Here is a 235,813-nt window from a genome sequence, read left to right on the forward strand (position 1 = left end):
AGAATTTTAAAATCCCAAGTATTTATATCACATTTTAAAATCTTTTGTGAAATCAGCAAGTTTTTTACAATGTCATCGAAAGTGGAGATCTTTATTTCAAATCCTACCAGGAGCAGTTAGACTGTTTGAAAAAAGATGAATTGCTTTACCTTGCCAGAAAATGCGATCTTTCTGAGGCAAAAGCTTCCCTGATGAAGCAAGAAATTAAAGATATTTTGATCCAGTATTTGGTAGAAAAGAATGTTTTCGATAAAGTTTCTTTGGTTTTGATTAGTAAGTATGTGTCAGACTCAATCATAGAAGTACAGGAATTAAAATTAAAATACAAGATAGAATTAGAGTTCAGAAACCTTGAACTTCAGAAAGATAAAGAGGAAAAACAAATGCAAGTGCAATTAGATAGAGAGGGAAGAGAGAGGAAAATGCAAGTGGAGAAAGAGGAGAAACAAATGCAATTAAATAAGGAGGAAAGAGGTAGGAAAATGCTATTGGAGAAAGAGGAGAGATAAACAAAAGCAATTACAGAAAAAAGAAAAACAAGTGCAAATGCAATAGGACAAAGAGAAAAGTGAGAGACAAATGCAAATCAAAAAAGAAAAGGAAGACATAGAATTGCAGAGAGAAAGAGAGAATGAAGAAAGGGAATATCAATTTAGATTAAAAGAATTAGAGCTGGCAAGTGAAAGACACATCCCCACTTTACAAATTAAATTTTTGATGTTACTAAGAATGTTAGGTTAGTGCCTCCTTTTAAATAAAAAGAATTACACAAAGATTTTCCTGATTTTGAAAAAATTGCTGAAAATTTGAAATGGTCATGGGGGCATTTGACCCTATTATTCAATGCCCAATCAATAGGACCACTGGAAAAGCTCACAGAAATAGTTAATTTTATCAATGACCAGAATGTCGACATATTTTTCCTGACAGAAACATGGCTAAAAACATCAGGCGATGAGCCCAAGTGCTCGGATCTAACACCCACTGGTTACTCCATCAAGTCATTCCCTGTAACTCTCGCAGAGGTGGAATTGCTGTCATCACGAAAAACTCCGTGATCAAACATCTGAACCACACCACAACATTCAATTTCAGCTACACATCGTTTGAACTAGTCCAAACCACATTCACTCTAGAGCAAAGGTCAGTCCATTTTTTCTGCCTATACTGCCCTCCTCCTAGTAGAAAAAACAAGCTGACTGAATTTCTCTTTTTGAAGCAGTTTCTGAATCTCCTGGAGTATGGAAATTTGATAGGTGGCAACCTGATTATTCTTGGAGATTTCAACTTTCACTTTGACTGTCCCAGAAACCCAAACGCATCAAAACTCCTAGATTCCTTTAACGTTTTCAACTTCAAACAGTCAGTTAACCAACCCACCCATAAACATGGTCACATTGTAGACTGGATTCTTCAAAGACCTGATGATAATATTCTACGGTCCTTTTTGGTATCCCATGTACTTGCATCAGATCACCTCTACATTATATGCCATCTTGATGTATCAGTCCCTAACCCTCCACCTTTATCTACTACTAAGAGAAACCTCTGTATGATAAATAGAACCAAACTAATGCATGACATCCAAGCAAACCTAACAACTTGCTTACCTCCTACAGAAGAACAACTCGATAACTGCCTGCATTCATTGCTTGACAAACATGCCCCAGCTACCATGTACAGAGTATCAATACAAAAGTGTTCTCTCTGGTATAGTAGTGCTAGGGACCAGCTTCGTACTGCTAAAAGAGACCGCCGTAAAGCTGAGAGGCTTTAGCTTTCCACCAGACTCACTATTCATCAGCAAATCTATGAAGCTGCTAAGAAGAATGTCACAAATATAGTCCATGCAGTGAAATCAGCCCACTACACTACTAAGATCATGGAAAGTTCCAGCTGCAAAGAGCTCTTCCTGATTACCAACAAGCTAATGTCAAAGAACAAATGTATACCACTTCCAACTACCTTCTCTCCAGTCGACCTTCCGGACATGTTTGCAAATTTCTTCCATGACAAAGTACAATTCATTAAAGATAAGCTTGACACCACAATTTCAATTGACTCTTCATCACCAGTTGGGATACAGAATTTGAGCGGCAACCATTAGCAGCATCTGAACCTGTCTCTATGGATTTCGCATGTACAATCCTGATGAAGAGTGTACCAAAGTCATGTGAACTTGATCCAGTTCCAACATCACTGCTGCTTGAGTGCTTAGATCCAGTATTGCCTTCACTAACTGATGTTATTAATACCTCTCTCTCATCCGGGGAATTCCCATCATTTTTCAAAACTGCCATTGTAAAGCCTCTGTTGAAGAAACCAACACTAGACCATAATGATTTAAAGAACTACCACCCAGTTTCTAATCTCCCATTCATATAACAAATCAGCTTGTATCTCATCTGAATTCAAACAGTCTTTTTCGCAATTTACAATCTGCATATCCCCCTTGCCACATTACTGAAACTACTCTTCTAAAAGTAGTTAATGACATTCTCTCTACTTTGGATAGTGGAAAGATTACAGTCCTCACCCTCCTTGATTTGTCTACAACATTTGACACAATAGACCATGATATATTACTTCACCATCTCCAGCATGTATTTGGCATTCATGATACAGCCTTACTGTGGTTCAAGTCCTACTTGGTCACCAGGACACAAATTGTATCTGCAAATGGAATACACTCCAGCCCAGTTGACCTATGTTGTGGTGTTCCACAGAGGTCTGTTCTTGGACCCTGTTTTCTTCATTCTGTACACTCATTTGCTCTCAAGTGTCATAGATCATCATCCAGTGTCTCACCAACTGTATGCTGATGATACCCAAATATACAAATCTAGCCACCCAACTGAAGTTGATGCTACCATCTGAGGTGTAGAGAGGTGCATTTCTGATGTGAAATCATGGATGACACGTAACAAGCTGCAGATGAATGATGATAAAACTGAGGCCATTCTGATCACAACACAAAGTCTTTCTCATTCACATCCTTTACCTTAAACAATAAATATCAGCAACACCAATATTAAATTCACACAATCAGTACGAAACCCAGATGTTACTCTGGACAGTACTCTCACATTGCACCAACATGTCATGAACATATGCAAGGCTGCATATATTGAGCTGAGATGCATCAGCTCAATTCGCAAATATCTTTCAGTTGATGCCACTAAAACATTTGTGTGTTCATTAGTACTTTCAAGACTGGACTATTGTAACTCAGTTCTGTCTGGGTCATCTCAATATCTACGGTACTCCAGAAACTTCAAAAAGTTCAAAACACAGCTGCTCGGATCATACTTAGAGTACCACAATCAGAGCACACCTCCCCACTGCTCTGTACCCTGCACTGGCTATCCATTCGATCCAGAATCAAACATAAAATTTGTTCTCTGTGCTACGTTTCACTGACAGACTCCAGTCCAACATACCTATCTGACCTCACCCATGTGTGCACACCAGCAAGATACTTATGCTCCTCTTCTGACAATCGTATACTCATTATTCCTACTATGAAAACAAAGTCATATGGACAGCATTCTTTTGCATACCAGGGCCCAGCAACTTGGAATGAATTGCCCACTGAACTTAGACACAAAGACACAGTGATCCCATTCAAGAGTGCTCTTAAAACTTACTTATTTCGACTGCAAGAACAAACTTAAAGACCTAATAATGTTTCCTACCTTAAATAATTTCAGCATATTTTTCATGTTTTCTGATTTCATGGTGTTTGTTTTTGTAACCATATAATTATATATGTTTTTATTTTATAGGTGTTCGTCTAATGTTGTAAAGCACTTAGAGCTTCTAAAGATTAGGCGCTATACATAGTCCTCATTATTATTATTATTATTATTATTACAGGGTGCACTTTTTGGCAAAGCCCAAGACATATATGCTTCTCTATCAGTACAGCAGAGTGCTGACTATGGTCTGGTTAAGAAATGCATCTTAAAGGGTTATCAGTTACTCCCTGAGGCTTATTGGCGAAAATTCAGGGACTATAAAAATGAAGCTTTACAAACTCATATTGAGTTTGCAAGAGAAAAAGAGCAGCTGTTTTATAGGTGGTGCTTAGCCAAGAAAGTTGATCAAGATTATGAAAATCTAAGACAACTTGTATTTCTTGAAGAGTTTAAGAATTATGTCCATAGTGACATTAAGACTTATCTTAATGAACATAAGGTTGAAACCTTGGAAAATGCTGCTTGTACTGCTGACGAGAATTGATTAGCTCATAAAGTTTTTTTTGTAATTAAGTCTTTCACTCAGCAGTCTTCTGGTAACAAAGTATTTCAGCCTAATATGAGCCCTTCTAAATTTCAGTCTGAACAACTTTTAGAAATCAAGTGTCTGATAAGATTGATTAGAAATCCTTACGTTTCCTGATGTGTACCTATTGCAAGAAGAAAGGACACATTATTTCTGATTGCTACAAATTGAAAATTAAGCATTAGAATCAAGACAGACCTATTCCAAATGCTCTTATTTCTAAGAGGTCAAGGTCATGTATTGAAAGCAATACATTTGTTGGGTCTAATAAACCTCAGTCTGATTTTATTATGGAGAATTATGAACCATTCATGTCGAAGAGTTCTATCACTCATGAGTGATTTGGACAATCCAATCCCTATTCAAATTTTAAGGGACACAGGAGCTTTTATTATCAGGTGCTTTGCCTTTTTCTGAGAAGCCTTCTTCTAGTGAAATCATTCTTAATCAGGGAGTAGAGTGTGGCTTTGTTAATGTTTCTCTTCATTGTATAAATTTGTCATCAGACTTAGTCTCAGGACCCGTGACAGTTGGAACAGTGTATCCTTTACCCATTGAGGGCATTCATTTATTACTAGGCAATGACCTAGCTGGAGATAAGATCGTGGTTAATCCACCTGTAACTGATAAGCCTTGTTTTGGTCAGAAAGTCGTGTGTGCCAGACAATTTGATTCACTTTCAAGTTTCAGAAAGCTGCATTTCCACTGGCTAAGTCAATAGTCACCAGAACATGATCATAAGTGATCATTGTCAGATCTTCACACAAGACAGTGGAGATCGGATTTTAATCAGATTGCAAATTAAATATGGGTGCATTGGTGCATTTGTATTATAAAAATACAGTCTAGTCATAATTTTTACATTTTGTTTGCTTGTGAATATAAAAAAATGGATGTAAAACTTTTAATGTTTAAGGCAATTACAAACATTTCTCCCAGAGACATGTTGAAGGATTTATATCATGAAGTAAAGGTTAAAGGGCATATCAAGCCGAGAACAAACAGAAAGAAAAACAACCATAAATACCAAAGAATCTAAAGTTAAAGGGCATATCAAGCTGAGAACAAACAGAAAGACAAACAACCATAAATACCAAAGAATCTGCATTGACACAGATCTACCAGCACATAATGTGATGGCAGATCTGGGTCTGTGCAGCTTGTTGTTGGACTTGACTTATAAGTGAGTATATATGGCATGAATCCTCTTCACAAAGACTTATTTAGTTTTGCTAATGTTTATGAACAGTATTCTTGTTATCCTAATGAGCTAATTATAGTTTCATCAACAGTAGTCTTGTTATCCTAATGAACTCATTATAGTTTCATCAACATTATTCTTGTTATCCTAATGAACTCATTATAGTTTCATCAACATTATTCTTGTTATCCTAATGAACTCATTATTGTTTCATCAACATTATTCTTGTTATCTTAATGAACTCTTTATAGTTTCATCAACAGTATTCTTGTTATCTTAATGAACTCATTATAGTTTCATTAACAGTATTCTTGTTATCCTAATGAACTGATCATAGTTTCATAAACAGTGGATGGAAATGAACAAAATAATTTGTATAATGAGTGATTTTAGTTTATATGGCTCTAAACTGAACTACATACCCAACAGCTCCATGTTAGACCAGTACAACTTCTTGGGAATTTCCATTAACAGGAAAATTCCAAACTGAATTGTGAATGAGGTGGTCTAGGAAGTCATTCATTTCAACTTCTTGATCTCTTAAGTATCTCAGTTGTTACAATTAGCTTGACAGATTTATTCCAGTTGGGATTGCATAATAACAAAGTGAGGCGGTCTTTTGGTAAACAAAATGAGTATTAAAAAATAGATGTCAGTATATGTAACTAACACATACATTTTAAGCTATTCTTGAGATTTCAGGATTTTCTAAGTTAAAATTATTTTTTCCTTGAAACCAACGCAACAGTGTAAGAAATGCTTTTAATTTTAGATCACTTAGGGGAACTGCTTGCCATGTGATATAAAATACTCTACATAACTTCCAAAAATAAATGTTTTTTATTTATATTTTACACAATTAAAAATCTTTTTGTCTTTTTATTTAGTTTTTCCTCTTATAAAAAAAAGTCTGAATAATGTCCATATTCGTACAGATATAGATTGCAGAGCAGGCCTAAAAAAGGAAATTTTAATGTACTAATTGAGCCATGGTTTATTATTATTATTATTATTATTCGGCAAATCTTCCAGATTCCAGCCACGCGAAAAAAAAAAAAAAAGAAAAAAAAAAAAAAAAAAAAAGATCGCCTTCTAGATCATGGTTTGATATTTATGCTTAGGAATAGAACACCAGTCTAAATCATCGCTTCCGTCAATAACGAAGCTTAATTGCCAGTAACAGCTTACGACGATGACTTTGGGAAGAAAGGATAAGTTAACGTTTCAGTCATGAGTTTTGGGTACGTACTGCTTTACTTGTCTTTTACTTAGTCCATTGTATAATTGCTCCTCTGTTTTTAACTCAGTGCCATTCAATCAAAATTCGAAAGTCTGACATTGGCAGTGCCCTGGATACTGAAATAGTGAACAGTATACCCCTGATTGCAGTCATGATAACGCGTTAGAGTTGAACTTCCACTATAACTATTACAGACGGTGAATGAGGTTGTTTTTAAGAGTGTTGTGCTTATGAGTGTTACTTTTTCTTTCTTTCTCTCTGTGTCTAGTCTTCTATGATGGCGATGAACGCTTAATTCAGGTTTATTGACATCTGAATAACAAACAAGCATTTTCAAGTTTTAAGTGTGTGCATATTTCCCTTCGTGCATTTTTTGTTGTTGTCTGTGCCCAAATTGGCAACAGTAAACCTCTGGTATATCTGTCTTGGTAAGACTACTGCATAGTAAGCTGTAATATATATATATATATATATATATATATATATATATATATATATATATATATATATATATATATATATATATATATATATAGTACAGGGTTGGATGTTCAGGGTATTTGTTTGTGCTAATAATAATTGTATTTTGAATTTGAATAAGTAAAATGTATGGTATCAGTAGGCAGGGTGCACAGAAAGAAAGAAAATGATTATGATACAATTAAACCGGCAGAATTGAGTACATTCCAAGTTACTGAATAGAATGTGCTCACTTCCAAAATATGCTAAGATGAACAATATTATTGGCTGAAAGAATTGTATTGCAGAATTTTATTGGTGCTTGGGCACCAATCAAGAGCACATGATTGATGATCTTAGAAATTGTAAAGAAGACTAGAAAATATTCACCAAAAATATTGTCATATAATTTGTCTAATTTAGCATTCGGGGAGGACAAATTATAGAGTCAGATATAAATAAATTCTAAAGTGTATGGCTACTTAAACATAGAGAATTTAGATCTTAGTATGGAAGTCTTGCAGAAGGGGAGGCTGATAATGATCATAGATGCTTGGGTCGTGGGTTGATTTATTGCTTCAACAAATAATTACCTTTCAAGCTTTAAAAACTTTGAATCAGTCATTGCTGAGTCAGGCTATGCAATTTACTTGTCTACTTAAAAAAAACTTTCTCCTAATCAGTGGACAAAAATGTGGAAAAACATGCTCTAGTCTGGTCTGAAAGTGATCATATTAAGTATGTGAAACATTAATTTTATTGCAGAAATGATCAAGTCCATGATATAAATGCCTTTGATAATGCTATATCTTTGAATTTCTTGAACAAAGACAAAATGGGTACAGATATTTGCAGTTCCTGTTATTATCTTAATTACCATACTTTTTTCATTCTGAAATGAACACTGTTTTTATTGGGTATGTGGCTTGAATGACTAAGCTATCTGTATTTTATTTAAAAAAGTGTTTTATCATATCCAGTAAGTGCATTATGTTAGAAATTAATATATACAAAACCATTAAACTTTAGTATCAATTCAAATTGCATATAATATTTTTGTAAACGTTTCTTTGGACACATGGCAACTACCTGTAAGCAGGTGCATTTTAATTCCCACTTGCCCAGTTAATGTTTGGCTCACCTGATCACCGAGTGATTTGTCCTTGTGTATATAAATATGATGATTTGTTTTACTGAACTCATTACCACTCAGGAGCTCATATTTCTGGCATGATGTTTTTTGTTAGTTGCAGAATGTTTTTTTAATCTTTTTTGTTTTATATGCTTGGTAAAAAATTCTGAACAGAATCAAAAGTAATGAATGTGCAGTAACTGGTTCCATACAGCAACTGGTACAGGTGCTCAATCTTCACAATAAGAACCAACATTAATTTTTTATAAAAATCAAGTTGTGTATTTCACACTGTTCACAGAATAAATTATAATTCATGCTGATATCAGTTACAGACTTTCAATAATTTTGGAGGGGGGGGGGGGCTTGGCATCCTGGAGCCTAAAATAGCCCCTTGTCCCAGTTAGTGTGATTTTATAACAGGCTAATGGGTGCAGGTCTGTCTCATGGCTACTTGCCCAAGAAATCATCATGGTTTGATTTCTTTTTCTTGTTGAAGAGTTGATAATAGAATTTAAAGAAATATCAGTATAGTTCTTAGATATTGTACTATGTCTTTGAAAGCAACATTTTCATAGAAAATGGCCCTGAGTGGCCTAAAGTGCTCTCCATTATGGATTATTACCCTCTCACCTCTGTCTGCGTGGGTTCGAGTCTCGGATTCAGCCAATGTGGGTATGTGAGAAAGCTTGCCAGTAGCTTCTCGTGGGTCGGTGGTTCTTTCCAGGGTTTTCCCGGGTTCTTCCTCCACCATTAATACTGGCCGCCATGTATAGCCTATCGTGTGCTGAAAAATGGTGTTAAACCCTACAACCACAACAACAACATTGTTGAAAACTATCTCATTTCTGAATGTTATTCTGACTGGCTACTAATTTCTGAGAATCCAATTAGCTGAATCATTTTAAACACATGCAAGGAGATTAAATGTATACAGATTTATCACTTATGAGAAGTTTTTTAAATTGTAAAAATCTTGGTAATCTGTTACAACAGATAATCGTTTTCCACTTATTTTCCACTCACTACAGTGAAAGTGAATAAAAAGAATGCAATCCATCTTTACATATTCTGATACTATACCCTTGTTGCAAAAAGAAGTCACTGTGACCTTTAGTTCATGCTTGAATGATTTTATTGAACTTTTATGCTTGAAGTTCATTTCTTTTGCATTTTTTATTTTACTTGTAAAGCTAGATAATTGGATGTATTCTTTTAATACCACACCCAGAAAATTGAAGATCACAGTGGCCTAAATTATATGCTTTACTAACATTGGTTATTTTTGCATGCTTCTACCTTTGCTGTGTAGAATACACAGGAGGTCCTTTGTGACAAGTGCATTTGAAAATAGGAATCAGTATCTTTATTCAGTAGAAAGATTCCATACTGATGACTATAAATTGTATATTGTGATATGCTATTCTCATGGCATATTATACATGTGAAAAAGAAGGTATTGGAAGAGTGGACTAGATGTATTTCATGTGAGACCTCAGTTGTACTGTAGTAACTGATACATGAACTATGCTTGTATATCTTTCTGGCTGTCACTCAGAGGTTTCTCAAATGCTGATTTCCACCCAGTAAAATCTGGCTTCTAGCTTTTGATCTTGTTAATAGCTTGTGAGGTAGATTTTATAAACAGCGATCTGAGATCAATGTATTATAGTACTTCTGCATTGTTCATTGGTATTGTTTTATATCTTGTATGCCCTGTCACAGAGCCACATTTTGTTTAGGTCAAGGTCACTTCACTCTGAATTTATTTTCTACCTGATAATTCATATTTACAGTGGCTGTTGGAGACTACAAAAAGCTTCATAGAGGTGAGCTACATAATTAAAATTGGTGAATATATTCTGACTTTATCACTAATGCTAATATTAAATTTACACATTCTGTGTTTTTTTGTGTTAGTATAATTATGCTTGTGACATTCATATTTAATAATAAAAACAAGTGACAGTCATTGTCTAAAATATCAGTATCTTTGCCTAAATAAGTTATTCATGTTATGTATATTTGATTTAAAAATGTCTGATTTAATATATATTTTTTTCAATTTAATTGTTTGTCAGTTTTAATTTTTTAAAAATTTTTTATTACATGCTATTGTAATGTAAATTTATTCACTAGAGATGATACTTTTTTTAGAAAATAATTTGACCTTGTCTTAATTTATAAACACCAGGTGTTGATCTAGATCCTGACCTTGATTCAAAATTAGTAGCAACCACGTAAATAAGTTCTGTTTTATTTTAAAATGATTGGTTGTTGTTGAGGTCATGATGGGACTACATGTTTAAGATGTAAAAAAATTTTGTTTAGTTTTTATTTCTTCAAGTAAAATGATTGGTTTTTGTCAGGGCCACACTGGGTGGATGTGATCTTTAAAAAGTACCTAATTTCTATGAGCTTTGACAACATGATGACGTGACCCCCTTTTTATGTTTTTGAAGACAATATAACCTCTGTTTTGGAGAATTATTCTCAGTTGCAGCTGGGCTTTCTCTTACACTGGAAGTTGTATTTTGTGCTGTTTGGAGTTATTTCAGATTACTTGGATTGGAGTTATTTCAAATTATTTGGATTCAAAAGGATTAATTCTTTTTTTTCCTGGAAAATATGTCTGCTCATGTGAAATTGTTGAACAAAGACAGTTTGTATAAAAATGTATTCAAATTTCCAAAACCAGAGTGATAATTCTTGTTTCTATAAGGAACTGTAGACTTCAACACTACATACTTCAGCATACGTCATCGTCTTCGATCTTGGATTCTTCATTGGGACTCGAACTTGGAATCATTATTTGAGAAAAATTAATGGCTCCCGAACAGACTGGAGCCTTTATGTTTATTTTATAGTCATGTTGACTCTAAACTTCATGTATGAGATATTTTTTGCAAGATTTTCTTTTCATTTTTTAGTTTATATATAAGCTGTTCCATTTACCATAGTTTTTTCAAACAGTGGTCACTGCACATGAAAGGGGTCAGAGATATCCCAGGGCATGTAACTGTTTTTCTTTGAGGTATGAGCAGTAATCAGGTTGGGGATAATAATCTGTGTAAAATTAATTAAACCAGATTTTGACACTTTTTTGGGTCATCATGGCCTATGATTTTTAGCAAGCAGACACAAAAAAAAACTACAGGGTAATGGGACTTTCTTATGTGATATTGAATTGCATTCCAAAACAGACCTTATAATGCCATCTGAGCACAGATTGAATTTAGCACACCAGAATTATATCATCAGACATTTTGTTGATAATTTACATACTATTCTTTCAAGTCTGAACACAGACCTTTGCTTACTTGGCAACAAGACATGGATGAACTGGTGAAAATGATTTCTAAATTCAAATTTGTATTCTGTTTCTTTGTGTAAAAAAATTGGATTACCTGCAAGAAATTTGACTTGCCTAACAATGTTCTTTTTTGTGTTATCTGAGCTTGTTTGTCTAAGAAATTATTGACCCTGAAGGAAAGAATGGAAAAAATTATTGTGTTTACCTGATTGTAGATACACATATCTGTTTTGCATTAGGATCTGTTTCTCAAGCACTGCAATGGAGTATTCATGTATAATAGACATGTTTCTAGTTATTCACAGAATTGCACAAATCAACACACACACACACACACACACACACACACACACACACACACTGTTGTGTTTATTTGTCTTGTGTGTTTGATCTTTGTCCAAGATTGAAGATAGAGTATTGTGTCTACCTGATTTATATCATGCTTTTAAGTTATATATAAGTTGTTTATTGATATTTGAGCTCAGGGTCTAGCCTTATTTACAAGCTCAGAATGTTCTGAAAATGAACTCATGACCAATGTCCTGGGACATTCCATTGTGTCTTAGGTCAAGTGGAATTATTATATATAAGATGAGTAAGCAAAATTATTAATTCCCATTTTAAGTTCAGTCTCTGAAATCATATACTGTTGTGCTCAGATATAATTTGAGAGGAATCTATTTTTAAATTAATCATTGTGATTACAGAGTGCTTTTTGACTTTTTCAAACTAAAACACTATTTTGGGCTTAATACAAACTTGTTAAAAGACATTCTGGAGTGTATCATTGTGGCACGTCAAGACTATTGGTACATCAGCACATTCAGGACTGTTGAAACTAATTCTGAATATTCTTTACTTTCTGATTTGTGTTAGAACATTTAGGATTATTTGGTATTTAAATCTCTATATTGTAAGTTCTTTTTAAATTTTCACATTTTATTCGAGGGAAATAAATTGTTTGTTGAATTGTACAAAACTTGGTTTTGCTTCTTTCTGTTGCATAGTTTAAAACCATAGACTTTTAACACGTATAGAAGCTCACACACACAAATCAAGACTGAATAAGCCTTTGAGAAAATGGCGGTATTAGGATTTTATCTAAGGGTTGTGCTCTTTAAAAAATTATGGTATCATGTATTCTTATATTCATATTTAAATTCCTTAATTAACTTATTCTAGATTTTCGTTTTTTTTCCTGGCCAGATCAAAAGACGAAGTTTTGGTCCCCATCAATACATTCAACTCATCTACTGTATATACTCTCTTATAGTTTGAGTACAATTGAAAACTGCACAGACCATGATCTGCCAGCAGATTTTGGTCTGCAGTTTGTTAGGAGTAATAACTATAATAGACAACACAAATGCTGATCTGTACATTATGTGATGGCACATTAGGGTCTGTGTTGTTTGCAGTTAGATATGGATTATAAGTGAGTATATACAGTATATCTACCTATAGTAATGTATGTAAAGCATGCATTTCCTTGTCCTCTTTCAGTGTAAGTTGGAGGACCAGATAGATCAAAGTGTTAGTATAGGATGGCAAGTTTATTTACTTAAGTAGCCATTCCATACCTCACTACATAGAAGCATGGCAATGTCGAATTCAACTAGTTTTGATCAACAGTCTGGGGAAGATTTTGATGATCTTGTTCAGCTTGCAATACACAAAAACTTCCCAGAGTTAGATTGGTAAGTCAGTGTAGTCACCAATGACTGGAAATTTTCCCATGGATTAAATTGCTGATATGTGTAAAATAAGCAATTTTGTTTCTTTTTGACATTATTAAAATTCAGATTTACTTGATTTTTTTCTTCATGTAACCCCATTGTAATTTCATAGAAAAATGAACTTGAAAATTTTCTGTGAATTACAGTTTGGTGTGGACATCTTGATGAATTTCAAGGTTGCTGCAAAACATAAGTTTAAAGGTGAGCAAAGATTTCTCTTTCAGTGGAAACAAAACGACTTTTATAAAATCATTTCAGTTTTAAGCACTATAAAAAATTACCTAATTTGCAAAAATGCAAATTATCATATCAACAAAAGTAAATGAATTCACAGTAATAGTTAAAAATCTATTAAACATTAAGACAAAAACAACAATACAGGGGGAGTAAATTTATTATTGTCCCCAAAACATGGTATGGCAAGAATACTGCAGGGCCATAAAAATGCAGCAGGTTATGGTCTGGATACAGAAGTAAATTTATGTAATTAATTGTGTCATTTTCTATCTTGGAATAGGCACCAGGACTCTCACTGAGTTGTGGGTTGGGGATTTAACTTGGCTAATTGAAACACTAGCCTCTTTTGAATTTAATACTTTTTAAATCGATGTATTAAATATTATAATTTTTTCCCCTCCATCTATATTTATGAACAAAACATCATTGGGAAAAATAAAAAATACTCCTGTCACCAACTTTTTATTATGTTATATACCACTGACATTTTTGACAAACAGCTGGGTTAGCATCACACCATTTTGACTAACCAGTCTTAAAATCCTTTCTCAAGAATACGGTTCTCAGCAAGGATGATGACAATGATGATGGTGGTGATGATGCTTATGGTTGTACATGTTTCCATTTTGATAAAAATGAAGAAAAAGGGTGAACAGTAATTTAAAATCTGCTTTTAATCCATGAGAATTTCCAAGGTTGGTGGAGTTTAGGCAAAGTTTGCTTCTTTTTTTTTAAATCTAACCTGCCTGAGTTTGATATGGCTTTTGATGTTTAGATTTGCCATGCATGAGACATCTGTCTTCCTGTTGTCTGCAGTAGCGGCCTAATCAGTAGTTATTATTATGAAACCTTAACAAAACATCTGGATGAAACCCTGGAGCTGATGCACCATATATACTCACTTATAATCTGAGTCAAAATGCAAACTGCACAGACCCAGATTTGAAATCACATAATGCACTGGCAGATCTGGGTCGATTTAGTTTTTTAAGAGTAATCAGCAGAACATACAATGTAGATTCTGATCTGCATGCACGTTATGTTACAACTGATCTGGCTCTTTGTTGTGTGATTTGATTTGTGAGTAAATATCGTAAATGACAATTGTACCTGACTTTATGTCAGAAGTAAGTTGATTTTTAGTTTGGATTAGAGGCCTGGATTTACCTCATTTGGTCTTTGATTTAGATTACAGACCTGAATGGGCAGTTTTCTTGTTGATGTTATGTTGTAAAATAAAGCATGGCCCATAGCGTTTAGAAATAAAATAAAAAATTGTATGGAGATTATAGAAGTAGAGCCCATTGAAATGATCTGCTTCTTTTGAAAAGTGTTGTAATTTAAATTATCTCTTTCAAATCAGTGTTTTTGGGCAAACTATACCATTCTTTATGAGACAAATAAATTGCTCAAGAAGGAAAAACAAAGGCACAATATAATAAAGGGTCTGTGTTGATTGTCCACTGATTAGTCTTAATGAACTTCATAGACCCAGATCTGCAGGCCCATTGTGACAGCAGATCTGGGTCTTTGCTGTTGGCAGTTGGATTTATCTTATAGACAAATACAGACAGTAAATACTCCTTTTAGAAAGAGAGATCATGACTTATTAACAATTTGTGTACCCAGAATCATTCAGCAAGCCAAACAATCAGAACGTATACAAGTTCTGCCTAGATCATTTTATTAATCAATAAATTTGTTTGTGTGACTTTCCTTAAACAGATGATTTAAATTGCTTTTAGTCTTTCTTGTGCATGTGCCACACTGGAGTGATTTTTGTTTCACCTTACTCTACTGTACCTTGTATATTTAAATGACTATATAGATACAGTATATACTTGCTCAGAAGTCGCATCAAGCGAAAAACAACAAAGCTCCTGATCTGACAGCATAATGCACCTGCAGACCAGGGTGTATGTTGTTTGTTCTTATGACCACTTCTAACAAACTGCACAGACCCAGATCTGCTGATGCATTATGTGATAGCAGATCTGGGTCTGTGCAGTTTGGATTTGGATTCTGCTTATAAGCGAGTACATGCAGTATGCTAGAAGAGTATTCATTAGTTTGATTTCAGTTACACAAGCTTATGTTACATGCACCTTTAACTTCTGCAGCACCATGTGTCAATAAATTTAATTAATTTTGTCAGAAGGCATTAAAGCCAATGATATCTAAGTAGTAGGATATGTTGCAACAGGTCTGCATTAGAGATGAACACATTATCTGAAATTCAATCTCAGCCAGATTTATTTTGTCCTTTTTCAGAAATATTTCTTTGCTGATGTTGCAGTAGTAGATCTGTGTTTGTGCTATTCACAGTTATGTTTGTGTTAAACATGCTTACTGTATTTATGACATAAGTAATAACATGAATTAACAGTTGTTGGCCTTCTTACATATATGTGCATGTAATGGCTCTCAGATGTCTCCTGGAAGAATGGTAAAAATCCAATTCTACTAATTTTTGTGTGTGTGTTATTTGTCAAATTTCATGACATATTTGTTTTCCCTATAAAATCACAGATACTGGATTAAAGAGGTTGAGTCTTAGAAACAAGGGTGTTTACCAGTGATCAACCATTGTGCCCCCTTGCATGGGGCAATCTGCAGGCTAATCAATGACTCCCATAGCTGTCTTAGAAATTCAAGCAAAGAAATTGACATGTGTAATGTGTTTAATGCACTAAGCTAATTATATAGGTGGATTGTGATATGGACTCACAAAAGAGAGGTGCTTTTTAAGTTAATTATGTCTGTCTGTCTGTCCATTTGCACAAGTTTGTTACCACTGCTCTTGCTAACTACTTGAAGGATTGCCATGGAGCTTTGCACACACATTCATCCCATGGTCTGCTTAGTCCTAGAAGAAAAGTATGAAAATCTTGTTATTGCTATCCTCCTGAATCGATGGTCATATCAACATGGAGTTTTCACTTGAAGACTAATGTTATGATGTCTAGTTGATTCTGACTGAAAATAGTTTTGGTCTGACTCCAATATGGCGAACATAGTAGCCAAATTGTTATTGCTACTTCCAACAGAAAGCAATATTGACATAAGAGGTAGTCACCAGAAGAGTTGCCTTATAATATCTACATGTAATTGGTCCTAAATGAAAATGGTTCCATGTAGGCATCACCTTCTGAACAAAACATATATTGCATGGGGTTCTCACTGTACATGTTCTAATGATGTCTAGTTGGTCCTGAATGAAAATGGTGTCATCTGCACATCCAATATGGCTACCTTCAGAAACATCTGATCTCTATGTGATTATTTGTATGCTTCTCTTTTCATGTATTGCCATGTGTTCATGCATGCCCTTGCAAATTTTACCATGAAATAAAGGGCAAAGATGCAAAAGAAACTGTCTGGATACATATATGCAGCACACAGAAAAATTTAAGCCTGGTGCATGCACCAAAATAAATCTTAGAAACCGTGGCTTGATATGATGTTACTCATATTTCAAATGACTTCTTAATGATAATAAAGAAAACCTGATAAAACACAGCTGATATATAAAATGGATATAATACACACAAGTGCTAAGTGACTCTGCCTTGGGCTGTGTGGGGTAGACTGGTTCATTGCCACTACTATAGTAATATGTTTTCAGTGCATGGTACAGATCTAAAACAATCATGGAGAAGAAAAAAAAAACAGAGTGACATATAGGAATAATGACTTAAATATAGGCATAGATACTCCTTTGGGATAGTTTTGTTAAAGTCAAATTAAAATAGTTTTCATTCTGAGGAAATTAAAAAAGAAAAATAAATAAATAGAGGATGCTAGAGCATCCTTTTTATTAGATTTAATTTTTGGAATCCTGGTTTTTTGGGGGCCATTTTTATTTCTTTGTGTAAGAGAGTACTTCGTTGGACTATATTTGTTATACATTTAAAAATTTACAGTGTATTAACTGAATAATCTGTCTGTCACATGCCCTGTCATTTGAGCCTACAGATATAATACTTCCCAGGTTGTAAATCAGGCAGATTCCTTTAAGTGTTCTTCACCAGCTGTTACCTGCTGATCATGCATAGCACTGTATGTAGTGAGCTGCATAGTAAACTGTACCAGCACTGGAAGCATTGAAGGTCGATATAAATTCTTGTTTATTGGTAGAACATATATACAGGAAAAGACAAACATTTCTATTTCCTGTTAAATATGTTTAATTTATTAAATATTTTGAAATTCGAAATGGTGATTATAATAATCATATTGATAGAACTTTTTAGATATGTCTGACAGTATCCAAACTGTGGCAGTGTCTCCTGATATAGATCTTACATTTATAATTAATGCTGAAATTTCTCCCTTTGTACAATTGTTGTACAAAAGCTTTTTAAGATTGTACAATTTTATAATAGCAGATTTAAAAATAAGATATAGTTCAAGGAAACTATTATTTTAAAAAATTTGTAATAAATAAATTCTGACGTTCAAAAAAATGACCATAAAGAGGAAATTATTTATTTGAATTAGACAATATTTTATTATTTATAGTCTTGTTTTATTTTCTACAAATAATACATACAGTTATGAAAGTTGTTTCGTTGTTTGGGGCTTAGGCAGTTTTCAATATGCATACAGCAGTAGGAAATCAACTGCATTGTATAAAGATGCTGTTCAGAAATAGAAATATGGTACCAAAAACTTTAAATGGGGCTCAGCCCAAACAAACCAGTTAATGAGAATGTTTCTGACCTGCATCAATAACAACAGCAGCGACCAAGTGCTATAAATTTGTCTTTGATGTTCATATAGAATCTATGAATTTAAACCTATTGGATAGATAGTTTCCTATTGGATAGATAGTTTCCAGATGGTTAATCCAGTATGTTCATTTAATAGATATTACATGTTTGAATTAACCATATCAATTGCCTTAAATGAAAAATATTGTACATTATGAAAGCCATCATCGGTGTGCATGGATGCATGAGATTAATAAGATGGATTGATAAAGTTATTGATGTCAGATTTATGTCAGTTCACGTGTTTAGATACTTGCTGATGGGCTGTCCTACACATTTTTTGTCACAAGTTATGAAATAAATAACAGTACATGTTGAACATTTAGTATCATAATGCATCTTAACTGCTCTTTTTGTATTATTGCTACAGAAGTAAGTATTTTCATTATGAAACAAATAGGTTGAACATCGGAGTCTGTTATATTTAGTTGATGAGACATGACTTTTATATTTAGTTGATGAGACATGACTTTTAAACATTTAACAGCCTTAACTCATTTTGTATTGAAATATGCTAAAATGGTGAAATGTGATATCAGAACCACCATGATTCCAACTCTCCAGTTATATTTTTCATACTTAATAAATATGTTTATATTTTATCTTCACCTTCTATTACTGTTTATGCCGATGTTCATATGTGAGGTTTATCCACTCAGCACACTTTCATCACTGTGTTCCTAATATGTATATTGTTACAGGGCCAGTGTAAGGGTATTTGGCATCCTAGGCAAACCCCCCCCCCCCAAATCAATTATTATAAACTGTTCATTAGTATTAATACACATTTGGCTTAATAATTTATTAATTTCATTTTTTAGTCTAAATATTTTATGATAATAAATGAATAGCCTGACTGTACTTCGTTTGTGGGACTCTGCCCCAAATCGTTAGTGCCCTGGGCGGCTGCCTAGTTTGCCTATTGGGTTAAACCAGCCCTGTATTCTTAAAAAGTAAGTTAACATAGGTAACAGCTTCCTATCTATCTGTAATTACATTATTCTCTTTACTTATGGCTCAAACCAGCTATCTTTGCAAACTTTATGATTTCATGCCAAATATAAAACTTTACTGTCCTAAAAAAACACAGAATTATCAATTTATATATACAGAATAATGTGTTAAAAAATATCCTTCCAAACAAACCATGCAAAAGAAATTCTTTCTGACAAACAAACTAAATTAATTTCCTTTTCACACATTTCATGCATATAAACCATGGTTACAATGTTGTTACATGCCAATACTCTTGCATCCTTTCTAAAAGTACCAATGATATTCGTGTAATCCTGGTAATTGACTTGCCCCTGAATTATTCTTTTTCCTAGAACTACTTTTCTACAGTAGCATGTTTAAACAAGATACTAAACATTAATAATACTATTTTACTCTCTACCTAATTTTCATGTTTTACCCCTCAGTTTTGTGTTTGGGTTGTGGAGGGTGCACAGCCCTCAGTCTGAGAAGGTAGTGGGAACACTGAATATTTCACTTGTCTGTCAGATCAAAATGATATGTGGAAGTCATTCTCTAAACGTTTGCTTTGAGAATTAGATGGGATAAGTTATTGTGGAAGAATTGAAGATGTTAAAGTTTAAGCCATAAATTATCTGAAGTGTTCATAGCATATTTAAAATCATTGAGAGGTCTTATTAAAGAAAAAAAAAGGAAGATTATTCTCTAAAAAGTCTATTTGAGAGAAATGAGTCACATGAGATTTTATCTGAATCCAGGACACGTTTCTATTTCTATTGAGTACTTGATTTTGAAAGTACTTCTAATTTAAGTTTATATGGTGATGTGAGCATCTGGTGGAATCGAAATAAACAGTAAATATGAATGACACTTAGTTGTTGCTACTTTTTTTTATCTTTCACTGGCTACTGATACATTTGGCAAACTTCCATGTTGGAGGAGGAAAGTTGCCTTCTGGTGGAAATATGATTTATTGAAAGTGGCTGTCTGTTAAAAGTGTAATTCATCATGTTGGCAATTTTATGCATTTTTTTAGACCTGCAGCCTCTACAATGAAAAACAGGTGCCTGTTCTCTTAGAGGATGCAGATCTTTGGCAAGCCTTTTTTCCAAACAACAGCTTGGGCACATGTACATGTTTTCTGCATTTTTCAGATTTTTGTGTGTCTTTATTGTGCATTTATAGATGACAAGATGTACAGATTTTGTCATAATCACAATTATGTCGATAAACGTTCCAGTTTACTTACTACTACTACTGTCATCATCATAATAATGGCTTTATTTTTAGAGGGTGACATGATTAGTTTTTTGGAACTTATCTACCTTGTTGTCCTTTATTATATACATATTTGCATGAATATCTCTCTCCTTCTTTTTCTCTCTCTCTGTGAAATTATATTTCCTTGTAAAATACAATTTATCCAGGGTTTTTTTGCATCTTAAAAAGCAAAATAAAATTTTACACATTACATTTGTAAGTGAATTCATTATATTATAAAGTATCCATAAGATTGTTAAAATTGGTTTATTTATAACTATTTTTACAATAAAGTAAGGCAGTAGCAGTGTGTTTATAAGTATTCAGGGTTCAGGTCTTTGCTATCCTGGCAGTTAAATTTGATCAGATAATTGTGAAATGAATTTATTGTTGAACTTTCCATTATATCAGATAATAATGAAATGAATTTATTGTCGAACTTTCCATTATTATCAGATAATTGTGAAATGAATTTATTGTCAGACTTTCCAATATCTCCTTTGGATTGCTGTTCCAACTGAGTGACCCAGGTTGGGAATTTTTATAGCTCATTGTTCAGTTTTGAAACAAGAAAGAAAAAATAAGAATTTTTGCATTTACTTGTTCTTATTCCTTTTCTTTCAAAATATCTTGGATAACAGAAGAAATTGAAAGCTGACACGTGAATTGTATATTAGTAAGTGTGAGGTTTCAGTCAATTCAAGCAGGGCCTATTTACACTGGTCACCAATGACAAGCCCATGCTTGGTGATAAGCCCATCTTCAGCTTTTACAAAATTGTTGCCATTTTTTTAAAGATAGCCATTCCGAACGATAACCCACCCCCATCAGAAACCTTTTTCCAGCATGTTTTACAAGATGAGTCCAGGCTTATCACAGGAGAGCAGTTGCATGTTATGTTCACTTTGATTGGAGGGCAGCAATGACCTTAAGTGATCTAAATCACTTGCCTTTACTGATCACTGCCATCTCACCTCTGTCAGCACAAGATCGGGTCTTGGGCTCAGCTTATATGTGTATGTGATAAAGCTTGCCATAGCTTCTCGTGGGTAAAGCACTTGCCTATACCAATCACTGCCATCTCAGCTCTGACCTCATGGGTTCAGTTCATGGCTCTGCCGTTGTGGATATTTGAGAAAGCATGCCAGTAGCTTCTTATGGCTTGGTGGTTTGTCCTTGGGTTTTCCCTGAGTTCTTTCTCCACCAGTTATACTAGCCACCATGCATAGCCTATCATGTGCTAAAGTGGCATTAAGCCGACAACAACAGTAGTTTGATTGGCAGTAAAATTGAAAACAAAATTGTAAAAGTTTCTCTGTGCTCATCCTTGGGTACACTGGGCTGATAACTCCTCTCATCAGTACATTCCTCACTCCAATGTACACTGACAGTTAAAGTTTAACCAGCACATGAATGGTGCTTGTATGTTTTACCTCTGTGAAACGTCACACTCATTGATATCAGTTTCAAAAAATAACTATTCGGACAAGGCAAACCAATGTAATGGCTTTCAGCGATCTTTTCCTTGTCATTGTTCTTAAAGAAAACCATATACATGTACCAGGCGCTAAATTTGTTCATCTGAATATAGATGTGCAGTCCAATGTTTAGTTGCAGTGGTGGTTAATTCTGCAGACTGTATTAATCATAATCAAATTTGATGAATCTTTATAGAATAGTATAATACACAAATTGCTTGCATTTCATCACCAATACATATACCATGAATATTGTGAGATGAAAATTCCAAGGAAACTGCCCCCCCCCCCCCCAAATAATGTTGATGAAGTATTCTGATATGTGATTCGTGTTTTAACATCTAAATAGAGAGAAATGTATGTCGGAAAATGAGTACATGTATTTCTTATATTTTGCTTAGCGCATACAGTTTCACTGCTTAGTTGATGTGATGTTGTGCATGTAGAATCTAGAAATGTTGTATATATATTCCATATATTTTTAATTTTTTTTTATCAATGTTTGCTTGTTTTTTGTGTGTTGTTTTTTTGGGGTGGGTATTATGCATTAGTGACTTTATTACCTTTTTCTGATTCTGATGTGTTAATCAGTAACAAAGTTAAGAAAAAAGGAGAGAACATTTATATGTTTATTTCAATGTCAGTTTTACAAATGAATCATAATTTTGAATGCATCATGTTCATTAGAGTTACGGTGTTGAAAAGAGCAGCACTTGTTGATTATATTTTTACTAAGTGTATAATACATTTCCTTAATTAAAAGATATATACAATTACATTTTGTCGGGAGTATAATTGTATTCATGTATTGATGGAAACAACAATACAAAAACAGCTGTCCCTAATGACGACAGCCATCCTTAAAAATGATACACATTTTACACCAAAAATAAACTAACAGAAAAGGAAACAAAGTAGATATCAATGAATATTGTTGGTTTCAACACATTCATATGGAACACACACACACACACATACATTCCTTTAATGTGTACATACAAGAGTTTTAGTCAACATAGATTTGAAAACAATATAAAAGGATGACAGAAATAAAATGTACAAAATTATTACTGTACACACTTGTATATTATAGTTGGTTATATCAAAACATTACATAGTGAGGAAAGTGCAGTTGATATAAAAGCAACTTTATTTTTGCCTATATGCCGTAAATAACTATGTGTTACTAAACCTTTCTCGGTGCTTTGTCCGAAAACAATATGGTGGCAGCCAGGCACAATGATATCATGGTCTATTTTTAGCACAAGGTATATTTCAGTACAAGTGTCATAATCTTTGTTGTTTGATCTACTTACAAGTGAGTATATACTGTAGTTACATCAAACTGCCTTATTTGTATCAAGGACCAAAATGCGTGCAGCAAGCAGTAGTCTTACTTCATATATTCCATTTTTATGGTGTTGAAGTGGTGTTTTGTGCAAGAGATAGATGTTAATTACAGCTGTTAGCACCAGCAACACTATGGGCTTGGTGTGCTAACAGAAGGCTTTAGTTTCAATCAGAGCTCACCATTTCAGAACTATGCTAATTGACCTAACACCTGTGATAGCATGATTGTTTACTAGTTGGGACATATTCATAGTCTAGACTCTGGTAGGCTAATGGATTTGTAGACTTGTAGGCAGTTTGATCATGAAATAAAATTTAAAATATTTCCTGGTGGAAAATTATGGACTCTGAATTTTTTTATTACTAAGCTGCTTTTCAGGAGGAGAAGGGATAGGTGATCCAACACTACTGCCAATCAGAAAATATTCATTTTGCATCAGTTAATATGCATTTTAATGGTTGTGTGAAGTGGAATTCATGTTGCCCAAGAGAAAGTCATAAAAATATTGTGGTGCAAATGTTTTGGGCATAATTCTGTTAATTCAAAAGAATCTTTTGCAGCGTTAAGGCATCAAAGGGGCCTTAATGGTTGTTATTCTCAGTGGTATCAGTAACACAAGTTTATATGGGGCCCCGAGTGGTCTAAAGCGCTCTCCGTTACAAATCACTGACATCTCACCTCTGTCTGTGTGGGTTCGAATCTAGGATTCGGCCAATGTGGGTATGTTAGAAAGCTTGCCATTAGCTTCTTGTGGTTCGGTGGTTCTTCCTGAGGTTTTCCCGGGTTCTTCCTCAACCATTAATAATGGCTGCCATGCATAGCCTATCCTGTGCTGAAAAATGGCATTAAACCCCACAACAACAACAACAGAAATTTATTCTTATATCTGTATTTACTATTACACAGTTATGCATTTAACAATGAATGAATCCATTTTAGCCTTCTACATCCAAACTGATCTTAACCCACGCTATCTTCAAAATTAAGACTGCTTTTAGTCTTTCTACCCTCCCCTCTCTTTCTCATGTCATGCTTCCATTAGCAACATAATTAGATTGGGTCTGGAGCACCATGACCACCATTAGCTTCATAATTAGCTTTGGCCTGGGACCCCGTGACAAAGGTAATTCATATAATTTGCATTATTCAAGAAGGACATATGATAGACCCATTCCAGATAAACATAACAGTCCTTTGATGTGAACATTTTTATACACAGATGGTCTTTCCAAATTATTGAAATTAACTGTCATAAATCAGCACAGATTTTACATATTCCTTAATTACAAAAGAAAATGGAAGCTAATATTAAGACAAAATTACTAGCTACCAGAAATAGTTTAAATTGAAGGTGTATGTGTTGGTATTACCAGGGTGAATGTGGGTTGGTGGTTGTTTTACAAATATAAACTTCTAATTGGATTTGTGAGTCTTTTTTAATGCATGATATTTATTATTAACCTATACAATCTTCGAAAAGATGATGAGCATAGATGGGTCCTGCTTTGTTTAACAACACTTTCTTTAGTATGACTCATCTATGAAATATGTATCTCACTGAAATGGGCAGTCAGAGATGTCAATAAAAAGATCAATGATAGATTACTGAAAGCACACAGTTTGTCAGCTATTCGTTGTCAGTATAGGACTGTTAATAGTGGAAGCTGTACAAGAACAAATCTTGGAATGCTGGATATCAAAGGAGCGGTTAAAAAGCCTTAGTTATGACTATCCAGCCAAATGTTTTTTATGACCTCCACAATACTGGATGAATGGAAAACTCTGTTGATTCAGTGACCTGTTGAACAAAAATTTGTTGACCAAGTGAGTTTGTCAATAAAATGTGGTTTAACTTAATTAAATGTTGTGCACCAAATGTACTTCTCTCTTTTATTGATGTTTAATTTAGGAAACTTGCAGCTTATTATAGGTCAAAATAGCATTTTCCTTAAACTCTTGGTAAATTGTGAGACAGAATGGCATTGTCCTTAAACTCTTGGTAAATTGTGAGACAAAATGGCATTGTCCTTCAGATTCTGGTAAATTATGAGGCAAAATGGGATTGTCCTGTATTATGAACTACCCTACACTTAGTTGAGTACTTAAGATAGGGGATAGGGGAGGGTGGATATTTTGGACATATGATAGTCACTCAAGATATGAAGACAAACAATGAAAAATACATGAATATTATTACATTTATTGACTTATAACACTAATAATGCACACACACACATTCCTGCTAACAATACCTCTGGTGATGATAAATCTTAAATAAATATAAACTGATTCAAGTCCTGCTATTCAGCTCTCTTAATTGTACAGTTCTATCATTGCATCGGGAACTCAGCAAAGTAAATTTTTCCACATGTTTCCTGGTCTGTATATCATTCCTAAGTTTGGCTTCATGAATCTACACAATTTTTCTGTCCATAAATCACCAATACATATAATAACAGAACGACCGGCCACAACTGAACACTATTCACTGTTTCAATTCTTAGCTTTTATTTCCAATTTTTCACTCTTGTTGACATGTTTTGCTCATTTGCTGAAACTGTTAATTTGACAGGTTTGTGTGACATCCTGAAACATACATTAAATCATGAGGCCAAATGACGTAGTCCTGAAACTTAAAGAAATTATGAGACAAAATGGCCTTATGTTAAATTATAAGACAAAATGGAGTTGTCCTTAAAATTAGAGTAAATTATGTGGCAAAATGGCATTGTCCTTGAACCTTCTCACTGAGAAAATTAATGAAAAAGGTTCATACTGTTGATCTCACGACAAACTGCATCATGCATTCACAACAGTAAAATAGAGGCAAGTGCATTATTGCAAGCCATGGGAGATAATCCTCTACACTCCTTTATCACCCATGGCTGCTTGTGCTGAGATTTCCTCATTTTTCAGGAGTCCACATAAATAAAAATAAGTAGTGAACAACACAGTATTACAGTCATGTTTAAATAAATATTTTATGATTCAATAAATGGCTGTTTTTGAAATCAAAATTATGATTGATTCATTCAAACTGTTTGAAAGGTCATGTTGGGGCACAGTGGCAAGAAAAATTCCACTATGATTGGGTAAGCAGATTTATGCATATTCATAAGGAGCATAAAAGTCTCTGCCTGTGCAGTAACAGGTGATACAGGTGCATAGCAAATGAGGGTCTGTGTTAATTGTTCTATTGATTATGCCTAATAAACTGGATAGACCCAGATCTGCCAGGGGATAATGCCACGACAGATCTAGGTCTGTGCAGTTTACAGTTGGACTGGACTTATATGCCTGTATAATCAGTATACTGTATTCAGTGTAATGTCCTCAATATGCACCTTTCCTTTTGGTCAAAACTTTTTAAAAAATCGTCCTTATTGAGACGGAATCAGTTGGTAATAACTGACTAAAGGACCATGATTTTATTGGAAAAATGTTTATTAGGTAAAGTTGATTCTCCAAAACTGAATCTTACTTTACTTTATTTAATGCAACCATATTGGGATAGACAATGTACTTCTAAAGTGGAGAGCTCCTAACGCAAACAAATCAGAGTTATTCTTCTTGTATGTGCATGTGATAGGGACATTAACTATTGTCTGTGTGCATATTATGAGCTTAAATCTAATAGAATCTACCCAGTTTTTAATTGGGCAGGTTGAGTAATATGGTGATATTCATTTTACATCTTGTCTTATAAGTTTTACATGCTTCTTCTACAATGTATGATGACTGTAGTTGTCTTTGAATATCTGTGAAGAATTGGAGATTTTCCAGGAATTCTTTAGTTATAGAGCTTCTTTTCATCATGCATTAGTCAGACATGTTATTTCGAGCAAATATTGCTGCTGTTTAATAACATATATACTTGCTGATAAGTTGAGTCAAACTGCAAACAACAAAGATCCTGATCTGCCAAAACATAATGTGCCTGCAGTTCAGGGTCCATGCTGCTTGTTGTACTTATTACTCCTAGCAAATTTTACAGACCCAGATCTGCTATGGCATTATGCAACAGCAGATCTGGTTCTGTGCAGATTGAAGTTGAAGTCATCTTATAAGCAAGTATAAATGGTAAAAAAGAAACTGTTTGATTTTGGAATGATTTTGCTGATTCAGCATCTTCATTTACCTTGCATGACTGATTAAGTCACCATTAATACTGGCTGCCATGTATAGCCTATCGTGTGCTGAAAAATGGTGTTAAACCCTACAACAACAACAACAACTGATTAAGTAGTTTAAATAAACAAGGCTAGCTGTTTTAATTCAAAACTGTCTTAGTTTGACTTCAAGCATTTCAGTCACTTATCCATAAAAAACAACAAACTTTTGTTTAAAAGCTTAAACACTTAAAAATTGTATGAACTTTGAAAATGTAAGCCACCAGTTAATCTGAACTGTTTTACTGACCAACACAACGCAAATACCAATAAAAAGTGAGAAAATGGTCACTTCTATCAGAAGAAAACATCACCATGAAATAAATAATATGGATAAAAATGACAATTGTCTTTCAAGAGCACTTGGGACCATACAAGTTTGTCCAATTTGGGCATGTGTCCTATATATAACTTTCATTATGTAAAGTAATGGAAGAAAAGGTTATTTTAAACATATAAGCCTTAGCTAGCAGGTATCTTTTATATGAAAGTGTTTGCTAAGGCAAGTAATCCTGGATGTAATCAATCTGCACACACACACACACACACACACACAAACAAGCTTGTAATTAGGAAATACAATATAGATAATTGGTCTTATAAATTTAGATCAAATTAAGTAGGGCCTATATGTTTATTACGTGAGCAAAATATTCTAATTTTTTAATTATAATGTTTTTTTAATCTTTAATTTCAATTTAGAAAATTATAAATCAGTTTTCATTATCAGAAAGTCATGTTCAGATTTCAGATTATCTCACATTGTGCAGTAATTCTCTGTATATTTGCTTCTGAAAAAGACTTTGTCAGATGGTCTGTATGAATTTACAGGTCGTGATCATAGATAAAGCAATAGTTCATTAGTGTTATGTCTAAAGTAATCAGTACGATATATAAATGCACCAGCTGGCACATACCTGCATGCATAGAAGTCTTGCAGCAAGTTTTTTATATGTTTTTTACTTGGCAAGAAACCAGGCAGAGAAATAAGAACATGTAGTAATCTAAACAGAAATAAAAACATGTAGGTAAAGCAGAGAATTAAGAATGTGTAGGTAAACTGAGCAGAAGAATAAGAACAGGTAGAGAATTAAAAACATGTAGGTAAACATGGCAGAGAAATAAGAACTTGTAGAAAAACTTGGCAGAGCAAAAAGAACAGGTAGGAAAATAGGCAGAGAAATAAGAACATGTAGGTAACTAGGCAGAGAAACAAGAACATGTAGGTAAACTAGGCAGAGAATTATGAACATGTAGGTAAACTAGGTAGAGAAATAGGAACATGTAGGTAAACTTAAGGCAGAGAAATAAGAACATGTAGGCAAGCTAAGCAGAGAAGTAAGTAAAGGTGTCAACAGGTATCTGCCTGTTCATAATTACTTGGGTAATAAAATTAGCTATAGAATACCTGTTTTGTTTAGACCATGTAAAAAATAAACATTAAAAAAAACATGTTTCCAAGTTTAGATAAAAAATTATATCTGGCCATGTCAGGAGCAAGTGAGGCACAGAATAACATGTAAAGTTCAAGGCATGTGTTGTGTGACAATGATCTATCATAGACCTCCGTCTGCTGATCTTATATTTCTATGTGTGCTACCATTTGACTAAGTACATCGAACAGTTTCCTTATTTTCTATTTATAGTAGTATACATGACATGTTTCAAAGGAAACAGATGGGTTTCTTGAGTTTGAAATGATGGTGTGTCTCAGATCCATTTTAGTTTGATACAGAATTACATTGCAGACCAATATATATTGAAAAAATGTGGTACCAATTATTAAGTGAAACAGGCATTATCGATGTGACTCAATGATATTACATTACTAAAAATATTTATAATTAGAGGATTTTGTTAAACTGAAGAACATTTTGCATCATGAAAAGGACAGATCAGTAGCAATTTACAAATTTTGAAAGGAATTCACCAGTGATGGCATACAGCATTCAGAATTTGTGGACTTCATGACCTTACAGCGAAAGTAATCATGTGATGTAGAATGGTTAAAGTGAATGTTTTGTATAAATAGTTTATCATCTTGTTTTGTGTCTTAATTTTAACTAACTGCAGATCCAGGCAAATAGCAAAAAATAAATGTATGTTTTTTATATGATTTTCACCAATTATTGCATGTAATATAGAGATTACTCTTTTTATGCTCAAATTGTGCTTTTTTGCCACTCATATTAGTAATAATTACCTCTTGCGGGGAGAGGGATGAACATGTATGAATTTGCAACAAAGAAGTTCAGGTTCACATATGTTATAATTTCCCTTTGATCTTGTACCTGGGTAACCAATCATTAGGATTAACAGGAATCTTGATGACGTCTAAAATGTTGACATCTTTTAGAAATTAGAATATATTGGTAAACTAGTGTATTTTTAAGATGCAAAAGATATTGCCATTTTACTATTTATTCTGTTAAGATGGACTATGCCTTTGTGTTAGTTTGGCTCATAGTCTGTCAGGACTATAAGCCAAATTAATACACATAGTCCAGACTATGTGCCAGTTTAACACATAGTCTGTCTGGACTATGGCTTTGTGTTAATTTGGCTCAGCCTGGCTGGTCTTGATGCTAATTTGGCTCAAAGTCTGTGTCATTTTAGTGTTTTGTCTTATCATGAGTGTGATGGACTATGACTTTATGTTGATTTGTTCATAACACAAGTTAGTGTATTTTTTGGTCAATAAATCAGGCCTGTTTACTGATATTGTGTCCAAAAATGTAATAAATTAATCAGGTTATTTATGCCCTCAAAGCTTGTAACATGTGCAGCATGATGTAGCCATATCTGTTTATCTAGTTTGTCTGTCTAGGGAAGCTTTTTAGGAACATTGCACAAAAACCAGTTAAAATTGATAAATGAAATTTTGCTTGTTATCTTATTTAGATGACCTGGTCAGATCTTCAGGCCACTACTGTTATTGTTTTCATGAGGACTGTTTTGAAGGCCTCCTCTTCCCTCGCAGGTTCAAGGATGGATGTAGAATAGTTAGGCCTGATGTGCTCTCTTTCAAGTTGTAAGAATTAAGCAATCGATGGGGGCAGACTTCTTTGTCCTGGGATATGTCTTGTTCCAGCTGAGAAGGTCTTTGACTTTTTTAAAAGCACAATCTCTCTCTCTCTCTTTCTCTCATGTATTTTAAGGATTTTACCCTTGTTGGTCCATGTCTTTGATTTTGTATGCCCTTTTTTAAATATCTGTACTTAATGCTAGTCACTGTATAGCTAGAAGAGTGCTGATATGCCATTAAACCCAGTATGTGCATATATATATATATATATATATATATATATATATATATATATATATATATATATACACACACACACACTGTACATGTATGCATACATCATTAGCACAATTAATCAAATCCACTTCAGGGAGACAAATGAAATTTTAAAGCTTATTTGTTCATGTTTTTATTTCGGGCCATTACAATGCTCTTTAAGGTTTCATTTACACATTTTTTATCTGTGTGGTCTTTTTTTAATGAAAAACTTCTTATCACATTAGAGCAAAAGCCACTTAGAATAGATAAATGAAATTTGATGTACATGTATATGTAGATAAACTGAATGTATTTTTTCTAATTTTGTATTTTTCAAGTTCATTTGCATTGGGATAGTGGGGGCATGTGCATTTTACAAAAATGGAGTGGCAGATATACACAAAATTTGATCCCCTATGAAAGATTTTGTTGAGATTGGGTGTTATGTAAGAATTGTGAACCCTTGAAATTTTATCCCCATGAAATTGTCTGTTTACTCCAAACCTTGAGATTTTATTCCCATGAAATTGTCTGTTCATTCCAGACCTTGAGATTTTATTCCTGTGAAACCCTAAGAATTTATTCCCATGAAATTGTCTGTTTATTCCAAACCATGAAAGGACTATATTGAATAAGGGACATTTTCTGCCCCATCTGTATGATATATATGGCATGTATGAGATTGTTAAGATTTATCCCAATTAATACTTCTGATTTTATATTATTCAAAAGCAGCAATACAACAGTGGCCATACATTTTATAAGCAAAGTGTTTTTTGGTTTCATTTATTATGCATAAAATTGTTTTGTATATCAGTACAAATCTTTTGAAACTCAGCTTTTAGAGAAGTACAGATGCATCCAGACAATTTTTCAGTTTGGCATGTTAATGCAGCATCTATTGAATGCATGTAATATTCTTCACTGGTTAACAGATGTTCAAGAAAAACTTGACCAAAATTATTAATGATTTTTATTGGGACTGTAATATGATGCAATTACAGCTACTTGGCTCAGTTAGTGCAGTGACACCTTTTAATAAAGTCTTTTATTCATGCTGGTCAAAACTTTCTTAAATTCTGTGTAAAATATGTATGTGTGTATGTATTAGTTGTGTTTAATGGCATCTCTGCACAAAAAATGGCTATAGTGTGCTTGGGGGTGAAATGATTCACTAATATATAGTTTTGAAAGCTCAGACACAATTGCCAGGAATCATTTATCCCCATGTGGGCTCAGACACAGTTGCCAGCAGTCATGTACCCACTGTGGGCTCAGACACAGTTGCCAGCAATCATGTATCCACCTGTGGGGTCAAATATAATTGCCAGCAGTCATGTATCCCCCTGTAGGATCAGACACAATTGCCAGCAGTTATGTATCACCCTGTAGGCTCAGACATAATTGCCAGCATTCATGTATCACCCTGTAGGCTCAGACACAATTGTCAGCATTCATGTATCACCCTGTAGACTCGGACACAATTATCAGCATTCTTGTATCACCTTGTAGACTCAGACATAATTGCTAGTAGTCATGTATTGCCCATTAGGCACAGACATAATTGCCAGTAGTCATGTATTGCCCATTAGGCACAGGCATAATTGCCATTAGTCATGTATCCCCCTGTGGGCTTAGAGATACAGAATATGTCATCAGATAATGCACTTGTAGGTCTAGGTATGTACATGTACAGATTGTTCGGATTACTCAGTAAAACAAATGTAGACCCTGGTCTGCCAGTACATTATATGATGGTAGATCAGGGCTTATGTTGTTTGCAGTTTGACATTGGTTCCTAATCAAGTAGCCTTTTATCTACAATATTTGTCAGGTGGACAGGTGTGGTAAAGGCATTGCTGTATATAAAGGGATTCGGTATCATCAACTATTTTCATTATTGATTAAAGTTAAATGAATTTTTAAGTTATATTATTTCATTGAAAATTAATGGAATAGTCTATTATATTTAGAGTAAAAGCTGTCAGCCTTTATTTGATACAACTGGTCTATGATGTGGATATATATGGTTATAAAAGACTTGTATCCACTCAATAACCAAGTAATATGAACAGCTATTTTCTCCTCTTAACAGCTGATAAAATGAATTTTAAATTTGATCCAAGTTTTTAAAAATAACGGAATGCTGTCTTTTGTCCAGTATCACAATCAAACAGTATTTGTGTCAGTAAAGAAGTACTTACCTTCCCAGTTATTTTCTTTGTGAAAATTGATTTCTTATGTCAGTACATGCATACAAATGCTTTGAGGAAATAGGTTATATTAAGTGAACAGTATAGAAGTTGAAAGAAGCAGTGTGAATAATTACGATTTTTTTTATACATTCTTGTGCACAGTTTAATCAAGTATGTGTGGGATATTCTGGATGTGGAATATTTACAGCAGCATTCTACAGAATTTCAAGGGACTAGAAACTATTCTTAGACTGGTAGAAGAAATCACTGAGAGTTGTTGTAAATTGATGGCCATTTAGACCAGTCTAATTCTGATAACATAAGCCTATGCTCACCATAGCCTGTGCTACTACACTTCCTTAACTGATGTGAGAGAGCAGCTATATTCAGCACCTGAAGTGCTACAGCTTAAACATTAGTGGTCAATTTCAAGTGAATGGTCAATATTGCTGGGCAGAGTGCAACATGGCCAGGTAAGTTCTTTGATCTCAGAATCACAGGTTAGTTTATGTATGCCTCTACCTATAGACATTTTGTTATCTATCTGTTTTACTTTGGAAGTAAATATATAATGGGGTAAAGATGATTTTGTGATTTTTGCATTCAACTGAAATGGTTACTGAAAATGGCATTTTGTCCACTATGCAATTTTGCCTAAGCTGATGACAGTAGGTATTATGCCACATTCAGCCAAGACATCAGTAAAATCTGTTATGTTGGTACCATCATTAGTGGAATTCAGAACAGCTCACACCATCAGGTGTCAAATGCCATTTTTCTGTTACCATCTCAGTCAGTGCAGAAAGTCACTAAATGGTATTTACCCCATACATATATTGAATTACAGATGTTTAGCATCTTAACAGATTCCGGATGATGTTTACTCATTCTTTTGTCTATTCATTCTGTTCCAGCTAATCAGTAAAATGACCAGCTTGTTACAATTTTAAAAAAATTGGTTTTAGACTCTTTTTTGAAATAAGTTTTGGTCAGAACTCTTGTAGAAGAGCTTGGCACAGCTGTGTAGTTTTCACTATATATGACATCACAATACAGATTTCTATTTCAGTATCATAAATGAACCATTCTTTAGTCCCCCCCCCTTTTTTTTTTTCATGTTTAAAAAAAACAAAATCAGAAATGTGTGTTTTAACCCTGTATAAACTAGGGTGGCCTTAGTGGTGCATCCCTGGACAATTCACTTTACTCCAGTTGCCTCAGGGAGCAGGGGCCAGTTTTTATGTACAAATTTAATGCCACAATCAGGGACCTAGTATACAAAAAGTCATAAAAACTCGAATACATAAGTGAGGTCAAAAAAGTCCATAGTTTTGGATACCTATATTAAAACAAAGCACAAGAATATTATCCACTTGACCAGAGAAGTCAATGACAGTTCATAGCAGAAGAAGTTTATGCACCCCAACCACAAATTTATACCTGCAATTTTCATGTCCGAAGGTCATTTTTGACATCATGTGATGCTCACAGTGCAGACACAAGCCCTTTTGATGCAGTAGAAAATAGTTGTCATCGAAGGCGTTTTTGAGATATTCAACTTGCCCCAAACCCATTTGTTTGCTGCTATGGGAGGCTAGCTCTTTCACTATCAACATATTGCAGAGTAACTGTGGAAGATGTACATGCCTGACATCAATTTCAAGAACAATACAAGCCCCAAACAGCTAGTTCGCAAGTATATCCATATCTTTAAATAGTAAACAATAATAGCTGAAAAACTGACACCATAGCCTTAAGTTAAGAAATTTGCCTGGGGCCAATGTACAAAACTGGACTTGCAGCACAAAATAAACTTTCATGTGTTGATGTAACCAATGACAACAACATTGCTGAAATTTTGTACAACCTTCAGTATATGAAGCATTTTTTTCAGAAATATTATTTTATGTTTTTGGTGGAAATTAATACACCAAAAAGTTTATGTCTGGTGATTCTCTGATTTAAATACAAATATGTGACAGTCCTTAAACATACCGCAGCAAGGCTGCAACGTTTATCAAAATTGCTAAATATTTACACAATGTACAATCACAGAAATGATGTTGTTTAATTGACCCTTTTAGAAGCCCAACCATGTCCTCAGTCTTAACTTGGGCTTACAGCTGACAGCTATTTATATGTAAAATATTGACAATGTTCATGCCACTCTTCTCTCAATTTGCAATTGCTTCATTTTGCTGTATCTCTTTTACCTCTTCTTACGATAGGATTCATTTTTATTAATTTGTCTGATAATTTAGTTAAAACATTCATATGGTCATTGTGATTATGTCTTATACTGCTACAGATATGCACATAATGAAAAAAATCAACATCGCAAACAGACGTACTGCCTCGACATGAGCATTGCATGATTTTGTAGGATTAACAACAACTAAGAAATGTGCAGTGGTCTACTGATTTTAGACCAAGCGAGCTTAAGGCATATCCCTGTGTCCATTGTGTGTCATTTATTGTCCATCATCCATCCATCAACAATTGCTTGTTATTATCAGAAAGACCATTTTCTCAAGCCAAGGTTCTGATATGTTAACCTTATCTACACCTTGGCAGATTAAGCAGATATTTTACTGCTATTGGATTTCATTAGTTGCCTCCCGTAGTATGCAATGCCAACTAACCAATAGTGTGTAACAGTGGTGCATTGTACATCGGCCACAAATGGTGGCGGTAATTGATTTCAGTAGGATACCATATAAGTTTAACATCGAATGTATGACTACGTACTAGAGAGAGGCCATTATAGGTGTATTTGAGTGAAAGGTATTTGTATAAACAAGGGCCAGTAGTGGAAAATTGCCATATAGGAACAGTGCTCAAATTTGAACAAATTAATTACGATTGGATGCGGTAGCTTGCCGCTGCATCCAATGAAATTCACAGTCCCAAAGCACAGAAATATCTGCTTGATCTGCCAAGGTGTAGATAGGGTTAACATGTCGGAACCTTGGCTAGTAAAGATACAGGAAGGCATTTTTCTGATCTGATTTTGATCAGATTTGAAATGTGGGCTTGTAGCATCAAGATCTTGGACTAATTAATGAGGTAATCTTGCATCTGATTGGCTGACCTTTTTTCTAGTTAGGAGGCCATATTTCTGTTACGATTTGAATTGACTTGGAATATATGATTATATCATCAAGATCTTGGACATTTTTCAGTAACAAGTGAGATGCATGCATATTAATGAGATAATCTTGTATCTGATAGGCTGAGCTTGTTGTCAGGATGCTATATTTATGATCTAAGTTTGACCAAACTTGGAATATATGCTTATATCATCTAAATCTTGAATAATTTTGATAATGAACTAGACCATGGATATTATCTAGATCTGTACCGTTTGTTCTACTGACTATTCAAAGCGAAGAGTGTAGACTTTGATCTGACTGCATAGTATGTGCTACAAGCTGACTAGTCTGTGCTGTTTGTAGTTAAGTCCAAATAGATGTAATGCATAATTTACTACAGTATACATTGCCAAAGATGTGCATACACAGATACACATAATGCATAATTTATTACAGTATGCATTCCCAAAGATGTGCATCCCAAGATACATATAATGCATAATTTAATTCATAATTTAATACAGTATACATTGCCAGTGTATCATAAGATATACATAATGCATACTTCAATGGATAATTTAACACAGTATACATTGCCAAAGATGTGCATCCCCAGATACATGTAATGCATAATTTAATACAGTATGCATTACCAAAGATGTGGATCCCCAGATACATGTGATGCACAATTTAATACAGTATACATTGCAAAGATGTGAATCCCAGATACACATGAAGCACAATTTAATACAGTATACATTGCCAAACATGTGCATACACAGATACACATAATGCGTAATTTAATACATTATGCATTGCCAAAGATGTGCATCTCCAGATACATGTAATGCATAATTTAATACAGTATGCATTGCCAAAGATGTGCATGCCCAGATACATGTAATGCATAATTTAATACAGTATAAATTGCCAGAGCTGTGCATCCCCAGATACACATAATCCATAATTTAATACAGTATACTTTGCCAAAGATGTGCATCCCCAGATACATGTAGTGCATTATTTAATACAGTATACATTAGCAAAGATATGCATCACCAGATACACATAATGCACAAGTTAATACAGTATACATTGCCAAAGCTGTGCATCCCAGATACACATACTGCATAATTTAATACATTATGCATTGACAAAGATGTGCATCTCCAGATACATGTAATGCATAATTTAATACAGTATGCATTGCCAAAGATGTGCATGCCCAGATACATGTAATGCATAATTTAATACAGTATAAATTGCCAGAGATGTGCATCCCCAGATACACATAATCCATAATTTAATACAGTATACATTGCCAAAGATGTACATCCCCAGATACATGTAATGCATTATTTAATACAGTATACCTTGCCAAAGATGTGCATCCCCAGATACATGTAATGCACAATTTAATACAGTATACATTGCCAAAGATGTGCATCCCCAGATACATGTAATGCATTATTTAATACAGTATACCTTGCAAAAGATGTGCATCCCCAGATACATGTGATGCACAATTTAATACAGTATACATTGCCAAAGATGTGCATCCCAGATGCATGTGGTGCATAATTTAATACAGCATACATTGCCAGAGATGTGCATCCCCAGATACATATCATGCAAGTTTTATACAGTATACATTGCCAGAGATGTGCATCCCCAGATACATGTGGTGCATAATTTATTACAGTATACATTGCCAGAGATGTGCATCCCCAGATACATGTGATGCACAATTTATTACAGTATACATTGCCAGATATGTGCATCCCCAGATACACATAATGCACAATTTAATACAGTATACAGCACCAAAGATGTGCATCCCCAGATACATATAATCCATAATTTAATACAGTATGCATTGCCAAAGATGTGCATGCCCAGATACACATACTGCATAATTTAATACATAATGCATTGCCAAAGATGTGCATCTCCAGACACACATAATGCATAATTTAATACAGTATGCATTGCCAAAGATGTGCATGCCCAGATACATGTAATGCATTATTTAATACAGTATACCTTGCCAAAGATGTGCATCCCCAGATACATGTAATGCATAATTTAATATAGTATACATTACCAGAGATGTGCATCCCCAGATACATGTGATGCACAATTTAATACAGTATACATCGCCAAAGATGTGCATCCTCAGATACACATAATCCATAATTTAATACAGTATACATTGCCAAAGATGTGCATCCCCAGATACATGTAATGCATTATTTAATACAGTATACCTTGCCAAAGATGTGCATCCCCAGATACATGTAATGCATAATTTAATATAGTATACATTACCAAGATGTGCATCCCCAGATACATGTGATGCACAATTTAATACAGTATACATCGCCAAAGATGTGCATCCTCAGATACACATAATCCATAATTTAATACAGTATACATTGCCAAAGATGTGCATCCCCAGATACATGTAATGCATTTTTAATACAGTATACATTGCCAAAGATGTGCATGCCCAGATACATGCAATGCATAATTTAGTACAGTATAAATTGCCAAAGATGTGCATGCCCAGATACATGTAATGCATTATTTAATACAGTATACCTTGCCAAAGATGTGCATCCCCAGATACATGTAATGCATAATTTAATATAGTATACATTACCAGAGATGTGCATCCCCAGATACATGTGATGCACAATTTAATACAGTATACATTGCCAAAGATGTGCATCCTCAGATACACATAATCCATAATTTAATACAGTATACATTGCCAAAGATGTGCATCCCCAGATACATGTAATGCATTTTTTAATACAGTATACATTGCCAAAGATGTGCATGCCCAGATACATGCAATGCATAATTTAGTACAGTATAAATTGCCAAAGATGTGCATCCCCAGATACATGTAATGCATTATTTAATACAGTATACCTTGCCAAAGATGTGCATCCCCAGATACATGTAATGCATAATTTAATATAGTATACATTACCAAGATGTGCATCCCCAGATACATGTGATGCACAATTTAATACAGTATACATTGCCAAAGATGTGCATCCCAGATGCATGTTATGCACAATTTAATACAGTACACATTGCCAGGGAAGTGCATCCCCAGATACATATCATGCAAGTTTTATACAGTATACATTGCCAGAGATGTGCATCCCCAGATATGTATGATGCACAACTTAATACAGTATACATTGCCAGAGATGTGCATCCCAGTTACATGTGATGCATAATTTATTACAGTATACATTGCCAGAGATGTGCATCCCCAGTTACATATGATGCACATTTTAATGCAGTATACGTTGCCAAAGATGTGCATCCCCAGATACATGTGATGCATAATTTATTACAGTATACATTGCCAGACATGTGCATCCCCAGATACACATAATGCACAATTTAATACAGTATGCATTGCCAAACATGTGCATACACAGATACACATAATGCATAATTTAATACAGTATACATCACCAAAGATGTGCATCCCCGATACATGTAATCCATAATTTAATACAGTATGCATTGCTAAAGATGTGCATCCCCAGATACATGTAATGCATACTTTAATACAGTACACATTGCCAGAGATGTGCATCCCCAGATACATATGATGCATAATTTATTACAGTATACATTGCCAAAGATGTGCATCCCAGATACATGTGATGCATAATTTAATACATTATACATTGCCAGAGATGGGCATCCCCAGATACATGTGATGCACAATTTAATACAGTATACATTGCCAGACACGTGCATCCCCAGATACACATAATGCACAATTTAATACAGTATACCATGCCAAACATGTGCATACACAGATACACATAATGCACAATTAATACAGTATACATTGCCAAACATGTGCATACACAGATACACATAATGCATAATTTAATACAGTATACATCACCAAAGATGTGCATCCCCAGATATATGTAATCCATAATTTAATACAGTATGCATTGCCAAAGATGTGCATCCCAGATACATGTGATGCATAATTTAATACATTATACATTGCCAGAGATGGGCATCCCCAGATACATGTGATGCACAATTTAATACAGTATACATTGCCAAAGATGTGCATACCCAGATACATGTGATGCATAATTTATTACAGTATACATTGCCAGACACGTGCATCCCCAGATACACATAATGCACAATTTAATACAGTATACCATGCCAAACATGTGCATACACAGATACACATAATGCACAATTAATACAGTGTACATTGCCAAACATGTGCATACACAGATACACATAATGCACAATTTAATACAGTATACATCACCAAAGATGTGCATCCCCAGATACATGTAATCCATAATTTAATACAGTATGCATTGCCAAAGATGTGCATGCCCAGATACACATAATGCACAATTTAATACAGTATACATTGCCAAAGATGTGCATCCCCAGATACATGTAATGCATAATTTAATACAGTACATATTGCCAGAGATGTGCATTCCCAGATACATATGATGCATAATTTATTACAGTATACATTGCCAAAGATGTGCATCCCAGATACATGTGATGCATAATTTAATACAGTATACATTGCCAGAGATGTGCATCCCCAGATACATGTGATGCACAATTTAATACAGTATACATTGCCAAAGATGTGCATCCCCAGATACACATAATGCACAGTTTAATACAGTATACCATGCCAAACATGTGCATACACAGATACATGTAGTGCATAATTTAATACAGTATACATCACCAAAGATGTGCATCCCCAGATACATGTAACCCATAACACTGGTCAACAGTGAAATCATTACTGACTTGAAAAGGCCCTAATCTGTAGTATTTTGGTGTGCCGAACACGAATATAACCGTGAAAAATTTGTATTGGCTCTCGTTTTGAAGATATTCATATACCTCATTTTCTATGTTTCACTGTGTAAATTTCTCCAGTAGGACTGCAGCAACATCCGGAATAATGATGTAACATTGCATAATACCATCATGCTCACATCATCCACAGTTGATTGCATCATTTTCTGATGCAATGCAATACTAATGCCATGCGGCTGCTGAAGTAAGTTGACGTCAGCAGTGTACTATACATGTGTAGGCCTATTATACTAATGCCAGGCGGCTGCTGAAGCTGACGTAAGCAGTGTACTATATAAAGCCCAATCAGATAGGTTCAGCATTTAAAATATTTTAGACGTTGTGCGAGACAGTTCAAGCTACTGTTACATAAAACTTATTATTTTATCCATTTACGTACAATAAAGAACAGTAATGCCTCGAAAGTGTATTAATACCGCGGACAATTTTTGCTATATTTGTGGGGAAGTGACATTTGCCAACCAGAAGAAAAGTATCAATTCTCAAGTGAAGAAGGCATATCATCTTTACTTCGGATGCAAGGTTGGTGACCAAGACAAGCCTTGGGCTCCGCATATATGCTGTGCTACATGTACAACACAGCTTTCACAGTGGTTGAATTGCAAAAGGTCATCAATGCCGTTTGCAGTCCCAATGGTGTGGAGAGAGCCAAGCAACCACCTAAATGACTGTTACTTCTGCTTGGTTCCTCCTCTTTCCGGCGGAATAACGAAGCGAAAGAAGTCGAGAATAGTCTACCCAAACATTCCGTCTGCATTGAGACCAGTTCCACATGGTGAGGGACTTCCTATTCCAGAACCTCCAGCAGAATATTCTCTTGATTCATCTGACGAAGACAAAGGTGAGTCGACCTGTTCTTCTCCTGGTCCATCAGCATGCAGTGATCCAGATTTTCACTGTGGTGCATCATCAACCCCACACAGAATAACACAGGAAGAACTAAATGACCTGATTCGTGATTTGGACTTATCAAAGAACAAGGCAGAATTGCTAGGATCAAGACTCCAACAATGGAATCTTCTAGAACAAGATGTCACAATTACTGCATATCGAAAGCGCCACCAGCAATTGGAGCCTTTCTTCAGAAAGGAAAGTAATCTGATATTCTGTTCCGATATTGAGGGCCTCATGAATGCTTTAAAAATCACTCATGACCCACAAGAATGGAGACTATTTGTGGACTCTTCGAAACTGAGTCTCAAGGCTGTGCTTTTGCACAATGGAAACATTCTTCCATCTATTCCAGTAGCGTATGCTGTCCACATGAAAGAGACATACGATAACTTAAGGCAGCTACTGAATTCCATTGAGTATAACAAGTACAGCTGGCACCTCTGTGGTGATTTGAAGGTAGTTGCCCTTTTAATGGGACTGCAGCAAGGATATACAAAATACATGTGTTTCTTATGCGAGTGGGATAGCCGAGCAAGGGAAATGCACTACATGAGGAAGGAATGGACTCACAGGCAGAATGTAGCCATTGGAGAGAAGGATATCCAACACCCAGCTCTGGTTGAGGCTCAGAAAATCTTGCTACCACCCCTTCACATCAAACTAGGTTTGATGAAGAACTTCGTGAAAGCCATTGACCGGACTTTGCCAGCATTCCGATACCTGCATGAAAAATTTCCTCGACTCAGCGAAGCAAAGATTAAAGAGGGAGTTTTTGTGGGTCCTCAGATTCGAGAGCTTTTCAAAGATGACCGGTTCAACAACTTGCTGGAAGGTGACGCGAAACAAGCATGGAATGCTTTTCGCCTAGTTTCTACAAACTTCCTCGGAAATGTTAGGGCAGAAAACTATAAGGAACTAGTAGAAGACATGTTGATGAAGTATAAGAAACTTGGCTGCAATATGTCTCTAAAGATTCACTTCCTTCATTCCCATTTGGATTTCTTTCCTAGCAACTGTGGTATTGTTAGTGATGAACACGGCGAACGTTTTCATCAAGATATCGCAACAATGGAACAAAGATACCAGGGAAAATGGTCCACTACAATGCTGGCTGACTACTGCTGGACACTCCTCAGAGATGCTCCCGAACAGCTGTACAAGAGACAGGCGAAGAAATCTAAGATGTAGTCAATGACTTGATTTTTTATAGGTAGGCTATTACAGTTGACCTTTTACTATTGGAATGCATTTCGTTATGTAAACATTAATTTCTTGCAGATTACAAAAAAACTAGAGCCAATTTTGCAATTTGACTGTCATATTCGTGTTCAGCACATAAAAATTGATAAGAATTGACTAATTTTATTTCAGTAACATGACTTTTGTAAAAATTTGTTGTCCAGTGTAATTTAATACAGTATGCATTGCCAAAGATGTGCATGCCCAGATACACATAATTCATAATTTAATACAGTATAAATTGCCAAAGATGTGCATCCCCTAAAAGCAACATGGCCAGATGATTTGGCTAGTGTTAATCAGCATCCCAACCAAATCAGTATTCAGGGTCATATTCTAGTAACCCTCTGTGGGCTCAAGGATGTGAATATGCCTGATGAACCCTCCTTGATGTTAACAGAGGTTATTAATGTAGACAGAAGTCACAGTTGCTGAGTGGTTAGTGTGCTGGACTTGTGACTGAAAGGGTACAGGTTTTGAATCTCACTACAAGACCAGCTTAGGTTGACTACAGTGGTGTGTGCTTGGGCAAGGCCCTTTACTCCAATTGCCTCAGCACTAAATAACCTCCTTGTGTTGCCCTGCTGTGTTGTAAAACACCAAATGAAGCCAAGCCATATTTTAATAGCCACAAGGTGGTTTACCAATGTTCACATTCCATACTATTGAAGCTGTTCTTTTAGCGCCATCTTTCCACACCAGTACCATATGCCCAACAATGAACAGCAATGACATGACAGCCCATATGGCCAATATGGTGACCATATTGAAAATGTTGTTATTGCAGAGTTAATGTGTTCTGTTAGTGCCATCTTTCAATATGTATAATGCCCCACAGGGAAAGGCTTAGACCTAACAAAACATATCACTACTGTGGTGGCCATATTGAAAATCTTGTTATAGAAAACTATGATTTTATGGCATTACCATCTTGCCTATAGGACACACGGTACTAATGATATGGAAAAATGGGAACCAGCATTGAAATGGGTGAACATAAAATAGAGTATATATATATATGGGTTTGGCTGACCAGGATCGGTTAATAATGTAAGTTATGTTTTAGGAAAAAGAATCTTTTGAGAGCTTATCCTAGTTGTAAGTGAAACAAAATAGAGACATTGTTTTATTGATGGAATTTCAGTCCTTTAATAGTTTGGAACATTCATTACTAAAATTAGCACCTGACCCTTTGGTGTGGAATTTAAAGCACACGTTTCAAACACATGCAGGTCCAGAAAATACCACAACTCATATCCTTTCCTACATAGAAGCTGACATCCAGGTTTCATCTATACTGATAAATATAGGTTTGATCATCAGCTCTCAAAAATTTGAAGTTCTTGAATTTTTAATATCATGGTGTTTGCATAGGTTTACTATGGGAACTGAATTAGTACTGTGAGTCCTAGAAGTGAACAGCATTGACAATACATCCAATATGGCTAGCATAGTGGCCATACTGAAAATGTTGTTATTGCAAAGTTAGATGGTCTGTTAGTACCATCTTTCCATACCTGCAACATATACCCAATAGTTAACAGGTGAATAACATAGACCTGCTGTCACATAAAACACAGGCAGATCAGATTTGTTTGTTGTTTGTTTTTTCTGTGTCTGAAATGAAGAGAGTAGACCCCTATCTGCCAATGCATAATGCATTGACATATTCCAGCATGCTGTTTGGAGATGATTGCATGATATACCATTTTCACGTGCCAAGGGTCATTGATCTTCCATTTTCCACATCAACCCTTGACATCTGTAGTTAGCCAAAAACATTATCTAATGCCCCATTATATGATTGATCTTCTTTATTCAACATCAACCCTTGGCATCTGTAGCTAACCAAAGCAGTATCTACCACTCGATTATCAAATGGCTAATCGAGAAATAGACTTAATTATGATTGGATGCTCCATTGCTTAAAACACGGTCATCTTGATTTGGTTCTGTCCATTTCTCCCAAAGATGGTTGGGTGGGTGGTTTTTAATGGTACTTTTGGCTGTATCATAGAGAGGAAATGGGATCTAATTGTCTATCCTAAGAACATGACAAGGCCTGGCCTTTGTGAGTACAGAAGTTTGTTTGCATCATTGCACCTAACCACTTGATGTAGACAAGATCAATTTTATAGAAATGTATATATGATTAGATTTTTGTGCCATTGCAGCAGTTTTTTTAACTTGTTTTTTTAATTCTAAGATTATTAAAACAAAAAAATGATGTACATAAATAAAATGCAATAGGTATGTAGATGACCTGATTAGATTTGTTGCACATCTGTAAACTTGGACTTATTTTGTTGCAATGGGGGACTACATGTTTTGCAAATATAGGTCTAAAGTTAAGAGACTGTTAAAACAAATACAACACTACTTGCATACTTAGACAAGACAAACAATATATTTCTCTTTGTAGGTTTTTGTTTTTTGAATATATCATAAATTATGTTGAAGTGTAATAATTAAATTAAGATTTTTTTGAATTATTGCTTTTTGTTTTTTATTTTATTGAAATGTTTTTATGTATATTTTTGAGAATCTGTTTTTGCTCTGTTTACTGATTATTGAAAGCAGTTTATACTTAAAAGTGAGGAGTTTTTGTAAACACTATAAAAAAACACACAGGTATTCAGGAATACTTTGGGGCATAGTTTATCTTCATTGTGATAAAATGTACACAAGGTTCTTCTCTGGAAAATTCATTCTTAACCAGGCATGAAGAGTTTTCAGGGTAATGCTAAATTAGTCTTGGTTTAAAGATGCAGCTGCACATGGGAATCAACTAATGGATTCGGTCCAAATCTACCATAGTAAAGAACTTACTCCAGTCTTACACAACATTGCTGTTTGCAGCTCCATCAGGCTTGTAACGGATGTGATTTTGAAGCTGTTGGTTGGTTTTTAAGTTCACTTTCTAGACAATATTTGTTATATCATGCCAAGTAAATGGAAGTCATGTGCCCTTAAAAACACACTGCAGCAGCCAAATTTGCGTGACCTGGGCAGGTATCAAACCTGCAACCTTTGGATTTTAAGTCCAGTGTTATATCAACTGAGCTATAGTGACTCATATTTTCTTGTGTTGTTATATTCATACTGTAATTTATTTTTATTTGCCTTTTTAAAGAGCACATTATTGATAACATGACTAATGAGTACTGAGTACTCACTGTAATGCTCCTCATGGTAGCCATTAAAGGGGAGATCTGTAGGTGAGGGTTTGTTTTATTGAGGTATTTTATACACAAAGTTGATATGTAATATTGTAATGGGATCTGTGTCCTTATATGTCCTGTAAAAGTTACCACCTTATTTGGAGGAGTATTAATGGGAGGGAGTAATTTATTTCTTTTATAAACCCATATGATAGTTTGGTCATAATGCATGTAGCCCCTCTATTCCTCCAAGGCCAAAATGTATTACCTGAAGCCTCTGACTGGCCTTCACTTCGCTCCACTTTTTATTGTGATTTCGTTTTGGAATAAGATCAGTAGTTTTTGTCATGTGATTGATAGATTCTACTTTTGTTAACATTTCAAAGGAAATGTAGGAAACTCGCATAATTTCAATCTTTCATCCACTCACAGAAAATAGAAATTAATAAAATCATTTAATAAAATGTCATTGGAAATGAGCACACATATTTCCTTTATGCATGTATGCTACCTTCCTTACAAAGAATTACATACATAATTCCCCTGATATAATTCTTTCTATGGGAGTTATAGAGTATACTGCATTATAGTGAGATTTTCTTATACAGTATTCCCTCAGTATAATAGAGTATTCCCTTTATAATGAGACTACCTTATAATTAATAACATAATAAAGTATTCCTCCAATATAATTCTCTCCATGGGAGTCATATAGTATACTGCTTTATAGTGAGACTGCCTTATAATAAGTACATTATGCAGTACTCCCTCAGTATAATTATGTACATGGGACTCAAGAGTATGGTGCTTTTTTTAGTGAGACTGCCTTAAATTAAGTACATTTTTATACAGTATTCCCATGATATAATATTGTACATCCGAGTTATAGAGTATACTTATGGTAAGTACTTTATACAGTACTTCCTTGGTATAATTCTGCCCATGGTAGTCATAGAGAATGATGCCTTATTATAAGCGAGACTGCCTTATAGTGAAACACATAATACAGTTCTCCCCCAATATAATTATGTCCATGAGAGTCATAGAGTATACTGCTTTATAGTCAGATTGTACTCCCTCAGTATACTGCTGTCTATAGGAGCTAGAGTTTACTGACTTATAGTGAGACTGCCTTATAATGACGTACATGATGCATATAATATTGCCTCCACATAATGAAATGGTTTAGCTTGGTCTTGTGGGTTTAATGCCATTTTTTAGCACATTATGGACTAAACATGGTGGCCAGTATATTAGTGGAGGAAGAACCCAGGAGACCTGGGAAGACCCACCAAATCATGAGAAGCTACTGGCAAGCTTTTTCATATACTCATGCTTGCTGAGCCAAGACGAGACTTAAACCCATGCAGACAGAGGACGTGTGATGTCATTGATTGGTAAAGGTGAGTGTCTTAGTTCCCTTGGACACCTGTGGCCCCCATAATGAAATTAAGGACCGTATAGTGAGGGAGTAATGTTTATATAATGCTTGATGATATACAGTACTGCCTGTAATGAAGGGCCTTATAGTGAGGGAGTACTGTATATATAATGCTTAATTATCTACAGTACAGCCTATAATGAAGACCTTACAGTGAGGGAGTACTGTATATCTAATGTTTGATGATGTTCAGTACTGTCAATAATGAAGAATCTAATATACTGAAGGGCTCAAAAGTTGCTGCTAGCCTGAAGCTAGTAAATTTTCTGTCAGACTAGGATCATATGAACTCGCTTATAAGATGAGTCAAACTGAAAACAACATAGACCTGATCTGCCATAGCATGATGCACTTACAGATCAGGGTGTATATTGTTTGTTCTACTGATTACTGAAAAAAAACTGCACAGACCCAGATCTGCACATTATGCAACGGAAGATCTGGGTCTGTGCAATTTGCAGTTGGACTCATAAGCGGGTAAAGATTGTAGTTTTCATAATTTCATTTGCCAGATGGCAAGTAAATTTTTAAATCTGCTAGTCATTTAGGCTACAGAGAATTTATGTTAAATTTCTTACCCTGTACTATGAAAGCTCATCTTCTGTGGTTTTACAATTTAGTGTATTGTTATCAAAATTAAACTTTGTCATGGAGTATGACAGTAACTGCGGCATTTAGAAAATCTGCTGCGACTTTAAGTATATCAAGAACAAACTTTGTAATGTATGTAATTGGTGGAAAAAATAGACCCAAACACCTTTCCATAGGATTACCCATCACAAATCTGCATATGTCAAGATTTCAACAAGTTTATGTGTATGAAAGGGAAATAACCCATCAAATCTTCTCTAAGGACCAATTCAGATTGATTTACCATTTCTAAGAATGCCATAAATGTTCAGAAAAATGAAAAGTTTTTTAACATTATATATATATATATATATATAGTATATATGTACTATCAGTACTGTGTGCTGTGTTGTTAGAAAATACTTAGTAATGTTCCTAATGATTACTGAGCAGCGAATTCTATACAAAAAAAGTTGGATATGTGTGTAAATAGATAACCCAAGCTTTGATGTCAGACCATCCCAGCTGTGAGGGGTCTTTACCAGATTTATTCTTATAAGAGAAGACTATATAAATATTGTGAAATTGTCTGAAAACTTGCTTTGATCAAACTAATATCAATCACCCCAAAGCTTTTTTCATTTGTCAAGTTACCCATTACTACTAGTCAGATGCCCACATATCATATTGTATAGAAATAGTTTTGATCTGCCTGATGCTGTGTTTGTAGTTAGATCGGCCTAAATGAGTATATACGGTAAAAAGTTCATTGAGACCAGGGAACTATCACTGGTTACTGGCATTAAATATAGAGACATCATGTAGTGCATTGGGCATGGGGATTAGATTTGCTCTTTCTTGGGAGAAAAATCTCAGATTTAAATGAGTGCAGAGAGCAACTGAATTGGATTCCAATAAGGGATACAGAGGGGATAATTTAATGTAAAACATTTTCTTCCACTTATTCTGAAACCACTTATCCTATAAACTTGCTTACAAGGCGAGTCCCACTGCAAACTGCATAGACCCAGATCTGCCATCACATAATTGCTGGCAGATCTGGTTCTGTGCAGTTAGTTAGGGGTAATCAGTAAATCAAACAGTATAGACTCTATTCTGCAAGGACATTACCATATGGCAGATCAGGGATTTGTTGTTTGCAATTTGATTTGACTTAAAAGTGATTATCTGTGGACAGGAGTATCACTATGTCCATCTGTATGTACTGGGTATGTCAGACTGTCTCACAGTCCATCCCTCTGTAAACATTTTATTTGTTTGTTTTTGGGGCATAATTTTTAAACCATTTGAGGCACTGTTAACCAAACTTGACACGTCAGTCAAGTAGTGTAGAGATGCTTGTTACTGGATAGAGGATAGAATTTTTAAATTTATTGCTACAACTCTATGGTCTTAAACTAATTAACAGAAAAGAGTGAAAACCAATTAGTTTGTAAAATTCAACAAATTATTTATTTTTCTAGAATACAATGTGAAAAGTTAAAAAGAACTTAAATTGTTGGATTCTTGAACATGCTAATATAGCAGTGGCCTGGATTGTGATAACGTGCTAACGGTTTTTTATAGATCACAGTAATATAATCCAAATTTGTCCTTGTCTGAATTCACTATAATCCCAGATTAATGTTCTAGTCCAAGACTATTATTGAGCACTTTGTAATTCCATGAATAAATATTTGAATAAATAAATCCACCCAAATCAAAAACTGAACACAGCAATAAGAATGATTCTGCTTCAGATGTTAAGAATAAGTCATTTTTAGGTACACGAGATTATATACCCCTTTACTGGACCTGTTTTTTTATCAAGGATCACACCAGAAACACTAAACCTAGGCAGATGAGGTTAAGAATGCATTTTTATATGTATATGGAGATCATCTGATCAGATTTTTTTCTGCCATGTAAATGATTTTTGAAGGTTTAAATTATATCAGATTGTTCATACTTCTGGACTTTGACTTTTGTTGTATGTTTTGCAACACAGATGAACATTACCAACTGAGCTACCATAATAACTTGCTTACAAGATGAGTCCTTCTGCAACTGCACAGACCCTACCTGCCATCACATAATGCAGCAGCAGATCTGGGTCTGTGCAATGTTTTATGGATAAACAGTAGAACAAACAACATAGACCCTGATCTGCAGATGAATTATGCTACGGCATATCAGGATCTTTGTTGTTTGTAGTTCCACTTGACTTATATGTGAGTATATGTGGCTCCCCAATTGTGAATGTATTGTGAATGAAGCTCTCACAGTTTTCACTGGATTGCCATAAAACTTTGTACATGTTGTGATCATCATCTGAATATAAAACAATCATTGCAGTTTTGTTATTGCTCTTCTTTGTGTCACAGCTGAATGCAATATAACATGGATTGCTGTCAAACTTTCTACAAGGTTATATATTATTTTAATTGGCTAAACAAAAACATTGACAAATCAATCTTCTCCTGCGATTTTTGTAATAGTTATTGCCATTTTTGACTTTCTGCTAGATACAATGTATCTCATAATATACTCTCACCATTTTCAGTTCATTGCTGTGAAACTAAGCACACTGTGGTCATCTTCATTAGTAGGTTGACCAATAATTTTACTTACACTATTTAAATTAAAGTTGGGCACATTTTTTACTCATCACCCATACCACATAAGTCTCAACAGCTTGAGACCGTTCTGGTGGCCTAGTGTTATAGCATCCGCCTCGGATGTGGGCGGTTGTGGGTTTGGTCCCTGGCTGAGTCATACCAAAGATTTACAAAACTGGTACTAACAGCTGCCTCGCTTGGCACTTAGCATTGAGAGGCTTGTGTTAGGTCTCGTTGGCCTGGTGTCAGGATAATGTGACTGGGTGGGACATGATGCTACATGTCTGCGGCATGATGCCCCAGTGCTAGACATCACTATAACTGTCACACTGCAGACATCGTAGTGATATGACTGAAAAATTGTTAAAACTATGTAAAAAATCTAAATCACACACATAAACACACACACACACACACAGATAGACAGAGAGATACACACACACACACAGACAGACACACACTCTTAAATCAACAGCTTGAACAGCAGAGAACTCTTAGCCTCGACCATGGCAACCGTACATTCAACAAACCTCATGTCATTTCTTATGAAGAGGGCAATATGGCATCTCAACATGACTTTTGTTTAAAGCATCATTAGATTCAGAAATTCAAACTTGTATTGTTAAAATATTCTACTGTGTAGCTGATTTCTTCATTGTTTTTAGTAGTCCACTAAGTTGTTTATATTTTTGAAATATTCAACTCCATACTTTTCATAGGCCATAAAAGTTTATGGGATGGACTCTTGTCCATCATCCATTGTATGAAATCTGTCCATCTATAGCAACAAATTCTCATCACAACAGAACTACTATATTACCTGGAAAATTTCCATGAAACTTTACATACACATTCATCCCAAGGTGCATCAGCTGCCATCTTGAAAATCTTGTTATCATTACTTTTGAATGGATGGTCATATCATCATGTTTTTTTTAGTGAAAGACTTTTTATAATGTCTAGTTGGTCCTTAATGAACACTCATTCAATCTGAAATCCAATATGTCCACCAGCTCAACCATTTTGAAAATATTGCTGTTGCTACTCCTACTGAATGGAAAGGCATTATAGACATGGCTTTTTTTACCAGAAGACATAAATACACAGTATTATTATTTAGTGAAATTCCATGAATTTAAAGCTTATCATCATAATAAGTCTACACTGATGATGGCAAAAAAAGATGTTACCATCACATGTTTGTTTATACTAAAAAAAGACAGCACCCTTTGGCCGTGTTGTGAGTTCATCACTTTGGAGGTGCAGTTGTGTATTGTTTAATTTGTACTGTGTGTTAATGTCTTTTTGGTGATTATATGTTATGTGTATTTAAAATTTTTAATTAATCTTAAGTTGAAAATCAAGTTAACAGTCTACATGACTGTTGACATTTTTTGGGTCAACAACATAATATATAGCTAATATTTCTTTTTGTTTATAGATTAAATATTCAGATCATTATTAATGGAGGTAAAATGTTCTTAATGTAGGATATTAGTTTTTCAGTTGGAAATTCCTTAACAGCTTGGCATGTTTTAGAGAAGAGATGGACCTACATCCTTGATCTGTTATTGTGTCTTTGATTTTTATATCAGTGTTGTTTACTTGAAAAATTAATCATTCCTAATTTAACATCCAAAGTGGAATGAGAGTCTTATTTTTGTTTTCAGTTTTTAATTTGGTTAGATTTGTTTATTTAACCTATTCACTGGAACTACAAAATTGTCATTAATACTCTTTAGACTAAATCATTAATTTAGAATTACAGTGAATTCACTGAATTTCAGTTAAGGACATTTGGGATTTGCATCATTGTGGTACATCAAAAAAACTGTTTACACATTTCCCCATTTCAAGCCATTGGCACATTAGCACATTTGAGACTACAATCATATCAACATATTCATTATTAAAATTTATTTGGAATACCACTAAAATTCATTTGGAACACTGTACATTAAGACTTGTGATAAACTTTTAGAACTGTTTAGTATATACTTCACATTTCTGTAAAAAAAAGTATTTAAATTTTCACTTTGCATTTTATGGAAATAAATTATTTGTTGAATTTTACAAAACTTTTTTGTTGTTACTCTTTTTTGTTGCTTAGTTTAATACCACAGTCATAACTGAGCATTCTGTATCCAAACTTTGTCACACTGAATAAAAATGCCATAAACTTTTTTGAGATTGATTTACATGTAACCCTTAAATTTAAGGTCTCACGTGAGTATGAGGCCTGAATGATAGTATTTCCTCAGCGAATTATGATGTTCTAAGCAAGTTTTAGAAGTTTCTATCCTCCCATGTGATATCCTTGGATTGAGACACAGTATTGTGTTCATAATTGATATTATTATATTGACCAAATGAGTGAGGATGTTTATTAAGGCACACAATGGTATTAAATCAGATATCGTACATAATTTTCCTAGCAGACTGTTTTAATTCTTGTTTTACAGCTTGTCAGTGGCTGATGGCTCGTTATTGCATGTGATTATAATTTGTGCCATTTACAGGTCAGAATAAAACTGCATTAAATGAGTGATGTCAGGACCACTTACTATTTTGTACAGTGTTATTCATGTAGTCTTGATGTCCTTTCTGAAAGGGATGGTTAGACTGTTGCTCTAGACCTTAATATTAAGTCTGGACTTGAGAGATATGATAGATTAGTTTTAGGTCAGGTATAAATTCCAGCCAATCAGATGACTTGATTCAAGACTTAAGTTTAAATACAGACTTTCATTCTGGTAATGAAATCCAGACCTAGTTTAATGGAGTGTGATTGTTTTAAAATAAACTTCTAAATTCATATATGCATTTATTTATCATTTTGTTTGTTTATTTGTATTTTAAATTTACTGATTAATATATTAAACTCACTAATCTGATTAATGCATAGTGTGTTCAAATGTATTATGTATTGTATAAATTGCATGGAGTGAAGCTAATAAAAATTTTTCAAGAAGCTCAGATGTGATTTTGCAGTGGTTACTCAGTAATTGTTAATATTGTTCGCTTCACGCAGTTTTTCCAAAATATCTTAGTGAAAATGATCTCCTGTACCATTTGTTCATAGACTTTTTCATGGCACTTTTGACTCTGTTGATCAAGTTAAGCTCACAAAGGTGTTGGTGGAGAGTTATTTAAAGTTTATTTTTGGTGTACAACACATTGTTTTCATGTGTACAGGTGAGATGGCAACATCCTGAATTTTTCACCTGTAAAATTGGCAACAAACAAGGTTGCACCAAAAATACCCAAATCATATTTTTTTCTATGTAATAAATATGTTATAATTACTCTGTTTTATGCTGACACAGTCAGCGCTTTACAAACAGTTTAGTATCATTGAGACATTATGTCAAAATGGTGGAATGTGTGTTAATTTAGATAACATTTGAAGTATTGTATTCAAGAATGGGCATTTTTGAGGAGTGATGAAAAGTGACATTGTGAAGGTAAACAAGTCCAAACTGTATCTGGTTTTAAATCTCTGATAGGTTTTTGTATCAGATTTCTGAACCTTCAGAGACAAACACACTCCCTCTTACCACAAGGAGAATGTGGAAGATTATTTCTGTTTTGCTTATTGTAAATGTACTAAGTACACAGATTAGGTTGCATAAAGTGGATAACAATCGATATCCAGGACAATATATTATGCTAAAAAACTGGATGAATCAGGTAAAGTGACATGGATTACAAAAGTTCAGTGCAGACTGTTCAGTTATGGATTTGGTTATGTCTGGCATGCACAGGATGTAAGAAATTAAAAAATATTTTGTCTCGACTTTAGGCACTGTCTTAAAGGCAGCTTATAGGATGATTGGAATTCAGCTTTAAACAGATCACATAAATAATATTACTATGGTATATTTGTGTTTTTTTTTCTGTTTTAGTTTTATATAACCGCTGATTTATCCACCCATCTATTCAATATATTAGACTAATCATCTGCCCATATTTAGAGATAAAGAAAGGATTGCTTACTGGTAATCCTTCTAATTAACATGTACGTTATGTGGCAGGAGCTAAACAGAAGATAACAGTGCCAGTTTTATTCAGATTTTAGATATTGATTCATGCAAAGAAACTTTTGCAAGAGAAAAGGCATGTGAGGAAGTCTTTTATTTTTTGATAAATCTAAGAATCCAGTCATAATATCTTAACTTGCACAGTTTATTTCAGCATTGCATAGAAGTGTGAGTGTGTGTGTGTGTGATTTGGATTTTTAACGTAGCTTTAAAAAATTTTAAGTCATATCGCTATGATGTCTGCAGTGTGACAGTTTGTAGTGATGTCTAGCACTGGGGCATAATGCTGCAGACATGTAGCATGATGTCCCACCCAGTCACATTATCCTGACACCAGGCCTACCAGTCCTAAGACTAACCTCTTAATGCTGAGCGCCAAGTGATGTAGCTGTTAGTACCATTTTTGTAAATCTTTGGTATGACTCGGCCAGGGATTGAACTCACAACCTCTCGCATCTGAGGCAGATGATCTAACCACTAGGCCACAGGAGTGGTCTCCATAGAAGAGTGTGAGTGTGTGTGTCTGTGTGTGATTTGGATTTTTAATGTAGCTTTAACAATTTTGCAGTCATGTCATTACGATGTCTGCGTGTGGCAGTTTACAGTGATGTCTTTCACTGGGGTTTCATGCCACAGACATGTAGCATGATGTCCCATCCAGTCATATTATCCTGACATCAGGCCAACCAGTCCTAACACTAACCTCTTAATACTGAGTACCAAGTGAGGCAGCTGTTTGTATCATTTTTAAAAGTCTTCGGTATGACTCCACTTCATAGAAGAAATCAAGTGTATATGTTAACAATAATATTAATATAGTTAAGTAAGTAATATGATTTTACACACCATTTTTATGTTAACAATAATATTAATATAGTTAAATAAGTAATATGATTTTACACACCATGTATATGTTAACAATAATATTAATATAGTTAAATAAGTAATATGATTTTACACACCACTCAGATCTAATTTGACAACTTTCTGATATTATAGTAAAAGTCACACGGGTCATGTAAGCGCATTTACTGATTTAAATTTAAAAATTAATTTTGTTTTTAAAATTAATCCATTATATAATTATAACAAATTTTATTCAATCAAGATTTTTAATGATCTACACATTAATTGCCGTAACAAAATTTCCAGATGAAAATTATTGATCACTATGGACTTTTACAATAACAGTTCAGCATTACACTGGGTCAAGAAAGTTGATTTTGGATTGAGCTATTACTAGTGGGGGGGTGGGGTGCCGAGTGGCCGAGTGGTCTAAAGCGCTCTCCGTTATGGATCACTGCCATCTCACCTCTGTCTGCATGGGTTCGAGTCTTGGATTTGGCTAATGTGGGTATGTGAGAAAGCTTGCCAGTAGCTTCATGTGGGTCGGTGGTTCTTTCTGGGGTTTTCCCGGGTTCTTCCTCCACCATTAATACTGGCCGCCATGTATAGCCTATCGTGTGCTGAAAAATGGTGTTAAACCCTACAACAACAACTAGTGCAGGGAGAATCAAAGTATTATTGCATGAACAAGAAGTCGCATGCATTATCATTTATCTCCTGTATGGATGTTCACCTATGAATGGGATAGAGGAGTAACATACAGTAAATTTTATTTTTAGCTTGTAAATATGACATTTTTTAAAATGATAATTTAGCATGATGTAATATTTAACTAAAATAAATCTGAATTGACAGTTGTGTTTTCACTGTCTTTTATGTGCAAGAAAGCACATATTTGTATGGGAAAAAATATATTATGTACAAGTTGAAATAAAAGACATGTATAAAAAAGATATATATGAAATTAGTTAATTGCCTCCAATTTATTGGACTTGTGTACTTTTTTTCCCTGCTACTGTTTTCCCAGGCTTTGTTTATAAAAGATGACATTGTCTTGTCTCTGTTTATGTTTGTAGTACAACTTTGTCCCAACCGCAAGCATGTTCCATCCTACATCATAGCGTGCGACTCTAAAACCGGTTTAAACGGGATCACCCCGCTTGCTTGACTGTACCTAAACTATTTTGAAATATGTTATCATTGAATTTACCGCTAAGCAATTTTTGAGGAAATTAACAATAATCTTAAAAGGATTTTTGATGGACAAGGTACAAAATAAAGTGAATAAAGGCCATTTAAAGGTATGTGTAATCAAATTCTCCAAAATGACACCTGTAGCTACAAAAAGTGACTTTGAGTGTGTGCATGAGCTATGTGAGTTGTACTATAATCCCATTCTATCTTAATATATATTTACTTGTTCTTAATTTCATTCTTTTTTTCTTCATTTTACTCTGTGTTAATTTATTGTAGCACTACATTATTGAAATGTTATGTAACTCTATTATTATGTACAGATGAACTATATTACTAGTCAGCTGTTGTCATTATTGACAAACTGCGTTTAAAAGCTAGACTTTTGGCAAAGGTACAAATTAAATTTATGTACTGAAATAAAAGTAAAGTTTATATCTTGTCAATCATTTCAGGGTAATTTTTTCTTTACTGTAAAATTTTAACTGCAGATAAATTGAGAATGGCTTTGTAGTTAGTAAAGTTTGGAAAGTAAAACCAGGGATAGTCATGGGATTGGCTAACATCTATTTGCTAGAAAAGTACTATGGACTCCTTATGTAACCAGATGAAATATAGCCTTTGTTTTGCTCCAAAAGCAACATTAAGAAACACTGGCCCATACAATTTTCCGAGTGGCCCCATAAAATATTTTAATGACTCAATTTGTTTTTCCTAATTTTACAAGGGCCAACTACATATAGTTTAGTGAGCTAGGGAGAGCACTGAGAACTGTATATCATAGTCAGTTTTATTCTAAGAGTTTTGTCCCTTAGATTATAGCTTGTCAAGCCTTGCATATACCAGTAACTTTTATAAAGAGAATTTCCTTTGTGAAGAAAATTGGCTTTTTAAGGTATTCTGATTTTGTAAAATTAATACTTACTTTGCAGCTTAAAATAACATGATAATTACATTACATCATTGATATGACATCACATTTTACCAAGGTATATCATATCACTGTGAACAATATGGAAATCAAAATTATGAAGTTGTGACTTCTTAATAAATAATGAAAAAGAGCACTTCTTATATCATTTAAGTAACCACAATAACAGTCCTGTCAAACAAAATTATAAAGTCAATAAAAAGTAGTTTAGACCTTTGAAAATCTTAAGCAATTTATGACCTTCTGTAAATTGACAGTGCAGGCTTTCGCTTGTGGAAAACTGATATGATTTCAATAACTGTCATATTACAAAAACTTAAATCACTGACACACCCTTTTTTGTTGTCTTTCCCCCAGAATAAAAAATGGGCATGGTAATTTACTTTCATAAAGGGCACTTCAAATTTAAAGAGAGCTCATTAATTTGGACCAATGAACAGCATAATTGTTGTTAAATTATTTACTTATAGCAGTTGAAACCAGTCAAAAATTTATTGAGAGGAACAGTCTCACTGATACTGTCAGATTCAGTGCAGTTCTCTTCTACGTTAATTGTTGTGACTTCATGGCTATTAAAGTGGGAATAATCTGCATGTCATATGGAATAACCAAATTTACTATATCTATCCATTAATTGCAAAGACATCAAAATTGACCATACACAGCCATTGGCAACAAAGACATCAAAATTGACCATACCCAGTGATTGGCTGTAAGGGCAGTTGATGTTGGAATAAAAACTGACTGTACAGTTATTGGCTGTAAAGACAGTTTTTGGTTAAAATATACAAAACTGACTATACAAACCCATTCGATGCAAAAACAATTTATGTAGGAATAAACAAAATTGACCATACAAAGCCATTGTCTGCAGAGACAATTTTGTGTTGAAATAAACAAACTGACCATTCACAACCATTGGTTGTAAAGACAATTTTGACCAGCCATTGGCTGTCAAGACGTTTCTTGTTAGAATAAACTAAATTGACTACAGAGCCATTGGTTGTAAAGAAATGTACAAAACTGTCCATACCCGGCCATTGACTGTAAAGACAGTTCTTGTTAAAATAACCGAAATTGACTATATACAGACATTGTAAAGATAGTTATTTTTAGAATAACAAAAAGTGACTATATTCAGACATTTACTTTGAAGAAATTTCTTGTTAAAACAGCCAAAATTGACTATACACAGCCATTGTCTGCAGACAGTTCATGTTGGAATAAACAAAATTGACCATTTACAGCCATTTAAGTAGGCAAAGATAATCCCTATAATCATATCTACTCAGTTGCATGCAAAACATTATCCTGTCAATGCATACACTGCCACAGATAGTTCTGATGAACAAAGACTTTCTTAAGGCATCACCATATGGTGTTAATTAGCATTAACCTGCTTCATGTACGCACAGGTATATTGCCATTTATAATCATTAAAAAAAAATGAAAGTAAATCGTCCATTAGCAACTGTTTGAATTTGCAGCAAGTGAAAAGTGTATTTATTAGTGGACATATTGCATCAAGCAGTTAAAAAAATAAAGACTACCATTATAACTTTGTTTGCATCACTGTGTGGCATTAATCAGAGGACACAATGTATTGTCACTTACAGAGAGATTAAATCAGGTATATAAGTGATCATTATTCTTAGAGAGACCAGAACAGTGGCATTTTGCAAGTGAAAAAGAACAGGTTACTGGGATAAAAAGGCCTGTCAGGATGTAAAAAATGGCATGAAATGGGAATAAGACAGTATGATGAGATGCTGTTTTAAAATGGCCTGTGGGAAACACTAGTATGTGTAGATGATGAGATGCTGTTTTAAAATGGGAAACACTAGTATGTGTAGATGATGAGATGCTGTTTTAAAATGGGAAACACTAGTATGTGTAGATGATGAGATGCTGTTTTAAAATGGGAAACACTAGTATGTGTAGATGATAAGAGGAATCTATGGCACATTTTGTGAATTGTTAAATACTCATTTAGCTGTTAGGAGGTGATGCCTGAAAGGATGAGGAGGCATACCCTTCCATCTGCTTGCAGGAAAATGATCTTGTTGATTCATTTTTTCAACTGATCACTGTGTCTTGGTGGCGAAAAGTTTATTTACCCCTACACTGCGTGTACCACTAGTGCAGTCAGATTTTTGGTCATGTGACAATAAACCTAACCACTCAATTCCTTTATATGAAGAAAATAGGAAACTGCTATCCAAATTTGAAAAAATACAAAATTTGATGGACTATTTTCAAAAGCTTTGCTATAAAAGCAATTAATCAAACTGGACACAGTTATCTGTTTTTAGTATCAGATAACATAACTCATCCAATCTGATCCAGAGCTCTCTAGTAGCAATGTTAATTGGAAAGATAGAGAACTTTATTGGATACACCAATTACATACTCTACAGCCAGTAGGGATCAACATCTTGACTTGAATGGGAGTCCAGGCATTTCTAACTCGTTCAGCTGTTACTTTATCAACAGTTAGTGACAGGTTACTTGTACTTTTTCCAATACTTTTCCATATAATTACCCTTACCTGGGTGGGGGTGTGTGATTTGGATTTTTAACGTAGCTTTAACAATTTTTCAGTGTTATCACTATGATGTCTGCAGTGTGACAGTTTATAGTGATGTCTAGCACTGGGGCATCAAGCTGCAGACATGTAGCATGGTGTCCCACCCAGTCACATTATCCTGACACCAGGCCGACCAGTCCTAACTCTAACCTTTTTATGCTGAGCACCAAGCGAGGCAGCTGTTAGTACCATTTTTTTAAAAATGTTTGGTATGACTTGGCTGCAGATCGAACCCACAACCTCCTGCATCAGAGGCAGACGCTCTAACCACTAGGCCACTGGAACCATTACCTGGAGAAAAATATTCAGCTAAAAGAAATGCAAGAAAATATTCAGCAACCTGTAAATTGTTTTTATTACTTTAGATTGCATAGACCTCTCTTATATGAATAAAAGAAAAATGAATTGTTAAAAACATTACATATTCCAGTATTTCAAAAGAGATCATCCTCACATTATTAAGTGTAAGGACAGCGATGACTATTCTTCGGTATTCCATTCACTTGCCAAGGAAACTTCTTACGTGCCAGTATTACTACATTGATATAAACCTGTTGCATTTTCATTCCTTGATAATGTATTTGGCTTTTGTACATTTTTTTTTGCTGCTACAATTCCTGAGCCAATTTCAGGTTTAATTCACCACATATGTTATTTATCTTAATTTATTATCAATATTTATCAATTTGAGCAAACTTAAGATTATGTGAGAAAACCTTCCACATCTTCTAAACACTAATGACATCACTATGTTTACAATTGTGAGCAAGAAGTATTTAAGAATTTTAAATAAAGTAAAAGTTCTCTAGCTCATTCATACATAACTACAGTACTTGTATAACACTGGAATGGCATTGCTCAGTTCCAGAGTAGAGCACTTCATAGCCAGCAACCCCCAAAGCTAGAGGGTCTGCACCATTGTTAGTGTGAAACCAATTACTGCATGATCATTATGTTAATGTGAAACCAACTACTGCATGATCATTATTTTAATGGGAAATCAATTACTGCATGATCATTATGTTACTGTGAAACCAATTACTGCATGATCGTTATTTGTTCTTGACTATATTTAGGATAATTGTAACTTGCAGGAGAAACATTAACATGTCGTTAAAGGTGTATCTAGGGTCTGTAACTCATAAACATATTGCTCTTACCAGTTAGGTGGAGTCTGTCTGACCTATTGGGTCTTTCTCTTGACTTTTGGGTGAGGCAGAGACCAGGGGTATACTAATTAAAACACTAAGTCATATTGTAATCTACTGTTTATATCCAATATACACACTTGTTCTGTCCACCTCTCCAAATTCTACACTAATATTTATCTTCATGGTTTCTCACTATATTTGTCCACTCAGAATATCTATCTATCACTCCATTATGTCTATTAGATATCCTTTCTCTTAACTCCCCATCTTGTATATCTCTGTCTGCTGTCTGAATCTTATTCCCAGTTACATCTTATTTCTACTGTCCCTTTTTCTTTCTCTGCCCTCTTTCTGCTTTCTGCCTTCTGCTTTTTCTACTGCACACTATATCATGTATCTATCTATATACACATATCCTAATTCCACACCCTTTCTCCACATACAGAATATGATTGGCTAACCATAAACTAGATGAATGACAGCTCCCTTCCCCCAGATCATACCATAACTAAATGCTGCTGAAACAGCAGGAATATGACCCAGTTATCCAGATATGTCATGATGCTGACCTGATTACCCAGATTTGTCAAAGCCTTCCTGAAACCCAAAAACTTAACTTAATTTTGTCATAGGTACTAAGAATCCCTTTGGTTATATTGCAATGAATTTTTAGTGATTAATTATCAGACAAAAACAAGCTTGGCCCATATCACTTCTCAAGTCACATGCAGCAGTCTTATTATGATCCTTTTTCACCTGTGACTCTCTGCTATAAATTTTCCTAATTTTTCGTGAATTTGCATAAACCCACCTAACCAATCACAGCAAACAAGTAAAATTTCCTCACTGTGTTAACCCAACGTGACCTTTTATGTGATTTGAATGAGCGAGTCAAAGTTTTCCTTCCAAGGACAGTCACTTTTACAATTACTAAAAAAGGCATTGATGTGTAAAAGATTGTTACACTACATTGTTCATGATATATTTTTGTTCATGCACATTCATAAAAAAGGAAATCTTGTCACAGACAGCCACAGGTGATGAGAGAACATAGTACATGTAAATTGTCACTAGTGGCTTATGACGATGGATACCATTTTGTTGTCAAAATTCAAGAAGAAAGCTTCTACATATATTTTTGTGATACATGTTCATGGTCTATTGTGAAATACAACATAATGGCATTCATTGTGTGGAGCTTTTACACTGTTCTCTAAGGTATTATTACCTGAGCTTGATGTAATACATATGGACAGAAGTTTGTTCTTTCCATATAATAGAACATGTGTTTATCTGATACCAGAAAGATAATAGCAATAACAGAGGGAATACTGATAACACGCTATTCTTTCATACCTGTGCAGCTTCTAACAGCAAAGACCCATCTTTTCTGCCATCACATAATGTTGTTTGTTTTCCTTTCATGTTTAGTCAGCCAAATTTGCACAGGCATTTAAAACCTCAAATAAACAATTTTACATAAAACTCCGAGTATATCATCATTTACTTATATAACAATATACATAAAATGTAGACATTTTTCATTATATTTTAGGAGCATTTACATGTACATCTTAATGTTCTTTCTGTATAACTTTTCATGCTGAAATCAAATTCACTGGTGTTGTTTCTGCACTTGGGATTTTTGATCATCGCTATTTATCCCATCAGTTAATTTATATGGGGTACGTTTTACACATGTAGTAAGAGATATCTTACTTATAGGTTTATACCTACTATATTTTTCGATATGATTATGAACCTTTTGTATGACTTAATAAATCATACTCCTTTTCATACATTTTCTGTTGATCATACAATTATGACTTTATGGTTTTAAGTAATAGAAATGAGTGAGAAGCAGCAAGCTTTGTAAAATTCAGCAATAATTTATTTCATTAGAAGACAAAGTGAAAATGTAAAAAAGAACTTATAGTATTGCGAATTAAATCCCAAATAATTCTTGAATTATTAACACAAGTACAAATTAATAAAGTTCTTAATAGTCTTTAGTAGTGTTCCAAATAATTTCTAATACTAAAGGTGTTGATGTGCCTGTAATGGCCATACTCTCAAATGTAATAATGGCCTGAATTGCATTGATGTGCCAACAGTCTTTTCTTGAATTACATTAAGATAATCCAAGGTTTCCATGTTTGAATTCACTATAATTACCCTGTTAATGTCACTTTCCAAGAATATTATAGAGCACTTTATATTTCCAGAGAAGAAGAATTTGAATTAAACAGTTTCAGTCCAATTTAATAGTGAACAGAACAAATGATTCTGTCTGGAGATCCTATTGTACAAATAAATAAATTCCCATGTAAACAAGATTATTAAAGCCCTCTTGACCTAGGTCACGATTAGCATTTTCTGGAAAAAAACAAGAAACCCTAATACTAAATGGAAAATTCCATTCTAGAAGATTCTGTTACTAACATTATAATAAAGAACATTGTAAACATGATGTCCTTGACTCAGACCAAGATAAATATGTTTACTTCTATTGATAATGATCCTAATATTAAACCCATACTCATAGAGAAAATATTATCTATGTATTAGTCTTTTTATGAATTAAAAAATTAATGATTCTGGTAAGGTAGACAGTGAACTTGATTTTGGAAAAGGTCAGCCACAAAATACAATTTTACATAACCCATAGCATAAAACTAACAAACAATGCAAATTTGCTCTGCTGTGGGCAGCTTACATGGTGGTTTGAGGCTTCAGTATTAAAGTTGGAGGAAACTTAGAAACCAGCAACATTGCATGGGTGATCACTTTACCACTGCACATTCTGAAACAGGGAATAGACCTTTTAAAATCAATTTCCAAATATCTATCTTATGTATACAAAGGAAGAAAAAATGTTTGCAGAAAACAACAGTAGATGGTTGCCTTTCACCCAACTCCCCAGTTCTCTCTTGCACTACACAGCCTTTGAAACTAGGCTAGTATCTCATTGTGGATCATTCAGCCCCATGATGTTGCTCCCTAAAATTTGAGTTCCTCCCCTAGTTACCAAGTACAATCTTCCCCACAACTGTATTACAATTTTAGAAGATTTGAACTTCTTAGGCTTCGGAAACCATATGACATTATAATGCCAGTAAATCATGTGATGTTCACATTTTTGCACATGATATTACAGTGTAATGTCGTCCATGTATTAGGACTTGAGTGACATGGTGTTATATTGATTACATTGCTTGCTTCTTGGGATTATCATGGAAGAAATTCTGGGGGTTTCATTCTGCTATGAAGAGAATCCTTTTGTCCAAAGACCTACCTGATAACCTAATAGCCAACATGTTATACAGTATGAAAGAGTGAGTGCTGCAGTTTAACCAGTCTTTATTCCTAGGACCTAGGCAGTGGCTGAGTTTTGCAATACTTACCCCAGGGTAGGTGGCAAATATTGTTAATAACATCTGCATTGTTTATAAATATATGCTGTGATATCTGGAATCATGAAACTTCGTGAGGAGATGCATCTTGACTACTACTACACCTTTGTCACCAAAGTATGTCACTACACATCAGCATAGTTCATGCTCTTTGCTGACTGGTTAAGCTTTGGACTTTATTTCTCAAGTACTTTCATGCTAGAATCATTAAACTAGAAGAATGTATACATCTCTCTATGTACCACACCATTACAACAAAAGAAGGTCACTGTGAGCTACATTTTATGTTTCACTGACTTAGGGTAAGTTTTTAAATTTAGCTCATGGCCACATAGGTTATTTGCACCCTGTGTGTGTGTGTGTGTATATATATATATATATATATATATATATATATATATATATATATATATATATATATATATATATATATATATATATATATATATATATATATATATATTGTTATACTTTGGGCAAGGAACTCCAGTTGTCTTGGCACTAAATAGACAGCTTGTGTTTAGTGCTGTAAAGCCAGAAAGCAACCAAATTATACTGTTTTACTTGAAATCATGAAACTAGGTGAGGGGATACATTTTAATGAGTACTACTACACCCTATTCACAAAATAGGTCACTGTGGTCCACATTTCACATCATTGTGTGTTTTGATTTTTTAATTCTAGAATAATTAAACTAGATACTTTTATGCATCTGTATTAGTACCTCACCTATACATGTAAAAAGCACCAGCATAGTTTATTTTTCATATTTTTTTTATTGCCTTAGGTTATGATTTTATGTTAAGCTTATGACAACGTAAGTATATATCTTATCTAGAATCCCGGAACTTGCTGACATCATGTATCTTGATAAGTACTACTCCCTCATTTCAAAAGTAGATCATTATGACCCATATTTTGTGCTTATATTGTGTTTGTTACATTTTGTGTTCGGGCCCTCGAGTGGCCAAGTGGTCTAAAGCACTCACCGTTCCAGATCACTGCCATCTCACCTCTGTCTGCGTGGGTTCGAGTCCAAGGCTCGGCTAGCATGGGTACATGGAAAGCCTGCCAGTAGCTTCTTGTGGGTTGGTGGTTCTTCCCTGGGTTTTCCAGGGTTCTTCCTCCACCAGTTATACTGGCCACCATGTATAGCCTATCTTGTGCTGAAAAATGGCGTTAAACCCTAGAACAACAACAACAACAACATTTTGTGTTTGATGTTTATTTTTCAGGTGCTGTTCATGCTAGAATCATGAAATTTATAGTACTAATCATTCCATGAGTACAAATAACCCACCCTTGCAACAGTAGAAGCTAAACATGACCTGTATTTTCTCTTTGCTGGCTTTCATCAAGGTTTTTTGCTTGGCTTAGGATAAACTGAGTTTTTATTATGCTGTCTGCATACTATCCTTCCTTGAATCATGAAACAAGGGCAAAAAAGTAACTTAGTGAGGAATATTTCATGCCTCACTGACTTTGTTAGTTTACCTGGTGATTAGAGCAGACACGATTATGGTATTGAACTGCATCTCATGTGCATAGTCCATTGTTGTCCATCAATAATTACTTGTTACTGCTCTAGAGGCCATTTTTATAAACTCTTTTGAAAAAAATTGGAAAATAAGCTTGTATCATCAAGTTTTTAGATGTGTGTGATAATGAGCAGAATCCATACATAATAATGGAGTGATTTTTAATCAGACTGGTTGAGTTTGTTACCACTCCAGAGGCCTTCTTTCTAAAATGTTAATTATCCAAGATTGGTGGTGGGGGGGGGCATAGAGTTTATCTGGTTAATATGTCATGTGGATGATTACAATTTTTGTCAAAAGTTGGTACATTGAATGATGGAACATTAACATAGGTGTGATGGATGATTTATTATCAGTAATCTTTTGAATACAGGTGTCAAATGGCTTTGATAAAGGTAAATTTGGCTAACTTCGATTTCTGGCAGGTGATTACATTTTATCAGCCATTAAATCACCATTGATCATTGATTGACAGTTAATTACATAAGAATGTACATACACAGAATACCTTTGATCTCACTCATAATTCTTAAATCCTTTTTGATTAGTCTGAATTTCTGTATGACAAGTTACAAATTGTCATATTGGCACTATTTTAATGACAGTTGGGTTTCTTTGTATCTGACTCCCACCTTTTTTCCTAATTACATTTAAAGTATTTGTACTTTAAAAGGATATTTTATTTACTTTTTCCATTATAATTATAGTTTTATGATGTTATATTCAGTTATATTTGTTTATGATTTGTGTTTTTGTTTTCAATGTTGGCTTTTTGATTAACAACATGGGAGGTCACGAGTTCGAACCCCAGCTGAGTCATACCAAAGAGTTATAAAAATGGTACTAGCAGCTTTGGCACTCAGGATTAAGTTTGTGTTAGGACTGGTCAGCCTGGTATTAGAATAATGTGACTGGGTGGGGCATGATGCCCCTGGAGTGCTAGACATTACTATAAACTGCCACACTGCAGACATTGTAACAATATGACTGAAGAACTGTTAACTCTTTAACCCCGGATGTTTTTGTCGTTTTTGCCTGAAATGTGAGTAGGAAACACATTTTGGGGGTATTTCTGAATACATCCTAATGCCTAGTTGTGTTAGAAACATTGTTTTTCATTAGCTATTTCACTTGCGCATGAGCAGAAGGGTAAAAGTTGGAGTTCTTTTTTTTTGTTTTTTGTTTAACGGATCCATCATTTTCGTATCGAGACCACTCTTTATTCCAAATGACCATCTTATCCTACTTTTTGCAAAGGTTCACCTGTCTGTGTGCAGTTCATACTGGTCTGCCTTAGATCTGAGGCCAAAAAGTCTAAAATCCAGATAAAAATCGGATTCCAACCACTGGCAAATTTTGGTTGGAAAAAACTGGATCCAAAAATTAGGTTTTTTTCCCTCTTTATTTTGTAGTGCAACTAGAATGTCCAGATTATTTGGTATCATTCTAGAACTACATCTGTCTACCATTCTAAAATACCACCACTTTAGTGTATCTTACATGACCTTGATGCTACAGAGCTTGGCAGTAGGCTACTACCTCCTGACACGTAAACGGGGTGCAAGGGGTTAATGAGCTAAAGCTACAGTAAAAATCCAAATCACAGACACACTTTCTGATTAACAGATTAGTTTCATTTATAGATGCATGTTCATTGTAATAAGTACAACTTTATTGTGGGTGGGGACTTGGTATTAGCCTGTTCGAGTGAATAATCCAGATAATCTGCATAGTACTATAACCTTGCACCAAAAGAAGGTCACCATGACCTTCATCTTATGCAATTCTTACATTGGTTATATATTTGTGTTTAGCTCATAACCACATGGATTTTTGTGTGCTCTATCATAGCCTACACAGAAATGGAATAAATAGGTCTATTCAGTGGTGGACATTCCATAATAAGGAGTATACATTGTATCTTGTGATGTTACCCTCAACAAGTTAGCTGTGTAATGTCCATGTGAATGTGTATTAGGTAAACAGATTGCAGGCATTTCATGGGAGGACTAAATTGTAGTGGACAGTCAAGGTAATTACTCCAAGGTTGCTTAAAGCCAATGACTTTCTCTCAATAAAATCTGAACTTATAGGGGTGGATAATGATAAATAATTTCTGCTGAAGATTTTTAATGAGTAATGTTCATTTAAAAGTAAACAAATTCTTGGGTTTTTCTTTGCTCATTATAATACCATGATTTTGATATCATAGTAGAATCAATGTTCTGTATTTTATGATGTCCTAAATTAAGCCCTGTCTCAGGGTCCAACATTTTGTAGGTCAAGATCTGAATGTATTTTTTGCATGGTGATTAATTTTTACAATGGCTGCTGAAACTATTTAAACAGGGTTCATTGGGTCTTGAAATGACCTTGTATGTGAAGGCAGGTTTTAAGACAGGTATTGCCTTGCAAAATACTTAAATTGTATTAAAAAGTCTTGATACATTTTTGGGATTGCATGAAATTAGCAGTTTTGTCAAACATAAGTAATGTTAAGTTATCAGTATTATTATGAAGTTTGTTTTTCATTCTGTCAAAGATGAACACCTTTGTTTAAAAAAAAAAGTACAAGAAAATGAGAAATGAAAATGTATGTTAGTAGAACAAGATAAGCCATTCCTTTGTTATCAGCTATTGTTATATTCCAGCATTTGATTATGAAACATGATGCTGGAAGATTGAAATTATTGCAGACAATTAAATAGGAATTTTAGTTGCTTTTTGATCTTGAAAATAAATGGCCTGGTCCTGAAAAGTTCTGAAAAAGGACCTGATATCTGCATTCCAGCTCCTCTTTGATCCTTGCAAATGTTTCATGGAGGCAAACTGTGTAATATTGGTCACGTTCTAGTTTATTTGGGCAAAGCTTGTTAGGAGTCCGTGATTAACACCTCGTTAAAACTACATTCAGCTTTATGAACCAGTGTTAACATTTTCTTTTTCTACTGGTATCAAAATCTTATGTTGCATGTCAGCTGAGGAATCAGTAACATTTGATCAAATGAAGAGAAATATGTACCTGCTTAAAATCACCAGGAAGTTTTTTTGGTTTTTAGCACCTCTGATCATACATTATGGCCCTGTGTCCATTGTTTTATCTATGTCCATTCATCAATAACACTGGACAACAAATTTTTACAAAAGTCATGTTACTGAAATAAAATTAGTCAATTCTTATCAATTTTTATGTGCTGAACACGAATATGACAGTCAAATTGCAAAATTGGCTCTAGTTTTTTTGTAATCTGCAAGAAATTAATGTTTACATAACGAAATGCATTCCAATAGTAAAAGGTCAACTGTAATAGCCTACCTATAAAAAATCAAGTCATTGACTACATCTTAGATTTCTTCGCCTGTCTCTTGTACAGCTGTTCGGGAGCATCTCTGAGGAGTGTCCAGCAGTAGTCAGCCAGCATTGTAGTGGACCATTTTCCCTGGTATCTTTGTTCCATTGTTGCGATATCTTGATGAAAACGTTCGCCGTGTTCATCACTAACAATACCACAGTTGCTAGGAAAGAAATCCAAATGGGAATGAAGGAAGTGAATCTTTAGAGACATATTGCAGCCAAGTTTCTTATACTTCATCAACATGTCTTCTACTAGTTCCTTATAGTTTTCTGCCCTAACATTTCCGAGGAAGTTTGTAGAAACTAGGCGAAAAGCATTCCATGCTTGTTTCGCGTCACCTTCCAGCAAGTTGTTGAACCGGTCATCTTTGAAAAGCTCTCGAATCTGAGGACCCACAAAAACTCCCTCTTTAATCTTTGCTTCGCTGAGTCGAGGAAATTTTTCATGCAGGTATCGGAATGCTGGCAAAGTCCGGTCAATGGCTTTCACGAAGTTCTTCATCAAACCTAGTTTGATGTGAAGGGGTGGTAGCAAGATTTTCTGAGCCTCAACCAGAGCTGGGTGTTGGATATCCTTCTCTCCAATGGCTACATTCTGCCTGTGAGTCCATTCCTTCCTCATGTAGTGCATTTCCCTTGCTCGGCTATCCCACTCGCATAAGAAACACATGTATTTTGTATATCCTTGCTGCAGTCCCATTAAAAGGGCAACTACCTTCAAATCACCACAGAGGTGCCAGCTGTACTTGTTATACTCAATGGAATTCAGTAGCTGCCTTAAGTTATCGTATGTCTCTTTCATGTGGACAGCATACGCTACTGGAATAGATGGAAGAATGTTTCCATTGTGCAAAAGCACAGCCTTGAGACTCAGTTTCGAAGAGTCCACAAATAGTCTCCATTCTTGTGGGTCATGAGTGATTTTTAAAGCATTCATGAGGCCCTCAATATCGGAACAGAATATCAGATTACTTTCCTTTCTGAAGAAAGGCTCCAATTGCTGGTGGCGCTTTCGATATGCAGTAATTGTGACATCTTCTTCTAGAAGATTCCATTGTTGGAGTCTTGATCCTAGCAATTCTGCCTTGTTCTTTGATAAGTCCAAATCACGAATCAGGTCATTTAGTTCTTCCTGTGTTATTCTGTGTGGGGTTGATGATGCACCACAGTGAAAATCTGGATCACTGCATGCTGATGGACCAGGAGAAGAACAGGTCGACTCACCTTTGTCTTCGTCAGATGAATCAAGAGAATATTCTGCTGGAGGTTCTGGAATAGGAAGTCCCTCACCATGTGGAACTGGTCTCAATGCAGACGGAATGTTTGGGTAGACTATTCTCGACTTCTTTCGCTTCGTTATTCCGCCGGAAAGAGGAGGAACCAAGCAGAAGTAACAGTCATTTAGGTGGTTGCTTGGCTCTCTCCACACCATTGGGACTGCAAACGGCATTGATGACCTTTTGCAATTCAACCACTGTGAAAGCTGTGTTGTACATGTAGCACAGCATATATGCGGAGCCCAAGGCTTGTCTTGGTCACCAACCTTGCATCCGAAGTAAAGATGATATGCCTTCTTCACTTGAGAATTGATACTTTTCTTCTGGTTGGCAAATGTCACTTCCCCACAAATATAGCAAAAATTGTCCGCGGTATTAATACACTTTCGAGGCATTACTGTTCTTTATTGTACGTAAATGGATAAAATAATAAGTTTTATGTAACAGTAGCTTGAACTGTCTCGCACAACGTCTAAAATATTTTAAATGCTGAACCTATCTGATTGGGCTTTATATAGTACACTGCTTACGTCAGCTTCAGCAGCCGCCTGGCATTAGTATAATAGGCCTACACATGTATAGTACACTGCTGACGTCAACTTACTTCAGCAGCCGCATGGCATTAGTATTGCATTGCATCAGAAAATGATGCAATCAACTGTGGATGATGTGAGCATGATGGTATTATGCAATGTTACATCATTATTCCGGATGTTGCTGCAGTCCTACTGGAGAAATTTACACAGTGAAACATAGAAAATGAGGTATATGAATATCTTCAAAACGAGAGCCAATACAAATTTTTCACGGTTATATTCGTGTTCGGCACACCAAAATACTACAGATTAGGGCCTTTTCAAGTCAGTAATGATTTCACTGTTGACCAGTGTAATTGCTTGCTACATAACATGGCATGCAGAGAAGTCTGATATCTGTGCAGATGATGATATATTTCCAACACATGTGGTTAAGATATCAACACAGGCCTGAGGAACCACTGCAGCAGAATCTTGACCAGACAGTAAATGGTGTCAAGACAATGGGATATACATGTATATAAATACCAAAGAGACCACTGTAATGCATTTATGTGAAGATGATGAATAAATATCAATGCCATAAGCTTCTAGAAGTATATGTTGATGATAAACAAACGAGGATGGACCCACCCACCCACCCTGACCCAGATGAATGCAAAACAACTGGATTGTTTCCTTGGGTCAGTTTTCTTTACAGTTAGATGGTTAAATTATGCTCTGGAAATCCCACCCTGAGCTTCCACTGGGGGTTCAGTCCCATAGTCCTTTCACTACTGTATTGGATTCATACACACAAACTAATATTAATCCTAAATAATCTGACTTCAAAAGCATGCATCTAGAATTATACTGCATTCATTGACATCATCAACTGACATGTTTGAATCTTTTAACTGACTTCCTTTGGCACTTTTATATTATTTTGGTGCATAAAATCCCTTTAATTTTATTTGAATAATGAGCTTATCCCAACCAGCTGTACCATCTCTGTTTTGTAAGATCATGTCATTTACATATACTCGGTCTGCAGACTGGAATCAGATACCACTTTAAATAGGTGTGTGAGTGATTTTGATTTTTAACATAGCTTTAACAATTTTTCAGTCATTTCACTAAGATGTCTGCAGTGTAGCAGTTTATAGTGATGTTTAGCACTGTGGCATCATGCCGTAGACATGTATAAAGTCAGCTGATGCATGCCAAGCTTTTAAAATGTTTCTTAGTCAACATCTACTGAAACAATCATTTGTATGATTTTGTTTAATTCAGTACTGTTACTTTTTACAACATTGTTATCAATATCATGTACTTACCCATAATGTTTTACACATGTTCACTACTACTATCTGTATGAATCCTTGAATCCTTGTACATATTTTATTGTAGCAGTAGATCAATTGTCTAGTTTTTAACAGCATTTGTTGTCCAAAGACACATTTTGTAAAAATTGCACATTTTATATATATATATATATATATATATATATATATATATATATATATATATATATATATATATATATATATATATAATACAAATCATATGGCGAATAACAATCCTTTCAAGTGCACTGGATCCAGCAAGGGATCATGTGTGTCAGGTATTGATTAAGATAAATGCAGTAAACTGACAGTGAACAGTGCAAAACTAGTATCTAGCTAGCCTGAGTGCTTTCGACTCTTTAATGAGTCTTTTTCAAAGGCAAATACAAAACATAGACAAGACAAACAAATAAAACAGAAAAATTGTTATGTTTGCGAAACTTTACATGGCTGTTTCTACAGGAATTCAACCTTTTAACTCTATTATGTTTCAACTAGTTTATTTTAGCTTGTTGCTGATACTGGAAAATGATTGTATTGACCTAGAAATTGATGAGCCATAATGACATCTGTTATTTTATGTAAATTTATGTAAGCACAGATTACATCCCAGATATTTCATTGTTATAGTAGTCATATGTTATTAAGCAAATTCAGAGAATTATTTAATTATCCTCCCCTCCAGGCCACACTTTAAGTGATATAACACTGTTTGCAATTGTTTACAACCACAACTGGAGTCCCCAAACCAGGAAAGGAAAGGAATCTTACTGGATATGCCACCTTATGACATTGAAACCAAGTGGTTTAAACCAAGAAGACTAGAAAAAGACAATCATATTAAATAAAATTATCTTTTGCAGCCGACACATTTTCTTTTAAATAATTCTCTAAATTTGCTTAATAACCTATGACTACTATAACAATGAAATATCTGGAATATAGGCTGCGCTTGCATAAATTTTGACAAGACATGGGCAACATGGACCAAAAATGTACAGTTTGTGGGTCATGCATGATATATATTGTAGTTACTAAGTTATACTATAATTATAGAGCTGACTTTTTGTACGAGTCTGGGCCTCACAAAAATGACCATCAGGCCTGAAGTTGGACTCGTCTGGTTTAGAATATTATATGCCCCTAAGGGTCTAATATTAGATTAGCTAACATTGAGGTATAAGATTTGTACTCTAACTGAATTATAGAAGGCTGAGTTCATATTTATGATCTAATTTTAGTAGACTTGAAATATAGGCTTATGTCATCAAAATCTTGGATGAGTTAAATTGTCTCATATTATCAAGATGTTGGATGAGTTTCATTTGGAGAAGATCTGTGCATATTAATGAGGTAATCTTGTATCAGATTGGCAAAGGTTGTTTCCACTCTTGGAAACTGATTTCCAATCAGACTGAAATCCACCTATTCAAATTCTAGTATCATTGTTGTAAACATGTTTATTAATAAATGAGATCTGTGCATATTGATGAGATATCCAGCATTAAATTGACTGAGTTTATTACTTCACAAGATCTAGAGACTATATTTCTCTTTCACTTTCTATCAAACATGGTTAATGGGTTTATATCATTAAGATCTCTTAATGACTTAAGATATAAGCGAAAGATATTACTTATTGTGTATTAATTAATTATGCCTTTACCTTTAGAAATAATTATGTGTCAGGATATAGTAAGTTGGGTAAAATGAACATGATGCATGTATATAGTTTGGGAGATAGTTTACATAAGCTGTGTTCTGACAATGCTACATAAACCTACTTAGTGAAATGGTCACCTGTCAATTATGTGAGCAGCTGAGTGATATCAGTTCCACTTATTGTCTCTTATTTAGATTTTTGTATGCTCATGTCCCAGTGATTCAGTATAACATATAAACATGATCATTGGACTGATTTTGTTTTTTTGGATTATAGTTTATGCAAACTACGTTTTTAGCATCTAGAATAAAAGAGACGGTGTTTGGGTTGTTGGACAAGAGTTTTTTTCTTCTAACCAAGTGGATCACATATGCTGTTTTCATGTAACAGTACAATCAGGATAATAAACATATTTATTGACATTTGTAATTAATGAAAGTTGTATGCACATATTTTTATATGCACTTATAAACAGTGTATTGCATCACAAAATAGCTGTACTGGTCCCACAGTATACAGATTGAACTGTTAAGGGAGCTTTAAACGTGTAAGTGTCAGTTACATAATGGTGAGGAAAGTTTTCATCCACAAAACCACATTCATTTCCATTATGGAATCCATGACATACCATTTATGCTTTCTTATAAGATGAGTACATCTGCAAACTGGACAGACCCAGATTTGCCAGCACATAATGCACTGGCAGATCTGGCTAAGTCTGTACAGTTTGTTAGAAGCAATCAGTAAAACAAATAACATAGTCCATGATCAACAGGTGCATTATGCTATGGCAGATCTGGAACTTTGTTGTTGGCAGGTTGACTTGACTTGTATGAAAGTATATATGATATTCATGTTTTTACCAGGGAGTATGCGATACTGAAGTGCATTATATTAGGAACCAGGGAAGTCTGTATTTTTAAATGGCTTATCGTCTCACTTCAGTTTATCATTTTATGTCATCAGATCAATTAGATACTACTTCATTAGCTCAGAGATTGCCAGTTAAGATTATGTGTAATCAAAGACCAAAATGAATTATATTTCATCGGATCAAAGTTTACTATGCACTAATAGCTGAAATTTTCTGGTGTTTGTATTAAGGCTGAACTGATTCACTGATGCACTGATAATATGTTTGATATTATGATATCAATGCAAAAGGTGGAGACTTGATTCAAAATAATACTTACAATATAAAAGTTGCTATTAATCTTCATCAGCCATGATTAATTATTAATCTGCCTCATTATTCTTTTCATATATCAATATGTATCATAACTGTGTTTATTGCAGTATGCATCAATACATGATACATACATATAATGTCACCCACCCACCCACCCACCCACACACACACACACACACACACACACACACTATTTTGTGATATAATACTTATACATGTGACAGAAAAGAGATATCAGCATAGGACAGATCAGGAGATATGCAAATGGTCAGGACTTTTGGCTTCTAATTAGGATTTTCTTACACCCTGTGTTTAGCATGCCTATAGAAAACTGAAAAGTATTGAACAGATTTACTTTTTCTGTTTTAAAATATGCACATCATCTCATCACATCAGTCATTTCATAATAAATTGTTGCCATTCATACTGTCCTTAGATGTAGCACAAGCATTTTTGCCCCATTCTAAGGAGATCAATGCTTGGATTATTTTTGTGGCAATCCTCATCATTGTTTATCTCAGCACTAGGAGGTGGTGGTGTATCACTATTACTGGATCACCTCACTAGGAGGTGATGTATCATTACTGGATTCAATTTACCTCAGGAGTCAGCCTGAATGTTCCTCAGAATAGAAAATGTCCTTTCTTTGTCTTAGAATGTGGCCATGTTAGTACAACTGTACTTAGTCCACCAAGAATTTTCAATTGTTTCATGCACGTGGATAAATTGAAACTGCTGCCTTCCCGCCAGAACTGCTTGGATTGGTGCTGTCTGGGTAAAATTTAGGAAGTTCTTAAAATTGACTTTACAGGAATGGCGAATGCATATTCCTGTCCCTTTGAACTTGATTTCAACCACTGAAATTACCATTTCCTTCTATTATTGAATTTCCTGTGATATTTCAGTTGTTTAGATTTTGGCATTTTAGCCTTGGAAGATCATGCATGCTTAGATAAACTTGAGAAAAAAAAGCCAAACAGCCTGTTGTATACTACTTGAGCTATTTAGTAATGTCTAGTCCAACCATAATCCATTAACACTTTTAATGCTTTCCAAATTAATTTTGATCACACAGTATAATCCATCTTGTCAAACTTTAAACACCAACACCAAATTTGTATGCTGCTTGAACTCTTTAGTAATCAAACCATAATCTGTCTATTAAGAACTTTAATCATTTCTGAATTACTCTTGATCACCCATTGTATAATCCAGTTCTTTTAGGTTATTGTCAAATTAGCAATTAAAGTGTCTTTCAACTGATAACCAGTTCAGTCACATGATCACAGGAAATCTTTACTGTATATATACTACTTTGGAAACAAGGTGTGGAAAGCAACAAACAAACTTGTCTGGTTTCCGAACTTTTTAAATAATAATTTTGAGTTCATGGGAGATTTCATTGAGTGATGGAAAATGTAATAGTTGTCTGCAGTGTGTGATTTTAACAAGCAATTAGACTGACCTACAACCAGATGCTACTTTTATGTTGGCACTTTCATGTATTGAAAATGGCTGGAGACAGTTAATGTGTTCATTAGCTCGTGTCCTTGTGCCAAAGGACCATTAAGTTCTCAAATGTTGTAAAAATAAAACCTTGTTAGATACCAAGTAGGTGCTTAATTAAAGTTCTTACACAAGCATTCTCTGGCATCCCCCACAACAGTTGATTGCCTCTTTTTATGTTTGAATACCAGTAACTAAGGTGATAGCACATTTATGACGATTACATTGAAAATGAAGTCTGTAAAGTTTGACAGTTGGTGTAAGTGTTTTACCTGTACAAATGAGGGTTGGTGCGGCTTATGGCAAATAGTGGAACTATTACATTTTCATGTACCAGGTTTACAGATGAAAATACTGTGCCAGTAGAATGATGTGCCAGTGCAAAGTTTCAACTAATGTAGAGCTTCACAGTAAAATCTTGTTGTGCATCCACTGCTACCAGGGGTATACACCAATCTTTACTTTCACTGTAAATGGGCCACATCATAAACTGCACTCAGGGATGCTTTAAGCTTTACCTGTAAAATGATGCACAAGCACAAAAATGTACAGCACAAATGTAAATGCATAACTTGAATGAGCTACACCAAGATTCAGATGCCTCAAAATGGGAGTGAATGCTAGAGTCAGGGATACTTAACCAGAGTGTGTTTATTGGATCACTACATAAATGTGCTTTAATATCAGATTAGTAGACTGGATAGATAAGATGTTTCTAACTGAACTAGCACTGCTTCCCTGCTGCACTTCTGTGATGGCTTGAGTTTCCAGTATAACAACAGTACACCCCCCTCTGATGCCATTACACTGCTGTGGGGAATGATACTGAATCTTACTCTTCCAGGACCAAAGTAGGTTAAAGATGAGCAGGGAGGATACTGGACTGATAAAAAGTTCATATTTTGGTTAAACAAAGATTGGGCTGAAAATGATTTCTAAGGATGTTGGCCACTTTATCAAATTATGTAGGTACTTTCCACCAGGATTTACAGCTTTGGGATATTATTATCACTCTACTACTGCCATACTTCGTAGATGCTGCTCTGGAAATGTGCTGTTTTTCCTTGCATTTTGGGATTATCAGGTTTAGGAGTGCAGATGTCAGTGAGAGATGAATATTCCTACTAGAGCTGGAGGGCTATTTTTGCCAAAATTTTGAAAATATTTGAAGCTTTTCTATTTGTAGCCAGTGTCATAATGGATAAATAAATTCTTGGGTTATTCTTGGATGAATAGAAGTAATAAAAATGGCAGTCAAATGATTGATAATTTTGACTGAAAACAGACAAATCCTTAAATAAGTTTGAATACATGTATATCATAACACAGCTTAAACATTGCATTCATTTAGAATGCTAGAAGTTTGTTATGTTCTTGGAGATTAAACATGGAAGGGATTTTCTGATGCAAATGTAGCCATCTTCATGTCTGTTCTTTATTTGATGTTTTCAAATTTAGAAGTATTGGAATTACTTCAGTAGTTAATTTCTTCAAATGTTGATAAACTGATTGTGTGATTCTCAAAGACAAATATTTTTGAGTCATGCATTGCTTCTAGAAAATACAGTGTGATGTACAGAAAACATGTATGTGACTTTTCCACTAACAATGGACACTTATCGAAATCTCATTCTTTATATGAAATTAAGACAGGCTTCGTTTTTTTCTTCTAGTTAACAGAGGTACATGTGCAAAGAAAATTGTTACCCCAAAATTTTACCAAAAAAATTCTTTCCATTTAAGAGTACAGTTGTCTTAAGTAGATAGGCATCTGGTAACAACATACTATGTATACAACTGGTGTTTTCAACAGTTAACATCTATTGCTGTTATTACACTGATCCTTGTTTTTGTTGTAGAGTACTCCTATTTCAGGCTCTCAGTGATTAATGTGTAACAACTGATGAAGTGATTAGTTTCGGTGATTGGTAATTAGCACTTGACATATTGAAGGAAGAAGAAAATTAATGTATTTGCATAACCTTCACATTATAGTACCTATAGAATTACTGTACAATTTAAAACATACTTTTGACCACATAGTACTGGTGTACCTCTGGAATTACTGTACAAGTTGAAACATACTTTTAACCACATAGTACTGGTGTACCTCTGGAATTACTGTACAGGTTGAAACATACTTTTGACCACATAGTACTGGTGTACCTCTGGAATTACTTCAACCATGAAGAATCAATGAAGTGTCTCCATAATTTTCCTATTGATTCTTCCATTAAGTTTTGTTGAAAACCTGCTTGATCAATCTGCTGATGTTATTCGCAAACAGAAATGCTTTTAGAGTTATTTTCGTAGAATGAGCCATATTAACGTTGCTTCTGTTTTTCTGCTTCTTCTCATAAACAGTGAATAGTTAGATGTCTCCAGCCATAAGAAAATAATGCTGTGTGTATAAACATATAAGTTTTCTAAATTTTAAAGTTCCTTTCATCTTTAATGAATAAGAAATAGTAGAACAATGTCCTCATGGCTTGCTGCCCTTGGCCCATGTGCCAGCCCGAAAAGTAAGTCAAAGTCAGAGCACAGAAATGACTCACCTCAAAGTAGAACCAGCTTCACACTGGGTTCACTCAAAAGACGTGGATCACTCACTGACATCAGAACAGGAAACTCAAGAAAAAGCACGACCTCCCGAAGTTTTCGTGAAAAGCTACAAGAGACATTTGAAGGTAGTCTTCGGCGAGCTAAAAAGACAGGGAGTCTAGAGAGCATGTCTTCGCAAAGGAATCAGACTTTTTCAAATCCTGATGCTACATATACATCTAAGTCAAGAGCCAGTCCATCTTTAAGTCACAGCAGCTCTGTAAAAACAACAGGAAGCCAGTCTCCTCTCCAGATGGAGGACAATGCAGCGCAGGCAGTTATCACACATGACAAATTTTGGACAAACTTCTATAATACACTTCCAAGGAATCAAAAGAGAAATGGCAGACCCAAAGAACTGCCCATACAAGATCTGAATCAGTCCACAGGTCAAGGTACTGATTCAGATGGAGTAGAGGCACCTAATGGGCAGTGGTCAGCATATGCGACAAGTCCCAGAAGTAAGCGTAAAATGAAAAGCTTAGGAAGAATGAATTCTGCTCCTAACAGTCATTCATCTCCATCAAGAGAAATGGACAATCTTTCTAATTTGGGACCTCAGCAGGTGGAAATTTTCGATAATGTAACAAATGCAAGCATGCTGCCACGATCCGCTTCATTGCAAGAAGATTACTTGGGACGTGAAACAAGAAATTCTTCGAGACTTGATTTAAGAAAAGTTTCGCCTAGTCCAGATAGAACAGTTTCTCCTGTTGGGAGCCCAAATTCAATTTCAAATCAAGGGATCAATAGATCCAGAAATAGAAATGGAACATATTTTGAATTTCGCACATTAGATAGAGCCCAAGATGGTGTCTATATGTATGAACCATCCTCTCCCTCAGCAAGTTCAAGTTCCCGGATGACAGTGGACACTGGCAGCATGTCTTTTAGCTCTACATCTCCATCAATATGTACATCGGAAACAGAGCATTATGGGAGATTCCAGTATCCTGAGAACTGTCATTCACCAAGTTATAAAGCAAACATTTCAGCCCAGACTTTCAATTTCATGGAAGGGCCTTACATGACCCCACAGGAGTATCAGACTCACATATTGGAGCTGATTCAGTCCCTTAACCAGCCTCAGGGGGGAGAATTTGCATCTTCCACAGCACATACCATCAGCATCGAGGCAGAGATGGGAGGACAGGAGAGGAAATTGTCACCAAAAATGTACAAATCACAAAAATTCATTGTCCTTGGAGTGCAAGATCAGCAGCAAGTGGATTTTACTGAATCAGACCACTATGTCAAAAGGTAATTTTAACGCTACCAAATAAATGTATATTTATAGCTGATAACAGTGTTTATTGCTTGATATTAACAATATGAGCTCATTTCATATTTTTGGTATTACACAGGTATATCAAATGACAGTACTATTTATTGCTTGATATTAACAATATGAACCCAGTTCATACTTTTGGCATTACACATATATATCACATGGTAGTAATGATTATTGCTTGCTGTTATCATTATGCTGTTTCATTAGCCCATTTCTTACTTTTGTATAGTTTTGTAATATACACAAGTATAGTATCACAACAGTACTGTCTATTCCTTGATATTACCAATATGATTTTTTATTAACCCTTTTCATATTATTTATATTATACCAGTATAATATCACAGTAGTACTGTTTATTGCTTGACATTATCAGTATGTTTCATGAACCCATTTAATATTTTTTTTGTACTGCACATGTAATATTGGAACATGATTATGAAGATGTAAAGATAAAGTCTGAAGTTTTTTTAAAATACAAATAAAGGGGGTCCCAATCGGCCGAGTGGTCTAAAGCGCTTTCCAATACGGATCACTGCCATCTCACCTCCGTCTGCTTGGGTTTGAGTCTCGGGCTTGGCCACTGGTATGTGAGAAAGCTTGCTGGTAGCTTCTTGTGGGTCGGTGGTTCTTTCTGGGGTTTTTCTGGGTTCTTCCTCCACCATTTATACTGGCTGCCATGTAAAGCCTATATTGTGCTGAAAAATGGCATTAAACCCTACAAGAACAACAGCAAATAAAGTATTACAACCAAACACTTACAGATTTATTGGTTCCAAAGTTAATGAAGCTTTTTGAATATTTATAGTTTAGCTTGCAAAAGATAAGTATAAATCAGCTGATTTGATAAATTTCTTATTAAATGATCACTGATCTAAGATCTTTTTTTATTCACTGTTGCATGAATTCAGTGTCAAAGGATGCTGCCTCCACATATTAAATGGCATGAAAATACTTCATCTCAGCATGTCAGATACTCACATTACTGTAACGATTTCCTTTGTAACATGTTTTTCATCAGATGAAAAAGTAAGGACAAAATGAAGAGTAACAAAACGTGGTCTGTCAGAAAGCCTTTACAGATGCATCCCCCAATATAAGTTGGAGGATGAGTACAGTCAGATTTCAGAAATTAAAACACTAATTATTAGAATAGACAGCATAAAGGGAGTGCCATATATAATACTGTCGTACAGGGATTGATTTATATAAATAATGTCATATACAGTACTGTCATAAAGGGATTGTCATATATAATACTGTCGTAAGGGATTGTCATATATAATATTGTCATAAAGGCTAAGTTGTATGTAATACTATCATAAAAGGATTGTCATATATAATACTGTCATATACAATATTGTCATAAAGGGATTATTGTATATAATACTGTCATGAATGGACTGTCATATATGTGTGCCTTTTAAAAAACATTTAACATAGATTTAACTATTTTAGTCATATCGGTATGATGTCTGCAGTGTGGCAGTTTATAGTGATGTCTAGCACTGGGGCATCATGCCGCAGACATGTAGCATCATGTCCCAACCAATGTCAATATCCTGACACCAGGCCAACCAGTTCTAACATTAATCTCTTAATGCTGAGCACCAAGCGAGGCAGCTGCTAGTACTGTACCAGTTTTATAAGTCTTTATTGTAGCCTGGCCAGGGTTCAAAGTCACAGCCTACGCATCCGAAGCAGATGCTCTAACCACTTAGACCACCAAAGTTATGACTCATATAATACTGTCATATAGAGACTGTCAGATGTAATATTGTCATAAATTGATTGTCACATATAATACATTCATATTTAATACTGTCATAAAAGAACTATCATACATAATACTGTCATATAAGGACTGTCGTATATAATACTGTCAGAAAGGGACTGTCGTATCTAATACTAGATTTTGCTCTTCTCCAAGTCTTGCATATGTCGAATTTTGAACTGTATTGAACCTTAAAGTTGAATGCATTGAGCATTAAAATTTTATCACATTTAAGCCTGAAATGTCTTTATGTAGGGTCGCTTCGACCTTTCTTCTTTTCTCCCTCCCCCATGTCAGTGTTAAAACTTGAAAGGCTAACATTTATGACTCAGTGAGACCGACCAGGGCATTGCAATGCTATCCTGAGAAAGTAAACATTTGAGCTACCAACCATAACCGCTTGATAGTAACCCATGTCAAATTATCATTTTCATAGTGAAATTGATATGCACTGTAGTTCACAGATTCAATGCTGTCTAAAATCTGATGAAAGAAATGATTATCTTGGTAATAATTTAGGAACCGCTGCTTATGATTGGTCAGAGTAAATTAAGCTGTACACTTTAGAAGTAATGTGAATTTAAAAAGATGACCTTGGTCGAAATTCTTTAGTCTTAAATTTACTAAGAGAGGAAGAGTGGCACCAAGGAAGCCTAAAGGAATAGTGCTTTTCTCGTTAAGCAAGAAAAGGGGACCAGGTGGCTGTCTTATTAGAAAAGATACGGTTTAGTGCTAGGACGCACAATTTCTGAAAGAGAACAGCATTAAGGAACAGCTTTCTGGGGAGAGATGGGACATTCCGAAGATGGAAGTCCAAAAAAAGAAGTGCCGAGTTTAGAATAAAGGACTAGGAAGTCCAGGAAGGTGTGAAGCATTCAGAATAGGAAGGCTTGAGGAAATAGGAAGACATTGATACACTGGTCATGAGACGAAGGTGATGCAATCAGTCGTGGACATTTCACTCTCTTCACCACTTGTTATTACTTTTAAATAAATCCAAAATTGGACACTGCTTTTTAAATTCTGTTGACATAACTTAGATTGAATTGGAGTTGTTGCTATTAATTGTTATTAATTAAATTTTGTTATTTTTCTTGTCTAAGTGTGCTTGTATTGCATTTTTTCTTTCCAATAGTCTTGCTCAGTTCTCTGTTGAAATTCTGTCTTTCCACTCCCACTCCAGGGCTATAATATCGAGAGAGGTCATCCTATAGATAATGCCAGCCAAATCCAATTAACCACACCTCTTACTAAGAGGGTGACATTACACTTGTCTTAAATGAAATTATCACAGTCTGATATTCAGTATGGTTGCCGCAGTGTTCATCTTAGAAGGAAAGTCATATAGACATTGGGTTTTCATCAGAAGATTTCTTATGATGTCTAGTTGGTACTAAATGAAACTGGTGCTGTTCTGAAATCCAGTATGGTGCCCATGGCATCCATTCTTAAAATCTTGTTATTGTTTCTACTCTTCAATGGAAAGTCATATCAACTTGGGGTTTTCACCAAAGACTAATTATAATATCTAGTTGCCCCAAAAAGAAAATGGTGGTGATCTGACCTCAAATATGACTGCCATGGCAGCCGTCTTAAAAATATTCTTGTTTCGTAGAATGCCTCCTAAATAGAATGTCATAGGTTTTCACCAGAAGACTTTACGGTGTCTAGTTGGTCCTGTATCTGATTTCCAATATGGTCACCATGGTGACCATCTTAAAAATCTTGTTATAGCTTCATCAGAAGAACTGATGGTTTTGTTAAGATAAGATTTTCACCAAAACACGTTTTGTGATACCTGGTTGGTTCTAAATAAAAATGGTGCCTTACATACTTCCAATATGGCTGCCTCAGTGAACACACTGAAAACCTTTCCCTAATTATCCTGAATGGATCGTCATATTGGCAGTCACCTAATGGTTTCTAATTTGTCCCAAATGAAAACTTTGCTGATCTTAAACACAACATGGTTGCTACAGCAGGTAATTTGAAAATCTTAATGCACAAGATATTCAGAGATGGCTTCAGCACTCAGCAATTAAAAGAACAGATTGTCTTATCTTGAATTCCTGGAAATTCCATTTTATCTGTAATGTTTGTTTTATGTGCTATTAATTATTTGTGGCAGGTGTGCTGAGTTTTATAGGTAAAATTAATTTCAGCTGATTCTTAAGTACATTGAACACAAAGCTCTTGAATAGAAAATTAAAGGACAACAAAACATGTTTTAATTTATTTTGCATGGTATATGAAAAATTAGAGGGAATGATAAATTGGATAGATAACAGTCTGCCCATTAGGAGCATTACAATAGCCCATAGGAGGCATAATACAATACTCGACTCATTGGAGTAGCCCATTAGGGGCATTTCATTAGCCCATAGGAGGCATTAAAGTACCCTTAAGAGCCATTAGAGTAGCCTATTAGGGGCATTACAGTAGCCCATAGGAGGCATTACAGTAGGTCATTGGTAACATCACAGTAGCTCAATTTATTCAGCTCCTATTGACTTTGCAGGGATTTATTCAGATTTTTACACAGGGAAATCACTCACAGTTATTGCATTGGGGTTGTTGGTGGGATTTTTAATGGGGGTAGGTATAGATTTTGTATGAGCACATTATCTATGAATAGACCCCGTCACCAAAGGTTTGTGTGATAAATGACTTTAAATGAGTAAAGATAAATCTTAACATTGTTTATATAGTGGCAGGGGTCATGTTTCATGACAGTTTCCCAGCATCGTATGCATTACAGCTGCATGTAGCAGAGAGAGATTACCTCTGAATATGGAAAGCAGCATGTCCGCTATTGTACAGCCTTGCCAGTTGCAGTTCATAAAACGGTTTTAGTAACTAGATTATCAATGAAAGCTTCTCATTGCTCAATTGGAAAAAGTCATTTAGGCCACACAGAAAAATATGTTTCCAGTTGGCCGACCATCCCCGTTTCTCATTGCCATCCCTAGCACTTTTTCCCCTAAGGTACAAAAATTTCTTTTTTATAAAAATTCCCAAAATTGATTTGTGCGTCTAATTGAGCCAGTTTTACCCAGTACTTTGAAGTGCTTAGTACATTATATATTCTAAGCAGTATATCAAATGTTTTTTTAAAGAGAACAAAAAAAACCTACCTACCCTAATTTTAAAATCAGTGCAATAGGAAACACTTTTTTTTGGTCTTAGTAAGCTCATGATCGTGGTGGTTGATCTAGAAGTCGTAGAATGATCAGACTGAGCTTTGTTCATATTGTGAAAGTTAAAATACGTTATGATCTCTGAATGCATGACCACTCCGGTGGCCTAGTGGTTAGAGCATCCACCTTGGATGCAGGAGGTCATGGGTTCGATCCCCGGCTGAGTCATACCAAATACTTACAAAAATGGTACTAACAGCTGCTTCGCTTGGCGCTCAGCATTAAGAGGTTAGTGTTAGGACTGGTCGGCCTGGTGTCAGCATAGTGTGACTGGGTGGGACATCATGCTACATGTCTGCAGCATGATGCCCCATTGCCAGACAGTCACTATAAACTGCCACACTGCAGACATCGTAGCAATATGATTGAAAAATTGTTAAAGCTAAGTTAAAAATCCAAATCACACACACACACACACTGAATGCATGATTTTGCATGCTCACTTTTTTGTAACAGAGGATTACATTTAGAGTGGATGAATGCATCCTGGAGAAAACATTAATATGCAGTCAGTACAACATTTTGCTTTTTTATTCTAGGGTCATCAAATAGTCTTTCTACTGTTTTATTTTCTGACCGTTCAGAATCCAAAAACGTTAAATCTGTGATTAGGTCATAGTATGTAAGAAGTAGTAATGTCTACATACATATCCAAGTACCCTCCTTGGGTACAGCAGTTTCACAAACCATAATGTATACTATAAACTGCATGAATGCCGTAGTTACAGAAACTGTCTGGGTAGTATAGAAGGGTGTTATTTCATGCCAGGAAGCAAATATACCTTTTAAAAGAATTTCAGTATAACTTTAGTTATTCTATAATCAAATTTTACCAGTAGATGTTCAACTTGCTGAATATTGTACACTATAAATTTGAAAGTAAGCCACCTCCAAAATAGGCCTACATTGAAACCTTGAAAGTAAGCCACCTCAAAATTAGGCCTTCATTGAAAACTTGAATGTAAGCCACCTCACAAATAGGCCTACATTGAAACCTTGAAAGTAAGCCACCTCACAAATAGGCCTACATTGAAACCTTGAAAGTAAGCCACCTCACAAATAGGCCTACATTGAAACCTTGAATGTAAGCCACCTCACAAATAGGCCTACATTGAAACCTTGAAAGTAAGCCACCTCACAAATAGGCCTACATTGAAACCTTGAATGTAAGCCACCTCACAAATAGGCCTACATTGAAACCTTGAAAGTAAGCCACCTCACAAATAGGCCTACATTGAAACCTTGAATGTAAGCCACCTCACAAATAGGCCTACATTGAAACCTTGAAAGTAAGCCACCTCAAAAAATGAACTGCCATGTATACTTGTTGGCATATCTTGTATTTATAAAAGTTAATACATGCAGAGAAACCTTAAGTATTCATGAAAGAAAGACAGAAGTTCTAAACTGTATCATGAAAAAAATCTAATTGTCCAAAAACATATCAATTGTGGTAGAACATAGTCATATTGTTGCTAATGTGGAAATATACATGTATTTTTTAATCTTTCCCATCCTTGCAATATACATGTACATAAAATAGATAATTTTAGATAAAGACAAACCATGTTTCAGTTGTCTATGAATAGCTTTATTTTTCTTGAATTTGAGTCAGTACTAATGCAGACAAATAGAATTTAAGTGGAAAATGCAAAGACTATTTTGTTATGTTACAAAACCATGACATTTATTGGTTATTGTCTTTTATTCTAGATGCAATATTGATGAAAGCATTAGTTTCATTCATGCAAGTTATCTCACTTTCTTCTTTCACACTGGTATCAGCTGCAAATCTCGTTTGATGTAATTACCAATTACTGATGACTTATTCTTCTAATAAATTATGCCAAACAGGCTGTGATAAATGCATAAATGATTACAGAAAGGACTTCACATCACATACCAGTACACACCACACATATTTTACAGACTATTTTTTGCAAGTTATTTTGGTTGTAGATTCAAATAACACTGCCAATAAGCCAAGCAAAACAGGCAGTGAATGTGTGCATCCGATTACAAAAATGGTGGAACATTATACATAATGATAGTGTTTTTACAGCCTGTTTCCTATAAGATATGTTTGTTGTACACTCAGTTACCTGCAGCTCCTTCTGCTAATATAACATGATTGGTTTCATGTGAGTAATTATAGATAAGAGTACATGGAAAAATGTACAAATGCCAGGATTACATCAGTAGAGACAAACTGTTGCTATTATGGATGCTTTCCATCAAGATGGAATCTGCATAGTTCTCATTCATTTTATACAGAACAAGGATTTGCAAATGCATGATGCATTTGCCAGTGGCAAGTGATATCAAGCAGTGTTGTAAACAAGCAATGTGCATTGTTATTTTAGATTTACTGGTCAAAGACCAGAAGAGCTTATGCAGTGGTCTGTCATCTGTCAATTATCTGTCTTGTCATCAGTCAGTTAGCACAAGCTTGTGATCACTACTACTTCTAAACTACTGGGAGGATTTTCTTGAAATTTCAAATATGCATTCTTTCCAATGTATAGTCAGTCTTAAATGAAAAGTCCAGCATCCATTGTGGTCAAAACAGTAGCCAATTTTGATGGTCATAATCACATTGGTTTTCACTAAAAGACTTCTCATGATGCCTGGTTGGTCCAAAATGAAAATGGTGCTGACATGACATCCATTATGCCATTGCAGTGGTCATCTTGAAAATCATATTACTACTCCACCTGCATGTATAGGTTTTTAAAAAGACTTCTTATGGTGTCCCAGGGTCCAGGTCTTAAATGAAGATAGTGCCCATGATACAGTGGATATTGACATCATGGTGGACATGTGAAACGTTTCTTACAGTTTCTCCTCCTCAATAGGTCATGGACTGAAAGAAAAATTAAGGCTTTTGCATAATGTTAACACTTTTTAAAAACTTGCCAGTAATCTTTAATACAATGACTTAAGCAATCATGACAATGATACATAATGACTTTTGTTCACCTGCATGCATTTGCATCTGTTTAATTTACATATACTGTGTTGTTCCATTTCATGATCATTTTTACCTATGCAAATTAGCACAAGCAGGGCTGACCCACTGCAGTTTTCAAAGGCACCACACTAGAGCTATTGTGAGACAATTAAGTAAACCATGCAAGATTATTGACTATCATATCTTCTTAACATGACCATGTTAGGGGTTTTGGGAGTAAAATCGTGGTTTTAGCATGACATGCAGACTGTAATGGCAAGTCAACATCTTGAAAATATATTTCTGCATTTCATCATTGCGTTCAGAACTTTCTCAGGTAAATTATATTTTTTGACAAAACTGACAGACTCCTTACTTCAAATATAGGAGGGGCCTGATCAGAAATTAGAGTGGCCCTGGGCGTTGGGCTATCAGATTTTTAGGGCAATGTATTGAGACCCATTGCTCAGCTGTATCTACATCAACCATACCCTACTGTTACCAACATAGGGAACTATTTAACACCAGGCTGGTGTATAATGCGTTCATGGTACTCTTATTGTTTTTATTGGTGGGGGATATTTTTAAAAAATAATATTCTTGAAATACCATATATACTGACTCATAAGTCAAGTCTGACTAAAAACAACAAAGATTATTATCTACCATAGCAATAGTGCACCTGCAGTTCAGGGTCTATGTTGTTTGTCCTATTAATTACTCCTAACAAACTGCACAGACCCAGATTTGCCAGCGCATTATGCAATGGAAGATTTCAGTCTGTGCAGTTTGCAGTTGAACAGCAAGTAAATAAGCAAGTACATATGGCACATAGTTGTTCTGGTATAAAAAGGATGTTGATCCCATCTCTAAATGGCTACATTAGTGGCCATCTGAAAATTGTTATATTGATGGTCCTATCAACATGGGGTTCTCTCTAAACACCTTTATAGCAGTATGTAGCTGGTGAGTAAACATGATGCCCATCCCAGTCTTCACTTGGTACTGTAGCCACCATCTGGAAAATCCTGTTATACTAATATTCTTGTATGAATGTCATGGGCTTTTTACTAAACACTTCTTGCAAAATTTAATTGGTCCTGACTGAAAATGGTACCACCAGTATATCCACATGTTTGTAAACGAGTTTTGAAAAAACTAGATACAGTTTACCTTGGGGTAAGGTCAGTGGTCAAGATCACTGCTTGTATATGTTTACTTTATTGGGCTTGTAAAACATAATGACTTGTTCATATGTAAGTGAATTTTGACCAAACTTGGTATTTAGTTGTATTTCAGAGTACCGGCTACTAGTCTGCACTTGGACAGTGATCCTGAGGCAGAAAGGTTTGGTCTCACTAGAGCGCATCCCATTTGAGTGCCACTCAGTGAGGCGCTGAAGAAAAAAAAATTCTCATTAGGGCTAATCACATTAGGGCGCGAAAACATCTCACTAGAGTGCATTCCCAATAGGGCGTGGGGAAAAAAATTAAGTTCAACAAGATTGAATTGCCATCACGTTTGATGTTATATATATATATATATATATATATATATATATATATATATATATATATATATATATATATATATATATATATATATTATAATATGTACAAAAATGGCGGTCTCGTTAATATTAGAAGATAATTACTAGACAGAAACCAGAGAACCATCAATACACATAATTTTATACAACTATTATACCTTACACCAGTTTATTCTTGTTTGTACGCAAATAAACAAGTAGATAAAAAATGTAATGCAAATTAAAATATATAAAGTGGTCATTCCTAGCACAAACACGATATTACATGAATAAAACAATATAGATACATATATAACACAAACACAATAATGTAATAGATTGATCCTTGGTCAAGATCACTATAATTTAAAGACCATGTTATAGAAACCAGTCGCAAGACCTAGTGTCTGAAGAAGGAAGTATATGTCATAAAGAAATATACCGGGAAGGAAAACAAAGAAACCAGCTCCAGGGACAGTATGAGTACAACACATCGTAAAATAATAAAATGCAAAGATCAATGATCAACCCCCCTGAACGAGAATAATAAATACTTTGTTTCTTCAAAATTCTTTTCATTAGTTCGTGCTCTAGTGATACTAGTTCTTAGCGCTCTAATGGGATGTGCCCTAATAAGATTAGCTCTAGTAGGACAAAAATATTTTTTGCGCTCTAGTGGGATAAGCTCTAATGGTTTGTGCTCTAATGAGACGTTACTGGCAGAAAGTCTTGACTTAGGTTTGTAGCTGAACTGACTGCTTGTGAGGTGTCATGTATTTGTGGATATATATATATATAAAAAATTCATTGTACTGGATCACAATAAAGATGATATTTTTCAGAGAGGAGCATCTTTTGTTAGAATGATTCCAACTTTGTCAGTTTTATTTAAGTACGCCTTGTCTTTTCACAAAAAAGTAAGTAGCTTATTGAAGTTTTGGAGGGCACTAATCAAAGAAAAACCTTGGCATGGCCTTATATAAGGCTGAGTAGCAGAGTATCTCCTGCATACATCTGAATGTTTATCTTCATCATCACAGCCTTTGAATAACTAAAGCCTATATAATACTTTATGACTTGAAAATCTCTTGGATCTTAAGTAAAATAAAAAAATAATGATTTAAATTAAATACTCTTTTCATCCGTAATCTCATAAAAATCCTAATGCTTATGATACAGCAAAATACACACATTTTACACATAATGATCATGGTGTGATTATGCTTCCCACCAGCTGTTGCCAATATAGTGAATTTTACTACCTGGTCACATGATTTGTTTTAGCTTTCAAAGGTGAATTGAGACTTGAAGTGTGGCCTTGTGTCCAGAATGCATCACCAATCAGCAGCAGTATACTTACTGAAGTATTGTTCAGTGTGCATAGTCTGTCACATATTCATCAACATTCTTATTTTCAACATCTTCTAAAACAAAAGCACTAGATCAATTTCAGACAAACTTGGCAGTGTTTTCTGGCATGCAGGGCATTCAGGTTTGTCTAAATTATGCCAATTCACTGCTAAATATGGATCTGATTCAGAAAAGAAATATAGAACAACCTTGAAGCAAACTTTTCTCAAAACTTGCACAAAAGAATTTGACCAGATTTGATAGAAAGTATCCTTACATAAAGGACTTTTAAATTTTTGCAAATGATGCTGAACTGCCATCTTTTTACACATGATGCTGAACTGCCATCAAAGATGGCAGCCATTACTAAAAATAGAAGAACCTTTATTCATCTTCCAGAAGGAAAAAACCCACACTGAACAAAATTTGACCAAATTTGCTTGAAAGCATCATGGTGGAAAGACTTTTGAATTTATACAAATTGTGCAGATTTGCTTTCAGATATGGCCACTGTTACTAAAAGTACACAAATCTTTAAATGATGTCTTCTGAGAGAAAAAAGACTTATCTGAATTTGGTCAATTTTGACAGTAGTCGTGCATGTGTGAATGGCCTTCATATATTTCCAAATTATGCAAATATGACAGTCACTGCTGAAACTGGAAAATCCTTTAAATGACTTGGGTTTTTTAAATCCCATAAACAGAATTTGACCATATTTGCCAGAAAGTATCTTGGCAGGAAGGACTGTATGTTTCCACAAATAATGCTGATCTACCATCCACTAAAAATGGCAAAGACATGAACAATTTACCTTACGTACTTGCTTATAAGTTGAGGGAAAATATCCTGATCTGCTGTAGCATAATGTGCATGCAGATCATGGTCTATATTGTTTGTTCTATTGATTACTCTTAATGAACTGCACAGATCCAGATCTGCTGGAGCATTATGTGATGGCAGATCTGGGTCATTTCAGTTTGCCGTTGGATTCATGTTATAAGCAAGTATGTTCACTACTTAAAAGTCTTCCTGACCATCATTGATAGAAAGCATTCTAGCTTGCAAGCCTTTCAGATTTATGAAAACTATGTCAATCTGCCATAAAATATGACCATTGCTAGAAAACATTTAAATAACTTTATTTATTAAAAAAAAATTTACACAGAAATTGTCCATCTTTGAGAGAGAGCTTTAAAATGATGCATATATTCGATCAGATGAAGACACAGACACAGAAAGAGAAAAATTGAGACAATTGTTTTCATAACATAATCAATAGCATCAGGATTAATATTTATTTAAAGCATCCAGGACCCAGAATTCTTGACTAACTGCTCTTGCATTTGGCTGCAGATATCATCTGGATGAGTGATCTCAGGCCCAATGCCTGCAGACATCGGCTGGATAAGTGATCTCAGGCTCAATGGCTGCAGACATTGGCTGGATGAGTGATCTCAGGCCCAATGGCTGCAGACATCAGCTGGATGAGTGATCTCAGGCTCAGTGGCTGCAGACATCGGCTGGATGAGTGATTCCAGGCCCAATGGCTGCAGACATTGGCTGTATGAGTGATCCCAGGCCCAATGGCTGCAGACGTTGGCTGTATGAGTGATCCCAGGCCCAATGGCTGCAGACATTGGCTGGATGAGTGTTCTCAGGCCCAATGGCTGCAGACATCTGCTGGATGAGTGATCTCAGGCTCAATGGCTGCAGACATCGGCTGGATGAGTGATCTCAGGCCCACCTAGGCCTCATATTTTGATATTAATACATTTTGATCTTTGAGGAGACATCTTGTTACTCATAAGATAAGTACTTCTGGCATCAGAATACATACAGTACCATATATACTTGCTAATAAGTCAGGTCCAAATTGCAAACTGTACAGAGCCAGATCTGCCATCACACAATGCTCTGGTAGATCTGGGTCTCTGCAGTTTTATCAGAAATAATCATTAGTTAGAACAAACAACACAGACCCTGATTTGGTGGCACATTATGTGAAAGCAGATTAAGATCTATATTTTTGTAGTTGGACTCAACAAATATGTAAGGGTTTAAGGTATATTTCCCATATGCTTAGGGGATCACCTTGTAAATGTAGTGAAAAATAGGAGGAGACTATTATTCGATAAAGATTATCTTAATCTGAATTGTATAAAAACGTAGGGATGTGATTATCATCAGGTATGGGGTTATGATGTGTTTGGTTTGGCTTGGTTTTGTGGGTTTAATGTATTTATTTTTTTTCAACACATGATAATCTATCTATACATGGCATACTGTATATATTTGGTAGAGGAAGAACCCAATAAAAAACATGGGCTAACAGGAAGCTAATGACAAGCTTTCTCACACACCCATGTTGGCCAAGTCATGACTCAAACACACATGGACAGAGGGGAGATGTCAGTGATTTGTAAAGGTGTGTGCCTAAGGCCACCCAGGATTATGATGGAGAAAATAAAATATGGCTATGGCTACATTTGGGGGATAAGTTAGTTTTGTGATATTACTGTTGCAGGTAATTGATTTCATTCAGGATTGGTCAGTTACAGTGTAATTAGCAATTACAATTTTCATGCCAATTTTAGCCATAATTTAGGTCTGTATGTCATGGCAATGATCACTTACGCTGTATTGGGGAGTATGTATTGCATATTGTCTTGATTAGTTTGTAAGAAATTCAGATTTCATGGCACATGAAAATATGTTCATTTTTAAAATTCATGCTAATTATTTTTTTAAATGTATTGTTGGAAATAGGATCCATGATCATCTAGAAAGATACCTGACTTTGTCAAGATGTTATGTTGCAAAATAAAATACTGTACATGCTCGCTTATAAGTCGAGTCAAACTGCAGACAACAAAAATCCTGATCTGCCATAGCGTAATTTGCCTGCAGATTAGGGTCTGTGTTGTTTGTTCTACTGATTACTTCTAACAAACTGCACAGACCCAGATCTGCTGGTGAATTATGCAATGGCAGATCTGGGTTTATGCAGTTTGCAGTTGGACTCAGGGAAGTATTATCCATGATTTGATGGTGAGAATGAAGGTTAAATGTAAGGGTCTATCTTGTAGATTTATGTATATGTAGATATTACAGTGTTTCATATTCAAATTCATATTTGGTTTTGTTACTGACGTGTACAGATAATGTTTTGGTGAAAATGGTTTTGTTCTGCATGTCATTAAGTTTGATATGTGATTATGCGTTGAACACCTGTTTAAATTTGTATTAGCTCAGTACACATAAAGATGCTCTGTGAACTCAATACACATAAGGATGCTTTATGAACTTAAAGCAGTTAAGGATGCTATAAAATGCAATACACAAAAGGATGATGTATGTACTGAATACACATAAGGATGCTGTGTGAACTCAATACACATAAGGATGCTGTATGCACTGAATACACATAAAGATGCTGTGTGAACTCAATGCACATAAGGATGCTGTGTGAACTCAATACACATAAGGATGCTATGTGAACTCAATACACATTTGGATGCTATGTGAACTCAATCCACATAAGGATGCTGTATGCACTGAATACACATAAAGATGCTGTGTGAACTCAATACACATAAAGATGCTGTATGCACTGAATACACATAAAGATGCTGTATGCACTCAATGCACATAAGGATGCTATGTGATCTCAATACACATAAGGATGCTGTGTGAACTCAATACACATAAGGATGCTATGTGAACTCAATACACATAAGGATGCTATGTGAACTCAATACACATAAGGATGCTGTATGCACTGAATACACATAAAGATGCTGTGTGAACTCAATACACATAAAGATGCTGTATGCACTGAATACACATAAAGATGCTGTATGCACTCAATGCACATAAGGATGCTATGTGATCTCAATACACATAAGGATGCTGTGTGAACTCAATACACATAAGGATGCTATGTGAACTCAGTACATAATGATGCTGTATGCACTCAATACACATAAGAATGCTGCGTGAACTCAATACACATAAGGATGCTATGTGAACTCAATACACATAAGGATGCTGTGTGAACTCAATACACATAAAGATGCTGTATGCACTGAATACACATAAAGATGCTGTATGTACTCAATACACATAAAGATGCTGTCTGAACTCAGTACACATAAGGATGCTGTCTGAACTCAGTACACATAAGGATGCTGTATGCACTCAATGCACATAAGGATGCTGTGTGAACTCAATACACATAAGGATGCTGTGTGAACTCAATACACATAAGGATACTGTGTGAACTCAATACACAAAAGGATACTGTGTGAACTCAATACACAAAAGGATAATGTGTGAACTCAATACACATAAGGATGCTGTATGAACTCAATACACATAAGGATGCTACGTAGAATAATTAACATAATCTTTAACCTCACAATCAAATTGTAATGCAATAGTACAGTTATGATGGAATAGTACAGTTATGATATAATAGTACAGTTATGATACTTGGTTATGTAAGAAAAACACAAAATTTGACAAAATATTATACCTATAGAGTCCATGATGGCACATACAAATTCCATGATTTTTGTTTATATACCAGTATAAATACTGATGTTTTGTTTTAGTTTATGATCACATTATTTTGTATTATAATTATTGCTGGATTTATCTTTTATTTGACTGCTCAAAAAACCTACATTTTGCTTGCATAAATTCTTCCTTGGTAGTTTTCATCTTACCCACTGTTGGCTTGGGATATAGAATAGGCCCACAAGACCTCCTGCATATTATTAGAGGTGACCAATGGAGGGAAGAGCCACATGGCTCAATAGTTAATGTGCTGGACTATTGACAGGTCGTGGGTTCATATCCTACTATCTGGTCAGCTGGGGTTCGCAACCATGATGCGTCTTTGAACAAGGCACTTTACTCAAATTTGCTCAGTACTAAATAACCTGATAGTGTTGTTTTACTATAAAACACAATATCAGAAATCTATTTCATCTTGCAATTGTACAAAGATGACTTGGGGGGTGAGTGGAGGAAGAAGCAGGATTAGATATTAAATACATATTCACAAGAGACAGTACTGAACTGCTTGATATTGCATTTTTACCAGTTTCATTCACATTTTGAAAAGTTTTAACAAGTTATTATTATTATTATTATTATTATTATTATTATCATTATTAATATTGACCACTCTGGTGACCTAGTGCAGACATCGTAGTGATATGACTGAAAAATTGTTAAAGCTACGTTAAAAATCTAAATCACACACACATATACAAATGAAAAGATGAACAAAATAACTTCTTAACATTTTCAGATAATTCCCCATTGACTTCAAGTTTGCCTTGGAATCTTGAAGGCAACATATATTGACATATGCAGCTTAGGAAACAAATTCATTCAAAGCACATTCATTATTGGTCAGATCAAACAAATTCATTCAAAGCATTTTCATGACTGGTCAAATTGAACAAAATTCGTTCAAAAGCACTTTCACGATTGGTCAAATTGAACAAAATTCATTCAAAACACTTTCATGATTGGTCAAATTGAACAAAATTCATTCAAAAGCACTTTCATGATTGGTCACATAAAAAAATTGAAGGTTGCAAGAAATCTAGCTGATAAAAACTTACTGAATCCAGAAGACAGAAACTGGCGCAAGTGATAAGAAGCATACAAGGTGCTCCACAACTTAGTGAATGGCAAATGAACATAAATTTGTGGACACAGTTACAGTCATTTAAGTATCTTGCACCAGCTTTGCATCACTCTTGGTGTCTGTTAGGTAATTGTTTTTAATCTTGTTTATATCTATGTCCTCAATATATCCCATCAAGTTGCAGTTCAGGATTGTTTTATTTTTAAAAATTATCAGTTTGATGCTGTTGAGGTTGTTTGAAATGCATTTAGCTTTCTGAATCACTTTGAAATTTTTATTTCTTGGCCTAAGTATCTATATCTTTAATGATCACAATTACTGCCCCTGCCCCTAATCAATGAAGTTGGGAATGGGGATCCAAACTAACATTTCATCTTACTGTTACTTGAGGGGACATGAGTAATGCCTTTTCCAGGTGTAAAAGTGATTATATTTTAACTGATGATAGGGAAGGTGTGGTATATACTTTTTCTTGCATACCATCCATACTTGATGATAAGCCCCTTTCTCATTTGTAAAAAAGTGTGGCAGATGTTTAATGAAGTACATACTTGTCCTGTTATAAGCCTACCCTACTATTGGTTTGACTGAACTATTTGACTGGTCCCGTTTTCCATATCATGGGAGAAATATTGTTAGTAGTGATGTTGGTATGTTTTATTAATGTAAATATGAACTGAGACAAAAATATAACTGCTTGCAAAGTCCAAGATGGAAATGAATAATGTTGCCTGCTTTGCTACTGTTGGAAAGTTATATTGATTTTATATTGGCAGTGAATTATATACTTATATGGCTGTTTGGTACCTAACCTGCTTTGCTACTGTCGGAAAGTTTTATTGATTTTATATTGACAATGAATTATGTACTTATATGGCTGTTTGGTACCCAATCATATTACAGTATATGCATTTGTATGGAAATTTATTTAATTACTGTGTATTGCTATTTTGGCCTTTTAAATGCAGAAAATTTGGGTCAATGAAATCCTTTTAATCTGATGCAAAATCTGCAGATCAGATTTTGTAAATATCCTGATTTGACCTTTTTGAGATGTCACTAGCCCAACTACCAGGAGTCATTAGGGTGATTACCATGGTTAGTACTAATATTAGTACCCCATTCTCCTCGTCAATGTAATGATACATACCTGGTTGTTTTTTCCCAGCGCATTCGCTCATGTTTGTAACAATGTATGCATAGTAATACAGACATAAATGGGGGCCCTGAGTGGCCGAGTGGTCTAAAGCGCTCACCGTTATGGATCACAATCATCTCACCTCTGTCTATGAATCTCAGATTCGGCCAGTGTGGGCATGTGAGAAAGCCTGCCAGTAGCTTCTTGTGGATCGGTGGTTCTTCCTCCACCATTTATACTGGCCGCCATCTATAGCCTATCTTGTGCTGAAAAATGGTGTTAAAACCTACAGCAACAACAACAGACATAAATCTTCTGTTTTTGATTAACCCAAAAACAAATGCAAGATCTTACTAAAACATGACTCTAAGTGTCTCAAAAACAATCACAGTGTAACAGTCAGCCATTGTGAATATATTGTCTGATTGGATGAACATGACACAAAGACAGAAAAAGTTTCATGTCATATAGATGCTCATGCTCTATACTTAAGAGAAACAAACTGTTTGGTAACTTGGACTGTAATTTTGTTGCGCCATTAACACATTAACCCCTAGCGATGATTTAACGGGGAAGGAGGTAGTGGCCTATTGCCGAGCTCTGTAGCGTCATGCTTGTGCATGATACACTAAAGTGGGTGGTATTATAAAAATGTAGGCAGATGTAGCTATGCAATGATACCAAATAATCTGGAATATCTAGTTGCACTACAAAATAGAGATAAAAAAAACTCATTTTTTGGACCCGACTTTTTTCGACCCAAAATTTGAATGTGGTCGGAATCCAATTTTGTGTCCTGATTTTAGACTTTTTGGTCTTAGATCTAAGGCAAACCGGTATAAACTGCAAAGAGACAGATGAGCCTTTGCAAAAAGTAGGATAAGATGGGCATTTGGAATAAACAGTGGTCTCGGTACAAAAATAGTGGCTCCGTTTATGGTGGAGGAAGAACCCAGGAAAACCCCGGAAAGAACCACTGACTCACAAGAAGCTACTGGCAAGCTTTCTCACATACCCACATTGGCTGAATTTGAGACTTGAACCCATTCAGACAGAGCTGAGATGGCAGTGATCCGTAATGGAGAGCGCTTTAGACCACTTGCCCACTCGGGGCTCCAGAGGTTCATTGATAAGGATAGTCTGGTCACTGATAATTTCTTGATGCTTTAATTTGAAATCATATTTTATGTTTGACTTTAAATCTCAACTCCAACTCATGGGTAAAATTAATCCCCAGAATTTGCATTTAATCTATTTAATTAAAATTGAATAGAAGAAATAGAAAAGAAGTTTTAAAAAATCCTAGATGTTTCTTGGTCACATTCTTCAAACTTTTTGAGTTCATATTTTATGTTCATAAAGTTTCAGAATATAGGGTATACCAAATGTCAGTTCCACTTTGGCAAAACAATGTGATACTTTACGTATGGATGTTTGAAGAAATTACATAAATCTGTCAAAGAATACTTTTTTTTATCCTAAACCAGGATATTGTTTGATATTTGTGGTCTAAACATAATTTATTTTCACACACACACACACACACTGTCAATTGTGCTTGGTTTACTTTTCATCAGTGTGAGAAGTTAGTGCAAGTGCTGGCAGAACATGCAAAGCAGATTAGTTGGGTCCTGGGTGAGTTAACCAAATCTCATCTTTTCTGATGATTTAAACTGTTCTTTGACTGCAGCCCAGTTAAAGTTGGGAGGCTTAAGTACCACCTGGTTGGCATGATGCCAGGTTCACTTGTTCTACAGTACATTGCCAAAACTAAGTGCCCATTGAGTAATAAAGGAATCAACACCTTTTGAGAAAGCTTTTGAAGTTGTAATACTTGTTGAATTTAATTGAATTATAATTCAGAATGTTGAGTTTTTCAACAGTTTGTTATGATTACAAATCAGATCAAAGTAATGAAAATCCTTGGGTTCAACGAGATGTCAATCTGAATCTATGTCAATCTGAATCTATCATGATTGACAATTCTGTGATGCTCTCTTTAAAAAGCCATTTTATCAGCCAACAAATATTTCATATTTCTGTGAGTTTAAACTTTACTTCTCATATTTCAGGATTCTATTTTTAACAATGGGAATTTAATTTATAGGCAAAGTCTTAATTCTTGGTTGTGTGGTATAGTATAATAAATCAGCCAAATTTAGCAAGTGTACATAATTTCAGCAAAGTTGTTGAGTTTCAGCAATTTATATGCATTACAAGAAAAGGGACCTTTAGGGATTTTTTAAGATGGATTTTGCAAGTTTTATTTGCTGCTATATAGCCAAGCAAATTATGCTGTAATGTCTGTCTGTCTAGCTTGACAGTTTCTTTCCTGGACAATAATTTAAGTCCTCCACCATTTACAGTGACCTAACTTTTGGGATGGCCTGCACTAATGGTAGGAAAGAACCTTCTTGATTTTGGAATCAAAAGGTCAAAGCTCAAGATGACTGTAAAAGAAGAAATTTGGTTTCCACACAATATAACAATAATTCTACATTTCATGCATGGACCCAACTTTGTGGATGGTTGCACTTGGTTATAAGGAAGAAACCATGGAGTTGAAGGTCAAGGTCATTGTGACTGAAAGAGAGAAAATGGTTCCACATGAAAAGATTAGTTCACATAAATTAAGTTTGGACATGGATAAGGAAGCTGGCTTACAAACAAGTGTATATATATATATATATATATATATATATATATATATATATATATATATATATATATATATATATATATATATATATATATATATATATATATATATATATGCACACATGTCCTAATTGGTAATAATAGTGGAATTGAGATGATAAGCTCAATGTTAGTTCATTGCCCCAATACTGGCACTGGATAAAGAGATTTATAGCCCTCAAGAAACTCCTACATCCTTTAATTTTCCTTCTCAAAAGCATTTTACTTCACCGAGTGGACCAACCTGAAATGTTAGTTCTTCTGGTAAAAGTTTTTAAAACTTGATGAAAATATGTGAACAAAATAGAAAATGTAAATCAATATTTACAAAAGGATTTCTTTTCTGGCTCACTATTTGTATTTTCCTTTCCCAAAATATATATGGATCAGTGTGATTTCATCTTAAGCAAAAATAATTTAATGAATTTGATAAATAATATATTGATAAAATAGAGATATATACAAGTTTTTCATGATATGATAATAAGTTTGTTTCTTTCACAGAAAAAAGCCATATTCAGTGTTGTGAAATACCTGGTGTTTCTGTGATATCCACAATTTTGAATAAACAAAAAAAGCCATTTGATTTCACAAAACAATATATCAGTGTTGAAATTTATTAACAATATGCTTTTTGTCATGTCTTGGCAGATAAGGGTTTTTGTTGTATTCAGTTGGATTTGCCTTATAAGACAGACCATAATAATTCTTACCATTAGTTATGTAGGTCTATCAGCAACAAAGTTTTCTTCTTTATTTTTCATTGTTGTTCTTGTTGAGAATCTCTGAAATCAAATTTTAATTATGGCATGAAAAAAAGAACATCCCTTGGGACTGAAACCCACAAGCTTATATTTTAGCCAATAATCTTGTCCATTCTGCATTGGTACTTCTACCTGGCTGCAGTACCTGCACAGAGTCTGTGCATTTCATACTCACTTCTAGCACAAAACTCAATATACAGCACTCCCTAGTTATAATGCTGCCCATGAGAGCCATAGAATATACTACCTTATTGTGAGACTACTTTATAATGAGGGTACAATGTACATATAATTCTACTGCTACATAATGAAAGGGGATCAAAGACCATATTTATAATACAGTATTATAATGAAGGGCCTTATAGTGAGGGAGTAGTGTGCTTTTCATTAGGGAAAACAAGTTATAATATTTGGTTAATATATTCATAAGTCAAACTGCAAACAACAAAGATCCTGATCGTTCATAGCATAAGGTGCCTGCAGATCAGGGTCTATATGGTTTGTTATGCTGAAAATTCCTCACAGGCTGCACAGACCCAGATCTGCCAGTGCATTATGTGATGGCAGATCTGAGTCTGTGCAGTTTGCAGTTAGATTTGAATTATAAGAAAGTATATACATTATAAGTAGATCTCATTTAAATCAGAGTGGATCAAGTACATCTAAAAGTCACTGAACTTTGAAAATGAGCTCCTGTTTGTTCAAGGCATTTGTAAATAATCACAATTACCTATCATTTCAATAAAACTCCCTCTTCACTTATAAGACCACTAGGAATGATTGACACATTCCTGTCCTTACTGAGAGTAATTTTAATTAACTAATGTAGTGTATGTTGTGTATTGATGGTTCAAAACAAGGGGATAAACTTAAGGTTTGGACAAGTATAAAGTAGGTCCACTTGAGGGTTTATTAAGGGAGTGTCCTGATGGTTCCAGGGGTGAGATAGCGAATGGTGAAACTTCATTTTAATGTAGAAACTTTAATAAGGAAAGAAAAGATAAGTATTTGGTCAGTCGTGAAACTAGACAGATATTCAGGATCTTTCCAGGACTAAAAATCTTGGAAGGGGAGTTCCTACCTCCCTCTGTTTGAAAACTGAGGTGGGTGTCTGTATATATAGGGAAGGAATTATATAGAAGGGATTTAATCAAGAAATAAAGATAGGGACTGAAAATATGAGGCATGATTTTCACATTTTAATCATACATTTGGCACAACATTAATGGATATTTTTTTAATTGACTGTGAATCCTGCAATCACATGACAGAATAGATGGCATTTCTTGACCATAATTCTAGAATTATCTAGTTAAATTACACCAAGATAAAGGGAACCATTAATTTACTCTGTTATCTTTTTAAAAAAAATGAATTGTTCTAAAGTCTAAAAAAAACCAATGAATTTTGGGTATTAACTCATTAACGCCTGGAGGTTTTTGTCGTTTTTGCCTGAAATGTGAGTAGGAAACACATTTTGGGGGTTATTTCTGAATACATCCTAACACATCAACTTCCAAGAGAATTCCTGTTAACCAAATGCCTAGTTGTGTTAGAAACATCATTTTTCTTTGGCTGTTTCACTAGCACATGAGCAGAAGAGTAAAAGTTGGAGTTCTTTTTTCTTTTTTTTTTTGCTTAATGGACCCATCATTTTCATATCTAGACCATTCTTTATTCCAAATGCCCATCGTATCCTACCTTTTGCAAAGGTTAACCTGTCTGTGTGCATTTCAGACTAGTCTGCCTTAGATCTGAGGCCAAAAAGTCTAAAATCCTGACCCAAAATCGGATTCTGACCATGGGTGAATTTTGGGTGGAAAAAAATCAGGTCCAAAAAATTAGGTTTTTTCCTCTGTAATTTGTAGTGCAACTAGAATGTCCACATTATTTGGTATCATTGTAGAACTACATCTGTCTGCCTTTCTGTAATACCACCCACTTTAGTGTTTCATACATGACCTTGACACTACAGAGCTCTGCAGTAGGCTACTACCTCCTGACGCGTAAGCGCAGCGCTAGGTGTTAATGAGTTAAGATGTACATCTTTGTTTTAATGAAATATGACTTGGCATTCATAAAGGCAAACAAAGTGACTTGTACTGCAATATTTATACCAGTTTCAAGGCATAAGTGACTTAGAAAGACAATGTTTATGTGGGGATTTACTTAGCTCATTGATAGCTTAAGAAATTTTAAGAAAGTGTCTGCCTGATGCAGGTGGCTACTTGAATGAGGTGGCTGAATGTATCCTTACATTAATAAGATGTGATTGATAAAATATAATGTATTTTATAGGAAGCTAGGTATACCAGTTTTGGAACCTATGTGGGTAGATTCTTTTAATTATATTTGATCTCTCTGACTCTTTTACAATGTTAATGACAGACTGGTACAAAAAGGAATGACAAATTGTAAATAAGACATCCAGTGTACCAAATTGTAGATTAGACAACCATTCAGTGTACCAAAATGAAATATAATCAGACGCACATATTACCATATATATTCACTTGTAAGTCAATTCCAACTGCCCAAAACATGACCCTGATCTGATGTCATGTAATGATCCAGTAGATCAGCATGTGTTGTGTACTCAACTGATTATTCCTAACTGCACAGACGAGATCTGACAGCATGTTATATGATGGCAGATCTGGGTTTGTGCAGTTGCATTTGGACTCTTCTTGCAAGAGTACATACAGTACCAGAAAGTGACACAGATAACATGTGTATGTCTGGTACTTATAATACAGTACCAGAAAGTGACATAAATATATGTCTGGTCCTATGAAGCACTGTAGCACTGATATGGTCAAAATTATTGTACCTGGTTCATGTACTTACTGTCAAGTCAAGTACTTCGGGTGGACTAAAATTTATTAGGGAAACTCTTCAGTTGAAAGTAGATTTAGAGAGAAAATTAGTGGTTTTCTTTCAAAGTGAGGGTCTGGAGGGAATAGGTTTAAACATGCCTCTGAGAGAGTTAAATGTGACTGAAATTTAACATTGGATGTTTTATCTTCAGTTATGTTGCTGAAAAAGAACTTAACTTAGAAAGAGATCACAAGTATGTTCCTTGTTGTTAAATCCTCAACTTTTTTGAAAAAGGAATTTGAGTACAGTATTTGAATATTAAGTCTTATTTATGCAGTGACTATTTACAAAGGAATTTGGCTAACCTATTGGCCTTGGATGCGGGATGTCGCAGGTTCTAACCCTGGCCAAGTCAAAGACTTATAAAGGTGGTGCTAGCAGTTGCCTTGCTTGGCACTCAGCATTAAGAGTAGTCTTAAGACTGGTCAGCCTGGTGTCAGGATAATGTGGGACATATCTGTGGCATGATGCCGCAATGCTAGAGTTATTTAAAACATCCAACTACACACACACACAAACACACACATACACATGCACTATGAGCAGGTAAGAATCAAATATTTGTACAAATACTGTTCTGTACTTGTATTTAAAAAAAAAAAAAAACTTGCACAAAAGTACAAAAATCTTTCACAGATACAGTTTTTACTAATTTTTTAAAACCATTGTCCAAACAGAAATCTTTCATATAGCAATCTCACCATCCTACAGCTTTTTTATTTGCATCATTGCAGGTTTTTCAGCATTAGCTGTAAATCTCGCCAACGCAAACATTTGTTTCAAAGTGTTTGACAAAAATCAAAGCCATGCAGTCAAGAAAATCAGCTGTAATAAACTGCTGCTATATTACTGAACCATTTTAACAAAACATTGTCTTTAGCAAAATTAGAGGCAAAAACTATTCCAGTTGAGCTGGTTTTTCAGAGAAGTCAGTGTATAATTCAAAGCAAGTGGTTGCCAATTATTTTACTCCAGGTAGTAATCATCAGAAATGAAGTAGAAATGGGCCATCTGTTTTGAGATACTCATTTTTTTACAAATCACCCAAATGTCTCACATCTGTCCTTGTGAGTTGAAGTCTCTGCTCAAGCCTTGTGGGCATGTGGGAAAGCTTGCTAGTAGCTTCCTGTGGGTTGAAGGTTCTTCCCAAGGTCATTCTGGGCCACCAGATATCCTGGCTGCCATGTATAACCTGTCCTGTGCTGAGAAATAGTGCTAATCCCCACAAAACCAATAAAAAAATTAAAAAAGATGTAGCACACAAAAAGCTCTAAAATTTTAGCTGTTTATTTTAGCTGGTTTTCTTGTCATAGTAGCTCTAACAACTTTCAGAAAGACCAAAATATTGTACATATTTATGGTATAGGATGGTGAGAAGATATAATTCAATTCTTGGCAACTCTGTAGGTGTCAGTTACATTACAAGATTTCAAGATGAAGTTAAATACTTCCTGATTTCATATATGTCAGACCTAGGGTACTATGATAAGGGCTTGAATGAAAAGATATTACACTCTATTTTCATTTAAGATTAATACAATTTTGTACATATATTTGCCCCATACACCAGAATAAATGTAACTAATGTGAAATTGTTCCAGTAGAAACAAATCATATGTACCATAAGGCCAAAAAAGTGTTTCTTATTGCAATGATTTTTAAATTGGGATAAGTATTTTTATTAAACATATATACTGTAATGATTAGTATATATAATGTATTAAGTGCTTCAAAGAACAGGGCAAAACCGGCTCAGTTAGATGAACAAATCAATTCCATAAATTTAAAAAAAAAATTAAACCTTGTGGAGGAGGAAGAGCTAGGGTTGACAGTGAGAAACAGATGGTTGGCCAGCTGGAAACACACATATTATTTTTAGCCTAATTGTTTAAAAACAAGTTTCCGAAAATGAAATAATTAAAATATGTGAGATCACTTAAGTTCATTACATTTGTGGGATCCTCTTTTTATTAATTGGATTTAAAGCTTTAACATTTTTACACCCAAGTAATGAACTTGGACATTTTTACACCCAGGAATATAACCAGCTAACTTGTATTACTTGAAAAAATTGAGCTCTTTGGTTGAATCATGTGCATAATGGTCCAGTACTGATTCATTTGACACTCCTAGTAAGAATGGTCCAGTATTGATAAATTTGACAGTGTTTCCCATTACCCTCAACTGTGCTTCGGGGATCCCCCAAATTTTGATTTGACCCCCAGTATTGATATCAAAGTTTGTTTTTTACACAGTCAGACCCTCAATTCTGACACCAAAGGGAATTTTTACTCTCAGTCTTTCACCCCTAGGGGATACTGTGACTGTCATTTGATAGTCCAAGTAAGATTTCTGACATTTTTCACAACTGCTGAGTTAATTTTGGTATCCAATATTTTGGTCTGCTTTAGTGCTTGGTCTGTATTTATAAATCAGACTTATTAGAAATCTGCTGGTAAAGTTAGTTGATCAATTACTGGTCTGAACAATTTCAGGCATTATGTTTTCTTTGCTTTAGGAGGTAGTAAATCGCTAAACACAAACAAACACTGTGTACAATCATGGTTCCTCTTGAGTAGCTTTGTTAACAAGTTGCAGAAATAAAATATAACAATGTACTTCTTATTCTGAACAGTTATGACAGTCATCCAGCACTATATTTCTTTGTGACCAGTCCCCATAAAGAAAAACTCCCCATCTAACTCCTCAGTGTAGGTATTGACACTTGCTAATTCTTGGCTTCAAGCAATAAAAGGCCATGTATAAAAAATTCTGAACCTTGCCCCTATAATGGACTGTTAATCACACCAACAGTTACTGATTTTTGTTCAGAATTCTAGCTGGAATAATGGGCTTGTTTAATTCTTACAAATCAAATCAGTGTTTTATTTGAGCAGTAATACTGTGACTGAATATTCTGCTTGGATTGCTAACCAAAATTGGTCGTGTCATGTTGCAACAAAGTATTTTATCAAAGTTTTAGTTTCTCTTTGTGATATATTGGATTTTGGACATTTTCTTCGACAATGGAACAGGATTTATATGAATATGAGACCACAGGATTTATATGAATATGAAACCATGGGATTTATATGAATATGAAACCACAGGATTTATATAAATATGAAACCACAGGATTTATATAAATATGAAACCTCAGGATAATATGGAAATCCCAGATAATTCAGTGTCACCAGATACATTAAAATCCAACTCCTCTGCTACATCTGTAGCAAATAGTGTTCTGCGCAATTACAGTTTCAGACTCATAAGGTAGGTTTGTTTCTTGCAAGTTTGATGGGTGGGATGGCATGGGGTGGGGGGTATTTTAACAATTACTTAGATCATTAAGGCCTTTTTTGTCCTACTTTTCAAAAATGGTTTTTGACTCATTATGTTAAAATTATTGAAATTAATACTTCATTACACTACAAAATCTCATCAGTTTAGTAAATTTATATTTTATCAGCAAGTACAATAATTTGATGATGGTTTCTTTTTTTGTTCATTCAATTCTAATAACTTCAGTATTTTGTGGCTCCTAGATTTTAATACATACATATTGCCCTGCATAAAAAATGCATGACAAATGTCCAGTTTATAAAAAATTGTTGCGTTTTGGATTAGCTTTGTTTATGGTCTGAAGACCTGTACAACCCTCAATAAAGATTTGATTTGGTTGTCTTTATATGGCAATTTCTCTTTCTCTCTTATTGCCATACTCAAAAGGCATGTATTTCTCTGAGCATTTGATTATGGGTTACTATAAATGCCAAAATACACTGAAAAATGTAGTTAATTTCTGATTTTAGATGGAGTTTATATTCAGAAGGCTGAAATGCTATCATGACCTGCTTCAGAGGTGGATGCTCTAACCACTTGGCCACTGGAGCGGTCAAGGTGAAATAAGTAAAATCAAGATGATATTAAGTTTTGGTAGATAGTTTACTTTGCTTATGTTCTTATAGTACTTAAGCCTGCTTAGTGAAATAGTCAGCTGTTAAGTTAGGTAAGCAATGAGACATCAGGTTCATCTTGACCTTCTGTTCAAGTCAGGGTTTTGACTGTGGTGTAATTTAGGTGATTAAAAACTGGTTGAAAGCTGCAAGGCCAACTCTGAAAGCTTAAAAGCTTGTATTCCATGCCCCCTTATTCCTTGTTTTGACACCAGATGGTTGGCAAGAACCTTTTTGTTTCTTTTGGGCTACAGCAGATCTCTCCATTAATCAGCTTATTGACATTAGCTAGCCCTCTTTGTCCAGTACAGATCAGCCACACATACACTACAGAAAGCCTGGGGTGGGGGTGGGGATTTGCCACAAGTTCCATTATTTTCATATATATATATATATATATATATATATATATATATATATATATATATATATAAACACACTTAGTATCCCTTGCATGTAGAAATATTTGTTATTTGCTCAGCCATTTTGACTTTTCTAATAGTAATGTCAATTATGACACAGCTTTGCCACTCTGTCAGTATCATCAACACACTGAAGAAGCATCACTGACAGAATACATCTGTTTAAGAGAAATCAGACAAATATTTGTTTGGAGAATTTCAAATCCAGACAAGTCTAAACTATGCTGATTATCTTTCATGAAGAAATGCCTAATAAATCACATCCAGTAAAGGGAGAATATTCTTAGTGGAGTTGGTCTGCATTTGGCAGGATAGCAGCAAAGGAATAACACACCATAACAAATTGTTTTAGATTTAGTATGCATGAGATGGTCAGTACCAAGGCATCAGTGTTTTCCTCAAAAGAAAGTATATTATATTTTTAATTAAGTAGTTTACTTGATTTAGGAATACTGAGCGTAGGCATATAATGACCAGAAAGTATATTTTCATACTTGTAAAAGCTAGGACTTATAATTATATTATGACCATAACATATATTACATACTTTTAAAAGCTTGTGAAGATAATTCTGAAGTTTGGTAACATTGTAGTAGGGACAAATGACATGATTTAACTGTTCACAGTTTTCTAGTCTTGTACATAGTCACATTGAATAGATGTTTCCCGATAAGGTAACAAGCAGATGATATTCTGCCCATTTTACCTGGACAATGGGCAATCTGGCAGTTTCTCTTATATGCAATCACCAAAATTTACCATTTTTAACAGGTACACTTAAGCAAAGTCAACATATAAATCACAAATATAGATACTAACAGAAAGCTTGATTTACATTCTGTTTACGTATTATATCGGTATCTTGAGATTCAATGAATTTATTTCCACTTCCAAACACCATAAAAAACTCATGGTAAATCTGCCAGTATCCCACAAATATGACATCATTCTGGAACTATCAATTAAGTAATACAAGCAGTGATGCATGGTTGTTTATACTTGACCTCTTTGCTTTTGATCTGCCTCTATGACAATCTGCTGTATAAACTGCCCCAAGGATGGTTGCACACAAGCTCTAAGCAGGACTATTTACCATTCATGCATGCTACAGGCATATATTCATGTTTCTGTTTTATTATCATTATTATCATAATGTTCGTAAAAGTATCTTGTGATTCAATGAATTCATTTCAACTTCCAAACTCCATATAAAGTCAACAGTAAATCTGCCCACTGACCACAAATATGGCAGCTGCTGACGTCATTCAGTAACTATCTATAGAATGTGCACCTTTCAAGAAATACAAGCAGAATCTTTACAGCAACCGCCACCCCATGACCAACCACATGGACATTAATCATTTGGTTTCACAGCTCTCCCGCTGGCCTGTATAGCAGAAAGAACAAAGAGATATCAAAGGTTTAATTTAACATAGGAAACAGAATTGTGTATGCCACCACTGCATACAGCCACAACAACATCATTGTTTACAATCTTAGATAGCTCTCCTCTTTTCCCTAGTTTTTCTAATCTCAAAGTATTATGCTTTAATTCTCAGCACACCTAATTGTTTTTAAAAAAAAATATATTTCTGTCACTTATTTGATTAATTTGTACCACTGTATTTGTGTGGGGAAGGGCTTATCAAATGTTGTGAGAACTTGTGTACTAACTACTGACCCTTTTGCATAATTTAGCAAGTAAAATATGTTTCAATCAATTATTTTATGACTATAATGTACATTTCATACTTGTAAAAGCTATGGCATATATTACATCTATAGGTAAAATCCATATATGTAATAGTGCATATAAATATTGTATGACTATAAGGTAAATTTCATACTTGCTAAACCAGAACAGATAATTCTGTTGAGTTATGATGATAAGATATATTTCATACTTTTAAAACCTAGTACATATAATTTTATTATGACCATTGAGGTATGTTTCATACTTGTAAAAGCCAATTCCGATAATTCTGTTGTGACAATAGGGTATATTCTGCATTTGATAAACAGTGCAGTGCACCCTCTTTATGGCACTGTTCATGGGAGTCATAAAGTTACCGACATTATATGTGAGGGAACATTATTCCAAGGGACATTCCAACAAGACTATGACCTGAGAATATATTGAAAAACAATATTAGAATATAATTATGCTAAATCACATTACAGTTGGTTCTCATGAGCCAAGAATTATCAGTAAAGTAAGTTCAAAAGAATGATAAACAAAATTTGATAATATAATGGGATCCAGTGTGGTTGATATTTTGTGCAGAACAGAATGGATAAGATTACTGATTATATTAGTTTCTTATCAGAGTCTGATACATGTGGAGAGGTTTATGAGAATACTCTTTTCATATCAGATTTACAAAACGAGTTGAATAGTTTCAAGCTGTTTTTGAATTCCAGAAAACTATTCGATGAGATTCTTTAATTTCACATGGAATAAGCTCAGATATAAGAGTTATTATCAAATTTTCAGAGAATCTACTTAACTGTCTTATTTGATCTTAACGTTTTTATAACAAAGGTCGGACTTGAGCTTGAGTTACTCTAAGAAATGAGTATATATACTTGCTTTTATCTGCTGTGGCATAATGTGCCTGCAGATTAGGGTCCGTGTTGTTTGTCCTACTGATTACTTCTAACAAACTATACAGAACCTGAGATTTGCCAGCACATTATGCAATGGCAGATTTGGGTTCATGCAGTTTGCAGTTGGGCTCATCTTATAAGCTTGTGTAGATGGTATATATGGATGAGTGGATTTATCAAAGAGACTGAAATACATACTGGGAAGAAACTGGACCTGGTCATAGGTTATCTTGGTATGATATAAAATTGCCCTTGATTTGTTTATCCAGTAAACTAGGATAAAACCTTAACAAACCTAAGATCCTGTTTACATGTTTCTTTGTCAGACAGTTATCAAAGTGTCACTAAGCTTAATTCAGAGGTGACTAGGTCAAGTGTACTTATTGCTATTACACTGGACAATCAATAGGGGTGTCCCCAACTAGCTTGTTAGTCATTATGTTTTATCAGTTGATGAACCACTCAGTAGCCACAAAGCACAAAACAAAGTAACTGTGAAATCTCCAGGACATTTAAAAAGAATAGAACAATAATCCCAGGGTCTGTATTGTAGACATTACTCCATGATTTCTTTTCACAATATTGTGTTGTTGTGTATCTACACATTGTACCTTTAGAGCAAAATACGTAAAGCCTAGGCATAAATTATTATTATCATTATTATTGATGATAATAATAATAATACTAATAATAATAAATACTTTATTTGATGAGGGTAACTCAGTTAGCATAAAATACTATTCTCCCCTGAGGCCCTTAGGATGAACAAACTATTGTAAATACAAAGAAGAAAAAAACGTTTATTACCATCCTCCAGAACTTATCTGGAACTTGATCAAATAAAACCTTATCATCTAACTTTGCACAAAATACCCACTAATAAAGGTGGTACATATTTTCAAGGTAGTAGGTCTACTTGTTGTCATTTCATCATTATTTTATAGAAAGAAAAACAGTGGGCTACAATATCTTTCTGTATAGAAAAAATGTTGGAGAGGAAACCAAGGAGTCATGGAAGGATAATGCTAATGCAGCAGCAAATCCAGAACCGAAAATGACACATTATCTAGTACATTTAATATTTAGGTATATCAGTATGCTCTTTTGTTAGTTTTATATATATATATATATATATATATATATATATATATATATATATATATATATATATATATATATATATATATATATATATATATATATATATATATTTTTTTTTTTTTTTTTTTTTTGGGGTGACTAATTATTTTACCTCCTTTAAATGGTTTTACATGTATATTAAAATTCACAATTTTCACAATTCTGACTGCATGGTACCAATAGAATGATAAATTCTAAAACTCTAAGGATAGAGTTGCAGAAAATAACATTATCAAGCAACGTGGTAACAGATGAAGACACTCAGAGAGTAGCCAACTCAAGAATCAGCAAAGCCAACATGTCCTTCACCATGCCAAAGAACATTTGGAAATTAAAGCAAATTTAAATAAAAACAAAGCTTAGTATCCTCAACAGCAATGTCCTAAGTGTGCCGTTAAAATATATGGCCTATAGTGCTGAAGCTTACAAGAATAATTCCAAAACAAGTGTCTGCAGAGGATCCTTAAAAATTTCTGGGTAAGAAGATTTCGGACAGAGAGAGGCATCAGGAGACAATTAAATGCAAAACCTGTTGTCCAAACTGTCAAGAGGAGGAGATGGCTCAGGCATGTGTCAGGAATGCCACTGGATGCACTACCAAGAATAGCTATATACTGGACATTGGACGAAAAGCGTAAAATGGGTCAGCCCATTGAGACATGGTGAAAGACAGTTGAGAAAGAGGTAAAGGTGTGCAGCCTGACACGAGAAACCTTTGATGGACAGACAGTGGCACTGTCTTGAGGAAGCCTTATGTGCCACCTGAGGCAGTATGAATGAATGAATGAATGAATGAATGAATGAATGATTAATTAATTAATTAATTAGGTAGGTAGGTTCAGGTTACTGTCTATTATTCACAGACTAGGACTGTGATATGAATTATCAGCAGCATATTCAGGTATGTGTATGAGGTCACTTTATATGGTATATGAGGTCAATGTGTAAGGATGATGATGAAATTACAAACCAGAAGCAGCTGAATATGCAAGACCTTCTTAAAATAATTACTTCAGATGATTATATCTGTTAATTAGACAACTTGAATTGTTTATTCAAGAGGATGGATACTTTTGGTACTGTATTCATATTGTATATCCCAGCTTGTAATATGGGTCAGACTGCATGTGTGAAGCACTAGACTGATTGATAGAGTGTATTCTATCAGTTGAATTCTTTGTTGTCATTTCTAATGTAGATTTCCAGCAAATTGTGAAGGCTTAGTTGTAATGCAATAATACATCTATAGGTTTCAGGTGACATTGTATGCACACGATGTTGTCCGACAACAGTAACATTGATTGGTATATGCACAGACCCACAGACATAACATAAAAGTATCAAGATAGTCACGTATATACTCGCATATAAGCTGAATAATTTAGGAAAAAATAAAGGCCTGGAAGAAGGGAGATCGGCTTATCTGCGGGCCAATATGTATTGACTACTATAATGGCTGTAAATCTTGCGACATGGAACAAATTATTGAAATGCCTCGGAGTTGTAAGTCAGCTTATACGCAGGTTATGCACTTTTTAGTGTTTATAACTGTTTTGTTTGTGGGTCGGCTTATACGCGAATGGGCTTATATGCAAAGTATATTTTATAGGATTCTGCTCCACATGTCCACAGTATAATGCCTGAGCTATGACACCTGACTAAATCTACACATTTACCCATTTTCACAGTTTGTAGCTGTGGCTAATAACTGTTTTGTGGTAATTAATACAGAAGTGCCTGTCTTCTCCTCCTCCATAGTTTCTAAACACAGTAATCAAACTGGATCTAAAACCAGCATAACATAATGTAAATATTATCTTCACTGCACATGGAAAAATAATCTTCAAGACTTAAAAGAATTGGTTGTGGGTCTTTTTTTTCTGTTGTACACAACAACAAAAAATATAGACTTAACAGAAATACCATGTATACTTATGATCGAGTCAACTGTAAACTGCACAGACCCAGATATGCTGTTGCATAATAAGCCAGCAGATCTGGGTCTGTGCAGTTTGTAAGGAGTAATCAGTAGAACAAATAACATATACCCTGATCTTCAGGCACATTATGCCATGGCAGATCAGTATCTATTTGTATTTGGACTTATAAGCGAGGATATATGGTATATGTTATACTAGCTGTAAGTTTATATTTTTGTGGTACATTACATGGTGATATGGATATCATATAAATATGCATATTGTTTGTTACTTGTTAATAATGTAATCACTTCCTCTTTTTACAATATCAACTGTCTAAATATGCTCTATGTATGTTGAATCATTGTTATTCGAAAAAAACATTTGCATACAAATCACAGAACTCAGCTGATTAGGTTGTTTATTTAGGTTTCATGAAAAGGGAAACAAATAATATGGGTGGGCAGTTAGATAATTGCCTGTTGGCAGCATGGTATTGTTTGCACTACCAGTGAAAAACCTGAGTTGCTTATGTGAATGCTTGTTGGCAGTATGGTATTATTTGCAATTACCAGTGAAAAACCTGAGTTGCTTATGTGATTGCCTGTTGTTTGTTATCGCTACTTCTTTTAAACTCCTGGGAGGATTGTCATGAAACTATGCAGAAACGTTTTTCAGAATGAAAATGGTGGCAATTTGAAAAACTTTTTTATGGTTTCCCCAGAATGGATGCTTCTATAAACATGGTCATTTTCACCAAAAGACTTCTTTGTATAGTTTATTGTTAATGTCACATGAAAATGGTGCTAAATCAGACCTCCAACATAGTCATCTGAACAAATGGCTGTGGCAGCACAAGTTTTCATCAAAATATTTCTTATAATATCTGGTTGATCTTAAATGAAAAGGGTACCGATCTGACCATTGCCTTCTTGGGTATTGTCCTACAGAAAGGGAATTCCAACTTTCACGATTTCATAAAGGGGAAGGCAATTTAACTTTTTTTTTGGTGATGTGCAGTTTTGATATCAGAACAGTATAATAAATAGACTTCTTTGCAGTATGCTTCAAGAAATGTGCATGAAAAAATAACTTTTAATAACTTTCAATGAATAAGAATAGTAACTCTTTAAAAATGAACAAGGTGTTTTAAATGGTACATTAAGAGACCCTGCCTACTTTATAATTCCCATCTTTGTCTCCTAATAACATCTTGCTGTGTTCTACTTGAATTTTGTTGCTATTATTTCTCCATCATAAATTTATAAAACAAAGGTTGTTTAATAAAGATGTGTTTGCAGTTAAAATTTATGCATTTTATTTAAGGGGAAAACTTACTGTTCAATCTCTCTCTCTCTCTCTCTCAATACTTTCAGCATTTAGAAGGATTTGTGATGATAGGATCAAATTGTTTATAAATTAAAATGATCAATTAATCCTTCTCAAAAAGCTTTCCATATTACTTTCCTTTTGACATGATCAGTTGATTCCAATTTTCTGCATCTTTCTTCCTTTAGAAATGAAAAATGGAAAAACAATAGCCCATTTTCTGGTTTTGATAACAATATGTGGCCAAATTAGTTCTCAGAATCCATGATTGATACTTGACTGTGCAATCAGTACAGTTCTACATTGGTGACACTGTCATCTTGTCAGCTGATTCTAGACTGATGTCACACACAACAGCCAACTGTGCCTAAGTCAAGGGAGGTAATACAGTATGTAATTTTAAACAGTCTAACTCTTCATTAATTTTAGCTATAAACTTTGTAGAAATTGGTTGTGCAAAAATTTGTTTACAGAGAAACATTTTTAATCTTCACATAATATTTGACAAAATGTATGAAAAGTTTCAATTTGAATATTTTCGCCATAATTAACATATAACTAAAACTAACTTTAGCTTGAACCAGAGGTAACTGATCTCAACTGCATAAGTAGCAGACTGAGTGACTCCAGAGTTGCAGAACTAACTTGCTGCTCCTTTTTGACTTGGTTCTAAATTTCTGTACGATTGTTAAGTTTATTGAAATTTCATTTTCATTTGTTGATTGACTTCTGACTGTGATTATAGTTTCCAACTGCTCAACTTAACATAGGCTTTGTTGACTCCATGTGATCATGGGATTTATATGTCCAGGTCACTTCTCCTATTGGAAGTGTCCATCATCCTGTTTAACATAGACCCCAAAAGTTACCACTTGCCTTTGAGCTGTGTAACTAATACAGCTAAGGCTACAATGTTTACTAACAGTTTATAAACTTGGACATGGTATACAATAACCAGTATGATGCCATGGTATTGAAACGATTCAAAACTCGACCTTTTCCTGGATCTGCACATGAGGCTTACAGCTGTCATTTATTTATAATATCGTAGATACTCTTGTTCATGTTAATCCAATAGTAGATAACATAGACCCTTGATCTGCTGTTATATAGTGCACCAGCAAGTCATGGTCTATATTGTTTGTTCTACTGAGTGCTCCAAACAAATTGCATCAACCCATACCTGCCAACACATTATGTAAAGGCAGATTGGAGTCTGTGAAGTTTGCGGTTGGACTTGACTTATAAGTGAGTATATACAGTATATACAATATCAGTGTTTTCTGCGTGGATTCGAGTCTCGGATTCGGCCAATGTGGGTATGTGAGAAAGCTTGCCAGTAGCTTCTCGTGGGTCGGTGGTTCTTTCCGGGTTTTCCCGGATTCTTCCTCCACCATTAATACTGGCTGCCATGTATAGCCTATTGTGTGCTGAAAAATGGTGATAAACCCCACAACAACAACAATAACAATATTAATGTTTAACATGTTCATCATTGTAGTCAGTTCATTTTTCAACAGAACATATCTGAAGTTATATTTAATACCGTAATATATATATTCTAAATTATTGTATACTGAAACTATAAACACCATGTAAACCAAGCCAAGATGACCAAATTCAAAAATGTTCATTCAGTGGCAATTCCCCCATACCACTCTATTAATGGGCACTCAGAGCTTACAGGACAAAAGGTATGTACATTTAACATGGACACAAGTGCTGCACAGAGTTTACATTTTACACACTTTAAATGCCAGTAGTTTATTTATTTTTAAAGCAGTTGACAATTTAGTTTATGGGGGTGGGGGTGGTAGTGGAATGGGGGCTTAAAAAAACTTTTGAATGAAATAATTCTGGACCCTAAATACATGTAGCTTGAAACAAACGTTTGTGTTCTAATTTGTACCAAAAGAGAATTAATTTTATTCATTTGTAGAACACAATAAGTTATCTTAAGGTATTAAAGAAACAAAAGTCCTGGTTTTTAAACTTTACCCCCCCCCCCATTATATTGGCAATCCCTAACAGCCAGGATGTGAGTTACAAGCATAAGCAATATGATGCTAGACTTGGTTTAATCATTCTCTTGTTCTATTTATGGCTCCGTGTGAACAACAATTTATCAAAAGGAAGAAACAGAAGAAGCTTCCTTGTTAATAGTATATTCTTCAAAAGATGTTAATCTCATAAAACTGAGAAATTGCCATTTAATCGTGACACTGTAGACTTATCTCCATACATCTGGCCTTTGACAGCATATTGGAAGTTTTCAATTATTCAACATTGTATAGCCTGGTTACATATTGACCATTTCCCTAACTGTGCTTTGTTCAAAAAAACTTGCTCATCATTTAGTAGCCATTTTCTATATAGGAACTTGTTTTTGTTTTTTTGAGATATGTACAAGATTCTATGACACGTCAGATGCAGATGTTGAATCAGATCTGGTCTGTTGTAATCTTTAATTTGTATTTTTAGTTGGTATAGACTATAAATTTACCAATTTTGACATTTGATATCATTTCTAGAGGCTACTTGAATAACAACTTTAAGTTGAGTTTGATCTGTACTCGCTTATAACTAGAGTCCAACTGCAAACAACATAGAGCCTGATATGCATATTGTGACAATAGATCAGTCTTTGTGTTGTTTATTCTACTCATTACTCCTAACAATTGTAGACCCAGATCGGTTGGCATAGAATGTGACAGGAGATTTGGGTTTGTGCAGTTTGTAGACAGACTTGACTTTTAAGAGAATAGATATGGTATGTATCTGCTTTATGTTTACAGCGCTGGAATGTTTGCAGATTTTATATAATGGAAAAATCACCAGGATTTCTCTAGACTAACTAAAATTGTTTTTTCTCCCCATTGTATCATATATAATTGCTTATAAGTCGAGTCAAACTGCAAACAACAGAAATCCTGATCTGCCATAGCATAGTGTGACTGCAGATATTAGGGTCATGTTGTTTGTTCTACTGATTACTCCTAACAAACTGCACAGACGCAGACCCGCTGGTGCATTATTTGGTGGCAGATCTGGGTCTGTACAGTTTGCAGTTGGATTCATCTTATAAGTGAGTATATACAGTAACTTAACAAAACATAAAACAAATTTGATCTAAAAAAACGTGCACGCGTTACTAAGATATTTTGCTTTCATTTTCAGAGATTTTTGCAGTTTGTTAGTTGTACTAGAGGTAAAAAAGAAGAATAGAATCCACTCCACTTCTTTCCAGTATCTTGCAATTTTAAGATGTTCACAGTCTTTAATATGGAAGTAGGATTTTTCAAACACTCTTACCTGATAGATCAAGTTAACTGTTCAGGAATACTTTCATTGAAATTTATCTTTGTATTAGGGTGAGTGATCAATCTCAGATGAAAACATTAAATTTAGTTTAATGGTTTGTGTTTAATGACACATCATCACATTGGAAAGTTTTTATCCTGCAGAGGCAATTACAGTAAAATGCCTTGCCCAGCGACACAGCATTGTAGGCAACCCAAATTTGACCATTGGCAGGATCCATCTTGTCTGTCACATCAACCTCTTAGCCAGCATGGCTCCCTACTAGTGTTGAAGATCTTCCATGCACAGATACCCATCCTAACATGTAGTCTGATTTCACTGTTGCTATTCTAAATATATGAACACTAATTAATTCAATTCTTTACAGTAGGAATAAAGCAAGCAAAGTCTTTCTCCTCTTGTTAATAAACTTCCTGCATTCTTTACAAATGCATTTCTTCATTGACCTTTAGCATTGCATTATTTTTCACCAGTTATTCATAAGTGTGATTCTGAGAAATGGAACCTTTATATTGTCAGCTACTATCTCTTGCATAGGTTATGTTCATTTTCACTTTCAGAGTTATCTCCCTTTATCTTTGAAGTCTGTGGTGCATATAGGTACAGAGAGGTAGATGCCATATAGATAACATTTTAATAAGAGAAAACAAGCTGCTGTTTATTAAACAAGAGAAGATATTATCAGATATGTAATTATGTATAATTCTTGGCATACCCAGAATGCAGATACAGGTTTTAGGCAGATGCCGGAATAAGTACGTGGCCTTTGCAATTAACATATTGCATATATTACTGTATCACTGCATGTCAGTCAAACCATAATGGATGCCAATAACTACATCTGGACCACCAACAAATACCGTCATGAGCAAAGGTGTGAGGCATTATGTGATTTACAGGTGTAATGGAAGCTTGACAGACATTGAGGCCCAAGGAATGTTGCCTATCAGACAGTCAATCTATATCATATACAAATTCAAATCAGCATAATTTCAATATTTCCCACCATTTGCGTGAAATTTTCTGTGCATAATAAAAACTTAACACTACATGGGGTACTCAGATTTTATATGATGTGCTATGTTCATGTATAAGGTTTGGTTTTCTCTGCTTTTGTCATTGGTGGTCATTAGTCATCAGTTTGTTATGTAAGTTTCATTTGCCAGTTTTTTGGTCTGTCTTTCTGTCTGTCTACCTATTATGTAGCTAGAAGAGGTTGGCAGACATATGACTAACATTATGAATTAATAATTGTGTAATTTATATCTTCGAAGGTGTTGATGATCCATGTAGCTGTGGTCTTTTCTCTCCATGTTTAATATTCACTGCACAATGTCTTTCATCAAGCAACCTTTGCCACCATTAGTAGCATTTTACTGGACATATTTACCTTTGCCTGTGATTGTTGTCAATACACTTTGCAGAGGTTTCCCTCTTTTTGTCCAGCAATGATCACCATTATCCATGTGTATATTCAAGCAACTTTCCATATCCCTTTCTTTCTGTTTGTTCAAACCCTTGATTAACTTAATTGTTGAAAGTGTTTCATGCGGTCAGCATTTCAAAGACAATTTGTCACATGATGATGAAACATGGTGTGTGGATACATTCAGTCACACCAATATTCCAAGTGCTGGCCATGGCCATTTTCTTGTTTGTGGTAGAGTTAACCCATTCAACAATTATTGTCTCTTTTCTTTTTTTTCCAGCAGCTTAATTGAAGTGATTCTTTCATACCTTCTTGTCTAGTTAATGAGACCTGACTCTGCAAAGCACCTCTGTACAACATGGCTTCTGTTAACACAGGTCTTGATCAAGGGTCCTTATCATGTACGCTAAATGAAGCTCATTCTCGCCACTTAATTTATCACATTGGCATTTAGTGTTTAGCTTATGGGAACCAACAGACTGTGGCTTCATATACAATATTTGATTAAAAACCCACCACTGTGCTGTAAAGAAATTGTTAATAGGGACATGCTTATAAGCAATGTCAAAATCATGTGTAGTGCATAGTGAATGAGTTAACTCCATTGTACTAAACTGGGTGCTCTTCTCTTTGGAGGTGCATCTTCTCAAGTGCACAGAGAAAGTGAGACCTAACATTTAACTTCTGTTTGAGAATGCTTATTTTGGGATGAATAACTTTTGTTTAAGAATTCAATATATACCAGATGCTGTCTGTACATAACTCAGTAGAAATACTAATAGAAATACCACAAGGTTCAAGTGTGAACTAGGTGCTCAAAAACATGTGTATCAAATTTTAGATGAAATTAAACAAGTTTAGCAGGTGAAGTTCTTGAGTCTTCATATGAATGTAGGTGTAGGAATTCATATGTCAGAACAAGGCTGGCACAAAAAAAAGGAATTTGTTGGGTTTTGTTTTTTTTGAGCGGGGATCATGCTAGTTTCCGAGCTATATTTACCTGAATGCAGAATAACTCTGAGTTTAATCTATGATAATATCATTGGGCTGATATAGTCAAAATGTGTTACAAGTGCCATTCAGACTAAGAAAAACAACCAGCCGTTAAGTACACTGTTAGACAATTTTATTTTGGATCATATGTAAAGTCCCATTTATATAGCAGTTTCACTGCGAAGATGGAACCAGAAGTAAAATGATATACCTGGGAAAATCAGCATAACCTCTCCTATGATGATCATGCTGAACCATATATGTAAGACCCATTGATTACACTGCTTTTATCCACAAAGATAGCATATGTACTCGCTTATGTCAGATCCATAGACCCAGATCTACCATTGCATAATGCAATGGCAGATCTGGGTCTTTCAGTTTGTTGGCACTAATCTGAAGAAAAAACTGCATAGACCCTTACCTGCCATTGCATAATATGCCAGCAGATCAGGGTCTATGTTCTTTGCAGTTGGATTGACATATGTGAGTATGTTCAGTAATTGGTAATCACACACAAGGCAGGTATGATGTTGAGTATAATGTCTTAGGCATGTTTAGTAGCGTTTACCATACATGAACTGGGCATGGGGGGCCCCGAGTGGCCGAGTGGTCTAAAGCGCTCTACGTTACGGATCACTGCCATCTCACCTCTGTCTGCTTGGGTTCAAGTCTTGGATTTGGCCAATGTTGGTATGTGAGAAAGCTTGCCAGTAGCTTCTCGTGGGTCGGTGATTCTTTCTGGGGTTTTCCCAGGTTCTTTCTCCACAATTAATACTGACCACCATGTATAAGCCTATCTTGTGCTGAAAAATGGCATTAAACCCCACAACAACAACAACAACTGGTCATGGACTAGAAGTCTTACAGCACAGCAACACAGTTAGGTTATTTAGTGCCAAGGCAGTTGAAGTAAGGTGTTTAACCAAAGGACACACCACAGTAACTGACCCAGTGGTGGAATTGAAACCAAAGAGCTTAACAAATGGTCTTTTATTTATTGTTCATTGATCCATTATCACAAGTTTCTTATCACTACTCCTTCTAAACTACTTAGAGGATTGCCATAAAATTTTACATGTGCACATTCATCCCATAGTCTAGTTGGTCCTAAATGACAGACATCCATTATGGCCACTGTAGTGGCAATCTAGAAAATCTTATTAGCACTATATCTCATTGCAACATGGGGTTTCACCACAAGACTTCTTATGATGTCTGGTTGTTGCTAAATGAAAAAGGTGTGAATCTAATGTCTATTATGACAGCCACAGCAGACATCTTGAAAGATGTTGCAAAAAGAATAGCATAAAAGTGCATTTGTCAATCGTCTGTTCATTGTGGCTGTATATGACACATTTACAAGACAGCAGATGTGGTTCTTCAGTTTGAAAACTTCAGAGATTCATTCAATTTTGATAATATATTTAGGTAGCAGACCAGTCCAAAAAAATATGGAGCCAGATGTTAAGTGGAATAGGTTTTATCAGTGTGACTCACTGATGGTGTGTGTGTGTGTGTGTGTGATTAGGATTTTAACATAGCTTTAACAATTTTTCAGTCATATTGCTATGATGTCTGCAGTGTGGCAGTTTATGGTGATGTCTAGCACAGGGGCATCATGCTGCAGACATGTAGCGTGATGTCCCACCCAGTCACATTATCCTGGCACCAGCCCGACCAGTCCTAACACTAACCTCTTAATGCTGAGCGCGTAGCGAGGCAGCTGTTAGTATCATTTTTGTAAGTCTTTGGTATGACTTGGCCAGGGTTCAAACTCATTGGTGGTTATATGTCTGATAAATGTTCAAGTAGAGGAATCTTAAAACTTAAAAACATATCAGATAAGAAACAAGACAAATCAATAGTGCTTTATAAATTTCAAAAGAAGAATATAAGAGTGTGTGATACAGCATTTCATCATGCTCATTGAAAAATGTAAAGGAGTTGACTGTACATACAATTATTCAAAGAAAGCTAGACATGTGGACTAGTAACAGTGAGTGTTGTATATATATAATTTGTCAGTATGTTCAGTGTTTGTATTCTGGTACTAATCCAGGGGTTGGCATGTATAAAATGTGATATTACTGGTAATATGACTTTTTTCACCAGAAGACTTTTTATGATATCTAGTTGGTCCTAATGAAAATGGTGCCTATCTAATGTCTAATATGGCTACCACAGTGGCCATTTTGAAAATCTTATTTTTGGTACTCCACTTAAATGCATGCTCATATTAACGTGAAGTTGTCACTAAAAGATTTCTTACGAAGATTGGTGCCATCAGGTGTCTAATATGGCTGCCACAGTGACCATCTTGAAAACCTTGCTATCGCTACTCTTCCAGAACGGATGATCAGGTTACCTGTTTTTTTGTGCAAAAGCTGGTTCTATAAATGAAAATGAGGCCACTCTCACATCCACTACAGCCACAACAATAACCACCTTGAGAATCTTGATATGGCTACTTTTCCTGAATGGATAATCATATCAGCATTGGGGTTTTGCTAAAGATATCATGTGATGTCTAGTAGGTCCTAAATGGTGCCACTTAGACATCCAATATGGCCACCATGGCAGCCATCTTGAAAGTTTTGTTATCACTACTTCTCTTGGATGAATGGTCATATCATCATGGAGTTTTCACTGAATAACTTTGTATGATGTCTAGTTGGTCATAGCTGAAAAGTGGAGTATTCACATGTACTTGAGAATACCCCCACTGCTCTACTTTATTAGCAAAGGTTACTGCATCACTGTTCTCTCTTGCTTGACTTTAATGAGCATTGAATGTGTCCGCACAGCAAATGCATTAAATATCTTATGGTCTGGGAATCTGTCATGTATGGTTCCATGAATAAGCTGGCAAGTCATTATCAGGTGATGAACACTTAAGTTCTGTCCATTTTGATGTAATGGCTGTCATGTGAAGCAGCAACAAACTAATTGCAGAGGGGCCCAAAATGGAGTGTGTCTCAAAGGTACTCAGCTTCCAGCAAGTAAAAAAAATCTTAGCTCTCCAGTACAAATACCTGTGTTTTCCACAGTAGGTCTCTGTCCTTTCCTCAGTAAGTCTCTCTCTCTCTCTCTCTCTCTCTCTCTCTCTCTCTCTCTCTCATACACACACACGCACACACATACACACACAACACCCCATCTGGACCTTGACCCAGAAGTGATGAAAAATACGTTAAATATGTTTTGCGACTTGGAATTCTTATGATTGATTTTGAAAAGCATTTGATCCTGTGGATCATTGAGTTCTTTATAAACTAAAAATTATTCAATTTATTGACAGCTTACAAATTGTTTCATCATATTTTAAATGACAGATTTCAAAAAGTACTGTAGCAACATGTATCTGAAAATAAAAGAATAAACTTAATTGTGCCACAAGGATCTACACATGGAACAAATCTGTTTTTTCATGAACAATATTTCTCTAAAGATTCGATTTACAGTCTCATCAGCTATTATATACACTGACAATTACTGCACCGGTGGCCTAGTTGTTGGAGCAACCGCCTCGGATGTAGGAAGTCACGTGTTCGAACCTCTGCTGAGTCATACCAGTTCTAATAAAAATGGTATTAACAGCTGCCTCACTTGATGTTCAGTATTAAGAGGTAAGTATTAGGACTGGTCAGCCAGGTGTCTGGAGAATGTGATCGAGTGGGACATGAGGCCACATGTATGCGGCATGTCTCAATGCTAGACATCAATACAAGTATAAACTGCCTCACTGCAAACATTGTAGCAATATGACTGAAAACTTTTCAAAGTTGCATTAAATATTCAAATCTTACGCTGACATACTGCATTCTTTGATGAGCAGAGCTGAAACTGAATAAAAAATAATTTCAAATTGCATTAAACAGGTTTCACTTGTGGTGAAAGGAAAATGTTTCAAATACTGATGAAAGATTTCATTAATAACAACAAAGCAAAAATGAGCAAAATTAGAAATATAACTTTCAGCGTTTTCGATGATAATGAAAAACTGAAAGTAGTTCCCAAGGAACAAGTTCTTAATGGTCTTGTTGATATTAATTTACTTTGGTGTGATCATTTAAGTTTCATTAAGAAAAAAGTATTTCATTCCAAATCAAACCTGTCACTTTTTACAAGAGCCACATTCTGTCTCATTCTGATTATTGTAATATATTAATGGTAAATATATCTGATGTTAATTTTAAGAAAAGTTCTGTTGCAAAAACAAGCATGCAAAAATACTATAATACGATCAAACTGGAAACATTATAGCAGCAATGGATAATTTAAAAAATCCTACCTTTTCAAGAATAACTTAATTCACCATTGATAAACCTTCATGGGACTCTTGTTCATTATTACTCTTCTTCCTACTTTGGCTGCACATACCACAGGCTTTCATCACAGCGGGATATGGCACTCACCTACTAATGGGCCCTTTAAATAACATGGTTCCTTTTATATGTCTGGTATAGGTATGATCTCATTTTATTATGTTGCACTGATGTGAAATTATATTGTATAATGTGCTTGATTAAAAGGTGCATGTACTGTTGCATAGCATACTATTTATTCATGCCAAAAGAAAAACTTCTCTGCTTGATGTGAATACACCCTTCACAGAATGGACAATTGTCAGCAAGACATGGTTCACTTGTGCACCTCAAAAGCCCAAATGCAAAACATATATCTTTTTTAATGGCGTCATGCTATTGGACACGTCAAATTTGCGATCAGAGAAAATTGCTTGTTGCTAGTGCTTTACCTTACTGCCATTTTTCATCAACAGGATTATATCTCAGTGTTAGAGTTATTCTCTCTGTATTTATTTTACGTGCTTTTAACCCTGACCCTTTCATAATTGTTTTCTCTTCAGGACCCCATAGGTTACCACACAGTCTTTTTTAAAGGAAATAATAGAACAGAGGCCCTATGCTAACATAGTTGTAATTACATATTGCTTTTTCTTAATTAATTGTCTAAACCTAATTCTGTGGGGTTTTTATCTTCTATATTGAAAACTGTTCACGTAACTAACAGGAATTATTGTGCATTTTGTAAATTATGGTAATCTGGAATCTAGCTGATTCTAGACGCACATATATCCTCTTCAAAAGTTACTCTTATTTGTTATCATGTTGGAGTTTATTTATAAAATTTTGATTAAACTTGGAGTATTGGTTTATATCATCACTATCTTAGATGAGTTTGAATACACATATTAATGAGGTAAACACATCTGACTGACTTAATATGATATCACTCTGGGGGCTATATTTCTGATCTGATCTTGATTAAGCTTGGAATATAAGTGTATGTTATCAAGATCTCAGACAAGTTGAGTGAGCTCCATAAATATTAATGAGGGGCCCTGGGTGACCCAGTGGTCTAAAACATTTGCTTTTACAGATCACTGATATCTCACCTTTGTCAGCATGGGTTAGAGTCTTGATCTCTCCCAGTGTGGGTATGTGTATGTGAGAAAGCTTACCAGTAGCTTCCTATGGGTTGGTGGTTCTTGCTGGTTCACTGGTTCTTGCTTCACCAAATACTGTATACTGACAACCGTGTGTAGTTTATCATGTGCTGAATTGGTATTCTGGAAACTATATTTCTGATCCAGTTTTAAATGGAACCATGGCAGCTTAGTGGTTAATGTGCTATACTAACATCCAAAGGGGTATGAGGTCGAATCCTAACATTATACCAGCCTTGGTCAGCTGCAGTGTTGTGTCCTTGAGCAAGGCACCTACCTCCAATTGCCCTTGGCACTAAGTAGCTACTATGCCATAAAACATTGAAACAAACATAACCAACTTGATTTGGTTTTGATCAGATTTGGGCTTTAATCATCAAACTGTTTGATGAATTCAGTATTAAATCAGTTTTATACATATTAATGAGGTGGTCTTGCATCTGATTGGCTGAGATTGTCACCACTATTGAAACAATATTTCTGAAAAGATTTTGATAAAACTTGGAATATCTGTGATCAATATCTCACATGTGTTCAGTGACAAGGAAGACCCATGCATACTAATAAGATGATCTTGCATCACTCAAGAGGCTGTATGTTTTATTTAATGTTTTGTACATTTGTGTAAATAAACATCAAGCTGCCTATTGAGTTTTCATATGAAGATCTGTGCATATTAATAATCAATTAAAGCACACAAGGCAAGTAACCTATGGTATTGACTATCGAGAATCACAGATTAGGGTTACAGAGTTCTTCCCCTTGCTAGACTGATGGCAACCAGTAAAACAAATTATAACACAAAATGGAACAAATTTTATTGACACATTTTTAAATTTGATAATACACCTTAGTGATTAAAATGAATAATCTTTAATTTATCACTGAAGAAAAAGTATCAGACAGAAGTAATATTTAGAGAAAATGTAGGCTATCAAATACTGTGTTCAATCAGAATTACAGTATTCATTTTGTAGACATGGTGGGAAATATTTGTTTCTTCTTCTAATACCGAGTTTGCCCAAGTAAGTTGTTGCTGTTGTGGGGTTTAACGCCATTTTTCAGCACGATAGGCTATACATGGCAGCCAGTATTAATGGTGGAGGAAGAACCTGGAAAACCCCAGAAAGAACCACCAACCCACGAGAAGCTACTGGCAAGCTTTCTCACATGCCCACATTGGCTGAATCTTAGACTCGAACCGCCGCAGACAGAGGTGAGATGGCAGTGATCCGTAACGAAGAGCGCTTTAGACCACTCGGCCACTCGGGGCCCCGCCCAAGTAAGAACATATTTCTTTTGAAAACATTTTTACTTTTTTAAGTTTATTTACAGAGAATTACTTTTGCAAAATTTAAATTCTGAAATATACAGAAGCAAGTGTGGTATGTTTGGTAAAATAGTTTGACAGTTGCTATTAGCAAAATGTTAAAGTCTCACCTCTGTCTGCGTGGGTTCGAGTCTCGGATTCAGCTAATGTGGGTATGTGAGAAAGCTTGCCAGTAGCTTCTCGTGGGTCGGTGGTTCTTTCCGGGGTTTTTCCGGGGTTTTTCCGGGTTCTTCCTCCACCATTAATACTGGCCGCCATGTATAGCCTATCGTGTGCTGAAAAATGGCGTTAAACCCTACAACAACAACAACAACAACAAAATGTTAAAGTGCTTTAAATATTCTCATTAAATGTTATCACATATAATGAGCATTATATTATGACACTTCATATATTCAAGTGTCATTGCTCACAAATTATTTGGATTATATATTTTTATTTCTATTTTCAATCTTTAAGAAAAGAAAATTACTGTTAAGCTGTGTAAGCAGGCGAGCAATTTCATGTCCACTTGGGTCTCTTATTTTTATGAATCATTCATTGATTTGTGATGCACTCTAATGTAAATTACCATAAGTTAAAGCACAGTTTAATAAATCTGGTTTTCTCAATTTATTATATATAGCAATCCAAAATACTTCCACTGTTGTTATTGATGCTACTACTGTTGCCATTGATAAAGTTGAACCAGCAATAGCCATTACCTCTGAATTGTATTGGGGTCTATTCTAGATTGAGAATTTGACGGGGGGGGATTCACCAATTTCCCCTTCCATTTGAAACAAAGGGGAGAATTTCCAGAATATTGGAGGGATTCATGATTGTAGTTGTTCTGATTTAAAGCCATGTTTCAGCATATGATAAGTATTACATGGTGGCTTGAATATCTTGTGGAGGAAGAACATGTGAAAACCTAAGATAGAACCTCTGGCAAGCTTTCTTACATACTCATATTGGTCAAGCCTCAAACCCAACAAACAGGTGAAATATCAGTAATTGGTAAAGGTAAACGCCTTAGGCAACTAATCCACCCATGGTTTTGGGGATTGAACGAAGAAATGAGATTCTTAGTAAATGTATGGAGGGGGGACAAACACTGTAACAAATTTCACTTACATGCCTCTATATATACAGCCAGACTCAGCAGATGACAATTGTGACCGTATAAAGCGCTGTCTACATATTGTGAAACAAACAAAGCAAAATGGAAACCATGGTATGCAACACTGAATTAGTTTACAAGGACACCACTTCAGACCTACCAAATGGCCTGAAAACCAAACACACATTCAAAAAGTAATTATGATGTCAAAATTCTAAAATGTCACATTGCTAACAAAATCATCATTTCTATTCATTGTCACTTGGGTGCTCTTGAAATGATACATGAAGTACAGCAAGTTTCTAAAGAACATGCTCAACGAGAGCCATATCAAATTAAGAAAGCTTTCGGTGCATCACTGTAGATTATATATCAGTCAAAATTCGATGTTTTACATATTAAATTTGAGAAATTTGAGTGGTCAAGTGGACTGCTCCAGAGGCCAAGTGGTTACAGTGTCTGCCTCAGATGTGGGAAATTACAGGATCAAACCCAAACCCTGGCTGAGTCATGCCAAACACTTATAAAAATGATACTAACATCAGCTTTGCTAGGCGCTCAGCATTAAAAGGTTAGGACTGGTTGGCCTGCTGTCAGGATAATGATACTTTGTGGGACATCATGTGAAAGTACATTGAGTAAAGAATGAAATCCAACTTAACTGGCTTACTACTGAAATCCTAGGCACTATGAAAACTCGAGACCAATTCAAGGGAATGGGAAACCATGCACAATATAAAGTATGGACAAATAAAATAACAAGTATGATTAAAAAAAGCTAAAAAACTTATTATCAATCATTGCTTGAAAACAAAAAGAGCAACACAAACTTATTTGGAAAGTCTTCAATGAACTCACTGGAGGAACACACAAAGATCAGACAAATAAAATTCACTCACTTCTGGTAAATGACACCATAGTCACTAACGACAATGACATTGCAAAAGTTTTCAATAATTTTTTTCACCACAAAGTTTAAAGAACCAGTGATAGAAAACAATTTTAATGAACTGAAAAAGTTCTGCAGCAGCAAAATCTCTAAGGTGGTATGTTTCTCTATCCCACCAGTATCAAAAAACTTTGTTAAAAATGTCTCAGTGAACTTGATACCAAGAAAGCTACAGGACTTGATCAGATTGGTCCATGACTCATTAAATCTTATGCCTCAACTGTTTTAGATAGCATAACATTCACAATCAATTTAAGTATTGCAACCTCATCTGTCCCCAAAATATGGAAAACTGCAAAAGTAATTCCTATTCACAAATCTGGTTCTAAGGATGATGCTCATAACTACCAGCCAATCTCAATACTACCAAACTTGTAAAAATTGATTGAAAAACATGTCCATGACTCATTCATGTTATATTTAACCAAACACTTGCTGTTACACCCTAATCAATCAGGCTTTAGATAGAAACAGTCATGTGAGACTGCCTTGATCTCCCTAACTGATAAATGGCTTCAAGCACTTGGCCAAGGTAGAATAATAGGATCTGTTTTTGTAGATTTCAGGAAAGCTTTTGACATGGTGGATCATGAAATCCTTTTGAAGAAACTGAAAATCTACCAATGTGATGAAAGCACAGTTAGATGTTTACTTCATACTTAAGTGAGAGAACACAACATGTTTATATAAATAATGTTCTGTCTGAACCTGGAACAATTAAATATAGAGTACCACAAGGCTCAGTTCTAGGTCCATCAGTATTTATTTTATTTATTAATGACCTACCACTTTTACTAAGGGACTCAATATCATCTAATGATCACTATGCAGATAACACAACATTGTCCAGCATCCAAAACACAAAGCATGAACTCATTTCTTTACAGAATGCCCTAAACAAACTGGACAACTGGTGCACATGTAATGGCATGGTAGTAAATACTGGTAAAACTAAAATATTACTTTACTCAACACAGCAAAAAAAGGACAAATCTTGATAGCGATGAACTAAGTCTAAAATAGAGGGATAAAAATTTGCAAATGGTCTGTCATGATTGACTACTTGGTATTTTGGTAGATAATAACCTATCATGGACTGAACATATCAAACATATCAGTAAAAAAAAGTCAATTCAAGTTTATGGCTTCTCAGTAGGATAAGACATTTTCTCCCTGAAAGGCACAGAAAACTATTTTATAACAGTTACTTACAACCCTATTTAGGTGACTGTAATACAGTATGGGGTAATTCAAATGATAAAAACATAGCAAAGCTGGCACATCATCAGAAAAGAGCATTTGGGCTTATATCAATCCAGAAAGAAAGCAAGGAAAATTTAGCTGGTAAGTTATAAATATTACCTGTTAAGGACCACATCTGTTTGAGAAAAGTTAAATTAATGTACAGGATATCCAATAATAGTGCTCCTGAATATTTACAATCACTATTCCAGGATAGGCTACCTGGCACTACTTCCCACCTGCAGTCCGTGTCTGTCAAACAGTATAAAATTCCCCAAAAAAGTTTCCAGTGCTCTGGAACTTTGCTCTGGAATAGTATTCAAGTTGAGATTAGAAATGCCTACTCTATTTCCTTCTTCCAAATCCAATATATCCAGTGGCTTCAGAGATGCAGCTAAAATAAATAAATTCCTTTGTATGAGGACCTCAAGGTGGAATAGTTCTTAGCTAATTGAGTTACGCTCTTTAAATAAAGTCATTATTATTATGATTATTATTATTATTATTATTATTATTATGTCTGCGGCATGATGCCCCAAGTGCTAGACATCACAAGAAACTGCCACACTGCAGATATTGTATTGATATAACTGAAAAATTGTTAAAGCTACATTAAAAATCCAATCACACACACAGTCATCAAATGTTCATCACTCGTCTTCAGTTACATCAAAAGTTGATATGTGCAATTTTCATGTGACTAAATCATTTATTTTAGTTAGTTACTGCACTTCTCCAAAGTAATAAGTTACTGCCCTTTTGTACCATTTATCTTCAGCACTAAATGAACCTTTTTAGTTTTTTTTTAGTGATCCTGAGTTTGGTGATAAACATGGACAATAACAGTCAACACCTACCTTCATTTGATTAATAGTGTAAATCCAACAAGAAATTTACTTAAGACCCCTGAACTGTAACTTAGATTTAGATACTGAATTCACAGTGTTTTCAGAAGGGATGGGTTTGGAATGGTGTACAAAAATGCCAAGGTAGATCCCCCCAATCTTTTTTTAATATAGATTCCAAGTCTTTTTTTAATACCAGCAAATATTCTGACAATATTCCATAAATATTATAAGAGTCAAATTTGTTATTTGTTTCAGCAGTACTGTTGTATTGATATTGGTAAGCTACAGGTCCAGTTGAAACAACTTGGTTCACATTTACTATGTACCCACTTATGAGTCTGTCTGCAAACTGCACAGACCCAAACCTGCCTTTGCATAATGCACTAGCAGATCTGGGTCTGTGCAGTTTGTTAGGATTAAGCAGTAGAACAAACAGCATAGACCCTAATCTGCTGTTGCATAATGCTTTGGCAGATCAGGATCTTTGTTATTTGTAGTTTGACTTGACTTTAAAGCGCATACATATGGTAAGTACAGTTCTCTACTAAAAAAAAACATTTCTGCCAGTTCCATAGGTGTTTATTTAGACAGGTTCGATGGTAGAAGTAATTAATAATAATAATAATAATAATAACAGCCACATGCAGTATATTTATTGATATATTTGATTAAGTGTACATTTACTGGTATGTAGATTTCTGATTTTCTAGACATGAAGGCACTTCTCTCTCCTTATGGTACCATGTGACAGATTTTATTTTGTTTACATGACAGAGCCATAAATTTTTCAGTCTTGAAAGGACAAACTAGGCATACATGCATGTTATTATATGGACTGATAAGCACTTTTATTGTGGTCTAGATAATACAATTGTCTGGCAGATAAATTGTTGAATATTTATTCATTTATATCAACCTTTGTAGCTGTCAACAGCTGAGACCTTTGTTCCAGTAGTATATTTTGTGTCAGCAGGTCACATCAAGTCATTTTGTTGTAAGGGATAAGTATTATGGGATTAGAAAATGAACGCCATATCATATGTGTATTATTTTAAACTTAATGCTAAATTTATGTTTCAAATCTAGCCCCCATGATAAGCACTTTGAATTCATGTATTTTCACAGATGCATATTTTCCCCGTTTTTCCAAAAATTACATTTTCTGCAGTATTTCATCTTTTACATAATGATTCTTGGACTATGACAGTAATGCCATTGACAACAAAAGATATTTTATTTTTGTATGTTGTTTATTCGTATGGTTTTTAGTGACAGTGAGATCCATGACAGCTGATATTTTACCTTTCCTTGAATGATTTTGTTGGTCCCTATGTAATGTATTTACCTGCTGGAGATCTTGGAAACTGAATTTTTGGTTTGAGTTTTTTGTTGTAAAATGTTGTTCATAGCACTAGGAGTATTTACTGAAAAAATTTGTTTTATATGCATATATGCAAGTGTGATTTTTTTAAAATTGAAATTAGCACAAAAATCATTGTGTTGCATATCTTGAAAAGACCCTACTATATATATATATATATATATATATATATATATATATATATATATATATATATATATATATATATATATATATATATATATATATAAAGGTCAGACACAACACCTTATTTACCGGCTCAGAAAGACAGTTTTCAATCAGTCACATTAGTGACTTGTATGGGTATGTTTAACTGTAGCAGGAAAGGACCCTGAGGGGCCAATGGTCCAAAGCGCTCACCATTACGGATCACTGCCATCTCACCTCTGTCTGCATGGGTTCGAGTCTCTGGTTCGGCCAGTGTGGGTAAGTAGCTTCTTGTGAGTCGGTGGTTCTTTCCAGTGTTTTTCTGGGTTCTTCCTCCACCATTTATACTAGCCACCATGTATAGCCTATCTTGTGCTGAAAAATGGCATTAAACCTACAAAAATAAAAACAACTGTAGCAGCAGTAATAATAATAATAATAATAAAAACAATAATAACAACAATAATAATAATAACAATGGCCACATACATTATATTTATTGATATATTTTATTAAGTGTACATTTACTGGTAGATTTCTCAATTTTCAGCATAGACATTATTTGACTAAGTTCTCTCTACTTACAGTACCATGTGACATTTTATTTTGTTTTTATGACTGTCATTGACAGATCCATAAATCCTTCAGTCCTGAAATAAGCACACATACATACATGCTGTTAAATGTACCAATATTGGACCAAACAGACACTTTTATTCTGGTCTAGATAATACAATTGTCTGGCATAGAAATTGTTGAATATTCATTGTTTATATAGACCTTGTAGCTGTCAGGTCCAGTAGTATATTTTGTGTCAGCAGGTCACATCAAGTCATTTTGTTGAAAGAGATACATTATATACTCACGTATAAGTCCAGTCCAACTGCATACTGCACAGATCCAGAGCTGTCATTTCATAATGTGACAGCAGATCTGGGTCTGTGCAGTTTGTTAGGAGTAATCAGTAGAACAAACAGCATATACCCTGATCTGCAGGCACATAATGCTATGACCGATTAGTGTCTGTGTTGTTTGCAGTCTGACTCAACTTAAAAGTGAGTACAGATGGTAATTATTCTGTGATTTGAATGCGTCATATGTGCATTTTATTGATTAAATTGATGTTTTCTAAATCAGATGTAGCATTTGAATTCATGTATTTTTATGTACACATATTTTCCCAATTTTGTTTTAAATTTGTACAAAATGCTCTCAGACTGACAGTAATGGCATTTAAAAGAAATTTTATTTTGGTACATACTTTAATTCTTTTGGGGGGAGGGGTTTACCATTAAATCCATGACAGTGGGTATCCTACCAGTACAGTGATTACTCTGTCAATCCCCATGTAAACTATTTACCTGCTGTAGACCTTAGAAACTTGAAGTCATGAAACACTCAAACCAAAATCGCGTTTGTGGCACTTAGGAGTTTTTTAAGATCTGCTGTATTTGTTGAAATAATTTGTGCTTCAGTGGGTCTCCTAATTTTTTATGTGACATTTGTACATTGAATATGATTGCTTTATGGCTTGTCACTCACTGACTGTTCCTCTGCCTTAAAATGTTTGTACAGTCATTTAAGTTCATAATTTATAATAAAAGAATTAAAGTAATGCATATATGTAAATGGATTTCAGTTATAATAATCAGCATGCTCTCACATTGTTGTGTTCTTTTCATACTCCACCAATGAAAATTGTGGAATGTTGGTGTTTACAGTTTGTTCTTCTGGGTGGGCAAGCATCCAGTTTGTTTACCAGATGACAACATAAGTTTTTTTTTAAAATTATTTCAATGCGTCTTGGTACATGGGGGCCCTGATGTTAAGATCACCATTACAAAAAAAGGATTTTGCCTAAGCATTTAATTTTAAATGATAACTTATGTTCAGGTGAAAACTTACACGTGTCCCCCTTAGTCCAAGAATTGTTTAGATTTTGTTGCCAAGAACTCAAAGGTCAAGACCACTTTTACTAAAAATAGATTTTGCCTCTGCATTTCGTTCCCAGAGGTTAATAAGATCTAGTAGAAAGATATTTCAATTCAGGTTTGTAACATTTTTGCACTTAGCCAGTTACCCCAAGGTCAAGGTCACTGTTGCTAAAAATAGATTTTGACTGCATTTCTGGAGAATATTTTCAGTTCTAATGAACAGATTTCTGTGCAACTTGATACATGCATTTTCTATTTCCCAAGCAAAAACCCTATTTTAGTAGTTATTAGCTCCTAGGTCAAGATCACTGTTTCTAAAATTGGATTTGCCCATGCATTTCATTTCCAGATGATTTGTTAAGTTCTAGATGACAAATTTTTAAAAATTTAATGCATTTGTTCTCCATCGTCCCCAGAGGAATGAAATAGAATTTTTTTTATCAGTAGCTCCAAGTTCAAGTTTGCTGTCATTAAAAAAATTATTTTGGCATTGCACTTCATTTCTGGCAGAAACTTGGTACACTTGTGCTTTTTTTCCACTGAAAAATACATAACATCAGAATGAATGTAACTAATTTTAGGAACCAATTTCTTGCATTACCTTGTGATGTTTCATGCTTTTGATATTTATTCTGGGATCAAATTTTACACTGTACAAAACCCAATTTTCTATAGTAACAAAGGATCCTCAATGTCCACAGTGAAGTTACTACCATGTATACAATTCTAGTCGAACTGCAACAACAAAAATCCTGATCCACCATAGGAAAATGCACCTGGAGATCAGGGTCTATGTTGTTTGCTTTACTGATTACTCCTAACAAACTGCACAGACATAGATCTGCAGATGCATTATGTGATGGCAGATCTGGGTCTGATCAGTTCGCAGTTAGACTCTACCTATAAGCAACTATAGATGGTACATTAATATGACAGTAGTAAGGTATTTATTGTTATGAAAACTTAAACAAGCTTATAAGCATATCAGAGTAATTTACAAGGACACTGTGTACTTTTTTGTGTAATACATACATACTTATAAAGTTTCTGTGCCAACAGATCAGCATATATGTTGTTCATTCTTTTGATTTTTACCAGTGTACACCCTGATCTACTGAAATATACAACAGCAGATCTTGCTCAGTGCTGTATACGTTGTGATATACACTATAAATGGGTGAATACAGTAACATATTGCCAAGTTTGCATTGGTGGAAGACCATTATTGCAATCCATGTGTGTCTGACCAAACATTAGCCAAACATCAGTGTTAAAAGTTCTTTTGGGCCTCTCTTTCTCTCTCTCCCTCTCTCTCTCTCTCTCTCAAAAGCCATGCTAGTTTTTTTTTTTTTGCTTTCCTTTTGTTTCAATACCATTTTATTCCATCTTCCTCAGATTTAGAATGTAAGTCTTTGAGCAGGCTCAAAATGCAGGACTTGCCTTTTGTTGTCAATGTATGTTTATGATATTATACACATTCCACAACAAGAAGTAGATATCTCCCTGGTACATGTATTCAAGAAGCACACTTAAGGAATAAAGAATTAAATAGAGTTCAGTTGGCCAGTTATTATATTACATGCAGTAAATCATGGATTCCTCCTTATCAAAAGAATTTGAATACCCTCCATTTGTATAGTATTTGCAACTCTCAACCACCACTCCGAAATTCAGTCAATATAAGTGAGGGCATTATCAATATAAGCAGGTAAAATTCCTTTCATGGTCTCCATTGTGCCTAGGCAGGTTGGTATTTCAAAAACAAAACCTTCATAAATGACCATTAATCTGCCCTCAGGTGAGCATTAGTGCCTTATCTGGCTACTGTGAAATCAATCACTTTTCAGTTGTCATCATAAGATAGTGTGCCCCATCTTGCATATCCATCAGCTTTCACCCATGAAGGGCCTCTATCATTTGGGTTTGTGTCACAACAGGCTCAAAGTGTTATGTTCCACATAACAAGTTGGGGTATGTGACACTAGCACCACTGTTAAAGAGTGGTATCCATTGCAAGGAGTTAAGTGTTCAAAGTGGCAAATATACAAGAGGAGCAATAGATTTTGGAAAACAAACAGTTAAAATTATTGTTAGAATTTGGACAAAAAGGAATTCAATGCCAACTTGGAGATATTTGGAATGGATAAGTTTGCCAACCTGTGTATTTGTACAGTCATGAAAAGAGATTAAATGAATTTGTTGTGTATTTGAAAACAAGTGAATTCAGATAAATGTATTGGTACCAACATTTATTGTGTGTGGGCTTTATGTTTTTATGGATGATTCATCAAGATTGACTGCAATGACAGTGTGTTGATTTTCATTTTGTCAACAGTATAGGATAAAACCTTCACAGCAGGTGTTGCGTTATTTGTTCATGCTGTAAATTTGATATAACAGAGTGAGATACAGATCTGATGGCTTGACAGGAAAATGATTATATGAGAGGTATACAGTTCAATTTATGTGCATTCAGTATCACTGGATATACAGAAACAGTTGTGTTGGCTGAGGTCACATTTGCAGAGAAATATACAAACTTTAGGTTTCAGAACCCCGACTTTATTTTCATCACAAGGATATTTTCTCCAAATTTAATTTGACTGTTGGTTTTTATTCTTTGACTTTGGCATAATTTTAAAAAAATCATGCATATTTTAAAAGACTAGCAGAGAATAATCACAAAGTGCCCAAAAACCTTGTTCCCCATTTTCTTGATTAAGAGAGAGAAAAAATATATACATGTATTGAAAACTTTCTTATTGGGAGTTGTTAAAGTATATTTCCAACTATGCATACATGGAGATGATAAAGGTATGTACTGGGACAGGTAGATATTTTTTTTAGAGGAGGGAAAGCCTTTTTTTGAAACAAAAATGAAATATATACACTATAGTATGCTTATTCAGGAGTTGTTATTTTAAGTGTTCAAGTCCGTTGATACTGATGTGTGAATGGCCCAGTAGGAAGAATGTCAGACATTTTAGATGTCATCTGTATCATTGGTTCTAAGTGAACACTTATCAGGCAAGGGATCAACAGAGCCTGGGGGTTTTGACTGCCATTATGCATAACCTTTAATGTCTACCTTTTTATCTAGCGTGGCAGACAACACATCGTTTGGCCATGCTTTATGTTAGGACAGTGGACTGCCACAGATTTGAACCACAGAGGTATACATTGGAACAAGTGACGATAGGTGAAACCCAGTCAGGCCTTGGTGTAATGTTGGGTCAGCCACTTTATGTCGATACCCTGTTGGTTCCACTTGAGTGGAAAAGAAAATTACAAATTAAAGAGGTTTTCCCAGAGACCTACGTTAGCTTTTAGGCATCCAAGTGTATGACAAGGTGGAAGGACAGAATTTATTTGTATAGTGTTTTTCCTTTGCTGTAAACATTAGTGAACATTATGGATTCAGAAAATGACAGTAGTGGTGGTGGTAGTGCTACTAAGGCGATTTCTCATCTTGGTCCACAGCATCAAGGAAGGGCCTCCCCTAGTATCACAGCTGGGGCAAAGACGGGGGCTGGCCCTATTGTTCCAAAACCGCTGACTGAACTGTCACCGAATATTGCACAAGAAGTCATTTCAAAGTGAGTACTGTACCAACAAAACTTAACAAATTTCTATCATCATTCTTGCATAGTATGTAGGTGTTGGCGTAGACAACAAAAGGACAGTAATTAAAAGTTAATTTAGTATTTGGGTAATTTAAATACCACATGATAATTACAGAATAAATTTGAAAAGAAAACGTGCTACTAAGATATAAATAAAAATTTAGATGAAATACAAAATTTAGGACCAAAATCATGCTGACGTGCAGGTTTTACCTTATTTATAAAGAAAGGAACGTACTGTTCAGCAATTGATTGTAAATAACAGAGAAAACAAAATGCAGATATTGGATATACATTCTTTACCATTCCAGGATAAATTAATGATCTAAATGAATTTAAATTTGATTGTTTGGTAGCTCATTTCATAGAATGGCAGCTGCATATATTACAGATTTTTGCCTTGTTATCTGTTGAGGTTTTGTTGTTTGTTTTTTAAGTGGAGACCTCTAATTTCAAGCAGCGTAACTGTTTTTGTTGAACCCAATATTGCCAGTAAAAAAGTAAAACCTTGTAGTCACATTTCCATCACGTGCAACAGTCACTTTGTCAGCATTCTGTTTATGTTAAGCGTGTAGTCAAAATGCTGAAGTACATGTGCAAATGTTTTGTTTTATTCACTAGGTCTACTGGTTATAGGCCAGGAGAGCTATGGGTTGGACTAAAGAATATCAAGATTGTTTCAGTACTCAGCAGATAAAAGGAATTTTGAATTTCAGGAAATTCTTCTTCCCCAGTAGAGCACCAGTCTATTCAAGTATTGCAATTGATAAAAAGTATTACAACGCTCTAAAGGCAGACACTGCTATGTGGAGCACATGTGTATTTTATGTTGTAAGAGATAATCCATGAGTTTGGTATATTTGGTTGAAAAAATGGAAGAATTTTGAATATGGCCTTCAGGTATATGCGGTTGAAAAAAACACACAAAATGGAAGAGTTTTGAAACTGACCGTTGTACTCTAAAATATCTTGATACAGCACAGTAACTCATACAACGCAGGTAGAATCATGGATCCCATTTTTGGGATGACTATCAGAGATTTGATAGTGAGGGTACCTCAATATAGGACAAGCTCATTTATGCAGTGATACTCTTTTAAAACTCGATATCAAGCATTGAAGTAAGAACTGTTACGATTTGTATAGACAGTTTGCTGTGTTAAAGTGAGCACTGCAATAATTTGTATACACAATTAACAGTATTGAAATAAAAACTGCTATAATTTGTATTTACACAGCTACAGTTTTAAAGTGAGTGTGGGGGGTAGTGGTTGTCTAGGGGTGGGGTTCTTCTTATAGACTTTAACGAATTATGAGAAGTTCCCCTGGTCCTTATTCAGAAGGTTAATTCTGGACACTATATTATTGATTGACTAAATATATTTATGGCTACGAGCCCCCAGTCAGCAATGCCGACAGTTAAATTAAAAGAAATACAAAGATGAAATTTAAACAATAACAATTTAATAAATGAAATTTAAAAGAATTTAAAGTAATCAATGTCTCTCTTTCACCCAATGATCCCTTTGATCATCATTTGAGTTCACAGTGTGAGGAGATTTTTCCCTTCTTGAGTGCTACTCATCTAAATCTCTTCGTTCCCTTGTCTTTCTCTCCTTTCGTGATCTCCACTTCCGCTTCCTCTTCTATAATCCTTGTTCCTTGCCGTTATCTTGACTTCCGGTTCCTCTTCTAGTATCCGGAACCCTTGACGGTATCCCTTGAGGTCACCCGAAATTCACTCGGTATCTCTCACCGTCACCCGAAATTCTCTGAACTTCTCTCGTCCCCGAAATTCTCTGAAATTCTTTCGTCCCCCGAAAGCTTCCTGATCGAAGCTATTTCATGAATTTCCTAAATCCTGCCAATTTTTACGAATGGCTAACGGAGTGTGTGTCACTGCGACTCTTAAACACCAACTGACAAATTTCAGGCTTGTACAAGTCTTATGCCAGTTTCTCGAATCAAGTCCCACCTACAACGCATCCCGATTGGATGGCGACGGACTCTGGTCATTTGATCGAACTGTCAATCATAAAAATGTCAGTCTGTGTGTCCCCATGTACAAAGATTCCCGCCAGATTTCCACTCAAGAGCTCAAACAAAGACTGGGTTACGTAAGAGGATTAGCCAACTTAGGTACTTGGAAAAACAAAGCTTACCTGGCTCCACTTACAGACTTATAAATACATGTATAATACAAGGGGTTGGGGTAAAACATCACATCCCCCCACGCTTGAGAATAAAATCAGGATTTTATTCAAATTAAAAAAGCAAAAGTGTTACACGATATAAAGAACAAAATCAGCAAAATGAACTAAATGCTAAACTGAGTATGAACACGAAAATATAACAAATGATCTATATCATTTCGGCGCTTCTACTCATGAAATCTGCGCCTACGTTTTCAGATCCTTTCACGTATCTGATCTGCATCTGGTACTGCTGTAAAAACAGCGACCATCGCATCAATCGATCATTGGACAACTTTGCCTGCGCCAGATAGGCGAGTGGTTGGTGGTCGGTCTCCAATATGAACTTACGTCCATATAGGTATCGCTCGAACCGTGATATGCCGAACACGATTCCGAGACATTCCCTCTCCGATACTGAGTAATTCTTCTCGGCAGCAGACAACTTCCAGCTGCCGTATGCGACAGGAAAAAGCGTCTTGTCATGCTCCTGGAGCAGTACTGCTCCCAGTCCCGTGTCGCATGCATCGGTGCGCAGAACGAATTCTTTATCCAAGTCCGGTAGACGAACAACTGCGTCGGATGTAAGTCTATCCTTTAGCGTTTGGAATGCGTGCTCACACGCATCTGTCCAAACGAACTTACTCGGGGTCCGTTTCTTGGTTAGGTCAGACAACGGGCCCGCAATCGCGCTGAAATTAGCGACATACCTCCGGTAATATCCGGCCAGTCCCAGGAATGACCTCACTTCCGTTTTCGTGGTGGGGCGTGCGGCGTTTCTCAACTGCTCCACCTTCGACTTCTCTGGAGACAGCGTGCCTTGGCTCAGGGTATGTCCTAAATAGTCTAATGTCCTGAAACCAAGGTGGCATTTGGAAGGGCGGGCTGTCAAGCCCTCCTGACGTAGCCACTCCAAAACGTCAGCTAACAGAGCGAGGTGTTCACCCCATGTCTCTGTAGCTAACAAGAGGTTATCCATGAAGTTGTGGACACCCCTATCGTGCAAGGGCTCCAACAACTTCCGCATCATTCTGGTAAAGACGCTGGGCGCGTTTTGTACCCCGAACGGCATCACCAACCATTGGTATGTCCCGTCGGGAGTAGCAAAAGCAAGCTTCGGTCGGTCTTCTTTCCTTACCGGAATTTGCCAATACCCCTTGGACAAATCCAGTTTGGAAAAATATTTCGCTTTCGAGACCGAAGCGAAGATATGTTCGGGGTCAGGTAGCATTTCAACTTGAAATTCTGTCACCTGATTCAGCTTCCGGTAGTTGACGCAGAACCGATGGGTGCCGTCCTTCTTCTGCACTAAGACTACTGGTGAGCTGTACGGAGAGTCGGCAGGTTCGATTACTCCCAGAGCAATCATCTGCTCGATTTCTTCCCTTACAACTTGTCGTTTCGCGTGGGGCAAGGGGTAGGGTTTACGCTGAACTGGTCGGTCGTCCACCATCTTTAACCCGAACTCGACAAGCGTCGTCCTCCCGGGTTTTTCTGTTAGCACGTCGGAATATCCGGCCAGCAAGGTCTCTATCTCGTTCCGCTGCCCTTCAGTTAACATGGGGTCACACTCCACGTCCGACGGAGTCTCGGCCCTCGTTAATGGACAGCTCGGGACAGTGTTAGCACCTTCCGTATCGCCTTCGATATCCTCGGTGACTATCGCTGCGACAACAAAATCGCTGGCGGTCTCCCTTTCCCGGTACCTCTTGAGCAAATTGGCATGGTACAATTTCTCTTTCGTCGGTAGCTGTATCCGGTAGGTTTGACCTCCGACCTTCTTGGTGACGACGTATGGACCCTTCCAGGAAACTTGCAACTTGTTGTGTTCCTGGGGCAACAACAACAACACTTTGTCCTCTACCTCAAACTGACGTGGTTTTGCGCGCTTATTGTAATTTTTCGCCTGTTGCGCCTTAGCTCGTTTGAGATTTTCTTGCGCGAGAGAACAAACCTCTTCCAGTTTGTTGCGCAAGTCCACGACGTACTGGTAGGTAGTGCGTACTTCCTCTACAGCGTGGTCGTCTGTCCACAGCTGTCTCAGTACGGCGATTGGGCCGCGTACGGTTCTCCCGTACAAGAGTTCAAAGGGAGAGAACCCCAAACTCGCTTGCGGTACTTCCCGGTATGCAAAAAGCATGGCCGGAATATACCGGTCCCAATCCTTGGGGCGGCCTTCGCACAATTTCTTGAGCGTGTTTTTCAAGGTCCCATTAAACCGTTCGACCAATCCGTTACATTGGGGGTGATACGGTGTAGTCATGAGGTGTTTAATCGACATGAGACGATTCACCTCCGCCATCACACGACTCATAAATTGTGTTCCTTGATCGGTCAAGATCTCGTCGGGCACTCCGACTCTTGACCAGATCGCAAACAGAGCTTCCGCGACGGTTTCCGTGTCAATGTTACGCAACGCAACGGCCTCCGGATAGCGTGTAGCATAATCGACAACCGTTAAAATATATCGATTTCCGTGCACAGACGCGGGTTTTATCGGTCCGATTAAATCCATGGCAACACGTCTAAATGGTTCATCGATAAGGGGCGTACTCCCCAAAGGGATGGGTCGCTGATCCGTTTTCGGTGCCATTCTCTGGCATTTGTCACAGGAGAGACAGAACCGTTTTACGTCTCCCTGGACCCCTGGCCAGTAAAACTCTTTTACAAGACGGTCACGCGTCTTAGCAATTCCCATGTGTCCACCCATGAGACTCTCATGTGCAAGTTTCAGTACTTCGCAACGCTTTTCCTTTGGCACGACAACTTGCTTGAAGTGTTCGTTGTGTTTCCTGGCATGGCGATACAAGATTCCCTTCTTGTAGACAAACTTCACCGCGCCGTTCGGAGTTTCCCTTTCTGTTCCCGCTTCTGCGTGTTTGTGCAACTGCGCCAGAGTTGCGTCCTCCTGTTGCAGCTTCCTTAACTCCGCTGGAATAACATTACTAACCGGTGTCGATGTAACTTGGATTGGCTTTTGTTTCGGCTGTCGACTCATGGCCCTGGTTTCAACAGCACTCACTGGCATAGGTGTGCAGGTTTCGGGGTTTGGCTGGGGTAGCACATAACGGCAACCCAATATGACGTCATGTGATAGCCCCTCCAAGCAAGCAGCTTCAATTTTCCCCTTCACGTATGGTGAATCGAGGTCAATGACAGCTACTGGTAATGAGTCACGCGCGCAGTTCGCGTACTGAACTTCTATTACCTCCCCTGTATAGTCCTCCGGCTTGACATATTTCTTGTCGACAAGCGCGGGGACGCTGCACCCAGTGTCATACAAGATGGTGGCGCCTTCACCATTGACAGTTGCGGCCGCAAGGTTGGCTGGGTTGCGACTCGCTTCCGGCACACATTCCTTCTTAGCTACGACATTCACCTGGGTCTGCCTGCCCTTGGGACAGTCCCTGGCAAAATGCCCCAGGCGCTTGCAATTAAAACATGTCGGCGGCCCTCGCCGACTTGCAAGTCCTGGTTTCGTGGGTGAGGCCTGTCCAGGTCGATAGGCGGCAGCCCTACCTGTAGGTGCCCCTCCGACCTTCCCGTCGCCCTGACGGTTACGGACAGCCGGCTCAACCTCCCCCATACGACGCGACTCAGAGGGTCGGGGTCGGTCAGCAACCCCGGAACCTCCACTCTTCGAGTGCGCCTGCTCGTATCGCTCCGCCATGTTAGCGATCTCTTCGAGCGTCCGGTGTTCTCTTTCTGCTAAGAAAACTGTCAACTCGCGACGGTAAGTACCCAGGACATGTTCCTTGAGTATTACCTCGCGTAGCCCTTCGTACGTGCGTTCGACTTCGGCCATTTTCATCCACTTCTCAAATAAACCTCGAACACGGTTGTGGAATTGAGAGTGGGTCTCTGTTACCTTTTTCACCGAGTCCCGGAAAAGTTTCCGGTAAGTCTCGGCGGTCAGCCGGTAATGGCAGAGAAGCGCCTTCTTGAGGGCAGTGTAGTCATCAGCCTCTTCTGCAGTTAAGCCGTGGTAGACTTCCCGAGCTGCACCTTGCAAAAAGGCTGAGACATTAATGGCCCAGTACTGTTCAGGGACCTGATGAGCGTGTGCGAGTTTCTCAAACTGGACGAGAAAATCGTCAATAGCCTCCTCCCTATCATTGAAGCGTGACATGTTGATCTGGACTATCCGGTGGTCGATGAAAGGTCGGCCGGTTGTTCCAGAGCTTGTACTGGCGTCGTCCCGTCCGTTGGTCCTAGCTTCAACTCTGACCTTTTCCATCTCCAGAGTGTGAGCGAGTCTGGCTAGCTCCAGCTCTTTCTGGGCGTCTCGGTCCGCTGCTATCTTGGCTAACTCTTGGTCCGCTGCTATCTTGGCTAGTTCTCTCTGGGCTTCTCGGTCCGCTGCTATCTTGGCTAGTTCTCTCTGGGCTTCTCTTTCCGCTGCCTTTTCGGCCTTCCATTCCTTGATCCTTTCTTCTATAAAGGTTGCCAGGTGATCTCCCTCGTATCCAAGATCTTCCGACCCCATGGCGCGGTATTCCTTTATCATTTGTCGTTCGGTAGCCATTATACTAATGTAAAGTGATACCTTGTCTCAAAATTCAAACAATATACAGATATTTGTAATACCAGTTTAAATACTTACCTGTCGACAACAACTAGTTTCGTTCAGGTAAGATATTTGTTCGATATCTGCTTCACACGTACTGCTATGAATGGAAGATCTACAAAGCCTGCACATATGACAATAAAAATACAAGATGAGAAAATCGCAAAATTTCAAATACAAAGAATGGAAAATATCTCACACTGTTCACTAATACTTCTACCAATACTTTAAGTCCCAAAATAATATATATGTCTAATTCATATCCCGGACGAAGCGCCCACTGTGGGGGTGTAGTGGTTGTCTAGGGGTGGGGTTCTTCTTATAGACTTTAACGAATTATGAGAAGTTCCCCTGGTCCTTATTCAGAAGGTTAATTCTGGACACTATATTATTGATTGACTAAATATATTTATGGCTACGAGCCCCCAGTCAGCAATGCCGACAGTTAAATTAAAAGAAATACAAAGATGAAATTTAAACAATAACAATTTAATAAATGAAATTTAAAAGAATTTAAAGTAATCAATGTCTCTCTTTCACCCAATGATCCCTTTGATCATCATTTGAGTTCACAGTGTGAGGAGATTTTTCCCTTCTTGAGTGCTACTCATCTAAATCTCTTCGTTCCCTTGTCTTTCTCTCCTTTCGTGATCTCCACTTCCGCTTCCTCTTCTATAATCCTTGTTCCTTGCCGTTATCTTGACTTCCGGTTCCTCTTCTAGTATCCGGAACCCTTGACGGTATCCCTTGAGGTCACCCGAAATTCACTTGGTATCTCTCACCGTCACCCGAAATTCTCTGAACTTCTCTCGTCCCCGAAATTCTCTGAAATTCTTTCGTCCCCCGAAAGCTTCCTGATCGAAGCTATTTCATGAATTTCCTAAATCCCGCCAATTTTTACGAATGGCTAACGGAGTGTGTGTCACTGCGACTCTTAAACACCAACTGACGAATTTCAGGCTTGTACAAGTCTTATGCCAGTTTCTCGAATCAAGTCCCACCTACAACGCATCCCGATTGGATGGCGACGGACTCTGGTCATTTGATCGAACTGTCAATCATAAAAATGTCAGTCTGTGTGTCCCCATGTACAAAGATTCCCGCCAGATTTCCACTCAAGAGCTCAAACAAAGACTGGGTTACGTAAGAGGATTAGCCAACTTAGGTACTTGGAAAAACAAAGCTTACCTGGCTCCACTTACAGACTTATAAATACATGTATAATACAAGGGGTTGGGGTAAAACATCACAGTGAGAACTGTTATAACTTGTCTCCACAGTTGTTAAAGTGAGGACTGATATAGTTTGTCTGCACAGTTGAATTGTTAAAGTGATTACTGATATAGTTTGTCTCCACAGTTAAATTGTTAAAGTGAGGACTGCTATAGTTTGTCTCCACAGTTAACAGCATTAAAGTGAGGACTGCTATAGTTTGTCGCCACAGTTAAATTGTTAAAGTGAGGACCGCTATAGTTTGTCTCCACAGTTAACAGCATTAAAGTGAGGACTGCTATAGTTTGTCTCCAGAGTTAAATTATTAAAGTGAGGACTGGTGTAATTTTGTATACATATATAACAGTACTGTATTAAGGACTTATAATCTGTATACAAAGTTACAATAAATGAGGACTGCTATAATTTTGTATACACAGTTAAATTGTTAAAGTGAGGACTGTTTTAATTTGTATACAGTTAACAGCATTAAATGTAAGGACTGGTATAATATGTATATATAGTTAACAGATTAAAGTAAGGACTGGTATAATTTTGTATGCATATTATTAATGTAAAGACTGGTATAATTTTATATACACAGTTAACAATATTAAAGTAAGGACTGGTATAATTTTTTATGTACAGTTAACAGTATTAAAGTAAGGACTGGTATAATTTTGTATGCCCAATTAACAGTATTAAAGTAAGGACTGGTATGATTTTGTATGCACAGTTAAATTATTAAGGTAAGGACTGGTATAATTTTGTATCCACATTATTAAAGTAAGGGCTGGTATAATTTTATATACACAGTTAACAGTATTAAAGTAAGGACTGGTATACTTTTTATGCACAGTTAACAGCAGTAAAGTAAGGACAGGTATAATTTTATATACACAGTATTAAAGTAAGGACTGGTATAATTTTGTATACATAGTTAATGGTATTAAAGTAAAGACTGGTACAATTTTGTATACACAATTAACATTATTAAAGTAAGGACTGGTATAATTTGTATACACAGTTAACAGGTACTAAGGTAAGGACTGGTATAATTTTGTGTGCACAGTTAACAGTATTAAAGTAAGGACTGGTATAATTTTACATACACAGTTGACAGTATTAATTAAGGACTTGTATAATATGTATATACTGTTAACAGTATTAAAGTAAGGACTGGTATAATTTTCTATACACAATTAACAATATTAAAGTAAGGACTGGTATAATTTTCTATACACAACAGTATTAAAGTAAGGACTGGTATAATTTTCTATACACAATTAACAGTATAAGTATTATAGTAAGGACTGGTATAATTTTGTGTGCACAGTTAACAGTATTAAAGTAAGGACTGGTATAATTTTCTATACAAAGTTGACAGTATTAAAGTAAGGACTGGTATAATATGTATATACAGTTAACAGTATTAAAGTAAGGACTGATATAATTTTCTATACACAATTAACAGTATTAAAGTAAGGACTGGTATAATTTTGTATACACAGTTAACAGTATTAAAGTAAAAACTGCTATAATTTTTTTGTATATACAGTTAAGAGGGGTAACCTTGTAAGATTCCTGTCCACAATGAAACCACAGTTCTGGCCCCCCCCCCCCCCCCCCCCCGGCTTATTTGCAAAGTTCAATGTTAATGTCCTATAGGTGACCTGTATTGATAGAAGAGCCCATCATTTACAATGATTCAACTGTATCAACATTAACTTGGAGTTACTTGATGGATTACATTATCCAGGAGCAAGATAAATTACACTTTTGTTTTCCATATGATGTTCAGACTACAAATAACAGATTATGTTGCAGATGATTAAATCATCACGGAAAAAGTGATCATTTGAAGTCAGCTGGTTCAATCTGCCCATATAATTTTGATGACATTCCTCACTAAGATCAGTGTTACTTTGTCGTGTTTGTATCTTTTGTTAATATTGCTTTTGTTTCAGTTTGGTTCGTATTTCTTTTCTTGTGGGATTTTAAGAGTGATTTTTCAAGAGTCAAGAAAATGTCGTTTCAGCGCAAATTGAGTCTTACTATCTACAAGATGCTACACAGGTTTGTACTTATAGTGTTAGCTGGAAAAAAGAAAAGCTCTTAAATAACATCTCTGGAGCTATGCCATATGCTAGCATTTTTCAGAGCCTGTCAAAATTTTGTGATTTGCATATGCCAGGTCACAGGTAAATATTCATTTCAATTCTCATCATTGCAGTATGGGCAGTGCAGATGCTATTACTAATGCACAATGTCCTCCTTATTGGCATAAATATCAACACAGGGTTTTTGTATTAGTTCAGTTTCTCTGACAATATTGCATGTACAGTGATAAGACTTTGCCACACACATTCGTCTCATGGTCTACTTGGTCCTATATAAAAATGGTGCTGCTTGGACATCAAATCTGGTTGCAGTGGTGGCCATTTGAAAATCTTATTGCTGCTCCTTCTGAATGGAAAGTCATATCAAAATAGGCTTTTCACTCAAAAGAAAACATAACACTTCCAATTATTTGTTTGGTCCTAAGCAAAAATAGTGCTGATCTGTCAACCAATATGACTGATGTGGTAGCCATCTTAAATTGTTTTTTTGTTGCTACTCTTTCTAAACAGAAAGTCGTATCAACCTGGGATTTTCACCAGAATAATTCTGATTGTATCTGATTGGTCCTAAATGAAAATGACGTGTTTAAAATAAAGTATGGCCACTATGGCAGCCATCATAAAAAAACTTGTTATATACACTCTTCCTAAATAGATGGCCAAATTGACATGGGGTTTTCACCAAAAGACTTCTTATGAGATATGGTTAGCCCTAAATCAAAATGGTGCCAGTTTTACATGCAAAATGTCTGCCATGACAGCCATCTTTACAAGTTTGTTAACAATAATCCTGTTGTTTGTAAGGTCATACTGACATGGGGTTTTCACCAAAAGTGTTCTAAAGCTGTGTTGTTGTTGTAAATGAAAATGCTGCCCCAATCTTTCACCAATATGGCCATCCTAGCTGCCAATTTGGTGGCGCTCTACAGTTTCGCATTTTGCATAGGGTTAGAATTTTAAAGAAAAAGAATTTCCCTGGCTTTCCTCACTGGTTATACTGGCTGTTTAAAAAAGACCTTGTATATCTTAGGTATAATTCAAAGAACCTAATTCCCTTTATTTTGGTGTATGATTGATGGGTGTAATATAGGTTACAGAGTATACAGCTTGGCCTTACTCCAGATGTCCACCTTTAAAAAAAGTGCTTGCTCCAATTGGTCATTTTCACTTCCTGAACTTCAAAGCTAAATTATTTAAAATAGAGCTGATAACTTTTTTTACTTTTTATATATTTGGTAATTCATTCATTGCACTTTCAGAAGCTGGTATTAAGAAATATCATCCATATTACATTAATGTAGCATAGAGGTATGCCAACATTTTCTCCATTGTGCACATTTTACATGCAAACAACTTCACCTTACATACGTCACTCTCTCAAAAGTACATGTACATAATGTGAGTGCCCCCTTTGTAACTGCTGTTATCTCTCAAGAATACCATAGATGTTTCAAACACTTAGGATTAAAGGGAACAAAAATTCTTGTCTTGGATTTCTGAAAATTCTTTTGGGATGATAGAGCATCAGTCATGTGTTGAATTGTGTTGCAGCAGACCAGATGAGATAGAGCATTCTGCAGAATTGTTGTTACTTTTAAGTAGCCATGTGCAGATGCATATGCAAGTAGCCATGAGCAGATGCATGTGCAAGTAGCCATGTGCAGATGCATGTGCAAGTAGCCATGTGCAGATGCATATGCAAGTAGCCATGTGCAGATGCATGTGCAAGTAGCCATGTGCAGATGCATATACAAGTAGCCATGTGCAGATGCATGTGCAAGCAGCCATGTGCAGATGCATGTGCAAGTAGCCATGTGCAGATGCATGTGCAAGTAGCCATGTGTACATGCATGTGCAAGTAGCCATGTACAGATGCATGTGCAAGTAGCCATGTGTAGATCATGTGCAAGTAGCCATGTGCAGATGCATATACAAGTAGCCATGTGCAGATGCATATGCAAGTAGCCATGTGCAGATGCATGTGCAAGTAGCCATGTGCAGATGCATATGCAAGTAGCCATGTGCAGATGCATATGCAAGTAGCCATGTGCAGATGTATGTGCAAGTAGCCATGTGCAGATGCATATGCAAGTAGCCATGTGCAGATGCATGTGCAAGTAGCCATGTGCAGATGCATGTGCAAGTAGCCATGTGTAGATCATGTGCAAGTAGCCATGTGCAGATGCATATACAAGTAGCCATGTGCAGATGCATGTGCAAGTAGCCATGTGCAGATGCATATACAAGTAGCCATGTGCAGATGCATATGCAAGTAGCCATGTGCAGCTGCATATACAAGTAGCCATGTGCAGATGCATATGCAAGTAGCCATGTGCAGATGCATATACAAGTAGCCATGTGCAGATGCATATGCAAGTAGCCATGTGCAGATGCATGTGCAAGTAGCCATGTGCAGATGCATGTGCAAGTAGCCATGTGCAGATGCATATACAAGTAGCCATGTGCAGATGCATATGCAAGTAGCCATGTGCAGATTCATATGTACATAGTCTGAGTATTGTAGATGATGTCCTGAGTGAAATTGCAAACTGTTACATATACCATAAATACTTGCTTATAGGTCAGGTCTATCTGCAAACTACATAGACCATGACATGTCATCCATAATTATGCAGCATCAGTTCAAAGTTGTTCAGTTTAGACTTAAGCATATATGTAAATGTATATTGCATTGAATATGTATTGCATAGTCAGAAATAATTACATGATTTGTGCTGAAGGTACATCAACATATCAAACATCATGTCATGGCTAGACATTTAAAGTAAAAGGCTTTTCCTTGAGACACACCACAGTGGCTAGCCCACCCAGGTCTAGACAGAACTCAAGTCTGTACCATTACAAGTCACACCCACAGTGGCTAGCCCACCCAGGTCTAGACAGGACTTAAGTCCGTACCATTACAAGTCACACCCACAGTGGCTAGCCCACCCGCCCGGGTTTAGACAGGACTCAGATCTATACCATTACAAGTCACTCCCACAGTGGCTAGCCCACCCAGGTCTAGACAGGACTCAGGTCTGTACCATTACAAGTCAATCCCACAGTGGCTAGCCTGCCCAGGTCTAGACAGGACTCAAGTCTGTACCATTACAAGTCACACCCACTAAACACTGAGCTTTTACAGTTCTTCCAGATATAATTACAGATTTTACTTACAAAATGAATACATGTACATAGTTTGCAGTAATTCTGTGAGTCCAAATTGCAGACACTTGAATTTCGTTCACTGTATTAAAATTTGACTCCTTTATAATCATGCCATAAAGAGCAAATCGAAAGGAATGAAGTAAAGATTGTGTTCTTTATAATATGTTAATGATGTATTTATCACTGAGAATCCCATTTAATGAATAACCCCGTATTTAAGATATTATATTTTCACTTTTTATGAAGTAATTTTACTCGACATAAAACTGAATTCTAAACTTAAACCTGATTATGTTTACTTGCTAGAAAGAATTGCAAAAACTGACTTCAAAATCAGTTTGTCTTCAACTGCTTTGTTAATGACTGTTCAAAAGTGAATTGTTTTCTTTCAGGGAACAGTAACTTGAAATCAGATATGTGCTATTGTATTTGAGTTGACACCTGTATTAATGTCCTGAGGAAGGGGATACTGGTAAATTGAATAAGACAGCTAATTGAATAATCTGCTCCAAGGGAGTGTTCCCACTAATGACATGTTAGTTGAAATTGATAGCCAAGAGTTTGAGAGAGATTGTGCCATGCTGTACCCTACCCTTAACTGATAATTTGAATATTAATTTTGTACCATATATATATACACCATTACTCAGACATGAAGTCCAACTACAATCAACATAGACCCTAATCTGCCAGTGCATTATGTGTTGATTGTTTGATTGATTAATCTTAGCAAACTGTATGGATCTTGATCAGAACATTATGCGGCAGCAGATCCTGGTCTGTGCAATTTGCAGTGGACTTCTTGGAGAATACATAGGGTACCTGTTGTCTATCGGTCAGCTAGTTACATTAGTCTATTGTCAACTAGCTATAATTGGTCTGTTACACGGGAGGAGTGAATGTCCCTCCGTATTTGGTTTTCGTTATCTAGGGGTTGACCGCCCTCGATGTTATTGCCCGGTTCAAGTAAATATAAATATAAGTGGTGAAACTTATAGGTGGAATAGATAGAGATCTGAGCAGGTATATAGAACAAACCAACACGAGCCCCCATACATGTAAACAAACAATTTAATCAATTACATACAATCACTGTGAAAATTCATTACATCAGGAACGTACTCTGCTTTTAGAAATTTATCTTTCACCGAAATACAAAGAAAACACAAATAGATTTAAATAAAATAGCTTATCTGTTTACTGATAGATTTAGTTCATCATAGGATCGAGTGAACAATTGAAGTCAGCGTCTTGTACGATTTCATAACCTGCTCGTCCTCAGTCTATTTTGCTTCCTCTGTAGCTGTTCAGACCCTTGGATCTCAGGATGATACTTTCTACCATCCGTCTCAGGATACTCTCTGAATACGTCGCAGGATTGCGTCATAGGATAATCTGTCTCATACGTTCCATGCGTCCCATATGTCTCATACATCACAGGAGCTATTTTCTCCCTTTTAAATAAATATAAATAGAGACAACCTAAATTTCCCATTATTTATGAAACAGTTAATTCTTCATTATTCTCCCTCGTTATCAGATTTCACTATCAGTGCTAAACAGACGCTAAGGCTATCAATCAACTCCACATGTCCTATAATGACCCTAGTTAGTCAAATTCTTTATGCCTTGACCTTACACAGTAACACATACGCGAGGCCTGGGGTTCCGAGCCAGCCTCAATTTACACAGCGAATAAATAGGATCCATCACGTCAATCAATTACTCGATCATTTTAGTCAATACACACTTATTCTTAATCGTACGTGAAATCTTCTAAATTCAGCGAATTCACACGGATTCTTGTAATCATATTAACTAATATAATGTATTAAATTCTTAGAACATAATTCTTATGCAAACAAGACAACAAATTCAAACAGTTCGTCAAACTTGTCTAAAGAAGATTAATGTACAACTTCCTATGCATAAACTCAACACAGTTATACTTCATAAAGCAAATTATTACACGAATGTAGAAAAAAGATTCATGCAGATACAAATAAATAACTTCAGCAAAGCATTATATATGGCATCAAAAAATTACATGGAATTGTCACACTACCTTTGCTTTCAACGTTCCTCCCTCTAATCGGTAAATTAGTTCGTCGGTTCCTTTCGACAATAGTCCCCTTTTTGGATAACAGTTGTTTTACGGAAATTTCTTGCAAATTTCCGGAGTCGTAACCTTTGGGTCTCCTCTTGTAGGAAAAGCTTAGACTGATTAAAATTCGATGCGGGCGATATTAAAACCTATGAAATTTTGTGTTGGAACATGCCCTCTCATTTAACGTACCAATCAGAATCAAATATCTCTGCCGACTTTTTCCAGAGGCGCCAAAGTCGGGGTCAACTTGACCCTGGTAGTTTGAGTAACAGAGTTTTTGCGTTCTCTCAATTATGACAACTTTACCATGAAAATGAAGTTTTCCTTGTCCCAAATTGTCTGCCTGGCTGCTGTATAAACAAATGTTTAATTAGGAACGAAATTCTCCCTCTAAAGGACATTACCGTACACGGTAGTGTGGCGATATGATACGCGCCTGTCTCAATAAATCTAGTTAATGGTTGTCTGGTCTCAGCTAATGTATTCTTGTTAGATCGACATAAAATTTGCCACTTCACATGGTCTGTTGGTCATAGCAGTAAAGTTAAAACAATAATCTGATGAGATGAGTTTCTGTAATTTTCAGAAGTACTGATTGTTTAATATATAATGATGTTTTTAAAAAAAAACTACATTAGTTTGAAACTAAATGTAACTTAATTACTGTAAGGTTTATACATTTTCATTGATTCAGAAGGGTAAGTGCTTGATATGTTGTTCTACAATATTCTATACACACTATTACATTATCCATTTTGTATGCAAGCTCCACACTATTGTGTTGAATGCATTAACGAAAGGCCTACATTTTATTCATAATTAGTTTTTTACCTGTTTGGACCAGACCAGGTTGGCTGACTCAGTATCCTTGGGAAAGGCACTTTGCTCCCATTTTTTCAACATGATCTAATTACAAACCAACCAACAGACAACAAAACATACATGTATGCTAAACTAGAGACGGAGGAAGATTGATTTGTTCTGGTTAATATTCATTCCATCTGAGCATTGTTTGCATTTGTATGCTTACCCATTCTGTTGACGGATTATTAATCTAGCCCTTCCTCTCCTCATAAATAATGCTATTTTCTGTTTAGCCCACCCCCATTTAAATATTAGAAAAGTTCCTACCTTTGACTTAAATATATCTGATAAAGGAATTCAATCAAGTAGATTAATTTACATCTTTTAACTGTCCATGCATGGATAGACAAATTCAAATCATGGCCCTTTGCAAATCTACTTGATTTTCGTGCATTTTTCAGTGAGAAAATTACATTAGCACCTGCTTTGTTTAGTTTCGAGAGCATGCATGATGTTTTTGCTTTTTGCCTTAAGCTTCAACTTCACAGTTTTCTGCTTTGCATAACATTCAGTTTCTTAAGAAGAAGTGAATCCCAACATTTGTTATTTAAAGAAGAATCCAGGAATGCTTACGTTAGTGTCAATCATCATTATTCAGGACAAATATTAACGTGCCAGATTTAATTATTTCATGTGGTAATTTAGTTTTCTGCATCTTAAATGAGAAGATAACATTTACTTATTATTTACAGTTGTACTTAGAGCAATCCCTGTTAAATATGGTGTTAACTACAGTGGCAAATCTAGCCCAGTGGAGGATGAACAAAGAAAGCCATTATTGGTGGGGAAGGTGTGTTTGTTGATGTGCAATAAATCACTGATAGCAGGTTTCTCTTTATAGGGAAACAATGAGATTTGTGACCATTTGGTGCATAATTTGTAGCCTTGTAAGTAGGTGTAAAATGCTTAAATAGTGTTCATTAGTAATATAAAGAGAAACTTGCTATCAGACCCAAGGATGGCTTTTGTTGACATTAAGTTTTGGTGTCATCATTGATCATGTTAGGTCATCCAAGGGGTGCATAGGGGACAGCAGTTTGGATTGAACAAATAGTATTAGCACTGGGCAGTTTTTAAAAATTTGCAAAGCTGTAAACTTAAGATGTAAAAATAGTTGACTAAATGTAAACACTTTTGTGCCCCATTTTGACAGTGGCAGTTGAAACTTCCCAGAAATATCATGTCACACTTAAAACATAAGCTGTCTTAAAGCAGACGGCAGCTGGCCAATATTCATCATGCAGGAAGTGTTACAGTCAATGACCATTTCAAGGATACCAAGATGGTATTGAATTGGCCAGATGTGCATTTTTTTGTGGAAAACTTGGAGAGTACATGTGGAAATAGTCTGTGATTACAGCAATCACAGACTGTTCACCCCGCCATCTCTTACCAATTTCATCAAACTAAGTGTTTTCCCCTTTTAAGAGAAACACGTTATAAACATATTGAAAAACTTGTTTTCTTCTTTTTATCTTTCAGGGAGCAACCCATATTTACAGTGAAAGCTCATGTATTTCAAATTGATCCAGAAACAAAAAAGAACTGGTTGCCATCAAGTAAACAAGCCATACCAGTATCTTACTATCATGATAGTGCCCGTGGTACATACAGAATCATTAGTGTGGAAGGATCCAAAGTGAGTACCAAAACTTCATTGTTTTAAATACTTGCAAGAAATACATGCTTTGCCATATTTTAGGTTTGTTTTTTGGGCATCAGGGCAACCATAGAGTAGACTAAACACTGAGAGTAGCTCAGTTTATTAATTTTTAAGGTCTGGTGCTGGTAATTGCCCCCTGGCATTTTCACATGCCTGCCATAATCTCGAACATAGTTTCTGCACAGTAACTAGTCTTATATACAGTCAACAGTTGCCAGATTGTGTGGATAGCTTGCACTTTAGGCGTGCAAAAGCCCAATCAATTTTTTTTATCAAAAATCAAAGTCATTGTAACTGAAACAAGAAAAAATGGTTTCCACACCATAACCCAAGTTCTTCACCTTCAGCAGTTATGATGGCTATCTATCCCTCAGTATGTCTCATTGTCTGTCCCTCTGTCACCAATTTCATTTCTGCATTATAACTTGGCTGCCATCTGCAGATAACAGACTTTGAGGATGGCTTGCACTTGGGGTAAGAAAGATGCCCATCAGTTTCAGAAACCTAGGGTCAAGGTCACCAACAGAAAGAAGAAAAATGGTTTCTGCACAATAATTACAGTTGGCCACCATCAACAGTACTAGACTTTGTGACTGGGTGACACTTGGAGCAGGTAAGGACCCTAATGATTTTATGTTCTAGAGGTTCAAGTCACTGTGACTGAAAGAAGAAAATTGTTTGTTAATTAATATTATAACTGTAGTTCTAGACTATATACCTTGACCAAAGTTTGTGGAGGGCTTCCATATAAGGTATGGAAGAGGCCTTTTCCTTTGGGGTCAAAGGATCAAAGATTTATGTCATAGTGGCTCTTTACAAAATTGTGTTTTTCAGAGTAACTTTTGTTCTAGAGTAAGTTTCTTGACCAGACATTGTGGCTGGTTTGTACTAGGAGTAATTTTAAAAAATCTATAGCAGGACTGATGATTTTTTCCCCCCAACAACTTGTACACAAGTGATATACAAAACTGACTTGTCCCACCTGCATTTTCATTTGTCCCAAAATTTAAATCTCTTGCCTAGATTTAATGATGTGTATGCAATTTAATCCATAGAAAAAGCAAAATATATAACATAGAAGATATTTATTATTTTAAAAAGCGTACGTTATTGACCAGAAGGGCTTATGGGATGGTTTGTTGCCCATCATCCATCTGTCCATTAGCACAAGTTTGTTATTGCAACTTCTCCTGAGCTGATTGGAGAATGGCCACACACACATGGTCTAGTTGATCCAAAATAGTGCTGCTTGGACATTCAGCATGGCCACCACTGCAGTCATCTTTAAGATCTTGTTATTTTTAATCTTTCTAATGGTAAGTAATATCTTGAAACTATTGTTACATCCTGTCTTCTTCCATTGGTGTTTTTTAACAGAACACCTCTTGTCATACCTGATGGGCCTAAAGAAAATGGTGCCAGTCATACATCCAATATGGCTGCCACGAGGACTGTCTTAAAAATATTGCTGTCACTTCTCCCCCTGAATAGATAACATGAGGTTTTTTACCAAAAGACTTTGATAAAGTCCACTTTGTACTAAATGAAAATTATTCCAAGCAGACTTCCAGTATTATGAGTCTGAAGTTGGGAGCTGCAGCAACAGTTAGTAGAGCACTGAACGTGTAATCCATGGGTCATGGGTCCAATACCCCTCCAGACTGGGCTGGCTGCTTTCTTTCTATTTGGAAAAGGCACTAAGCTCCCATTTCCTTGGCATCATATAGCCAGTGATGTGTTAAAATCACTTTTAAAACCGATATAAATTAAATGAATAAATAGTAATCTAGAAAATTGCAATCCCCAGGGGTGTTTATTAAAAGAAATACAGCTATTATGGTTAATAGGCTTGCAACATTATTCAGGTTAATGCTGTTTTCTCTTCAATGCTTCAGAAATAATGTCATAAAAAATCTAAAAGATGGAGGGATAGGGTTTTTAATACAAAATGAAAGAATCAGTTTGGGGCATATAATACATGTAGTGTTAATTTCACCTCTTTCAAATATATATCAAGAAAAATTGGCACAGCAGATTTGTCTGATAAAGGACTAAGAAGACAATGTTCATAATCCAGCTGATGAAATACTGTATATAATTATGACCCTTTCTGTAGACCCAGGGTCTCAAGCCTTCAGCCCATGGAGTTAGTTCCTGCATCCTACATCAGTTTGTTAAATTAAAAATAATGCAAAACTTTTCTTGACAGCCAGCCAGTTTTAATAAAATTTGATTGTTACATTGTTTACATCTTGTTTCCAACATTACGACTGGCTACCTTTTTTATGAGCCGCTGTGAAAAGGTTTCAGTGATGCAGCCCTAGGGCCAATGTACTAGTCCTTGTGTGGCCCAGATTGTGATTTGAGTTTGAGACCCCTGCTGTAAGAGAGCTCTATACCCTAGCAAGTTAACAACCAAGCAGTAAAATGTGTTATGCAATCCATTTACAATTTGCTTCCAGCTATCTCTTCACCTAGCCATTGTAGCCAATGATGCTGTCTTGTCATTACCATACACTGGAAGAAAACCATACTTGTACACAGATGAGAATATGTATTAATAGGTTTTAATTTGAATATATACAGTAGATAGTCACTCATTCTATGACGGAATTCAAAGATGCTGCAATCAAAAATAAGATTTCACTCCTTTTTGATTACCTATCACAAACCAGTCGATCTTCTCTCAGTATGAAATAAATTCTTCCTCGTCAGTTTCCATTTGTCTCTGTGGTAATGCATTTTAACTTCAAAAATAGCCAAACTTTAGGATTTAGTATTACAAAAACCCACAATTTAAAAAATAATTCCCAGGCTTTTAAACAAACTTAAAAGCATTAGGAATACTATAACTCTCTGACCAGGCAATATTTAATACAAATTTCTTAAAACTTTATAAGGTAAATGCTTTACATTGAGAAAAGTTAAATCACTTTCATTTCATATTGCTCTTCAGAGTTTTTTAACAAAGGGAAGAATCTATTTTGGTAAGTGAAAGAAACTGTGGTATTTTTTAAAACAAAATCCCAGTATTGGTCACACAGAAATCATCAGAATTTTGTGTTGTTTTTTTTTATTTACAGGCCATCATCAACAGTACCATTACTCCCAGCATGACTTTCACTAAGACCTCACAGAAGTTTGGACAATGGTCAGATCCCAGAGCCAACACTGTTTATGGGCTTGGATTTAATACTGAGGCAGATTTGGCTAAGGTAATTTGTAGTACAAGAAAGTTCAGTATTTTGTGCACACTTTTAAAATTACATACATGTGGAACCAAACATGCACCGTGTTTACATGTGATTGTGGTGTTTTTTATTTGTAATTGCATTTGAAATGACTGGATTTTTTTGTTATAAGCCATTACATTTAAGTCAATGGCACTTAACATTCAAAGAGGATTGACAGTTGTTGACGTATGACAGATGAACCTCTGCCTTGCATCTTAGTTGTACTACAGATTCAAAGAGAATTCACTGATGCTGGCTTGTGACAGATATAACTTTACTTTGCAACTCAGTTATACTTCAAATTCAAAGAGAATTGACAGATGCTGGCATGTGACAGATACACATTTACCTTGCAACTCAAAATGACCTAATCAAGCCATTATTACATCATCAACATGACATCACTTATTACATATTGGGCATTTATCGTAAGGAGTCAAGGAAAATATTTGATGTTATTATGATCATAACATTCTTCTTATATAAAATAAAGCAAAGGAAATATCTGAATTCAATCTACCATACATATTCACTTGTAAGTCAGGGCAAACAACAAAGATTTCTCATCTGCCATAGTATAATGCACCTGCAGATCAGGGTTCATGTTTATGTTGTTTGTTCTAATGATTGTTCCTAACAAACTCCACAGACAGATTATGCAATGGCAGTTCTGGGTCTGTGCAGTTTGCAATTTGACTCATCTTAAAAGTGAGTATAGACAGTATATAAACAAGTAAAATTATTTTAAGAGGAAACAAAGAGGACAACTTAATCATCCTGTAAACTGCACAGGCCAAGGTCAACTGTCAAATGATTAAAGATGCCAATGGTTACCCGGGTACCCGCCTGTTAATAATAACCCATGTGCTAAAATGAGAAATTGGGTACCCATTAAAAAAATAAAGTATTCTGCATTCAGATTGAGACACAGAATAACAATTACAGTTCGAGGCTCGTGTCATGTGCACATTTATTCATCATCACAGGGGCTCGTATGGCTGCTTCCAATTTACTTGTCTTACATGTACTATATAATAATACAAGGGAGGACACTTCTCTCCTTGCTCACATGACCAATTTAAGAATCAACATGGATATTTAAAACTAGGCCATCCTAACTTTGTGACTGTCCATGGTTCAGGTGCCATTTTTCTCGCAACTTAAACATGCTTGTTTTGAAATCCTGATGACATTAACTAGGTCTGTACCTTTCGTCGACAGTGACAGTAACTACTGATTAAGAAATATTAGAAAAAATAAAATTTAACTATGTATTTCAAGTCAAATAAAAGAAAGTACAACATAAACATCTGGTTTAACTGATGTCATTTTTGCCTCAGGTTTGTGACCCTGGAGTGAGTATTAGCTGTTCAAGTCAGGGCTGCTGTTCACGTGTTTGTTTACTGGGCTCTTTTTTATTACTGGGAAACCCAAGGCAGATATTTTTGTCACAGCAAAGGCAACTCAAAAACTTTGTTACTGTGACATGCACTTCTTATACCATGTTAGGAAAAAATGAACAAAATGGACAACTATACAGAATGAAATGTTTCACTGGAATATTTAAATATAAGGGAAATCTTTGTTATTTAAAAACACTGAACAAAATCTAATAAAAATTGACCACATATGTAAATATGGTAATTTTTGCATTGATTTTACTTGAAACAATTCCCAAAAAAACAGATGGGATTCTTGATTTTGAAACCACTTGTCATAGATTCATTCTATTTTGATACTACATACGTAGTAGACTAGTCTGAATTGAAAATAAATGGCACCAGATATCATTAAAAAACCACAGGCTGTATCAATGTGACTGTTGGATGTTATATAACTGAAAAATATTAGAGGAGTGGGATTTTGTGCTGGACCGTCGTTAAGCGATGAACCATGGCAGGTCAAAGATACTATCATCATTTGTGGACTTTACGACTATTTGTGAAAGTTACTGTAGACATGAAGACTAGTTAAAGTGAGTGTCATGCATAAATAATTTATCAATTTCTTTTATGTCTATTGACTACTAATCCACATGAATTTAGCCGATTTGTGACAAAAAATTTAACTGCAGTTCCAGGTAGTAGTAAAAATAAATATATGTTAAATAAAATAAATATGTACATTTTTAATACAGTTTTGTATAATTGTGGCATGCTCTTTTTTTACTCAGATTATGCTTTTTGCCTCTTATATTAGTAATAAATTATGCTTATACCCCTCTTGGGGGTTGGCATGTTTGAACCTACAACAAAGTAGTTCAAGTTCACATTTAACAGTTTCCCTTTGATTGGGTACCCAGGTAACTGATTGTTATGATTGACGGGCACCTGGTAGAAATTTCCAAAAAATTTGACATCTCTACACATGATGCACCAGCAGATCTGGTTCTCTGCAGTTTACTAGGAATAATCAATAAAACAAAGCAGCATAGATCCTGATGTGTCTGCACATTATGAAATGGCTGATCTGGGTCTATGTTGTTTGCAGTTTGGCTTGTGCATAAGTATATACAGTAAAAAATGTTTGAAACAATAAATCATTTTGCTAAAACTTCAAACATTTATGACCTGTCTTATTACTGCTCTGGTGGCCTAGTGGTTAGAGCATCTGCCTCGGAAGCGGGAGGTCATGGGTGTTAACCCCGGCCGAGTCATACCAAAGACTTACAAAAAGGTACTAACAGCTGCTTCGCTAGATGCTCAGCATTAAGAGGTTAGTGTTAGGACTGGTCGGCCTGGTGTCATTATAATGTGACTGGGTGGTACATCATACTACATGTCTGAGGCATGATGCCCCAGTGCTAGACATCACTATAAACTGCCACACTACAGACATAATAGTGATATGACTGAAAAATTGTTAAAGCTACGTTACAAATCCTAATCACACACACACACACACACACACACACATGACCCGTCTTAAATCAGTTCCACCAGTTTTTGGCTTCAGGTTGTATTTGTAATCTTAACAAAAGTGATTTAGCAAAAATGTAAGCCAGCAGAGTGCTCTTGTTTTGATGCATATAAATTTATTTAGCACAAAATGTTAACTAGCAGTGTACACTCGTCTCGATGCATATAAATTTATTTAGCACAAAATGTCAACTAGCAGTATACACTTGTTTCGATGCATATAAATTTATTTAGCACAAAATGTCAACTAGCAGTATACACTTGTTTCGATGCATATAAATTTATTTAGCACAAAATATCAACCAGCAGTGTACACTTATCTCAATGCATATAAAGTTATGTAGCACAAAATTTCAGCCAGCAGCGTACACTTGTTATGATGCATATACATTTATTTAGCACAAAATGTTGACTAGTAGTGTATACTTGGCTCAATACATATAAATTTATTTTGCACCAAATGTCAGCCAGCAGTGTACATTTGTCTCAATGCATATAAAGTTATGTAGCATAAATGTCAGCCATCAGTGTACACTTGTTTTGATGCAAATAAATTTATTTGGCACAAAATGTCAACTAGCAATGTACACTTGTCTTGATGCATATAAATTTATTTAGCACAAACTGTCAGCCAGCAGTGTACACGTGTTTTGATGCATATAAAGTTATGTAGCAGAAAATGTCATCCTGCAGTGTACACTTGTCTTGATGCATATAAGGTTATGGAGCAGAAAATGTCAACTATCAGTGTACACTTGTCTCGATGCACATACATTTTTTAGCACAAAATTTCAACCAGCAGTGTACACTTGTCTCAATGCACATAAAGTTATGGAGCACAAAATGTCAGCCAGCAGTGTACACTTGTTTTGATGCATATAAATTTATTTAGCACAAAATGGCAACCAACAGTGTGCACTTGTTTCGATGCATATAAATTTGTTTAGCAGAAAATGGCAACCAGCAGTGTACACTTGTCTTGATGCATATAAAGTTATGTAGCAGAAAATGGCAACCAGCAGTGTACACTTGTCTTGATGCATATAAAGTTATGTAGCAGAAAATGGCAACCAGCAGTGTACACTTATCTTGCTATATAGAGTGAGAAGACTACATGGTCTTCTATCACATACATCTGGACAAATTTTAAGTTAGATTATCTTAAGAGGGATGGTATAATTCCCTATTCTTTATCTGTAATTGTCATTATTTTTAGGACAGTGCAATAAAATGTTCAGCATCCTGTAAATTTTGGCATTTTTAAATTGTTTTGAGTTCACCTAGCCATGATGCTAATTGAGCTCATTGTTATGATTTTTTTTATAGAATGCTTTGTGTATTGTCCATTATCTTCTATCACTGGTTTATCTTTTCAACTTTGAAATACCCCTGGACCAGTTTCATCAAAACTCTACAGAGAGCATCCTGGCATAAAGGCCTTCAGAGTTTCTATAAATGAAATATGGTGAACATTACTTAAAAAAGGGATAACACTTTACACAACTTCTTTTCAGAAACTACTCTTTATGCCATGTGTGTGTGTGTGTGTGTGTGTGTGTGTGTGTGTGTGTGTGTGTGTGTGTGTGTGTGTGTGCATCTGTATTTGGTGTAAACTGAGGACATTCATGAGATTACACACCAATGGTAAAATCTTGCTTCTATTTTAGCCTTGAAAAACATCAAATCTTGATTTGTAGGAAGGTCCCCAAGCCTAAAACCATGTCCTCGATTGCCCAGTGGAAAACTTTTACAGTGATCTCCGCTATCAAATTACCTGTTGCAAAAACGTATTAGCTCCCTTTAGAACCATGAATCAGATGCCAACTGCTTAGCTAAACTATAAGAAGATAAGCTGGTGCATATAACAGTCCTTGGTATTTTTTATTAATATTTCATGCATGTGAGACAGTAGTGCTGGGAAACTCATTATACATTCATACCATACACGTCCAATACAGGCAAACAAATCTATGACAAGTACGAAAGAAGGACATCAAAATGCTATTGGAAATACGCATGAATTCATTGTAGAGTTGTACTGAATTTGCTAATTATCCGACCCATCTGTAAAGTTAAAAACGTACTGAGATTTTACACACGTAAAGATATTGAAAAGACATCCTTGATATGCAAACTTTATTTTATGATTATTAAATGATCTATATCTGCCCCTATTTCATCAATTGCGTACTTAGTATTCAAACAGGAGAGAACAGATGTGAATCAAGTGAAAAATCCCATTAAGGTGAGATCGAATTGTCACTAACCAAATTTGAAAGTTACATCCACAGAACTTCAGTAAGTATATAGAAAGATAAATATATTATATAGAGGTCAAACATTTATCATCAAGATGATCAGTCCCAGAATGAAACCTTTAATTACAGCAGTATGTTTTTCATTATCATGCAACTACACGTGAAAGCAATCATAAACTTTTGAATGCATTTAATGTTCTATTAAATGTATATGCTTGCTTCAGTTGGTGATTTGATGACATTGCTGAACATATCATGAATTATATTTGTATCCATAGTTCTGTTGTAAATGAAGTCTTATTTGAAAACAACACACAACATGTAAAAACAAGGCATCAATCTATATTGCTTTTTAACAATAGCCAAAACACTCAGGATGTTCTACTGGACCAACTTGTATTTATAACTTAACAGAACATTTATTTAGAGCTGCCTTAGACTGTAATATTCTTGCTCATTTAGTCTTTTTTCGGTATGTTTTATACAGAAGGCAACGCGGGAGAAAAACTGTTTAAAACTTCCAATCAGTGATACAAAAAACACCTTTACGTGGTACCTTGAATTAGCAAATGTTTAAACTAAGTGATTTGGAAAGTGAACCAAGAGAGTGTTGTACCATTAAAGTATATTCTTGTTCATTCATGGCTCCAAAACAATCAAACAGGATAAACTGTTTGTAAAAAGATGTTAGAAAATTATCCCCATCCACTAACTCTATACATACATGTACTGTCATAGAACTCTGTTCTTCACTTCTGCAATTACTGAACTTTAAAGCTATTTAGGAGGTTTCAATTCAGTTAACATAGATAAGTTGTTGTTGTTGTTGTTATCGATGTTTTAGTCTATCATTATTCTTTGTGTTGAGGTTGAGATAAAACACTATACAGAATACAACAGAAATAATGTTGTATGCATCATCGATTTATTCAACCAAAGTTACTTGAAAAATAAAAAGTCTCCGTGAAATACACAATATGGCTAACACAAACATGTGTTCTTATTTTCAACTTTATATCTGCACATGCCCAAGAGAGAGAGAGAGAGAGAAAGAAAGAAAGAGAAGATTCGTACACGTATTATGCAGTGAAGATGTTATTCTGTTTTGTCAAAAAGCGAATATTCATTGCCGATAAGGTGAGTTTCCTGACGTAAATGCTCAGATCCAGCCAGATAGTATTGTTACAAGCCAGTGGTATTTGCTTGACTGAGCAGTGTCAAACCCTGGTGCGATTCTGCTAGAAGTCTTAATTTTACCCCAAATTTCCAAAGACTTCTATACAACTTCAGTTGTAAATTAGAAAGCCTGACATGTCCATTCTATACATAAATTTTTCACTAATCAATGCAAGACCAGATCTCAAAACTTGCGAAATATCTATCAACTGCACATCTGCATGGCTTCTCTTCATCAACTTTCTGTACCGTCAGCAGTTAACGCTGTAGAAACTATAGCATCACATTTGCCGCCATGGTGACATAAGCGGTATCTGCCGAGCCCCTTCTTGATTATTCCTTTGTGTAATTTACCGGTCTCCTACCATAAATACTGCCACTGCAGTCACACCACCAATGTACACCATTAGGTTTTAATAGGAACTATATTACTCCAGGGAGACTCATGAGGTTTTGACCTGAATTCACTAAAAGTCAACCATGACATCATGGAAACTCAATAACACTTCACTCCGTGACGTTTGCTCCTACTAATTAGCTAATTATTTTGGGATTAGGAATATTTCCATTGCACCGAGTTCCAATAATCAAACAAGTAATCAAACAAATCTAAGAATTCCTTAAAACAGGCGCTATAACCAAATGGGCATGCTATAAATTTATTACAGTATGATCACCAGAGCGGTGGATTAGTCCGAAGCATGTTATGTCGTACTAAAGTCTAATTGCAAGACAATCAGTCAGGCAGTAAATTCATCAGTCAGTCAATAACAACAAGATATATATTCAAATAATAATGTAATTGCCCTAAAGAACAGTTGTAGATGAAACCCGTATGGAGGTTACAGTTACTTAATACTAGTATGTGATTTAGATTTGATTTTAACGTAGCTTTAACAATCTTTCAGTCATATCGCTATGATGTCTGCAGTTTATAGAGATGTCAAACATTGGGCATTACACCTCTGACGTGCAGCGTGATATCCCACGCAGTCACATTATTTTGACACCAGGCCGACTAGTCATAACACTAACCTCTTAATGCTGAGCACCTAGCAAGGCAGCTGGTAGTACCATTTTCATGTCTTTGTTATGACTCGGCCATGGTTCAATCCTACAACCTCCTGCATCCGAGGTGGATGCTCTAATCACTAGGCCACCTGATTGGTCTTATTGATTGTTAAGACTGGACTATACATGCAAACATGTCCTTGTTGGTCATAATGTATCAATGTCCATGGTCACCATGATTTTGTCAAATAGCGTGCATCCTTAGATTGCACGGATTATACAGAATATTTGTGTAAATGTGTGTGTCCTCGCTTGCATTGCTAAATTTCATATTCCTTCAAATTGATAACACAGTTCCCTCCTTGATACATCACCATTTGCTATTAATTTTCTGCCTCAAATATTATTTGTTTTTGCTCTAACATCGCCAGAACAAATGTCCTTGGTATGCAGTTCCATACACAAGTCCTCGATATCCACCAAATACAAGAATGTGTGTGTGTGTCAGACATGACTGACAGATCAAAGGTTCTGTATAATACAAGTGGATATCAGTTGTGGGATATCCCAATTGTCATTATATCAAAGTCTCTTTGATTAATTAACTCAATAAAGCGTTAAATAAATACTTTAATGCAGTAAAAGTCAAAGATGATTAGGTTTACTTATTGTTTCTTTGTTGGATAATCAGTATCAGAGATTTAGTCAGATAAAAGACCAACATTTCATTGTCACGATTTCCGTAGTCTTGATTTATTTTCTGCATGATAATTATTGTTTTCATTGAGACTACTAACAGCCTCTGTGTAATCATTGACTGCATTCAGGTTAAAGGTTTCTTTTCAATTTATACAATTCATGCCCTGTAACAGAGCTAATGGAGTTTGCACATGGTATTTGCACAAACAAGAGGCATACACTCTCAGTCTGCTTTTGATTGACAAGATAAAGTGATAACAAGTGTTACCTTGATTTTTGGTGATGATGAAACACATCTTTTGCCAATATGCTTCAATATTATGATCAGTTCCAGCTTTGATTGTTCATACAAATTCAGTGTTGATTATAATGAGCCATCCTGATTTTCAAGCACAGTGTATACATAAAAAAAGGGTTGATGTAGCTTATAGTTCGACAAAGATTTCGTAAATTAAAATGTTCAAAACTTTTGGCATATAAAACAAGCTTACTAAAGAATTCTCGTATTACAAAAGGCTGTATTTCAATAGAACTTGTTTTACTTGTTGTAACACTGCATAGACCAGATCGTCTAGTGCATAATGTGGCAACAAATCTGGGTGGCTACAGTTTGCTGCTGGATGCAACCTTTAAGCTGGTATAGATAGTCACTTAATTAATTAAAGGAGACGCTGAAAAAATGACCTTTTTGTAAGTACTTAAATTTTTTATAAAATATTTAGTAATTAGATTTTATGTTCAATTATCATCTTTTCAATCAAGTTTCATTAGCCATATTTCTTCCATTCCAGTTTATTGAAAAGTTCAAAGATGTAAAGGAACTGACACGGCAGCAACAACAACAGGCACAGCAGAATTCCGTGCAACAAATTAATGGGTCGCATGATGACAGTCCTTCTCCATCGTCGCAGTCTACACCTCAGTCTCCTGCCCGAAATTTTCTCCACACACGTAGTTCTAGTCTTACATCAATGCAGGTTAGAGATTTCAGAATGTAGCTCTCAGCTATTTATTCATTTAAGTTTATGATCTTTGTTGACTAATAGTAATGAACAAAATTTTCTTTTCACTTCTTGTTTCATGGTATTATAAATGACTGTTATTAACCTGTAATATTATCATCAGAAATACAAGTTTTACCTTATATAAAATGGAATATATACTGTATGTGAATATTTACTAGCGTGTCTTAGAAAAACCTTATGATTGCAAAGTTTATTTTTTGCCAGCAAATTATGATTAGGGAAAAAATGCAACATGAAATTGTGTATACTTTGCATTTACATTCAGTACTTTATTAATGACTGTTTCTATATATGAATGAATGCTTTTCCATTTCTTTCTGTTCAGCAAACAATAGCATACATGAGACTGCATGCAGACATTTTGCCTCATACAGTACTCCTTTATATACCTTTGTATAGTCACTTTAGATGGATGTGCAAAAACCATTTTCATTTTGACATCACAATTGTGTTGCAACATCATAAACATACTGTAGATATTTAAAATAGGACTTGCAACAAATGACAACATGGCAACAATAGCATACCTGAAATATTTTTTCAAAGGAAATAAATCAACACTTGCAAATTTCAATACAATGAATAAAAAGATTCTTTCATAGCATTAAACCCAAAATATTGGCATCAGCCTGTGTTTAATAGGAATGCTGAGTCTCTTGCAGGAAGAGTTTGCTAAGAAGATAAATCTTGCTCAAGTAAATGTATATGGAATCCCATACAAATAATTAATATGGCAGTAGACCAGATGCAAAGTTCCTTATCTTAAAATTTATTTTCTCAGGGTGAACAGTCCAGAGAGAATGTCAACCTGAGAGAACGAAGGAATTCCTTTAACAACCCTGCCCAAAACAGTGATGCTGCAGCACCACCAACAGGCCAGAGTGATGCTCAGTTGCGGTATGAAAATGACAAGTTGAAATTGGCACTGGCACAGAGGTGTGTATTTTGTATCTATAGATGCTGTCATTATAATTCCACAAGTTTCAAAATTTGGTTCAGGCTTTAGTTCTAGATACATTCATCACTACCTGGTTTTTCTGCATAAAATATTTAAATTTTTACCTAAAATTGAACTTTGTTTTCAATTCCATTATTTTAAATAAAAATAGATACAGTGTGACCCCGCTATAACACGGTAGTTGGGAGCCATAAAACCTGACAGTGTTATATACTGAACCATGTTATATGCAACCAAGTCAGTTAGCTGAAGAAAATGTACCCTCAAAAAAATTGTGGGGGTGGGTGGGTAATAAATGCGGGCGGTAAAATATGTGCTTCGTCGGCACAGTTACCATCTTAAATTGATGCATATTAAATGAGAAATACACCTGTAGTGAAAACAGAGAAGACATAATATAATAGTTTACTTTATTTAGAGAACCATGAATTGGTACATATACGTGAATCCTGTTTATATATAAATGTCTAATGTATAGTATGAATAGCGTATCAACACTGTGTACTCACCTGTGAACCTCATCATATACACTGAATCCACAATACAAGTGATTCCATCAAAAATATGCACACACACATCTTTAAAATATTCATTAATTTTGTAACAGGTCATATTGGTCTGAATTTTGTGGAAAAACATAGCACAATCACGTAACAAATGACATAGCACATTTACTTTAAAGTACGTTCCAAGTCGGTAAAAGTTAGTTTGAGTTTTAAGCCGACATTGGTAGCGTTCGTAAGCATAAACTTTTTCCCTACAAAAAGGAAACTTTCACAGCACAGTTAACATGTTCCAGTCACGTTGGAAAATGCAAAAATCCATCAGATTCCATTACTTTTATTTAAGTTTGGTACTGGCTTCCTTTGAAGAAAAGTTCTTTGCTGTTATTGAAAGATTGTACTTGGCTTTCTTTGATGAAGGGTGCATGCGCTATTGAAGTCACCGCTAAAGGACAGCTTTGGAGAACCAAATGAATGCACATTCTTATTGTGGCAGCAACATCAAATAATTGTATTGCATGATCGAGATGTATTTTTTCCATTTGCTGAGTACGTTTTCATAACAGTCGGTGCTTCAAAGGTAATCTGTTTCCTTTGAAATTTCAGCAAACTATTTTATCTGGGTACATTTTTAAAAAGGAATTGGCTGTCGTTTAGACTATTCTAGTTACTATCCCTCCATGCCTACTGAATAAACCAATAAGTAAGATGTATTTTTTAAAAATTTTATTTTACATTTGTGGTAGCAGCATGATGCTGCCTTCCATGCATGCGTCTGAAAATTAACAAAGGGTCAACGGACGATAGAGACGCGTGTGTTCTGATGACATGGATGATTACACAAAATGTTAGTGTTCTGAGGGATTTAATTCTGAGTGAAAAGTAGAGGAATTTTACTTACCATCCACATACAAATGTCAGTCTTTGTAAATATATTAATTACTAGCTAGCGGCTGAAAATCTGATGAAAGATCAATTATGAGACAATACCTCGTCCAGTTGATCTCCATTACCAGAAATGTCAACAACAAAAAAGCAGATATTTCACAACATACAGAACTCATGCTAGATATCAGGATAAGCGGATTATGATGTAACAAATGATAAATTTCAGTCCATTGTATATCCAGTTTGCGGCTTCTTTTCATGGGGACTCTGAATTTCTGCACTCCAAACCAATGTTTGTATATAAAAGTTTAAACAGCCAACAATGCCGCCAACAAATGAAAAAGGCCACATAGTATGTTTTGCAACCAATAAGGAAAAACAATCCAAGTTTGTGACGTTGGCGAAGACTTACACGATCCCATGTCATCTGTTGTATTTGACTACATGTGATTGTATAATTTGCCTTTTGCACTATCACTACACCATAGATCACTGACTGTAAATACAGCTGACAGATTATACAGAAGCCCAGCTTATTTTCGACCAGTGATTATTGACACATGAAAGCAGATCACAGAATGGATTAGCAGCGGTAGGTCTTTTAAACTTGCTGCCACCTTGTATAATCTATTGTAGTACAGCCCAGAAGAGACAGATGTTCATTGCATACTGTAGCTACAATACGAATAAGGTCCATTCAGACACTGGATTAAAATTCATGAGCACAATGTAATACTGATGCTGGCATCATCCAGCTCTATGTAGGTACTAAAAGAGAGAATTTTGATCCCGCTCAGCTGGAATCTACTGTTGTCACTAACCTGGAGGAGCCATTGGAAAAACAGAATGCTGTTTCCGAAGCCATATTTGCATTCGAGCAAGGTTTGATGTGGCTAGAAAGCCAGGAATTTAGCCGTTGAAACTAATGCAACTGAGAAATGTCAAAGACTTTGCTTAAAAAAGGAATTTTAAAAAAAGAAACAAGAATGATAATCTGGTCCCAAAAAATTAAAATACAAAATACATGTACTTCCAGTAGGAGACACACATCACGTGAGTGGATAGTGTTTATTCTATTAGTACTTTTTGTGAACAAATGTGTTTGTTTTGGACATCATTGGATTTTAATGGATTATATACATGTATGTAAGTTTGTCATTTTTTTTCTTCTGTTTCTCCATGTTCTAGAATTGTTAAAAGCATACTGTACATATGTAACTGATGTCTTGGACTGAAAATGATATATTTCATTGATTAACAAATCAGTGCTTTTGTTAAAAGATAGATGTTCATTTATTTAATTGCAAAATGGGTTTAGAAGTGGTAAATATGTGGTTGTGATCTCATAACTAATGCATAGCTGCATTGGCCTGAAGAGCATCCTAGATTCAATCATTTTTTTAAAAAGTGATTACAATATTTAGAATCACTTTTAACTCATTAACCCCTAGAGGCCTTTGTTGTTTTTGCCTGAAATGCTTGTAGGGAACACATTTTGAGTGGCATTGTGTACCCCCCACACACACATAAGTGCATTCAAGATTTTTTAATAATTTTCGCTATACTGCTGTTCAGTACATAACATGTTTGGCAGTTATTGACTCCAACTACCGTGTTATAACAAGGGAGAACTGTATACATTAACGTTCTATGCACTCTTTTAAATCTATAAAATACATTCTCGTCAGTCTTCTTGTTAAGTAGGTTTCATATCTTATAATCGTGTCTACTGTTACATTAGCTGTACAAAGGATAACCTATCTACTCGTCAAAAATTTTAGGCCAGGAACTGTTAGAACTACGTCAGCACATGCCATCTTGTGTGTACTGCAGAAAAATTCATCAGATAATGGTTTATTTTCAGGGTATCTTATGCTGCTTTGTAGTACATATATTTTTGTTAGAATACTTTAGAAATTGGTACAATTATATGCATGATATGGGTAAGTTGTGTTCATACTGCCAGGACATATGTAAGCTTACCAGAATCTGTCTTGCTGTCAATCCCAAATTGAAATGTTCACAATCACTCAGTGTAATGAAAGTTTCATGATGATGAAAGCTTTTTGTGAGACAGTCTCGTAGTTGTCATTGTACGTGCTTGACCTCTATTGTAGAATTAGGTTGATGCAGATATTATACACAATGAAAGACATTATTGGAGATTGAAGATGTATGTGGGGGTGGTGGGTCTAGTGTTTCCATACCAAATATACCATTTTGGGAAGTCTTAATTACAAAGTACAAGCCATTGTTTCCCACAGGCCATTTTAGCCTGGTGTGGATCCACAGCAGTATTTTCATGCATCAGTACTTATTTACCTTAAAAGAATTCAGATACTGATATTGAAAATTGTATTAGTCGGGGACCACTATATCATATATTTTTGCCTTACAGTTCAGCCAATGCCAAAAAGTGGGAGGTCGAGTTACAGACCTTGAAGAACAATAATGCTCGACTGACAGCAGCTCTACAGGAAAGCACAGCCAATGTGGAAGAATGGAAAAAACAGCTTGCAGCTTATAAAGAAGAAAGCAGCAGAATGAAAAAAAAGGTTAGTTACATACCATATTTGTCTATGAATAACAGACATTACAGACTTCATTATGACAGGGTTCCAGTTACAAAGCAAGTGTAATATACATAATTATGTTGCAGTCACACTTTAAGGCAGTACACTTTATGTCTTCCATTGGTAGCATTATAATTCGTGAGTCCAGTAATCATAAACATCCAAGATTTACGTTTATCAGATTTTTGGCACATGAAGTAAGGGCAAGCTGATTAATCAATACATCCATGTATCAGTACTTTTACCATATCAATACAAGAGATGTAGAATCATATTTGCCCTTTACAAGTTACTTTAATCTTCAGAAGTAGTGAATAATTAGTTGCTTACCTTTTTATTGTTTAAATTGAGAATTTGTCTGAGACAGCTGTTGCTGGCAAGTGCACCTGTTCTGTCACTTTTATAAAAACAGCTGTTGACAACATCCACTTGCCTTCTGCAGATTACTACTGTTTGCACTGTTTCTAATCTGCCCCCACCCTGCCAAGTCCATGCCTATTATTTTATCCCATCAGCATGTTCATGAATCCATAGATGACATGTATCCACTTTAAGAAGCCATTCCACACTGGTTCTTCAGGTGAGATTTAAATACATTACCTACCATTTAATAACCATTCTTATGCAAAGCTTCTCTGTTGTTTCATATCTTGTCAGCTTGGATTGAATTTGCAGGCTACACTTTCACAACATGACACTGGAAGCATTGCATCAAAACTTGATCCAAATAGAAACAAAGCAAACAAGTTTTGTGCAAAAGCAGCTATCAAATCACCATACGTTAAATCATACATGGGGAACAAGTTTGAAATGTATCATTTTACATTGTAAATAGTACCTGAACGTGATTACTGGATTAAACAAACATTAGCACTAAATTAGAGAGATTTAGGCACCTTCTCTTAATTTGTAGATGGGGTGTAGGTGTTGTCAATAATTTCCTTTTTCACTGATAGAAATGAGTACAGATGGCAGCGGCAGTTGTTTTTGCATTAGTAGTAAATACAAAGTGATGGATTTAGCAGTTAGTCATCTCTGCTCCCAGACTCAGACTTGTTCAAGATAAACGTTTACTTGCATGAGGAAAGTACACTATTCCTGTTTTGAAGATAACACTGTAACCTTTTAAATTTAAGTGATGACATCAAATGAGACGTTTTCAAAGCGTTCATGTAGTACAAAACAAAAGGGCCTAGTGGCCAAAATTTGTCCTGCATCTGATCAAATGGAACAGTCTGAAATGACCAAAATAATTGAAATCACTGACAACTAATGGGTAGTATGTTGTAAAACTTGTTTTTTTTTTTTATCTTGTCATGGATGAGAATGACGTATTAACAGATGATAAATCTATGTGTGTTTGTAATCTTCATCCTGGCTATACAGGCATGATGTCAACAGATTTAAATGGCACCACACTACCACTGACAGACCTTTGAAGGATGAAAAGACCATGAAGTTGATATGTGTATCAAAAATGTATCATATCTGGGCTGTGTGTATCACAAATCATTTTGATACATGAGACAGTTATATTGTTTCACCCCTGACATTAAGTGGGATGAGAACTAAAACAAAGTGGGAGAGAAAGATAAAAAAAAAAAGGGATAAGTGAGTAACAGCAAGATGCTGTAAATAAATGGTCTATCGAATCACTTAATTGTTAGAGGAATATAACTGACATCTCAGCACCTTTCACATGTTTGAGTCTCGTCCTCAACCAATGTGGGTATGTAAAAAAGCCTCCCTTGGATTGGTGGTTCTTCGTGGGCTTTTCCCAGTTTCTTCCTGCACCAAATACACTGGTCGCCATATGTTGACCATCATGTGCTGATAAATAGTGTTAAACACATAACAAAAACACATGGCTGCCATAAAAGCCATCTTGAGATCACTACTCCTGAATAAATGGTTACTTTTAGAATGGGTTTTACCCAATATTATATCTAATTGGTCATAACTGAAAATGGTAACATTCTAATTGCCACCACAGTGGACATCTTGAAAATCTTTTTTTTTTTGATTCTTCACTAGCTGTCTGGCAAATTGACATTGTGCTTTTACCAAACAACTTTTGGTGTCTGGTTGGTCTTAAATGGAAATGGTCCAGATCTGACAGCTGTTATGGCCACAATGTCAGCCATATTGAAAACTTGTTATTGCTTGCCTTCCAAAATTGAAAGTCATATCAACTTGGGATTTCACTGGCCGATTTCTTATAATGTATTGTTGGTTCTAAATTAAAATGATGCTGATGTAGCATTTAGTGTGGCCACTCTGTGGACATCTTGAAAAACATTGTTATATCCAATCCTCCCAAATTGATGGCTATATCGGCAAGGGGTTTTTGCATTAAAAGATGCCTAGTTGGTCCCAAATGAAAATAGTGCCATCCAGTATGCCTGCCATGATGACTGTCTGGAAATATTTCTGTTACTACTCCTCTTGAATGGATGGTAATAATAAAAGACTTATAATATTGTCTACTTGATCCTCTATGTAAAATGGTTCCATTCTGAAGTCCATGATGTCCACCACAGCAGGTAAATGTAAACTTGTGTTGTCACTACGAAGTATATCAGATAATTTCAACACTAAACATTTAAAACAAAGATATTATCTTGAATTCCTGGAAATTCTTTTTGGCCATTAGGCATTAGTCCCTTCAAGGGACTTTTGTTTCATTGTTCTTGCTACAGAAATGTTCCATATACATAATTGTATTTATACACTTATTATATATTTATTATTATACAGTGATTCACAGACACATTAGTACTTTTGATGTTTTAATACACATAGTGATACAAGATGTGAACATTTGATGCAAAATGAGACATAACATTTAAAATTTACTATGATCTTCAGCAGTCATAAATAATGATTATTACAGTAGTTATTCATTTAAGTTAGAGTTCATCAGAATGAGCCATCACTGCAGTTGTTTTGAATTTGCATGAAGTACGGTATGTGGGATTAGGTTCTTGGAAATCTGCACTTTCTCACCGAGTCCTGTTATAGAAATCTTAGGAAACTCCACTCCCTCACCCAATCATGTTATAGAAATCTTGGACATCCCCAATCCCTCACCCAGTCATATTATAGATAAGATTTTCTTTGAACAAAAGAAATTGCAGGATTTCTTCTGGTTTCAAGATAATACCATGATGCCTTCCAAAATTAACACTTGAAACTTGTTATAGGTTTTGAACATTTTTAACTCTACTGGTCATAGACCAGAAGAGCTTATGGGATAGTCTTTTGTCCATTGTCCAGTTATGTTGCCTGGCATTTGTCCATCTGTTAGCGCAAGTTTGTTATCACTGTTTCTCCTAAACTTGTTGAAGGATTACCTTGAATTGTTGCACACATTCACAAGGTCTAGTTGGTCCTAAATGAAAATGGTGCTGCTAGGACATCCAATATTGCCACCACAGTGACTATCTTGAAAATGTTATTCCTTCTGAATGGATTGGCATTATCAACACTTAGATTTTAACTAAAAGAATTTTTCTTATGTCTAGTTGGTGATAAATGAAAATGATGCCAATCTGACATTCAATATGGCTACCATGGTAGACATCTTGAAAATCCTTCACTGCTCCTGCTGAAAGGAAGGTCATATCAGCATTAAGTTTTCACTATTAACAGTCTGACATCCAATATGGTCACTATAGCAGCTATTTTAATAATCTTGTTATAACAACTCTTTTTGAGTAAAAAGCCATATTGATTTGGGGTTTTCCCCAAAAGACTTCTTATGACGTCCAGTTGGTCTTAAATGAAAACACTGCCGATCATACATCCAATATGGCCACCACAGCAGCCATCTTTAAATTCTTGTTATCTCTACTCCTCATCAAATACATGGCCATATTAACATGTTTATATTCACCAATAAACGTCTTATGATACGGAGTTTGTCATAAATGAAAATGGTGCCTATTGTACATCAATGACCTATTGCCACTTGTCAGTCATGCTTATCATTTAACCAATCAGCAAGCATAAGTTAGACAGACCTACAGGCATTGCTTTTGTCCGCCATTTTCCTCCAACATGCTGCTTGTGGCAATAATGAAATGATTAGGATAAGTATTTACAAATTTTGCAATGATTCGTTGATTTCTCCATCAATAAGGGTGAATGGAAGTCAGTGGGAGCCTTGTAATTCTGACAGTTGATACCCAGATTGTCTAAATGGAGGAATAAGATTTATTCCTTTCCCGAAACTTGGACAAAAGATAAAGACCTTTCTTTGTGGTCAAGCAGCAGAGAGGGTGAACAGACCACTTAGGGGAATGGTCACCCTTGTGTTTTACCAAAAAAAATAGTGACCACTCATAGAGGTCAATTACCACGTCTACGATTATTGTTTGTCCCAAACAGAACCGTAGACGCCCCTCTCTGCTGCTATCAATATTGGGAATCATCATCTGAATCATGGGAATCTTCATCTGTTTCATCTTCATCTGAATCTTCGGAATTTGTTCTATGTTTCAAGTAATATTCAAGTTCTGATGGTGGTTTTTCTATTTTGGGATTTATGTTCTTTCTGTGTTTATAATATATCATCAAACTTCTGTATCGATCTCCACCGCAATTTTTGCAAATCTGATATAATCCTCTAACGCCGTTGTTACATCCAACACATCTTCGTGGACCAGCATGAGGATTTTTCTTTATAAGATAATTATGTTTCTTGCAGTATTCTCCACGGCACCTTTTGTTGCATTTATCTGTTGTTCCTTGACGCAGCCACGCACAGTTGTTCATTATATTAATGATATCTGTTTAATTAAATTTAATTTTATCATCACCCCTGTTACCCAAATATTTTATCAATACCCACACGATATCTTGTTCTTGGATCATGTAAATTTATTGTTATAAATCCATGCGGAGTAGCTTGCGCTCGTGAGAAGAAATTTTTGAATTTAATTATATCCATGTCACCACCACACCAAGTTTGATGAATATTTCGCAACGTGTGTGTGTCTACGCCATTAAACACAACTAAAATGTTGCAGTTGTCTCTGATCACTTTTGGTATTTGTGTATATCGTTGAGTAACATAGATCACGTCTGTATTTTTGTGTCTACCTCGGGAAAATATTCTGGCTGGATTTGATTGTTTATCTAGCATCACATCGTCGTATACAACTAAATTATTAATAAATCCGTCTATGGAATCTACGGATGGTGCTTCATCAATATCGGTTATAAACTCTATAACATCATTATCTTCATCCAGTAATCGCGCGTTTTCATTGAAATCTTTAAGTACATCATAACATCGCTGATCATCAACGGATGGTGCTACTAAATACAACTTATCCCATTTCAACCATCTCATTATCAGATTAAGTAATAATTGCGTCTTACCCGATCCAGATGGTCCTATGATAATCATTCTGATGGAGTTCGGTAGCGCAGGATGATGCTTAACTGGCTCTCGCTGCCGAGTTGCTGAGAAATCAATTATATCCATATATATTATAACATGAATTTATATTGTTTACGCTGTAAAGTTAAAACTCCAACTATTGATTTAGCTACAGTTATAACAAAAAACAAAAAAATAGCGTACGGTGGAAAATGTTCTATATGCGGTAGAAAGAAATTTTCATTTTTACCTAATAAGCGGGGTGGTGATATTGCTAATTTGATGTCAAAGTTTCCAGGTGCTCCATGGGCTAAATACAGCGGAGAAAAACATCTACCAGGATATAATTATTGCGGTCCTGGTACCAGACTTGATATCAGGCTCGATGATCAAGATCAACCAAAACCAGGCGAGGAACCAATAAATGCTATTGATCGAGCTTGTCATGCTCATGATGTAGCTTATAAAAGTAAAAATCTACAAGATAGGCATATTGCAGATGTAAAATTAATTCATTCATTAAATTCTATAAAAAATAAAAATATTAGAGAATCATTAGCTAATTGGTTAGTAAGATCCTCGATGAAAGGTAAATTAGCGATTGGGGCTGGTAATTAATAATGGAATCAATTTATTATTCACCGAGAGGATACTGGAGAGGCAAAGCAGCAATTGGTAAACTCGCTGATGCAGCATCGGTTAAACATTCTACTGCTAAAACGTGGTTATCTAAACAAGCAATATGGCAAATTTATCTACCACGTCCTAAACAAATTCAGTACTCGTATTTCGATGTCAGTGTTCCTAATGAAGTTCATCAAGCTGATATTCTGTTTTTACCGCATGATACTGTACGTGGAAAAACGTACAAATACGCGCTAACCGTAGTTGATGTTGCAAGTAGATATAAAGAAGCAGAGCCGCTATCGGCGAAAACATCATCTGAAGTAGCCGATGCGTTTGAACGAATTTATCAACGAGGACTCGGACCACAAGGTGGTCTACGATGGCCACAGCTACTACAGGTTGATCCTGGTAAGGAATTTCTTGGTCCAGTATCATCGTTGATGAAACAACATAATACCAAAATACGACGAGGTCATACTGCAATTCACCGTGATCAAGCAATTGTTGAGCGATTTAATCGAACACTTGCTGAGCGGTTATTTGGATATCAATACGCGAGGGAATTTATTCAGGATAAGAGATCTCGTGAATGGGTTGCAAGATTACCAAACGTGATAGCTGCATTAAATAATGAGATCACACGAACAACCAACATGAAACCCATTAGCGCGGTCACAAAAAAAAATATACCAACACAATGGAAAGATGCTGGAAAACAAAAAATATTAGGTGATGTCACAGTCAGATATTTATATGAGCCTGGTGAACTTGAAGGTGGTAGCGCGAGAGCAACTGATCCTATTTGGAGTGTTACCACACACAAAATATCTACCGTGACAAGATCCACTGGAAGAAATGTAGGCGTTTCCAGACCTGCAATCTACAGATTAGATTCGGCCGCTCCTCAACGTGGATTTACACGTGAACAACTACAAATAATTCCCGCGGATACACAACTACCGCCGCGATCACTTCGGTGATTTCGATCACTTAACTAGCGCCTCTACGTCGATTACACTCAAGACAGGTTAACATGGTATTTTCTCGTGTATGACCGCGACTATTATCTTTTCTATCTACGGTAAATTGTCTTGAATCATTACTCGAATATCGCCATAACATTATACAATTACAACTGGTGCAATGATTGTTCTGCTGCTGTTTTAACTCGGTAATAAATTCAACATCAAGATCAAAGTCGCGTTTATTTTTTTTGTCAGATTGTTTGTATCCGATTAATTTTTTTCTTATTATATCATCATCGATGATGTTAAATTTATCAACGATTTCAGGAATTATAATTCTACGTAATTGAGATATATTTCTGACCCTCGATACCGCTAAATAAACTAAATTTGACCACTCGATGCGATCGTCTACAATCCAGACTCGTGTATCAGAAATAGTTAATCCCTGTGACGAGTGGATCGTCATAGCGTATCCCAACACCCATGGAGATTTGTCAGCGCGTAATGCATCTTCGACCACACTGATATCAACGGCGACAATATCATTTAATACGAGATTCTGTTTCCTTGACTCTGTCAAGGGTCCTGGAATATCAACATTAATATTCTGTTTTCGTGTATCTGATGGTCTATAACACAACGGTACGGGTAGTTCTGAATATTGTTCTTTATGTAGCTGAAATAACTGTTGTTGTAAAGCGTCTCTGATTATTTTTCTACTTGCTACGATCAAATCGGTGGGTCTCCATGAGTTCAAAAAATCACTCATTGATGTCTCTGAGATCACTCCACGTAATATTTCACACTGAATTTTGTTTGATTGTAATCTGATTAATTTTTTAAACTCCTTCAAATTTGCATCAAGAGCTCTATGATCATCATCTATTTCTTCGTAATAATCAACGAAATTTTTTAACCAATCATGTGGAGATGGTCCAACAAAAGGCGGAGGTTGACCATGATCGCCACACATTATTATAGCGGTATTTTTCGTCAACAACCAATCAAGAAACATTTTTAATGTATCTAATGACACCGTGCATATCTCGTCCCAAATAATTATTTTAGGTATATATTTTTCTCCCATCCGTTGAGGAGTCCATGTATCTCCGCGCCATCGAAAGAAACTATGATACGTACATGATTGTACTTGCCGCTGTTTCATCTCACGTGCAAGTCTATGTGTGGGTGTCAGCACGATTATATCTGAATTTCTAAAAACATTAATCGTTCGAGTTGTTTTGCCGCATCCACCAGGTCCATTGAGATATACTGTCTTATATCTAGTTATTGGATCACTCAACGATGGTGCCTTCGACATTTCTGATATTTTATTACCCTCACGATAAACATCTCTCATTGGAACATCTGCTGATTCTACATAATTGTGTAATAGTTCCTTTTTTATTCTCCACGAACCCCATCGTTCATCATTACTTGTAAATTTCATAACAGGTTCTAAATATTTACTTGAAATATAAAACGAATCTGTTGCGACTCTGACTGCGGTCTCAGGAAATCTATTAATCATCGATAATAAATTTATGGAAACATAAGCCAACATGGAAGATCTTAGATGAGTATATTGCGGGGATACATCATTTATGTAACTAACGATCGTACCTAATTTTGTTCCGTCGGATAAATAAACACTCTCTCGATTTACAAATGTATTTTTCGCCGTTGTATCAGCGATTATAAAATCGTACTCGGCATCATCTAAAATTAATCGTGCGTGATGTCTTTTATAATCATATGCACCACCTTGAGTAAATTTACCTATAATTTTTCTACCAAGATCTTTTGCGGTTTTGAGTTTATTAGGAATATCATCCTTAAACTCGCTAATAACTTCAGAATCTGACATGGGCAACCAAACTTTGGTCTGTGCATGATATGATATAATTGCCTCACTGACCACCAACGATGTCAGTATCATACAATCTAGCATATATCGCAACAAAACTATAGGTGCCCAACGTTTTTCACAAAAATGTCTGCCAAACCAAACATAACAAATCTTGTGAAGATTTTCGTTAAACTCGAACGACTCAATACAGGCGAATCCAGTCAGATCAAAATCAGGTAATGGTCCATTAATTGCCACTCGCGTCATCTCGTTTGTAGGGTGACCAAATCTTTCAAAGTACGTAGAACAATCTCCGTATCCCAGAAAACTTCCTGGATAACATGCAACCATATCAACCGAAATAACATCATTGTAATTGTATTTGGTATTCCATAATCCGCCATGTCCATATTCGACGCAACTTGCGCGTACGTCCTCGAGTAAATCAAATCGTGTTGGTTTCCATGAATTTCGTTCTCTGGCGAAATGAGCCGCAACAGATGGAACGGTAAAACAATTAGTTAGTAATTTGTCAGTATTTTCCGCGTGCTTGCACTGTAAAAACGTCGCAAGATTTTTCATCTCGTCATGGAGGGATTCTGTGCGATATATTTCACCGTTCGGTTTGACAAACTGATCAAATTCACCCTCCTCATTACTTTTAAATAACCATACCGATACAGGATCGGTTTTACTTATTTCGTTGATAAAATCAAACATACTCATATCTGCCACAGCCATATCTGTGGGGTAAAATCTAACAGTTCGATCACGTGGAAATATTGTTACTGCGTTAGTCCATGCGTGCGCGTTATGATCGATAATATTTATTGGAGCTCCTTTCGATTTATATTTCGACTGGTACAGTACTTCTCCCGTTATTGTCGCCACAGTTATTGGAAATTTTAATATTTTTCCTAACTCAGCAACATCTTTTATTGTAGCACCGGTATCCTTAACTGAATCAGCCCACGAGTTTATTTTTTCACGCCTTAAATCAGTTAATCCATTTCCACGCATCGCGTTTGTAAAGTGTTCTATTACTCGTTCAGCCACACAATTTAACCTTGAAAATTTCATCGGCGCTAGTTTATCAACGTTAGGTTTTTTATTTATCTCATAAATTCCATAAATAACTGCTGTTACAGGATACGCTCGCTCATAATACGGTTTATCAATACCAGTCAATAGACCCGGTCTGGAATTTTTACTTAATATGATAGTTTTATTATTGCCAAGGACAGGATCATATTTGTCACGGATAATCCAACTATCTGTTTCTGTTAATACAATAAATTTTACTCTGAAGAAATATTTTTGATTGCCCTCGTATTCAGCGATGTAGTTAATGATAGTTGCCGCTCGCTTGTCGTTCATTGTGGCGTCCGTGACAGCGTCCTTGACGGAGTCAGGGCGTATAATCTTGAACGTTGACCATGTATGAGATGCACCATCCGTGTAAAATTCTTTCTTGGCGTCGTGAATTTTCGAGATCAAACTTTTATTTTTCGGATCAACCAGATCTCGTACTGGCAAGTCAGAAGATAATCTGTCAAGGTTGAATTTATACTTAACAGGCCTAGTTTGGGATAATCTCTCAAACTCGTTCATATAATTAAAACAAATATTTAAATAAAGAAAATTATATATATATATACAATGTCCCAATGTAGATGGTTGATGATCGGCTCAGTAAATCGATGCAACAAATCCTGTAGAAAGGAATTTTGTTGGATGCACTCACAAAACATACGACGAGGAAGTCTAGGACCAATACCATGTCTACGGTGTGGTATTGGAGTGCGAGGAAAGACAGAATTATGTGGGAAGTGCGGCGGGAAACGGTTCAGAGAGCTTAAAAGATATTATGACAAAAAAAATAATAGCGGTGAAAACGCTATAAAATCCGTGAAGGATTATATATCAAGATTTCAGACAAACAATGATTTAAACATATAATATTATTATAATGGAGCAAAATATATTTGTCCCACATCCTGTCATAACAAACTATGAATCAAATATTAATGGTATCATCAGACACCGCAAGTTGAAGAGACAAGTTGGTAATGTTTCTAATACTGGCTATCTTAGATTTACAGTTGGAAAGAGAAGATATCTATGTCATAGATTTACATACGAGTGTCACAAGGGTTTGATCAATGACGGTCTTGTTATTGATCATATTGATGGAAATCCTCAAAACAATAATTTATCCAACCTTCGTGTTGTCACTCGAAGCGTGAACTCTGCATGTGGTAATACAGGAAGATATAAGACAATCGGAAAGAGGGGGGTAATTTCTACAAACATAGAAACCGGTAAAGTAATTATGTTTCAGTCTATGAACGCGGCTGCGACATATTTTGATATTAACTCGCGTTCAGTACAAAAAGTAGCAGATAATATAACCAGATCTGCTCTCTCGAAAAAATATAAGCAGAAAATCATCTTTCAGTATCAATAACAATCATCACCACATTATTAACTATCATCACCACATTGAATTAATTTTTTTAATTTATTTCACAGTAGGTCCTCCATACACTACTGAATTTTTGATTTAAGGGGAGATTACTTTGTAATATATAGTTTTCTTCGTAGATGGTTGGTTTTTTATGATCGTAATTAGTCAGTTTAACTAATTACATCGTATAGTGCCGACGAACCTAACTCATTAGACTCATAAGTATTATTTATGGTTTTTAAATATTTTCCCATCATACAACACATGATAATATTATTGATCCGTAGGAAGTTGTGTGTGAAACAGAAACCGTTACTCATTGTAATTGACCTGCAGTTGTGTGTTCACTGAACTTACAATTCTGGAAAGTTCTTTGACTGGTGCATTAATGCTACTGTTATTATTGATTTTCGGTCTGCTTAGGAAACTAGCTACAAATACAGAAACTATTATTCAGAAACTGTTATAAATACAGAAACTGTTATTATTCAGAAACTGTTATAAATACAGAAACCGCTACAAATACAGAAACTGTTAAATACAGAAACCGTTATTATTCAGAAACCGCTGTTTACTGTAAATATTGGTTCCTTAGCTATATAGCTAGCTATATATTAACTTCCGAAACATATGTTCGTAACAATGTTTGATAGCTCGATCAGTATGGTATTGGACTGTGACGCTCGCGGTCCAGGATCGAATCCCCATGGCTGACAATTTGTCGGTGGTGCGCATAATTGCGATTTTTATAATAGTGGGGGGAACCGCAAGAACCCCTCCGCTCAGCAAATTCACAAACCACAATATTGACTTGTGGTTGATACATATTTTCGTATCACCCACTGGATTAATTATTGTGGGTGTGATTTTGCTGAGCGTATATGTTTGTACTGTCCTTAGTTAGTGCCGTTTCATTCATAATCTGAGCTCGCTAATACACTCGATAGGGGCTCTTCATTCATTGTATATAACCATTTCATTGTATATAACCATTTCATTGTATATATGTTATATGTATATCCTCTAAACTTGGTAGATTGCGGTGGCAAGCTACGAGTTTAATGAGGACTGTGCTGTCCTTGTGCTGTCCTTAGTTAGTGCCGTTTCATTCATAATCTGAGCTCGCTAATACACTCGATAGGGGCTCTTCATTCATTGTATATATGTTATATGTATATCCTCTAAGCTTGGTAGATTGTGGTGGCAAGCTACGAGTTTAATGAGGACTGTGCTGTCCTTAGTTAGTTATATGTTATATGTATATCCTCTAAACTTGGTAGATTGCGGTGGCAAGCTACGAGTTTAATGAGGGTTGTGCTGTCCTCCCTCTTGGGCCTCTAGACCGTTGTTTGGCGGGTTAGGGGCTCTCGTAGAGGGAATATTTGCCTAATGAACTTGGTAGATTGCGGTGGCAAGCTACGAGTTCTTGGCTGTGCTGTCCCTGAAACATCCCGACGAACTCGCTAATACACTCGATAGGTGTTCTAGGGATATTTTTTTTATTTTAAAGATTTATATATTATATAATGAACCATGAAAATATCAGTGATGTAATTGTCGCTATTAAAAAATTAAAAAAAGATGGAATTAATATATCTGATGAACTTAATCCTGAAAAAATAGTTTCTGACTTTGAGATTTTACAAGAACGTAAAACCATGGGGACACACACACTATCATCTGAATACAGTCTCATGAAACGGATTCAATCGGCAATGTTTCAGTCGCTAGCTACCGTAGAAGATGATCATGTGAAGGAGTTCGTTCCTCTTTCTACCGCCGTAGAAAGAATTAAGTTGTTATTATCCCACGAGTATGAGGCAAAGAAAACGATTAGTACTCGCATAAGACTATTAAGAAAAATTATGTCAGAGAGTAACCCCGTTACTGGTGAAACGATCCAAGGTAACTTCGTTACTGGTGATAATGAAAATGAAAGTTTTGGTAACTGGGGTCCAAGTCAACGCTGACCACGTGTATTGGTAGTCAAAATCAAGAAAGTTCTAACCTTGTCAAATTTGTTCCTAATAAATTTTATTTATTAATAATATTATTTTTACTGAATTAATTTATTTTTACTGAGGATTTATTTTTTTTTACTAAAATCAAGAAAAATGCACAAATTACTTGATTCTGACGGGGTAGTTGGTAGGCAAAATCAAAGAAAAATGCACGAACTACTTGATTTCTGACGGGGTAGTTGGTAGTCAAAATCAGGAAAATTGAGCAATTTCGTTGTATTTTAGTAAAAAAAAAATAAAAATCTCAGTAAAAATAATATTATTAATAAATAAAATTAATTTATAATAAATAAAATTTATTAGGAACAATTTGACAAGGTTAGAACTTTCTTGATTTTGACGGGGTAGTTGGTAGTCAAAATCAAGTAGTTCGTGCATTTTTATGTTTCTGAGGGGGTAGTTGGTAGTCAAAATCAAGTAGTTCGTGCATTTTTATGTTTCTGAGGGGGTAGTTGGTAGTCAAAATCAAGTAATTTGTACAATTTCAGTAAAAATCGGGAAAATTAATAAATATTATTTTTTTTGTGATAGAAATTTTAATTTTACTTTCATCGACTAGCTTTTTTAGTTGCCTGGGCCGATTAATTTGTACCAAACACAAATTTGTGCTAGTAATAATAAAATATTTTTTTAAGTTGATCGAATTTGATTCTGATCTCTGTTACAAATGTTCTTCTAACTGTTAAGAAATCCTCGCGTGTAAAAACCCTCCATTACATGAAGATCTACGGCGGAAGTCCTAGAACAGAAATCCTTAAGACAAAAGTCTTTACGACTTTACATACAGATTTATTACAAGCTCTTCTTCACGTATGTCAATCAAGCGATTAAGGTGGTCTGTGAGTTTAAAATTGATTCGTGTTAACATATTATTGTGACACCGCAAATACACGGGATTAGTTGGTTCTTGCACGATTAAATTTCCAGGGGGAACCTGTGGTGTGAACGTGTACAGGATGTATCCTTGTTGAGCCTGATTTGATCTTCCGAGATCTATTTGATAGCTGCCATCGATTACGTCACAAACCAGATTGACCGCGACCGTCGGTGTTATATTAACGATCCGCGGAGATACGTGTCTTCCGCCGCCGTGTGGATCATTATCATATCTGAGAACGGTTGAAGGCGGAATTAATTTTCTCCATGCATCGAGTATTTTAGGAAAAAACTCATCAATGACATCACTGACAGATTTTCTTAACTCGGTTACACTATACCCGGGAAATTTATAATCTGGTACATCGGCTTCTGTTATTTTATATTTTTCTAACCATGCTTTTGCATCAGAATTTTTAGGTGATTTTAAAAGACTAACCATCGCCTGAACTATTCGGTTATTAAAATATTCCATGTCTGATATAAGCCGATTTAATCTTTCCACACGCGTGATGATTTTTTCACGCGATGACGCTGATATGTCAAAAATATGTTCGTTAAAATATTGATTTAGTTGATCTAGTTGTTTTTTACACTCTTGATTGATTTCCTGAAAATAACTAATAATATCACTCCGATCAAACCTCACATCATATTTCCACTCCCCCTGATTTATAAAAGACCATGTCTCAATATCTTCGCGAAAGTAAAACTCGCCAAGCATCGATTTACTTTTTAAAATACTTAGTAACACCTCGTATGATGGATAAATTTGATGATATAATTGTCTATCCGTGACATAATCAGACTTTTTCGGTTCTGGTGGTATCGGTGTTATCGGTGGTGATATTTCAGGCCATCCTAGCACGGATCTGATTGAAGATTGATAAATATCAACGGCATAATCAGGCGAGTTTATTTCAACCGTCGAGGACAACGTCGGCTCATGAACGTTTATTGATATTTTTGATTCTTTTCCTGTTATTGATTTTATTCTACGCGCAAATTCCTCACCGATCTCTTCAATCTGGTAACTGCCGGTTGGTATTCCAACAACAACCCAGTCAGGTGTTCCATCGGGTTTGTTGTTGTTAGTAAATACGAGCGAATTATTTGCTGGTGTACCATTAAATGATTTTGATCTGATATTTGGCCAGCTGTAATATACTCGTAATTGTGCTAGTGCTATTTCTTTTACTGGAATTGCAATAGGAAAATTAACACTAAATTCAGGATTAGTTGAACTTACCGAGATCATCGTTATCTTTGGCGGAGTTGTGTTGGTCACGATCTGCTGGAGTAATTCTGTCATTATTGATACTTGTATCTTTAATACCTTCATCGTATATTTTGGTCATCATTGAAAATTCGAAATCAGATATAATTCCATCACTGAGACTCGCTGATAACAACGAGGATAATTTCGAGTATGCTACCGTCGCTGTATGTAATTTTATTTTGTAATCGGATAATTTTTCGTTCGTACAAGTATATATTTTTTTTGTGATGATACCAAGCACACCTGCAATAGTTGTTGCTGCTGAAATACAGATAGTTACAGCTACTGGTGCCATCGTTGTCAACGCTGATAATATTACACCGGTTCCAGCAACAACAGCGGATACTGAATAAACAATCACATCAACGATAACCAATCGTCGTCGATATTTTTTTACTTTTACTGTATATTGATCAACTTGATCTTTTAGCGCAGCCTGCCATTCACGCGCTTGATTGTATCTGTATTGTGCACCGTCCATATATATTTTTATGCCGTAACCAATTGAGGTGTTTCAGCTACAAATTCCAAACACCACCAGAAGGATGTTGCGGTTAATTTCTTATCATCTGCTTCCAGAATAAATATTTCTTCGGTTCCGCTATTTAATACAACAGATACAACCCCGGAAAACCTGTCTGTGGAATGACGCCATGGAAACGTTGTAAATATTTCAAACTTAGCGGCGGAAAACACAGACAGCCTGTACACGCCAGTGACTGTTGCGGTATATTTGATAGTATTATTTTGCTGCGACCATGTTGCAAATCCAGATGATACCGTGCATACGATGTTTGTGATATGCCCGGGAGTTATTGCAGCTGGAATTTTAATCAAATTGGTTTTACTGACAATCTCAGGAATTCCCGCTACGACGTCTTGCTGTGTTTGTTTGATCGTGTCTAGGTCAGTTTTGATATCAACGAGTTTCATGTCAATGGCGCGTGGAGTACCGAAGAATTTATCTATGGTATCATCGGTTTTTTGAAAATTTCTTCGAAATCTTCCAAAAGTTCCTGCGTGAACGTCATACTCAGCCCGTAACGTGGATAATTTACCGTCTACGGTGTCGACGTATTTTTTTGTTGCTGCGTCTTCGTCAGATGTTGGATCTCTTAAAACTACTATTTTATTTCCGTTCATGATAAGTTCACCTGTTATTGTGTCACCGGTGTTTCTCACGCGATTAGCAACACTTTTTGCAATTTCATCTCTGATGGTTGCTAATGATACACTTGAATCTCTGATTCTACCACCGTCAGTAAACACGGGAATATTATCTGTAACTGCACCAAGTACTCGCCGGACTATATCATTCCATTTGATATTGCTGGTTTTTAGTTTACCATATCGATCTTGAAAAATAACAACCTCATCTGGATCAACTCCAGCAAAGTTCATAATATCAGCGAGGTCATCTTTAGTCGCATACTTTGACAGATCAACGTCGGATTTTATTTTCTTAACGCGTGAAGATCTTCCGTAAATGTCAACCATTATAATAAGATCCGTTGTTTAAAATGCTTTACGCGCAACATATCGGTTGCTTGTATAATCGTGCACGACTTTATGTGGCGGCCTGGATGATTTTGATATAGCGTCGAGTACATTAATTACTTCACGGCCGCATATTGGCGGATCTGTCATTGTTTGTGTGGGTAGCGTTGAATACCAAACTTTGGAACCTCTGGTTGTTGCGTGGAGTGGTGCGACATACTTGATAAATTCAACAGGTGGAGCTAACCCGTACGAATCAAAATAAACAATTCCACGCGGATCAACCGCGTATGATACCCAATGAGTACCGGGTCCGGAACGTTTGTCAAGATTAATAATACCTGTTTCTAGTTTGTTTGGTTGTTTCGGTAATTGATCTCGCATAAAAACACCTCTAAAGGCGGATATTTTTAATCGTTTAGCAGCATCAAGTAAATCAAAATTTGATGCTGGAACGTCTAACGAAATGATCCTGGAAGCCTTAGGCCTCTCCCCCAACGAGATCCCGGTAATCTTAGACCGCGTCCCTTTTTTTTGTACCCCTTCCCTGTTGCTTTCTTTAGTGCCATTCCAGCGGCTGTTCCAACAGCACCTAACGCGGCCGCTTTTGCTACGGCTGGAGCAGCTGCAGCTATTAATGCCGGAATGGCCGCAAGTAGTGGGAATATACCACCCGTTTTAACCATGTCTTTGATGGCGCTCGGGGAGAGACGGAATTGAACTCCAGTTTTTGATTCTAGGGCTTTATTGAAATGTTTAATCTGATTATTTGTCAACGATAATTTGTTTGGACCACCACTAATATGATCTCGTTTTAGTGATATTTTAGTTCCGCATTTGTTGGCGGTTTTTGATTGAAGCTTTTTTACCTGACCCGGGGTCAGAGTAACATTAACATGACTATACGACATTTTTATATAAAATATATTTTTCTAAATAACACGATTAAAGATTTTCCACCGGTGCATCAACGACCCTCATTCGACCACTGCCACCTTCAAGTAACATGGCCTTGTCGCTAAGTATGACCGCGATCGCTTTGTAGGCACCGCGAACAATTGGTGGACCAGCTATATCAGGAGGAGGGTTAGTAACATGAGCTCGAAAGTGTATATCAACAACAGATTGTTTGGATAAATCAAGATGTTCTAGTGAAAAATAATAAATCGGATATAGACCTGTAAAATCTAGTTGTGATATTTGCAAGCCGGTATCTATATTTTGATCACGTCCCATGAATGACATTAAACGATGATATGCGCGCGCTACATGATTTTGAACAAAATTTAGTTGTATATTTTCTGTTGGTTCTTGATGTCCATTTATCCGTAAGGAAACTTCATTAACTCCAAGGTTATCAAATATCATATGTGAACGTTGTTGATTATTCGTCCGAGCATTATTTTGTAGTGCAATAAAAATATGTCGTGGTGCAGAAACACCCTGTTGTGATGCTATATGCCATGTAAATAAACCATTAATATTGCTTTGAGCAGCATCTGTGGTTACTGTTAACCATGATAGCAATGATTTACCACCTTGATCCATAAAAGATAGTAATTTTTGTTCCTCAGTAATAGATGGAGTCATTACTGGCATCCACAATGAAAGTTTTGATATATTTACTTTACCAGCATCAGCAACACCAGCACCTCGCCAGATTGCATCATTATCATTACCTTTTCTTACGAGCACAATTGTGTGTTTAGCTCCAAAGATGACTTTTCTAACATTTCTGCAAAATCCAAAGACGTGTGATAATGGAATTGCACACGAAAAATTTCTATCATTTCCTGACAGCGCTGATCGGCGTGTTGCAAACCCTAAGTTGTAAGTCGTAGTAACGCTTCCTACAATATCAAAAGCAGCACCTGGTCTGGCTGCATATTCAGGACCATCAGCAACCGGTTGTGGATCAGATGCAGTACCTACTGGTGTTCGTACTTTGGTATACTGAACATGATCAGCGTTGTCGGTGATATCTTTAGCGAACATCATTGTTGGACCAGCTGATCTTGTAAAGTCGTCAGAATATCTCGCCAGACCAATTATTGTTGTAGCAACATCAACATCCTTCTGAATTGATTCAATATTTTTTCCATCAATCATGTATGTGGCGCTATCAAACAACGCCATAATTCCGTTGTTGACAAAACCAACACGCAGATTGGCACCATATGCCGTATCATCATCCTTTACAAGTGTACCTTCTACTTCAATAAACGCTTCAGCGGGCAAGAAATATCTACTTGTATCATGAACCTGTAATTCGATTCTCCCCGGATGATTTGGTTGTCTTGCGTCATAAGAATAAAACTGATAATCACGTACTGACTCGTACTTAAGGACAGGTGCCTCCATATCAAATGCTGGGTCTGATTCGCGCCTGAACATTTTATTATAGTTACCATTTTTCCAAATGATGATCATCGTCGACGAAGACCACTTCCTGCTATTAAATTTGCTGTTATATTTTTTTCCGCTTCTTCAGATATCGCCGCTAGTTTTTGATTTGCAGCTTGATTTATTATTTTACTTACGTCTGAGGGCATCACCTCAGTACTTGCCAGTTTCACCGGTGGTTGTTGTTTTCGTCGCAATAATCGTGATAATCTTTCTTTGATCGCCGAGAACGCCTTACCAGCAACATTGACAATTGCACCCGGAGCTTTATCACGAACAATATCAATAGCCTTCATCGATAATTGTTTTGCTACAGGTGCTACTTTTGGAGCTATCCTCGTGAATAATCCTCGAATGACATCACCAAGTCCATCTCCGTAAATAACACTATAGATTGGTAATCGTGAGTTTACCGCTCTAACCTGTGTGGGTTTACGATGATTATCATGCACAATCATCTTATTTTATTTACCATTTATCTAACAACTAGTCATCAACGAGCTCATCAATAAGTTCTTGGTAAACGCCGATATCCATGATGCCACCTTGAAATAGTCGCCGACAAATATCAGCTGCTTCATTGGTTATTTCTGGTGAATTATTTCCGGCACGTTTTCCTCCTATGAGAACTTCTAACCGTGATACGTCATTGATGATATTATCAGGACATAAACCAGATCCTGTTTTAGGTTCATCTTGAGGTGTTTTAAATACTGGTGGTTGCATTACCGGAGTAAGTACTTCAGTGGTGGCCGGGGGTGAACCTTCTCGAAATCCATGTGGTGAACCTGTCGGTGTAAATGTCATTTTCGGTGCAGAAATTTTCTTCGAGAAGGGTGATTTAAGTGACTCTTTAGCCTTTTTAATTTCCGACATCAACCTTTGCTGTGGCGAAGAAGATTGTTGTTGTTCTATTTGTTGCAGAGGTGGAGGAAGCTGATACTGGGAGGACTCTCCTTGTTCTAGTTGTTCCAGTCTCTCTCTATAAAGTCTTTTTACTTCCTCTTTAAGTCTTTCAAATTCTGGACCTCTAGCTTGTTTTTTGTTGTAATATACGCGATATATCCATTTAATGAAATTATCATCATTTGTTTTTTCATAACGGGGTTTTAAAATACTAGATTTATTAGATATACTATTTAATATTGCTTCAGGTAATCTCTCTCTTTCAGTTTTTCTAATTTCCTCAACAACTCCTTCGTTAAATTTTGCAATTAATTCTACGTTTTCTCCTGCTGGTTTGGATTTAGATGCAAGTTTTTTTCTCACATCGGCGACTTCAGTACGAAGTTCTCCAATACGTTCAAGTATTTTCTCACCAACAGGTGGAGGTTGAGCTGCAGCTATTTTCCCGGCTATACCAGTTGGAAGGTCTCGTAAAATCTCCCTCGTCTGTTCAGTCAGCGCTGCAGTTTGTTTTGATACCGGAAGAAGATCTTCTTTGATGACAGTTCTAACTTTCTTAGTAGCTGCAGTGACGGGCTTAAACAGTTTTTTAGTGTCCTCTTCATACTCAACTTTTGCTTCTTGCTGCGCTTGCAGATTTTTTCTAAATGAGTCTCTGACAGGAAGAAATTTTTTAATTGTTTCTAATCGTTCTCGTGCTGTTCTTGCAGTATGAGATTCTGGATGTATCATTTTATTATAACATAATAATTTAATTAATATCAGCAGAAGAGGAATACAGAAGTTTGATGAACTATTACAGAAAAAGAAAGAACATAAATTCCAAAATAGAAAAACCACCATCAGAACTTGAATATTACTTGAAACATAGAACAAATTCCGAAGATTCAGATGAAGATGAAACAGATGAAGATTCCCATGATTCAGATGATGATTCCCAATATTGATAGCAGCAGAGAGGGGCGTCTACGGTTCTGTTTGGGACAAACAATAATCGTAGACGTGGTAATTGACCTCTATGAGTGGTCACTATTTTTTTTGGTAAAACACAAGGGTGACCATTCCCCTAAGTGGTCTGTTCACCCTCTCTGCTGCTGGTCACGTGTACGATCAGCTGAATATGGAAACAATTGATGGCAATTACAACATGTTTGTTTGCATAAATATATGTAGAAAGCATATCCTGTCACTGTCTTAACAAAGAAAAGAAAAACAATTGAAATTGAAAAACATATGTAAAAATAAACATTTCTAGAATATGGGTGGACAACCCCCTAACTTTCAGGCTTTGATGTATATTATTGTTCTTGTATAGGAAGGGCTGAACAACCCCAGACCGTATTATTTTAAAGTTTGAAAATTTTCATTTTAATGTTTGATTGTCCCAAAAATAATAATTTATTGTCTAGATCTTTCAGACACTTGAGTGACTTTTTCTTTCTCATTGCGCTGAAAGAGGGGTGGGGATAAAAAAATGTGATAATAAAGAAGTACAAAAACAATGGTTTCAGATAATTATCATCTGATATATTAAGCATGCATTTACATGTTTACATTTCCTCCACCATTAATACTGGCCGCCATGTATAGCCTATCATGTGCTGAAAAATGGCGTTAAACCCCATAACAACAACAACAACAACAACATGTTTACATCAACAGACATCACTGATCAAAATTCCGTCTGATGAACATAGTAGAACTTTAAAATTTTGATGTACAACAGTATACTTCTAAACAGTCATTATTTATGATTTTGTTATTAATTTACTTCCAAGGCAGGATAACATAAGCCAGATAATATTAACAAGGATAAGATTATATACTAAATACATTAGCATCTTTTGCAGCAGATTTCTGTTTACATGAATAAGTTCTTCAGCAGCTTTGAAATTGATATTTATTATTTACAGAAATAAAATACTCAGGTCATTAATATACGAACTTGAACAACAAATATAAATATTGCCTGCTGCAGTATAATTCATGCAGCTTTGTAATTTTATATTTTTAAGAATAATACACATCATTTTTAATAAACATATCTCTTAAATGGAAACATATTTATATGCCAAATACTGCATGTTTGTCGGAGGTTAGCAGGTGGTCATGTCACATGATTTGGTAGGTGGAGCGATCTATCATCTCGCATAAGGTCAGTTATGGATGTCATGATGACTGTCTTAAAAATAATTTTGTCACTACTCCCATTGATTGGCTGATTGTTTTGATGTAAGGTTTTCACCAAAAGACTATGATATCCAGTTTGTCTTAAATGAAAATGGTGCCAAGCTAAGATCCAATGTATGTACCACAGCAGCTAATTTGAAACTTGTGTTGTTGCTGAAGAATATCAGCTAAAAGGAAGAAATAGTCTTGAATTCCAGAAAATTCTAATTACCCAATAGAGCATCAGTCCCTTCAAGAGAATTATTGTTGCAGAATGACTACATTAATGGGACAACTTTCTCTCAGCATGTAGAACTCATGTAATGATGCATCTGCAGAGCCAGTGATGAAACTAATGGTAGCTAATTAATCAATCACTTAAAATATATTGGATATCCTGCCAAGTATAAGAATGTTACCAAAACAGCTGTCAAGTCTAGATCTTTCTGCAATCTGTCATTCATGATTTAAGCATGCTGGAAATACAACCAGTGTGTTGAACTGCTTTGGTGGCCTAGTGGTTAGAGCATCCACTTTGGATGCTGGAGGTCATGGGTTCGATCCTCGGTTGAGTCATACCAAAGACTTACAAAAATGGTACTAACAGTGCCTCACTTGGCGCTCAGCATTAAGAGGTTAGTGTTAGGACTGGTCGGCCCAGTGTCAGGATAATGTGACTGGGTGGGACATCATGCCACATGTCTGTGGCATGATGCCCCAGTGCTAGACATCACTATAAACTGCCACACTGCAGACATCGTAGCAATATGACTGAAAAATTGTTGTTGTTGTTGTTGTAGGGTTTAACTGCATTTTTCAGCACACAATAGGCTATACATGGCGGTCAGTATTAATGGGGGAGGTAGAACCTGGGATTTCTCAAGAAGCTACTGGAAAGCTTTCTCACATACCAACATTGGCCGAGACTCTAACCCAAGCAGACAGAGGTGAGATGGCAGTGATCCGTAGCAGAGAGCGATTTAGACCACTTGGGGCCCTGAAAAATTGTTAAAAGCTACGTTAAAAATCCAAATCACACACACACAACCAGTGTGTTGACAGGATCTTCCATTTAATATGTGTATTGATAATGTATCATATCATAGGTTGTGTATTGCAATACATATTGAAACATGGCAAATGCGTTACACACCCTTATAATATCAGCATTCAGCAGTATTATAAAGAAAATAGTCACACTCATCGATTTGTCAGCAAAATTTATTATACAGGTTTTACAACTGTTCATTTTTTTATAAATATTTAATTTGCTTGGAAATTATTTTTCATCATTCGGTGTTCGCTTATCTTCATTATCTAAGTTAATTCTAAAGTAAATTGAAAATTTGTATTGGAATATATATTCAAAGTTACACAGATGAGTTTAAATGTCACTCAGTACAATGGTAAAATTCCTAGTGACTTTAATCAGAAAACCAGTGACTTTATTGCTCCAAATGCTTGAAATTCCTATCCACTCCCATGTTTTTGTGATCATTTGTTGTAGATGTATTGTTTTATCAAAAGATCAACTGTGAATTGACTTCACCCAGAGGTATTGTTTTACCATATATATACACATCTATGCAGATTTGCTGACTGTGTGTAAAGGTATCACATATAAATTTGATTGAATAAGTGCATTTAGTTTTATTTGTTTCTTTGACATTTTTACATAAATTCATACCATATATACTCACTTATAAGATGAGACCAGATACAAACTGCATAGACCCAGGTCTTCCATTACATAATGCACTGGCAGATCTGGGTCTGTGCAATTTATTAGGAGTAATCAGAACAACAACCTGATCTGCAGGTGCATTATGCTATATCAGATCTGGATCTTTGTTGTTTGCAGTTTGATGTATAATCATATATATATGTTAAATCCATCCATCCATACATACATACATATACCTACCTACCTACGTACATACATATACAGTGTCTACATACATACATACATGTTTTGCTACAACAATTAAGGTCTTAATCCTTTAAAGAACTTTGGCATCTTTTACCTGTATCTTTTAGAAAAGATTAAACATCTTCTATAAAAAGACAAAAGATAAAGGTAAAAGATGCCAAAGTTATAATTTGCTTTTGATTTGGAAGGATTTTGTCTTCCTGAAGATTTTATCCATTTTCAGTGTATACATGTTTACCTTTTCAAGATTTTTACCTTTTATCTTTATGGATATTCATGTTAATAGGAAGGGTTTATCTTGTTAACACACTAACCCCTGGAGGTTTTTGTCATTTTCACCTGAAATTCGAGTAGGAAACACGTTTTGAAAGCTATTTCTGAATAGATCCAAAAACACCAAATCCCAGGTGATCTTTCAATAACATACTGCATAGTTGTGTTAGAAACATTGTTTTTCATTGGCTTTTTGGCTCACGCATGAGCAGAAGGGTAAAAGTTGGATTTTAAAAAACAAAATATTTGTAAAAATTTTTTTGCTAAACAGAGCCATTATTTTTGTATCGAGACCACTCTTTATTCCAAATGCCCATCTTATCCTACTTTTTGCAAAGGTTCATCTGTCTGTTTGCAGTTCATATCGGTTTGCCTAAGATCTGAGACCAAATAGTCTAAAATCCAAACACAAAATCGGATCCCAACCACAGGCCAATTTTGGGTAGAAAAAAATTGGGTCCAAAAAATGAGGTTTTTCCCTCTGCATCTTATAGTGCAACTTGAAATTCCAGATTATTTGGTATCATTGTAGAGCTACGTCTGTCTACCTTTCTATAATACCACCCACTTTAGTGTATCATGCATGACCATGACACTACATAGCTCGGCAGTAGGCTACTACCTCCTGCCACGTTAACTCGTCGCTAGGGGTTAATGTGTTAATGATTTTCAGTTTTTCCCATTATGTTTTATAACTTTTAATGCGCACTTTTATTGTCAGATTTAAGCTACATACCTACCTACCAACCAATTTCAGCCCTGGCCTTCTTATTTGGAAGGATTTGTCTTCCAGTAGATTATATGCATTTTTAATCCCAATATTAAAACCTTTTTAAGATTTATCTTAAGTTTTTCCTTTTGTATTTTTTAAACTAAACTTTCATTTGGCATGCATTGTATAGCCGTGATTGTGCTTATGTGGATACATGCATACATACATACATATATACATGCATACATACATACAGACAGACAGACACAAACACACACACACACACAAACTCTATTCTCTAAACCCACCCACTCATGGCATGTATGACAGACATAAGACGTAAAAGGTAGGTTAGCAAAGAATAAATATTAAATTTTACAAAACTTAATTTTTTCCTCCCAGTTATGCTCAAATTTGTTTTCAATTTAGGTGACAGAGCTAGAAAAGAAACCAGTAGGATCTGAACAGGTGACAGCATTACAGACAGAAATCCAGGAGTTGCGGGAAAAACTGGAATCTGTACAACAAGATAATCAGAACAAAGATGAGGTATGAATACCAATATTGCGTTTACATGTGTAATCAACCATCATATTCTGGTACACTGTTTATCATTAGATAGGTCTTCGCTGTGTGCTTGAAATCATTGCAAAAATGAAAAGCAAATATGAATAATTACAACATTTTACTATTCATAATCATTCCCATGATTTGCACAAGCTTTATTACCATGTATACTCACTTATAAATTAAACTGCAAACAACATAGACCCTGATCTGCCATCTTGTGTGCTGGCAGATCAGGGACTATGTTATTTGTTTTAATGATTATTCCTAAGAAACTTCTTTGACCCAGATCTTCTGGTGCATTATGCAATGGTTGATCCGGTTCTGTGTAGTTTACAGTTGGACTTGACTTATAGCAAGTATATAAAGTACATACAAAATAAATGTACGTGGGGAGAGATACTTTCTTTTTGAGATGGATAGAATTTAGGTGATCTTTTTATCTATATTGAGTTCATTTTCAGTATAAAGCATGCCTTTTCATATTGATGAATTTGTTTTGTTATTGGGACAGAATGGATTATAATTTAATGCCAAGGTGAATATTCATAAGTGGGATGTAGTTGTGTCTGTATATTATCATTTAGTTGAAAATTCAGTCTGTTTACATTTAAATCTTGTACAATCTTTCAGTGAATTTCACTTGTAAAACATGCCTACTTTATGGATGAGTTACCGCATGTCCCTCCACCTGTTCACAATTTTAGTTTTCCACAGTAGTTAGAGTTCACTACAGTCTGTCATTATCAGACTTTGCAAGTACCTTTCAGTTATGGCAAGTAAGAAACCTCCTGCCAGTTTCAGGTTCAAAAAGGTCAGAGTTCAAGGCCACAGGAACAGAAACAAGAAAAACGTGTTTCCAGATAATGACTAGTGTACCAGACACCTAGACAAAACTTTATAAATGACCTGCATTTGAGATTAGAAGGAAACCTATTACCTATACAAGAAGGAAAGCAGTTTCAACAAAATAACTAAGTCAGCCATTATCAAACTTTGTTTATTGCTTGCATTTGAGACAAGAAAGCCATCTCACAATGTTAGGGTCACTCAAGGATGAAAAAAGAGAAAAAATAGTTTCATAAAGTAACTTGACATGATATACTATTTATATCACTCTTGTTTAAAGATATATATGTATGTAAAAATGCATTACTTGATTGCAGAGTGAATCTCTGTCCATCATTTGCATATTATGGAATATTTCCCTTTTATTCTGGATACATTATAAGGTAATGGCTGTTCCTTGATTCCTCATCAGATTGCCCCAGTATTTGACATGCTGATGCAGTGTTCCATTCAAACAGCCTATCAATCAATTCCCAACCCAGCTTCTGTATATTTCTCCTGCAGAAAAGATTCAGGAATTAACTGAATATGCATCTAATAAATGTACGTCGTTCATCATTTTGACCCCCAGTACAACCAGGTTTGTACTAAAAAAGATTTGAAAAGCTCCATAAGGTCAGAAGTCACTGGGGGTAAAACGGTCTCCATTTAAAAAGTAATCTGGGCAATATTCCATTGAAATGCACAAATTTTTGTTTATTATGTATAATATATATTTAGTAATTACAAAATTTCTCCATTCTGCTTTTCTTTTTAGGAAATCCAAAGACTAGAAGAGAGGTTATCAGAAATGGCAGCCAAGGAGAGTATGAATACAGGGTTGCAGAACAAGATAAAGGTTGGGGGATTTTTCAGGGGAAGCTCTCAGAATGAGAGTGAGAAACTGAAAGTAAGACTGAGGGAGACTACTCCTTGTGATGGAAATTGTACTGGAAAGTTTATCAAGAAATTCACAAATCCACAAGTTACTTTTACATGCAATTAACCCAATTGACACTGCCTTCATAATACTGTCTTTGCTTTATTTGCTAAGCCTGCATGGGACAGAATTTCTTCTCAGCTGCAGTTTTTGGGATGTCATAATTTATTCCTGTATTTCCATGAACACTTTTTTGTGTTTCTTTTTTTCTTTTCAAATTTGACATGATAACCAGCATGACAGTTAGACAGAATCAGCTTTTGCTGCAAGATGAGACTACTAACCCAGATGTTGCCAATTTTGGAATGTTAACTAAGGAATGTTTTACTAATATTCTAATTTTTTTATTACCTTAATTATCATATGGATTAATTGAAGGTGTTGTCAATGGGCAGAAATAAAAACAGCTGATATACTCCACATGCAGTACCCGAAACAGAGTGGTCAGTATCTTGTATAGCTCATACAACCTTGAAAAATTCTAGAATTTATACCAAACATTTTTGTCCTTGAAAAGTCTTAAAATTTTGCCCGAAACTCTATCAGTTTCTCTGAAGGAATACTAAATGTTAAAATTTAAAATAAATAAATTGAATACAATTAGGTGGGTCCATTGAGGTGTGACATTGGTAGTCTGCCGGTATATATTTTTTATAGTGGTGTGCAAATTAGTTATTCATCTTTCTTCTACTTTTGTACATTTTTATATAAAGATAAAAAAAAGTAATGTAATTGAGAATGTTCATTTTCCATAAAAGAAAAAGGAAAACATTTTAAGTCCTTAAAATTTCTCGAACGGTCCTTAAACAAAACCTTTCCGTGACTGTGTGAATCATATCTCTGGCATATGAATTTCACAAGTTCTTGTCATCTCAGTTTTATTCAGTGGCAGAGTTCCCAGGATAACATCATTTTAGACTGTGTTAGTTCATTTTTCATAGGTATATTAGCGATAAAAATAACTGTATTCTGTTATTAAATTCCTCAACCAGTTTATATGATTTGGCTCATTTGCAATTCGGTGAGGAATCCTTTCCATATTTGCATGGAATTATAGTGTCAAAATAGTTTTATCTTTCACATATTTAAAAATGAGATAATTTGTATAGATGTTTGACAATACAGTCTATTGTCAGAGACAACTTTTCATTTTGGCAATACAGTCTATTGTCGGAGACGAACAATTTTGGCAGTAGTCTTTTGTCAGAGACATTCCTTTCATTTTGGCAATACATGCTATTGTCAGAGACAATCTTTCTATTTTGACAATAATCTGTTGTCAGAGACAATTGATTTCCTTTTGGCAATACAGTCATGATTAGTTTTTGCTTTTGCCTGTAGTTGCATACATTAGTATAATCTCTATCATAATATTGACTAGAGTTCAGTTTCTGTCATTGATTAAGACTCATTAGGTTTTATCATATGTTTTTGCTAATACTTTACGTCCATTTAAATATATTAAGCAACATGGTATATGCCTCGATTCATGAACTTGCCCGGAGTTGACAGAAATTAAAGTAATTACATCATTTTGGGCCAGTATTTTGACATGACAGTACATATAAACAGACCAACATAGTTTTGCAAACAAAAACAAAAAACCAGAGTTTATTATTATGCATACCAAAACATTATCATATACTATCTGTGCTCACTTATATGTCAATTCCAACTGCAAACAACATATCATTGAGTTTAAATATTTTCTATATATTGATGTGAAAGAGATACATATTTTGTAATTATACACGATGACACCTACCATTAAAATAAATGTCTTTGTCAACACTGCATAATGATGAAGTCACAAATTGTTATTAACACATATCACTTGGAATGGAAACCCTCAGTTTTGCTATTAACATTGTTTTGTTCTATATTTGCATGTTTTGTATTTGTAATTATATATATAAAAAACAGTTTTACATGTAAAAGTAATAGAAGTTTTGCTTTTCTTTCTTTTCCTTTCAGGTTTTTGAGTTTAAAGAGCTGCTTGACTAGCAGTGTTTAAATTATAATGCTTTTTACTAAATCCATGTTCTATTCATTTCTGTCCATATTGAACCTACAGTTGTACTTTCTGTAAGGTCCCTGATGCAAAACACTCCTTTTAATGGTCCACTGTTTTGGACTCCAACTGCAAATTTTATTGAGAAAAAAAATGAACCTATGTGAAGAAACCATCAGTCTTAAGAGGTCTTTTTTATTTACTTTCCAGAGGTTTGACTGTAGATTCAAAGGTGTTTATGTCTTCCAATTTTTCACAAGTATAAGGCTTCATTTTGGCCCATTTGTTATGCATGGATATTATAAATTACATCTACCAAATACAACAAAAGAAAACCACAGCAAATAGCCATGCATTAAGTGTAAGCATACAGCATAAGTCTGGATTGACCACAGTGCATAATATGGGCAGATCTTGGTGTTTTCCATTAATTTTATTCATGATTTCATGCAAATATCATAAATCTGATAGCTGATGTAAATTGATGGATCAAAAGAGCAGAGGTAGCTCAGTCTCTTCATTAGCATAACAAGTTGTATTAAATATCAAAGTATTATGGTAAACACTTCCATTAACAGTGCAATAAAATCTCACAACCATATATACTCATTTATAAGCCCTGTCCAACTGCAAACTGCAGTCCCATATTTGCCATCACATAATGTGTCAACAGAACTGGGTATATGCAGTTTGTTACAGTAATCAGTAAAACAAACTAGAGCCTGCACTACCAGTGCATTAAGTGATGGAAGATCAGAGTCAATGCTTTTTGTAGTTGGACTAGACTTATAGTTGCAATAACAAAGGTTTTGGACCTGCTCAGAGAAACCTGGTGACAAGCTTTCATTCTTTCTGCTATTATATAGCACTTCCAATATATCCATTTGTATTGGTGGTCAGTGGGCCATTTTTAGCTGCAGAGTGTTAACATCTGTCAACAGGTAGTCACATCTGGCAAGCTATCAGTTGAAAAATCTGGATGTATCTCATTTGCAGTTGGGTGTACATGGTAGATAAGAAAATATGATATCATAGATATTTGAGAGGAACTTGTCATAAATAACTGTACCACTTTCAAATTGGTCTCACATATAAAGCATTTTAAATTCTTTGTATCGTTCAGATTTGTATGCACTGTATATAGTATTACCTACATCTTTCCAAACATCCATGCCTTTTGTTCAGGTTCATTTCTCTTATACTGTAGCTGCAAAAAAGGTGAGTTTTACATTTTATGGACACATATCAAGCAATTCTCTTTTTTTTAAAAGTAATTTTTTTCTTTTTTTATTTCTCTTGTTCTTTTCTTTTCTCAGGGTTTAGAAGAGGAGAATAGAGGATTGGCATCTAAAGTGCAGGAGATGAAACAATTATTACAAAACTATAAAACAGGGCAAGAACAAGAAAACCGTGATCTTTTACATATGCAAGACCAGTTAGGCAGCAAAATTACAGAACTTTATGAAATTCATGAACAAATTGTATCAATGCTTTGCAAAGAATCCAGCAGCTAACAATGAGATTAATGGAACTGTTTTAAATTTTGATCATTGATGTGCATTTGAAAGGATGAGCCCCATGAGAGATGAAGGAATGTTGCTGAACACCCTGCATGTATTATTCTTTCAGGTCTTTGAATTCATGAAGCATTGAGAGTATTTTAGATTTTACCAGGAATCATCTACCATATATATCTGAATATACAAGTCTGGTCCAACTGCGAACAACATAGATCCTGTTCTGCTGTTACATAATGCATCAGCAGATCAGGGTTGATGCTCTTTGTTCTGCTAAGTACTCCTAAAAAACTGCAGAGGCTCAGATCTGCTGGTGCATTATGCATCAGCAAATCTGGTTCTATGCAGTTTGCAGTTGGCCCCAACTTACAAGCAAGTATATATAGTAGTGTATTTAACAGGATCTTTTTGCTTAATATATTTTAACGAAAGTTTTTTAATGCAAATTTTAAATCTGTTACAGGTTTTTAACTACCAAGTAAGATCATGCAATGCAATCAAGTTGCAAAGCTTTGCCACAAGTCTTTAATCCAAATTTATTGGACAAGTTTAGTCTCATTGTAACACTGTTTATTCTATTTTTAGATGCTCATAATGTCCAACTATAAGCATCACCATGAATACATATGATGATGATGTCTACAACAATGAAAAATACAAATTTAGGAATAATACACATATTTAATATACAGTATCTAAAGTTGTATACAATTACATAAGTTGTAAATTGGCTTTAAAATTATCATTTAGACTAATGAATTTTTTTAATGTTATTTGTTCTCAGATAGATAAAATGGGGAACTAAAAGTTTCATAGAAAAATGAAATTTTAGTTCCCCAAAGTTTGGTGACAAGTGTGAAGAATCTTGAAGTAGAAGAGTGCATTTGTTAAGTTTTCTCTCAGGACAATTTTTGCTTATATATGTGTATGTGTGATCATGTTTTTGATTTGATTCATCTCCACTGGATGTATTTATGATGCAGAGATTTTAAAATCTGCAGCTGTACTAGTGTGATATTTGCATGGAAAGTAGTTTTGGTACTTTCCAGAGTTATCTACTCCTTGATATGTTAGGGTAATTGATGTTGGCATGAAGCAATCAATCTCTTTATACATAGATTCATGATGCACTTAATTATCAAATATAATTTTCATTATATCTTGTTATATTTTATGTAGTTCTTTCTGCAAAATAATTAGAGTTGTCTGCAGTTACCAAATTTTGGGGATAATTTGTACTTGGGGTAAAGAAGAACCTATTTGAGTTTGGTTCCAAAAGTCATCACTGAAAGAACTAATAAAAACAGTTTTAGCACAATTATCTGCAGTTACCAAACTGTATTCCTTGCACTTAAGAGAAAGGAATAATCCTATTGATTTTGGAGTGAAATGGTCATGTTGACCAAGCAAAGAAAAAATGGTTTCCACAAAATACATCATATACTTGGACCAGACCTTGTGCATGGCTTTCACTTGGGATAAGGAAGAAGCCTATCAATTTGAAGGTCAAACTGTAAAGGTCAAGGTGATTGAAAGAAGAAAACCAGATTCAACAGAATAACATTAAGTTTATTATGGATTGCTTGTACAAAAGAGTAAGCAAGACATCTGTTGATTATAGGGTCAGACTATCAGAGGTAAAGGTCACTGAGTGAAAGAAGAGAAATGATTTCTGCTCAAAAAAAAATCAGTTACTGACCAAGTATGTTTCACCAAAGTTTTTGGATGACTTGCACTTGATTTCTGGGGTGAAAAGATCAAGGTCTCATTGACTTAAAATGAAAAATGTCTCTTGCATAATAACCTAACAACCATGACCAAAGCTTGTGGAGGGCTTGCACTGAATGTATGGAAGAAGGCTTGAATTTTGGTGTCAAATGTCAATATCACTGGCTAGGAGAAAAATAAATTTTGTAGAATGACTTTTCTTCTAGAGTTTATTCATTGATAAAACTTTCTCAATGACTTGCACTTAAGGTAATAAAGAAACCTATAAATTCGATCTACAGGTCATAGTTTTTGTGCATTAAGTTCAGTTCAAGACTTTGGCTAGAGGTAGAGGTCATTAATGTCCCAAGTTAACAAACAATAGTATGCCGGTGTCTCCTTAGAGGATTATTGAACATGGGGAAAGCATGCAACATGCCATTCACTGTACTTTTGGGGGTGAATTTCGGCATATTGATAACTTCAGCAAACCCAATATTAACCACCCTTTAGTTTCATTAACATTTTATCACACAAACTTTCAAGGTCGAATATAGCTTCAGTACTCGCTAGACCTTTTTAGCTAAATAAATGCACTCATTATCAAACATCATCAGTTGTCTTGGCATGCAGACCCTGGCCAGCATCATGTTTTGTTTTCTTGGATAATTCATGCCATTTAGCCATATCACGCTTCAGTTACCATAGAGATTTATGTAATTTAGATGAAATGGCCAGTTAAAAGTACAAAACTCTTTTGTAACTACTTTGTTATTTTTAGTAGTAGTTTTACTTAGTGTAGAAACCTTCATGGTTGGAGCAGATTTTCTGTGGTTTATTGTTTTTTAGTTCACCTGGCCATAAGGCAACGTGAGCTTATTGTATGGTCTATCATCCTTTGCACATCATCCATTCAGAATTGCTATTTATAACTTATCCAAAACATGTACTCAACAAAATTTTACTGTATTTAACAGAAATGATGCTGGATGAAGGATTTGTACTGATCCACCATCAAATATGGTAGCTATTATTAAAAAATAAGTGTTTAAATGACATCTGTAATAATTGAACAGAATTTCAAATTTGTAATAATGACATCTATCCACTGTCAAATATGGCCACCATAGAATAATCAGAACAGTCATTTAATAACTTCTCAAAATTAGTATAAAATGTTTCTACTAAATTTGACTAAACGTTCAACCTTGAAGGCCTGTCATATTTGCAGTCGATACTGATATGCCATCATATATGTTACTAACATATGAAACAACTTCAACAGAAGGCATACTGGCATTTAGACCTTTCAGTCTTGGACAAATGTTGTTGATGTGTCATTACACAAGGATGAAGATATAAAAATTAGAGAAACCTTGAAAACAACGATGTTTTCTTGATGTGTAATCAGCAACAGTGAAAGTAATTTCTGCAGAAAGCATCCTGCTAACAGATTTCATGGCCAACAGCTTTTACATGTTGCTCACAAGTATATCCCAGCCAAATGGAGGCTGTCAGGCCCACATGGGCCTGATGCTAGTTTTTTTTAATGATTTTTCAGCAGACTTGAAGTGTGTGCCTTTTGTAGCCTTTTCTGTCTGACTTCAGTTAGAAATTATGGATAGCGTAGCCTGACTGGAGTTTTGGTCTCTTTCCTAGCCAGGTCAAGCCACTGTATTTAATGTAGCATTTATTCTATTTGATTGAAAATAGATGGCCTATTCTGTTTGGGGGTGATTATAAAAATGTTTGGATTATGTCAATACTCTGGATGTTTGCTTGTATTATGACATTTCACATGAATACTTTAAATACTGCTGTTTCTTATGCATAATTGAATATCTTGCATTTGTGGGTCTAGGATAGTAAAATTATTTTCATGTTTTTTTGGATATTTTCTAAATAGCAGTTAATGACATCATCATATTCAAATGTTATGGTGATAGAAGTAATGACGGTAGAATAACTTACAGTGCAGTGCTCCAGTCACAAATAAGAGAGATCACAATGCATCACCCTTCAAAATGTCAACCCACTATGCACCACTCAGCCTTTTTGAACTGCAAAGATAATGGTCTTTATATAGATGTTTTTGTGTCTCATATGCCTTACTAGTTATTTTTTGTTTTAAAAGTTGTTTTTAAGACCTGAATTACTAATTCCAAATCACATTCTAATCAGATGACACATACAGAAGCAGGTCTATGCTTTCCCCAGAGTTTTGCTATATATCAAAGGTGTTACTGCTCTCTATCATGGAGGTGCCCATTATATTACAGTTCACGAACCCCATATATACCATCACAGATTCTTTCTGCCATTTTAAATAAAAAGTGTCAGGTCTAAGTTTTCAAATAAAAAGCTAAACACAACTTTAAATCTTACCATATCACTGTGGTTGTTTGAGGGATCTATGCCTACCATACAACAGCACTGAGCTAAAAATGGACTATTGGGAAAATCAGAAAATTTGTAAAGTACAACCATTCCACACCTCCATTTTGTAAAAAACAGCTCTTCATTAAATGTCCAGATTTTGTTTTATATGTGCAATGTGAATGTTTACAGATGTCCACATATTTTTTGTCCTTAAGTTAGTCATTTGAATCCAAGAAAAGGGAAAGAACCATTATACACTGTTTAAATTAATTTACTATTAATGAACTGCCAAATTTTGGGAAAAGAAAGGTGAGAATGAAAATATGCACATGTGATGCATATAATATGTAACACATACATAGTGTGATTGGTGTTTACAGTAAGTTTCACAGGTATTTGAAAAGAATCATTTCGCAACACAATGTGAGTGTGGACAGTACAGGGTCCATAGCAGACCTTGAAAACCTTGAAAAGCCTTGAAAAATGAATATGTCCTTCAAGGCCTTGATAACACCTTGAAAATTCAAAATATTGTCTGGGTTCCTTGAAAAGCCTTGATTTTCTTGAAACCAAAAGGAATCAATAAATAGTTTTTGTTTTACAGATTTAAATAAAAAGGAAAAGGAAATTTAAAAAAAAAACAACCAAAAACAAAATAGTCTCTCGCTAAGTTTATGCCGGAATGGAAATTTCCACATCTGGCCACTGCGCAGTCATACATTTTGAGCTTCTGATTGTATGAAGCCCAGATGTAGCCGCAGTTTAAATTTGAATCATTTGTACACTATGAAATGTCTGGCTGCTGATTCCAACTTCAGTGGCTAGCTGAAGAAAAATATAAAGTTAGGATAAAGAGAGCTTTGCAAAATGCAAATTATGCCAGAAGGATATTGATTTGCATGCAATGGGAGAGAGTGGTTTTCAGTTACATGCAGCTGGGAAAAAACCCCACCCATTACAGCTTCTATGGCAAAACATGAAGTCTTCAGCATGAAATCATTTTTGACGAAGAGGTATGCCTGTGAACACAAATTCATGTTTCAGAATAGAAACTGTGTAAAGTCTTAATTATGAAATTAGTTCGATCCGGTTCTATTTATGGATTGAGTGGAAATAGGACAGACAATAATTGCAATGAACACGATAAATCTAAAAATATAGAATACAGCTAAGCTGAGAGAAATATTAATATAATATGAAATACTTTAAAATATCCATATGCTGTTTTTATTTAAGTGATAATATAAATAAAGCAAATATCTTTGTTACTTTTTGTTTGTTTTATGGGGGTGGGTGAAGAAGAAAACCAGGTACTGAAAAAGACATTAAGACAATGACAGCTGATGCTGATGACTATGCATTGAAAGCAGAGACTATTAGGAAAATTTCCTTTGTCACAACATCAAATAGTTTGAGAAAAAGTGTTAGGACAAAATCGCTGAACTTGGAGCTCTTGAAAAACAGATTGATGACAAGCTACAAGAACTGAAAAATTCATTCTAAAATATTTTGGACTTTTTAAATAGTGTAGTGTTATTAGAGTCAAATGAAAATTGTTCAGATGCTGTACATTATTATAATGCCCAGATGTAGGATGTTTAGTATTAATGGGAATGACATCAATGATAATACTCCTAACTCATCTTTCTTTTTCTAAAATAATAAATTTGCAAGAAATGTTCCTCGTAAGAAGTAATAGTAAGTATTAAGATGTGTTTACATACAGTTTCATTGATGTATCCTTTAAAATTTATATAAGAATGCACCTTGAAAAACATGATTTTAAACCTTGAAAAAACCTTGAATATTTTGAAAGAAATATGCTACTAACCCTTTCAGTAATAAATTCACTACACAATGTAAGTGTGGTCAGTAATTATTTCACTACACACAATGTAAGTGTGGTCAGTAATTATTTCACTACACACAATGTAAGTGTGGTCAGTAATTATTTCACTACACACAATATAAGTGTGGAAAGTAATCATTTCACTACACACAATGTAAGTGTGGTCAGGGTTTCACCTCACACAAAGTAACTGGACAGTAATCTTTTCACTACACACAATGTAAGTGTGGAAAGTAATCATTTCACTACACTGTAAGTGTGGTCAGTAATTATTTCACTACACAATGTAAGTGTGGTCAGTGTTTAACCTCACACAATGTAACTGGACAGTAATCTTTTTACTACACACAATGTAAGTGTAGACAGTAATCAAGTCACTATGCATAATTTAAGTGTGGAAAGTAATAGAATGCAAGTTTTCAACTTTTTAATTTGGACCCAGATTTAATAAACATGTCAACATTAATAGCTGTGATCATTTTTTTTCTTTAAAAATTGTACTTGATAGATTACTATTTGAGAAGGAAGTAATATAAAGAGTGGCTTGGAAATCAAAAAGTGCTCTTTACCTGGACTCCCCCCTCCCAAGAAATTTCAGACTGGAGCACTGCAGTGGAATAAGATAAATCTACTTTACTTGAAACCTAAAAATACATAAAGAAACTACCAATATTAAACAAATACAGCTGCTCTACATCCTCCCCCCCCCCATTGTCATTATCTTCTTTTATAGCGGGGGGGGGGGGAACAGAATTAAAGATAATAAAGAAAAGGATATGCTGCAGTGCAGCAAGTTTCTATTTTATTGATCTATCTGGTATGTAATATTGGAGCATTGGGTTTGTTCCCTTAAGAAATGGACTTAGCTACCATTTTCTTGTCATGATGTAGCCAATAATGAGTTTAAAGTGCCATAGAAATCAACCAGCCATGAACCAAACTCTATATACATGACAAGTAAGTTACACAGAATGCCAGTTTGATACAATAATTTTTTGGCATTCAGTATCTTATGGTTGCCATGGAAACAAAGTATATCATAATTGTATGTAATATTAAAATTGAGAGTGTTTGACCATGGGATACTTTTGGTCAAAGTCTTTATATAATGGGGGGGGGTGCTGGGCGATACGTCCTTTAAAGATGACTATGTTTCTACTTTGTTTTGTTGAATTGTGCCATGCAGAAGTTGACAGAATTATTGCTTGAACTTGTATGACAGCTTATGCCAGTTGTAATATATGTGACATAGTTCTGACCAAAGGGATCTGTTATTTGCATGTATTGTGATGCATTGTGATGTACCACCATGTGTTGTTTCATGTGGTCTCTTGTGATGTACCACCATGTGTTGTATCATGCATCTGTTGTGATGTACTGTCATGTGTTGTATCATGTGGTATATTGTGATGTACCACCATGTGTTGTATCATATGGTATATTGTGATGTACTGTCATGTGGTATATTGTGATGTACCACCATGTGTTGTATCATATGGTATATTGTGATGTACCACCATGTGTTGTATCATATGGTATATTGTGATGTACTGTCATGTGGTATATTGTGATGTACCACCATGTGTTGTATCATATGGTATATTGTGATGTACTGTCATGTGGTATATTGTGATGTACCACCATGTGTTGTATCATGTGGTATATTGTGATGTACCACCATGTGTTGTATCATATGGTATATTGTGATGTACTGTCATGTGGTATATTGTGATGTACTACCATGTTAATGAACTGTAAGCTTCCATCTATAAAGAGTGAAGATTCAAATCTGCATTTACATAATGTTCCAGTAGATCAGGATCTGTGCTGATGTTCCAGTAGATCAGGATCTGTGCTTATCATTCTGTGTATCAATTTATATAATCAGCATTGCTCCTGGTCTTTAATGTTGAACTGTAGATTTGGGTCTACACTGTTTGCTGTAAGGCCTACATTACTACTGCCCCATACATGCCAACCATTACACTTTTAACATAATCATTATGCTTTTTTCCACTAATTATGCCTTATGCGTAAACATATTTGGATTATGCATTTTTGGTGTGTCCCCCTCCCCAAAAAATTAATAATTTTATTTCTTATTTTTATTAACATCCCATTAATCTTTCAGACCATTTTCTAGAAGAAAAAAAACAGCTTCTATGTAACTACGACATACGAGTATGCTTGTCTGTAGCCTTCCATGCACTTTCCTAACAGTATTATGTTCTCTTCATAGCAGCTGCCCTATTTCCAAGAAACATGCTGGTTTTACTTTCAAAATTTTGGTCTATATAATTTCTTAGGAGTAATCAATAGAACAAACAATATAGACCCTGATCTGCTGGTGCATTGTGTGATGGCAGATCAGGGTCTGTGTTGTTAGCAGTTGGACTTATAAGCAAAATGGCAAAATGTCAGGTACTGTCATTAGTGGTTAATTTTTCACCATTTTTGATTACTTAAGAAGATTGAAATAACCAGTTTCCAGCTGCTGATAATGCAATTGTGGTTTATAATTTATTATGATGTGACAATGTTTGGAATCCAATAAGAGCTAGTCAGAGTAATTGTATTTTGTTTTTCTCTTTTTTTTTGAAGAAAATAAAATGGCCATTTTTGAATGAAAGTTCATTAGCTTTTGTTATTTAAATGATTTGAATCATCAACATTTCTTTGAATAATGGACAAGAAAGATGCATTAATTTTGTACCACATGGGTATATTTGATATGCAGTTTTAATACTGAAATATGTTATGTAATATTGAAATATGTATGTTATGTAATATTGAAATATATATGTTATGTAATATTGAAATATGTATGTTATGTAATATTGAAATGTGTATATTATGTAATATTGAAATATGTATAATATGTAATATTGAAATGTGATTATCCAAACCTAGATTTGTTGGGGAAAAAAGTACATGTATATTCACTTTTTATTATATAATAGAGATCATCCTATTTATTGTACACAAGTTGTATGAATCTAGGCTAACAATCTTGGCAATTAGCGTCAAATCATCCATCATTAATGACAAAAGTGCTTTTAAGTGGACTAAATGACTAACATACTTTGAGTAAAGAATAATACATAACTTCAGAGAGAGGGGGTATGTAATAAATACAAACCACATTCTTGTTTGCATTTTAGTCTAGGAAAAGAACTTGTTTGATATGGCTTATGAATTCATCTAATGACCTCAACATATTCTTATCCCATATCAAACTGGTTCTTTCTGCTGACTAGGAACACAATCCGTATGTCGTTTTGTTTATGTATTTAGGTACTTTAACAATCTGCATAACCTCCCTTTGGAACACATTTATATGTGGTCATAAAACCCAGCTTTCTATTAGCTGTATGGTTTGGAATGAACCAATCTAATAAGGCTAATCATAATAATGTGAATTCGGTCCTGCACCACATCAATCTGACCTGTAAAAATCCCATTACAAAATCCCTCACACAAGTGAACGTTAAATTCCAAGACTATACTGAAGTAGATCTCCACACAAATCTAAGATATTTTATCTTATCGGCAAAAAAAAAAGATTTTCCTGCTGTATTATAAATTGACTGTGGCAAAGTCCATATATATATTTGTCATGCAGTCAGACATTCTGCCATAAATATCAGTCTACAGTAAGTCCGTCCCACTTTTATGATCGTGTAACTAATGTATTGATTATACTGATGGTATGTTTGGCAATTATCATTAATTAATTATGCAATTTAAGGTAACATATATACTTGCTTATAAGTCCACCTGCAAACAAATATAGACCCGTATTTGCCATCGCATAATGCACCTGCAGATCAAGGTCAATGTTGATTATTTTAATGATTACTCCTAATAAATTGCATAGATCCAGATATGCTGGCACATTATATGATGGCAGATCACTGTGCAGTTTGCATTTGGAATGACGTCTAAGCATGTCTAGATGGTATTATTTATGCACATTGTCTTCCTTATCGGTTGTGCATGGGAATTAGTATTATATTTTGTATACTGTGTAGAGTTTATATATAACAATATTAATTTATGCAAGATATACAAGTGTTTAGAAATGAGTAAACTTCTGTTGTAAATTTTTCACCAATGATTATTTCAACTGTAACTACATTAGCAGGAAGAAATCATGTATGATTTCTCTAGTTACTGTATCCAAGCTACAGGTACAAATCAGTATTTGAAATTAAGAATCTTGAAGCAATCTACTTAAAAATTAATACCTATAGAACAAGGTAATACAACATTTTATTTGTTTCATCGGTGTGCAGTTCTGCACACAATTTTCACAGTTGGTGAAAATGGTGCATTAACAAGGAGTCGATTTTATCATTCTGAATAAAAATAGACTGCTAATTCTAGTCTGGATTTGCTGTTTAGCCTTCACTTAAATTCTCAAAAGGTACTATTCTATACTATAAAGTACTGTGCTGTGCTGTGCTGTATTGTACTGTGCTGCACTGCACTGCACTGTACTGTACAGTGAATAAAAGACACAGATCTGCCAAAGTACTGACAGATCTTGGTCCATGCTGTTCATTCTATCAATTATTTGAATTGAACAGTGTAGACTGGTTGCCTGGAACATAATGCAACCACAGATCTGAGTTCATGCTGCTCGTTGCTTGAATAAGTTAAAGTGGACAATATAGACTGGTCTGTTATGGCATAATGCAGTCATAGATCTGGGTCCATGAAATTATTTGTTGGAATGATTCCAGTTGAACAATATAGACTGGTCTGCTATGGCATAATGCAGTCACAGATCTGGGTCCTTGAAATTATTTGTTGGAATGATTCCAGTTGAACAATATAGACTGGTCTGCTATGGCATAATACTGTCACAGATCTGGGTCCATGCAGTTATTTGTTGGAATGATTCCAGTTAAACAATATAGACAGGTCTGCCAGGGTATAATGTGACCACACATCTGGGTCTATGCTGTACTTATTTAGGCGACTATACAAGGACAAACATTTCCATGCATATGACACCTATACTGTTATGTATTTCCATGCTATTCCACAAAAAGATTTCCATATAGCATTACCATTGCCCTTGTGATAGCAAGACTTGTCATATTCCAGTACAGAAAATATAAATTTCCAAGAAAGTCATGAATCAGAAATTTCCTGATGTCTTTACACACTTTATTAAAACTGTGTTTAGTAGGTGTATTGTACTGCACAGTATTGTACCACTGCCTGTAGCCTCATGATGAGACATAATAATACTTTATTTATAGAGGTTGACTCATTAGTCAAGGACTGTTCTCCCTTGAGGCCCTCTGAGGATAGTATAATAATGTACATTATATGAAGACAGCAATAATTACTGTTTATTTTAACATGTTTAGTATTAAAATACTAAATTCAATTATCTATTAGAATCATGTACATGCTCATGATATCTCTTCTTAAATACTCTAATATTTTCAGCAGATTTTACATGTAGTGGAAGCTTGTTCCACATAACTGTACCAGAGTATTGGAAGCTCTTTTTAAATTGTTCTGTTCTTGGTTTTGGTGGTAGAAGGTTTCCATGTGATATTGATCTCAGCTGGTATTGTGTTGGAAAAGTCCTGAATAAGTCCTGAAGATACTCTGGTGCAGTTCCATGTAGACATTTATATAAAAGAACTGCCTTGTGAAAATCTATCCTGTCATATATGTATTGTGAACCATTTGAGTTCTGTAAATAATGCTTTTAAGGGATGATCAATAGGTGCATCTAAAATTATGTGTGCTGCTCATTTCTTAAGTTTATAAATCCTGTCAAGCTCAGATTTCGCACAGTTTCCCCATACATTTGAACAATAATCCATTGTTGGAAGAATATATGACTTGTAGTATAGATTTCAAGTTTCCATAGGTAAATAGTTCTTGATTCTGCTGAGCAGGACAATTTTGGATGACGATGTTTTACAAAGCTTATCAATATGGTCATTCCATAATAAATTATTATCTATGGTCACACCTACAAGCTTGTCATGTTTGACATTTTCTAATGGATGATTATTTATTGCAAGAGATAGTTCTCGGTTCCCTGATTTGTGTAGCTTTTGTGACATCCCCCAAAATCATACATTTTGTTTTACCTTCATTAATTACCATCCTATTTTGTTGTGCCCAGTTTTGGACTCTAATAAGGTCTGAGCTTAATCTCATTTGGATAACTTCACTATCAGAACTAGATGTATACAAGGTTGCATCACCTGCAAACAAATCTGTATTTGTAGATTCATTATTTAATGGTAGATCATTGATACGGATAAGGAAGAGGATAGGGCCCAAAACTGAGCCTTGAGGGACCCCAGAATGAGTGGTGCGAGTTTGAGAGCTAATATTACCAATGCTTACTTGTTGAGACCTTTGGTTTAGGTATGATCTAAACCAGTTTAAAGAAGGATTGTCGAACCTGTAACTGTTTAACTTTTGCAGCAGAATTTCATGATCAACAAGATCAAAGGCTTTCTTGAAGTCAAGGAAAACAGTCCCAGTCATATGTCCATTATCCATTTCCTTCAGCCAAAGATCAATTAATTTGGTAAGTTCTGTTTGGCATGAGTAGTACTTTCTAAATCCTGATTGCACTTTATGAAATAGAGAGTATGTTTAAAAAAATGTATAGATCTGAATGGCTACATGCTTTTCAAATAATTTTGACAATACAGGTAGAATTGATATTGGTCTGTAATTCTTTGGATCCTCCTTTTCTCCTTTCTTAAAGATAGGTGTAACCTTTGCACATTTTAGTGTTTCTGGAAAATTATCACTCATTATACTTAAATTTATGATATGTGTTAGTGACTTTGTTATTACTGGTGCAGCAATTTTAAGAATTCGTGGACCAATCCCATCCAATCCAGAGGATTTATTAATATTCACCTTAATTAGCATATCAAAAACATCAGCTTCACTAACATTATATATTGAAAAATAATTATCATCAGGAATTTTAGCTCTTACAAATAATAGAAGAGCATCAAGTTCAATTGGGTTGTTAGTTTGGTTCTGAATACTGTTACTGGAGATGCTTATGAAGAATTGTTGAACATTTCCACAATGTCTTGTACAGATGTTGCTCTATCATCATTTTGCTTAAGTCTAGGGGGAAGACAACGGTTCCTGGGTGGGTTCATCTCTTTTAGATGCTTCCACAATGTCTTGGTACTCTCACTTTCATCAATAGCCTGTTTATAGTTGTTCTCTTTTGCCTTATCTATCAGGTGCTTAGTTTTATTCCTCCACTTTCTATAGCTTTTCATGTCTGTTTTCTTGTGGAAATTATCTCTTAGGTGCCTAGCCTCATTGATCTCAGGGGTAATCCACTTGGGTGTAATTTGGTGTTTAACCCTTTCTGTTTTAAATGGGGCATGCTTGTCTAAGGCTGCATTGAACACCTGATACCATTTGTCTAAGGCAGTGTTGTCATCAGCTATATTGCAGACTGATTGGAAGGGTTTGCAAACTAAATCCTTTAGGAACATTTCCTCATCAAACTGTTTAAAGTCCCTGTATTGTATTTCATTGTGTTGACCATTTTTAGATGATTTAGGAACATGTCTAGTTATACAGACTGGTAGTGGTCACTCGGTGCATATACTGGCACATTAATTTCACTTATGTTTTCAGGTTTTTTAGTATATACATGATCAATGATAGTAGTACTTTTATCTGTTACTCTAGTTGGTATGTTAATTACTTGAGTAAAGTTGTAAGTTTCAAAGTTACTTATCCATGTTAATGATGGAGTTTTCATGTAGTCAGTGTTAAAATCACCTAATATGATAGTTTCTAAATCTTCCTTTGGTAATGCTTTTCGAATTTGCACCTCAGATCTATCAATCCAATCAGCTGTGGAACTAGGTGGCCTGTAAACTGAACATAATAGTATTGGCTTTGATTGGGCAAGGGTTACTTTGACCCAGATACTCTCTACCCTAATAGTCTCTAGATCAACACATCTGTTATAACTAATGGAACTGTCTACATAGAGAAGAGTACCCCCACCTCCCATGGATTACCTATCTTTTCTTTCAGAGTTGAACCCATGTATTTGGAGAGCCAAATCATCAGTATCATCAGAAAGAAAGGTTTCACATAGACCTAGAATATTAACTGATCTAGTTTGCTGTAATTTTAACTTTATCTCATTCAGTTTATGGAGGATGTGTTGAATATTTACGTTGATTACTTGCAGACCTGTTTTGAGGAGGCCAAAGACATGACGGTTTTGATCAGAGGATTGATTTTCAGACAAGGTAGTATGCAATGTATTGTTTTTAGACTTGACAGATTTCTTTTCATCACCTTGATTATATACATAAACTCATGAAGAAGATAACATACAAGATCCAGCTGTTGTACCATGACCACGTGTAGTGGATACATGAGAATGTTCAATATGAGACTGATTTACATAACTACAAGAAGACATTGATATATTAGACACTTGAGGAGCCTCAGAGGGGGAAGTAACTTGAACAGTATCACAAAGTTGTTTACATGTTAACAAGTTGCACTTTGTACACAAATCAGATTGTGCCTGAAATCTGTTTATAGAATTATAATTATTACATTGAAAAGTATACACATATTCTGTGCATTTTGTTGCTGGATATGTGTTGCATAGGCCTGCACATCATTGCCTTCTACCTATTGGTATGTGCACAACTTTTGCTTATGTCCTAGTTCGTTACAAAGATGGCAACAAATCTGTTTTCCATGTAGACACCACTGTGTTACATGACCGTGCTGTCCAGAATACAAACAGTTTTCTGACTTGTGCCTAACCCATTTATAAGTCTTATGTACTGGTCTATATTCCTAAGGAGCATGGCAGTACCGCTGTTAGACAAGTGGATTGTTGGTTCACTCGATTGTCTTTGAAGAAGGTCCTGTATTGCAGAACAAAGAGTATTTGGAAACTTTCACACAACTTGTGGAGTAATAAGTACATTCCTTCTTGGCGGTAGACCTGAGATGATTATTTTACATTCTCTGTTTTTGGACCTGACTTGGATTTCTTTGCCTTAGTCCAAAGCCCAACATAGATTCTGTTAATCTTCCAATTCATCTCTTGGTAACAGGTGTCACATACATGTATGTCATTTAATCATTCCAATCTGATCACTCTAGTAGATGTGATATTCACCTAATTGCAAATTACAGGTATTGGTCAGTGGCTGGACAAGAGTTTGTCCAACAGAAAGGATTTCCTACACACTTGAAAATCTTGTTATTGCTACTCCTCTTGATAACATCGAGTTGAAAATCTTGTTATTGCTACTCTTGATAACATCGGGTTGAAAATCTTGTTATTGCTACTCCTCTTGATAACATCGGGTTGAAAATCTTGTTATTGCTATTCCTCTTGATAACATCGGGTTGAAAATATTGTTATTGCTACTCTTCTTGCTAACATCGGGTTGAAAATATTGTTATTGCTACTCCTCTTGATAACATCAGTTTGAAAATGTTGTTATTGCTACTCCTCTTGATAACATCGGGTTGAAAATATTGTTATTGCTGCTACTCTTGATAACATTGGGTTTTCATCAGAAGACTTCTTATGATTAGTTAGTCCTTCATGAAGATGGTGATCTGATGTCTAATATGGCCACCAAAGCTGCCATCTTGAAATCTTGTTATTGCTACTCTTTCTGAATGGATGGTCGTATAAACATGGTGTTTTCTCTGAAAAACTTCTCATGTCAAGCTGGTCCTAAATAAAAATGGTGCTGATCTGATGTTAGATATGAACACCATAACAACCATTATTGAAAATTTTATTGCTACTCCTCCAGAAAACATTATTTTTGTCGCGAGTTTTCACAAGAAGACTTTATGATGAGGAATGTCATAACAGCATGGGGTATTCACTAAAGGACTGGTAATGTCTAGTTGCTTGTAAATAAAAACTCTTCCAATAACACCACCAAATGACCATCTTAAAAATCTTGTCGCTTCCTCTCCTGAGTAGCTGACCATATCCTTCATTGTACTTTTACCAAAAGACTTATAATTAGTAGTAAAATTGAAGAAATGTGAATTCACTATATTTAATGAGATACCAGTTTTTGTGGATTTACAAAAAAGTACAAATCAGTGTTTTGTATTGAACAAAAATAATCCCAGACACCATTGATAAATTTAAGTACCCCCCCAAAAATGTCCTTTTGCTCTAAACCAAAACAATTGATGCCCACAAAAAGAAATGAATCCATATTAATATTTTCCCCACTCCTAACTTTATTCTCAGTAGACTTTGATATGAAGTATCATAAAATGTTGGCAGTTCATGGTCTACATTATTTCCTTGAAATCATTGATAGAACAGCCGTGATGATCCATATCTGCTGGCATATTATACAGTGGTACAGCTTCACTTTAACATAACTAGATTGGCTGGCGCATTACATATATTACAGCTTCACCTAAACAAAACCAGATGGAATGGCACATTATACAGTGGTACAGCTTCATCTAAACATAACCAGATGGGCTGGCACATTATACATATTACAGCTTCACCTAAACATAACCAGATTGGCTGTTACATTATACAGTGGTACAGCTTCATCTAAACATAAATAGATGGGCTGTCATATTTTACATATTACAGGTTCACCTAAACATTACCAGATGGGTTGGCACATTATACAGTGGTACAGCTTCATCTAAACATAACCAGATGGGCTGTCACATTATACAGTGATACAGCTTCACCTAAACATAACCAGATGGGCTGGCATACAGTGGTACAGCTTCACTTAAACATAACCAGATGTGCTGGCACATTATACAATGGTACAGCTTCACCTAAACATAAACATAACTGATGCACAGAAAGAAAGCCTAATAAAGTATGGACATGGAACAAAATAACCACCAAATATATCACAGGGCATGAGGGAAAAAGTGTCGTCGTCGAGAGATTTAATCATACACTAAAAGAGAAGATCTACAAAAAAAAATCGGCCAAAAACACTAACAGGTATGTTGATGATCTGCCAAAGATTGTGTCAATTTATAATAAAACATAACACACTTTGAATGTTGCCAAACGAAGCAGTTAATAATTCATCACTGGCGAACGAGAATATGTACCAGAGACACAAGTTTAGCGTGTGTGATAGAGTTAGAATTTCACCTGTGAAGAAAAAAAAAACTACGTTTGATAAAGGATTAACTATGAATTGGTCTGAGAAAGTATTCATTGCAGATTAAATTTTAACAACAATATTTGTGACGTATAATCTGAAAGATTCGGCGGGAGAAAAGATTATTGGAAGTTTATACGAACAGGAACTACAGCGGACAGAGCAGGATATATTCGTCATCGAGCGAGTAATAGCAAGAAAAGGTAAGAAACGTTTGGTCAAATGGAGAGGCTACGGCAACAGTTTTAATATCTGGATACCAACTAGTGAACAAAAAATCTTTGATCAGATCGTGTGATGCATAGCATATAACGATCCAATCTAGTCATTGTAAATCTTTTCATATGTCAAAAGAGCAGACTTACATTTCACTGGCCTGCACAACAATATCAAATATTGTCTTTGTGTTGTTGTTAGTGCACACTCTCCTATCAAGTTAAAAATCTTAACAAACAGAAAATCAAATTTTATATTGTTTAGACGGCCAAAAACTTCTGTCTACGATTCATGAATAGTCTTAACAACTCCCAGAATATCTGGTGTTCAGAGATGGAAAAAATAAACATTTTAATCTTAATAGCGATGTGATAGTTTACATTATACGGTGATTTTGTTGCAATATAAATTTGTTCATTTTGATGTACTATACCTGGCTCATCGGCAAATTTTTCCTCAATGACAGGGAACAAATACATTTTTGGATTAAATTCAGTGTGCAAATCATCCCTGTATAAATAAAACCTTCTATTATTTGAATCTTGACTGCCAGCAGTATTGTAATTCGAAGAATCCTGATGCGCTGCAGTATCACGATCGATATCAGTGTAAAAATCTAACAATCGTTTCGCAAACAAGAAATTTGATGGAGACATCTTATACATAAGACTTTTATCTAATTACTATAATAAAATGCCGGAGGAAATAAGAAGAATCGTCAGCTAAAATCTTATATATGAACTTGCTATTCGATACTGTTAATTTGTTTATGAGCAATACAAATAAAAACAGATAAAAGTATGTGAATATTATTGTTGAGTACGACAAAGAAACCTTAAACAAATATTTCAATTACTGCTTGGCAAATAGCGAAGTAGCGCAAATACTAAACAGCGGGTGATTGATAACAAAATAAGAATAAGATTATTTCAAAGATTATCATTGAAAAGGCAAATTTTGTAATATCATCTGTAACACGTTTGACTGATGCTAAACAAATATCAAAATATCTTGCTGCTGCTGAAATAGAAGGAAATATTTTTTCTTCTTTTATCTCTAAGTTGTCTGATGTCAATAGATGAGCTGGTTCAAAAGTAGTCATACCTCCCTTACCTCATCATACGTTTTCTTCTTGTGACACAAGATCAAGATTTTCAATTCAGTTATCAGTCTTAATTCTGTTTTTATTACCCACAACAACCATTAAAAATTTCAAATACAAGCCGGTGTGAGGAATTTCTAACATAATCACTGTTAGTTCCACAGATCATTACATTTAAGTAACCTTGATTTCCAAAACTTTCAACACTTTTCTTTGTTTTAATATTTCTGATAATTCCTCTGTCATTGGCTTCATACAGATCGTAGACAGGATGACATTGAAACTCGTCTTGTTATGACAAGTTGCTGATATTATTGTCAGTAATACTACAATTTACCCGATAGACTCTTGACCTCGTTAGAATCTCCTCACAAAACAATGAATAAATAAAGTCCTTGATTAACATTTCAGTATACTCGGTATCATCAGTACCTTTCACTTTTATCTTATAAACCAGCCGAAGTTCGAATGCCACACGAAGCCTACGTTTTAAAATTAATTGCCACTCCTAGCAGATCTCCTGCATCACATTTGTACTTGTGATGAATGTAGAATATCTCCTGTTCGTTAGCTGTTGGTATCAGTCCACTAAGCATAATTCTGCTCATGTTATAATAATAACAATTTTGTTTCTTCAATTGACAATTTTCACAGCACACTCAGTTAAAGAAATATAAAACAGTAGATATAGAATGTTGAAACACGCCGATATAGCAAAGAAAAGTCTATTCTCCACAGATAGATACCACCCCACAAAAACCGCAACTGCATTTGCTGGTTTCCATAACAGTTTTCAATTCAACAATAAACGACGTTTGATAGCAAATTTCTCTGACATAGACTTTTATCATCTGCTTCAGCCAACAATTAAATCACAGCTTGCCACGCATAAGGGTCTAAAGATTATAGTTCAGTTCGATATTAAGCTTTCTAAGCTAAATGTGTCTCTGGAATCCCAATAGAATGCCAAGGACAGGCCCGTCAATCAGAGGCCTACGTCAGAGCACCTTGCAGCAGAACAGCTTGATGCTAATCGACGTGAGGAATTTGCCGGTCCTTATATTACATCAAATCTAGTCGAATTCTAACAGGGACAGATTTAATATCACTGACATATAATATATTTCAGAAGATATGGAAAAAAATCAACAAGTACACAGCATCGGGGTCTGACTGAAAATTTGATAAAGTAACAGAGATACAGTTTCACACTATGAAGTATAATCCATTGTGAGGTAGCTCGAGCTCCCAACTAAAATTAAAAACATGAAATGTTGTGTAAATATCCAGAACAGTAACAAATTATGTTTTCAGTGGGCCATACTATCGGCGTTATTTCCAGTACGAGATCATCCTTATCAAGTATCAAATTATACTGGTCATGCTAACAATCTAAACTTTAGTGCGATTGTCTTTCCTGTTTCTGAATATCAAATTCCGAAATTTAAAAGCAAAATAAACAGCCTTTTCCTGGTGGGGCTAATGTATTCATTGATGATAATGAACAAAATAGATATCCAAGATATATCAGCGATCGAGCATATCAGCAGACAGTAAATTTACTATTTTATAAAAATCATTATGGTTGGATTAAAAAAACTTTAACAGGCTAGTCGGTGGTCAGTATAAAAAGCAAAAAGAAAAGAAACATTTCTTTTTCAGGTGCCTGCATGCATGTAAATTCCAACATGTACTTGATCGACTTCTCGAATACTGCTCTAACGTACAGAAAATATATATGCCTGACATGGTGAGGAGTAAAAAATATCACAAATTACAAATTACAGACACAAGATGAAAGTGCCTTTGATGTTATATGCTGATTTCGAGTCGATACTACTTCCAGTGCTAGGAGCAGAAAATAACCCTGATAAATCTTCGACAAGAAAAATACAAGAGCTTATTCCTTGTGGAGTCGCGTATAAGGTCATTTTGCTGTTGATAAATCTTTATCAAAACCAATAAAGATATATAGAGGTACAGATCCTGCTGTTTGGTTCCTAAAAAGCCTTGTCAACGAGATTGATTTTATCCTGATATTATTCGCTAGACAGAAAAAATGAAATCACTAACAGTAAAACAATAAGCTAAATTTACCACAGCAGAAACATGCCATATTTTGTGAGGGAGCGCTTTTGCCTCAAGATCGAGTAAAAGATCACTGTCATATAAATGGAAAGTATCGTGGTCCTGCACATGATAAGTGTAATTTAAAATATACCCCACCAGATTTCGTTCCTGTTGTCTTTCATTATTTCAGAGGATATGATTCTCATATTATAGTTGAAGCATTAGGTAATAAAGATATAATAAACCGCATGAAAATTAATAACAACGATGTAATAAAATGTATCCCAAATAACACAGAAAAGTACATGTCAGTGACACTAGGCAAGATAAGATTTATTGATAGTCTGCAGTTTATGGCAGCATCTCTGTATGAGCTAGTTGCTGAGGTAAATTTGATAATTTGACTGAACATTTCAGTGGCAAAGCAAGCTTGCTGACACGAAAAAGTATCTTTCTCTAAGTGTATCTTGATAATTGGGATAAATTTGATGAAATGTGTCTACCTGTGAAAGATAAGTTTTTTTTTCTAGGTTAAATGTTTAGGGTGTTAGTGATGATGATTGTGATCACACTTGATCGACATGGGATTCGTTCGGTTGCAAAAACGTAGGAGATTATCATGATTTATATCTTATCACAGACGTTCTGTTGCTTGCAGATATATTTGAAACTTTCAAGATGTCAGCGCTGATAACTACGGACTTGACCCAGCTTGGTACTATTCGACACCCAGACTAAGTTGATATGCATTACTCAAGCACAGTAAAATAAAATTGGAGTTGTTAACAGACCCAGATATGTTCAACTGTATAGAACATGGAATCCGAGGCGGAATAAGCATCATAAAAAGTATATGCCAAAGCTAAAAATATCTATCCGACTAGGATAGTACAGCACCATCAAGTTTGATAACCTCTCTTGATACATACTTTATATGCATATCCATTGTCCAGGTATATGCCGTATGGTGGTTTTAGATGAATCAGTGACAAACAGATTTTTGAGGAAACTGATAAAACGATAAGGGCGGATGATGTTAGTTATTTTGTTAAAGTTAATCTTGCCTATCCTATTGAGCTTCATGATGCGCATAATGACTATCCATTTTGTCCAGAATTAATGCTGATCGATTACAGTGTATTATAAGAAAAACAGAGAAATTATTCATAGGGTAAATCTGTTGTTCAAAAATTAGTTCCTAATTTGCTTGACAAACGTTTTACACCATAAAAATCTTAAGCAAGCAGTTGATCACAAACTCGTTCTAAGAAAAGTTCATCAAGTGCTGAAATTTAATCATCACTGTGGATGAAGGATTAGATAGGCTCAAACACAGCACGAAGTGCAGCTGCTAAAACTTAATTTGAAAAGAAAACTTATTCAAGCTATGAACAACAGCATCTTTGGCAAGACCATGGAAAACATTAGAAAGCGAGTCAATATTGAGATCGTCAATAACGTGGAATGTCAAAATAAACTTGTAGCATCTGATGATTTTGTTACTATGAAAATGTTAAATGAAAATTTAGTAGCCATTCAACGAAGAAAAACAAACTTGAAGTTAAATAAGCCAGTTTATGTTGGTATGGCAGTACTTGAGATATCAAAGTGGCTAATGTACCAGTTTCATTAAGATTTTAGTACGGTTAATTAGCTTGATGCAGAGCTGTTATTTACAGATACTGACTCGCATATGTACGAGATAAAATCTGATGACATTTATTATGAAATTTATGATAACCGAGAAATGTTTGATCTTTCAGATTATCCAAAACAGCAGATTTCAAAGTAATGACAATAAAAAAAAGTTATAGGAAAATTTAAGGATGAGGTTGCTATGAAAATTATAACCAAGTTTATCGGATTGTGTGGTAAAATGCATCACCTAAAATTAGCTGATAATAGTGGATAATAATAATAGTGGATATTTATTATTAGCTTTTTTGTAATTAGTGGATAATACAGTTAAGAAACAAGTAAAGGGATTAAAAAGAAATATGGTAGGGAAGGTGATAGGATTCAACAATTATAAAACAACTTTTAGACTTTTTAGATTTTCTAGTTATTATGAGATGATGACAGTAAGATCAAATTGTCATAAAATTTGGTCTTTGTAATGCTGATTATAAAATATACTACTCTGATGATCAATACATTTGTGTTAGGATATTAAAAAAATGTCTGATAGTAATGAAGGTGGATTTTTTAGATTGGTTATTACAGTAAATCCCTAGTGATTCATGTAAATTTCATGACAATATTAGGTATTGTGTGAAATATAAATCACAGTACGAGACACCATACTGTAAAAAAATAGCAAAAGGAAGTACCTGACGATTAGGTTGAATAATTGTTATATTTTTCTTTTGATAATTGCTGGATTGCTGAGCATGAAAGAGTTTGTAATCAAGCACACACCCTAAATAAATGCCATTTTTGATGGTCGGGGATGCCAGACAAGTTGCACCAGGATTGTATTTTTTTTTTTTTACAAGTTTACAATTACCCATTTAAGTATATCTCGTCTTTTCCATCGCAGATGCTTCCCCATTATAATAGCATCTGTCGCTGAACGTCTACCGCGTTTTTCTGGATTCGAACTCACAAAGTAGTTTTCACTTGTAGATCCAACGTTTGTTCTGTACGCCTTACCACTTCGTCCACCGAGCTCTTACATACATGTGAAATTTAAATATATAACTGTATGAAATGGGCACTGATCTCTTTAGATCGTCGGTCGTGAAATATGCAACTATCAATTTTTTTATCACCTGCAAATCCCAGCGACAGTGAGTTATTAACAGCGCATTCATTTTAGAAGTCAGACGTAAGACCTGCAACTCCCAGAGAGTTATTAATAGTGGATTGAAACTTTGAGAACGTTACGTATAATAATTTTGTGTTAAATACAAATATAAAGCATGAACGATTTCAAGTTAAAAAAAGAAAACTGCATTAGTTAGCTTAAAGGGGCGTATCTAAGCCAACCCTTTTTTTATGACGATGATGATGATTCAGTGATCAGTCCTTGACAGGTAATCAATAAAGAAGTTGATGCTATTACGTCAACCAAGTTCATTTTGTATTTTGTTTAGACTAACATGGGGGCCTGACCGGGGATGGGGGAGTAATCATGCTGTCATCATAATACAAAATAGGTTTTTGGCTTTGATACTCCCTTTAAGCTAACTACTATAGCTTCTCCTCCTGAATGGAAAATCATATCTTGAAAATTAAATCTCTACTGCTGTCCAAATGGATGGCTACATCAAGATGAGGTTTTTCACTAATAGACTAATCACGATACCTAGTTGGCCCTAAATGAAAATCGTGTCCGACGTAATTCCAATATTAATGACAGCCTTACAAATATTGTTGTCACTACCCCCCTCCAATTGGAAGATCATTATGAAATAGGGTTTTTGCCAAGACTTCTAATGATGTCTACTTTGTCTTACCAGTATATGAAATTGATGCCTAGCTGATATTAATGGGTGGATCACAGCAGCTATTTGACATTAATAGGTGTATCACAGTAGTTACTTGCTACCAGTGAAGAATATCAGAGATGGTTTCAGCAGTTAAAAGAATTGGTCTTATCTCGAATTTCTGGAAATTCATTTTGCCCAGTATAGCATTTGTCCTCTTGAGAGACTTGTTAATGGATTGTAATGAAACTTGATAAATATTATGGTCATCACTTGATGTAAGTGTCAACAAATCACTGTTTCAGCAAGCTCTGTAAGAGTTAGTGCCCTTTTTTGACTTGCAGTTTTGTGCAGTGTATGATACAAGCCTGCAAACACGAGTCTGATATTTGTTTAATGGCATTCTGTGAAATTTTAGCTGGCATAGCCAAAAAATAATTTTTCTCTTGTAATTTTTAGCATTAACCAGAAGACCTTTGGGATGGCCTCAATGAACATGGTGTCAATATGAAAACATGGCTATCTTAAAAATGTTGAGTTTGCCATTCCTCTTGAATGGATGGCTGTATCTATATGGGACTATCACGAGAAGATTTCTAATTTGTCCAAAATGAAAATGTTGCTAATCAGACCTCCACTTTCAAAACCATCTTGAAAATCTTTGCCTACTTCTCCTGAATTGATAGCAATAGTAACATGGCGTTTTCCCAGATGTCCATATTGAGTTGTTCCTCAATGAAAATGGTGCAGATCAGACCACTATGATAGCCATCTTGAAAATCTTATTAAAACTATTTCTCCCGTCATATAAACAGGGATTTTTCATTACAATACTTCATGGTATCTTCTTCCTCCCCAAAAAGTGATGACTAATCAAATCCATCTTGAAAATCACGTTCTCATGAAGGATTTGTGTGTATGTGTGATTTGGATTTTAACGTAGCTTTAACAATTTTTCAGTCATATCACTACGATGTCTGCAGTGTGGCAGTTTATAGTGATGTCTAGCACTGGGGCATCATGCCGCAGTCGGGTAGCATGATGTCCCACCCAGTCACATTATCCCGACACCAGGCCAACCAGTCATAACACTAACCTCTTAATGCTGAGCACCAAGCAAAGGCAGCTGTTAGTACCATTTTTGTAAGTCTTTGGTATGACTCTGCCGAGGATTGAACCCACTCATGAAGGAATGGTGGCACTGTATTGTTGAGTTTTCACTATAACACTCGTCTCTTTTCATGAAGGAATGGTGGCATCATATTATTGAGTTTAACACTTGTACCTTTTCAAGAAGGAATGGTGGCATTGTATTGCTGAGTTTTCAGTATAAAACTTGTCCCTTTCATGAAGGAATGGTGGCATTGAATTATTGAGTTTTCACTATAACAGTTGTCCCTTTTCATAAAGGAATGGTGGCATTGAATTATTGAGTTTTCACTATAACAGTTGTCCATTTTGATGAAGCAATGGTGGCATCATATTATTCAGTTTTCACTTAAATGCTTCTCACCAGATGTATTTTGTCCTAACTGAAAATGATGCTAAGATGACCTTCCCAGCATTTGAGAGATCTCATTAATGCTATTTTCTGGAATTTAAGGCCATACACATTTAACAAGAGACCCAAATAGGGCTAATGATGCTTACCAGGCCTTCTTTGCTAAACAGTTAGTTTGATATGTGTAGATCTTGTACTTGTACAAAACATTTATCTTGATGATAAGAGCTTATTTACCAAGTTTGATAAATATATGAAATTGATTTGCTAGTGCTGACAAGCTCAACAAATCAAATCATTAATATGCATGGATCATGCTCATAATTGTACTCATCCAAGATTATGATAACTTAAGCCTGTTTACAAAGTTTGATCGTAACTGGATGCGGAAAATATAGTCTCCAGATTAGCAACAAGCTCAGCCAAAGACATGTGACATCACCTCATTAATATGTGTGAATCCTTGGCATTACAGATCTCATTAGAGATCTTCATCACATAATCATCATATCAGATACAAGATCGCCTCATTAAATTATGTGCTCATGTTTGAAACTAAAACCTTGATGATACAGAGTCGATTTTCCAATTTTGATCAAAATTCAATCAGAATTATGGCTTCCCCAAGCAATAAGCTCAGAAAATGCAAGATAGATCACCTCATCAATTTGCAAGGATCCCACTCACAATTGAAAATCTCCTTATGACACAAGGATATATTCCAAATCTTGTCAAATGCGGATTTCAAATATGGCTTCCAGACAGGTAAGAAGCTCAGCTAATCAGATGGAAGATCACCTCAGTAATATGCATGCATATTGCTAATTATGGATCTCATATGAGATCCTGAAGACATAAGCATATACTCCAAGTCTGATGATAAGTCAGATCAGAAATACAGCCTCCAAGTGGTAACAAGCTCAATCTGAGGCAGTATCACCTTGATGGTATGCATGGCTCTCATTCATTATCAAAGACATCTAAGATCTTAATGATTTTGTTCCAAGTTTGATCAAACTCATATGAGAATTATGGCCTCCAAAATGGTGACAGGGTTAGCCAAAAAGATGCAAAATCACCTAATTAATCTTGCTCATTTTTCAAACTTGTCCAAGATTTTGATGATATAAAGCCACATTCCAAGTCTGATTGAAATCAGATCTTATGTACAGTATGGATTCCAAGAGTGGTAACCAGCAATTATTCACAGACAAACAACATGTAATACACAATGTACGACATAAACAGTGCCATCCCACAAGATCCCTTAAGACTTTGCATGGCTACTTCTCCTGAAAAGATACTCAGATTTGCATGGAATTTTCACTTTAGCAGTATGTAGTTTGTTTCAGAATGACAATGGTACTCATCTAATTCCCACATGGACCCTTTGGAGCCATCTCCATAATCTTAACATTTGTATATACTCCTCGTGCATGAACGACAGTGGGGTATCACTAAAAAAACATTATGCAATATTTAATATGTACTGAATGATGTAAAACTGACAACCAACTTATCTCCCCTTTTGAAAACTCTTAGGTATATTCAATAGGCCACAACATGCAATTTTGTACTTCGTTGAGCTTATTAACAGTGACACATAAATAGACAAATTAATTTTGACCATTAGTTGCATTTCAATGAAAAGGTTAACAGTCAGCACTCTGATATTGAATTCAAAGGTCAAAGGTCATGAACCTGTTGCTTTCTTTCAAAACTACTGGCACATGAGCACGAAAACACAAACAGGCTTGAAAAGGTTTTTAAAAAACAGTTGATTGATATATTAGAAGTATTCAGTACCAGAACAGTGCTACAGAAACATTTTTTCCCCCCCAAGAATAACTAAACATTAAACCAAACTTAATATGTGGGTATATCCTGACATTGTGAGGCACTGTCTGTTCTTGCTATCAGGTTCAAGGTCATAAGCCATGACAAAGAATTGTGTACTGCACTTACATGTATCCTGTGAAAATGTAAGACAATGTTTCTAGTACTAAATTTGGTATGATGGAGTTGCAAGAATATCTGAGTCATGTAATATCCAGCTGTAAAAATGAACACAAGGAAATAAGAAATAGACTTGGATTCCTGTTAGTTCTTTATACGCCAGCAATACATCAGTCTTTTCATGGAAAACTTGTAATAAGATTTGCTGACCTTTCAATGTTTGCCACCCAGCTCCAAATGACTCAATCATTTAGGATGTCAGCTATGTAACCTTTTTTTATCAGAGTGTCTTATACCATTATGCACTTTAGGAGAGACTAAATGATGGCATCAGTCTGAAGAAAATGAACATCATGGCGAAAGATGCAGACTCCCCTCCCACCATCGCCATCAATGGGTACAACCTGGAAGTTGTTGAGAACTTCACATACCCTGGCTCCACATACTCCAGCTAGCTCTCCATTGATGCTGAGGTAAATGGCAGGATTGCCAAGGCAGCAGCAGTTATGGCCAGACTGAACAAGAGGGTCTGGAACAACCCCAACTTCACTGAAAAGAGCAAATTGTATGTCTACCAAGCCTGCATGCTCAGCACACTCCACTACAGCAGCAAGGCATGGCCCACCTATATAAGTCATGAGAGGAAACTCAACAGCTTCCACCTGAGATGCCTGCAGTGCATTCTGCACATCCAGTGGTGTGTGTGTATATATATATATATATATATATATATATATATATATATATATATTTCACTTTTAAGTTGGATGCAAATGCAAACAACACTGGCCCTCATATGCCACTGCAGAATGTGCCAACTGTAACAAGATGCACAGACCCTGAGCTGTCAGTGCATCTTAGAGTCATATAAAAGACCACAAAATTGCACATATGCCTCTGACACTTGACTCTCAGCATTAAGGAGTTAGACATGACTGGTCAGGCCTGGTATCAGGGTAATGACTGGATGGGACATGATACCACAGTGCTAGACATCCCTATAAACTGCCACATTGCAGAAGTTATAGCAATAGAACAACTAGTAAAGCTATATTAAAAATCCTAAAAACACAAACACTCACATACTGCACAAACTGGGACAAAAGTAGAAGAAAAAAATCAGCATGCCAACACAGCAATGGATGCAACATCTGCTAACTACCAGAAGCGTGTGTCATTTGATGAACCCAATGTTATTCCATTTTATTTATTATTGAAAATAGGTAAACAATAAAACTTAAAAAAGCAAATTTTATTCAGTTTAAACATTTTGTATTTCCTCAATAAATTCAAGAACATTTCATGAGTAAAGCCAGATTTGAAACAATTCAACATGTTTTCAAAGCACCCCTTAAATTCAAGAATTTTTCAACTCTGTTGAAACAACGTTTAGACTACGCAAGAAAACGTCCAACTCAGATACATCTGCCTAATTCTCTCTTATAATGAAATTTTTAAATCTTTCACCAACATTGACCTTAACCTTTAACCCTAGTCCTTGGACTTGAA

General features: G+C 35.4%; 1 protein-coding gene and 1 long non-coding RNA gene across 5 annotated transcripts; one reads left to right on the forward strand and one right to left on the reverse strand.

Annotated features, from left to right (window-relative positions):
* Window positions 1-13,190: 13,190 nt before the first annotated feature.
* LOC149801744 (uncharacterized) lies at window positions 13,191-217,222 on the forward strand. 4 transcript variants are annotated; one of them, XM_089956068.1, is made up of 9 exons: window positions 13,191-13,326; window positions 158,259-158,415; window positions 161,523-161,654; window positions 170,526-170,711; window positions 171,541-171,695; window positions 175,507-175,663; window positions 201,474-201,593; window positions 203,218-203,349; window positions 206,707-217,222. In XM_089956068.1, the coding sequence occupies exons 1-9, from the start codon at window positions 13,226-13,228 to the stop codon at window positions 206,902-206,904; spliced, it is 1,338 nt and encodes a 445-aa protein (XP_089812194.1). In that variant the 5' UTR covers window positions 13,191-13,225; the 3' UTR covers window positions 206,905-217,222. The 4 variants fall into 4 exon arrangements, with proteins under 4 accessions (XP_089812194.1, XP_089812192.1, XP_089812191.1 ...); XM_089956066.1 differs by lacking the exon at window positions 13,191-13,326 and adding an exon at window positions 77,940-81,430 and having other exon boundaries at window positions 203,218-203,298; XM_089956065.1 differs by lacking the exon at window positions 13,191-13,326 and adding an exon at window positions 77,943-81,430.
* Window positions 87,857-126,929, reverse strand: LOC149801745 (uncharacterized). Its single transcript, XR_016420719.1, has 3 exons — window positions 126,812-126,929; window positions 102,474-102,545; window positions 87,857-89,295 (listed from the first exon to the last, which is right to left on the reverse strand). It is a non-coding gene; the product is annotated as an uncharacterized LOC149801745 (long non-coding RNA).
* Window positions 217,223-235,813: the final 18,591 nt, after the last annotated feature.

Source organism: Sinohyriopsis cumingii, chromosome 4 (genome assembly GCF_028554795.1).
Source record: "Sinohyriopsis cumingii isolate HCF-2022 chromosome 4, ASM2855479v2, whole genome shotgun sequence".
Lineage (NCBI taxonomy): Eukaryota > Metazoa > Mollusca > Bivalvia > Unionida > Unionidae > Sinohyriopsis > Sinohyriopsis cumingii.

Coding starts and splice junctions, on each gene's coding strand:
- LOC149801744 (XM_089956065.1), top strand. CDS start 80,046: ATGTCCTCATGGCTTGCTGCCCTTGGCCCATGTGCCAGCCCGAAAAGT. Junction 158,416..161,522: donor TTAGTGTGGAAGGATCCAAA/GTGAGTACCAAA, acceptor TTTTATTTACAG/GCCATCATCAACAGTACCAT. Junction 175,664..201,473: donor GCAGCAGAATGAAAAAAAAG/GTTAGTTACATA, acceptor TTTTCAATTTAG/GTGACAGAGCTAGAAAAGAA.